Genomic DNA, 247,822 nt, shown 5'->3' on the forward strand with positions numbered 1-247,822 from the left:
TCCCCTAACGGAATAATACTGGTGTTAAACAGGGTTTTTGTTTTTGCGTGTGTTTGCACAGTACACAGTTAAGATGCTTAGTCCAAATAGTCATTTGGGCTGTTGCGAAAGGTTGCTGATGCTTTGATCTGTTAACATCATTTTGAAAACAGTTCTACAATGTAACTCTCCCTCTAGGTTTCAGTGAAAATTCTTCAAGTAGGGTATTCTCAAGTCTCGAGTCCCCCGCCGTAGCTCCTCTTCCATGTTAGTTTTTGCTTCAGCATCGCTTTCTACGTTGCACATGCAACCATCCAAGTTTTTCATATTTTAGTAAATTTACCCAGGGGCGGGTGAAAAGCCCAGGCTCTCTGGTACAAAGCAAGGAAAATACTTTTTCATCAGGTTTTTCCAAATATATACAATTTCCTCCAGAATATCTTTGTATTCCCTAGAAAATCTCAAATTTTATTTTTCAGTGTAAACTCAAGAGTTCTTTGCCAAATATGCACATCTTGAGCACAGAAGGTTCAAGTCCGGAGCCCGACTTGGCATCTGCAGCCCCCGAGCTGGCCCAGAGCGGGAATTTCGAGGAGAGCCTGGGGACAGCTGGGTGTCACGTGGGGAGGCCGCGCGGGGACAGGAGCCTGGGGTTCGAGTCCCCCCGGGGAAGCTGCCGCCAAGGGGCCGCATCCCCGGAGCCCAGGCCTGGGCGCTCGTCTAGGCCCTGGGGGCAGGGGAGTCGGCGGTCCGCGGCCGCACAGGTGTCCGGGTGGCGGCGCCCGAGCCCCCACCGGCGGGGCGGGCGGGAGGGATGGGCGCCGCCCGTGCGCGGGGGCCGGGGCCCGAGGGGGAGGTTCCCGCGAGGTGGTTCTCGGGCTCCTCCTCGGCGCTCAGGTTTCCTCTCCCGCCCGCCGGCTGCTGGCTGCGGCGCCGCCTCCCTCCCCGCCACGGCCGGGCCCACTCTGCGGCCTCTGCCCGCCTCGCCCCCGCCCGGGCCTCCTCCAGCTTTCTCTCTCCGCTTCCCCTCGAACCTCCGGAGGAGTCCGCAGCCGCGGGGCGCGTGGGAAGATGGCGGCAGCGGGAGGCGGTAGCGGCGAGGGGGGCGCGGGCCTGGGCGGCGCGGCGGGGCCAGGGTCGCGGGCGCGCGGGCCGAGCCCCTCCGCCGGCGCGAGCGAGGACGCCCGGGGCCCCGCGCCCAGCGCGCTGCACCCCGAGGAGGTCGCCGCGCGGCTGCAGCGGATGCACCGGGAGCTGAGCAACCGCAGAAAAATCCTGGTGAAAAACCTGCCCCAGGACAGCAACTGCCAGGTACGAGGTTAGCGCTGGGAGGCGACCCGTCCGGGGGCATCGGGGCAAGGCTCTGGGGGGAGGCTGCCCCGCGGCGTCCAGGCGGGTGCCCGGCGCCCTGGAACGCTCGAGGGGAGGAGGGGGTCGGTGCGGAGTTAGAACCGTCTATCGCTTTTGCAAAGCCCCCAGGTTTCTCTGCCTGCGGTCCCCCGGGGAGAGTGGCAGATTGGGAAACCGAGGCTCTGAGAGGCAAAGCGGCTGGTCCAAGGTCACGGGAATCCGGGGAGGCTGTCCTTAGTCCGCCCGGCTCTTTTCTTCCCCTGTGGCCCTTACGTGTGTGGGAGGAGAAGAAGTCGCGGGAGTAGTAGGAGAAAGGTGGGTGAACGAGAGTGGAGGGGACCCGTGGAGCACAGTTTTGCGGGACCAAGTTTTCCGGAGTACCTTGAGAGGGTCCCTCCGGGGTCCTCCGGACTTGGGTGTGCCATGGGGGGCGGGGTCATGGGAGAGCTGGGAGTGAGTTTTGCTGCTGCAGAAGCACTTGCCCAAGTTTGTATGGAAGAACTCTTGTCTCCTCCGTTTACCAAGGCCTCGAAGTGGAGAGATTATCCCTGAGCTTTGGGGAACCTTGCGACCACCTCTGCCATGCCAAGTACTGGAGGATTTGTTACTCAGTGACTCAAAGAGGCTTAAAGACAGGCTACTTTGTGTCTTTGATCCAGATTAACTGGTAACTGTTGCTTCAAGATTAGAAACTGCATCTATTTAACTTTAACACCCCCCCCCCACACGCCCTTGATTGCCAAAGTCTACATGCTCATTGTAGAAAAGCAAGAAAATACAGAGAAGCACAAAGGGGAAGAAGAGAAGTCACCTGTCTTTCTTTTCTCTTTTTTTACTTGTAGTTGACGCGCAATGTTTGATTAGTTTCAGGTGTACTGCATAGTGGACAATTCCATACGTTAGGCTTTGCTCACCACGATGTTACCATCTGTCACCATACAAAGTTATTACAATGTTACTGACTAGTTTCCCGATGGTGTACTTCTCATGCGCATTATTTATTTATTTTATAACTGGAAGTTTGTGCCTCTTAATCTCCTTCACGTGTTTCACCCATCCCTTCCCTCCCCCAGTCCTTCTCCCTTCTGGCAACTACCAGTTCTCTGTGTCTGTGAGTCTGTTTGTATGTTCTTTTGTTTTTTAGATACCACGTGTAAGTGAAATCATATGGTATTTGTCTTTCTCAGTCTGGCTTATTTCACTTAGCCTAATACCCCGCAGGTCCATCCATTTTGTCACCAATGGCAAGGAAATATTTCTGTGTTTCTGATACTTAAAGACAGCCATTGTTAATGTGAGGTAGTATCCTTCCCCCTTTTCTGGTGCCTATGGATACATATGCATTTTTGTTTCACACCCCCCCCCCCCACACACACACAAGGAAAAGAGAGAGACCATTTCTATGTACTTCCATGTTTCTTAATTGTCTAGATGTTTGTGTATATTTCATATACAGCTTGAAATTACGTATTTTGTGTGGATGGGGGAGGGTGGTCTGTCCTGGCAGTGGGAGATTTGGGCCGATTTATGTAGTTCCTCGTTTAACAGGATACAGGAAATTGCAAGTGGGCTGGCTATTGATAACTGCACAGCAGTTCTTCCATAAGACCCGTAAAATAATAAGGGCAATGCCTCATTATTATGTAATTACACCTTAATAAATGAAAGCATATAACCTTATAATCTATATAAACGAGGGGCCATTTTGTTTCAAAAAGCAATGTATCTCATTCCTCTTTCAGCTCTTTCTATTATTGCCCACTTCCCATCAGTCAGGTAGTATTTTGTGATGCTACCTATAAGAACACCTGCAATGGACTGATTTCACAGAGGCCAATTTCTCCTACCCATGCAAATAGAAGACAGGAAAGGGGCTCAGGAGGAGGGATGCCTGGTAGAGGCAGGTGGTGTTAAAAGGAAAAAACAAAAACCTGAATGGATAGCAGCTCTGTTTATAGATAATTTAGGAAAAGAGAGAGAAATGTCTTATTATTTTTGTGGAGTGTCATCTATTTTTGTTGTATTTCCTTGCATTCTAAAAATGTTTAGACAACATTCTAGACAGTTGGCTCTATCCTTCTTTTGCTGTTGGTGTCTTTCTCATTTCCCTCATTAAGAGACATGAAAAAATATACCAAAGGGTCTAAAAAAGGGAACAGTTTTAATTACTTGGCATGAGTGATGGATAGAGGTTTTATGTGATTTAGACTGATTTCTATTTTTGAGATATCCTTTCTCTGTTATGAATTTATGTTTGGCCTAAATCTTAGGATTTTCTGTAAGGTAGCAAGCATAAGCTATTGAATAAAATTGGTATAAGATCTACATATCTAGATGAGTCTTCCACTGCCAAGGGAAGTATCTTAAATTTTTATGTTAAGTTAAATTCTTATGCCATGTTTATTTTGAGAATTGAAGAATTTCATCTAAAAGCAGAAAAAAAAAGTTATTAGGATCTAGAGATTCGTTTCCAGACTTGTTCTAGCATTTTTTCCAATGACAATTTATATTATAAAACATTGTTTTTAATATTTCTGATGTGTAGTTTTAAAATCTAAGCATATCAGCACACAAATAACATTTGTTTGAGTAATTTTTTTTTTCCGTCATCTTCTGTATTTGTATCTTTGCTAGTTTTCTGCTCACAATTGTAACTATGTGGTCCAGTTAAATAAGTAGAATAGTATACTAATTTTTAAAAGCAATTAAAAGACAGTCTTCAGATTAATTAGACTGAGCATTGCTATTGTTGGTTGAATAAAATTAACATATACTTAATCTACTCTAAAGTTCTAATACTTTCATAAGTAGGTTTTGCAAGAATTTGTTATATTTTCTCTTTTATTTCCCTTCACAATTCTAATTGCCTTAGTGGGTGCATTTTACTGTCAATTAGAAATGAGGATTTGAGATTTATCTTGTGCCTTTTAGCATTTATTGCTTGGCTAAACTACCTATTTATTCCTTGTGAAATAACTAAACATGGTTTAAGAAAAAGTTATTTATGTTCAGTTGTTGAGTAATCAGATAATTTAAATATCAAATTCCTGTTCTTTTCTAGAAGACTATAGGTTCATTCATTCATTTATTTTGGAATATTAATTACATTAAGGACGAAGGCTATTACTAACTTCAGTTCTCAAGCTGTATAGTGATGTCTCTAGAAAAATTCCATTGGTAATTGATTAGTTAGGAGCCCAATAATATCCTTTAACATTTTTAAATCATGAGTTTTTCCTTTATTAAGCAGGATTTTTATAAATCTTACTCAAATTATAATTTTGGGTAAAAGCAGTTCTTAAAAGCTGCCTCATATAAAAGTCACTGTGTAGTCAGGTGCTGTCTGTTGACCTCCTACGCTTTCTTGAATCCTCCTAGCCCTCTATGTCTTCAGAGTCTCCTCTCTGGTTCATGTCCGTTTTCATCTCTTGCCCAGACTATTACAACTTTTCTTCTGTTTGTCAATTACCCTCATTATTGTCCTGTGTCTTGTGTTTTAGCCCATCCTGCTTTGCTTCCCCTGAGAGAACTCCCCCAGAGCACAAATCCAATCATGTCACTCTCCTGAAAAAAAAAAAAAAGAAAAAAGAAAGAAAGAAAGGAAGGAAGGAAGGAAGGAAGGTAGGTAGGTTGGTTGGTTTGGCTCCATATTCCCAGCACTGCTTCTCAAACACTTCCTCAAATGTCCCTCAACATATCTCTTTTCCTCAAATTGTAAGGAATAGTGGAGCACCACGAGCCTACCCCAAGAATGAAATTGCTTTGAAGCTTCATGTTCTGACTGAAAAATTCTTATTAATTTTATGTCCTACGAATAAATTTGGATTTAATGTGAAAAACAGTGACTTACACTTATTTCACTGTCCTCCAAATGTTTTTCATAAACTTAACACTTACGGAAGACTCACTGTGAATTTCTGCCCTCCTTTATTACCACGGAGTACTCCGACCTTAGTTTGAAAAGTGTGACATAACAGGATAGAAATCTAAGACTCTAGGCTTTTTGTGACTTGGCTCCGCCTATATTTGCAGTCTCATTTCTTCTTAGTCCTACATTGGATTCTACTCTAGTTTTTTCAAGCTACTTAGAGCCCCAGGTACTCTGGGCCACTGTGATTTGGATATTTATAGTAACGTCTTTGATTGTTTATGTTTTTGGAATGTAATTGTATTAACATATCATGAAAAACATTTGTAATAATTATAATTACATGAATAATTAAGCAATAAACAATGTTGATAACACTGCTTCTTAATCAGAATAGCCATTGTGAGTGTGTGTGTGTGTGTGTGTGTGTGTGTGTGAATAGTCTTTTACAGCTCTGAACTTAGAATTTTGATTTAAGGTAATGTCCTAATATGTGTTTTTTTTTTTTTTAAGGTTTTATCCATTTATTTGACAGAGAGAAATCACAAGTAGATGGAGAGGCAGGTAGAGAGAGAGAGAGAGAGAGAGAGGGGGAAGCAGGCTCCCTGCCGAGCAGAGAGCCCGATGTGGGACTCGATCCCAGGACCCTGAGATCACGACCTGAGCCGAAGGTCAGCGGCCCAACCCACTGAGCCACCCAGGCACCCCTCTAATATGTGTTTTTAATTGCCTTCCTACACATTGTATATATTTGTTGGTTAACCTGGTCCTGTTTCAATAGAATTATTAATTCTGGGGTTTCAAAACAGAGAAGACAGTGGCATTGACTCCCTATGTTGTTTGAATTTACTTTTTTTTCCTAACATGTTAGGTATGTGTAAATGTGTTATGTTCTTGTTGTGTTTATTTTAGAATCTGAAAAAGATTTTCTTGCTTAATTAAGAGAAAATGAGAAGTGCTTAGGGCTAACAGCCAGGATCCGTAATAGAAGAAACATTCTATTGTCTCACTCTGGGCATTATTAGCTTTCATTTCAAAGTACTTTATTATAATAGTTAATTGAGAAGCTTGATGGTTAATTCACAGAGGCCCATTTGAAAGCATGGTATTATCAACCAAGTACTTTTTAGAATAACAAACCACCTAATGTAGAAAACTCCAGTTGATTTTTTTTTTTTTTTAAGAGCTACTTATTCCTGTTTTTCTTTCTTACTGGTTGAAAACCAATCAAATTTTCTCACATACATTTTGTTTTTTAACTGTAAGATTTTAAAATATACATTATTTGTTTCATCTAATACTTTATTCAGTAATTCCAGCCTCTTTTTGTATTGGGCTATTGTTCACTTTTTCCTGATAATACTGGGATATCTTTGTATTTTGAAATTACTATTTTTCTTATCCAGAATGCCATTTTGCTTACTTCCAAAAGCTACTTTTCATGGTGTAGTTGACATGCCTGAAAAGTTATCATTTTCTAATATAGTTAATCAGAATTTCATGATGAGTTGTACCTCTTTTCTGCATGTTTTATTATACTATTCCCAATGTAACAAGGACCCTGAAAGCTGCTAGAGGAACATCTTCTAGATTTCTAGGTCGCCACTGGCTCAATAAGTTTATTGTCTTGGCAGGAATTCTTGAAAAGTCTTTGAGCAATGCTTATTCTCTGATCTGGAAACATAGTCACGGAGAGCAGTACTTGGTGGCCAGCATCACAATGCTGCGTGTTAACAAGCAGCCCAAAGACTGTCAGGTGATTTACAGACCCTGTTCTAATTCATGAATAGTTTATGCTCATGAATTATTTTTTTGGAGTTGTACCACGTTTTCTCATAGAATATGGTAGAGGATATTTAGTGCTGTTGGTTAGCATTTTAACAACGACTTAAGCTATGGTGCTTTGGAAGTTTACGAGGACTCTAACTATTACAATAACCTGTAAAGAGATTTGTGCAGGAAGAGAAACACTCCCAGCTTCAAATCATGGACGGGAGCACTTGTGCCTTATGTCAGTGCTCAAGAAAGAGCGGTGTTTAAGGCAATTGCTCTTTGAGTAAACAAGATTCTGAAGAGTTGGCTGTCCTTAGGAGCTACCAGAGCCCGTTTCTTATTATGCTTACTTCTGCTTAGACCAGCTGAAACAGGCAAGTAAAGGGATGTTTTTTATTTTAAGATTTTTATGTATTTATCTGACAGAGCGACCCGGTGAGAGAGGGAACAGAAGCTCGGGAGTGGGAGAAGTGGGCTTCCTGTGGAGCAGGGAGCCTGATGCAGCCCTCGATTCCAGGACCCTGGGATCATGATCTGAGCCTAAGACAGATGTGTAACGACTGAGCCACCCAGGTGCTCCAGGAATTTTTTTTTTTTTTTAAGATTTTATTTATTTGAGAGCGAGAGAGAAAGGAAGCAAGAACGAGCTCGAGCAGAGGGAGCGGCAGAGGGAGAAGCAGATCCAGGGTTTGATCCTGGGACTCCGGGGTCCTGACCGGAGCTGAGGGCAGATGCTTAACCAAGCCATCCAGGCGCCCCCGGAATGTTAAAATGTAGATAAAACAAAATTATCTATAGGTTAAATATTTTAAAATTGCTTATCTGAAACCTTGGCTCTATTTGTTTATTGTTGGCTTAGGGAGGTAATTGCCTTACTCTAAGGGGATGATGTGCACTGTAAGGGGTAAGAAGTGAGAAGTGGGAAATTCAGAACACTAGTCTGTATATTTGGGCTTATCCTTATCTGCAGAGGCTTGTCCTTGGTTGCTGTGCTGAATATCTTTCATTTGTTCCTCCAGATCTGTCTCCATCCTTCTTACCTGCGCTGTGTCCTGGGAGGCTTATCTTACTGTGGATTGCAATGACAAGGCTCTGTCCTCTGGTTTCTAGGTTGCATTTGGCCAGACCCACCAGTGGGAGATCAAAGAGTGGAGGAGAGATAGATTGGAGCATTTATTCACCCAGCTCCCTTTCTGCTGGGATACCCTGGGCTGGCTGTTTCCTCTTTCAAAGGTCATGGTTCTTTCCAATGGTGTCCTTCATGCAATTAAGCTTTCGTGGTTGTTGTAATCATCGCCTTTGCCTCTTTGGGACTCTTGCTATCCATAGGCTTTTTTTTTTTTTTTAAGCCTTTGTAAGTAGTCTCTCTTAAAAATTCTCTCCAATTACTGAGTGTTTAAGTATGCCATATGTTTTGTGCTGAGAACCTGATGCTGTTGCCTACCCAGTCTCCTTACTTTCTCTTTGTTTTTCCTAATAACACCCAGATTTTTCTTTGAGGCTCTACTCTTCCCTCATTATTTACCAGCTTATATGGCTTGGGTCAGTTTGATAGAGATTACCCTCACCTGTTTGGGTGACATAAACCAACACACAGTGTTCTTCCCTTTTGGCATTAGAGTTGGTTACAGTATGGGCAATAACCTGGCCCTAAGCCAGCCAGTATGTCACAGTGCCTTGGCCACAGTGATTGTTTCAACCCAATATAATAAGAAGCTTAGAACCTTTGTTGGCTTGTTAAGGTAGGGGATTCTCTTTCTTCTCACTGGATACAAGTGCAGAGACATACTGCCCTGACTGCAGCTGGCAATCTGGGGACAGAAACAGAAATCCAAAGAAGGACTGATCCAAAGGGAAACAGAGTAGAGAAACTGGACGGGAGCCCTGATCAAACTATGTCTGAAACCTACCTCTGGATTTCATAGTTATACAAGTCACTAAGTTCTTTCATGAATTTCAAGTTGGGTCTTATGTTACAACCAACCATTAGTATCCTACTACAGAATTTTGATTTTTGAACAAAAGCAGAAAATCTCCGTATTGGAAGGGATGGTAGAAGACATTTTACCTGACACTTCTGCTTACTATGTACAGCTAATTTAGAGCTCTTGACACATGAATTCTTGTACACTTTGTTAAAAGGTATTAACCTTTACTTTCAAAGACATCACTCTTGGTAAGTTATCCTAGTCCATCTTCAGTTAGCTTTGTTATAAATATCTTATTTATACTGAATATGTAAGTTAATTTCCCTGAAATTTTGATTTCTTGATACAAGTTCTCTCCTCCCATAATACAGAGAGAATTTATGGCATTGATTTTTAACTTATAACTTCAATTCCTCCAAACCACTAGTTTTTAGGAGTCCAGATTTCCTTGCAGTCTTATTTATTTTCCCCTGGACACACACCACTACCACTTTGTCATTGTATCTCTTAAAACAGGAGCATGGTTGTCTAATTGAGGTCTTCCTGTAATCCCTCTGCCAGAACAAATTTCTCTTTCCTCTGGATATCTAGAGCAACCATAACCCATTTGTTTTATTGGGTACCTATTATTGCCAGATACTATATGTTGCATTTTGCTTACTTTTGTTTATACTGTACTTAATCCTCATTTCAAGACTATAAGATTAGAATTACTCATTCCCATTTTATTGGTAGGGAAACAGATGCAAGATTAATGCCAAGAAGTTTGCCCAAGGTCATTCAACTAATTCGCAGTAGAGTAGAAAAGACTAATGTCTGTTTGATTCCAAAGCTCATATTCTCTTTTTTTCTTTTTTTTTTTTTCAAAGCTCATATTCTTATCCTGCACTGTATTATCATTGTAATTCCCCTTTGCACACATTATAATGTGTTTCAAAGGACTGGGACTGCGTAATATTTACCTTTGTATCACAAATTTTTCACCTAGAACCTGACACATTGTTCCAAGGGAAATTTGAAACAGAAGAGTACCACCCACCTACTTTGCTCTCAAATGTTAGATTTCTAGACATATGTCTGACACGCCGAAGCCCTCAGGATTGATCTGTGAAATGAGCAAATTTTGCATTGTACGGTTGTGCTGGCTTTTTTGGCAATGATGTTACCCCAGTTACTTACAATAATTCAGTCAACTGTTTATGGCTTAGGAGTAGGTTGAAAGCCATAAACCCTCTCTCCTGGAAGTGCTAATATTCATAGACACACAATGATTTACACGCAAGTTCAAGGGATTGTGAATCTCTTATAACTTATGCCTGATCTCGCTGGGGAATTCAGACCCAGGTTGAGAAGTGCCTTTCCAGGCAGATATCGTTTGATCATGTTTGTGGGACTTCACCTGAGTAGAGATCACTTGAGCAGATCCAGAGCTGCTGCTTGAAGAGTTGTCAACAGACACTGTTGTGGGCCACCTTTAGGCCAAGGTGGGGGGGGGGGGTCCTCCATCTAGGCAAGAATAGAAATCAGGCTCCTTAATTTTCTTTCCTAAAGTCAACTGTGTCGCTTCATGTTTGATGTAAAAACTCTTTGCTCTCTGGCCACCCAGCAGTACCAACGGATATTTTTAGGCACTATGCCTGGCACAGAAGTTTACAAGGAATGGCAGTGTGTTATTTCCCCCTCGAACACTTATTCAATGTCAAAGACTGTTTCTCTTTAAAGAATGTTTCTCTTTGAAACATGGGAAGACTCATGTGTTGTTCAGTGTTCTTCACAATAAGTATTTATTGATAAGAAACAAGTTTCTCTCTTTTGTTAAACTTCTGAGTCCCTAACTCATTGTGAGCCCCTAAACCTGTTTTTTATGCATTTTGTGCTTATTTGCTGTCATTATCTTTAGGTGTGTGAGCTTAGTTCTCACTTCCCTGTGCTTGCTTGTACGTTTTCTTTGTGTTTGAAGCTTTCTGTTTAATGTTTGTTACCATTTGAACGCCAAAATAACATTAGAATGCATTGAATTTGCCTGTATTTGCAGGCATCAATTCTGCCTCTCCTCCTTCTCCCTTACCCTACCCCATCGGACCCTTTTTGCCCCCAGTCAACTGGGCTTTTTATCTTTCCGCCTCCACTCACTACTGTGATTATCTGCTCCTAGCTCCCAGCTTACTTTTATTTCTTGGACTTTGTATTTTCTATTACCCACACATTTAACTGCTTGCTTTTGATTCCAGATTAGTCTCCATGACTCTGACTTTCAACCCTGTGGGCTTTTTATAGCCTGATCTAGTGTAAAGGTAACAGCAATAAACAAGAACATGTGAATCTGTGAGGTTTTAAATTTTGAGATACTCTCAAACTTACAGAAAAGAATAATATGAAGAACTCCCCTCCCCCCACCGGGACCATTCAAGAGTGAACACTGACACCATGCTTTACCACCCCATGTACTTTACAAAACTGGACATTGTCTAGGCAGCCACATCACTACCATTGAAGTCAGAATAATTGCACCTAATCCTTGGATCACATTTAAGTTTTGCTAGTTGTCCCATGAAGGTCTTTCATAGTGAAAGAATCCAGTTTGGAATTATGTATTGCATTTAGTTGTCTTTTTAATCTTCTTTGGTCTGGAATAAGTCCTCCATCTTTGCTTGACTTTTATGACCTTGACCCCTTTGAAGTTTGGTAGGCCAGTTATTTTGTAGAATGTCCTTCAAGGGGCGCCTGGGTGGCTCAGTGGGTTAAAGCCACTGCCTTCGGCTCAGGTCATGATCCCAGGGTCCTGGGATCGAGCCCCACATCGGGCTTTCTGCTCAGCAGGGAGCCTGCTTCTTCCTCTCTCTCTGCCTGCCTCTCTGCCTACTTGTGATCTCTGCCTGTCAAATAAATAAATAAAATATTAAAAAAAAAAGAATGTCCTTCAATTTGGGGTTGTCTGATGTTTCTCCATGATTAGATTCAAGTTAGTTATCCTTGGCAGGAATATCACAGGGTGGTGCATGTTTTAGATTTTGGCCCATTGTTGCTGAAGTTAACTTTGATTGTTTTGGTTGATTTTTATTGAAGTGGGATCTGCCAGACTTCTCCATGCAAAGTTTTTTCCCTTTGCAACTAATAAGGATTTTAAAGGGGGGCACATTAATTAAGACTGTGTGAATATTCTATTCCCTTTCAAGTGTTTAATTTATTTACTAATTTATTTAAAAATGGGCTTATGGGTTCCTCTGTTACTTAATGAGTTATATTTCATTAATACGATTACCTACTTTCATGCTTAAATTATTTTAGATTTGGGCAGTGGGAGCTTCTTCAAGCTGGCTCCTTTTGCATTGTACGGTTGTGCTGGCTTTTTAAATCTTTCATTTTAAAGATTTAAATCTTTCATTTTCCTCTTCAAATGAAGATTTCTTTGAAATCTTTCAAATCCTCTTCTTAAATCTTTCATTTTTCAATAATTTTAAAATTTAAAGAAAAAACTACAAATGTAGCACATAGAGTTCCCATATATTCTTTACCCGGTTTCCATTCATAATATGTCTTAAATACCCAAGGTACATTAGTCAGGACTAAGGCATTAACACATGGTACATTATCATTAATTGAACTTAAGACTTTGGATTTCATTAGGTTTCCTATGTCCTTTTTCTGTTCCAAGTTCCAATTTAGGGTGCCACGTGGCACTCAGTTGTTATCTCACATTAGTCTCTCATCTGCACCAGTTCCTCAGTCTTTCCTTCTTGTTTTGTTTTTTTTTTTTTTTGTAAGATTTTATTTATTTATTTATCTGTTTGAGAGAGAGAGTGAGTGCGTGGGGGAAGGAGCAGAGGGAGAGGGACAAGCAGGCTCTGTGCTGAGCATGGGGCCCAACAGGAGGCTCGATCATGTGACCTTGAGATTATGACCTGAGCTGAAATCAAGAGGCAGTCACTTACCTGACTGAGCCACACAGGTGCCTCCATCTTTCCTTGTTTTATATGATCTTGACAGTTTGGGTGAAGTATCTTTTAGAATGCCCCTCAATTTGTGTTTGTATGATTTTCTCATGAGAGATAAGTGTTATGGAATTTTGGTAAGAATTCCACAGAGGTGAAGTACACTTCTGATCACATCATTTTAGGGGAAACGTGACTTACTACCAATGATGTTAACTTTGATCATCTGCTTAAAGCGACATCTGCTCCATCACTCATTTAAAGATACCACTTTTCCCATTCACAATTCCTTGGAGACTAGTCATTAATTCTAGCACAAACTTATGGAAGGGTCTGATGTCCTTGTGACATGTTACTGTCATTTGCTGAGTCCTGCCTTTGTTTTTAACATAAAGATGTTGTGACTTATTTTGCACTTCCTGTGCTCCAGCCCTAGAATCAGCCTTTTCATGAAGGCATCTGTTATGGACTAAATGTTTGTGTTCCTCCAAATTCACATGTTGAAGACCTAACACCCAGTGTGGCCATATTTGGAGATGGGCACCTGTGGAAGTAATTAAAGTTTAAAAAGTCCTAAGGGTGGGGACTTGATCCAGTAGAAATAGCCCCTAAAGATTAGTTGGCCATAGAGTTGAGGATCCATTTCTGAGTTCTCTATTCTGTTCCACTGATTTATGTGTCTGTTTTTGTGCCAGTCATACTGTCTTGATGATGACAGCTTTGTAATAGAGCTTAAAGTCTTGCATTGTGATGCCACCAACTTTGCTTTTCTTTTTCAACATTCCTCTGGCTATTTAGGATCTTATCTGGTTCCATACAAATTTTAGGATCATTTATTCCAGCTCTGTGAAAAATCCTGATGGTATTTTAATAGGAATTGCACTGAATGTGTAGATTGCTCTTGGTAGCATAGACATTTTAACAATATTTATTCTTCCAATTCATGATCATAGAATGTTTTTCCATTTCTTTGTGTCATCTTCAAGTATATAATACTTCCTAAGTATTCTGTGGGTTTGGGAGCACAGATCCTTTACGTCTCTGGTTAGATTTATTCCTAGGTATCTTACGGTTTGGGTGCAATTGTGCATAGGATCAATTCCTTAATTTCTCTTTCTTCTGTCTCATTGTTAGTGCATAGCAATGCAACTGATGTTCATTGATTTTATATCCTGCCATAATTCCTACATGAGTTCTAGAAATTTTAGGGTGGAATCTTTTGGGTTTTCCACATAAAGTATCACGTCATCTGTGAAAAGTAGGAGTTTGACTTTATCTTTGCCAATTGGAATGCCATTTCTTTCTTTTTGTTGTCTGATTGCTGAGGCTAGGACTTCTAGTACTGTGTTGAACAGCAGTGGTGAGAGTGGGCGTCCCTGCCATGTTCCTGAACTAAGGGAAAAGCTCTCAGTTTTTCCCCATTGAGAATGATATTCATAGATGGCTTTTATGATATTGAGGTATGATTCCTCTATCCCTACGCTGTGAAGAGGGTTGTTTGTTTGTTTGTTTTTTACTGTGAAGAGTTTTCATCAAGAAAGGATCCTGTATTTGACCAGTGCTTTTTCTCCATCAGTTGAGAGGATCATTAGTCCTTGTCCTTTTTTAGTTAATGTGATGTATCATGTTGATTGACTTGCTAATGTTGAATCATCCTTGCAGCCTTGGAATAAATCCCACTTGGTCATGGTGAATAATTATTTTAATGTACCGAAAGGTACAAGCGTAGTGATCTGAAGGGGTACCTGCACCCCAGTGTTCCCAGCAGCCATGTCCACGATAGCCAAACCATGGAAAGAGCCAAAATGTCCATGGACAGATGAATGGATAAAGAAGAGGTAGTGTATATATACAGTGGAATACTACTCAGCCATCAGAAAGGATGAATACTTAAAATTTACATCAACATGGATGGAACTGGAGGGTATTATGTCGAGCAAAAAAAAGTCAGAGAAAGACAATTATCATATGGTTTTACTCATATTTAGAACATAAACAGGGCTGAGGACTGTAAGGGAAGGGAAGGAAAACAGAATGGGAAGTCATCAGAGGGAGGAAAACCATGAGAAACTCTTAACTATAGGGAACAAACTGAGGGTTGCTGGAGTGGAGGTGGGTGGGGAGATGGGGTGATTGGGTGATGGGCATCATGTGAGGAGCACTGGGTGTTATACTCAACTGATTAATTATTGAACACTACATCTGAAACTAAGGATGTACTGTAAATTGGTTAATTGAATTTAAATTTTTAAAAAAGTACCCTCATCTCTTACCATATCACAAGAAGACACCAGAGAGCTTGCTGTCTGTTATGTGCTTCTCTTTCCCTGCGCTGAATATGTGCAAGCACTAAAGCAAGGCCGTGTGAGGATGATGAAATATCTTTAAGCCATGTTAGGGAGTTTGGATTTTATTTTAAGGAAAATGAGGATCCACTGAAATATTTAAACAAGGGAGCTATGCAATTTGATTTCTAGCTGTCAGAAAGTAAAACTGTGTTGGTTTGGTTTCTATCTTTCAAACCTTGTTCTTGGCCTGATCTTCATGGCAAGATTAGGAGGTCAATGATGCAGTGAGCTTTAGGAATGTGATGGGAATTGATTATTTCATAGACTTTATTTTGCAGTTCTGACACTTAAGATGCAATACACATAGTGGGTCACTGTGTTTGCTCTGGAGTCTGTTAACTTGGGTTTGAATAACAGATCCATCACATACTGTGTGTACAGCAAGGCACTATACTTTCCTAGGCCTCAGTATCCTCATCTTTAAAATATGCATTATAGGGGCACCTGGGTGGCTCAGTTTGTTAAGCATCTGATTCTTGATTTCCGCTCAGATCATGATCTCAGGGTTGTGAGATTGAGCCATGAGTTGGGCACCGTGCTGGGCATGGAGCCTACTTAAGATTCTCTCTCTCTCTCCTTCACACTCGTCCCAATTTTTCACACACAGACACACGCACACATGAGTGTGTGTGTGTGTGTGTGTAAATAAAAACATATATATTCCAGCTCATTTGGACTGAATAGGTTTGGAGATAATGTCCATAGAATACCTGGGATAAAATGAGCACTCAGTAAATAATGCTTACTATTATTCTGCTAATAAAAAGAAGCTGGTAGTTTATTTATTTTTTTAAGGCAAAATCAGAATGTTCCCCTGGCAAGAAGTTTGTATTCAAATGAACTTACCAACAAAGCAGTTTCATTGAAAATTGTTAAAAATTTACCCAAGTTAAAATTGATGTCACATTTACTCAGCTAATATCACAAAAAGATATTATATGATAAATCCTGCATTGGGCACAAAGGAAAAATAGAAAAGAAAGAAAAAGCATATTACCTGGTGTGGAACATGGAAATGCAGTTCCAAGCAAGCAATAGCATATATAGGTTTGGAGCCTAGAAGAGAGGTTTGAAGGTAGAAGTAAGAATTTGGAGATCTCTGCATGAAGATAGGACTGAAGGCATCTCAACTCATGCAGGAAAAGCATTTGATCAAGTTTAACACCCATTCCTAATAAAAACTCATACCGAGCATGAATAGAAAAGAACTTCCTCAAATTTGAAAATTATCTAGAAAACCCAAAGTAATGGTATTCTGCGGTGAAATAGTGAAAACTTTACCCCTGAGATTAGGAACAATGCTGGCATCACTTCCATTCAAGATTGTACTGGAAACTGTAGCTAGCATAACATGGCTAACTGACTCAAACTTGATGAGTAGAAGGAAAATTTAAAAACTGTTGGAGCACAAAATGCCTTCATGGCTGGGGTAGGAAAAGTTTTTTTTTGTTTTTTTTTTAAGGTTTTATTTATTTATTTGACAGAGAGTGAGAGAGATCACAAGTAAGCAGAGAGGCACATGGGGGTAGGGGGGAAGCAGACTCCCCACTCAGCAGAGAGCCCAATGCGGGGCTCGATCCCAGAACCCTGAGATCATGACCCAAGCTGAAGGCAGAGGCTTAACCCACTGAGCCACCCAGGCGCCCCGGAAAAGATTTCTTAAGGCACACAAAATGCAAATGGTAAAGGGAAGAATTACAAATTTGGCTTCTATGACAAATTTCTCTTCATCAGAAAAAACTCACAAATAAAATGTAGGGGGATACATTTATAATAGTTTCTAAGAAAGAATTAGTATGCAGAATATATTTTGAAAAACTCCTATAAATCAATAAAAGAAAAGATAAATACAATAGGAAAATGGCCATCAAGATGAGTGTTTTCCAGAAAGGGAAATAAATGGCAAATAAACATGAAAAGATGCCTGTATCAGAGTTCTTCAAAGAAAGAGCTTATATGTAACATTTATATTAACATCTGTTTATATTATATACAGATATACATAGAGCTGTTGACTAATTGTGGGAACTGGTAAGGCCAGAATCTGTCAGGTATACCAGTAGGCTAGAGAGTCCGGCATATGTTGGTGCTACCATCTTGAGGCAGGATTTCTTCTTTGGGAAACCTCAGTTTAAAACTAACCATCACAATCCTCTACCTTTACTAATCAAGGGAATGCAAATTAAGATCACAGTGCGGTACAGTTTTATATCAATTAAATTGACAAAACTTAAATAACTGGTAACACCAAGCATTTTATGGTTATGTGTCAGCGGGACTCTCGTATACTCTTGATGGGGACATAAGATGCTACAACCATTCCAACACATAAGTTGGCACTTTCTTATAAGGATGATCATTTGTATGTGTGCAGCCCCAAAATTTCATTCCTTCAGAAACTTGCACATGAATGCCAGGAAATACATAAACTTTTAAAAACTGTGTTAGTAGTTTTAAAATACGGAAGTAGCAAAGCAACCTAGAAACAAACCAAATATTCACTGGTAGAAAAGAAAAATGGATCCATAAATCATACTGTAGGCATAGAACAGAATATCAAACCATAGTGAATAAATGGCCAGGTAGAACACAAGTGAATTTTTGGAGCATAGTATTAAAAAAGCAAGGCACCTAAATAAATAAATAAATAAAAGATTAAAAATAGCATAATAGCATTTCTCTAAAGCTCAGAAACAAGTGAAATGAATCAACAAATTGTTTAGGAATACATGCCTATGTTAGGAACTCCAGCCATGGGGGAAGGCGGTCGGATGGGCTAGCAAAGGAATGCAGAAGTCGACGCAATAGTGTTGCTAATGTTCCAGTCTTCAGGTTGGGTGATGGGTTCCCAGGTGCTGATTTCATTATTATGCCTCATAACTTAATATGTTACAGGTAATATCTTTGTATTATAAAATCATTAAACATTTTCAAGGACAAGTAGCAAAAGTGTATTTTTTTCCCGCAAAAGAGTGGACTTTGAAATTAGAGTGCTTTAATCTGTGAAAGATTTTCTTAGGAAAAAGAAATAAATCAAAGTAGGTTGGAAAAGGACTTAGAAGACAGTGTGATTAAAGCTTAAAACTAAGGCTGGGTTTCATTGTGGTTGTCAGTTCTTTCCCAAGGAGATATTTTGTATGTGTAAAACTTTTTGTTTAATTCCAGGAAGTAATAAGGAATGTGGTCTGGAAATAGGTTGCCAAAGCTCTCTAATACTATTAGTTTTGATGAATTCATCTTACTGTGAGAAATTTGTAACTGATATTCCTGGCCAGAAGGTGCTACTTTATTCTTTAAAATTAACTTGTAATTTAATAGAAATGTCATAAAGTTAGAGTAGAATAGAGATAATTTTATTTGTTTGGGTTCTGTGTGGTGGAGCGTAGTAGAATTCTGGCAAATTGTTGTTAGGACTCTCTTTCAGGTTTTAAGTTTTTAATTTGGCCAACTTACTGAGGCTCAAATTGAGGGGTGACCCACTTTTGCCTGGGTCAAATCAACCAGGACATGGGGGGAAAATAATTGTTGTTGTTTTTTCTTTGCAAAAAGCTTTGTAAGGTTTGCCAGTTGGCAGTCTCTGTATCCCACATCTGGTGCATAGAAAAGCTATAATTTGAAAGAGAGGTATTTTAAAAATAAAATTTTTAAGTTGCAAAATGCATCTTTGAATACGTAAGATCTCTCTCAGGTAATTCTGTCAGCTGAACGAGTAACATAACGTCATTTGTTTAAAGATACTTGATAATGTGAGCAGCAGTGTCATGTTTTCTTTATCTGGCATTCGACAGCTGTTAAACAGTGAAATGAGAGATTAGAGTCTGTGCAACTAAAAGCATACACTGGATCCCTTCAAACAAAACTGAGCCACCTTCTATATTAAGGATTAAATTAGTCGATTGGCAAGACGTATACGCTATGCTATTGAGAGAATTCGATCATCTTAATGAATACACTGTATGCGTTGAGTCCAAGGAAACACTGAAGCTTACAAAAACTACCATAGCAAGATGTAAACTAATCTGTATATTGATCATACTACTGTATAATTCATCAAACCGTATTATATGAACTGTAGTATATATATATTTTAAAACATACCTAATATTGATTTACTAATAGAGAATACTAAACTACCAACTTCACCTTTCTCTAATTTCTTATCATAGGCGATTATCTTTTTTCCACCCAGCGTTATGTTTTTATACTTTGTCTATTATATCATTCTTTTCCCCCTTGCATTGTGTTAAAAGGGAAAATATTGTCTCAACTTGGAACTGTCCACATTTTTTTTCCATTTCCATGTGATCACTTATTAGGGCAGTAATAATACTGTTTTTGTTACTATTGGTGGTAGTATACTCTTTTTAGTTAGCTCTGGAAGGAATCCAGTAGGATGATATAGGGGTTAAAGGTGCCAGACTGGTGAATCTCCCCTCAGCGAGTTATTTGATTTTGCTCTGCTGAGGTTTCCTGATTTTTATTTATTTATTTTTCTGTAAAGGTTTTGTTTTGTTTTGTTTTGTTATTAAGATTTTATTTTTAAGCCACACGTGGGTGGCTCAGTTGGTTAAACATCTGCCTTCGGCTAAGGTCATGATCCCAGAGTCCTGGAATCAAGTCCTGCATTGGGCTCCTTGCTGAGCAGGGAGGCTGCTTCTCCCTCTACCTGCAGCTCCCTCTGCTTGTGCTATCTCTCTCTCTTTCTGACACATAATAAAATCTTTAAAAAAAAAAAAAAAAGAAAGATTTTATTTTTATGGGCCCAGCACGCTTCCGCTGCACCACTCTGCTACCCAGATTTTATTTTTAATTAATTTCTACATCCAACATGAAGCTTGAACTTACAATGCTGAGAGCAAGAATCACATGCTCTTAACTGAGCCACCCAGGTGCTCCCACCCTTTTTAAAATTACTTATTTAAGTAATCTCTCTACCCAACAAGGGGCTTGAACTCATGACCCCAAGATCAAGAGTCAAGAGCATGCACCTTTCTGTAGGATAGCCCTGTCATTGTCAGGCCTGGTTTCCTGATTTTTAATGAAAAAGGGTGACTTAGTAAAAGTGAAATGAAAGTTAACTATATTAATGGCAAGATTAAGAATTATTATTGAGTTAGTTTCTGTTGTGAACTTAGCGTATTGGCACTTGTATATGTTTAATTTATTCATATGCAAGATAAAACAGATCAGCTATAACTTTCCAATCTAGGATCAGAATGTCCACCTATGTGATAGTCCAGTTCCTTTAGAAAATAGTAATTCCATCTGTGTGTATTATGAGTAAATTTTCTAAGGCCACATATCAATTCAGTGACAAAATAATTGTATTCACTTTAGTGTATATTTGAGTGCCTAGTATTTGCTAAGCAATACAAGGTATACACACATATATGAAATATAGTTCCTGTACTTAAGTGTTGTCAGTTTAACAGGAAGGATTAGGAATAGAAATCTGCTTTTTTGAGACCCCAGGTGGGTGAAATTGATACCAGCATAAACAAGTTCAGACTGGATTAATAATGGAAACAGAATGAATAGGAAAGCCAGTTTCAACACCTTAGGGAGCCAAGCGGGACTAAATTGAATTACATATATACCTTGGTGGCGGTTGTTGTTTTCATACCCAGGGATCTCTAGGTTTGCGTCTACCTGTATCTATTCTCTTTGCTGATATTACAGCATCTACAAGTGTATTACTTCTTAAAAACTCAGTTATGTGTCATATACAAAGAAATTTTTAATATTTCTGTCAGACAGGCATAAATAAAATATGACCATTGTTAGCATGGAGGTGATAGAGGTCATATCCCACAGAAAAGAATTGGAATAAACCTGGGGCACCTGGGTGGCTCAGTTGGTTAAGCGTCCAACTCTTGATTTCAGCTCCAGTAGTGATCTCAGTGTCATGAGATTGAGACCCACATTGGGCTCCATGCTGAGCGTGGAGACTGCTTGGGAGTCCCTCTTTCCCTTTCTCTCTGCCAAACCTCCCCCCCCCACCACCACAACAGCTTGCACACTCTCTCTCTTAATCATAATAAATAAGCAAGTAAGTAAATAAATAAAATTGGAGGAAAACTTCATGAAAGAATATTTGAGTGGGATTTCAAAGGATGTATGCGATTTCAGGTGATGTTCAGGAGCTTTAGTGGTATCTTTGCACCATGCAAGGTCAAGGTATCGGCATGAGTAGCAATTCAGAGTGAGGACTGGGCATGACATCCTGGTGGAATAGTGAATGCCCATTGAGCAGAAACATGATCTATGTGCAGGTTATGTACTGGGAGATATGCTTGGGGAGGTAGGTTGATGTCATACTTGGCATGGAATGCGTTTAAGTTAAACAAATAATGGAGATCCATGAAAGGTTCTTCACATAGCAGATGGTAGTGGTTAGTGGTTGGCTTGTACAGTTGGATTATCCACTAACTGCATTTGTTTTTGTTTTGTTTTGTTTTAAAGATTTTATTAATTTATTTGACAGAGTGAGAAAGGGAACACAAGCAGGAGTGGTAGAGGGAAAACAGGCTTCCCGCTGAGCAGGGAGCCCAATGCTGGGCTGGATCCCAGGACCCCCGGATCATGACCTGAGCCGAAGGCAGACACTTAATGACTGAGCCACCCAGTTCCCCCAACTAACTGCACTTGTGTATTTATTTGAATTCATGTTTTGTCTCTTTCAGGAAGTTCATGATTTATTACAAGACTATGAGTTAAAGTATTGTTATGTGGACAGAAATAAGCGAACAGGTAAGATTTCAATTTTAATCACCTAGTTTCATTTTGATTCTAAGTGTGTGCATTATTAAACAAGATTACTGTCTTTTCATTCTTAAGATAATCTCTGAAATTCTTTTTTTTTTTAAGATTTTATTTATTTATTTGACAGACAGAGATCACAAGTAGGCCGAGAGGCAGGCAGAGAGAGAGGAAGGGAAGCAGGCTCCCCACCGAGCAGAAAGCCCGATGCGGGGCTCAATTCCAGGACCCTGAGATCATGACCTGAATCGAAGGCAGAGGCTCAACCCACTGAGCCACGAGGCACCCCAATCTCTGAAATTCTGAAGCGCTAAGTCATACAAATGCTACTCACACGATGTATTTTCTGAGGATAACATTAGTATCCTAAATTATAATCACATAATTTATATGTATGTCACTAAAGACATTATTTTATAAAGATTTTCTAATATGTTATGCTATAATAAATATTTATAGGCTTGGTAGCCTTCCATTTTTTTAATTGAAGTGTAATTAACATACAGTGTTACACTTCAGGTGTATAACTTTTTTGTAGGTATACAAAATATTGATTCCATAATTCTATGTATTACCCAGTGCTCACCACATTAAGTGTAGTTACCGTATGTCACCATACAACATTACGGATTGTATTTCCCTATGCTGTACTTTTCATCTCCATCACTTACTTCATAAGTACAAACTGGAAGTTTGTACCTCTTAATTCCCTTTATATATTTTGCGCATCCTCCCCTCTTCCCCTCAGGCAACCAGTTTGTTCTCTGTATTTTTTTTAATTTTTAAATTTTATTTATTTAATTTTTATTTATTTTCAGTGATACAGATTTCATTGTTATGCACCACACCCAGTGCTCCATGCAATATATGCCCTCGGAACACCCACCATCAGGCTTCCTAACCCCCCACAGTGTTTTTGTTCTTTTAAGTAAGGCCTATGCCCAGCATGGGGCTCAAATTCATGACTCCGAGATCAAGAGTCACACACTCTATAGACTGAGCCAGTCAGGTACCTGTTTGTTTTTGTTTATTCATTTGTTTTATAGATTCCGCATATTAGTGAAATCACATGGTATTTGTCTTCTTCTGTCTGATTTATTTTACTTAGTGTTACACCCTCTAGGTCTGTCCATGTGGTTGCGAATGGCAAGATCTCATTCTTTATTATGGCCAAGTAATTTGGCCATCGTATCTTTATCCATTAATCCATTAATGGACAGTTGGGTTGCTTCCATATCTTTAGTTGTTGTTAATAATGCTGCAGTAAACAGGGGTGCATATGTCTTTTCAAATTAACGTTTTTATTTTCTTTGAGTCGATACCCAGTAGTGGAATTACTGGATCATATAGCAATTCTATTTTTAAATTTTTGAGGCACTTCCATATTGTCTTCTACAATGGCTGCACTAATTTGCATTCCTATCAACAATGCACAAGGGTTCCTTTTTCTCTTCATCCTCATCAACACTTGTTATTTCTTGTCATTTTGATACTATTCTTCTAGCTATTCTGAATGGTGCAAGGTAATATCTCATTGTAATTTTGATGTGCATTTCTCTGATGATGAGAGATGTTGAGCATCTTTTCATGTATGTGTTGGCCATCTGTGTGTCTTTGGAGAAATGTTTATTCAGGTCCTCTGTCTATTTTTTAAGTCAGATTGTTTTTTAGTGGTTTTGTGTGTGTGTATGTGTGCATGTGTGCATGTATGTTGAGTTGTATGAGTTTATAGGTTTTGGATATCAATCCTTTATCATATATATCATTTGTAAATTTCTACTCCCATTCATTATGTTATCTTTTTGTTTTGTTGATGATCTCCTTTGCTGGGCAAATTATTTTTTTTTTTTTAATTTTTTTTTTAAGATTATTTATTTATTTATTTGTCAGTGATGGAGAGAGAGCGAGCAAGCACAGGCAGACAGAGAGGCAGGCAGAGGCAGAGGGAGAAGCAGGCTCCCCGCCAAGCAAGGAGCCCGATGTGGGACTCGATCCCAGGACGCTGGGATCATGACCTGAGCTGAAGGCTCAACCAACTGAGCCACCCAGGCGTCCCTGGGCAAATTATTTTTGTGTAGGCACAGTGGTTTATTTTTGCTTTTGTTTCCCTTGCCTAAGGAGACATATCCATAAATATTTTACTAAGGGTGATGTCCAAGAGATCATTGCCTCTATTTTTTCAACCATTAGGGGTTTTATGGGTTCAGGTCTCACATATAGGTCTTTAGTTCATTTTGAGTGTGTTTTGTGTATGGTGTAAAAAAGTGATCCAGTTTCATTCTTTTGCATGTCGCTATCTAGTTTTCCCAGCACCATGTATTGAATAGACTGTCTTCCCTATTGTATATTCTTGCCTCCTTTGTTATAGATTAATTGACCATATAGGTATGGGCTTATTTGGGGACTCTCTGTTTCATTGATCTATGTGTCTGTTTTTGTGCCAGTACCAAACTGTTTTGATTACCGTGGTTTGTAGTAAACCTTGAAATCTGGGATTGTGATACCTCAAGCTTTGTTCTTTCTTGAGATTCCTTTGGCGTTTTGAGGTCCTTTGAGGTTCCATATAAATTTTAGGATTATTTGTTCTAGTTCTGTGAAAAATGTTGGTATTTCGTTAGAGATTGCATTAAATCTGTAGATGGCTTTGAGTAGTATGGACATTTTGAGAGTATTTGTTCTTCCAGTCCAGGAGCATGAGCTATCTTTCCATTTGTTTGTGCCATCTTCAGTTTCATCATTGTCCTAGTTTTCAGAGTACAGGTCTTTTACATGCTTGGTTAAATTTATTCCTAGGAATTTAATTCTTTTTGGTGCTATTAAAAATGAATTGTTTTCTTTCTCTTTCCTGCTATTTCATTATTAGTGTACAGAAAAGCAACTGTTTTTTGTGCATTAATTTTGAATCTTGCAGCTTTACGAATTCATTAATTCTAATAGTTTTTGGTGGAATCTTTACGGTTTTCTATGAATAATGTCATGTCATTTGCAAATAGTGACAATTTAACTTCTTCCTTACCAATTTGGATGAATTTTCTGACCTAATTGCTATGGTTAGGACTTGCAGACTATACTGAGTAAAAAGAATGGACATCATTGTCTTGTTTCTAATCTTAGAGGAAAAAAAACTTCCAGTTTTTTACTATTGAATATGATTTTAGCTGTGGATTTTTCATGAATGACCTTTATTTAGCTTAAGGTATCCCCTGAACACACTTTGTTAAGAGTTTTCTTTTCTTTTTTTTTTTTAAAGATTTTATTTATTTATTTGACAGACAGAGATGACAAGTAGGCAGAGAGGCAGGCAGAGAGAGAGGAGGAAGCAGATTCCCTGCTGAGCAGAGAGCCCGATGTGGGGCTCAATCCCAAGACCCTGAGATCATGACCTGAGCTGAAGGCAGAGGCTTTAACCCACTGAGCCACCCAGGTGCCCCTGTTAAGAGTTTTTTAACATGAACAGATGTTGAATTTTGTCAAATGCCTTCTCTGCATGTATTGAGATGATTTTACGGTTTTTATTCTTATTTTGTTAATGTGGTTTATCACATTGATTGATTTGTGAATATTGAACCTTCCTGCATCCCTGGAATAAATCTCACTTGTTCTAGTTGAATGATCCTTTCAATGTATTGTTGAATACACTTGCTAATATTTTGTTCAGGAATTTCGCATCTATGTTCATCAGGAATATTAGTCTGTACTTTTCTTTTTTTCACAGTGTCTCTGTCTGGTTTTTGTATCAGGGTAATACTGGCCTCGTAGAATGTATTTGAAAGCTTTCCTTCCTCTTCTGTTTTTTGAAATAGTTTGAGGACAATCAGTATTAATTCTTGGTTAAATGAAATGTAGAATAAACCTATAAAGCAATCTAGTCCTGGACTTCTGTTTATTGGAAGTTTTGATTACCAAATCAGCTTTGTTATTAGTAATTGGTCTGTTCAGTTTTTCTGTGTCTTCCTGATTGAATTTTAAGAAGATGATATGTTTCTAGGAATCTATCCATTTCTTCTAGGTTGTCCAATTCATTGACATACAATTTTTTTGTAGTATTCCCTTATAATCTTCCATATTTCTGTTGTGTTGGTTAATTCCCCTTTCATTTCTGATTTTACTTATTTGTATCCTCTCTTTTTTTCTTGATAAGCCTGGTTAAAAATTTAACGATTTTATTTATCTTTTCAAAGAACCAGCTCTTGGTTTCATTGATCTTTTCTATTGTTCTTTAAGCTCCTAATGTATTTCTGCTCTGATCTTCCTTCCTTCCTTCTGCTAGCTCTGGGCTTGGTTTGTTCTTCCTTTTCTAGTTCCTGTATGTGTTAGGTTAGATGGTTTGAGATTTTTCTTGTTTCTTGAGGTAGGCCTGTGAATTTTTCCTGTAAATTTCCCTATACGTTTTCCTCTTCAAACTGCTTTTGCTGTGTCCCAAAGATTTTGGATCACTGTGTTTTTATTTTCATTTGTCTTTATATATTTTCTTAATTTCCTCTTTGATTTCTTTATTCACCCATTGGCTGTTTAGTAGCATGTTATTTAGCTTCCATGTTTTGGGGGGATTTTTTTTTTTGCATTTTTTTTCCTTTGATTTCTTATTTTATACCATTATAATCAAAGTATATGTGAAAGGATTTTAGTTTTCTTAAATTTATTGAAACTTGACTTATTCTGGAGAATGTTCCCTGTGAACTTGAAAAGAATGTATACTCTGTTGGTTTTGGATGGAATGTTCTGTATGTATCTGTTAAGTCCGTCTGTTCTAATGTGTCATTCAAAGACACTGTTTCCTTATTGATTTTCTGCCTGAATAATCTACCCATTGATGTAAGTGAGGTGTTAAAGTCCCTTACTATTATTGTATTACTGTCAGTTTCCTGCTTTGTGTCTGTTAATATTTGCTTTATATATTTCGGTGCTTCAATATAAAAGAAAATTTTTAAGACTTCCCAATACTTTGCATTACATGTTTGGGAAAAATAAAATCTTTATGTAGCTTGAAAACATTATAAAAATAAAAAACAAAACAACATTATAGTATCTTATAGTAGAACTCCTAATATAATTCCTATACTTTTATTTGAGTCTTTGGTTGTGAAATTAATTGAGTAGTGTCAGCATTAAAAAATACCATGAAATAGAATAGATATTTCAGAGTACATTGCATGTAATAGGAATTTTTGTTCTTATACTTTTGTTTCAGAAATGTGTATTTGTGTACTGAGTCATAGACCAAATAAACTCACAGTGTGTATGTTGTGGCCAGTCTCGACAAGGAGCAATTCCCCTAGAACATGGCTCTTCACGACTCCATTCTTTTCCCTATACGTTTCCCTATGGACTGGTAATATCAGCTTGCAAATTAAGTGCTAGTTAACACTTACCAGCACTTTTTATTGTGAACTGTATTTACATCAGGATAGATCTTACTATATGAGTGCAAGGTAGAGGAGGTTGCATGGCTTAGGATCCAGGCTGACACATCTCAGAAAACTGTAATTACATGAACTGGATAATGCAGCCTCCTCGGACCTGTGCCGAGAGAGAGGACTGATGGTTTGGATACTATTCTTCCCTGATTTCCTTACTGTGGGTCATAGTCATAAAAAGTTTGAAAACACTGGCTTAGAAAATTCTTTAATTCATTTTGTTATCTTCTAGCTTTTGTTACCTTACTGAATGGGGAGCAAGCCCAGAATGCAATTCGGATGTTTCATCGATATTCTTTTCGAGGAAAGGACTTAATTGTTCAGCTCCAGCCAACAGATGCTTTGCTGTGTATTACCAACTTGCCCACTTCTTTTACATTAGAAGAATTTGAAGAACTTGTTCGTGCTTATGGAAATATCGAGAGATGTTTTCTAGTATACAGTGAAGTTACTGGCCATTCCAAAGGCTATGGATTTGTGGAATACATGAAAAAGGACTTCGCTGCAAAGGCTAGATTGGAGTTATTGGGTAAACAGTTGGGAACTTCAGCTCTGTTTGCACAATGGATGGATGTTAATCTATTGGCCCCAGAACTCATTCATTCTAAGTGCCTTTGTATAGATAAACTCCCTAGTGACTACAGGGATTCAGAAGAGCTGTTGCAATTTTTTTCCAATATACATAAACCCATGTTTTGCCAGGTATGTATTCTTAAAGTATCATTTGAAATGTTTGAAAATTTCTGCTTATGTATTCTACATGCACTCTAAATTTATTATACCTATGTGAATATCACAATGGATAATCTAATTCTTCTTTAGTCCGCAGTGAAGTCTTTATGGTCACTCTAAATTTTAAGTCAAGTCCTTTTGTGAATGAGTCAATTTATATTATTATATAGTAGATATGTCTTAGTAGACCCATCACTTATTCACCTCATTCTATCAATTTTTTGAGCCCTTCATTCTTTGATCCATTCATCTGTCCACGTTTTACTTATCTTCTCTGCACCAGACACTATATGGCTTAAAGTTAGAAATACAGAGAAGAGAAACATACTCTCTCAATACTTCACAATTTTGTAGAAGGTACTGATAAGCAAATAATTATAAATACTGTATAAAGAGTAATGTAATGGAAGATAGGAAAGTACTATGAAGTTTAAAAAGAATGTGTAATTCTGTCTTAATGGGATCATGGTGAGACATTTAGAGACGATCCTGACAACTAACAACACTGGTAAGACTTTTCATGCACTTGATCAGTAAAATTATATATATATTCTACTAAATAGATAAAAATATGTACTATATAAAGCTCCTTCTCTTGTAAGTGTTCAATAGCAACTGATGAACTCTTTCCTCTCTTGCTTCCCTTAATTTCTTCCTTCCCTCTCTTCTCTCCTCCTGTGTTCCTTTTCTTCTTATCCCGTATTCCCTGCCCCCACCACCCACCATTTTTCTTTAATCATACATTTGTTGAGTCTCTACTATTATACTAGAAAGTTTGGAGTTGTTATAGTTTTATATATATATATATATATATATAGTGTAAATATATAAACTACAAATATTATAGTTTTATATATATAAATGTAAAATTTATGTGTGTATATATATATATACACACACACAACCACATATATATACACCTATATATTATTATAATGTATTATATATCATGTTTATATAAATATATACATTTATTGTATAATGTATAACTAATACAGATTATATATAACTAAATAACTATATAAACTGTATAACTCTAATTATATAAACAATAGATTAATGCTACCATCTTTTTCTTACATTTCTACCCCTCCAATCCCAATATATACATCAAAGAAACCATCTAAGAGCATCATAAAGTTAGAAAATTTTGTGGCGGATCTAATATCCAATCTTTTCCCAGTTATTGAAAGGTGATAGATGTTGATATCTAAGCCATATCCTTTTCTTGGATACTAAAATTATTCAGTGGTATTCTGTGGTCAAAGAAAATTCTTTGTAGTGGAGGCCTTTGAAACAAACGTGAGGAGAAAACCCATTTATCACAACTTGTATTTCAATTATGTATCCCAGAGTTGGAAGGTACATGACAGGTTCTCTAATTTAGGTTGCCAGTGGTAGAAAAATGTTTGTTATATTATTTATGAGTGACCATTTAGCTTCTATTGAATGTTCCAAAATAATGGGAAATTAACTAGATCAGAAGTCAGACCATTCCGTATTTGAATGGCTTTCCTACTGAACTGAAATATTCCTCTCTAAAACTACTAATGCTGTGAACTTAGATGAGTTTGTCTTTTGAAAGAATTAAAATGGTATTATAATTTATATGGCATGAATGCTATCATAATGAACCAGGAATAATAGTGTTTCAAAAGTTCTTAAAAGATTAATTAAACAAATTTATGATGCCTTTATCAGTGGATCTATGAAATTCAGGCTCTTTTGCCTGGTAGGTTGACATGGATTGTACTGAAGACAGTCTTTTATCTTGTGATCATGAGACACCAAGACTGATGGCTTTTACAAATCTGATTGTAATATCTGGTTTGGATTACAAGAGGAATGGGGTTGTAGGAAATATGTTTGGAAGAGGCAGATGTTTTGCCTTTCTATCATGTAGTTGGAAAAGTTTTGTGGAAGAAAAGACATTTGAGGACAGTTTTAAAAGGAAGAAGAATGTGAAGGGAAAAATAGAAATTTGTTCTAACAATACAAGAAAGGGAAGTTTCTGAAATAAGATAGAAACTAAAAAAGACTGAAATTATTTAATTGTAATATTAACTTAGGAGACATGAAATCCAAACACATGTTGAGACCTACCATGCTGAATTTTATCACATTTACCACTTTATCACATGAATGTGTTTAAGATAAATCAGACATATTCAGAACTTCAAAACTTTTTAGTGTCTTATTTGTTCTTATTTTTGCTCTTTGTACCAGTCTTTACAGATCCAGGACTTTAGTATCTTTACACTCTTACAGGTGGGTGACTGGAAACAAATCAAGCTCAGCATTGCAGGAGTTCATTTAGGGCACATTCAGAAATAAAACTTGTGTGTTGCATATGGCATTTTAACAAACCCTGGGGCAGTTTTCCCAAATAAATTTTGATTTGGAATACTTGACCAAATTCCTGAGATCTGCTTAAAAATTATTGAATTAAAAGTTGAATATGGTCACTCCTACTTTTCTTCTCTTGATAATACAAACTTTAATTTACATAGCTATGTGGTCAAATAATTGTTTAGTATCTTCCATTGTCCACATACCTGGTAAATTCAAAGAAGGTTTCAGTTACTGAGTCTCCATATTTCTATGTCTAAATTATCAGTTCTACATCTTTCTTAAAATAGAGGGAATACTATCATTTGAGCATTGACTTTTTTTTTTTTTTAAGAATTTATTTATTTATTTGGCACAGAGAGATCACAAGTAGGCAGAGAAGCAAGTAGAGAGAGAGGAGGAAGCAGGCTCCCTGCCGAGCAGAGAGCCCGATGCAGGACTCGATCCCAGGACCCTGAGATCATGACCTGAGCCAAAGGCAGAGGCTTAACCCACTGAGCCACCCAGGCACCCGTTGAGCATTGACTTTTAAAATAAATTAGAAAATCAAAGATTAAAAAGAAACTTGACAGAATCTTGTTTATCATCCTATCTTCAGTAAGGACCATATCTAAGCAACTAATGAACTTTTATTTTTATTTATTTGTTTATTTACTCATTTAAAAAGTAATCTCTATGCCCAACTTGGGGCTCAAACTCATGACCATGATCAAGAGTCTCATGCTCTCCCAACTGAGCCAGTCAGGCCTCCCACAACTAAGAAACTTCATTTTGAGAGAAAGAATATATTACTTTCACCAGCATCATGCTCTGATACACTTGTTTTTGAATTTGAAAATTATATACTGAAAATAAATATTTCTAAATGAATATTAGAGTTCTCCTCTTAACAAAATGTATTAAATCAGCTTGCACAGGATGAAGGTAGTTATGTTGGTGGCTTTGCAGTGGTTGAATATAACACTGCGGAGCACGCCGAAGAGGTTCAACAAGTAGCGGATGGCATGACCATCAAGGGAAGCAAAGTCCAAGTTTCCTTCTGTGCTCCAGGAGCGCCAGGGAGAAGTACGTTAGCAGCATTGATAGCAGCTCAACGTGTGGTAAGTCTAGCGTTCTTTATTAGGATCTAGAAACATTCGCGTACTGTTTTAGTCTCTCCAAACCAGTTGGCCATTCATTGGACCCTCATCATATTTCCATTACACAAAGATATTCTTCCTTTGAAAAAAACTGTCTAAACAGTATCTGTCACGTAAAGGTGGAAGTCATTGCAAAAGAAGAAATTGCTTTTGGTAACGTTTATCCAAATAAATATTTTTGGAAGGAACATTCTGTTCTACATTTTGAGTGTCAAGTCTGTTTTTTCAAAGCATTCATAAGTATCTGTCGTGCAAATACAGGAAGGTGTGTGCTTTGCTTTTGCTCACAGGGCCCATTGTTACTACCTCTCTATTGTTAACTGTGGGCTTCTTCTCTGGGCCTCTCTCTCTGTGAAAGTTCGTGCGGATAGTGGATAGTGACTAATCCTCCTTCAGTGTTGACTCTGCACTTAGCACTTAGCACGGCACTTAGCACTTAGCATAGTAAATACTTGTTGACTGAACTAAGAAAGGAATACACTTTTGAGGGATGAGGGAAGAAGGAAGGCTTCATGGTGGAGGGGACATTTGAGTGTGACATTAAAGTCTGGTTTTGTAGCCAGATAAATAGAGATTTTGCATGAGACATTATATGGAAAAAATTCATGCTTTATCTGAAACCCCAGTTTAAGTGGCCATTCCGTATTTTCACTTGCTAAATCTCACAACTGTAAGGCGGTAGAGTGAGTTGAACAAAAGCTTTGAAGCTGGAGAATGAGGCGAATTTGCATGCTTCCATAGTGGTGAGGTGGAGGTGGAGCAGTGTAGGAAGGGGTGCCTGGTGAGACGGTAGACTGATGCCGAATCAGGGAGGACCACAGAGCACTAGAGGAATAGAGATTGAATTTGGTAAGCCGGGGGTGGGGGGGAGCTCTTGAAGTATATAAACAAGACAGTGATGGATCAGAGATAAGCCATCAAGACATTAGTCTGAAAGTGGTTCATAGGTGAACTAAGGAGGGAGGAAAACAGAGGAGATTGCTCTTGGTCTCACCTCTGGTCCTGGATCCCGCCGCTTTTCTTTTGTAGTTTGTCCTTCCCTCTTTGGTTCTGTCATTCTCCTGCCCTAGCTTGTGTACGTCACAACTTCAGCTCTTCTTTGACTGTCAGCGTTTTGTCTCTGCTTAAATGGCCTCTGCTGGACCAGACTGACTGCGTTTAGAATTCTGAATCCATCCAGTGACGTATTTCTGCACCAGGGTACTGTGTCCTCTTGAAGAGAAACACCTATGTGGCTTGGTGCTCCTTCCCGTGTGTAATAAATGTTAATGGCTGCTCCCCAGCAAAACTCGAGCTCCTCGCCTCTCATCCGCTGCTCGTTTCCACTTTCTACAGCCACTATCTCAAACCTTCACTGTGTTTCTCCCTTTGTCCTTTCTTTCAGCTGATCATGGCTCCTCATGTTTAGAAATACAAAGGCCATATGCTGGATCATTCATTCACCTCTTCTCGTGCTGCCCCAGCAAATGCGTCCCATTTAAAGAAAAAAAAAAGATTATTAGAGGGAGAGTGTGAGTGTGCATGGAGGTGGGTGGGGGGAGGAGCAGAGGAGGAGAGAGAGAGAGGAGCTCAAGCAGACTCTGAGCCGAGCACGGAGCCCATGTGGGGCTCCATCTCAGAACCCTGAGATTGTGACCCGAGCTGAAACCAAGAGTCGGATCCTTAATCTACTGTGCCACCCAGATGCCCATGTCCCTGTTCTTTACTTCCTTTTCTCTTTAGTAGCATTCATTCCACAAATATGTACTGGGCACCTACTACATGCTCGGCACTGCGAGAGACATTTATGATTCATCAGTGAACAAAATGGACAAAGATCCCTGCTTTCTTGGAGGAAGAGCTGTGCCTCATCCTGCCAGTGCTGGGGCTCATGACCACGTCTGCCATCTCCAAGGACTTTGATCCTCACCTTCCTACTTCCTGTCATTGGGTGCTCCACTAGCTCCATCCCTCCTGCTTGTAGACACGCTCAGATCCTTCCCTTTAAAAATGATCTCTACACAGTGGTCTTTCTATTACTCTTCCTTCACCTCTGGAGCTTCTGGAATTTTTAGACTCCATGTGCTGTCCTCATTTCTTCATTTCTGTCTCCACCAGATCCACCATAGTTTCTGCCTCTGCTATTCACTTGAAACTGTTCTCGTTAAGATTCATAGACATTTCTCAGTATTGAGGTTGAATAGGCGCTATTCAATCTTTTATCGCTTGGTCTCTTGAAAAGTCTCCACTCTAGATTTCTACCCCACCATTCTTTTTCTGCCTAACTACTCCTTCCCCTTCCTTTTCCTTAATGGCTGGTATCAGTACATGTGTGCATTTGGTTTTTCTCACTTTCTTCTCCTTGTGTGCTCTAGCAGCCCCGGTTACCACCGATCAAGAATGACTTGCAAGCGCCTCTTTTTTAACCCATTCACCCTCAGCACAAAATCTGTGCTTCCACGTGATTATTAAGCATTCCATCTCCGTGTTATATAAGTAGTTAGGTTATGAAAGTAGTTCAGTTTCAACATTTCCAAAAGAAAACTGTCTTTTCTCTGGATCTTGCTTTTCTGTGTTCTGACCTGGACTTGCTGGGTGTACAGGTCTGAATCCATCCAATTGCCTACTTTGCACCAGGGCGCTATGTTCCCTTGGAGAAGAACACACACCTGGGTGGCTTGATGCCACTACACCTGTGTGACACACATGTATAATTCTGTGTTGTGCATATGGCACCCATTCACCCAAACTAAAATTATCTGAACCAACAACTCCGTTAATCATGATGGGTCTTCCCACCCGCTCCCCAAATCTAGATGTTGAAAATATTAGCAAATCCATTCAATTGCACATCCTAATATCTCTTCAATCCTTGAGGCTTGTCAACATCTTTGTTTACTCAGGATCTCCTCTTTTCTCATCTAGATGATAAAAATAATCACCTGTGTAGTCACCACTATAACTCATCTTCTGTAGGGCCTTCAGAGTGATCTTTTCCATCCTCAAGTTAGATCGTGTCATTCACTTGCTTAATATTCTTTAATGCCTGCATAAGTTCAGGTTTCTTTGCACGGCGTGCTGGGCCCTTCGTGATTGAATGTCAGTGACAATGAGAAATCTTAAATGCTTCTTGATAAAAAGTAAGGCATTTGCATTACTTGGATTCTCGTATGTAGTTTTTAATCAAGTTTTCTGGGATATAAAAACAATCATAAATAGGTACTGAAACTTATCAAAATATTTCTTTAACTATTGAGATAATCATGTGATTTCTTCCTAAATTCATTCATGTGCTGAATCACTCTGATTTCCTAACATTAAACCATCCTTCTGTTATAAGCTCTAATTGATAACATTTTTCCAATGCATTGTTTGATTTGACTGGACAATATTTCGTTATATGCTCATGTGGTCATAAGTGAAAAATGCTGAAATCATCATTTATTTTGGAATCAAGGGTGACTTATTTTGGAATCAGTGACTTCATTAAATGATTTAACTATTTTTTCTCCTTCTCCCCCTTTTCTTTCTATTTCATGAATCAACTCACATAAAATAGGGCTTTCCTGTTCTTTGAAAGTTTGAAAAGTCTCATCCATGAAATCATGTAGACCTAGTCCTGGAGCCCAATATAGAGGGAAATCATTGGTTACTGATTACATTTCTTCTACAGATTTTTAGATATTTTAGTTTCATTTTTTTTTTAAAGATTTTATTTATTTATTTGACAGAGAGAGATCACAAGTAGGTAGAGAGGCAGGCAGAGAGAGAGGGAAGCAGGCTCCCTGCTGAGCAGAGAGCCCAACTCGGGACTTGATCCCAGGACCCTGAGATCATGACCTGAACCGAAGGCAGCAGCTTAACCCACTGAGCCACCCAGGCGCCCCTAGTTTCATTTTTTAAATTTATTTTTCTTTCTATAGCATACTGGCATTTCATTATATTCTATAGATTCATCTACTTTGTCTACATTTTCAAATTTATTGGCACGTAGTCATTTATAATATTATTTTAAAAATTTGTTCTGATCCATGCTCCTGAAGTCCTGGGATTGAACCCTGCCTTAGGCTCCCTGCTCAGGTGGGAGCCTGCCTCTTTCTCTCCCTCTACTCTTCCCTCTACTCTCACGCTCTCTCAAATAAATAAATAAAATCTTTAAAAAAATCAAATTGTTCTGTTTACTGTTCTCATTTGTATTATATATTTATGTGCATTTTCTTTTTTCTCTTTCATAAGTTTTTTTTTGTTTTAGAGAGAGAATGAGAACGCACACAAATGGGGGTGTTGCAGAAGGAGAGGAAGAGAGAGAATCTCCAACAGTTTCCACACTGAGCACAGATCCTGAAGCAGGGCTTCATTGATCTCATGACCCCGAGATCATGACCTAAGCCAAAATCAGGAGTTGACACTTAACTGTCTGAGCTACCTAGGTACCCCTTCTTTGATCAGTCTTAGAAAAGATTTCCCTGTTTTGTCTTTTCAAAGAAACAGGTTTTGTTCTGTTATTTCTATCTTTTCCTTATTTCTGCCTTTCTTTTTAAATTTTAATTCCAGTATGGATTACATATGGTGTACGTTTCAGGTGTACAATATAGTGATTCAGCAGTTCTATACCTTACTCAGGGCTCCTTAAGTGTACTCTTAATCCCCTTCATCTATTTCACCCATCCCCCACCAACCTCCCCTCTGGAAACCATCTGTTTGTTCTCTATGGTGAAGAGTCTGTTTCTTAGTTTGTCCCTTTTTGTTGTTGTTGTTGTTAGTTTCATAAATTCCACATGAGAATGAAATCATAGGGTATTTGTCTTTCTCTGATCTATTTCACTTACCAATTACAGCCTTTAGATCCATTCATGTTGTTGCAAATGGCAGGATGTAAGTCTTTTTTTTTTTTGGCTGAGTAGTATTCCTATGTCTGTGTATGTATGTATCTCACCTTTTCTTTATCCATTTATCTATCGGTGGACATTGAAGCTGCAGCCCTATCCTGGCTATTGTAAATAATGCTTTACTAAACATAGGGGCGTATGTATTTTTTCAAATTACTGCTTTTGTATTCTTTGAGTAAATAACCCAGTAGAGGAATTACTGGATCGTATGGCAATACTATTTTTAATTTCTTGAGGAGCCTCCCTACTGTTTCCCACAGTGTCTGTCCTTATCTTTATAATATCCTTGTTTTCTTCTTTGGGGTTACTCTTTCTCCTTTGTCTTTATTGATATTAATTCTTAGCACCTTTGTTTTCAATCTATATTATTTGTATTTTCTGATTAATTTATTTAAATTAAGTTTCTTTTTAACTGTTATACTTACGTATCCTGAATTTTATTTTATTTTGGCTTTTTAAGTTTTTCTTTTAATCCTAGTTAACATATAGTGTTATATTAATTTCGGGTGTACAATAGAGTGATTCAACAACTATACAACATGTCATAAATTTTAAATTATAAATGTTTCAAATTGTTTTATGATTTCCTTTTAAACTTAAAGCTTAATTACTTTTGTTTCCATTTTTCAGTTTATTCCACTGAGGAATTTCAAGAAACTGTTCTTCTGACATAGATTTGTAATTTATTGCATTGTGGTCAGAGAATCTAATCCCTAATGTTGATTTGGCTGCATTTTGTTGTCGAATGGTTACTTTCTGTGAAAGTACTATGTAGGCTCAAAAACAATCCAAACTCTGTGTTTGTGGGTTACAAGGTTAAATGTGCATATATGTATGTATAAATATTAGTTTGAGACTATTAATTGTGACTCAGATCTTCCATATCTTTGCTTATTTTTTAATTTGATCTTTCAGCGTCTGAGAGGAATGTATTAGAAGTTATCATGTATAATTGTTGGATTTTCTTTTTCTCATTCTATTAGTTGTTTCTCCATAGACAGATAGATAGGTATAGGTATTATTATTAGGTATTTGTTTGTAGTCCTATTGATTACCCCTCTGTGTTTTTCTGATGTTACAGTTGCTACTTGAACTTTATTTTCATTTATATTTGCCATCCCTTCATTGCCAATCTTTCTGTCATTGTAGGTGTCTTATAGCTAACATGTCGCTCTAAAACATTTTTAAAAATCTGTCTTTAATTGGTACTTAAACTGTTTAAATATGTAGTTATTATTTTCTTATATCATGTTTTCTTTTAACTATACTTTTAAAAAATATTTTCATTTCCCATCAAACATTGGATAAATAAGAATTTTCTTTGAGTGTGGGTTGTCCTGGGGAGCAGGTAGAAGTAGGTAAGCATCTCTGGGACAGGAAAAAGGAAACCCCTCAGACAGCAAACCCAATTGTGCCTTCCTTAATGTCACCCCCATAAAAGTGAAAATTAAATGGAATTCTGCATTTTCCGTGTGAGGACAACAGTTTGAGAACTAAACTGGTTGAGTGCCTACCCCCATTGCAGCAGCAATGTGCTTGATAGCTAAAGGCCAACAAAGGAGAGGTTGTAACGACTGATGGTTGGGTTCTCCCCTGGTCCATTTCATTCGAATTCTTCTCTAGAAAGGCAGGGAGCTGTGTCTTGCACATCTTGGTATTCCTCCCCGGCATCAGTCATACTCATTTACACTAGATACCAAATAAATGTTTGTTAAATGAGGTTTTTAAATTATCTGAGGCCCCTACGATCAGGAAGTGAAGGGTTGAGATTTTGTGGATGAGGGGGAAACAAAATCCATAGAAAGATAATTACTTAAAAAAAAATTCTTCTACACATTTGACAATAATATGTTTTGACTTTATCCTATTGGTGGTGATCGACCCTACTTTATTTATACACCTAGATTTATCAGTATCCCTTTCTTCCCACTTACTCAATCTTATCTCCATCCTACTTCCTCCTTCCTTACCCCACCTACCACCACACTGGTGTCCACATTTTAACTTTAGGATTGCCTGAAGTATTTGTTTCCCCATGGCACTGGATTTTGTGTGCAAGAATGAAATGAGCTACGCTATTGCATATCTTTATTTGCACATATCATGTAATATTGCATTTACTGTATCTCACTGTCTCATTTTCAGAGAAGGTATTAATGTAAACATTTTTGAGAATTTGTGTAGTTGGAAGTATTTTTATTTTTCACATATTTAAATAATAGATGGATATAAAAATATTAAAAATAGAGATTCAAAGTTCTTCCTTTGGCATTTTGAAAATACTAATTTGTTGCCTTCTCAAATCTAATGTTGATGCTTTGAGGGAGAAGATTGTATTAGTTCATTTCTGTTTCCTTGGAAATACATTCTTTTTCACTGGAAGCTTCTAGCGTTTTCTCTTTGGCTTTGATGTTCTTAAGTTTCAAACCCAAAAATGTGACTATGTGTGTTTTTCCTTATACATCATCTTTGGAACACCGTAACCACTTTCATTCCATGTTCTTTAATTTTTCTTCAACAATGAGAAATTCTCAGCCATTATTTCTTCAAAGCCCCCCTTCTTTTTTCTTCTCTTTCAGGGGCTCCTATTTTATACAGGTTGACAGGTCCAGCCTCTTCATTGCCTTGCTTTTTCTCTTTCGTGTTTCTTATTTCCATGTTTTGTTTGGTTTATTTGCATTTTCCACTTCTTTATCCTTTGCCTTGTCTTCAGAGAGCTTTCTTTGATTTTTCAAGTCTCTGTTTTTCAGCCACACATAATCTACTATTGATCTGTTCAAGCACAGGATAGAGGTTAAGACTGATGCTCTGCATGAGTTTCTTCAGTTCCCTTGTCTATAGAATGGTGATAATAGTACCAGTCCTATAGAGTTGTTTTGGAGGACTACGTGATACAATCCACATAAAGTGTGTAGAACGATGCCAAGTACGTGGTGAGGGCACCTTTTTTTCTTTTTTTAACGTTTATGTTTTTCATACCCAGTATTTCTAATTAGTTATTCTTTGTAGCTGCTTGTCCTTGATTCCCATTACTAATAAAAAATTTTTAAGGGTGATCTATTATGCCTATTGCTATGCGGTGTTCTTATTATTTCCTAACTATTAATTCTGGCTCATCTCTTTGAGGTGATTTGGTTTGTTACATTTAATGGCTACATTCTCCAGATGTCTAGCTGTGTTCTGTGAAGAGGTATTTCCCTGGGAAGGTTTCGGCTTCCTCGAATGTTAGTGTTTAGAGGTTGGGCAGGGGAGAGCAGAAGCATGTTCATTTTAGCTAGGGTTTAGCAAATTCAGATCAGAGGAGAACCCAGGGCCAGGAACCTTCCTTTACTATCTGTCCCTGACCACAGCCCTTTTCCCACCCAACCAGGCAATGGCTGCACCTTGGAGAAACTTAATTCAGTGGTCCTGTGACATTCCCTGGATTGATGCTGGGGGTTTCTTTCCTTGTGCTGGCCAGAAAAGCCCTCATTACAGTTGCACAAGACAAAAGCCCTTCCCCAAACTGGCATAGACCCAGACTCCCTCATATGCTCCCTGTGGAAGTCTCTACCTCCATGTCTAGACCCCCCCTCCTTCTCTCTTCAGAGAGTTCTCACAGATTTTGTGTCCGAGTCTTAGATATGTCACCCTCTCCCTCTCAGGGTCACAGTATCTCGGTTTAGAGACGGATCCCACTCGTATTGTCGGTTTTCCAATTTTTCATGACTAGAAGTTTATGGTATATTATAACTGTATATTAATGTTCTCATCTATCAGGTTGGTTTTTGAAACTGAAAGCAATTTCATATTTTTAGGTTGCTACCTATACCTCGCATGTGTTTGTGAGTCCAGTTCAGCTTTGTCTCAGAAGATTAAGTTAACGAAGACTTTTTTTTTTAAAGACTTTTTTATTTGAGACAGATATAGTGAGAGAGCATGAGCAGGGGCAGAGGGAGAGGAAGAAGCAGACTCCCCGCTGAGCAAGGAGCCTGATGTGGGGCTTGATCCCAGGACCCTGGGATTATGACCTGGGCCAAAGGCAGACGCTTAACCATCTGAGCCACCCAGGCGCCCCTAATGAAGACTTTCAGTACAAGAAAAATTTTGTTTGTAAGGCAACCCACATTATTATGCTTTAGATAAACATTATAGTAAGGCTATTCTGTAGTATAAAGTATTCATACTGTGTCAACAAATTCTCTCCCCATTAATAAATTCAGATTCCCTTGGCATTTTTCTACTTGTATTGTGTGATGAGATTTATCTTACTAAATTATCAGTCCTGTTAAAGCCAAATTATATTTCACAGAGACATTTTGTGAAGATTTCAGTATATGCTGTATAATAGAATATCTTAACATTATAATTAGGAATTGTAGAATATATACAGAAATGTATCATGTAAAGCAATTTGCATTTATCATAAAGATGAGTGAGAACTTCTGGAAGAAAGCCTTTGCAATCTCATCTTTTGTCCTTATCCTTGTTCTGATGTTTTCTATTTCTGTATTTATTGAAGATGCACAGTAATCAAAAAGGCTTACTTCCAGAGCCAAATCCTGTACAAATTATGAAAAGTTTAAACAATCCTGCCATGTTACAAGTTCTTCTACAGCCCCAGCTCTGTGGGCGAGCTGTTAAACCAGGTAAGCACACGGGTACAGATTAAATATAGAATGTTGGCATGAAGTCAGCTTGTGCTGTTTTGCGTGAAAAACACATTTAAATGAGTCCAAAAATATTTTTCTAGGACTTGTCAGTGAATTTTAATTAATGATCTGAGCTGATATGTTTTCCCTATTTTTGGTAGATACAATCTGCTTATGCGTTTCCTAATTTCCTTTTAGTAAATGTTAAATATTAAAACCAGCTTAGCTCCTAGTTGACAGGAATTTAGAGACCCGATAATTCACACATTTTTGTTGTTATGGATTCTACCAACAAAGGATATGATACTTTTGCATGTAATATTTTTAGCAGAATCACTTTGTTCAAATGTCTTAAAGGTATGTTTCCTCTTCCCTTGTAACTCTTCTGTTGGAAAATTGTTGTACTCTGTAGAAAATGACAAATATTATGGAAGTCTTATCATATTGGTATATGCTAAATACCTACCTATTTAGTATTCTGGTAAGAGTGCAGCTTTTGAAATGCACAACTCTATATACAGAAAATGTATATTTTAGCATTAGGAAGAAGTGGATTTTTATATTCAGTACTAAAGTTTAGAATAAAAAATGTTTCAGTATACTTATTGTTTCAACCCCAGCTGGTCTAACACGGACTGGTGGACTGCAATTTGGTTCTAGCACTAACTACCCAGGGTTAGCAGAGACCCCACAAGTTAAGGACTTAGCCCCCCACAGGTCTGCTCCTGATTCACACACCAGCTACAAGCTCAAGGGGTCCCCAGACCACCTGTATTTCTGACCAGCTTGCCACAGATTTGGGCGCTCAGCTTTGATGATTTGCTAGAACAACTCGTAGAACCTAGGAGAACACCAGACTGATGATTACAGTTTTATTGTAAAGAACACAACTCAGAAATGGCCAAGTGAAGATACTCTTACAGCTAGGTCTAGGAGGGCCCTGAATGCAGAGATTTTACACTCTTTTCCCATGGAATCAGAGCACATTACCCTCCCCGCCCGTCTGTGTATTCACCAACCAGGGATCTCCATGGAATTAAATTTGGCATTGTTGGAGTTGCATTATGTAGCCTTGGTTGGCTGTTACGGAACTGAACCTCCAGTTTCCTTCCTCTTCCTGGAGGTCAGGAGGGCCAGCTGATACCACGTGACCCAATGCCCCAGCCCCCTAATCACAGGGTTGGTATTTCTGGCATTGACCAGCCCCTGTAAGGGTCCACCTCCAGTGACCTCATTAGCATAACAAAGACATACCCATCACTCAGAAAATTCAAAAGATTTAGAATTTTCCTTCCAGACACCAAAGACAAAGACCAGTTAAATTTTTTTATTATACAACAATATTCATAGTATGTATATCCTATAATCATCAATTATTTGTGTCTAAGAAGAGCATTAAAGGTTTTCTGGCTCAGCCTATTACATACTCAGATATCTTTTCTACAGTTTTAATGGTAGAGAGAGATGTTTTTATGTCTTGACCTCTCAAAGCACAAGAAGCTCATTATTTCCCAAGGCAGCCTATTCCCTAGTTGGACGAATTTAATAACTAGGTTTATTTTTTATATTAGATGGTAAACCCTATAATTTTAGTGACTTATTCTGTGCTTCTTCCTCTGAAGATGCACAGCATAAGTCCATTGCTTCTTCTATAAGAAAAGACTTCTAATAATATCTGAAGACCATTATCATGAAAACTTAGTCATTTTTTTGGTTTCCCAGTCTTCTATTCTCCAGGTCAGTGGTCTTTTTGAAATCTATTTTTTGACTATGCAGCACTATCAGTAAATTTTTTTTTATAGATTCTATTTATTTATTTGACAGACAGAAATCACAAGTAGGCAGAGAGGCAGGCAGAAAAAGAGGGGGAAGCAGGCTCCCTCCTGAGCAGAGTCCGATGTGGGGCTCAATCCCAGGACCCTGGGATCATGACCTGAGCCAAAGGAAGAGGCATTAACCCACTGAGCCACCCAAGTGCCCCACTATCAGTAAATTTTGAGCAAAGCTCCAGTGTATACACTATATTTATCAGTTATATGTCATTTACATAAATGTACCTTGTTAACCCTTACATTAAGAAATGATAAAGCTAAAGTCTTTATTTAAAGATGAAAGTAAATATGAACAAGAGTATTAGCATTTTTTTCCTACATCTCATAGACTTCTTTGGAGATTACAGTTCTATATCTGACTTTCCATAACATATGCTAAGAAATGCTCTCTAGTTTCCCCAACTAGTTGTCATCTTGGAGATATTAGCCTCAGTTTTCTGGGTTGTCCAGCAATATGGTGTACACAGACACAAACATATCCTGGGAATGGGTTTTGATCAGCACAGAATGGGGTGAGATTTCCTTCTTATGATCATTATATTTATGTTAATGCAGTCCAAGATTGTATTAGTGTTTGAAGGAAATACAGCATGCTCTTGGGTCTTTTGGCAAGTATTGGCCACACCTTTGGACTCTCGGCTCTCTTCAGTAATTCCTCTCCCGTATTGTATTTTTGTCTTTTCTTATTGGGTAAGAATATATATTCTCTACTCTGCCTTTCTACTCAGATTGATATGCGGCCATAGAGATCATGCCTATTTTAGTGCAAGTTTCACAGTTGTTTTTTGTAAAGATTTTACTATTAGAGGGAAAAAGAGAGGATGAGTGGGGTGAGGGGCAAAGGGAGAAGCAGACACCCCACTGAGCAGGGAGCCTGTTGTAGGGCTTGATCCTGGACTCTGGGATCATGACTGGAACCAAAGGCAGATGCTTAACCGACTGAGTCCCCCCACACGCCCCTAGTTTCACAATTTTAAATAAGGCTTTCCACTCATACACTAATGGAGAAGTTATTTCACCACGTATGGCTTTTTGTTTGTGTGGTGTGGCAAGGGAGGAGGGCGAAATCTACCTCTGGAACACACGTAGAGCTTCTGGAGGATGTTTGGAGAGTTTCTTGGCGTTCCGGAAAGACGGAGTTTCTTGTTCATCAGTAAGCTCCATCTTTATTTCCTTCGATATGTCCTTTCTCTCTTTTAAAGATTTCTCTCTCTTTTTTAAAATTTATTTGACAGAGATCACAAGTAGGCAGAGCAGCAGGCAGAGAAAGAGAGGGAAGCAGGCTCCCTGCTGAGCAGAGAGCCCGATGTGGGACTCGATCCCAGGACCCTGAGATCATGAACTGAGCCCAAGGCACAGGCTTAACCCACTGAGCCCCTATGTCCTTTCTATGTTAGCGCTATCCGCTAACACTTACACTACTTTGACTTCCTCACAGAGGGCTCTGAGCAACCTAAGAATTGTAATTCCTTCTGCTTATATTAAATGTAGTACATATAATATGTTTATATTTATACCCTTGTTTTATTTTTCACATAATACACGTAACACATATATTTACTTATTTATAATTTGTCTCTCCTACTAGAATGTGAGTTCCATAATTGCAAGGATTTATGTCTTGTTCATCTCATGCACCTAAAGCAGCACTGTTTTTTATAATGAAAGAGATATAGTATTTGTTTACAGATTAATCCCCTTCCTCTACATCTCTGTCCCACAAATCACACATACCTGGTTACTCACATGTGGTCTGGTTTGTTAATTCCTAAGGACACTTGTCTGCCTTTTCAGTCTAATCTGTACCCTTCCATCAGGTTGACTTTTCCCCCCAGGCCCGGTTTGGTTAGGTTATTCTGACCATACTTATCTTTTCTCTTCAGTCCAGACCTTTTAACCATCTTCAAAAATACAATACAGTGTAAATATTCTAGACTTCTTTCTTTGTATGTATGTGTGTGTATCCATTTTAAGTTTTAAGTAGTGTGCAATTTGTTGTAGTCTAAATTATATTTTTAACAGCTTTATTGAGGCATAATTACATATTAATTGGCACATATTTAGAATATTAAAAAATGGTATGCTTTTGACATGTATAAAATTATAAGTATACATAAATTTTGACATATGTGTATACCCATATGTATATCCACCGAAATCAAAATAATGAACATATCTGTTACTCTTAAAAATTTCTATCTGGCCTTTTGTAATCTACCTCTCCCCCATTCCCAGGAAACTACTGATTTGATTCTTGTCACTATAGCTCGTATTTTCTAGAAATTTCTATAAATCACACAGTATGTACCGTTTGGCTTCTTTTCACTCAGCTCACTGAGATTCATTTACATTGCTGCATGTATCAATAATTTTTATTCTTTTTGAATGAGGAGTAGTAGTCCATTCCACAGTTCGCATATTCATTGACTTGCTGATGAACATTTAGGTTATTTCTAGTTTGGGATTATTACAAATAAAATTTCTGTGAACATTGTGTACTAGACTTTATGTAAGCTTATGTTTTTGTTTCTTGCCAGTAAATTAGTTGTGGAATGGTTGGGGCATATGGTTGGTGAATGTTTAAGTTATAGGAAACTTTGCCAACTGTTTTCCAGCGTAGTTAAACCGCTTGGCGTTCTCACCCATCACTGTCTAGGGCTCCAGTGTGCTCAGTCTTCTCACCAACACTTGACATGCTAATGCTTTAATGTTAGCCTTTCTGTTGGGTATATACTGCTATCTTACTGTGATTTTGAGTATTCCTTTTGGCGGATGATTTTGAACATCTTTTAATATGCTAATTAGCCATCTTTCTATCTTTCTGTTATATCTTTTTAAATACATTACACATTTTAAAATTGAGTTAACTTTTTCTTATTCAGTTGTAAATGCCCTTTATTCTGGATGCAAATCTGCTGTTGTATATATGGGTTTGCAAATATTTTTTCACTCCCTAAGATGTCCTTTATTAACAATGTCTTTGGAAGAACAAAACTTATTGTTTTGGCGAAGCCCAGTTTATTATATCTGTTACAATTGGTACATCTTTTGTCAGATTTAAGGAATCTTTGACAAATTTAAGGTCATTAAGATACTCTCTCATATTTGAGAATTTCATAATTTTACCTTTTAAAAATTATTTTTAATTTTACCTTTTGTATTTAGAACTTCGGTTCAATTTGAGTTAATTTTTGTTAATGATGTGAAGTAAAGTTCTAGATTAGTTTTTTTACAGATGTTCCAGCATCATTTGTTAAAAAAGATTACTCTTTTCCTACTGAACTTCCACTTAGGTTCATTATATATTCATGGCTCTATCTATGGACTCTCTATTCTAATCCACTGATCTAAATGTCTGTCTTTATCCCAATACTGCATTGTCTTGATAAATGTAGCTTTATAAGAAGCCCTAGAATCTGTTAGTGTAAGTCCTCCAACTTTCTTCTTTTTTCAGTTTGTTTCAAATTGTTTTTCAGTTTGTTTTGTTATTCTATGTCCTTTGTTTTTGTACATAAATTTTAGAACCAGCCTGTCAAATTCTATGAAAAATGTCAGTAATTTGGTTGGGATTGTGTTGAATCTATATACTAATTTGGGGAGAATTGACAGTTTTGAGGTTGAGCCATGCATATGGTGTATTTCTCTATTTGTTTAGGCTTCCTGTAATTTGTTCCACCAATAGCTTGTAGTTTTCAGGGTACAAATATTACACATATTTTGTCAGATTTATCCATCGTATTCTACATTTCATGATGTGATTTTAAATAGTTTTGCTCTTTATTTTTATTTTTTCAAAGATTATTTATTTATTTGACAGAGATCACAAGTAGGCAGAGAGGCAAGCAGAGAGAGAGGAGAAAGCAGGCTCCCTGTTGAGCAGTGAACCTGATGCGGGGCTCAGTCCCAGGACCCTGGGATCATGGCCTGAGCCAAAGGCAGAGGCTTTAACCCACTGAGCCACCCAGGTGCCCCAGTAGTTTTGCTTTTTAAATCTCAATTTTGAATTTCATGTTGCTAGCATATACAAGTACAATTGATTTTGTGTATATCCTATCTTGCAAACCTAGCTTATTATTTCTTGTAGGCTTTTGTTCTTAGGATTTTCTGTATAGACAGTCATATAATCCACAAATAAACACAATTTTATTTCTTCCTTTCCAATATCTATGCCTTTTACTTCTTTTTATTATTGTTATTTTTAAAGATTTTATTTATTTATTAGAGAGAGAGAGAGAAGGAGCATGAGAGGGGGGAGAGTCAGAGAGAGAAGCAGACTCCCTGCTGAGCAGGAAAGCCCTAGGTGGAACTCATTCCCAGGACTCCAGGATCATGACCTGAGCCAAAGGCAGTCACTTAACCAACTGAGCCACCCAGGTGCCCTGCCTTTAATTTCTTTTTTTTGTCTTACTGCAATAGACAGAAATTCAGCATAATTTGTGCATTGAACTGGTAAGAGTGGACATCTCTGCTTTGTTTCTGACCTTAGAGAGCATTCATTCTTTTATTAGGTCAGCTATAGTTTTTTTCACAGATTTTCTTTTTCTAGCTGGGAACTTTGCCTTCTGTTTCTATATTGCAGAGAAATTTTGTTGTGATAATTGCTGGAATGTATACAGTGATTTTCTCCATTAACTGAGATGATCATATGTATTTTTTGTTTTTGTTTGGTCTGTTAGCATGATGAATTACATTGATTTTTCAATGTTAAACCAACCTTTTATTCGTAGGATATATTATTATATATTATAGTCCTTTGTATATATTGTTGATTGATAGTACTGTTCAAGCCTTCTTGAGAAGGGGAGGTTGGGGCGCCATGGGAGATTAGCGAAGAGCTAAGGATAAGGGCAGAGGATGTGAGACTGTAGACATTTTCAAGTGTTTTGATTTCAGTGGTGGTGGTTTTAAACTGGGAAATACTGTATTCATTAATAACTGTGAAAAAATATTAATGTTTTGTAACAAAATACAGTGACTAACTGAAAAAAGAGAGGAGGTGGTGTTGATATCTCTAACCATAACTGTGGATTTGTCTACTTTGTCAGTTCTAGAAATTTTTGCCTTACATATTTTAAAGCTTTGTTATTTGAAGCACATTTAAGACTGTTGTATCCTCTTGATGAATTGACCCCTTTATCATTATGAAATGCCATCTTTAATCCTCTTTGTTAATAAATGGTCTGTCTTTATAAACAACTAGTGCTAATGACCTAATCTTCCTACCACCAATCATGAAATGGACTCATTCTAAAGAAAGCAATTTCTAATGGTCATTTTTCCAAAGATGAAATAGGCTGGTTTAGCAAGTAGTAAAACTTGAAAAAAGTACTTTTGAAAACATGGGATAAACTTGTAGAGATGATATATATTACATATATAATATCTAAATATTTTTTATCATTGGATTAAATACTTTTTTTTAAAGGCACTAATATTTTAACCCTCCCTCCTTTTTTCCTCAAAATCGGACAACGCAATTCTTTTTTTTTTTTTTTTTTTTTTTTTTTTTTTAAGTAAGCTCTATGGGTGCCTGGGTAGCTTAGTGGATTGGGTGGCTGCCTGCAGCTCAGGTCATGATCCCAGGGTCCTGGCATCAAGACGTGCCTCAGACTCAGACTCCCTGCTCAGCAGGGATCCTGCTTTTCCCTGTCTCTCTGCTGCTCCCCCTGCTTGCCCTCTCTCTCAAATAAATAAATAAAATCTTTAGCAACAACAACAACAAAAAGTAAGCTCTACACCCACCATGGGGCATGAATTCACAACGCAGAGATAAAGAGTTGCATGAGTCACATGTTCCACCAACTGGGCCAGCCAGGGGACCTGAAATTAAATGCTTTTTGAAGTGCTTTCTATGCCTGACCATTTCCAGTTGATTTATAGTAATTAGATGAAATTACTTCATAAATTTTCTATCTCATGGCCCTTTTTGTCTATATACTATTTATTCTGAAAACATCCCCTTGCCTTTAAAAAAAAAAAAGATTTATTTATTTATTTGAGAGAGGGAGAGAGTGTGCATACGTGGGGAGGACCAGAGCAGGGCTGGATGTGGTTTCAGCTCACAATCTGAGCTGAAGCCAAGAGTTAGATGCTTAAATGACGGAGCCATGCTCTGGAGACATCTCTTTTGATACATACTCTGGTATTTGTGCTCAGGCAAACCTGATGAAAAAAAAGAAAATTGTGGTCACCATTTATTCTTTCTATCCACTATGATGCTCATATTTCTTTTTATTATGTAAATATTTTTTCTGTGCATATATTCTCTTCTTGAATGGATTGTAGGCTTTTTATTTTATTTTTTTTTAATATTTTATTTATTTATTTGACAGAGAGAAATCACAAGTAGATGGAGAAGCAGGCAGAGAGAGAGAGAGGGAAGCAGGCTCCCCGCTGAGCAGAGAGCCCGATGCGGGACTCGATCCCAAGCAGGCTCCCCGCTGAGCAGAGAGCCCGATGCGGGACTCGATCCCAGGACCCTGAGATCATGACCTGAGCCGAAGGCAGCGGCTTAACCCACTGAGCCACCCAGGCGCCCCGATTGTAGGCTTTTTAAAGGAAAAGTCTGTATCTTGCCCTTCCTTCCCCCACCCTGCCAGAGTAATACCCAAACACCTAATAAAAATACTGAGCAAATAACACAAGTTCAGTAAGAATTATACTCACTAAAAGATGGAATTCGTTTTATTGGTCTAAGAGCTAGAGAAAAGAAAGGCTAGGTTTGGTGTTTTATTATGATGATAGAAGGTGTTGGAATTTTAAATAAAACTCTAGGTTTGAGTCACAAGGAAGGGACCTCACCAGTTTTTGTGCAATGACAAGGTCAGTTTATCACTGAACTTTGGATGAATTTGTTAAGTTTAAAAAAAAATACTATTGGCCCCTTTTGGAGTTTGTTTCTGTCTTATCATAAAGTTAAATTTTTACTTTTCTTTTCTTAAAGCAGTTCTCGGAACACCTCACAGCTTGCCCCATCTGATGAACCCATCCATCTCCTCCGCGCTTTTGCATTTGAATAAAGCACATCAGGTATATAAATAACATTGAGTACTGCAACTCGGAGTGACTCATTTGTTTGTTCCCAAAGTTTAAAATTCTCCTGAAGTTAAACAGGTATTTTGTTTTTTAAACAAATCCTTAGTAATAACTATAGCTACCTGAAAACATACTGAGTACCTGAGATCAAATTAAGCTGGTCAAAGCAGTGTAGTTCTACCTATTGATTTCTAGGCATTGATTTCTGGGCATTGATTAAAGGGGATTAAGGGAAGGAGGTGTGTTTTGTGGTATATTTTTGTAGAAATAAGTGGTTAAAAACAAGACTTCTGCTTAACTCCAAGTATTACAGAAAGAAAGAAAAAAATAAGTGAACGTAAACTCTTAATTCTTAAAATTTAATCTATATACAAATAATTCATGTAAGAATAAAAAATAACTCTCTAACCTTTTTCAGATTCGTATTTTAGGACGCATTTGTATATACAAATGTACTCATGACAGTCAGGTACTGCTGAAGGCTGTGTCTGTGTAGGAGCCTGCTTACAAGTCCAGCCGAATCCCTAATGGAGGTTTGGTGGCGGTGGAGTAAATGAGCATCTAAGTCCTAAACGCAACTTTTTAAAGCACAGGTTTATCTTTTATTTAGTTTTCATTAGAATCTAACATAGATTTGAGGATGGGGAAAAAATAGATAAAATATGAACTTTATATACGTGAAAGTTTATATACGAATTTGCTTATTTTCTTAAATAATAGTAACTTGGAAAAGAATACATTAAAATGCATTGTATCCGTATACCTCAAAAAAAAAAAAAAGAATCTAACATAGGACCTTGTACATTGTAGGGTCTTTTTTCATCCCATTACTCCCCGTATTTTATTGGGACTCTGACCTCTACTGGACACTCTGCCGGTCACTGATGCCATAGCACAGAACAAAACCATTCAGAGTCCTTGTTCTTAGGGAAATTCAACACATAGAGAAAAGAAATGTGAATTACAGTAAGATGTGAAGTGTGACATGGGAGGGGAATTCAGAGTATTAATATTGTCAGAGAATAAATAATTCTCTTTATTTTAGAATTAAGACTAGAATGTTTAATTTTGCCCAGAAGGCCTAAGCCAGCTGGGTCGCAGCCTCTCCTGCTCATCGGGTGTCACTGTCCCAGTGCGGGGGTGGGGGGGCGGGTAGCTTTAGGTCTTCAGAGGACCTTGCTCTCCTCCTCCTCAGGTCTTTGCTCCACTGCTGTTCCTTCAGCCAGGAATGCTCCCCACTCCAACACCATCTGAGTCCCCCAGACTTCCCTGGTTACTTCCCCACAGCCTTCAGATCTCCATGGGAGAGTTAGTTCCTCAGGGACACCTTCCTTGAACTTACCACATCTAACTAAGTCTCCAAGTCTTCTCCTAGCTCCCCTGTGTTTCCTTGCTCTGCTTGTCACCATGTATAATTCCATGTGTTTATAATTAATGAATGTCTCCCTTCCCCAGGAGCCTCTAAGATCCGTGAGGGCAGGTCGCATTGTGCATGTCTCACTTTGTGGCACAGTGCCGGGCACGGAGAAGGTGCTCAACAAATATTTGTTGGGTGATTAAGTGAAGAAAGAAGTGATGAAGTGACCTTGACCTGAAAGCCCAAAAAGGGGTGAGGGGAGGAGGAAGGATGAAGGCAAAAAATGGAGAGGATGTGGAGTTCGTTTCGTGACTCCACGGTCACATCTTGTGTATTATTAAAAGAGTTAAGTAGCATTGCCTCAAGTGGGAAAATGGAATATTAAGATGCTCTTGCTTTTGCTCAGATCAGCTGGAGAGCGGCACTTTAAAGTGGACTGGGTTCTAGGACAAGCAGCTCTCCCAAGTCGAACTAACAGAATGCTTTCTCGTTTTCACAGAGCACAGTTCTGGGTAATACTTCCAGTTTACTCCTTCAGAATCTTTCTCATGTACCCCTGGCACAGCAACAGTTACTGAAGTTTGAGAATATTCCTACTAATAACGTAAGTCTGGAGTTAATTTTTTTAATTTTCTAATTCATTCCCTTTCTAGATTCAGGCCCTATTGTTGATGACTTTTCACGTATGTAGCCTTTTCATGAGAGACTACCCTGCGGCCACGGGCAGAAGTCTCACTCTCTTTTCTTGTCTTGCAGAAACCCGGCTTACTTGGAGATCCCCCAGCCGTGGTGCTTCAAACCGCAGTAGGGATAGGGTCAGCACTTCCTTTGAAAACAGAGTTGGGTCATCATGGAGAAGCACATAAAAGTAAATGATATGCATTTACTGAGAAGTCCGGAAACAGATTTGAGACTTAAGGGTGGTTTACGTATATCCTGTTTTTATTTGCAGAAAGGTCAAAGTTGAGTTTTAGTCAGTCATTTAAAATTTTAAGAGCCCTCGTGCCTTTTCTATTTTTAATATTAGAGAACTATTGATAAGTTATTGATGGACTCGCTTCCATGCCAAGATCACATTTTCCCTGTTGGATATGCTTTAATATTTGATGAAGGTTCACAGCAGCATGAGGCAAAGATCTAGATCCCTGTGAGACTGACATGCTGCCCGCTGGGCCGACAACATATTACAGAGATACCCATTTAATTTTTGCCTGAATAAGAAACCCTAAGCTTTCAAGGAAATATGTGGTATTCTGATGTAAGCGTTGATGGTTTACTTGATTATAATAATTTTTTGAATGTGATCTCCAAACTTAGAAAAAGGAAATGATGACATGTGTACTTTGGGCTTCTGAAAAGATGATGAATTTAAACAAAACAAGTATTTTTTAGAAAAACAAGAGCATGTGGTATATTTTAGCAAGATTTCTTATTTGAATGTGACTTTGAAAGGCACTTTCATTTGAAGTGTAATTGAAATTTGGTGATTATGCTGTGAAAAGCATATTATTATTTAATATTAATATTTATAATATTAACAATATTTAATATTAATATTATTATTATTACCACCAGTAATAATAATAATAAGTCAGTTGAATATGGATAGCATATTTAACCTTGACATAAAAACAATGACTCAAACGATTAAATGAGTCCATCAGTTCTGACTGTTGGAATTGACTATGTGAAAGCTGAACTAGGATACAGACAGGCGTAGAAATTTTTTGGTATGATGAGGCCTGTTCTAAAAGTTAAATTTTGTATCATCAAAAGCTTATGCCCATGTTTATTATTTGTGTTGGATTAAAGAATAGGCCAGTTGCCTTAGCGTGCACTGCTTTAAGAACATTGAAAAAAATCAGTGTCCAAATAAATACATTGCTAAAAGAACTTAAGTAACTGCTTCTAAATATTAAGTACTAGAAATAATTAGATTTGCATAGTAAAATTATAAAATATAAATTTGACTTAAAGTAGTTATCAAAATTAGCTCTTTTCTCTTGATATTGAACTAGAGATTTTTTACAAGTAGAATGGGTCAGACTTTTCCTATTAAAACTTTAATTTCCTCCAGAATTTTTTGTTATTTCCTGTAAATAAAAATGTAAAACTTTCATGTGTTAAATTTGGTGCGTATCTATTCACAAACATTGATGTTTTTTAAACAGCGGTGTGCTGATGTTTAAAAACCAGCTCTCTAGGTTTAAAAAGAAGAGTCTTGATTTTTACAGCATCTTTGGAGTTCTTTGTGTGAACACTACAACTCATAGCCAGTTGCCCACTGAATTCAGGAGCTGGGAAAAGATACGCACAGTCAGCTATTATGAATTGGTGCGAGTAAGCTGATTAAATGTATTATTAGATTTTTAAGTGTCAGAATTTTTTTAACTGAAAATTTATTTAATTATTCCCTTCAAATATGGAAGCAGGCAATTTTCAGTGATCGAGCATAAAAAAGAAGGCACCTGATACAACTTCAAGTGCCAAAAAATACATACATTTTCTCTCAAGGTCTAAAATATACAATTAAAATTTGGAATTAAAAAATATCCTTGACATTATCCCAGAAGTTGTTGAAAAATAAGAAAAGCACGATTGCTGATAGAGGTTTTTGTTTTTCTGTATAGGAACCTGCTGCTTTACAACCACTAACTTAGCTTTCTGAATGTAACTGTTCTCTAACAGATACAGAATAGACTTCTCCACATTTCCCCCATAAGTTAACAAAATCAGACTGTTGGGAATGACTCTTGTCTAACCAAAAGCTTCTTGTATTTGTGATTCCCTACAGCATCTAATCTGATTCCAACTCCAACAACAATAACAGCTGGCATGGGCATATTACCATTCTTTCCAAATCAGCACATTGCTGGACAAGCTGGGCCAGGCCATGGGAATACTCAGGAGAAACAGCCAGCCTCAGCGGGGAAGGCAGAAGGAAATTTCTCAGGGTCACAGGCTTATCTTCAGAGCTTTCCAAACCTTACTGCTGGAGGCTTGCTGACGGGACACCATAAGCCACAGCAAAGTCAGCCAAGAGGCACGGAGATAAGTTCAGGGGTAAGAAAACTATGTGCACGCCCGTGCATGGACACGTGCACACACACACACACACACACACTGCCTGTGTGTAGATACTATTTAGGAATATATGTATGTATGTATATTCTTTAAAATTATATCTTAAATTCTAATTTTAGAAGATTTTAAATTGGGGGTTATTTTACATGTGGTATAATTTACGAAGTATCCTGAAGCCTCTTAATTTTTAAATTTCAAAGAAAGTTAATAATAGACCTTGAGTATATAAATATGGATTATAAACTAGGTAATTGATATGTCAAGGACATGACTTTTTCATAGTGTGCATTTACTTCTCAAAACAGAAAATACTGCACTCTAAAAAAAAAAAAAAAAAAAACCAAAGTGCTGTTATTATAAGCAAACAAAAATCCATCTTTTGATAAGTGATGCTAGCTCATGTTTGGCCTTTGCTTCAGTACTTACCAGTTCACCTGTAAATAAGATAATTTGAGTTTAAATCTGTTATTTAAAATAATTTAAATACGGAATCTTTATCATAGATATTTGCTTTTCCAAAAAGTTCAAGATACTCAAAAATGCTTGATATTTTAGAAATGAAATATAAACTGAGTTCAAAATTTTATAGTTTGGATAAAGCTTAAGAGTATCATTAATACTTATCCAATTTTATATTATTTATGAGGCTTTCTAAGTTAATACTCTTCAAAATATGTTTTCTACTTTAAATGTATACTCTATAGCTAATTAAGGTAATATTGGAATATTTGAAGGCAAGATCAATTTTCTTTTATCTGAAAAATGTCAAAGTTATTTATTAAACTCTGGTCTGCACAAAAGAATCTAACCTCTCTTTTAATTCTGTAAGTTTCTACCCAGTTATTTTATTGATTCTTAGGCCAGTGACATCAGTAAATGTTATAACTGATAGGTAGAATAAAGTACATTTAATTTTTACTCACACCCTGAAATACCCTTTAGCATGTAAGTAGTATAAAACTCAGGTTATAAGCAGCATGTGAGGACAAAATTTCATTTAGTTGGCCATTTTCAAATGTGAATAATACTGAATTTGGAGGAGTTTTTGCGTCAATGAGTCGTCGCAGCAAGTATGGATAGAAGGTTCTGCAACTGTTCATTGAGAAAGCTAAGGGAATCCTTCTAGAATAAATTTTAAAAATTGACCTGCAGTATTAATTTCCTGGGTTATTGAAAACTAAACAAATAGAACTCATATATGAATATGCTGTATCTTTTTGGACAGAGAGCACCAGATCTTCAGAAAAGCTTGATTTGAGGTGATTCACATAATGGGCAGAGTCTATCAGGAAGAAAACAGCCAAAGTGGCGCAAGGCCTGGAAAACAGGGGGAGAGGATTGAGGGAAATGGTTACATGTAACTCAGAAAGGGAGGACCAGCTCTATATACATTAAAGAAACATACCCTCAGACTAGTCACATGGCATTTTGTGTTTCGTCAGTAGGCAGACCTAGTCCAATAAGTATGACATACAATAAAGCGAATTTAGGCTTAATATAACAAAGAGCGGCTAAAGCTTTCAAACAAAGAAAGAATTAAACTCTGGTTTGAACATAGTTAAGCAGACCCCAGGTGAGCACTGGTACAGACTGTTGTAGAAGTGTCTTTCTGACAGTAGGGGTTTGAACCGGTTCAAGTAGGTTTTCCAAGAATTGTAACAAGATTTTTGACTTTGCTAGACATAATTGGTTTAATGTGGCTTTAGGTTTTTAGACCTGCATTTTTAAGAATTTTTTTTTATTAAGGTATAATTGACATACAGCATATTAGTTTCAGGTATAAAACAATGATTTGACATTTGCATGTATTACAAAATGGTCCTCACCAAAAGTCTAGTTAACATCCATTACCATACATTGTTATAATTTTTTTTCTTGTGAGAACTTTTAAGATCTACTCTCTTAGCAACTTTCAAATATAAAACATGGTAATATTAACCATCATTGCCATGCTGTACATTACATCCCCATGATCTATTTATTTCATAACTGGCAGTTTGTACCTTTTGACTTTTTTCACCCATTTCGCCCACACTGCCTCTGACACCAACAATCTGCTTTTTGTATCTGAGCTGCTGCTGCTTTCTTTTTTATATTCTACATATAAGGGAGATCATATGGTGTTTGTTTTTCTCTATTTGACTTTTTTTAAAAGATTTTTTATTTTATTTATTTGACAGAGATCACAAGTAGGCAGAGAGGTAGGCAGAGAGAGGGTGAGGGAAGCAGGCTCCCTGCTGAGCAGAAAGCCAGATGCGGGGCTCCATCCCAGGACCCTGGGATCATGACCTGAGTGGAAGGCAGAGGCTTTAACCCACTGAGCCACCCAGGTGCCCCTCTATTTGACTTTTTTCACTTAACATAATGCCCTCAAGGTCCGTCCATGTTATCACAAATAACAAGATTTCCTTCTTATTAAAGGCTGGATATATACACACATTTTCTTTATTCATCCATCAAAGAGCACTGATGTTTTCGTGTCTTAGCTATTGGGAATAGTGCTGCAGTGAACATGGGAGTGCACTATCCCTTTGAGAAAGTGATTTCATTTCCTGTGAATATATACCCAGAAATGGGATAACTGAATCATATTTGGTAGTTCTATTTTTTATCATTTGAGGAACTTCTGTACCGTTTCCCTCAATGGCTGTATCAGTTTTCTCCCATTCAATAGATTGTCTTTTTATTTTGTTGATGGTTTCCTTTGCTGTGCAGAAGCTTTTTAGTTTGATGTAGTCCCACTTGCTTATTTTTGCTTTTGTTGCCCGTACTTTTGGTGTCATGTCCAAAAAAATCATTGCCAAGACTAATGTCAAGGAAATTTTCCTTTTATTTTCTTCTAGGGGTTTTATGGCTTCAGGTCTTCTCTTTAAGTCTAATCCAGTTTAAGTGAATTCTTATGTATGGTTTAAGATCCTGGTCCAATTTCATTCTTTAGTGTGTGGACATCCAGTTTTCCCAACACCGCTTATAAGAGAAACTGTCCTTTTCCATAGTGAATTCTTGACAAAGATTCGTCAAAGATTCGTTGGCTATATATGTGTGTGTTTATTTCTGAGCGATCTCATTTGATCATGATGTATAGTCTGTGTATCATTGTATACAGTTGTATACAGTAAATGTATTGTTGTAATCTGGATTGGTAATATTTTGTTGAGGACTTTTGCCTGATATCCCAGTATCAGGGATATTGGTCTGTAGTTTTATTTTCTTGCAGAGTTCTTATCTGGCTTTGTTGGGCATTAATTTTTCTTTAAATAAATGTCTGGTAGAATTCCCCAGTGTAACCATCTGGTCCTGATATTTTCACTCTTGGGAGGTTTTTGATTACTTCTTTTATCACTCTTGGTCTGATAAGATTTTCTATTTCTTTATGATTGTTCTTGATAGGTTGTAAGTTTCTGGGAATTTATCCATTTTTTTTCTGGGTTATCCAATTTGTTGGCATGTGTTTCTTGGTACTAGTCTCTTATGATCCTTCATATTTCTGTGGTGTCGGTTTTAATGTCTCCTCTTTCATTTGTAACTATTTGTATCCTCTCTTTTTCTCTTGGTTAGTCTAGTTAAAGGTTCTTCTGTTTTATTTATCTCTTCAAAACCCTAACACTTAGTTTCATGGATTTTTCTAGTCTCTTTTATTTCTGTTCTAATCTTTATTATTATCCCCTTTCTGCTAATTGTGGGCTTAGTTTGTTTTTCTAGTTCTTTGATGTGTAATGTTAAATTGTCTGAGATCTTTTTTTTCTTTTTGTAGGCATTGCTATAAGCTTCCCTCTTAGGACTGCTTTTTGCTATATTCCATAAGTTTTGATGTGCTATATTTCCATTTTCATTAGTCTCAAGATAATTTTGACTTCTCTTTTGATTTATTCAACCTGTCGGTTGTTCAGAAGTATGTCTATGCAACTCTGAAGTCTCCAGTTTCCCTCCTGTGATTCACTTCTAGTTTCATACCATTGTGGTCACAGGAATACTTGATAGGATTTCAATATTCTTATATTTGTTCAGACTTGTTTTGTGATCTATATTTAGATCTACATATGATCTACATTTTTTTTTCTTTCTTTCTCTCTGTCTCTCTTTTTCTCTTTCTGCTTCTGCTTTTGGTGTCAGACCTAAAAACCTATTGACAAATTCAGTATCATGAAGCATTCTACCTACGCTTTTAAGAGTTTTATAATTTTAGCTCTTACATTTTAGGTCTTTGACCTTTGAGTTAATTTTTGTATGTGGTGTAAGGTGAGAATCCAGTTTATCCTTTCACATGCAATATCCAGATTTGTCAGCATTTTTGTTGAAAATACTGTCCTTTCCCCATTGAATAAGCTTGACACTTTTGACAAAAGTCATTTAAGCACATATGCAGGGACTGACTTCTGGGTTTTCTATTCTATTCCATTTGTCTGTATGTCTGTCTTTATGCCAGTATTACACTGTTGAGATTACTGTGGCTTTATAGTAAGTTTGAAATCACAAAGTATGAGCCTTCCATTCTTGTTCCTATTTTTCACCTTTTTCAACATTGTTTTGACTATTTGGGGTCCCTTGAAATTCCACATTATTTTAGGGTGGATTTTTCTTTTTCTGCAGAAGAAGTTGGAAGTTTGATAGGGACTAAACTGAATCTACGTCACTCTGGTTAATACTGACATTTTAACAATATGTCTTCTAATCCATGAACATGGGATAACTTTCCTTTTATTTATGTCTTTTTAATCCAGCAATGTTTTAAAAAATGTTTTTAAAGATTTATTTTAGAGAGCTGGGAAAGGGGCAGAGGGAGAGAGAGAATCTCAAGCAGAGTCTACACGGAGTACAGAGCTCCACACAGGGCTTGATCTCAGGACCCCAAGATCATGACCTGAGCTGAAACCAAGAATTGGACACTCAAGCAACTGAGACACCCAGGTTCCCTCGTTTTTAAAAAAACATTTTTAATATTAAATATTTATATTTAATATTTATATGGTATATTTAATATAACATATTCAAAATATTAGTTCAAAATGGATATATACACTGAACTATTAAGATATTTTACATTCTTTGGTACTAACTCTTTGAAATTTAGTGTATATTTTACATTCCACATACATCTCAGTTTAAATTGTCTACTATTTCTTAGGCTCAGTAGTTAGTGTAGTTAGTAGCTACCATGGTGGATTTTCATGGCTAATCCCTCACTTTATTGAGATTCTGCTTAAATATCACTTTCAGCCATGTTGTGTAGTTTTTAGTGAGTATTTTTCTTCTTTGGTTCAGTCACTCCTTTTTTTTGTTCAGTTAATTCTTAAATATTTTATCCTTTTTGATTCTGTTGTAAATGGAATTATTTTCTTAATTTTCTTTTTGGATTATTCATTGTTAGTGTATAGAAATGCAACTAATTTTTGTATGTTGATTTTATATCCTGCAACTTTGCTGAATTCATTTAGTCTAACAGTTTGTGTATGTGTAGCACTTACCGTTTTCATGCATTCACAAGCGGAAATTAATTCTTCCACTCTGGTTTGGATGTCTTTTATTTCTTTTTCCTACTTATTTGCTCTGACTAAAACATCCAATATTATGTTGAACAGAAGTGGTGAAAGCAGGCAGCTTTGTCTTGCTCTTTATGTTAGAGGGGAAGATTTCAGTCTTTGACTATTGAGTATGATGTTGACTTCGTATATAACTTCTGTTTTATTAAGGTAGCTTCCTTCTGTGCTAACTTTGCTGAGTGTGTTTCATTTTATTTTGTTTTTTAAAGACTTTATTTGTTTATTTGAATGAGAGAGAGCACACAAGCAGGGGGAGCAGCAGAGAGTGAGGGAGAAGCATGCTCCTTGCTGAGCATGGAGTGCAATGTGGGGCTCAATCCCAGGAGCCTGAGATCATGAGCTGAGCTGAAGGCAGATGTTTAACTGACTGAGCCACCCAGGTCTCCTGAGTGCATTGAATTTTAATCATGAAAGCATGTTAAATTTTGTCAAATGCTTTTTCTGCATCAGTTGAGGTGACTGTGGTTTTTTTTCTCCATTCTGTTAATATAGTGTATTATGCTGAATGACTTTTGTACCTTGAATCGTCCTTGCATTTTAGGAGTGAATCCCAGTTGGTTATGATGTATAATCCCTTTAATAATCTACTCAGTTTGGTTTGCTAGTGTTTTGTCAATGGTTTTGGCACCAATATTTATAAGGGAAATTTATCTGTGGTTCTCTTTCTTTTTTGTGGTGTCTCTCTGGCTTTGGTACTAGGACAATGCTGAAAGTATTCTCCTTCAGTTTTGTGGAAGATTTTGAAAAGAATTGGCATTAATTCCTCTTTAAATGTTTTATTGAATAGTGATTCGAAGGAGCACATGCACCCCAATGTTTATAGCAGCAATGTCCATAATAGCCAAAATATGGAAAGAGCCCAGATGTCCATCAACAGATGAATGGATAAAGAAGCAGTGGTGTGTGTGTGTGTGTGTGTGTGTGTGTGTGTGTGTTTGTACACATGTGCATAGGCAGTAGAATGCTACTGAGCCACCAAAAAAATGAAACCTCAACATTTGCAATGACATGGATGGAACTAGAGAGTGTTATGCTAAGTGAAATAATCAGAGAAAGACAAAGATATGATTTCACTCATATGTGGAATTTAAGAGACAAAGCAGATGAATATAGAGGAAGCGAAGAAAAAATAAAATAAGACAAAATCAGAGAGGAAGACAAACCATAAAAGACTCTTCACTCCAAGAAACAGTGTTGCTGAAGGGAAAGTGGTGGTGGGGTGGGGGTAGTGATGGGCTAAATGTGTGATGGTCATTAAGGAGGCCACTTGATGGAATGAGCACTGGGCGTTGTATGCAACTGATGAATCATTAAACTCTACCTTTAAAACTAATACACTATATTAATTAATTGATTTTAAATTAGAAATAAATATTTCATTGAATTACCCAGTGAAGCCATTTGGCCCAGGGCTTTTTTTGTTGTTATTGATACACTTTTTTTTTTTTTAAATAAGTGATTTACTTTCATAGCTAGAGTTGAGAACCCTGATAAGATAGAATCTGATTATCTTGGCAATTTAAGTATGTTAAAGACAAAATCTTAGAGTACCTTCCTGGCTACATTTTCTCAGTCTTTGAATTCTCTCTAGGGCACCATCTTTCATCATGCTATATATTTTCCTTTGGCAAATATGTAATGGTGTTAGCTCCTACCTAGAATTTTATGTTTCCATCTTAGACTTCTTTTGAGCTATCATATCTACTTAACTGGGGATTTTTTCTTTTTTTTTAAGATTGTATTTATTTATTTGACAGACAGAGATCACAAGTAGACAGAGAGGCAGGCAGCAAGAGGGGGAAGCAGACTCCCTGCTGAGCAGAGAGCCCGAGGAAGAACTTGATCCCAGGATCCTGGGATCATGACCTCAGCTGAAGGCAGAGGCTTTAACCCACGGAGCCACCCAGGCGCCCCTTAATTGTGAATTTCTTAATGGAAGTCTTCTTGTCCTACTCATTTTAGTATTATCAATGCTTACCACAGCACTGAATGGTAAACATTCAGTAAGCATCTTTGTATAAATACATCTGTATCTGTGATTTATCTATCACAAGCAAATCTGGACTTCTTTGAGTCTTATGAAGATGTACAGGACAGATTTCTCAATCCAAATACAATAATATTGACCAGATAAGGAAGAAATAAAAGGAGTTGTTTATTGAGTTTTTTCTCAAATATAGAAATAAACACTTGATATTATATTTCATTCTGTTCAGGGAACAAATCAAAAATTAACTAGAAATGAAAACTTAGCTTCTAGCTTTAATTATAGTAACCTAAATTGTTTTATTTAAAAAAATTTTTTTTACTAACAGAGAGTTGAAAAGTAAAAAATTCCATCAGTACAAAACAAAATGATCTGAAGAATCAGCCCTTTTCTTCTGTTAAATGCTAGAACGCTTACACTTAATTATATAAAATTTACTGATATATTTTCAAGAAATGTGAATTTCTAGGGTTATCTTCTAAATGTGGATTTGGATTTTATTAAATCCACTTATTTTGTTTGGTATTACTTTTAGAACCAGAAATGCGTAAGCTTTCCTTTATCATTTGGCTGTAACCATACACTATAAAAATCCAAGTAGGAAAATGTAGATAACAGTATTTCTCGAAATAAGGTATGGGATTTGCTTTTTCTTGTGAACTAATTCTCTCCTAGTTCCAATGAAAAGAATTTACAAGAATGCCTTTAATTCTCTTTCAGTTCTAAAGTTCTAGGGTAGTTTTAAAAAAACTAATTGAAAAAATAAGTGGAGTGTGATCATTTTAATCACTATCCAGAAATACTCCATAACTTCATATGTTCAAACATTGGGTTCTACAAATTTTTACTACACTAAACTAGATTTACTGAAGAGTAAGTATTTCTCTACTTTTTCTGCATTTATATTTTCCTGTACCTCTGATTAAACACCTACTGTTTCATTTTTGATAAATAGGTGGCCTCTAAGAATCAGACTTCACTATTGGGAGAACCACCAAAAGAAATACGGCTCAGTAAAAATCCATACCTGAACTTGGCAAGTGTGTTGCCCAGTGTGTGCTTATCATGTAAGTAAGAGCTCAGTATTAATATTTTGGAGTTTTATTAAATACTTTCCATAATCAGTCTTACTCTAATTAAATGGAAGCAAATAATGCTTATTGGCCATGAAAACCTAAATTATGACCTCATCTTTAAATTAAACAATAACCAAAATTAAGACACTTAAAATGTATTTTAACTATTTAAGGAAACATCTTTTGTAATATTTTATTAAGAATATAATAAATTTATTGAATTAGTGAATCATAGAAAATCTGGCAAGAGAATTCTTGGCAATACTATAATGCTGTATAATACATATAGAATCATTTGTATTCTAAATCTATTTCTAAAATAGAGATTTAAACCTCTACATATCTCATATATCCAGAATATTTGCAAACTATCCCCCCAAAACTGTGAGCTAATGATAATAAGCAGAAGTTGAACTCTTATTTACCTTTTTGGAAGACTTTCTCAGGCCTTCAATTAAGGTAAATTATTAAATATAGTTTCAAGAGAAAATCACAAATGTGTGTTTGAAGCACTAGGATATTCACTACAATTTTGGTTGTCAATAGTGTAACTGAAAAGTGCCTTAATATTCCTCAACAGGGGAATGGTTAAATAAAAAAATAGTTCATCAGAAAATGGAATACAACACAACTCTTTGTTATAGTTGAGGGAGAGCTACATGTACTAATATGAAATTATCTCTAAAGCAAATTAAGTAGAAAAAGCCAACGTGTGCCTCAAATGATTCCATTTATGTTTGTTTAAAACTATGTATTCTTTTTTTTAACTATATATTCTTATGTGTACATATTTAATGTGTAAATGCATACAGTAAATCTGGGAAAATAAATTCTAAACTGTTACCTCTGGGGAAAAAGAATAGAGTTAAGAGAAATGAAATAATATATATGCTCTGTATTTTATAAAGTATCCTCTTGTACCTCAACATTAATTTGTAATTTTTTAAAAGAGCCAGAAAAAAAATTTAATGTGCTTCCTCTATACCCACTGCATTTTTTACCTGGTCTAAAATTGATGGTTACAACTATTGCATTAATAAGAAGGATTAGTTTACATTTTGTTTGCCTTCTTTTAGAGATTAGACATGTATCTTAAAAATGTTTCCATCAAAATTATCTATCCATTGGACAAATTTCCATGTTCAGTTGCTTTAAATGAACAAGACAGCATCATATACTGTATATCCTCCCCCGGGGGATAAGAACTATAGCTATATGGAGGCAAATGAAAATCTGTTGAATTAATGTTGAATTAATGAGTTTTGTACTTTGTTTATAATTTATAACAAAACAACTTTTGGCTAAAAATATTGAAATTTAACTTTAGCCCCTGCAAGTAAAACCACTCTGCAGAAGACTGGAATTGCAAGCAATATTCTGGATGCAATCTCTCAGGGAAATGAATCACAACACACATTGGAGAAGTGCATTTCTTATTCCCAGCCCTTTGGTGATTATGCACAGGTAAGTGATTCTCAAGTTTTGATGATATCTAGAAAAATTGGTTCAACTGTATATTGAGTTCATTGAATATGAAAATGTGATTCCTGTGATATCATAGGAAAGTAAAATTGCATTAATCTACACAATATTCCTTGCTCATTTGGGATTTTAGGACATATTCAAGCAACACTGATATTTACCTAGATATTTATGCTAGATATTTACTTCTTGGTGTTTACACTAGTGGTCAACAAACTATAGACCAAATCCAGCCCACCGCCTGTTTTGTAAGTAAAGTTCTACTGGATACAGCCGTGTCCATTCATTTACATATTGTCTATGTTGCAGTTATGCCACAACGGTAGAGTTGAATAGCTGCAAGAGAGACCATATGACCCATAAGATTAAACATTTATTAAATATTTACTGGCTCTTTACAGAAAGACTGCTGACTTGTGGTTTATACCAATGTACACCTGACTAAAGAACTCAAGGAGATGTCCCTGTTCTTCTCCACTGCTTACGGATTACAGGCATACAACCATAATGACGGGCACTATTAGGCTAACATTTAAGCCAATCAATCACTAACGTAAAAAAAAATTATATTCCAAAGGTATATTGTACCATTACTTAAATATGTCAATTTTACTTTGGCCTTTTCTCCTTCAGGTCAGTTTCCATGGCTTAAGCTGAGAGTATATATCATGTTAGCAGTATATGATGATATAATCCTGGGGGTCTTGTAATGAACTATCCTTGTTCTGATTCTTTCTTATTTCTCAGCACATCAGCTGCTTCTCAGCTCTGCCCTATCTGCAGCAGCAGTGCTTCCACTTTGATTTCCTTGGAGCACCTGTGTTTGCCTCATCTCTCTCTAATAACCTTTAGAATAGAAAACCTGTGTGAATTCACTTGGAACAATCGATGCCTCCTTATGCTTTTATGATAGGGTACTAGAAACACAGGTGAAATAGATTCTGTAAGAATGGTGCAGCTGGATATTAGAATAATATGTAATAAAGTCTCTTATATACCTGTGGAAAGGTGGAGAAATATAGGTTGGAAGATGATGTGATTAGGTACCAACAGACCTATATCCAAGGAAGAGTAATCATGAATTAATACAACCTGGCAAGCATTCCCTCATATGTTTCATAAGACTCCATTTTTCTTCCTTTATTAATTCACATTTTAAGAAATCAAGGTGAGGACATTAATTGACATTAATTGTATGCTAATTATATTTACAGATGACAAAACCCAAGGAAATTATCAGAGATCTGTAAAATTTGTAAATTGATAGTTCTGTAAATTAGAAACAGCCTAAATTTCCAATAATTTTTAATACTAAGTACATAAATTGTCATATTAATTCCAGAAATACAATGCAAATAGTGAAGATCAAGTAAAACACTATGTAAATACATGGTAAATATTTCATAATCTATTGTTCATTTTAAGAATTTACAAATTATAGTCCTGTACAATTCTAGTTTTTTGTTCCTTTACAAAGAGCAAAATTTACTTTCATAAATGGAAGCACAGTAAACTTTAAAAAAAAATTTTAAACATGTATAATTTAACTTTTTATATAGCTTTTTAATTTTTTATCACTTTATTTTATGATAAGAATACTCCTTACTCTCCATCCCCCATGCCCCCCACCACCCGTAACCATCAGTTTGTTATTTATAGTTAGGAGTCTGTTTCTTGATTTGTCTTTTTCCCTTTGCTCATTTGTTTTGTTTCTTAAATTCCACATATGGAATGAGTGAGATCATATGGCATTTGTTTTTCTTTGACTTCTGTTGCTTAGCTTAATACAGTCTAGCTCTATCCATGTTGTGGCAAATGGCAAGATTTTGTTCTTTTTTATGGCTGAATAATATTCCATTGCATGTATATACCACATGTTCTTTATTTATCTATTGGTGGACACTTCCATAGTTTGGGCTGCTTTTGTAGTTTGGCTATTATAAATAATGCTGCAATAGACATAAGGGTGCATGTATCCCTTTTCTTAGTGCTTTTGTATTTGGGGGGTAAATACCCAGTGGTATAACTCCTGGATTATACAGTAGTTCTATTTTTAACATTTTGAGGCATCTCCATACTGTTTTCCAGATTGGCTGTACCAGTTTGCATTCCCAACAAGAGTGCACAAGGCTTCCTTTTTCTTCATATCCTTGCTCATACTTGGTGTTTCTTGTGTTTTTCTGTTTTAGCCATTGTGACAGGTGGGAGGTGATAATCTCATGTAGTTATAATTTGCATTTCCCTGATGATAAGTGATGTTGAACATCTTTTCACATGTATGTTATCCATTTGTATGTCTTCTTTGGAGAAATATCTTTTCATGTCTTTTGCCCATTTCTAAATGGGTTATTTGGTTTTGTTATGTGTTGAGTTGTGTCAGTTCTTTATGTATTTTGGATACTAACCCTTTATCAGATATGTCATTTGTAAATATCTTCTCCCATTCAGTAGGTTGCCTTTTAGTTTTGTTGATTGCTTCCTTTGCTGTGCAGAAGCTTTTTATTTTGGTGTAGTCCCAGTTATTTATTTTTGCTTTTATTTCTCTTGCCTCAGGAGACATTTAGAACTGTGTTGATGTGGCCAGTGTCAGAGAGATTACTGCCTGTGCTCTCTTAAAGGATTTTTATGGTTTCAGGCCTCACATTTAGATCTTTAATGCATTTTGAGTTTATTTTTGTGTATGATGAAATAAAGTGGTCCAGTTTCATCCTTTTGCCTGTTGCTGTGGTTCTCCCCATCACCATTTGTTGAAGAGACTGTCTTTTCCCATTGTATATATATTCCCCCTCTGTTGAAGATTGGTTGTGGGTTTATTTCCAGGCTTTCTGTTCTATTCTACTGATCTGTGTGTCTGTTTTCATGCCAGTGCCATACTGTTTTAATCACTAACACTTCGTAATATAACTTGAAATCTAGATCGTGATACCTCCAGCTTTGTTTTTCTTTTTCAAGACTGCTTTTGACTATTTGGGGTCCTTTGTGGTTCCTAAAAAATTTAGGATTATTTGCTCTGGTTTTGTGAAAAGTGCTCTTGGTATTTAAGAGGGATTGATTAAACCTGTAGATGGGTTTGTGTAGTATGGACATTTTAATAGTCTTGGCTCTTCCTATCTATGAGCATGGAATGTCTTTCCATTTCTTTGTATTGTCTTGAGTTTCTTTCATCAATATTTTATAGTTTTCAGAATTCAGGTCTTTCTTTGGTTAAGTTTCTTCCTAGATGTTTAATGTACTTGGTGTAATTGTAAATAGGATTGTTTTCTTTTTTTTTTTTTTTTATTTTTAAAAGATTTTATTTATTTATTTGACAGACAGAGATCACAAGTAGGCAGAGAGGCAGGCAGAGAGAGAGGAAGGGAAGCAGGCTCCCTGCCGAGCAGTGAGCCCGATGCAGGGCTCTATGCCAGCACCCTGGGATCATGACCTGAGCCAAAGGCAGAGGCTTTAACCCACTGAGCCACTCAGGCGCCCCAGTAGGATTGCTTTCTTATTTTCAGTTTCTGCTGCTTCATTATTAATGTATAGGAATCCAACAGGTTTCTGTACACCAATTTTATATCCTGCAACTTTACTAAATTTATCATTTCCGGTAGCTTTTTGGTGGAATCTTTAATGTTTTCTATATATAGTGTCATGCCATCTGCAAATAGTGAAGGTTTTACTTCTTCCTTACCAATTTAGATGACTTTTACTTCTTTATGTTGTCTTAATGCTGTGGCGAGGACTTGCAATTCTATGTTGAATAAAACTGATGAGGGTGGACATACTTGTCTTGTTCTTGATCTTAAGGGAAAAGCTCTCAGTTTTCCCCCATTAGGTGTGGTATTTGCTGTGGGTTTTTCAAATAAGGCCTTTATTATCTTGACATATGTTCCCTCTAGACCTACTTTGCAGAGAAGTTTTTATTATGAATGGATGTTGTACTTTGTCAAATGCTTTTTCTGCATCTATTGAAATGATCATATGGTTTTTATCCTTTCTTTTACTGATGTGACATATCACTGTGATTATGAATATTGAACCACCCTTTCATCTGGGAATAAATTCCACTTGATTGTGGTACATGATTTTTAAAATATATTTTATTGGATTCAGTTTTCTAACATTTTGTTGAGGATTTTTGCATCTATATTCATGAGAGATACTGGCCTATAATTCTCTCTCTCTCTTTCTTTTAATTTTTTTTTTTTTTTTTGTGGTATCTTTATGTCATTTTGTTATCAGGGTGATATTGGCCTCATAAAAAGGACCTAGAAGTTTTCCTTCCTCTTCTATTTTTTGGACTAGTTTGGGAAGAATCAATATTAACTCTTTTTCAAATGTTTAGTAGAAAAAAATAAAAATAAAAATAAATGTTTAGTAGAGTTTGCCTGTAAAGCCGTCTGGTCCTGGACTTTTACTTTTGGGGAGTTTTTTGGTTACTGATTCAATCTCCTTACCAGTACCTGGTCTGTTCAGATTTTCTATTTTTCCCTAACCTAGTTTTGGTAGAATATATGTCTCTAGGAATTTATCCGTTTGTCCTAAGTTGCCCAATTTGTTGACATATAGGCTTTCATAATATTCTTTTAGAATTGTTTGTATTTCTATGGTGTTGGTTGTTATTTCTCCTCTGTCATTAGTAATTCTGTTTATTTGGTTCTCTTGCTCTCTCATGGGCCTTGCTAAGGGTTTATCAATTTTTATGGGTTTTTTAAATTTAATTTTAAAAATTTTTTATAAACATATAAAGGATTTATCAATTTTATTGATCTTCTGAAAGCTCCTGACTTCATTGATCTGTGCTATTTTTTTTTGTTGTTGTTGTTTTCGTTTCTGCATCATTTATTTCTGCTCTAGTCTTTACTCCTACCTTTTACTGGGATTTGGGTTTGTTCTTCTTTTTCTAGCTTCTTTAGGTATAATGTAAGGTTGTGATTTTTCTTGCTTCTTAAGGTACGGCTGTGTTGCCATAAACTTTCTTCTTAGAACCACTTTTGCTGTATCTCAAAGATTTTGAGCCATTCTATTTTCATTTTCATTTGTTTTCATGTAGTTATTGATTTTTCTTTAATTTCTTGGTTGACCTATTCATTGTTTAATAGCATGTTGTTTTAGCCTCCCAAGTATTTGTGCTCTTTCCAGATTATTTTTTGCGGTTAATTTCTAATTTCATAGTGTTGTGGTCAGAAAAGATGCATGGTATACCTTCAGTTTTTTTAATTTATTGAGACTTGTTTTGTGGCCCAATATGGATCTGTTCTGGAGAATGCTCCATATGTGCTTGCAAGAATGTATATCCTGGTGTTTTAGGATGGAATGTTCTGAAAATGTCTGTTAAATCCATCTGGTCCAGTGAGACATTCAGAACAAATTGTTTCCTTACTGATTTTCTGTTTGAATGGTCTGTCCATCAATGCAAATGGGGTGTTAAGGTCCCCTACCATTATTGTATGACTATCAATTGTTCCCTTTATGTTTGTTATTAACAGTTTTATGTATTTGGATGTTCCCATATTGGGTGCATAAATAAATACCATTGTTATATCCTCTTATTGGATCGTCCCTTTATTCTTATACAATGTCCTTTGTCTCTTGTTACAGTCTTTGTTTTAAAGTCTATTTTTCTGATATAAGTGCTGCTACCCTGACTTTGTTTTGCATGATAAATATTTCTCCATCACTTTAAATCTGCAGATGTCTTTTGGTCTGAAATGAGTCTCTTGTAGGCAGCATATAGATGGGTCTTGTTTTTTAATCCATTCTGGCACCCTGTGTCTTTTGTTTGGAGCATTTAGTCCATTTACTTTCAAAGTACTATGGATAGATATGTGATTATTGCTATTTTGTTTCTAGTTTTGTGATTTTTTTTAAAAAAATGGGTTTTCTCTAATTCTTCTCTTGCTCTCTCTCATGGTTTATTGGCTTTATTTAGAGATATATTTGGATTTCTTTCTCTTTATTTTTGCATATCTATTACTGGTTTTTGATTTGTGGTTACCATTAGGTTTGCATGTAGTACCTTTTGCATATAGCAATTTCTATTAAGTTGATGGTCACTTAAGTTTAAACCCATTCTTTACTCCTCTCCCCCCACCTGACCCCCCACATTTTAGGTATATGGTGTTGTATTTTACATCCTTTTATTTTAGGAATCCCTTGACCAATTTTTACAGATATATTTATTTTTACTGCTTTTGTGTTTTTTACTCCTCCTACTCTCTCTATGGTTTTCCTTTCCATTCAAAGAGTTTGTTTTTCAACTTTAATATTTCTTATAGGACTGGTTTAATGGTCATGAACTCCTTTAGTTTTGTTTGTATGAGAAACTCTTTACTCTCCTTCTATTCAGAATGATAGCCTTGCTGGAGAGAGTATTCTTGGTTGCACTTTTATTTTCTTTTAGCACTTTAAATATATCCTATCACTCTCTTCTGTCCTGCAAAGTTTCTATTGAAAAATCCTGATAATGTTATGGAGTTTCCCTTGTATGTAACTGTTTTCTTTTCTCTTGTTGCTTTTAAAACTTTTTCTTTATTGCTACGTTTTGCCATTTTAATTACTTTATTTTTTGGTGTGGACCTCCTTGGGTTGAATTTTGGAGGGAAGCTCTTTGTGCCTCCTGAATCCAGGTATCTCTTTTCTCCCCCAGATTAGGGAAGTTTTCAGCCATTATTTCTTCAAATAAGTTTTCTGTCCCGTTCTCTCTCTTTCCTTCTGAGATCCCTATAATACAAATGTTATTACACTTGACAAAATCACTGAGTTCCCTATGACAGTTCTCAATTTGCATAATTTTCTTTCCTCTCCTTTGCTCAGTTTGATTACTTTCCATTACTTGTGTTCCATTTCATTAATTCATTCCTCTGCTTCATCGAGCCTATTTATTCCATCAAATGTATTTTTAATTTATTGTGTTCTTGGTCCCTGATTGGCTCTTTTTTTTTTTTAATCTCTGTGCTAAGGGTCTCCCTGATGTCCTCTTTTCTCCAGTCCAAGGAGTATCCTTGTGATTATTACTTTATATTCTCTATCAGGCACATTATATATGTTTTGCTTTGGTCTCTTGCTTGGTTTGGTCCTGTTCTTTCATTTGGGACATTTTTCTCTATCTTCTAATTTTGTTTGATTTTGCCTATTTCTCTCTGTTAGGAAAGTCAGCTACTTCTTTTGCTCTTAACAATAAAAGCCTTATGAAGAATAGATCCTTTAGTGCCCACAATGCAGTGTTCCCTGTTGCCCATGACCTGGTGCTTTAGGGAGTATCTCCTATGTGTGTTGCATGTGCTATGCTGTTGAGTTGTGGCCTCTTTTTCCTTCAGTCCAGTTGTTCCCTGGACTTCTGGGGGAGAGGCCCACAGTGCCAGGAGTGAGGGATGTATGACTGAGAAGGATGGATCCACTGAAGGTTGGGATGGGGGTGGGGGGTGGCATGGATTGATGTAAACAAGTTAGGTAAGAAGTGTCTATACTGCTCTGGTTCCCGCAGGTAGCTGTTATTTATGCTGGGTGCAGGGGAGGGAATGATGCCTGCCAGCTCCTTTGTTCCTAGAGGGGTCTCCCCATGATCCCTACTCCAGGCCATGCTCTGAGATGAGAAATCACTGTCCTTCCTGTCTGCCCCAGTGTTTTCAAACTGCTGGTTCTACACCATATCTGCTTGGGCTCTTTATCGTCCTGTCTTTTTCAGGGTGGGGGCTCTGCTCCTTAACACCATCGAGGCTCTCCAAGAGCCAAGCTGGCTGATTTTTACAATTCCAGATCTTAAGTCCTGATGATTTTAAGAACCACAAAATTTGGCCTTCTGAATTTCAAAAACAAATATTATGGAGACTCATCCTCTTCATTTGTGAGTGCCCCAGTGTGAAAGTCTGTTTTCAGCCTTTCTCTGTACCATTGGCTTCCTCCCTACCAGGATACAGTCCTTTTCACTCCAGACCATGTCTTTGCCCTTCCTCCTTCTTCACTGTGACCTCTTCCTGCCTTTAGTTGTGGAGTTCTGCCAGTCTTCAGGTCATGTCCTAGTATCAGTGTAAATATACACTGATACAGATGTTATCTATTTGTATCCAGGTGACAAGGCAAATTTAGGGTCCTCTCACTCTGCCATCTTCCCATCCAACCTGTATGATTTAATTTTTTTAAGTTAATATTTTCCTTACCTTTTCATTTATTTCACTCTTGAAATGTGTTGTGTTTTTTTTTTCAGCAGTTTTGCTAACTAGATTACTGTGGTTTATTGTATACTTATATCCACAGAAAAGCCCTTTCCTATGTACACAAGGAGAAATTCTGTGATAAAGATCCCTTTTACATTGCCAGTCTTCCTCCTGCCGCTACCCTTGCTGTCCCAGAGACACTGTGGAGGTGCACGTCTTCCCTGGATTTATCATCCCCCTGGACAGTCCCTGCTTCTACCTCATTGTGTTCATCAAGTGAGATTTGTTCTCAGTCTGGTGTTCTTTCCTCCTCAGGAAGTGAACTTAACTAGATGTTACTAATGGGATAAAGTAACTAGAAAAAGAGCAGTCATGTTTGAGAAATTCCTACTATTCCTGCTGGAATGGAGGAAGAGGTCTAAGGAAAAGAACCTGACATTTTTTTGTTTTGGTTTTACCATGTGCTGAACACTTTGCAACGTAAGCATTTAACCTTTCTAACAAGCCCATGAGACTGTCTCCATAACACAAGTAGAAGAGCATAAAGAATTTAATCATCTTTGTAAGTTCATGAAGTTGGTAAACAATTTCTGTGAAAACCAAGGTTTCATTATTTTCATTATACCATGGAGAAGTTTCTTCAGGCATGGAAATAGTGTCTTGTCTAGTAGAAACTGTTTCTTTGTTTCTTTTGAGTCAGCCCTGTGCATAAGGATTAAGAGATGAATGTATCAAGGTGTAGAGGGATATAATAATCTTTATTTCCAATAAAACTGTTACATTTAAAAATCCTACCTGGTATTCCAATATTGGCAAAGTTGCTTATATCAGATTATTCCCCCTGTAGGTAACCATTATTAAAACTGGACTAAATACAAAAAAGAAACAATTGTTTGAAGGTCCTGGGGTATGATCAAAAGCAGGCAGAACCTGAAGTGGGGAGTTAGTCCTTAAAAGAGGACAAGATTTATCATTTTGCCTAACACCACCTGTAGTCCAGGTTCTTGTTGGCTCCCGGAGTCAGAGCAGAGTTGAGAACCCTTAGGAAGGCTGAAAAGTAAGCATGAACTCTCTGAAAAAGGGAGTTGCTTAGGAAGGAGCCCCAACTCAGCCAAGACATACTTGTCTGACCTCTGAACCATGTTTATGAGGGAGATTTCAAGTCCCTAATGAACTGAGAAGGGACTCAGTTCCTCCCCTGCACAGAAGTTTGAGTTTGAATTCAGCAAAGTTATCTCCTCCTTCCAACAAAAGTCAGCAATATTGGGGTGCCTGGGTGGCTCAGTAGGTTAAAGCCTCTGCCTTTGGCTCAGGTCATGATCCCAGGGTCCTGGGATCGAGCCCCGCATCGGGCTCTCTGCTCAGCAGGGAGCCTGCTTCCTCCTCTCTCGCTCTCTGCCTGCCTCTCTGCCTACTTGTGATCTCTCTCTGTCGAGTAAATAAATAAAATCTTTTTTAAAAAGTCAGCAATATTTAGAGGAAGGCTATACATCTGTGGTCTTTATGATATGTCATCTCTAATCAGTATATGAAAATCCTAGATAATTGAAGAAACAAGAAATGGGACGCACAATTAAGAAGAAAAACAATAAATAGAAACTGACCCTAAGATGACCCAGATGTTGGTCTTAGTGGACAAAGATTTATTTAAAGCAGCTATTATTTGTTCAAGGACCTAAGGAGTATAAAGTCATAAAAACAGGTCGGGATTTTCAGCAAGCAATATAGACTAAAAAAGAAGTATGGAGAGGCACCTGGGTGGCTCAGTGGGTTGGGCCGCTGCCTTCGGCTCGGGTCATGATCTCAGGGTCCTGGGATCGAGTCCCGCATCGGGCTCTCTGCTCAGCGGGGAGCCTGCTTCCCTCTCTCTCTCTCTCTCTGCCTGCCTCTCCATCTACTTGTGATTTCTCTCTCTGTCAAATAAATAAATAAAATCTTTAAAAAAAAAAAAAAAAAAGAAGTATGGAAACTCTCCATCTGAAAAGTGTAGTATCAGGGAAAGAAACAAAATGGTGGAGGGGCTTAGCAGAGATTGGAGAAAACAGGAAAAAAAGTTTCAATTAACATGAAGACAAAAATAACTCAATATGGAGAACAGAAATGACAATGAAAATCCATGAACAGATTCTGAAGACCTGAGGGATGATACCAAGCAGTTTAAAATATGGATAATTGCAGTCTCAGGAGGAGAGGGAAAAAATAATGTGTCACGAAATACTTGAAAAAAATAATGGTAAAAAATTTCCTAAATTTGGTTTAAAAAACCTCCAGATCTAACAGGCACAGACACAACCCCTGCAAAGCAGGATAAATAATAATATTTTACCTAGACACGTCAGTTAATATGATGAAAACTTAAGTTCTAAGGAGGGTTTCTTGAAAGTAACCAGATAAAAATAATGTGCAGTATTCTTAAGGTAGAGTTCCTCAGCCTTGACTCTGTTGGCTGTCTGGGCTGGGTAATTCTCCGTCTGTGCTTGTAAGATATTTAACAGTATCTTTGTCCTCTACCCAGTAGAGTGCTTCTCATTGAGAGTTATAGTGTTAAAACAACTGGTAAATTTGTGGGGTAAATAAAATACTGTATTTTTTTTCTTAAATTATTTAAAAGTTAAATTATGACATTTTAGTGTGGGGTTTATAATGTTCATAGATACAATGTATTTGATAATAGTACAAAGGACTGTATGGAGTGAATGAAAGTACAGTTGTGGGGCTATTCAAACGTACATTTTAAGTAAAATTTTACATTACATTTTACATGAAGTAGAACAGTAACTCTGAGTCATCTGTGATTAAGCCAAAAAATGTCAGGAAAGGGAAAAAAAAAAGAGGTGAAAAGAAAACATATATAGCTAGGTAAGAAATCTAAATTGAATGACGGTGATAGTTAAATAAAAATGGAATACATGCTCTAATTGAAACAAAGAGATTGTCAGAGTAAGGCTTGACTATGCCTCTTCAAAAATTTTATGGGAGGTTTAGTGCAGGTAGGGTTTTTTTTAACAAGGGTATAAGAGGGCACGTGAGTGGCTCGGTCAGTTAAACATCTGACTCTTGATTTTGGCTGGGGTCATGATCTCAGGGCTGTGAGATCGAGTCCCTGCACAGGGCTTATGTTGGGCTCTGCTCTGGATGTGGGCCTGCTTAAGATTCTCCGTCTCCCTCTGCCTCTCTTCTCCAAACCTCGTTAGGTCTCTCTGTCTCTCTCTCTTTCTCTCTCTCTCAAAAATTAAATTTAAAAAGGGCATAAAATGGGAAGGAAAAGTAAAAATGTCTCTCTTTGTCTGAGTGTTTATATGAAAAATCCCCCTAAAAAGCAATCATTAAACTAATAAACTTTGCATAGTCACAAGATAGAGGGTAATAAGCAAAAATCAATTGTTTTTGTGGACAAGCAGCAAACAATTGGAAAAGAATATTTTTAAAAATTTTTTAAATTTATATTTACAACAGCATCAAGCATGAAATACGTAGCAATAAGTTAACAGAAAATTTGTAAGAACAATGAAAGCTAAAGATATTGCTGTGAGAAATGAAAGATGCCTATGAATGGAGAGCTGTCCCATGTCAGTGAATTGGAAGACTTAATATTGGTAATATCACGGTTCCCTCTAAACTGATCTATAGATTGTTATCCCAACCAGTTACTCAGTAGCCTTTTTCTCAAATAGAAATTTTTAAAGTTTGTACTAAAATGGAAAGGGAGCTAAAATTTTACGAAAGAGCACAGCTTGAGGACTTCCTCCGTATAACTTCAAGATACACTATAAAGTCATGACAATCAGACAGTGTGGTGTGGACAAAATGACAGGCAATAGATCACTAAAACAAAATAGAGACCCAGCATAGGCCCATACTTAAATGGTAAACTGATTTTTTATAAAGATTTTATTTATTTATTTGACAGACAGAGATCACAAATAGGCAGAGAGGCAGGCAGAGAGACAGGGGGAAGCAGGCTCCCCGCTGAGCAGAGAGCCCGATGCGGGGCTCGATCCCAGGACTCTGCGATCATGACCTGAGCCCCGGTAAACTTATTTTTGACCAAAATGCCAAAAGAATTAAATAAGCAAGGAACAGAAATGTTGTTAGAGCCACTGATTATCCATATTGGAAAACATGAAGCCTGGTTCTTGCCTTGGACCATACTCTAAAATTGATTTGCAGTGTATCATAGGCCTAAATGGAAAAATGCAAGCCATAGATGACATCGGCAACAACGGACACAATAAGAAGTTCCATCTATTCTCTCCTCAAGAAGAGCATCAGTAAAACTGGCAATAATTATTAGAGAAGGACCAAGAGGAAGTTCTGGATTTGAATAAGTACAGTAGCTGAAATGATTTACTAGAGCATAGCAGATTTGGACAGGCAGGAGAAAGAATCAACATGTTTGGAAGATAGGTCAGTTGAGATCATCCAGTCTGAAGAATAGAAAGAATCGAGAATGAAGAAAAACGCGCCATAACAAACATTGGCAACAGTGTAGAGAAATGGGTACCCTCATCCACTGCTGGGAGGGAATTAAAGTGGTGCAGCTGCTTTGGAAAAATTTTGGCAGTTCCTCAAAATTTTAAACACACGGTTACCATAAGACCTGAGAATTTCACTCCTACCTATATATCCAAGAGAATTGAAAATCTAGGTCTATACACAAAGTTGGACGTTAATTATCATAGCAGCATTTTTCATCACAGTCAGAAGGGAAAGGACCCAAAGGTCAATCAGCTGATGAGTGAATAAACAAACTGTGGCGCAGCCATACAGTGCAAAGTTCTGTTGCTGTAGAAGGAATGGAGGACTAATCATTGTCACTACATGGTGAACCTTGAAATGATGCTAAGTGAAATAAGTCAGGCATGAAAGGCACATATTATATGATCCCGTTCGTATGAAATGTCCAGAATAGACCAGTTCATAGAGAACGTGAACAGTTACTAGGGGTCAGGGAGGTAGGAGTTGGGGAGTAACTGTTAACAGGTACAAGGCATCTTTTTGGATTGATGAAAATACTCTGGAATTAGATTGTGCAATCCGTGTGAGTATCCGCAAATGTTGGACTCGAATAATAATTAAAAAAAAAGTCTGACTGTAGTAAATAGAGGGTAGCATTTTCACTCAGTGTTTTAGAGATCTTCAAAGTATGTAATGGTAAGAAAACAAGTTAAATTAATTATAGATCTTGTTCTAATTAGAAAACAATTGAATGTGGGTTACCTATCCTATTTCTCTTATTGATTATAACAACGGAGTATGGCCATTGAGCTATAGTTACGAATTTTCTCAACAAGTGCATCTCTTAAATGTTTTCTTATTGAGAAAACTTAAAAAATAGATGAACTTAAAAATTTATAGTAACACTTTAGCAATGATGGTAGCATTATAGTAGGCTCTATAATCCTCTAAGCTTGCATGTATGGGTTTTTATTTTATTTTATTTCAAGTAATCTCTACACCCAGTGTGGGGTTCAAACTCACAACCCTGAGATCCCTGAGATCGGGTTGTACACTCCACCCACTGAGCCAGCCAAACACCCCATAATCCCGTTAGTTCAAATGTATAAATGGAATTTGAAATGTCAAGTTCTCAAGTAACAGTAAGTAGGTACATCTATGTCAGATGGTTGGGAGAAGTCCACCCAAGGGAAAAGACTTTGAGCCAATTAAGTTTTTATTAAATGCCTCCACCTAATATTTTATTATAATCTATCAAAAATAAGACATTTCCTGGGGCACCTGCATGGCTCAGTAGTTAAGTGTCTGCCTTCAGCTCAGGTCATGATCCCAGAGTCCTGGGATTGAGCCCCGAATTGGGCTCCCACTCCCACTCCCCCTGCTAGTGTTCTCTCTCTCGCTGTGTCTGTCAAATAAATAAAATCTTAAAAAAAAAAAAAAAATGACATTTCCCTCCTCCCCTCCTTGCCTAAAATATGGTAAAATTGGTCACAATTCTCTTAGGTGGCTTTTCAGTTTGACATAGTCATGAGTGTAATAATGTAAAGAATGATATAGGGATTATTTCAGTTGTTTAAGTTGTGGTTTAGGGTTTTCATTTGACACTTGCCAAACTGGTTAGCTGTCTGGTACGTGATGCGTTAGGGGAATACTGTCTACCTGCCTGTTGTACTCTTGTGTTGCCCTTGGTTCCAGGGGTCTTTTCCTGCAAGGAAGCCGGTTGCCTGTTTCAGAATCAACCACAGAACGTGTACAAGACTCTGTGATGAGGAAATAGGAAACAAAATTGAAAAATGAACAAAAAGGCTTCGGGTTCCTTCCTTTCATCTAGAGCCTAATGCTGCCACCTAGTGGGCAAAAAGTGCAGAGACTGGCCAAAAAGATTTGTGCGCGGGCTGGTAGATCAGGATCTGGTGACAAACAAACGTCAACTATATAAAATAGTTTTTAAAGACCTAAGTCTATAAATAAATAAAATCTTAAAAAAATAAAAACCCAAGACTACTTTAACAATAACTATGGAACCACAGGTTATATTAACCCTAGCCGGTAATTTTGAAAATACTATAAAAATGATTTTTGCTAAAAACTGGAATTAAAACAACCGCATTTGGAATTTAGTTACCCTCATTACTTTAAAATATTTGTCTGTAAACCAACTCAGTTTTTTTAAGTGTTACAAAAAATTAATAGTGTATGGTATACTTAAATTGAAAGAGAGCTTTGAATTACTGCTCTCACATGTTATCCCAATTTTTCAAAGGATCTTATTGTTGTATTTTGATATTTTAAGAGTACTTTAAAAAAAAGATTTATGAGTGGTAGGGGAGGGGCAGAGGGAGAGAGTCTTAAGCAGGCTCTACGCTGAGCACAGAGCCCTACATGGGGCTCAATCTCACGACCCTGAGATCATGACTCAAGCTGAAACCAAGAGTTGGTCATTTAACCAACTTTGCCACCCAAGTGTCTAAGAGTACTTATTAAACATACTTAAACCTAAGATAGAGAACTTGTATAACCTGGCACACTGAAACTAGCAAGGCAGTCAAATTTTACTTTTATTTTTTGGAATGTGCTGCAATACTTTCAGAGGATCAGTCCTTAAATTCAAAGTTAAGATTTAGCATTATTCATGAGGAAAAGTAGCTGAGAAGAAAAAGTCAATGTGAAAATTGAAAACATCTATGCATATATATGAAGAAGAGCTATTTTATTGTTAGCTGTATCTTTAATATCACAAAACAGCAAAGTTGGTTTTAAAAACAATTATAACTGGGGAGAAGAGAAAAATTATATTTAAATAAAATTTTAGAAGTCAACTATGGTTAATGCAGAAAAGATGAATTAATTCATGTTTCTCTAGGTATAAAGTCTAAAAGCCGGACATGAAGCCATGAGAAAGGAGTATTAAAGGGTTGCTACAGATTCTAGAAGAACTAGTGCAGTTGCTCACTTTAGGCTCTCCATCTAATCTACCTCCACGAATGAGGTAAGACGGAGAAGCTGAAATGGGGCTAACGGTAAAAGTGAGGCTGAGGAGCCCTAAGGAGAGGCAGAATTTTTGAAAAATCAATTTGATTTTGTATTTCAAGGACTATACACCATGTGTTCCAGTCCTTTCAGAAGAGCAGGAACGGTAACTAGCATGACCTTGGGCCGGCAGTACTGGAGATGAACCCAGTCTGCTATCAGCATGAATCTCCCAAAGGAATCTCCCTGGGGACTAGCCACAATCCCAGTTCTGTGAATTCTGCCCAGACTTTTTTTTTTTTGTCCTCAAGATTTTATTTATTTATTTGACAGAGAGAGATCACAAGTAGGCAGAGAGGCAGGCAGAGAGAGAGGAAAGGAAGCAGGCTCCCTGCTGAGCAGAGTCCGATGTGGGGCTCGATCCCAGGACCCTGAGACCATTACCTGAGCTGAAGTAATGATTCTCTCTATCCATTTATCTGAAGGCTTTAACCCACTGAGCCACCCACGCGCCCCATGACCAGACTTTTAAAACCAGCTTTCAGTTCTGTTATGGAAGTGAGCTTAAATATTGAGTTTAAGACACATTGAAATTATTAAACTTTGCCAGTCCAAAAATGAAACTGCAATCCACAGGGGACTAAAAGGAAATTAGTCTACATTTACATGACGATAAAAATATTTGCTTTAATTAAAGGAAGAAAATAAGAGTCTTTAAATTAAAAAATAAAAGAGCAACTGCATAGTTACAGAATGAGCTTCATACCAACTAAATATGTACAAAAATGTGTTTTTAGAAATAAGGCAGATAGGATTAATGAAAAGGACAGCAGAGTGAGGAAAAAATGGGTTGGATTTGTGGCTCTAACATTTAATAACCTTGTGATTTCAGCCAGGTCACCTAAAGTATCTGAGCGTTTGTTTTCACGTCTGTTCAGTGGAGATCATTCCTTTTCTGTTTACTACACAGGGCTGATGTCAGTGTTATGGTGTAGAATATCATCATTATTAAATTTTGTCTGTTTCTCTCCCAAATATATTACAGTTGGGATATTTTGCTGATTTGATTTACATCTGAATAGTAGACATTCTCTTCTACTCAGTGTCTTTCTCTAATCTCTCCAAAGCATAAATGCCTGTTGAAATTTTTTTATTTTCAGATTTTCAAAGTACACCACTTTCTCACTTGTTTATTCCATGTAAAATTTTAACCCAAAGTTTTAAATCACATCTAATCTCTGTGTTTGCCCACATGTATGTATCTATTGTCTGTCTCTTCCATTACCCCATTTTTTATGGAGCTGCTGATTACATCTCCCAGATTCCAAAATCAAATTTATTATCCCACTTATAATCCTTAGCCTGGCATTCCAGCCCCTCCACGACGCGGCCAGATCACCTTTCCACCCTATCTGCTCCACTCTCTTCCGTGACTCCGCCACTGCGTGCCCTCCCAGGCCTGCGCCTTCCTGCCACCTGCCTTTGCTCAGGCAGCCCCTCTCGGCCAGAATGACCATTCCCGCTCCCCTCACGTCCACACCTGACATCCTCTCCAGATCCATCCAAGTGCCTTCTCATCCTTGCAGATTTTGTCCATGTTTCTCAAACTCTCCTCTCTCATTTTCCCTTCTATGAGAAGCTCGAGCTCTTCACCTCTGTGTCTCATTTGGCATGGTGGCGTTCTCCTTTTAGAAATAAGTGTTGGCTTTTCATACTCCCCCTCCTAGGATATGAGCTTTTGGAGGGCACACCTCAAGCTTCGGTTATCTAGGTAGCCCCTTAGCACACAGCCCCGTGCCCTCAATAGTTAGTCTAGGAAGGAATGGATGTCTGTATCCTGCAAATATGAATTAGAAAGAAGAGTGTTTGCCTGCTTTATACTCTTCCCGTCTTTTGTGGTTTTCCCTTTTTCTGATGTTTGATCCAGATTTATTTCTCTGAGAACACTGAGCTTTGTTTCAAAATCCTAATCAACTATCATCACTTCCCAATGCACCCAGCAGTCCTTGCACTAACAATTTATATATTTGATAAATGCATATTTATCAGTGCATATCAGAAATATGTTAGTGCATATCAGAAAAATGTTCTTTTCCCCATGTCCTATGGGTGATAATGATGTCCATTTTCCTTTCCTCTTCTTACTGATCTCCCCTGTGCCACTTGGTAAAGTGTTTTGCTGATCTCCTGCCTCTCACTTGATTCTTCCTGTGAATGGTGTAGCACTACTGGGAAGTCTCTCTGTGAAGACACCTAATACATTTCTTCCCTGGCTTCTGAGAATAGAGATAGTATAGAAAGAGAGGAAAATTCAAGTTATTGATTTGCTTTATACTAAGACAGGAAATACGGACTATTATATAGCAGGAAGAATCACCGGAAGGGAACTGAAAGTGTGCGATTTCCAGATCCCAGAGTTAGGTGTTATTTCTTTCCCTGTTATCTTTGAAAAATGGATCAGGTTATCAAACGAGTAGCTTTTCTAAAATTTAGTTTAATGGACTGATCATTTGTTAGAGGAAGAACACTAATAAGAAAAAGAGTTCTTTATACCTGAAGCCAAGGGTCTGAAGGTGTTAGTGGTCACAGTCTAACACATGGTAAGATCACCAGACCAACCAAGGGGCTCAAATGAAAAATACAGCCAAGGAAAATTATTAGAGGCTTCATAGTGGAGGAATTAGGCTCTTTGTATGCAATTTTGTTGCAGGCAATCAAAATCTAGGGTGGAATTTCTTTTTTTTTTTTAATTGAACTATAGTTGATATATAACATTTTTTAGTTTCAGCTCTACAACATAATATTTGCATATATTGTGAAATGATCATTATAGGAAGTCTAGTTTAACATCCATCAACACACAGGGTTACAAATTCTTGTGCTGAGAACTTTTAAGATCTACTCTTGTAGCACCTTTTTTTTTTTTTTTTAAGATTTTATTTATTAGAGAGTGCATGAGAGAGAGCATGAGCAGGGGAGGGGGCAGAGGAAGGAGGGAGAAGCAGACTCCCCACTGAGCAGGGAGAATGATGTGGGGCTCGATGGCAGGACCCTGGGATCATGACCTGAGCCAAAGGCAGACACTTAACCAACTGAGCCACCCAGGCGCCCTTCTTGGAGCGACTTCTAAACATACAACACAGTATTATTATAGTTACCATGCTGTGCATTGTATCCCCAGGACTTGACTATTAATGGAAGTTTGTACCTTCTAACCACCTTCACCCATTTCACCCACCCCACTTCCCACCATTTCTGGCAACAACCAGTCTCTGTTCCGTGTCTGTAGTTTCCTTTGCTTTCTTTTCTTGGTTTTTGAGATTTCACCTATGAGATCATATGGTATTTGTTTTTCTCTATCTGACTTATTGACCACAACGACTTCAAGCTCCATCTGTGTTGTCACAAATTGCAAGATTTTTCTTTTTATGGCTGGATAAGCGCTCTCTCTCGCTCTCTCTCTCTCTCTCTCACTGGGTATGCCTGAGTGAGAGAGATTCTCTCTATCCATTTATCTGTTGATGGACGATTAGGTTGTTTTCATGTTTTGGCTATTGTAAATAATACTACAGTTATCATGGGGACCAGTTACCACTTACGAGTTAGTGTTTCTGTTTCCTTCAGGTAAATACCCAAAACTGGAATTGCTACATTGAATGGTAGTCCTATTTCTAATTTTTTGAGGAACCCTCTACGTTTGTTCATAGTGGCTGTACCAATTTACATTCCCACCAGGAATGCCTAAAAGTTCCCCTTTCTGTACATCCTCACCAATATTTGTTAATTTGGTCTTTTTTTTAATTAAGTTTTTAATGTTAATTCCAGTATAGTTTTTGATAGTAGCCATTCTACTAGGTATGAGGTGATATTTCATTCTCACTCCCTTCATGACTGAGCCCAGAATGTCTTTCCAACTTCATTGGCCATTACTCTCTTCCATGTACGATCACAGGCTTATGCATTCCTACTTTCTGTGGTTTTGATCTGCATTTCCCTGATGATATTGCTATTGGACATCTTTTTGTGTACCTATCGGCTATCTCTACATCTTTAGACAGTGGTCTATTCAGATCCTTCATCTATTTTATAATCATAGTTGGGTTATTAGTTATTGAGTTGCATGAGCATTTTATATATTTTGGACATTAACCCCTTATCAGATATATGATTTGCCAATATTTCCTCCATTAGTAGGTTGTTTTTTCATTTTGTTGATGGTAACCTGTGCTGTGCAGATGCTCTTCAGTTTCTTGCACTCCCCCCTTGCTTTGATTTTTGCTTTTGTTTCCTTTAACTTTTGGTATTAAACCCAAAAAATCATCACCAAGACCGGTGCCAAGGAGTTTACCACCTATTTTTTCTTCTAAGAGTTTTATGGTGTTAGGTTTGCTAAAAAAAAAAATCTGCTTATAGTCTTAAGGGGGTTCCCTTACATAATAACTTGCTTTTCTCTTGCTCCTTTTAAGAATCTCTCTCTGTCTTTACTATCTAACAGTTTAATTATAATGTGTCTCAGTATAGGTCTCTTTGAATTCATCTTGTTTGGTACTTGAGTTTTATGGACCTGGATGTGTTTCTTTCCTCAGGCTAGGGAAATTTTCATCCATTATTTCTTTGAAAAGCTTTCTGCCTCTTTTGCTTCCTCCTTTCCTTCTGGGACCTCTGTAATATATATATTAATTTGTATGATGGTGATCCATAAGTCCCTCAAACTATCTTTGTTCTTTTTTTTTTTTTTTTTTTCAACCCTGATTGGATGAATTTCACTGACCTGTCTTCAAGTTCACGAATCCTTTCTTCTAGTTGCTCGGTCTCCTGCTGAAACTTTCTGTCAAATTTTTTCAGTTGTATTCTTCTGCTCTGAGTTTTCTGTTTTGTACTTTTAAGATATTTCCTATGTTGAAATTCTCACTTTGTTCATGCATTGTTTTCCTGAACTTTTTGACTGTTATTCCAAACTCCTCTCAGGCAAATCACTTATCTCTGTTTAATTGCAACCTGTTTCTGAATATTTATCTTGTTCTTTTGTTTGCAATACATTTCCCTGTTTCTTCATTTTCTTGGACTCTCTCCACTGGTTTCTGGACATTAGATAAAATAGCCACCTATCCCAGTCTGGACAGAATGGTGGTGTGTAGGGATGAACCTGACCTAACTCTTAGTTGTCCCTCAAACTTTTGTGGTTGTCCAAGCCTCCTCTTCTGTTGTTAGTGACTCCCAGTAGTTGAGAGTGTGCTAAAACGTGTCCATGTCCTAAAAGGATGGGTCACAGTTAACACCTAGATGCAGGCTGGTTGGAACCTGGACACTCAGGCAGGCAGTAGTTAAACCTCTTCCAGGGAGAGCTAGAAATGGAAGTTCTGCCTGTTCCCCCTGTGCAGGGCCCAGGTATATAGTCATAGGTGGAGCTAGAGAGGGATGTTCCTGCATCCATTAAGAATAGGTGGGTTTTTTTTTTTTTTTTAAGAATTTGTGGTTTTTGTTTGTTTGTTTCCTACAGTACTGCGGGACTCATGAATATAAGTTCTGTTGGCTCTCAGAGTCAGGCTATCTAGAGATCATCCCTTGGATGGCAGCCAAAAAATCTGGGCACAGACATGTTTTTAAAACTCCTTCTAGGGAGACACTGGTGGTTTGCAGTGGGCTGGAAGGAGCAGATGGGTTTGGTTTTTGTTTTATTGATGCTTTCCTTCACTGTGCAAAAACTTTTTAGTTTGATGTAAGCCCAATTTTATTTTTTACTCATTGGTTTTGGGGGGGTTTTTTGCTTTTGTTTTCCTTGGAGGAGACAGATCCCAAAAAATATTGCTAAGTTTGATGTCCAAGAGGTTACTGTTTTCTTATATTAGTTTTATGGTTTTAGGTCTCATACTTAGGTCTTTAATCTATTTTTAATTTATTTTGTGTATTGTGTAAAGTGGTTCAGTTTCAATATTTTGCATATAGTTGTCCAGTTTCCTCAGTACCATTAGTTGAAGAGACAGTCCTTAATTGTGTATTTTTGCCTCCTTTGATATAGATTAATTGACCATATAAACATGGGCTTATTTCTGGGCTCTCAATTCTGTTCCATTGATCTACGTATCAGTTTTTGTGCTAATACCATTGTTTTAATTACTACAGTTTTGTAATACAATTTGAAATCTGGGATTGTGATACCCTCAACTTTGTTCTTTTTCGAGATTGTTTTGGCTATTTAGGGGCTTTTTTGTTTCAGACAAATTTGGGGGATTTTTTTTGTTATAGTTCTGAAAAAATATTGTTGATATTTTGATAGTGCATTAAATTAGTAGGGTGCTTTGGGTATTAGAGACATTTTAAGAATATATTCTTCTGGGGCACCTGGGTGTCTCAGTCATTAAGCATCTGCCTTTGGCTCAGGTCAGACAATCCCAGAGTCCTGGGATAGACCCCCACATCATGCTTTCTGCTCCGCTGGAAGCCTGCTTCTCCTTTTCCACTTTCCCTGCTTGTTTTCCTTCTCTGTCTCCCACTGTCAAATAAATACACAAATATCTTTTTTTAAAAAAAGAAGAATATATTCTTCCAATCCATGAACATGGTATATTTTTCCCATGTATTTGTGTCATCTTTGAGTTCTGTCATCAGTGTCTTATGGTTTTCAGAAGATAGGTCCTTCACCTTCTTGTTTAAATTTATTCCTAAATATTTGATTATTTTGATGCAATTGTAAATGGGAATTGTTTCTTCATTTTCCTTTCTGTTATTTCATTATTATTGTATAGGAATGCAACATATTTCTGTATCTTGATTTTGTATAACACAACTTCCCTGGACTTATTATTTTTTAAAGATTCCTTTTAGAGAAAAAGAGAGTGTGCTGAGGGAAGGGGCAGAAGGAGAGGGCAAGAAAGAATCTTCAGCAGGCTTCACACCCATCACAGGCCTCGTGGGGCTCGATCTCATGACCCTGAAGTCATGACCTGAGCCAAAATTGAGAGTCAGATGCTTAACTGACTGAGCCACCTAGGTGCCCCTGAGTTAATTTATTAATTCTAACAGGTTTTGGTGGAGTCTTTAGTATATATATTATCCTGTTCTCTGCAAATATTGATAGTTTAACTTTTATCAATTTGGATGTCTTTTCTTTTGTCTGATTGCAATTGTTAGAACTTCCAATAGCACCTTGAATAAAAGTGGCAAGAGTGGACATCCTTGTCTTATTCCTGATCCTAAAGGAAATGCTCTGTTTTTCATCATTATGTTAGCTGTGGATTGATATAGATGGCCCTACCACAGCTGGGGTATGTAGTGTGTTAACTAACATCCCTTACTATTATTGTATTACAGTCAGTTTCTCCCTTCTGTTTCTTAATACTTGCTTTATATAGTTAGGTGTTCCTAAATTGGGTGCATAAATATTTACAATTGTTACATCTTCTTGGATTGATCCCTGTATCAATATGTAATGACCTTTTCTCTTGTGACAGTCTTTGTTTTAAAGTCTATTTTATCTGAATATTGATACCCCAGCTGTAGGGTGTGTTTTGTTGTTCTTTGGGTTTTTTTGTTTTTGTTTTTTTTTTTTTTGCTTCCATTTACATGAGGTAACTTTTTTCTATATCTTCATTTTAATCTTTGTCTTTAGGTCTAAAGTGAGTGTTTTGTAGGTAGCATATAGATGGGTCTTTGGGTCTTGCTCTTTTTATCCATTCTGTCTTTTGATTGGACCATTTAGTCCATTTACATTTAATTATTGGTGTGTTCACTGTTATTTTAACTTTTTTCCTGTTCCTTTCTTCTTTTGCTCTCCTCTCTTATGTTTGATGGCTTTCTTGAGTGTTATGCTTAGATTCCTTGCCCTTTACCTACTATAGGCTTTAGGTTACCACTGGGTGCGTATGTAGCAACCTTTATGTGTACAGCAGTCTATATTGGGTTGATGGTCACTTTAGCTCAAACACGTTTTAGAAGCATGGAGTTTTTATTCCCTCCATATTTTATGTATATGATTCTATATCTTATGTATCCGTTGACTAATTTTTGCATATATTTACTACTTTAGAGTTTTAATATCCTTACTGGCTTTGTGATTAAAGTACTACCTTTACTATGTTTACTTTTCCCAGCAAAAGGTTTTCCTTTTATAGTTTTCTTCTAGTTATGGTCTTTTCTTTCTACTTAAAGAATTCCCTTTAACATTTCTTGTAAGGCCAAATATAGTGTTCTTGGTAGTCAATTTTATCCTGTCAGCACCTTGCATGTATCAACTACTCCTCTAGACTGTAGAGTTTCTGCAGAAAAATCAGATGATAGCCTTATGGGGCTCCTCTTGTATGTTTGAAAAATGGTGCTGGCCAGCACTTTTATTTCCAGAAAAATATGCTGCAGATCCCTGCCCCACTGACACATGCCCTAAAATTAGTCAATAAATTTCCATGTATAGCCCAGGTATTTTTCTTTTCTTTTTTTTAAATTTATTTTTATTTGACAGAGATCACAAATAGAGAGAGAGGCAGGCAGAGAGAGAGGGGAGAGGAAGCAGGCTCCCTGCTGAGCAGAGCGCCCGATGCGGGGCTTGATCCCAGGACCCTAAGATCATGACCTGAGCCGAAGGCAGAGGCTTTAACCCACTGAGCCACCCGGGCGCCCCCCCAGTTATTTTTCGAACCCGGTCTTACACACTGTGTGTTGGGCCGTTGTTTGGCTTGTCGGCTCTTTAAGGGTGGAGACTCAGTTTCTTACAGCTCTCCAGGTCTCCTGGAGGTAAGCCTTGCTGATTTTGAAAGCCAGACATATGGATACTCACCTTCCCAATGCAGTGTTGGTGGTATTTGGTATGGGCTGTGATCCCCTTGCTCCTCTGTGCTTATGATGTCCCTCCTGTGTGTGAGTAGTTGTGCTGGGGTTGGGTTCCATATTGCATTTCTGTTCTTTCCTTTTTCAGTGTAGCCTTCTCTCTGCTATTAGCTGTGGAAGATCTGTCAGTCTTCAGGTCATCCTTCAGAATTAGTTGCATAGATGTTGTTGCTGCCTCTATGGGATGAAGTAAGCTCAAGATCTTCCTATTGCTACCATGTTTGAGCTCTGGAAAGTGTCTTGAATTCCCTGTGCACACCCGAGTTTCACCTGGGTCTGGAACTATTTGTTTTTATACCTACTCGTGTATGCCACTTCTGTTACTAATCTGATATGCAGTTCAACTTCTTCCCCACTCACCTTTCTCAGAGGAATATGGTCATGTCACACAGGTATTCTGAGTCAGTGGGTTTTAACTAGGTGGGGACAGCAGAAGCAATACAATTGCTTTTTTTTTTTTTTTAAAGCCCAAATATTGTGGGTAGAGGGGAGAGGGCACTCAGAGGCTGGTGTGTGTGTGTGTGTATATATATATATATATATATATATATTTATTTATTTATTTATTTTTTTTTTTTTTTAAGTTCCGCAAGTGGTTTTGAAATAGCAAATCTATCAAAAAGTTAAAACAGATTAAGATTTTTATTTATCCTATTTGGGTTTTTAGGCCAAATCAGAAGAATTGCTTTTCCTATAAACATCGTTAGTGAATAAACCAACTTTTAATTTAGATATGTGCTTTTTCTCATAGGTATCCTCTTTGAGAAATGAAAAGCGAGGCTCATCATATCTCATCTCTGCCCCAGAAGGTGGTTCTGTGGAATTTGTTGACCAGCATTCTCAGGGCACAGGAGCATATTACATGGAAACCTACTTAAAAAAGAAGCGTGTATACTGAGTTAAGTTCTCTTCTTATAACCTCATAAGGTTTTTGCAGTATCTCTGCTGTTCATCGCTGCCTTAACTACATTCAGACTAGCCATATCCTTTAAATACGGGTTTCTAATTTCCCAGAAGGAACTGTATCGTGCAGCAAGCAGAATTGCCAAATAAAAAATAAGTAGCAATAAGATAAGACAATGGAGGACATTTTCCATTACAATTAGATGTATCTTAATTGGTATTAACTTACAGTCCATTGGAGAAAGTAACAATGTTCCAATATTCCTTGTTTAGGACTGGGAATAATTTTGACACCATATATAAAAGTATGAAGCAATAAATGGGAAACAGTCTTGTTTCCTGAGCCTTAGAAGAATGAATTTCTTATATGCCAATGTGCATTTCAATATACTTTCCCTAGAAGTAATCTCATTTATAGATTTTTAGACCTTTTCCTAGAACTACAAGAGTGTAAGTACAAAATGCAGTGCTGGTAATGTCATAAAGATGCTCTACATGCAAACTAATTACCCCTACATCAGTCCTGCAGTATAAAAGCCAGAGTGATGTCCAAGTTCTACACAACTGCAGATGCTTTACTTTTAATGTTCTCTACCTACCATTTATACCTTTTGTGAAAAACGAGCTATTTTTGAAAAAAGAAAAAAGTAGCTTTGGTGAAATAATTTCAGGGGTTGGCAGACTACACCCTGGGGTTAAGTTCCGTCCTCCATCTGTTTTTTATACTGTCTGCAAGCTAAGACTGAGGTTTACATTTTTAAATGAAGTAGAATAGACTTGAATTAAGTTCTATGAAATTCACATTTCAGTGTCCATATATAAAATTTTATTGGAACACAAACATGCTCATTCATTTACATACTATCTAGAGCTACTTGTGTGCTGACCCCTGGTCTAATGGCACTAATTCCCTAATCCTTTAACTTCTGCAACAGACTTGTAAGTGGCAAGCAATGTAGGTTTCTATGTCTGATTTCATGGCATAAACCAATGATGATCTAATTGCTAGAAAAAGGCCTATTTTGATCCTCAAATGCCCTATTTCCACAGTATAGTTCAACAGTCAATACTGCTCTTTCTGGAGGAGCACTATAGAGTAACAAATGTAACAGTTTTGAGCTAGTGAGTTATACTTCATTTTCTGCTTTGTCTCTTATTCTTTTGTAGTGTTAGGCTGAAAAATTATCAGCTATTTAAGTCAATTTACTTTGGCAAGAATTGTGTTTATTGCATATAACTTTTGACATCACCATTTCCCGAAGACTTTGGTATTAAACACGAGAAACCCTTTGCCACCTAGAAGTTTCCAGGTTTGTTCCTTGTGATCCTAGTCTTTTTGAAATCAGATCATTACATATCTTCTAATCAGGTACCCTATTCTAATTATCAAGTTTAAAATTGATACATATGACTTTTAAAGAAATTGGTCTAATTTGTTTCATACATTAACTTCTACTTGAAAGTGACAGCTAGAAAGTTAATCACTAAGGATTGGCATCACTCAGTTGTGATTCAGCAGATGCATAATGGTTTCTCCATGTTCTGCGCTTCTCCTTCCCATTTCCTATTGCATTAAGCATCTTCAGTGCTTAGTCACACCTCTGAAAATACAACCAGCAGATGGTGAATTTTAAGTCAGAGCTGCAAAATGAAAGCAGGAAGAGGGTGAAAGAACTAAGTACTTTGGATGATAGCCCATGGGGATCTGCCCTGTCACTGGATAGAACAGATAAGTATAAATCAAGTGGTGTTTGTATTAAGGGCCACTACCAAACTCCCCACCCCCTTGCAATGTCTATACTGTTATTTTTCTATGTAAACAGTTTGAATGCTTTGAAAGTGAAATCTTAATATTAAAAGGCATATGCATGTGAAGTGTCTAGTATATTTATTTGTATAAAGAGTAAACAAAGTGCATATAGAGTGGCCACAGGTTTGACACAGAGACCTTGGTGATGTCGGGTTATTGAATAAATTTAAATGGCAAGTTTATTGCTGCCATTGAATCAATCCAGAACGCTCTTTCAGGCTCAACAGGAGAAAAGTAATGATATCAAACAAATGCTAGACAGCATTAACAAAAAGTTTTTCAGACTCTTGGTCAAGTTCTTAGGGTTCACACTGAATCAGAGATTAGACACTTTTGATTACCCAGCTACCTCCAAGCAAACTGAAAACTGTCTAGTAGCTGCTGAACTCTTGCAGATGGATGGTTAGGTACAGAAACACGGACTGGTTGCACACAACATCCAAAGCCAACGCTGCAACAGCTCGCCGCACAGTGGTCGAGTTAGCAAAGGACTGACAGGAGCATTTCTGAAAAGCACGTATGCTAGCATCCGGGGTCTTGGGAGTCCGTTCTGCCTAAAGGGCTCCTGGGTAGGAAAGCGCTGGCACAGGCCTGGTTCTCAAGAATCAACAGGCAGCAGAGTCTCTATTCCACCACTGTCCCCGCCTCTGACCAGTGTTCTCAGACATCAGTACGGCTGGTCACCCATGGGGATAGGAGCAAAGCCACTGAAGAAACAAAGTTTAAGCCCTACTGGTGACAGGAATACACTCAGCTTTGTATAGAAACAATAGTCTACTAACGGGTATCTAATATTTCAAGAACGCCTGGGCTAGCACTGTAGAGACCCTGAAATCTGAGGGCATGTCAGAGTACTGGCAACATCCGTCAACCTCTATCTGCCGGGAAAGCATTTCCAACCAGCTGGGAACAAGGGCTTTTGTTGGCTCCTCTCATTTTCTGGTAAGCAACTGGGGCAGTACACTAGCCAAACAGAAGGGTGCTTTCTGTTCTTTCCAAAAGGAGGAGTGCTTAAGTGCTTTCTGTTGTTTCTATTACAGGGACCAAATTTCAAGAGGGAAGTACTTACACATAATAAGCACCACAGTGTGCCTTACATACCCAAATACAAATTTTTTTCCATTAAAAATTTTAAATGGTTTGGATATTGGTTGGGGAAGGAGGACTTGATACACAGGAGTTTAAATGTTATTCATGCTAATTATTTTAAAAGTGCTTCAAATCCTTCGATAAGGTTCTGAAAAGTTGTCCGATTGGATGGTTGGAACTCCCAGCATTTTCTCATAAGTTGATAAACCTGTAAGAGGAGGGGAAAAAAAACTTTTTGGAAATGGACTTTTCTTATTACTCAAAGTATTACTGATAAACAATCTATCTTGAGAAGCTCATGAATCAACCTTCCAAAAAGTCCAGGTCATCACATCTCAGTGTAGACCCTAAATGTCCTCACTGGCTGTTCTCTGATGCATACAAACTCTTCAGTGCATCTCCAATAGTCTAAGAATTGGCCTTAAAGGCTCAAATCACTTTAGAATACAAAAAACTGAATAAATGTCATAAAAGCTACTGACGAACATGCAATTATAGCTGACCCGCGAACAACACAGATTCAACTGTGCACGTCCAGTTATACACCGTTTTTTCAATAAATATGATCTAGTGCTATAAATGTATTTTCTCTTACCAGTAAGGCTCCTGGTCAACAGCAGTCTTAAGTTTTGGGTAATCAAAAGTCACATGCAGATTTTCAACTGTGTAGGAAGTCAGCTCCCTTAATCCCATGTGAGTCAACTCTATATGAACGTGTCACATTTGGGCTACACCAGACTGTGTTCCTGTGATCCTTTAGGGTGCTCACTGAGGTAAGCCTACTTTTGGAGGGAATCCTTACTTTAAACAGAACTTGCGGCTGTCATCAAAGATGGTTTTTCAGATGTCTGATCTGAAATTCAGCTTCAGAAAATTACTTTAAAAACAACTTTTTTAACTTCTTCCCACCCCTCCACCCAAACCCTTGCTGGATAACTCAAGCCCTGAAAACATAACATAAATTGAATGTTACTGTAAAATGGCCCCCAAATACCTCATCTGGGCAGTGAAGTGGACAAGGCAAACGTTTTCCTTCTTTTAATGTATTCACAAGTCTTGTGACTGTCATCTGGCCATGAGTTGGGCCTATCATTTTCAGGAACAACTGTGTAAAATCAAACCAAACCAAATATTTTAGTACATGTTTATATCAACAGATTAAAGTAAGATTTCTAGAATTACCTGGAAATTAAGATAATAAAAAGGCTTTTCTCCTTAGTAATTATTTTTCCTAAAGATTTTATTAGAGGTGGGAAACAGCAGAGGGAGAGGAAGACTCCCTGTTGAGCAAGGAGCCTGATGCAGGGTTAGATCCCTGGACCCTGAGATCATGACCTGAGCCGAAGACAGATGCTTAACCCACTGAGCCACCCAGGCCTCCCTCCCTCTCCTTAGTAATTTGAAATGCAAGCCCAGGGGCACCTGGGTGGCTCAGTGGGTTAAAGCCTCTGCCTTCAGCTCAGGTCATGATCCCAGGGTCCTGGGATCAAGCCCCACATCGGGCTCTCTGCTCAGCGGGGAGTCTGCTTCCCCCTTCTCTCTCTGCCTGCCTCTCTGCCTACTTGTGATCTCTGTCAAATAAATAGAAAAAAATATTTAAAAAAAAAATCATTGAAATGGAAGCCCAAAATCTTGATTAGCTCTCAGTGATTAGTCTGTAATCACGCTCTCAGACTTTACCAAACCACCCCTTCCCCTGGCTGAAGAGCCTGTCTCAGTGAAAATAATCTCATTAATGAATACCTGAGGCTCAAATAAGGCCCTCCTCACTGCCCCCTTATTCTCCCAGAAACTGTCCCTGGATTCCTCACACAGGTGAGATCCTTGAAAGTTAAGCAGCATTTTCTAGAACTTGAGCTTCTTGTGAAATGAGGACTTGAGAGGGCCACAAGTATCAAGTGACAAACCATGTTAAATGGAAAAGTGATACTTTCCGCTGCAACACCCTAACTGGATTCCGTTTAAGAACAAAATTTACACATTTTCAATGGGTGCCAGGTGTGGACGAAGGGACAAAGAAGCCTTACCGCCATGGGGCTGTAATCTGAGTCACAGTAAGTAAGCAACTCATGCAGAGTCACTCCAAATGACCAGACATCAGAGGCGATGTAAAATTTACACTGAATTAAACATTCGGGAGCATACCTGAAAGAAAGCAGATCATGAAACTACAGAGCAACTCCAAAAAATCACTCCTTCGGCTTCTCTCAGTGCTGAACATACTAATCACACATCTGCTGAAGCACACATCTGACCCGAACACCACCACCATCACAGGCTCGCTGTGGCACACGTCCACTCTGAAGTAGTAGACAGTTCGTGCTTTCCGCTCCACAGAGCAGGTGCTGCCCATGTGGAGGAGGCAGAGGATGACATGCCCCAAGTGTTCTTGGCAAGTTCAAAATTAGTTAGCAGTGACCTCACCGTGTAGCCTTCTTCCAAGGTCTGCCTCAGTGGATGGCACCCAACTTCCCCAGCCAGAAACGAAGGCACCTCTGTATCCAATTTCCCAGATGCTTCTCAAACATACTCCATTCTCTTAAGCCCCACCGTCATGTCCTAACCACTGCCCTAGATCACACCCTCACTGGCTCTGGCTGAATCAGACTCCCTGGCTCCAGTCTTGCTCCCCACCCATCCCCAGTGGTCTTTTTAAAGCAAAAGCTGCCATTCTTACACCTCCAGTGATATATCCCAACGCTCAAAGCTGGAGTGCCAGCTCTGCGGCTCCACTTCCAGTGCTCCGCTGTAGCAGGTCCTCGAGAGTGCCCACTTCGGGATCCAGCCCTACCGAGCTGATTCAGATGCAGGCCCCAGGATATTCACTGCTCTCTTCTCACTCTTGCTAGTCACACATGCTTTCTTCTGCCACCCTTACAAACCCACTAGATCTTTTAAAGCCTTAACAGGACTTCCAGAAAACCAAGCCTGAACCCTTCTATGCTTTTACCACCAAGAAACTGGCTGCCTGATCCATTCAATTCTAAACTCAGTCTGCTTGTTCTTCTGCAAGCAGATCTTCTGCACGTATCTTTTGCACCCGGCACAAAGTCTGGCCCTGATCCACATTCATGAGGGAACAAAGGCTTAGGCTCCTTGGGTGGAGAGATCCAGGCTTGTGTCCATGCGGGATACACCTCGGAGGTGCTCTTTTGTTCTGCAGGAGCCTTGGAGTAGAGGCCTAAAGAACTTCTCCCTTGGATGGCATTCCAGGCTGCAAGGGGTCACAGGGTGCACGCTCCTGACCAAGACACCCTGGTGATCCCTGAGCAGACAGCCAAGTTCCCTGTGGACTGTGCTCTGCTCTGCGCTGTCTGGGATCTCCCTGAATCTGTCAGCACCTACTTCCTCAACTCGGTCCCGCCACTTCCTCCTTCCTACCCTCCTGGGAAGCTGGCAATGCTGAGTCACCGGACGGCTGGTATCCCCCACTCCTTGGAAGATGGTGTCAGATGAACTCAGGCATTTCTGTGTGGGATGCCTTCAGTGAAACAGCGTAACAGGTGTTTCTCAAAGGCACAGATCAATCAATTCCAAATGTAGGAAGTTGTTTCTAACCTTGACTGGGGCAGGAGGACTGAGAGACATTAACATAACATTAGATTCAGTTACCAAAACACAGGGCTGTCCCGATCATCCTTGACGGTGTAGTACTCTTTGTCAGTTTCGATTGCTTTGGTCAAACCAAAGTCTCCAATTTTCACTTGGTGCTCACTCTCAACAAGGACGTTTCTTGCTGCCAAGTCCCGGTGAACATACTGCCGAGAACCCAAATAGTCCATCCCCTGAGGGAGAGAGGTGAAGGGAGAGTGCATTTGCTAAAGGTCGGTTCAGGTTCTGTTTTGTATCCATCACTGCTTCTTCCCGAAAAAGGACCAACGTCATTTCATTTACCTGTCACTTCTTTGTTGTTTTTAATGTAAGAATAGTAAGACCAACCCAATTCAAAGAAATACACATTAAGTCAGCCATATTAACAAATCAGTTTTCTAAGTACCAGCTAATTTTCATCCAAATCATGCAGCACAAAACGAACCCAGGTACAATTACTGGAAAGCTTCCCACTTGCAGACTAATTGCAACCCAAGTACCCAGGACAGAGTGCCCGATTTTTTAATCTTTATTTTTAATTTTGTTTTTTTACCTTACAAATCTGAACAGCGTATTTTAATTGCTGTTTGAGGTTAATTTTGTTCTTGTTCTTTGGAAGATATTCCTTAAGGCTTCCTGAAGGCAGAAATTCCATGATGAGTTTAATACCATTTCCTCCTGTTTAGAAAAAAAACACCCATCAGCACAAGGTCTCCAGATGAAGGAACTGTGGGAGCAGAGGGTTGCAGGAGCTGGAGAGGCAGGCCCTACACTATTTCGGTGTCACTCCTGAATCACTACTGAAACCCTTAAGCTCCAGAACCTCGGGATCCTCAGCAACGAAGGGAGACACACAGCTCCTATACACACACAGCCCAGTTGTCAGCATCCACTGAGCTCACAGTGCTCTGCAAACCACTGTAGATGACTGATTTTTAAAAAAATTATGAGCCCCATCATTTCATTACCCATTTTAGGCACAATATGTATTATATTGGCTTGTAAAAAAAGAAATGCTATTTAGTCAATACTGCTTTCCACCTAGACAATGAAAGATCCCACTAGGGCTGTATCAGAATAGGAAAAGTAGACAGCGGTGTCCGCTTCATAGGGCCTGAGTGTGAATACCAGGACGAGTGAAGTCCAACCTCCAGTACCCAAGGGAGAATGCTGGGGGCATCCCTGGCAGCGGGGGCAGCTGGGGGGCTTCCCTGGCAGCTCCACATGGAGGGACAGGACCGTGCATATGACAGCACAGCCCCAGATCTCCTGTGAACCACCAGCGAGCATGTTCAGGTGGCCCAGATAAGGCTGAAGGCACTGCCTGCTCATGCTGGCTTTTCAACCCCAAATAGTCCCTTCCTCTTCAAACCAGCCCCACTGTGCCCAACATACCATCTTCTGTACAGATGCCTTTGTACTTCACAATGTTCTCGTGATAGAGGTTCCTTAGGATTTCAATTTCCTTCTTCAGATCAGCTATGTGGTTGCCTCCACTCTCGGGCTTCAGGGACTTCACCGCCACTTGCTCCCCGGTATTGTCCCCCTCAGGGTCATACCTGCAGAGCTCAACCTTCCCAAAGTGGCCCTAGAAGGAAAGATCCACGTGCCTGATGAGCCCCATGAGGAGCCAGCAGGAACACGTACATGATGCCTGCTCCTTGTGCTGCTCCCAGAAAGGTCAAGGGTGAGCAGCACAGCCCAACTTTACGGGTGGCAAGCTCCTACCTGGCCCCTTCCTCCTGTGGCCTCACAGGCCATCCTCTCCATGACTGGACTAAGACAAGTCATGGAGGGGACTATTAGGGGGCTGGGGAACAGACACATCAATCCCAGTTTCCATGGAAATGTAACCCAAAAGGAAATGAAAGTGGTTTCTGGCCCCGCAGGAAGCATGTTTATAAGACATGGGCTCAGATGCTGACAAGCGCTAGACAGTGATGTGGGCCCAGTCACTCCAGCCTCTGAGCTGGCTCCGGAGGGGCTCCCCACACACAGCAGCAGCAGCCTCGTGGGGACGGTGTGAGGAACGAGGACACTGTGCCTGTAAAGCGTCAGCACACAGCCTCAGCACACAGGAGGCACCCAGCGTGGGCCGCAGCCCATGTTCACTTAACCGAACTACAGAAAATAGGGACAAAGACGCAAACTGCAGTAGCTTTTCTGGCCCCACTAGCTGTTCAGAAACTCCCATTCAAGGTCCAGGGAAAAGATGACACTCTATCTGGCCTGTGTAGTAATGAATCTGCCATTTAAGCAGCCTGGCCAAATACAGCCACCCAGGGAAGTCCCAGACAGGGATTTTTCTGTTTCTACCCCATCTCGACCTGTTCCCCTAGCTCTCTCCCTTCCCATTCTCTTCATCCCTCAGGGAAGAAGCAAGTCTGGAAGGAACAGACCAACATCCTGTGTGCACATCCAGCCCCCCGGACAGGCAGGCATATGTGTGCCTGTTAAATGGAGAATTGCTTGGATTCAACCAGCCTCAAGGAAATGCAAAAACCTCTCATAAACCTTGGCCCCAAATGAGAGACAAGGGAGAGCGGCTTTGGACACACAGAAAGGTGACAGGGTCAGTGGGGCACTCCAGTCTAACTTGCCTCTCCCAAGTCACGGATCCTCTTCAAGAACCGCTTTTCAAAATGTGTGGGATCTACTTCGGTTGCCGGCTTTCTTTCAGAAACAATGTCTGGATCTAACAGAGGAGAAAAGAAACCACATTACAAAGGATGACTGGCATTCACAGGCCCCTCGTTATTCACCCGCTCCCATGGGCACTGGCTGTTCTCAGGTACAGAGCACGACTGTCTTACTCTGCTCTTCTAGTTTGTTGATGTCTCTCATGATGGCTCGGAAGAAGGGTCTCTGGTTGGGGTCATAGTTCATGCAGCGTGTCATGAGGTCAGCCAGCTCCTTACAAGATGGTGTCACTGGCCGGCACCGGCTTTCGTAGAATCTCTCTTTCTGTAACGAAGAAAACCACATGGAAGAAACCAAAGGAACCAGTCACTAACCTTTTAGCCCAGTTACCACCCCTAATTTAGTTCCCAACTGCTATACTTCAATGTAGATTTCATAAACATGTGTGTTACTGCTGCCTCACTGCTGCCTGGGGAAATCTTAGTCCCCCCATAGAAACTCACAAGGAAGATGGGCAGGATACCCCAGCCCAGAACAAGCTGTATTCCCGGGGAGTCATGCAACCTTCCTGGAATACAACTTGGCCATATGTGTAACAATCTTTGGATTCTTCAAATCCTTTGACTCATTAATTCCAACTATCGAATGACTCAGAAATAAGTCAGATACAAACAAAGATTTATGTTCAAAGATAACCCCTGCAGAATGAGACAGAACATTACAAATTTAAAAACAACCCAAATGCCAAATATAAAATTAGTTAAGTAAATTTGAACTTACTGAGACAACTCTTACATTAAATTTATAAAATTTTAAGACATGTTTAACTGCCTAGAAAAGAACTCATGATATTAAGAAATACAGCCTATATATCTGTATCTACAGTAAAGAAACTCAGCAAGTATCTGTGTTATTTTTGATGACTAGCGGGCATTTAAAATGGAGCCAAGTAATATTATAATGTTCTACCAGCACATATTGTGTGCCTGGCACTCTACATGCATCATTAATGTCACAACAGCCCCGCCCAAGAAGTAGGTGTTATTTACCCCATTTTACAGATGATGAAACTGAGACTCAGGGCAGTTTAGTGACACTTTTGAGGTCACATACCCAGTAAGCCTGTGGAGGGGCTTCAAACAGACATCCACCTCCTCCCACAACATGAGGCTTCCTGACGGCTCAGGAGACTTCGGTTGGCTCGTACCCTGGACAGCAACTGCTCACCTCAATCAGGGTCTTATCTTTCAGAGGGATCTCGCCATTGTAGCAGATTTCCCAGAGTGTGGTTCCAAAGCTCCATTTGTCAGCAGCCACACTCAGGTTCTTGGAGTCTTCAACACACTCAGGAGCAATCCACGGGATTCGTTCTATGCACTCTGGAAAAAGATGGGAGATGTTTCCAGATCAGTTTCCGGAATCGCCTGGGAAGTAAATCATGGTCATTGCAGCAGGAACCGTGAACTAAGGAAGCAACTATTCTAAGCAGTGTTTCCAAACACGGTCCTCGGCTACACTCTTCCCTGGGGAGCTGGAAAAGGTGCCGTCTTCTGGCCCCTCGCCCTTAGCACCTCAGATCCATCAGTCTTTGTCAGGGCTGGCAGGTGTGTCTGTTTATCACACGCCCCTGGGAGGGTCATGCAGGGCCAGTCTTCTGAAGCTCTGGCCTCAGACAGAGCAAAGCACCCAGGGTAGATGGCAACACCCTGGGGAAGGAGAACCAACGCTTGAGAAAGGAAAGACAGGAAGAGAGGCACACACACCCAGGCCAGGCCTCGGCTAACCTCACGCACTCTGCACAATCCACCTGCTGTGCTGTGCTTGCTTTCTGTGGGAAAGGCAAAGGAAAAAGACGGACGTAAGGTTCTCCTACATCGCTTGCCCCTGGCTACTTTGCAGCCCTGTTCAGGCTTCTGGCCAAGACTAGCAATGGGAACAGACAACCCTGCTGCATCCAGAGAAATGTCCCTTAATAAATGCTACAGCCCCCGGCTCCTGCTGCAAAGAGTCAGGCGGGCCATTCCTGAGTGGGACATTCCTGGTCAAGCCCACCTCACGGACTTACAGGGCCCGCAGGAAACCCCAGTGCCTCCCTGAGTCACGCTCCAGCCCCAGCTAGATGACATCCCTTTCTCTCTGAATGCACACAGCATTCAAATGGCATCTCTTGTGGGGTACCCAGGCTTCTCCATTTGCTCTGGAGTCTCCTGTGTCTGTGTCTCAGATGCTTGCTGAGGACAGGAGCCTTGAAAGATTTAGGACTGAATCTGCACAGACTGTGGGAAGTTGGGTGGGTGATAAGCATGACACAGGCATGAAAGGAGGCTTTCCATTTCTCTGCTAAGGAATGGATATTTTAGGTCTTATTTGTAACGCTTGTTTTCATCCTGGTTCCGTTCCAAATGCGGCCCGTTCTTTGAATTACTGAGCAAAACTCTAAGCTCCAGGCAGTGTGCTCGGTGCTAGAAACTGTTGGCCAGCAGAGGTCAGGGCCCCAGGCCCCATATCCGCGGACATCCCGGATATGACCTCCTAGCACAACTGTGCAGCGCTGTTTTCAGGGTCTCAGCTCCCAGGCCTGCACCTTCCTGTGGAGCACCATAGCTCACGATAACCTCAAAGCACATACCCCCAGGTGCCTCCCCAAACGGCTTGCCAACTCCAGTTGAGCACCAAGGAGACCCAGCTCCTCCTGACATCCTCTGACCACCCCCAGGCCCAGCAGCCTCCTTCTGTGCTACCCCAGCACCTGGAGCAAAGATGTGCCTTGGCTGAGCTGTGTTTCTCTCTCCGCTAGGTTAGCTCCCAGAGGGCAGAGACCGGCCCTCCCTCGGCTCCACATCTTCCCCGGCCCCCAGGGCACAGCAGCAGTACCAAGCCTGTCCAACCGAAGTGTCCTTCTCAAAAGGAAACACACCTGAGCACTAGCCGCCTTCTCTCTGCTGGTCTGACCCTAATTAGAGCAGGGGTATGACGAATGGCAAGGCGGAAGGCAGGGATGGGAAATAGGGTGGGCGGGAAGGGAGACACACCTTGCCTGGACAGCACGGTGATGGGGATGCCAGGGTCACTGAGCTTGATGAATGGGCCACACTCGCTGTCAATGCCCTCACGGGCCAGGAGAAGGTTTTTCGTGCACACGTTTCCATGGACCAGGTCTTTATCCTCCTACAGAGGGAAAAGGGTGAAATCAGTCTGGCTGCCCATGGGGCAGCCTCTCCTCCTTCCCTCACTCCCTGCTTCCAAGCCTGGCCTCTCGCTTCATCTCTCCATATTCCCCAGGGACAGCCAGGCCCAGGCAGCATCACTCGCCCCCAATTATCTGTGTCATTTGGGCACATTATATCATGGCCTTCTGCCCCAGTTCTCTCACCAGCAAACCGGGGATAATGGTGGAGCAGGCCTCCTAGGGCTTGTGAGAATGAACCTGTATAACACCTGAATGGCTGAGCCGTGGGAAGCACTACTGATCCAAGTAGTTTCACTCACTCATTCGACAAGTATTGTGCTATTTCCACTTACTTACGTTGCATTCCCGAGGTCAGTTCCCTGATGTGATAAAACTTCCCTCGAAACAGGATTCATACACAAGCAGACAAACAGCCCCAAATGACCATTTTCAGCAAGCCCCAGGCACACCTGTGTTCAACCACAGAGCCCAGGCCCTTGGGGCCCGCCTTCCTAGACTGCCTTCCTGCCGTCCCCTACAGGGTATTCTGGTTCCTGGTGGAGCCCACCATGCACCTCAGAACGTACTTACCAAGTAACTCAGGGCGCTGGCTAGCTGTTTGGCAACTTTGAACTTCCATGGTGTGGTGAGGACATCGCTTTTCCGGTGCATGAAGAGATCCAGGGGCCCCCCTTCCACAAACTCCTCCACCATGATATCTACAAGCACAAGAGTAGCCACATCTGGAACCTTCTGTACATCTGGGACAGTATTTCCCTCATCCTCTGAGGAGAGCTCACTTTAGTGGCCGGTAATCAGCGTGGGAGGATGGCAACGCCTTGTGAGGTGCAAAGCCCAGAGTGTTTCCCCTAGCCGAGTGCCTTCCGCTCTCTCTGCTCACCCCCCTCTCCTGGGTCCAGAACAGCGTGTAGCCAGAGCTGGGGACAAGTAACGTCCAAGCAATAAGTGAAAAACAAACAGGACTTCATTCTATGCCCACTATTGAGCATGAGACCTGCTCAGTACCTCAAGTTCCTCGACTGCAAGAAGAAGCAAGAAGCCCAAGCTACGTGAAGGCAGCATCATCCCTGAATCGTCATCACCACAGCCACTCGCCCCAGCCAGGCCAGGCTCCCCTCCCAAAGTGAATACACTTACTCTCTACATCTCGAACACAGACACCATAGAGGTACACGATGTGTTTGTGGGAGACCTGCCTCATCATGCTGGCTGCTTCGAAGAAGGCCTGTGGGAGAAGACCAAAAGAGAATGTTAGAGGTCAGACTCCACAGCTCTGGTGCCAAAGGAGCGCTGCTGAAAAGAAAGTCAGGGGGACCCAGGAGCACTCACCACTGTCGTCATCCCAGGTCCTGAAACTGTTCCCCTGGCCTTGACTGCCCACGGGCATTGCCAAGACTTTACCAAGGGCCCAGTCTGGCTGGGATATGGAATCTATTTAGAAAACCTAACAGGATACAGAGCCAGGCTGGGGGCAGAAGCTGGGTGACAATTTTCCCACTGGATACTCATATCGACCACCTTCTCTTCCTTTAAACTTTGGGAAATAACAACATTTGGAACTGCAGCAGAGTAAGTGAAAAACCAGATCTCTGTTGAGACTTGGCTTCATCACTCTCTAATAGTGTGCAGGATCTTGGGTAAGTCCTTTTACACTCTTTGGCTTTAGTTTTCTAGACCGCATAGTGATAGCCCTGGACTACATTAGGGACTTCGAGAAGATTCAGCTAGAGTCCTGGGGCTCCAGAGAATGACCACAAGGACCTCTACGGAGCGAGAGTGAGAGGGGCATAGGCTGCTCATGCACTTCACCTTTAATCCTCCCTCACTTACTCTACATGCCTGCTTCATCTAAGACTGTATTTGATGAAAGGAATTCAGACTAAATATCAAGTTTGACAACCACGAGACCAAAACAAAGGCAAAGGTTCTTCCTTGCTCACTGTGCTCCACTGGCTCCAGAACTGGGGGTAGAGAGGGGACAGGGTTCTGAGGAAGACACTTGCCAGAGAAATGTCCCTGTGGCTGGGGTCTAAGACTTTGAGGATCACTTTTATTCTCTTCTCTTCCGAAGTTCCTTCGTCATCCTTGTAATCCACCAGGGTGCCGGAGTAGATGTGTGTCCGTGTGCCTCTCCCGAGATGCTCACCCTGGAGGAGGAAGCAGCAGGTTGGGGTGACTTCGCTCTAGGGCTCAGTGACAACCGAGTCTGGCACTGAGGCCTTCATGGGAACCCGCCACACGAGAAGGAGCAGAAACGGTGGGGCAAGGACGACAGAGCCTGCATAGCCACAGCCTCTCGGGGCCTTGTCTGGTCAGGCCCCCAAAAGGCACACAAAGCTACCTAGCTGAATGGAAATGGGACCCTTCCTGGGCCCCAGGAGACAGTTAATTCCCAAACAGTTCCTTGCCTTTCAACTTCTGAAACAAGCTATGGCTAAACCATAATCCTGACCAATTGCAGAACTTCCAGCAGCCCAGGGACTCTGAAGCGATGCAGAGAGGACCCCACGGGGCTCTACTACAGGCTGGGGCACAAAGAGAGGGGCCTGTTAGTGGTGGTTCGACTGCTCGCTGGCCATCTAACTCAGAGATGTGCTTTCTGTAAAGAGGGGTAACCATGGCACTCACTTCCCAGGACTGTTCTAGAACCAAGTGAAGAGGTAGGAGTAAAGGCTCCTCAGTGCAGAGCCCGGCACATCGTGGGTAGAAACCATCTGCTGGGCTGATGTGTTCTGTCTGTTTGCCCTCCAGACCAGGGACTCGTTCATCTTCCATCCATCCATCTAGCACGTGTGTATACACGTGCCTGCATGCTGAGCTTTCAAATCTGTGGCGTGTTTGTATGTGGGTCTGCCAGAGCGACCCCACGGTGGGGAAGCGGTGTGAAGACTGAGGCAGACACCAGAAGGGCAGGCTCTCAGTGTCCTCACATACGAAAGCGGATAACACCACCAAATAAGTGGTATGAGTCCTAAATGAAATCATCTCACATAATCATCTGTCTCTAAGAACCCTTCCAGTTCAAGCTTTAATAATTCTGATTTAAACATTCTTAATATTGGGAAATCCAAATACAATTCATTAAACTCAGGCATTCTCAAGCCACTAAGGTTAATCTCATGAAATCTGTAAGTTGAGGTGCTATCATCCTATTAGCCTAGGACCTTCTCCGTAAATGCAAAAAATGGATTCTCTTGGAATCAGCCCTGCCACATACAGGAACATATATAATTGCTAATCAGGTATATTAATTTGCACAAATGCCACCATTTGTCATCTGTCATAGCCGAGTGGCGATGCATCTGCCCTGTCTCCCACATCCTGGCAAAGTCCTGTGACTATTCATTAAAGCCGCAGCTGTCACGAAGCGATTCATCAAGGTTATGGGAAGTTGTGTTCCCAGAACATCCCGTAAAAGCCGTACACTTTCAGAATAATTACCCTTCCCCAGAAGGGCTGCTTATTCCAGTGGCCAAGTCATGGCAGCAGGCTTCCACAGCAACCCACAGAGGCCCGGGCACATTCTCCATCAGCCTCCTTCTGAGCCACTCCCTCGGCCTTCACCAGGCACCTGCCGTGCTTCCCCCAGAACTCTGCTTTGATGCCTTTTCCCCAAGAAGCCATCTGTGTCCTCCCAAGGCAAGGCAGCGTGGTCCTCTCTGATAGTCCCACATCCTGTTCTATTTCCCTACTTAGGACTTAGGTCTCAGTAATGGGATTATCTACTCAAGAGGCAAGAGCCGGCTCCCCCTCCAGGCCATGGGCCCTCCAAGGGTGGCAACCACAGCTGGCATGTGCAAGGGCTAAGTCACTGTGGGCTTGGCAAGCGCTGGGGGCACAGCAGATGGTTGGGACCTGCCCAGGGGCTTTAGGGCAAGGAAAGAAGGAAGGGCCCAAGGCCAGTGCCAAGTTTAGACAGAAAAAAGCCCAAGGTACTGCTGCCCTGGTGATTTTAATTTCTGGCCACAGCTCTGACCCTATGAGGGGGACAGAAAACAATAAAAACTGGCCTTCAGTGAAGAATGTATCCAAAGAGAAGTGGGAGGGGCGGTTGGAGCAGTGGGTTTCTACTTCCTGAAAACCCTACTCAACAATTTTAGGGATTAACTTAAAAAAGTAAAAAACTTACTTTTTTAAGTTACTCCCTAACAGATGTGAGCCCACAATTGGCTCTCCAACACCTGCCAAGTTGTGATCTCTCCCAGGCAGTCAACGGTTCCTTCCTTCCACAGCTGCTGGCATTTTGTCTCCTTAGCCTCCCTGGTGTGTGGCTCCGTGTACAGGGACTGGGGTGGGGACATGGAATAGAAAGTGGGCTTTGCCCTGGGCCTCACACCCCTAGCCAAAGCCCAAGAGCAGCTACCAGGGAAGCTGGGCCTGCCTACGGCTACAGACTCTGGGCAAAAGGCCTCCCAAGCTGGAGCACAGGTCCAAAGGATCTATTTCTCAAGACAGCTCTCCTGCAGGCTGCCACTGCACCTCACCAGCTCCCTTACTGCGCTCTGTATGCCCCAGCTTTGCTCCCTCTGGAAGCATCATCAGAACACCCAGACATTGAACTTGAGTAGTGCTCTGTCACACAGCATATGGTAGGTTAGCGCAGGTCATCGGCACAGACTCCCTCCCGGACACCCGATTCGTGCCGTCCTGTCAGCATCCCCACCCCGTTCTCCAACTCCTATGCACAACAGAAGGTCCCATAACCCTAGAAAACCCCACGAAGCCTGACGCATCCACTTCCCTTCAAAGAGAAAGTATCCCTAGGGAACACCGGGCAAGGCTGGAGGAGTGGCAGGGCGGTGGCTGAACAGCTCTAACTATGAAAGGAAAGCCCTTATTTATTCTCTGATAGGATTTCCCGAAACCCCGACTTCACTCCCCTAAATCCTCAGACTAGTCGCTGTGAAGAGGCAGGCCCGAGGTGGACCCAGGAACCTTAGCAAAGACTCACTTGCACGATGTCTTTCTTGAGGATCCGGTCAAAACTCAGCTGGCTCATGGGGTAGACAGGCTGCCACTCCTGGGCTTTCTTGGTAGCCACCAGCAGATTGGAGATCTCTGTGGAAGAGAATGAAGAAGTCTGAGCAGGGTAGCAAGGGTTCAAGATCCGTTAGGCAATGCCTGCCAAACCATGGCGCTCATCAAACACATATCTGTGCATGTGTTAATTCAGTCATTCAGTAAATGTTTATTAAGTACTTGATTTAGGCCCCCAAGAGCTTGCAGGCTAATAACAGAGCCTATACTAATCAAATAATACACCCATCAAAAGGAAAGCTCCAATCAGTGCAGCTCCTCTCCAAGCCAGACCCAAGAGCTCGAGGGCTGACACAGCAGGATCTGCTCGGATAGAAGACCTTAGGGAAGGTCTGCCTACAGAAGTGACATTTTATTTTTTTAACAAATTATTCTCTTTTTTTTTTAACATTTTATTTATTTGACAGAGATCACAAGTAGGCAGAGTGTCAGGCAGAGAGAGAGAGGAGGAAGCAAGCTCCCTGCTGAGCAGGGAGCCCCATGTAGGGCTTGACCCCAGGACCCTGAGACCATGACCTGAGCTGAAGGCAGAGGCGTTAATCTACTGAGCCAACCAGGCATCCCGGGAAGTGACACTTAAAAATCGGAGACGAGATACTCCCCACCGATAGGGACTGTGTCTATCTTATTTCCTGCTCTACCTCCACAGCTTGGTACGTGGTAGGTACTCAGGAAGTTTCTGTTCACTGTGTAAAGAATAATCAGGATATGACCTGAAGGACAAGAGCTGGGCAGGGAGGAAGCAGCAGTCTGCTGGGTCTAGGGGGTAATGGCAACCAAGGCAGGAGGATAAACAACATTGATCTTATGCAAAAGAACAGGACAGATAATCTAGAGAGAAGGTAGTACCTGAACCTCTCTCTGGGCTCCCAGCAGTGCCTGACTCCAGGGAGGCGCTAACTCAATGTATAGGTTATGAGCAGACCAGCGCCCCAACTCTACAGATTCAAATGGCAAACCGAAAACTTTACAAAATCTGCCAGGCCACTAGGAGCACAGGGAGCTCGTGGAATTTACAATCCACAGAAGGTGCCTTCCCACCACGGAGCTACTTCAAGCTACATCACTGTGGGGGTTGAGAGAGCCCCCTTCCAGACTCAGACTGCAGTGAGAGGATTCTGGAACCCCAGAAGAACCTGAGCTGCTGAGGTCCAGGTGCCTGCAGTCAGCCAAGTAACTCAGCTCACATTTTCTGATTGCTTCCTGTTGGCCAGCCACTGCCCTAAGAGCTTTCCTCACAGTAATTCCTTTGTCCTTATGACAATTCTATGAGGTACACGGTACTTTTACCCTTCTTTTTTTTAATTTTTAAAAAATTTTTTAAAAAATATTTTATTTATTTATTTGACAGACAGAGATCACAAGTAGGCAGAGAGGCAGGCAGAGAGAGAGGGGTAGGCAGGCTCCCTGCTGAGCAGAGAGCCAGATGCAGGGCTTGACCCTGAGATCACGACCTGAGCTGAAGGCAGAGGCTTAACCCACTGAGCCACCCAGGTGCCCCTTTACCCTTCTTTTTATTCTGTAGGTGAGAAAACAGAGATTCAGTGAGATTAAACAGCCTGCTGGAGATCAGGCAGTTAATAAGCCCGGAACGCTCACACTTCAGTCACAGATGGCTCCAGGCTTGTACTTCCTCTGGCCCTACTGCGGGGTACAAATCTGGGAGCCACACACTGGGTTCAGGCACCAGCTCCCCTTATTACTATATCCTGGGTACCCTTTCTCTAGTGTGATCTCCTCCATTCTGTTATCCTGACTCCACTCTGGAACCTGGATAAAATCAGATTCAAACAGGCAACTCAGGACTGCCCTGATGGAGAAAAGACCAAGAAAGGGCCACCTAAATGGTGTCCCCAACAAAGGGTTGGAGCAGTGGAGGTGTTTTGAAAATCAGAGAGGAGGATGAAAACAGGCGTCATTTACGGGCCGATGATTTGTACGGTAGCTTCAGGAAGCATAGCACTAAAGTCAACTGTGTGAGTTGGGGGAGATGTTAAATCTATTTTCTCACTAGAAAAATGGGAGACATAGCCATGCCCCTCAGCAGGCTGCTGTGAGGGATAAATAAGACAATGCACACAGAGGGCTTACTTCAGTGCCTGGTGTACAGGGAGTGCTCCAAAACTGGCAGCCATTGTGGTTAAGAACAGTATTACATCTCGGCCAGCACCACCATCCTGTACCAGCTTTGGCAAGTTAGAAGTTTACAGTGTCAGAGCCAAAGGTGCAGAAATCACGCCCCTGGCCCCACTCCAGGATGAGGGAGTGTGAAGGTCAGTGATGACTGGGCCAGTGAATTCTGCTGGCTGGCTATCCCCTTCTTCACTTGATCTTAGCCAAAAGGCTGAGAAGCGACTGGCTAGCCCCTTCTTGTCACGGTCACCTTCAGACGTGGAGAGGGGCAGTGGGACTGGACAATACACAGAGATGGATGTGGGCTTGCTTTACTGTCACATCCACTTGAGTGGCCACCTGCTTTTCCTTTATTTCATGAGAAGTTTCTCAGTTGCACTTTCAAGTGAGAAACGCGGGTTGGAGTTGGACCATCAGAACCTTGCAGTTAAGAAGGCAGAAGCACTGAGGAACCAAAAATGACCTTCTCCTTAATTTTCATGTTTTTACCACTTCTCTAATTTGCGGGTGGCAGAGGCAAGACAGAGGGTTTCTGAAAGCCCACAGAAGCAGGCCTCATACACAGGCCTCATTCCTCCTCTCCCCACTGCCAGGCCCTTCCCTTCGCCAAGTCAAGAGAACTGGCTCTCACCCCAGAGCCTTGGCTGATAGCCGCCCCTGCACCTTTGCGGAGCATGATGGGATGTATGGGAAAGATCACCAGAGCTGGAGTCGGAAGACTTGAGTTCACTTCCCCAGTCATCCTCTAACTACCTAGACAAATATAATGGGAATTATAACACACTCTGGCTTGTTCTGAAGATTAAATGACTCTGAACATGAAAGACCCTCAAACAGGGCCTGGAGCATAGGAGCCCTCGTTATCATCACCGCTACTTGTTGCTACTATTATCACTGAACATCTCTGAGACTCCACTTCCGCATTTCTATAATAGCTACAAAGAGCCACTGTCAGATGGAATAAATGCAGATATGCATGAAAAGCTCCTGAGATTAGCAGGTACCCACAATATGGTGGTTACTACTGTAATCCTTCACATGACAGGCATCAGTGAACATGGACTCCATCTTAAGAGTCCATACTGATCCTGTCTTAAGAGTTCATACTCAAGTGGGAGAGACAGACACTAAGCACATTCGGTATGGAGTTCCAGGAGCCTCATGAGAAGCCATGAGAGGTGTTCAGTCTGTTCCTGTGCTTCTCCAGTACTGTTACCAGATCCCAGATCCCGACTAGTAGGGTGGCATCATCGACACCAGTGACCTCCCCAGCTAATTCCAGCGAAGTAATCATGCCCCTGTCTCCCACCTGCCACCAGCCCTCGCTACCTGTGGCTGCAGCTCTCCATCTCCTCAACCTTACCCAAAGATCATGCATCCCAAGGAATATCTGTTAGGAGAGATCATGTGAGTAAATAGGGTCCTTGGGCTTTAAGGTTCTACCTCACCCTGAGGTCTCAGGACCAAGGGGCAGACGTGTTTTTACCCTTACAGAACATCTTCAAGCATGGAAACAAAGGCTGCAGTTACCCCCAGAGCTGGCAGGAAACCCTATCTGATCAACAAGAACATAAGTCCTTCCTCTTTCACCAAATGCAGTGGCAGCCCCTTGCTGGGAGACCAAAAAGTGATTCAAACATCAAGAACCCAGGCCCCTTTGGGTCCTGGTGTTGCTTCCTCTGCCCACCACTGACATCAAGGTTCACAAATTCCCTTAAGAGAACCAGAGGCATCTCTGCCAAAGAGACTCCTGAGAGCATCTCCCACCACACTTCCTAGGACATCAGAATGACAGTGCTGCCCACCCTTTCTCTGAGGCCTGGCCTTCTCTCAGGGAAGGATCTGACCCATGCAGGCAGCACCCTGCAGTAAGGGACGTCAAAAAAACACTTGCGGTAGATTGGTACTCAAACCCCTTTGACCCTGACCCTCAGTGAGACTCACTCCATTTCTCCAGGACTCAGTTTTCTCATCTGTAAGATGCAGCATTTGACCAGGTATTCTCTAACTGTCCTTCCAATTCTCACATTCTAGGAGATGATGACTCTGCTTCCAGGACAACGGTGACACTATCCACAGGGCTTCAAAAACAAGAACCAGGATCCTCACCCCTCCTCTCCATTTCACAACCTGACCCTCCCATGGCTTGGCACTGTAACTCCCCGGCATGACACCCAAAACCTCCTTCTGACCCAAATCTTCCTCCCCCAACCTCACCTGCCCCTTCTGTCTAACTTCACCAGACACATTAGCCCTTCATCCCCTGCTTCTCTGCAGCCCCTGCTGTGGCCTGCCACGTTGCCCCTGCACACGCTCAGCAGGAAATGTTAACTAACAGGCAAGCCCCACGCTCACTGTCCAAGAACCACCTCCTCCAGGCAGTGTTCCATGCCACAGCTTGGATGTTTGACCATTCCTGTCCAAGGTGACTCAGTGGCCTCGGTTCCCTGGGGCATTTTCTGCATGTGACTGGAAACCCTCAGAGAGCAGGGACTGGGTGCCAGGCATTTCTGATGCTTTGCATTCACCATAGTTCTTGGCCCACAGAAGATGTGCCAGGAATGTTTCCCACATAATAAACCACTCACAAGGGAACTCTCAAGACATTTTATCTTAAAGAGGAAAGTGGTAAGCTTCTGCTTACTAATCCAAATGTGACTCTTCCTGAAGCCTGAGCTGCTTAAAAGAGGTGTGTAAATTTTATTCTACACATACACAGACACTTGAGGGCCGGGATTGGAAGTGGGGATGGACTTGCAACAAGATGAAGTGAAAAATACCTAGAAACTGTGGGGGAGGGGCCACTTTCTTCCAACCAACCAGCCTCTCTGGGTTACCAGTGTCTTGGAGCATTGCCACAGGGCAGGGGGAACCCTGGGGGGACAGGACCCGTCTCTGGCCCAGGGAGACTGACCTCGGGGCTTGGGCTGGCAGCAGCGCTTCAGCACGAAGCTGATGTTGTCCGTGCGCAGGATCTGCTTCTTGAGGTGGCTCATCAGGTCCCCCAGGCTGGGGAAGCTGCGGTCCGAGCCGTGCAGGCTATAGCGGCCCTTCTGCACTTCGATCTGAAAGTTCTTGAACTGCTTCTGGCCACCCAGCACCTGCCCATCAGGAAAATGACCAGAAACCGAGTGTTTTAAACGGGTCAAGCAAATGTATCATGGGCATGTCATCTGTTAACAATAGGAGAAGCTGGATAAAAGACAGCTAGAACTCTGTATGATCTCTGAACCCTTTCTATAAAACTGTAATTATTCAAAAGTAAAATGTATTCTAAACAAGTAATCAAATAAAGAAACAAATCGACCCAGAAGAAGACACTGACCGAAGGGAGTTAACATTAGGGAGAAAGCATAACCGAGTAGGGACTTCTAACAGCATCACCTCATCTTAAATCTGTAAGAGGAAGTCCACTGAAAAACCAACGTCATGGGACTGCTATGATTACACAACAGAGTAAGAAACTTAGTAAGCACTTTGTAAAGACTGGCAAATATTATTATGTATGAAATAATAATTACTATAACAATATTTATCTAGGCAGTCTCTCAAACTGAGCCCTGCCAGTCATCTATTTGAGGAGAACCACCCTGGGAGGTGGCAGTCGGTGGTCTGGTCTATTTTCAGGACTCTGTGGCACCACAGACTGAAGTATAAGCAGAGGTTTTCCTTCACAGGTGCTTTTTGTACAGAGAAAAATATTTCAGTAATGAAGGATGAGGGTCAGAAAAATCGACTTATGGTATAGAACAGGACAAGATATTTAAGATCCTAATGCCTTGGTTTATGCATGTTTATTCATCTGTACAATTCATCTATACAATGCGCATAATATCACCTATTTCACAGGGTCAGCATAAGGTTTAAATAAGGGAAGGCAGATAAAAGTGCTCAGCACAGCATCTGGTGAGCTACCTTGAACAGCAAAAGTAACCACAGCTATGATCCTGTTTCCCCAGATAATCTGACCCCAGGCAGACCATGCCTCTGAGTCACCGACATTCCTGGTACAGCGTAAGCTACTCCCCGTCCGAAGGCGGCTGGGCTGTCTCGTGCGCCCATCCATGTCCAAAACATGGCATGCTGCCCAGGAGCAAACCTGACAAGTTCTGACCTGCTGCGTCCACACCCACCAGGAGACCTTGCTGTGCAGGAACACTCCCAGGCAGGCAGTGGCACCTAGACACTTTGCCCAGGACACTTGGCAGCACTGGTTCCTTCAGCCATTTCCTCTTCCCACTCCTGACAGAGTCTAGCCCCCAGGGGCTCCTGTACTTTTCCTTCCACCCTCTGAAGTCTATGGCACGCTCGTGTGCTGACTTCCACCTTGCAGCTCCCCGCTCCCTGTTCCCCTGCTGCCCCAGTTCTCCCAGCTCACACTGACCAGTCAACACTAGTGTATTTATCTGGACTAATTCTGTAAAACTCATGGTCTTTTAAAATATTCCATTTCCTGTATTTTAAAAAACTGCATGAATGACAAAGGCTATACTACAGTCTAGTGAGGTAAGGTCAATAATTTTGGCTTTTATCTTTGTTTTGGGGATATCATTCACACCATTCCTGGATTCTAGCTACACTAGAGTCACTAAAAGAGTCATTTCCACTTGTCAAACACAGGACAGCAAGTCGTCTGTTAAAATGTCTGACTCAGTAGACACTGGCTCTAGGTCTCTGATTTTGTCATTAAGTATAAAATCATCCACTTGCAATAAGTGCATTAAACTTAACAAGAGTTTGGTGTGAACTGGTTTTCTGGCCACGCTCTACCTTCCAGAGCCACCATGGATCCCTGCCATGAGTCCCTTGAGAGAAGAAAGGGCCATGAGGTCTGGCTGCTTGGAAGTCTCCTTTTGAAGACTGGGGTTGTTCTGGTCAGAACTGCCAAGGATTTTCTCAGAAACCCAGGCTTTTCTAACCCCCCACCCCAGTGTGGTCCTCTCCAGAGGAGCTCCTGGGCCTGCTGCACCAAATACCCCGTGGCGATATGACTTGGCAAGACTGACCAAGACTTTTCCTGACTGACCTCAGATTTCTCAAAGCAGGTGACCGTCATGAGGATATTATCAAAGTCGGTACAGCTCCACCTCAGCACATACATCCCCTCCTCGCTTCCTTCTTGCCGCAACTTATTGATGGCATATTCCGTGCTAGAGGGAGAGAAAGGGAAAGGGAGAAAGAGCTCATAGCAGATAACCCCACAGGATTTCCACATCTCTCACCTGACTTGAGGACTACAGACCCATCATGTTACCTGCCCTGGGTCCCGAAGTCCTGTTGAGCAGACACATGTGGCAGGCCAAGATGCCAAGAAGCCTCAAGGCCCATCAAGTCTCCGAGGTCTAGAAGAGCACTGGCCTGCCACCCAAGGCACTGGGCCTGACTTTGTCCCTGACATCCCCGCACATGTGGTCTCCAGCTTGCGCAGGAGATGTCCCCACAGGGGTGATGCAGGGCTGCCCATCATACAGCGCCCGCCACAAAATGGGGTCCCTCCCCACCATCCCTAGGCTGCCCAACTAGAACACAAGCCTCAGGAGAGCATGAATTTGGAGTTATTCTGTTCACTGCTGTATCCACAGTAACCAGAGCACACATGGCTCACAGTAGCTACTCAGTGAATAAGTAATTGAATAATTAACACTGAATAAAAGAACAAAGAGAAAGATATGAATAGGGAATATGCCTGTCTATACTCTTTTGTAACCCCAGGATCAACCAGTGCTGGCACACAGAAAGCAGTGAACAATCACTAAATAAATCTACAAGTGAAGGCACCACATAGCCCGTGAGTGGTGGTCACTGTCAGTGAAAGAGGACTGACATGGTCAACACATGTACGAAAGGCAGAGACCAACCGCTCCGTGACCTGGAACATCATGCCTTTGCACATGGTGACCCCTCACCTGGGAGGCCTTTTCCCGCTTCAAGGCCTGCCAAGTTCCATTGATTGTTCTAGTTTAATCTGATCTGAATGCTGCCTACTCAGAGGAGGTAGCTGATTTTCAGCCTCCCACAGAACACAAAGTGTTCACCGCTTCAGCAAATGCTTGTGGAGGGCCTGTAGTATGTTTCAGGGCCTGCTATGGACACTGAGGAAAAGCAGCGAGCAAAAGCACATAGTGCCTCTGTCTCCATGCAGCTCGTACTCTGGGCAGCGAGGCTAGGCAGGCGAGAAACAAACGAGCCGGAAATAAAGCAAGTCAGGAGGTAAGAAACGCCTCTGAAGAAAACTACAGCCCAGTGAAGGCGCCAGGAAGTGTGGTGTGGTGGAGGAAGAGGTGTTGTTACTTCACCGAAGGTAGCTGGGGAAAACTCCACTGATAAGGCGCTATCTGGGTGACATCTGAAGGAAGTGGTGTCTGTACACATTTCAGAGGAAGAGCATTCTAGGCCAAGGGAAGAGCGAGGGCCAGGGCCCTGAAGCCTAACTGTGGCTGGGATAGTCGAGGGAGGTGTTTTATTACAATGCTTGGCAGCCTGCTCTGCCTTTCTCTGTGTGTCTATCTGCCCACAAGTCTGTGAGCCTCTCGAAACTGGGATCCCCCACCAATGAACTCGCTGTCCGCAAGTAACCAGCAGAGGGAAGAGGTGGGAACCTATCATGAGGAAAGCAGCTGAAGAGATGCTTCCCCAGACATATTTCGGTTTGGGAAGAGAGACTCAGAAGAAATAGAGAAGCTGCTCTCCTCTAAAGAACAGTCCTTTGTGAAGGAAGTACACTGAATCCCCGCTGCTTCAAATGGCAGAAGTCAAGTGGCAAGGAAAAAATGATGGAGGCAAATTTCCAACTCCCTAGCAGAGACACGTACGTGTGTAACCATCAGAGCTATAGTCTCTGGCTGCCTCGTGCAGTACTCAATGCCCCATCACCGGAGGGATCTGCATAAGGGCTACTAGGTCTGAGATGCAAGTGAGACAAGAAGTCTACCAAAGCCCCTTGCAGCTCTACGGCTTGGTCACCCCACTGTTCCCACCATTTATCTGGCACTTTAAGACAACCTCACGCAGGATGCCATTGCTCACTACAGAGCAACTGGGATCCGTGTCCTATCTGTGTGTCTGGCACAGCATGGGGTTAGGAAGTGTAGCATCTTTTAGTCAGCTGTAGAGAAGTGAGGGGGTTAAACTGTGAGGAGACCCCAAGGGGGAAGAAGAAAGGGTCTATGGCGCGAACCAAGGTAAGAGATGACAGGAACCCCTGAGCAATGGACAGCAGGGATGGAAAAGATGGCACCAAGTCAATCCTCAACATGTTCAACCAGCCCCCACCTAAACAACTGATGATCCCTGTGTCTGAGGAGGCCACATGCCCCATTACTAAAATGTGGTACTTTTCCACCAATGGCAACTGAAAAGGTGCGAGAACCAACCAGATTGGACCGTGACAACCATTCTGTATGTTGTGGACGATCAATGGGGGAGCCACATCGGTGCAGAGGTAATGATGGGCATCTGCTGTGAGCCGGAAGTAGCCATCTATCAGGGACACAAAGGACAAGGCCTCTTCATGGGACGAGAGCTTCAGTTCCTGGTGAGAGAGAAGACACAGCCATGGTTACATCACGTGCCTACCACTTGAGGCAGCTGATTTTATGAGGAGGTCCACACTGACAAGATATTTAAAACACACTGCAGAACACATAACCTCAAAGTAACTGTACCCCTTGCATTAATACAGGATTTTGACTGATTAGCATACGTTCTTGTCTATTATCTCCAAACTATCAGAAGAGGTATGGCGTGTCTGTGTGGGAGGAAGGGCAGAATGGGCAGCTGTGGCAGGCAGGAGACCTATGGAGAGGCTGCCACCCAGGTCCAGAGGGAGGAGCAAGCCTGCATCAGGGGTACAGTGGTATAAAAGTGGAGTTAAAAAAAAGTGGAGGAAGTAGGAGCAGAGGGTGTGCAAGTGGTCTTAGCAAGGAGCAATGACTGACTCAGGAGCATCAGTCCCATTTTACAGAAAAGAAAACAGAGGCACTGAGGCTTCCTCTCATACAGAGTTGGTCTAGAAAGTGAAACGCCCAGATTTTAATCCAGGAATGGTCCCAGACAATGATGAGGTTGCTAGATTAAGCCCAGAGACCTCTGAGGGTTTGGAGGAGGCAGAGAGTCTTACTCAAAGTGGGAGAGCAAAGGCAAAAATGGAGAAGATGAGAGAGGGAACTTCCAAGGAAGGAAGGTTTAAAAAACAACAACAACAACAACAACAACAACAAACAAAAAAACACCTGGAGGTGAAAACAGGTGATTTTTTAAAATTTTTTTTGGCCTTGGTCATAGAGCCCTGAACAAAAATTACCCATGTGAGAGGAGCCATGGGCTCAACCAGGAACATCTTCTAGGGAAGGAAGAAGGAAAACCATTTAGAGGTTTGTCTCACAAGAACATTAAAAAGCACCGGAGCCTTCTGAGGGCAAAATGACATATGAGAATAAGACTCTGTCCACAGCAGTGGAGAAAGGACAGGCTGCTGTCAGAGAAAAACAGAGATGAGAAAATCAAAGTTTCCCTGTGGATAGAAGCAACTATAAAGGATGTAAGTAAGTGGGGCTAATGACAGCTATCTTGCCAAAAGAAGGGTCTGCTGTGGACTTGTGAGCCAAGGAGGTCAAGGCCACCACAGGGACAGATATTCAGTCAGGAGGCTCTGGGCTAAGTGTGCCTTCTTTCATCCACCTGCAGCTCCCCACAGAGCAAATGCAGGGTAGTCTGGCTCCAGCAGCCCTTCAACCAATCACATAAAAAATCAATACCACACAAACACTTAAGTTCCCTAGAACAGAAGTCTAAATGGAAATGGAAGATGTCAAGAAGAGGCAGAGAGGAGAGATATTGAACCTAATAACATGCTACCATCATGCTTTCCTGAAAGACCAGCAGCCAAAGTATTGCCTGATCAAAGGGCTTGGAAATTCCATGCCTAGGAAGGGACAGGGGAAAGAGATAAAGAAGAGAAAGCATCACGGTGTTAGCTGCAGGTTCTGGAACTAGTTTATGTGGGCTCAAGTCACAGTATCTCTACTGGCTATTATGGTGAAGCAGAGGTAATCATCATTTTTACAGGTCACAAACTGTCAAATATTTGGCCATTTCAAATGGTTTAACCTACGAGCTGCGTGACCCTGGGGAAGTTACTTAAGCTTTTTGTGCCTCAGTTTCCTCCTCTGTAAAATGAAGATAATAACACACCCATCACCTCCAAGGTCAATGAAAATGGAAAGAGTTTACATTTGTAAAGCACTCAGAATCAAAGTGCCGCATATAGTAAGAGCTAGTGTTTGTAAAGAAAAATGAAGTCCTGGAGAGATTGCACACAGTTCTTTCTCCCCACCTTCTTCCTACTCCCCACAGAGCACGCAGCTGGCAGACTCGCCAGCCCATGCAGTCCGAGGAGGCTCCAACCAAGGGGACAGGTGTGCTACCCAGGCGCCAGGCCAGACTCCACCAGCCGGGACAGGGTAGGGGCAGGCTCACCCACACTGTCCCAGCTGGCTGCTTCTCCGGCTCTGGTGCACGTCTTCAGGGTTTGACCCAGCTGAAAAGCCAGAGCACGGATGCGCCAAGTTCTTCCTCAGGGCAGTCTCCGGGGTAGAGGGTGCCTTGGGGCTGAAGTTGCCACTTTCTCTGTCTACACCTGTCCATGGTCTCCCATGTCCCCACTGGAAACACATGCCTACAGCTAGGATTTCTGTCAAGACTAAAGAAGATCCTGAGGACACAGCATAAGACCCAGCCTCATGTCTGTAATGTGCTGAGTTAAGAGCACTTATTTTGACCTTCTCCCTCCCTCCGTGTCCATCTTCACACTAACATCTATCTGGACTCTTCTACTTCTCCCTTCACTCTAGTTTTCACTAACAGTTTCCTGATGAAATTAACTGTTTATTGCTAAAGGGGGAGTTAGGAGAATAGAAAGACTTAAACTACAAATAACAGCTGCTAATATTTGACTTTCCTAACAGTGTGTCTATATATATGCATACCTTTAAAAAACGTTTTGAACAAAATTGGTACTGTTCTATAGAGTTTTATATTCTGCTTTTTTCCACTTACAAAGCATCTTCCCAGATTATAAAATTTTAGCAAATTGTTTATGTAATATTCTACTACTTGGGTAGAATAGTCTACCATTCTCCTATTATTGTATACTTGGGTAATTTTCAGTACTTTTACACTATAAATTCCACTGAGACAAACATACTCATTCACAGACCACTGGCTTCATCTCTCATTGTTTCTGGAAAACAGCCCTAAGTTCCCAAATGGAGGGATGCATAAATACTTTCAAGGTTTTCAGTATGTGTTGCCAAACTGCTTTCCAAAAGGCAAGTTACTCTGGATGAACAGGGTGTTCATCTGTTCTAAACCAGAGCACCAGATTCGTTCTCACCACTGAGTGTTATCCTTTTGACACAGTTTTTGCCAAATCTGGGGAAAAACATGGTTTTTCCTTGGTGCTGACTACCTTCCTTTTGCGAGTGCCCCGCCTCTGCTGCCCATCCTCTCCACGTGCAGTCAGCCGTGACTTCCCCAACACAGACATGTTTATTTTGGCAGCGTTCCTACTTCCCCTGCCAAAACTGGCCTGTCTAAATTATGTCCTTAAATGATACCAAAAAAGAGGAAGTGAGATTGAACACCCCCCTTCCTCCATCCGAGAGTGACTAGGGTGTGCCTGACACCACAACGAGAACAGCCACTGTGGCCACAGCCTCCAGCCTGACCAGTCTGCTGGCATGCAAAGCGGGGCTTCCCACCAACCTCATCCCAGAGGAAGCACTGGACTCGGACTCCACAGAGAAGCCAAAGGAGCCCTTGGGGGAAAAAGCTAATGTTCACTCATCCCCTTTTCCTTCAAATCCACTCCCCTTCATGAATTAAATATTTATGCTGTAACATCTTTGGGAGGGCAGCAAACCCAAGGTAGAGACACATTGGCAAAACCAAAGAGAGGCACTCAAAAATCCCAGTGTCACTCAAAAACCAGTATTGATAATGTCAGTGAAAACAAGAGGAATTTCTGGCATTAAGGAGGAGAAAGAGACGGTCGTCAGATATTCTCTTTGGGACAGGAACTCCATAAAGCAAGTGGCGCATCACTGTCCTCCACAAAGTCTCCCTCTCGTCACCGGATCAAGACAGAATTACTTCCCTAGCAAACTTACCATTTTTTTGTTGTCCTGCTTATTGATGCTGACCACAGACTCCTTTATTACAATGTGAGTGATTTCAGGGAAATAAGAAAAATTGTTCCACTCTTCCCGGATTTTGTTTTTCTCCTCATCCTTCTTGTGTTTATTTTCCAGTTTTTTCCGTTTCAGTTTGTTTTTTTCCTTTTCAACAGGAACAACCTGATAAGACGCATACAGGTGCCAGAGTTAAGTTGGCTTTCTCATTTTCTACTGGTGAAAAAGGTTCATGCTTCTGGAAAACTAAAGCAGGGCTTGCTTACGTTCAAAGAGAAGAAAGCCAGCCTGCCTGGACTTACAAAGGAACTGGGGGAGAGGGCACAGGTGGGTTTAGGATTGCAGTTTTGGGGCCAATCAGGGAATCTTGGGATTTTATACCTGGGAGGGACCTTAACGAGCACAGTGACTAAATGCTTCACATAATCTATAATGTACAAGTGAACTCAAAGAGGGAAATAACCGCCCACTAGACAGGCATCTACCATCAGGTCCTCTCACTTCCAGACTGATAAATGTTTCAACACAAGCACAGAACATGTCTTCCCAAATGTGGCTGGACAGAACCTGAGCTTTCTCCTTTTAGAGCCTACCACTGATTAGCTTGACTTCCTAACAACATTTAAGTTGAAACTTTCAAAAGGAGATATGAATCCCATGCTTGAATAATCTGCTACTTATTAACTAGTTGGGCCACCAATTTGAGCCCCGATTTGCCTGTCCGTAAAACAGAGCTTACACTTCACAAGGTTCTTTGAGGATTAGGTAAGTTCTCATTAAGAGTATACCTATTCTACAGAAAAAAAGCACCCATTAAGTGTTAAGCATTGTTTTCTTAGTATGAATAAGAAGGAGAAAATAAATCTCACCATTACTTTAGTATTATCGATAACCATAATGATGATGATGGCAGCTCTAATAATTTTTGAACATTTATTACATGCTGGGCTCTGTGCTGCCATTTAGTTCTCTCAACAGCTCCGTAAGGCAGATCCAGTAAGTATCTCCATTGTACAGATGAATAATATGCAAATGATACAGGGGAAGTAATCCCCCAAGCTGGAGAACTATAAATAGTGGCACCTGGATCTGAACCAGGTCCATTTAGGTCTAAAACCCAGGCTTTTAAACCACTCTTCTCCATTGCCTCATCCAGCAAATACTTCAAAAACATCAGCTTTAAATCGCAAAATCAATTACCCTATTTCATGGAGCCAGAAGCCTAAGTTCAATTCTTGGCACAGTCGCTCATTGGTTAGTTATGACCTTGAGCAAGTTTCTTAACTTCTCTGTGCCACTTTACATTCATCTATAAAATAGGGATAATTGGTAGTGCATTCCTCAGGGCGCTTTTTTTTTTTTTTTTTTTTTTTTTTTTGCATAAATGAGTAATACATGTAAAATGCTTAGAAAAGTACCTGGTACATGGAAGGTGCTCAGTAAATGCCTGCTATTATTATTATATGACTACATATTATATAGGCCATTGTTCTGTTTCTCTGTGTCCCTACAGAACTCAATAAATGCTTACTCTGATCTACTGCTGCACTAACACAATAAAAGACACATGGTCTCTAACCCGAACACCCTCAGCTGCTGGGGGTGATGGACATGCAAACAGGTAGTCCCAATCAGATAAACAGAACAGGTCTGTTCTGATGCACATCGGTCCATGCTGATCAGCTACCCACCACCACTTACATTTGGTTTCTGTCTCCACTGGATTCCAAGATTTCCAGTTACCATCACTTCATAGTAGAGAACGTTTCCACTGTCGTTTGGATGAAACCAATTCAACTCATTTTCTGAAGAAATCAGTAACATGGAAGTCTCAAATATTTCTGCGCCGTAATGTTTTGTCAGTGTTTCCAAGGTGGCCAGGTACTTCACCTTTAGGTCATGAGTAGATACACTGCTGTCGCAAATAGTCTTGTTGTTAAATTCCTTTAGGAAATCCTTGAAAACATTATTTATCCGCATCCTGGTGAGAAGGTTCCTCTGTCTGATGGACTTATTTAATGTTTCTGGAATATATCGCTTGTAGCTAGAACAAAGTAGAAAAATAGGGCTCTCTTTCATGTCCTGGTCAGCAGAGAACAGTCCAGAAACAAACCCAAGTCCACAAATCTTCCTTCCATGTGTTGCCCCATGAGAAAGGAAAACCTATCCCCAAGGGGGTTCTTAGATGGGGTAAGCACGAGGAGAGGATAATCACAAGGAGAAAAAGGTGAATAGGGACTGGAAGAGAGGGAAAAACACATGTTCCACAAGTTTTACTGAAACGGGAATTCCTGCAAGTATCACCCAGTTTTCTGGGTCACAACGGCAGGCAGCAAAACTGACTTCGTGTGTTCACTGGCTGCTGTCATTGTTCCTGCGCTCGCTGGTGCCCATATACACTAAGACTCAGCCTCAGTTAGACAGTGGTTTGAAAGGTGTCAAGAGTGATTATAGATATTCTGTATCTCTATAAGATCACATGCTGCTTTTATAAGAAAGGGGAAAACACACAAAATCTAAATACAAACGACTTCATGTCTGCCATATCAAAGTGTCCTAGATGTGGTAAGCGGATTGACAAGGAAGCTGAAGGATCAGTTACTTACGCTCCTGCTGATGGAAGAGTATCTATGACTAACAGTCTCAACAAGAAGAGTATGAACACCCATGAAGGGGCGCAGACAAGTGGGGAGACTGGTCTGCCTATCACTGCCAGGCCTGAGATGGCATCTGGCACTGGGCAGTCCCTGATACACAAATGCTAACAGTGGGAAACTGCAAAGTTTGGAATTTAACCCCACAAACACTGTAACATTTTATTTTATTTATTTTTGAAGATTTTATTTATTTGAGAGAAAGACAGTGAGAGAGAGCACAAGAAAGGACAAGATCAGAGGGAGAAGCAAACTCTCTGTGAGCAGGGAGCCCAATGCGGAACTCGATCCCAGTACTCGGGGATCATGACCTGAGGATCACGGCAGCTGCTTAACCAACTGAGCCACCCAGGCGCCCAACACTGGAACATTTTAGATTAAGGCAACAGAGAGGAAGATTAAAGGGGAGGTGTCATTTTTCACCTTAGTCTCATGACAAAGGACAGAGGAGGTGCCCAGAGCAAAAGCCACAGAAAAAAATGAGAAGGCAGTAGCAGAGTACGAATCCAGCCCCAGCTCTGAGGAGCAGCCCCCACTCTGTGCTCACTTCCTGCCAGACTCTGCCCCAGGACGAGAGATACACGGAGGAAACTTCTGAGAGATAACACGGATGAGATACACGGGACGAGATACACGCTTCTGAGAAAGCGCATGCTGCCTGTCACAAACAATATAGCTCTAAATAACTCACTCTTCACAATGAGACATTTGTAAGAACTCCTTAGTAAATACACACACATTTTATAGATGGGTTGAAATTACCCAGATTGAACATGTCTTCATAAAGATTTGATCATGAATGATATTTTTAAGTAAATACAGTTTTCTTGTGGTAACATTGTTCACATCAGCCTCATGGCTCTCTGGTGAACTCTAGTTCAGGGTGCCTGTAGAATATACTGAGAAGGATGTTAACATGGGTCCTGCACAAAAGGAAGAGGGTAGGGATAAAGGCAATGCCTACCATGGGCAGAAGCACATGAGGTAGGCACATAGCCCACCGATCTGATTGGCTTCCCTAGCCCAGAGCTTTCACCCAAGTCAGCCAACATTCAGTATCAGGTCACTATTATCATTATAACCGTGCTGCCTTTTATAAATGTTCTAAACCAGATTTGGGCTCTGCAGAGAGAAGCGGTCAGCCAAAAACTGGCAGCAATTACACAGCGCCGGGTGAGGACATATAAAAATAGCACCATCCCCACAATCAATTCTTCAGCCAGCAGGAAGATTTACCTGATGTCCTTGGGCAGTTCTGGCAACTGCATCTTCTTCATCATGGCATAGTGGGAGATGGCCAGGACAGCCATTCCCAGACACTCGTTCTCGATATCATGCCCATCTTGCTCGGTCTTGGGGTCTCGAATAGGAGCCAGACATTTGACCAAATCATACTGTCCCTTTGGAGCAGAAATGAGAAGAAATAAACCACCACTGAAGTTTCAATAGTCCACCCCATCTCTGTTCTTGAGAGGAAGGTTCCCCACACAGGGAGGTGCCACCCAGAAAAGCAGGACAGCAATGAGACTAACAAGATCTACAGCTTCTCTGGCACCAAAGCTCCTTCTCAACAGATGGGTATGGAGGGGCTCAGGAAATGTTCTCCCCAGGTTAATTCATTTGTTTAACAAATATTTACTAAGCAGTGTATTAGCTGCTGCTGAACAGCATAAACACGTGAAGCCCCTTCTCAGGACTTATCTAGAAATGATGGCGGCCAGCAGCACGGACTGGGCTCAGATAGCACCTGGGTAAGGGAGAGTGACAGCTGGCTGGGGTTGGCTCTCTGGTCCTGCAAACATATGCTGAGATATCCTAGCCTGGGAACTGAGTGTATGACAGGCATGGTACCACACCCCGTTCTGAGGTAGACTTAGAGAAAGGGGAAGGAATCCACATTTTACAGTGCATCATTACCACAGAGAAGTTTATCAGCATGTGTTGTTTAAGTTCTAGTAGTGAAATGTCTCACCAAAATATGCCCCCCTCCCTGGTGGAGGGGCCCAGCATTCCAAGAGCCAGTGAGGGCTTCAAAAACAAAAAAGAAAACTAAAAATCAGTACCTGCCACTTGTTGTACAGAGTAATGACAATGATGTCAGTGCTAACTCCCCTTTCTTGAACCCTAACCTCAGTGCTTGACACTGTGCTAGGTTTCTTCTTATTTACTGTTTCACTTAATCTTCACAACAGCCCTATGAGGTGGATGCTGCCATCATCAGCTCTACCTAACGGCAGAGGAATCTAAGGTACCCAAGGGTTAAGTCCCTTCGCTCACTCGTTTGGTAATTACTGATTACTGAGCACCAATTATGGGCCAGATGTCATTCTGGTGCCGGGGAGATACAGAGCAGTAAGCCAGACTGCATTCCTGACCTCAGGGAGAATCTGTGCTGAGAAGAAAGAATAAACAGAAATAGAGAGCACGAAGCAGCTACAAGAGACAAAGTCAAGTGGAAAGACAGAGTGCCGGGGGAGCCAGGGATCCAGAAAGCGGTAGGGGACAGTCAAACCCAATGTGACCCCAGTGCTCTGGATCTTCAACACTGCGCTACAGCCACACTAACCTTACTAACCCCAAGTGCACAGAATTCTTTGGCCTTTCTCTAGCTGGAACAGAGGCAGACGTGAAGTCTAGGGGTGGTGTTTGTACAGAAGTAAGACACTCACTTTCCCTGAAGGAACTTCAGTTTAGTGGTTTCTGGACAGAGGCTTCTCACTGCTGCAGTTCCTCTTCTTTCCAAGATAGGACTGCTTGTTTCTCTCACGTACGAAAAGGACACTGTTCACTTCCATAAACTCCTAAGGGCCAACAACAATTGTCTCTACCAGCAATGTGTGAAGAGCAGAACAAAATCTGAAACTGTTTTGTTTGGCTGTGATCTTCTGTAAACATCACCATATAACTACCTTAACTAACTCATTCCTGAACCTCTTGAAGGTCAGATTCTAATGCAATATTTATTCTTGGAAGTATGGCACGCCTTTCCCTTGAATATATAAAACTGGGAGATTGAACAAAAAATGATCCATCTGAAAATGGCCAGTTTGTTTTATTTTTTCCACACACTACCTGCCCGGGACTGTGCATTTCTGTGTCTCTAAGGCCAATCCTAAGGTATGTATGGAATGGGAATCAAATGCAACCAGAAACTAAAGCTGTACAACAGAATATAACTCGGACACAAAAATCACATGTGAAAGTGTATCTTAAAGAAATAATACGACACATGTACAAATACACGTGGAGGCTGTCCACAACAAACTGTTACTATAATGATGATAGCATAATAGGGAAAACTTCAGAAAACGTCCACAAAGAGGAGATGAGTTAAATAAATGAGGTCTCTCCCTCTGGATTACAGCCTCATACTCACTTCCTACCTGCAATCTCCAGAGCCATCTCCAAAAGAGAATGCCTAATTCCCACCCCTTCTCCAACCTGCTGCTCTCCGTCTTCCCAATGTAGGGAAGGACTCCATTCTTGATCAAACACTGCCCCAAATCATCTTTGTTACTTCACATGCTCTCCCTTTCCACAGCCAACCCATCAGCAAGTCCATCAAGTTTATCTCCGGAACTGCAGCTCCACCCATTTTTCTCCAACCCTCCTTCCATCACACGACGCCAAACCAGCATCTTGCTCTCACATGATCAGCTCGTTGTCAGTCTTCCTAGTCTCACTCCTTATTTATCTCTCCTCTCCTGCAGCCACGCTGCCTCTCCTCTCAACTCCTGCCTGCCTCAGAGCCTTCGCACATTCTGTTCCTTCCCTATCAGACTCTTCTAACCAGGGAGATTTTGCCCTGCAGGGGATATCTGCTAGTGTCTGGAGACATTGTTGTCATTGGTTGTCACACCTGGTGGGGGATGACATCTAATAACTGGAGGCCAGGGGTGTGGGTAATTATGCTACAGTGCATAGGGCAGTCCCTCACAGCAAAAAAATTATCCAGCCCAAAATGTCAGTAGTGCTGCTGCTGAAAAACTACAGGCAAGAAATACTTTCCCCTCTCCTTCCTGTGAACTGCAGACTCCTTGTTCTTCCAGATTCAGCACAAGTGCCACCTTCTTAGAGACCTCCTCTGATCTTTAAATTAGATCTTCCCACTCCAACCCCCTCCCCATATTCCCTATCACAAAAGCTTTTTCCTTTGTGGCACTTCTCACAATTCTTATGTATTACCTATGTATCATTTCATTTGCTTATTTGTTTTCTGTTTGTCCAACTTGGTTTCGCGTCTCCTGCTTGCAGAGACCATGTCTGCCTTGTTCCACAGAGTACGCACAGTACTGCAGTGAGGAGTACACAGACACCCAGCAGTAAGTATCTGCTGAATGACTGAGTGATTAGGAAGTCATTAAGACAAAGATCTATATTTCTAATTGACATCTGAAATATCATCAAGAGGATGGATAAAAAAAAAAGCAGTTAATAAAATGGTATTTTCAAAAACTACACAGTACGTAATAAAGACGTGTATGGCAAAATCAGGAAGCATATCACCAAAAATATTCATTATCTCAGATAGGGTGACTCTAACTTCTCTTTTTTTGTCTAGCTTTGAATCTTCCTACCCTACTATTGCTGTGACTCAGGGCAGCCACCTCCTTCCTCCCCGAACATTACTGCCTGCTGAGATGTCCCCACCTTCGCCCACTGAACTATACCCTCCCTCGCTTGCAGCATCCCTCTGCAGCTCCATGGGAGGCACCACAGGTGAGAAGGAAAATGATAGGAAATGAGGGGAAAAGAGAGGAATAGGGAAGAGTGAAGCCTCAAAAACCCACAAGTGGTGGGCGCCTGGGTGGCTCAGTGGTTTAAGCCTCTGCCCTTCAGCTCAGGTCATGATCTCAGGGTCCTGGGATCGAGCCCCGCATCGCATCGGGCTCTCTGCTCAGCGGGGAGCCTGCTTCCCCTGCTCTCTCTGCCTACTTGTGATCTCTGTCTATCAAATAAATAAATAAAAATCTTAAAAAAAAAAAAAACCCACAAGTGGGACAACTAGCCCCCAGGCACTGAATTTGCTGCCTTTCTCCACCTCATCTCAGGTTGAGTCCAAGGACAGCAAGGCCTGCCCACAGAGCAAGCCCCACATCCTAGCTCCCAACCAGGTCAGCTGCCCAAGGGAATGTGAACCCTGTGATGCCCAACCCACCGTGGGAACTCCAGGTTCTCCTGGGCCCAAACTTCTTACCTGAGCAAACAGATATTCCAAAGAACTGGCATCAAGAAGAGGGGTTGCATCTGGGACTTTTTTTTTCTCATAGCCATTTTTCTGCTTCTTTGGAGAATGTCGCCATACAGACTGCTCATTATCATTGGTCCCATGCCAGTTGGTGAAATAGAACCTGGAAGGCAGGAAAATAAATGTCAATTTTGGGAAAGGGGACCTCGGAACGCATGGGAGAGGTGTCCTGATTGTACCCACAGTGCTTGGTGCTGGAGGCTAAACTTGCCTGAAAAGCAAGCAGACAGATCGACCTTTCCAGCTGTGGAACACTTCACTGGTTATAAAGTCCTTTTTCTTTTCCCTCTTACAAACACTCTGTGAAGAGCATCCTGCCAGAACCTGTCTATGACTCAGGAAGATAAAGTGACTTTCCACTACATCTTCCTAAATAGGAAAATACAGCTGACTAGAACCAGAAGTTGGCCCAGCCACTCCCTTCACCTTTAATAATGCCATCCTGCCTTGAATCCAAGACCAATTTTATGCCCATTTCAACACTTCAGCTCAAACATTTTTTTAAATTTCCTTGTATAATCAAGATATACAGTGAATATGCAGTGGCTCCTATTTCCCAGACCGCTGTTATTAAATTGATAGTTTATCTTACAATAAAGTTAAAGTAGAAGAAATACATGAGCACTACTACAACCATCAGTTTCCAGTGGTGTGAAGTTAATAAGCACTTTATGCCATTTCATCCTTACAGCAACTGCACAAGGTAGATTCTGCTGTTTCTATTTTACAGACGAGGAAAACTGAGGTTCCAAGAAGCTAGGTGACCTGAAAACAAGCCTGTTCTCTTAACTACCGCTTGCCTCTGCCACCGATGAGAGAAACACAGCAAGCTCTGGGATGTGTGAAATTGACTAAGCCAAGCTGCTGCGGCCCATCTCTAGAGACTCAGCTGGTACCCAGGTCTTTCTCCCTTGACATGCCCAGGGGCTGACCAAAAACAACTATGGTAGAAGAAGCAACAAATAAAATTTCTTCCCAAAAAAGTGCTACCACTAAACTCAGACATCCGTCACTGAGCTATATTTGCAAAGCTTACACACACCAGGCCCTATGCCAGGCTAGGATTCAAAGGGCATAGTCCCTAGTGCTCTGGAGTTCCTTGTCTATGTGTATATATATGGCAATCGGTCAAATCCAACAATAGCAATGAAGTAATATAAAAGGGGTATGTCTCATAAGTAGGATAACAACACTGTGACATTCATGCAGCCCAGAGTTTTTCCTTCATAAAAAAATATTCAAGTTATATTTCATATTTGTGTTGACATAAAGATTAATATAATCCAGGCTACATTACATTCATTTTTTTTCTCTGATTTTAAAAGAAATTAAAGCACTTTTGTGAGTCCTTAACAATATTATGAGCCCTAGGCACTGTGCCTAATAGATAAGTTGTCCCTGGACAGAAGAGAGGCTTTGATGAGGTGCCAAAGGAGGGAAAAACTGCCCTCCATTGCCAGGGGAAGTGGCAGGGAAGGGAGGCGAGGACTGGGAAGAGAAGCTGGGACCACTATAAATGAATGCCAGGATTTAGAGCCAGCACAGTACACAGCTGGCAGAGAAGACTGCGAGGCTAGTTCATGTGAGGCAGGATATCCACAGACAAGCAGATGCCTATGGCAATAGTCTGGACAATGCCGTGAGCTCTGTGGGGGCAGAGGCCTCAGCTGTCTTGTTCAGCATTGAACCCCCCATCATACAACAGACACTTAATACATGATTGTTGGAAGAAAAACGACAAATGAACGGACTAGTTCAAGAAGCCGCAATTAATATGGAAAGGGAAGGATGGATAAGGAAGTTACTATAAAAGTAAAATTAACATTTTAAAACTTTCCTGGATTCTATATAGCCCATCATCCCTGTAATTTACGAAAGTGACTGAGAATCTGACAGTGGGTTTTGGTGTCTCTCACTCACAAAAAGAACCATATATCCATGGGGCCCATGTGTAGCATGAACCACGGCAGTGGGACTGTCCTCTCACGCTCTTATGCGAGGCGATCAGGCCCTGGTAACGGCAGAGGCGTGAGGCTATCAGCTGAGGAAGAGGCTGGCATTTATGCTCTCACTAGACTGAGGAGTCTACTCTTCAAGGGCAGGACAGAGCCCAGGACGAGAGGACTCAATGAGGATCAGCAATCTCAGGAAAGCAGAAAGTAAGAGGTCAATGGGTGGTACCAACTGAGTAAATAAAGAAAGAGCTGAGACTGGGGGAGAAAAAAAAAAATCCATGAGAACATAGCCAGCTCCCCTGGCTACCAAGTCAAGTCCGAAACAGAAAGTTTTTGTCATTCACATAATAAGCAGACATCTGCTAGGAGTTCTAGGAATCTGCACGGAAGGAGACAGGTGAACGGGTCTAAACAGGACGATGGAGAATAGTAGTGAAGAAATTCTGAACATTTACCCCGTGCTAGGCACTCTTTATGCAAACACTCAAAGCATGGCTCGCAAAGAAGCCGTGCAGACAGGTAAATTCTGTGTGGCAGTAGAAGACGGTGGTGATGAGAAAACGAGAGTTCTGTGCAATATGGAAAGGCACCTGGGAGAAGGGGTAAAAGGATCTCCGGGATGGAGGAGGTTGTTCGAAAGAGAAGCACGGAGGACAGCTTCTCTTTGAACCAGTCCAAGGCACGGTCCTCTTGTGCCATATCCCACTCAGTCTCTATGAGAAAGAGTCCTCAGACCTGGTAAAGCCAACAGACCAACCTACCCTCTTTGAACAGAACATCATCTTCAATCAATTCTTTGAGGCTGTTGTCTGAGCCCTGTGGGACCAGCTTTGATTTGGAAATCTTTTGGCAAGATGTTCAGACAAGATGAGACTGAGGGAATCAAACTAATGGGCAGCTTTGCTACCTCAGTAATGGCTAAGCAGAGCCTAAAGCAAGGCTGGGTCTCTAGAAATTGCCCATTGCCAAAGCCTTTTATTTAATAAAATGACGAAACAAAAACCAAAAACCTTTAAATCAGTAACTACCAAAATCAACACCTTCCTAATTCTGTCCTAGTAGGACAAAACCAAAAGGTACCTTGAAAAGAGAAACTCTATACTTTGTTTTAAATTCAAATGTAATTAACATACAGTGTTATATTAGTTTCAGGTATACAATATAATGATTCAACAATTCTGTAACATTCCTAGAAGAAAACACAAGCAGTCATCTCTCTGACATCAGCCTCTGAACGTTTTTTTTCTAGGTAGGTCTCCTGAGGCAAGGGAAACAAAAACAAACTGAATTACTGAGACGACACCAAAACAAAAAGCTTTTGCACAGGCAAGAAAAACCCTCAACAAAACAAAAACACAACCTAACAAATGGGAGAAGATAATTGCAAATGACATAGCTTAAGGGACTAATATCCAAAATAAAGAACTTCTACAACTCAAACCACATAATAAATAATCCAATTAAAAACTGGACAGAAGGGCGCCTGGGTGGCTCAGTGGGTTGAGCCACTGCCTTCGGCTTGGGTCGTGATCTCGGGGTCCTGGGATCGAGTCCCGAATCGGGCTCTCTGCTCAGCGGGGAGCCTGCTTCCTCCTCTCTCTCTCTCTGTCAAATAAATAAATAAAATATTTAAAAAAAAAAAAAAACTGGACAGAAGACGCCAACATTTTTCAAAGACAACATACAGACAGCCAACCGATACATGAAAAGATGCTCTACACTCCTTTTCAAAATTAATTATCAGGGTGCCTGGGTGGCTCAGTGGGTTAAGGCTCTTCCTTCAGCTCAGGTCATGATCTCAAGGTCCTGGGATGTGGTCCTGATGAGGGAGCAGGAGGCTGGCTGAGGACAAAGCAAGAGCTGGCGCCTTGCACCCCCCCCCTTCCATCCGCTCCCCTCCATAGGTGTAGCATTCCTCAGGCACCCCTGACTGCCATAAAATGATAAATAGTTAACTTGCTAAGATCACAATCCTACAAAAGACAGGAGTCTCCCTTGGTTTGCAAATGTCCTTGAGATTTACAAACAAAGAAGTTACCTTATCAATAGCCCAAATTCCAAAGACACAGAACTCAGTTTCTCAAGCCTAATGTCACCCTCCCCTCCATAAAAACTGAAGGAGGTGGAGGTAGAAGGAAAAGTAAATAAAGTTAAATTTCTTCTAAACCTAAATCTCATTAACAAGGATGCTTGATGGCAGGAATGTAACATTCCACCAGGAGACTCTCAATTGTCTTTACTTGATAGTAACTAAGCCTTCAATATCCTGATAGTATTCTTTGCCCCAATAGCCCTTCTGAATACCCCTTTGTCCTCACCTACCCAACTCCTGCGTATATAACCAACCACCCCTCACAACCCGGGACAGCAGCAGCTCTTCCTGCCCACGGGTCCTGTCCCCGTGCTTTAATAAACCACCATTTTGCACCAAAGATGTCTCAAGAATTCTTTCTTGGTCATCGGCTCCGGACCTCAGCCCACCAAACCTCACCTAGGTTCTAGAACTTCATCAGTCCCACATCGGGCTCTCTGCTCAGCAAGGAGCCTGCATCCCCTGCCTCTGCCACCCTCTCTGCCTACTTGTGATCTCTGTCAAATACATAAATAAAATCTTAAAAAGAAATTAATTATCAAGATGTTCATCAACCTTGGGCCACACACAAATGTCCCAAATTAGAACATGCTAATGGAAAAAAAATAAAGAATGGCATAAATAAATATAGTATAACAGCTGCGTAGATTCCTTTTCAAAATGGCGTGGAGGAACGACACAGGAAGGAAGAGGGAGGGAGAGAGAGATAAAAAGATAGACCTATCAAGGAGATACGCCTTCCTTGCAAGTTTTTGAGAAAACTACATTACAAATGACTGCATATTCTAAGTTTACATACAGATATTATACACAACAAATTCTCCCTAGGTTTCTATTTCTTTTTACTAATGGATAGTAAAAGATCAAGAAAATATTTTTTTCTTGAAAAGGAATAAAACATAGGCTTATATTACGATATATTATTAAAAGAACTATTAAAAGCATTATCTAAAAACAAAATTAAAATTGAAGCACAGAGTATTTCCCAAAATAGAGCTGGGATTTCACTAAAATAGTCACTAACATTTGTTTTGTATTACACCTTCTTTAGTGGTGAGATTATGAGGTTTCAAAGTTTTGTAGTTTGTTGTAATGCAAATGTTTTAGCTTTGGGTGGGATCTTTTTTCCAAGTTCAAAGAGCCTGTGGTAACAAAGCAATATCCTGTTGAAAGCGCAATGTCAGGTACAAAGTTGAGGTGCCAAAAAATGAAGTAGCCCAGCACTTCCTGGCAGCTAACCAAACAAGGAGGAGGCGAAGATAACTAGCTTTTAATGGTGAGTGAGGGACACACACACTCAACAAAGACCAGTGTCTCAAGGAGGGCACTGGGGCTGACAAGAGGATTCACTAGGTGTGTGACTCTGGGTAACTCACTTCTTCATCTGGGGCACAGTTCTCCCTAAACAACTGCAGTAGTTGAATTAGGTAAACTCAGGTCTCATCCAAGTCCCCAATTCTACCATTCCAGATTCTGAGCCAAGTGGAGAGATCTACAAGGAAAAAGACTAGAACTCAGTGACATGCCCACTTCCTGGACTGCCAGCTACAAAGATACATTTTAATGCTGGATCACAGAGCCAACCCCTGAGGCCACAGAAAGCAAGATTACACTTTGAAAAACAAATCCAAATATAGTCAGGAGGCTCAGCTGGGTGGAGTGAATGTTTCCCTAAATCTGGGGCGTGAAATCTACATGCTACACACCTTTCCCCTTTAAGTAAAACCTTGGGTGAGTATAGAAAGAAGAAGATGAAAAAAATGTCAGCCCTAGAATGATTACCAAAGAAAGATCTGGTTCAACTGCCGCTGAGAAAAGCACCCAGGCCAGTCTGGAATGTTAACAACTCTAACAAATTCCCAAAGGAAACAGCAGCTAAGATATTGGGGAGAGCCTCCCAGATCCCCGAGGGCTTTTCAAGCTAGTCCCTACATTCCATTAGCCCCTGAGGGAATCCACAGATTTTATCACCTCTATGTAAATTAAGATGCTTTTCAAAAAGAATTCACCCTTTTTATAAATTAAGTACACATTCACTTGTGCTTAACTAGTATCTAACAGACCTATTTTCAATTCTGGGTACAGCGCAAATGGGCTTATAAACTCAAGACTCTACAGTGAAGTACTGAATATGCCACCCTGGGAGACTACATGACATCTAAGAAAGTCCAAGATACAGGAAACAAGGCAAGTACTTTACTTATCAGAAGAAAAACTTGGGTCCCACCCACTAGATAAAAATCCTCAGGGAGTGGATCACATCTACCCCTTGAGAGCAAGACCAACCTAGGATTTCTAGGGAACCCCTTCAAGTGGTTTCTCAAACATTTTACCTGGAACTTTTAAGAAGAAATCATTTATTGTATCATGACCTGGTACATACATCTTCATATCTCAAACAGAAGTTGTGAAAAAATAATACTCTTAGGATATGTGTGTACGCCAGTATTACCTATTCTCGCCTGTTCGTTTTTTTGTGGGGTTTTTTTTGTTTTTTTTTTTTTAAGACAAATTCTGGTCACAACTCACTAAATTAAATTAATAACCATGATTCACTGCTTGAAAAACTATGCTGTAGGATACTAATTCTATTCAAAATACCCTCTGCATCCTAACGATGTCTTTTCTAAAATGTGGCAGACGGTGGTGATCGAATTCATCTTGAATTGTATCTCAAATACTGAAAAAGTCCTTTCTCAGACCAAGCAAATTCAAAACTCACCAATTACAAAATTGATGAGGGAGCAGGAGGCTGGCTGAGGACAAAGCAAAAGCTGGCGCCTTGCACCCCCTCTTCACCCTTTCCCCTCCATAAGTGTAGCATCCCTCAGGCAGCCCTGACTGCCATGAACAATAAGCAAATAGTTAACTTGCAGAGCTCACAATCCTGCTAGACAGGAGTCTCCCTTGGCTTACAAATGTCCTAAATCTCACTAACAAAGACGATTGCTAGCAGGATTGTGAGACCCCACCAAAAAATCTTAATGTTAATGGCTGGTCTAAAGACAACATTGATCCAGCAGCAAGGGCAAGGCCTCCGGCAGGCCTGGAACATCCTGGCACCTTGTAGGCCCTCTTTAGCATATGAAAACTCCGCTGAAACCTCCCTTCCCCTCACCTTCCCCCAACAGCAGGGTACATAACCTGCCATCCCTCACAACCCGGGGCAGCAGCTCTTCCTGCCCACGGGTCCTGTCCCGTGCTTTAATAAACCACCATTTTGCACCAAAGAGGTCTCAAGAATTCTTTCTTGGTCATCGGCTCCGGACCTCAGCCCACCAAACCTCACCTAGGTTCTAGAACTTCATCAAAATGACTATAAATCTTCCCAGTAAGTGACTCAGGGCTCCGGGCTGACTGTCACACCCCCACAAGAGGCAGCCAAGCCGGCCCCCATACCTCATCCGGTAGTGGAGCCGGAGGGATGTCTTGTCGTCAACAGTGATGGCGCGATTCGGGGCATACCAGAGCTTGCTGTTCTCGTCATACAGGGCAAAGAGGTTGTGACACAGAGGAGAGATACCTGGGAATAGGTAAGGAAAATATCAGAAAATTAAAGACAGATACATTAGGCCATTTGTTCCTGAAGCAGGATGTAAAAAAAGACAAGGAACTCTATCTGAAGAATCTAGGTCACATTTTTATCCTTTCATGGCAAATATGACTTCCAACCATGTTTAATCAGGCAGTTTTAATCATGATAATTTAGAACCATGGCTCCCCAGGAATATGTACTATAGCTCCTGGCAAACCAGATAAAACCCATTTGAAAATAAAAGTCTAATGGTATTTCTCATCACAGTGTCTATGACAGTCTTAACAAATCCTGCCTAAAAGAAAAAATATGCCAGCCCACATTCCCAGATCCCACCTGATGGGCAGGCACCTTGCTAATCCCAGAAACATTATTGGAGTTTGGGAAATCCCCAATCTGTCTCGTACAGAAATGTTTTACCAATTCTAACATACTCCGATTATGCATTAAACATGCAAAGAAGTTCCTGGCAGTAGTACATGAAATCGTGAGTTAGAATAAATAACTAAATTGATTTTTGTCAGTGATAAAAATCTATTACCATTAATAATAAATACACTTCTTAAGTACTCTGTATAGTTACCATAAATATTTTTTATTAGTAGCCAACTAATAAGAAGATACATGCTTAACAAACGTGGTCCTATAGTGCTCCCTTGCCTCCCCCCCCCACCAACTGCCTCCTTTGATACAGGAAGGGTTAAAAAGACAAAGGAGATCCCCAGGCCAGGAAAGCACCTTTCCACTTACTTCTGAGCCCATAATTAAAATTACACATACTTGTGATCTAAAAGCATGGGGGAAGGGAAGAAGGTGGTGATTGCACATACTCAGTTATGACTGATATTTTCATACATGACCAAGCCTCAAGCTAAGATACAGTCAACTTAACCGAAAAATATATGGAAATATAAGGTAATCGGCACTTCCCAAATCAGACCTCTAAAGCGAGACACACACCGGGGACCCTCACCGCCCCTGCTCATCCATTTAGCCACCAACTCTCTCCAGCACACACACACTGCATGAAGATGCAACAAATGCCTTGGCATCCTGATGCCCCCTCACTGGAAGCCCTCAATTCCTTCTGCTCAAGGTATCTGGACTCATCCCTCAGAAGTCCCTTACAACAGAGAAGATGGGGGTAAACTTCAAAGAGCATTTTTCTTTGGGAACAAAAGCAAACGAGTTCTAGATCCAATATTATTAAGACTATGTTTTAGGTATACTATAGTTGTTCATTCATGAATTGGCCCTTCTGAGCCAGCCTGGAAACCCAGCCTCTACTCACAAGTACGTAGATTTGAATGTGCACTGACACGTACATACTGAAGCGTAATTTGTAATCAACAATATGTATTCTACCATAGGTCTGACTTTAATACTATTCATACTTATAATAGGAAGATCAAAGATAGCTTTTTATACAAAAGTACTGAATAATGGTAACAACAACACTAACATTTACTGAGAGTTAAGTGTCAGGCATCAGGCTAACACACTGTACACTGATTATCTTTTAATCCTCTTGACACTTAATGAGGTAATTAATATCTTTGCGATTTTACAGGTGAAGGAACTGTGGCCTCCCGAGATTTAGCCTAATTCAAGGCTATTCGGCTAATAAAATGCAGACTTAACGATTCAAACCAAGACAGAGGGAATGAGGAAGTAAAATAATGAGAGCTGAAAGAACAAAAAGAGACCATATCTTTAATGGACAACAGAGAAGAAAACAATACTGCCTCTAAATACTACTTACTATAATAATAAGCAGAGCTATAAGAACATGTGGCATTCTGTACTCACACACTTTTTAAAATTAATAAATGTTTGCAACACTCCCCTGAGTCAGTTATTAAAGAGCCCACTCATTCTCTCCAGACTGGGCTTGGAAGCCGGTGCCCTACACCGACTGGCCCTGAGCCCGGACCTACAGCAGACTCAGTGGCTACATCTGCCTGCGGACTCAGGCTCTCTCCCCTCTTCTATAGCAGCAGCCCCTTGCTCTCTCATTAACTGCAGCCCAGCAATTCTGTACAAACACCATGGCTGGACTAACAGAATAAACACTATAAACCAAACCCCAAGGGAAAGGAGAAAAAAACACCACCTTAAAAAAATACATTAGAAGCAATAATTTACATCTAGTTGTTTTGCTAATTACAAATCCTTTTAAAAGTGTTGTCAAGAGCTGGTTCTTTATATACTTCGCTATCTAGTCAAAACAACTTTAGAAGATTAATACATTTCCCCCCTAATAATTTACATAGCTCAGCTGATTTTATCCAATGTCATGTTTAGTTAGTAAGGGCCTACTACACTCTTCCCTGTAGCACCAATCTCTCCCCTTTTATTGGAACTCTGGTATTTAAAGCATTTGAGGCAGATATATATAGAGAGATATATAGATATATAGAGATATATCTATATATATGGATTCCTAGATAAGCTGTATTACAAACTAGGTAAGTATTTCTTGAAATGTCTCCACTATCCCAATATATTGTCCTGAGGGCTAAAGATGATATATAAATGAAACACGGATCAGACGACTGGCCATCATCACTAGTCATATCATCATCATAAAATAGTTTTTTTTTTTAGAAAGAGCTTTATTAAGATATAATTTATATATTATAAAGCCTACCCATTTTACTGTAAATTTCAGTGAATTTTAGTATATTTACAGTTATACAACCATGACCACAATCCCAAGAGATCAGATCGTATATTTATGTTTCTATGATTTAACTTTACTAGTCATATACAAGGGTGTAGAAAAAAGCTATGACTGATTCCAAGTTCAAAGGATAACAAAGAGGGCTTCATTTTGTTATTCAGTTTGGTTTCTCACCTTCCGAGGGCAACAGGCTAACTTAAGTAAGACAAGGTTCACATGGAGGGGGGAAAAAAAAAAAGACCATGTTGTTCACAGCCTCACTGCCCTTTTTACAAGCTGGCATTCTGACCAAGCCACAAAGTGACACTCAACTTCTCACTTCAAGTCAGAATCATGGGGGAGGGAGCAGATTAAAGTGGCGAAAGAAAGGATCACACTTTTCAGAAGAAGTTTTGAACAATCATTCAGATATTGAGAGATGCCATTACTGAGCATGTAACTTTGTACTCCCTGTTTTTATTCATTTAGTGCTGATAGGATTCCAGTTTCCTAGCGGTAGGGGAAATAAAAACTGAGCCTCCACAGCAAGCAAGCATCATTTCCTGGTATCCCAAAGTCATGAGTGACAGAGCAAGAACAAGACATTTTACGATCAAGAAAGTGAAAAGTCAAACTTCCAAAATTAAAATCACTGGCCTACAGTCAAATGCAAGTAAGTGGCAGAGGCAGGGCAGAACCCACACAGCAGAGTTCCAGGGTGCGGGGGGGGGGGGGGGGGGGTGGGCAGAGACACTGGGATGCACCTGCTGGACAGCGGATATGTGCCCCGGGCAACCTGTACTCACAGCATTCCTGCGCAGCCCTGATGCAGATCTCCTCCGCAGTGTACTCTCCGCTGCCCAGCCGGAGGGGCTCCCTATCAGAAAGATAGAAGAGCACTTCCACTCCTGGCTCGGGGGCCTCCAGATTCACCTCCGTCTTCTTAGAGCTCCTCATTTTAGCACAGAAAGCCATGGCATTGCAGTCCTCTTTTATATTTAGATACTGTAGTGGAAGGAAAACAAGACTGTGTGGTCATTCTATGTGCTAAAAGTTCGAGTGGTGCAAGAGACTGTCAGGAAGGTAATGGAAGCAGTCAGAACTACCTCTCAAGCAAGTTAAGTACCTCTCCCTGCACCTTGCCTCTCTGAAAATCAAACGCATCAGAAGGTATAAGAGGTGAAACCATCCACTCTAATTACACACATAATCCATTATGCATTCTAATTATGATTAGATCATGTTCTCAAAAATCAGAATAATTTTAGACACAGCCTAAATTTGTTTTCTCTATTGGCACACAAGTAGTAGTTGAAAAATGCGGCTCATTCTGGAACCACTGGTGTTAATGCTGCAGCTAGCTCTACCAGAATCATTTTACTTCTGAATTGACCCATGGCACAGATCAAATGGTCTTTTAACTTTGTCTATCTCCCACTAACCAGGAAGCTCAGTGAGGGCATGAACTATGTCTTTTCTATCCTCATTCCCCGAGTCTAGCCCAGGGCTGGCTCTGAGATGGCACACACAAAAGGACTACCAATTCGGGTTCATGAGCCATATGGAAGTGTCTTGAAAACTAATGAACAGAGCCAGGTCCCTGCCACTCCGTGGGCAGGTAGGAGGATGGGCAGCACTTTGTGACAGGAGAATGAGGGCTGGAAGCCTTGCTTTGAAGAGGTCAGAACTTGTTACTGAGAAACTCGTAAATAAGTCATTCACCTCTGCTCCCCACTAAAGGGAGGGTAACAAGGATCGAAGAGTCAGCCAGCTACTTAGCCTTAGACGGGGCAGAAAGTAAGGGGAACAAAGGAAAACCCTATACATTTTTTCTTCCCCTCACTCTGACACCAATCACTTAGACACAAACTAACTTCCCTGACCCCAGGTTTCTACTTTCCTTCTGTCTGCCAACCCAACCTTCATTTGGCCCTCAAAGTAATGTCTCTGTAACACATATCAGATCCTCCAAAGGCTTCCCATTAATCTACAAGTGCCATCTCAAACTCCTCACAGAGCCCCTCCATTGCCTGCCAGCTAGCTCCCCACCCCACTCCCCCAACCTCATCTTCCATTACTCCTAGCCTCTGACTTCATGCCTGAAAACCAACAAAGCTGCCATTCATCGTTCTTGTCACTCCAGCTCCCTCCCCGTCCTGTTTTTCTCACCTTCCTGCCTTTGGTCATCCTGGTTTCTCTACCAGGAATACCTCCCCACTTCATCCTCTTCATGGCAAGATGCAATTTTCCTTAGAGCTCAGCTTGGACATTACCTCCTCCAAGAAGGACTTAGGAACCTCCATCCCATCCCCTAAGTTAGATGCCCTCTCCCAAGATCACCTCGCTGTACTAACCACACTGGGTTATGACCATCTTATGCACATGTCTGTCTCTCTCAATCATGTATGCTGGGAGTTTCTTAAGGGCAAGGACCATGTCACTCATCTAGTGATATCATAGATATTCCCAGTACCTAGCACAGAACCTTACATTTAATAGGCGCTTGCAGAAAGGCCCAAGGAAGCTCCTCCAAACAAGACAAATCAAGAGTATGGACAACAGCCACAGGTCTTTTCACCAAACTCATGTGCTTGTTTATTAGCTGCCCTGGTGAGGCAAGATACTTACAGTAGAAACACGAATCGGATATGCCTCAATGCTACAACTGAGAGGCACTCAATTTTACTTGTTTCACCTTGAAAACCAGAATCTTCCAGAACACAGGCTGTAAGAGTAGCTCATAACTTACCCTGAGGGTTCAGATCAACTGTCAAGGAAGAAAGTTTTTTAACCCAACACTGAAGCTCCCAACTCCACCCCACAATGAAAAATAGACACAGAAAACAAAACAGCTGCAGTCGGCTTTACAATGTAAATGTCATTGAGATCCTATAGAGGTGTGGCAAGGGAAGAACTCAGAGATGGGGTTATACCCTTTCACCCCAAGGAAATGATCAGGTAAGTATACAAATTATATATGTACAAGGTGTGGCACCACTTAAAATAAGAAAAACCACAACTGGCAATGTCCAACAGGAGATGAAACAAAACGAGAACAATCAACATAAAAGATTACTATACAGCTGTTAAAAAAAGGTGAGATAAAGCTACATGAACCCACACTGGCAGACATACAGGACATACAGCAAAGTGAAAAAAGCATAATGTGTATAATATGACCCTTTCGGTCATGCATATGCATAATATGGAAAAACATACAATAAACTGTTAAAGTGCTGAATATCTAGGAAGGATTATAAGGGAAGTTTACCTTTTACTTTGGAATTCCTATATTTCCATACTCGGGATTTTTAAACCAGCACACTCAAATTTGGAAACAAACAAAAATTAAAATACCAATACTTTTAAAGTAAAAGATATAAGGGCGCATAGCCCTGTAAATCCAACATCAGTTTCATTATTCTTTCTAAAAGCTATTTTCCTTTTGGCCCTTCTTTAAAAATATGCAAATGTATATACCTGCATTTATTCGGCTGTCCAAAGTCCTCCAAAAAGCAGACTGGATTTTCTTCTCTACTTTCCAAAGTCCGTTTAGAGCTGAGCTAAAAAACAAGGATAAATAAATAAATCAGCTGCAGAGGTAATTGCATCAGAAAGTAAGAGGACACTTTTATTAAGGAAGCAGCCCAAACCAAAAGTGGGCAGGAAAAAGCATTTGGGAGGAAGAAGGAAAAGAAAATTGGTGAGGACACTGAGAGGACAGAGAAGCATCTCAGAAGATGATATTTTCAATGCTTCAAGAAAGGAAGCCAGGGACTTTGCTTCCTGGCATAGAGCGCCCTGTATAGTTTAAGTGAGGACCCTGTGCTTTTCCATCAATAACCTCCCTCCTGAGGCTGTGAACAATAGGACACCAAAAGATACATTTCCTTTAGAATTACCCTCCCCCAACTTGGCCTCATTTTAATGGTGAAATATCTTACAATACAGTGAAAGGGGGAAGGCCTAGGAATAAATCTAATGAAAAATGCTTTTTGTTCTCCCAGTATTTTTTGAGGCATTCTTCCTTGAAAACTTAGGTAGCAACATAAAGATACCAGCTTGATTCTGTAGAATTAAAGTACTTGATCCCACCATCTTCATCACCAACCATCACCCTCCACCCCCTGCCCAAAACACGCACACAGAACTCTATTTTTTTTTTTTTTTTAAATTTGACAGGGAGAGATCACAAGTAGGCAGAGAGGCAGGCAGAGAGAGAGAAAGAGGAGGAAGCAGGCTCCCTGCTGAGCAGAGAGCCCAATGCTGGACTCAATCCCAAGAACCTGAGATCATGACCCCAGCTGAAGGCAGAAGCTTAACCCACTTAAGCCACCCAGGCGCCCCCACAGAACTCTCTATTAACAACTCTCCAGATGCCTCTCACAAATTTTTTAACAGTAGAATCAAATAATTTTTGCAGCTAAGGAGTAACCACCGTTAGTCATTTCCGAGTTAAGACAGATTACGGTCTGTTTTCTGTCATTCATTCAATACACTTCATCAGAACTCTACATTGGGAAGTGCACAATCCCAAGCAGTACATGGCAGAAGTACAAAGGGGGTGGGGAAAAGGAGATGAGTATGGGTAACCTCCAAGGCTGCAGGCCAGTATTCCCACAGGACCTTATGATCAAAGTGGGAGATGGCACAAATGAAAACATAAAAGCAATTTAAAATCAATCCTGTCACAATGTCATCTTCTGGAGGCCAGGAAGAGGATACAAGTATGAATTTTGATATGACAATTTCGACTTGGCTATTTTGGCAGGGACAATGTTAACAAGAGTCAAAGAATAAATCCTTATACTCTCAGGTTTTAAAAACTTAATATAATCAATTATTTTAATTATGTGAACAGATACCCTGCCCTGCATCAAAAGAGCAATGTGAAATTAGCTACATGCTAATTAACACTTTGCTTCAGCTCAGAATCAGAGTTTCAAATGTCACATTTAGGAAATTCATTATTTTGAGCAGTTCTTCATTGCCAGAAACTGACCTATATTAGGAGGCCACAATAAAGAAAAGGAACAATATGGTCTCTGCTTACATGGAGCGGACAGTCTACAGTGGAATCAAACAATGATGCACATAAAGGGGTAATGATAAAGAGTTTAAAAGGCCATGATGGAAAAAGAGAGAGATATAATAAGAAGAGTGTCATCTGGTGCCGGACTCAAGAGCTGAGATGTAATGGATATCCAGGGAGGTGGGGAGAAAACAGTAAAGGATTAGCATGTGCAAAGGTCCTGTAGAAGGAAGGGGCTAGTCTCATCCCTCCTGCTTCATAAATGGGGAAAAACTCTCCAATACTCTTTTTGACCTGGGCAAAGCACAGCACTATTGGTTCATCAGCAGTATTTGCTAACAACACGTCTGGGGCCTCTCTGAGTATTCCTGGAAGCATGCTATTATATGCTACTGCCACGGAGGAATGAAAATGTACCAGATGGACTCCATGCTCTAAAGCATTAAGAAGTCTGCTCCAGGGGCACCAGGGTGGCTCAGTGGATTAAGCCTCTGCCTTTGAGCAGCATTGCTCTCTGCTCAGCAGGGAGCCTACTTTCCCCTCTCTCTCTCTCTCTCTGCCTGCCTCTCTGCCTACTTGAGATCTCTCTATCAAATACATAAATAAAATCTTAAAAAAAAAAAAAAAGCCTGCCCCAAATCAGGAAAGGGACACTTACTCAAAGCTTTTCAGATCAGGAAGAGAGCTATAGGTTCCACCAGCCCCCAGCTCTTTAACAAAGACTACAGCATAAATCCTTTTATAACTCACAAAGGATTTTAAAATGCACCATCAGATTGCATATTATAATTTGAACTCAAAAGTCACAGGGCTGTTCTGAGCCTCATCTAAGATTTGAGAGTCAGCCAAAAATCACCAAGGTTTTTCTAGAACTAGGATTATATGAAAACCTATAGTAAAGGAGAGTTTGCTTTTTCCATTAGCCTTCTCTACTGCAAGCCACACTATATTGAAATCAGAGAGTACTTAATTTTCAAACTGACCTCCAGTATTACTGGACAGGACAATAAAATGGTATTGATTTGTGGCACTACCCTAGAGATTAAACTCTTAAGAAAAACAGGATCAGTAAAAGAATTTCTAGATAATACACATTTACTATGATTTTTTTTTTAAAGATTTTATTTATTTATTTGACAGACAGAGACCACAAGTAAGCAGAGAGGCAGGCAGAGAGAGAGGAGGAAGCAGGCTCCCTGCTGAGCAGAGAGCCCGATGTGGGGCTCGATCCCAGGACGTTGGGATCATGACCGGAGCCGAAGGCAGAGGCTTTAACCCACTGAGCCACCCAGGCACCCCTACTATGATGTTTTTATATGCTGATTCAATAACAAAATCTCTGCTCCCAAAAAACTGACACTCTAATGATAAAAATGTAAAAACACCCATAAAGCACTTAAAAGACATGCTAGATGCTCTTATCAGTACTTAAATCTAAAATTGCTGATTCACTTTATATGAAATGACACCTGTCCTCATTCAGGATGAGTTTTTTGCTGCTACAGACTGTGCAAAAGCTTCATTCAAATAATATCTCTTTCCACATAAAGCAAGCAAGATGCTCTCTATTTATTTTAAGAACAGGTAGGAAAGAGCAAGATCAGTGTCTAAATACGTTGGATAATTCCAAGAAATCAATTTAAGTTTCTTGTTACAGATACAAAAAGAAAATCTTTAATGCTAAAAAAAACTGACCAGCAGGAATCGCATGATACCCTTTAAAAATAATAAGATTCACTGGGTCCCATTCCCAAAGCAAAGAAGCTCAGAAAATGGGAAGAATAAGAGTGAGTAATCAAAAGCTCTTTGATAATAGCAGTGAATTCTTCCACACTAATTTACTTACAAAATTTCAAGTTTTTGAAAAAATTGCTTTTATTTCTATGATCAGAGGACTGCTTTCCTGGTCTTATAGATGTTACTTTTCATTAAAAAGGGGGGGCAGGGAAATTTTGTGGGGTCCCACAATTCTTTGATTTACAAAGTCTCATACAGGAGACAAAGTCTGATACTTCCTGAATGAGGAAGAACTAACAGAAACAAAACACAACTCTGTGGGTCTGAACAGGGCTTGGCTACAACAGGAATTTTACAACTATTTTCCAAGATGTTAAACTCCTAGAAATCTATTAGTCTGAAGATAAACTCTCTTAAATTGTCAAGGACATCTTTTGAAATACAGGTATCTGTGTAAGGGAAGAATATACAATTAAACTTTGAATAGTGAAGAGACATAGAAATAGACCATGTTAATATTCATAAGTATGATCAGAATAGGATGGCTTTTGGCCAAAGGCCACTGTCAGATTTACACAATAAAAACAGACTGGATGATGGTTAAAAATCAATGACAAGAGTCAGACTACAACACTTTGGGTATCTGGTTGTTTTTACTAAAACACACACAGTGAGTCACTATATGTACACCTTAAAGGAATCAAAGCTTTTGGTCTTTGTTGGGCTGGCAGAAAGGGCTACTTAAGATGGCGAAAGTTCCCGCCACAAAACCTGAGCTTGGACAGGAGAACAAAGACCCAAGCAGGAACCCGATGGGACCCTGACAAGCGGGAATCTGAGACCCCGCCCCAGGCTCCAGTGGACCAATGGGACCCCTAAGAGCAGGTGAAATATCCAAATAAGGGAACCTTGCCAAAAGACCCCTGAACTTCCCTCGAGGACCCTTAAAAGTCCCCTCCTCCATGCCTTGGGTGCGACTTCCCCCACTCTGCTTTCCAGAGTCGCGGAACCTCGCCCGAGGGTGCCCACCTCCTCCCGGTGCAACTTTCCTGGCTCCCCTTCTCCTGAGCCCTGAAACTTCGCGGGAGAGCGTTTTTAATAAATCTTGCCTTGCACCCACTTTGCCTGGTGTTGTGTTTATCTCGCCGTAAAAACCTTACAATTTGGTTTCTGAAGTAGAAAATACAAAAGTTGAAAGTTAAAGTATGAACCTAGAAAAATTGAAAAGAAAAATATGTAATTTAGAAATATTTCCTGAAATCAGCTGCCTAAAAAATTTTAAGACTAAATTTCTTAGACCTTAAAAAACTATTTCAGCAGGCACAGCCCTAAGGCCAGGGAGGAAACCTAACATAACAATACAAGCTCCAAGAGGGTAGGGACTTTTGTCCTGGTCAGTGCTGGTCACCAGCACATATTAGATAATCAATAAATAATCAAATACAGTTGAATCTTGAACAACACAAAGGTTAGGCACACTTGCTCCCACATCAAAAATCAGCATATAACTTTTTATTCCCCCCTCCAATTTAACTACCAATAGCCTACTGCTAACTGGAAGCCTTACCAATAACACAAATAGTCAATTAACACATATTTGTATGTTTTATATATTATATACTGTATTCCTATAATAAAGTCAATTAGCAAAGAAAACGTTATCAAGAAAATCGTAAGGGGGGGGTGCTCGGGTGGCTCAGTTGTTAAGCATCTGTCTTTGGCTCAGGTCATGATCCTAGGGTGCTGGGATGGAGCCCCACAGCCAGCTCCCTGCTCAGCAGGAAGCCTGCTTCTCTCTCTCCCACTCCCCCTGCTTGTGTTCCCTCTCTCGCTGTGTCTATCAAATAATAAAATTTTTTTAAGAAATTAATTTAAATGGAAAATCATAAGGGAAAGAAAATACATTTATTTACAGCACTGTATTTTATATATATATATATATATATATATATATATATATAAATGTATATAAGTGGGCCCATGCAATTCAAACTTCTGTTATTTAAAGATCAACTGCAGTTGTTAAAGAAAAGATGAAGGTAACAAAGTAAGCAACATTACTGAGCTGATACACAACTAGCAAGTGTGCCCCTGGACAAAACATTTTAATCTCTCAGCCTCAGTTTCCTGATTCCTCAACCTGAGAGGAAACATCCTAAAGGAAGCATGCCTAAAGGATCAGAAAGATCTTTCAAAAAGTCTTCATTGAGCTCCTACAATGCCTTTTTCAAACAGGGCTGTTGATGTGGAAGTACCTAGAAAGGTGTTAAGTGCTAAAGCAATATACTGTAGGCTTCATGGCAAAGGCCTTGGGCTGTGAGCCTCTCTGAAGAACAAAAGAATACACAGGGATTCAGAGCAAAAGCCTGGCCATAAATGAAGTTCCACTTCATAAATCTAGCAGGGCCGTGAAGAGAATGAGCCATCCTGAGCAGGGTGTGAATCCTGCCTTCCCCACCTACCAGCTCCTGTCATCTTCAGCAAGCTACTTAGCATCCGAAACCTCCATGTTCTCAGTTATAAAGGGTTAAGTGAGTTAATGCAAATAAAGAGCCTAATGCAGAGCTTACCAGGCAGCATGCATTCACATTCTGGCCTTAACTTCTGTTAAACAGATTACATCTTGATGGAACACAGTTCCAATCAAGGAGAGGAAACTCCAGTCTATACAGAGCACCAGCAACATCTCATGAGAGGAGCTGGGCACTTTCCACTTAATTCTCATAAGAAGCGGGGGAGGTTTGAGGCCAGTCAGTGGGAGTACGGGAAGTCAAACACAGGACTCCTGATTCCAAGGATCGCTCTTTCCTCTGAAGGGCAAAAGCTACTTTAAAATGCCTCCGATCACCTACATCACTGTCTTCTCTGACTTTTTAGTATTTCTCACAGCCTAACATCCACCTAGGAGACTGAACTCATTCCAAGGCTTTTTCCCTCCAGAGACTGAAAGAACTGTCATTTTTTTTAACAGATTTTTTTAAAAACAGATTTTATTTATTTATTTGACAGAGATAAAGAGCACAAGTAGGCAAAGCGGCAGGCAGAGGGAAAGGAAGGATCAGACTCCCTGCTGAGGAGGGAGCCTGATGCGGAATTCGGTTCCAGGACCCTGGGATCATGACCTGAACTGAAGGCAGACACTTAACTGAGCCACCCAGGCGCCCCAACAGCTGTCATTTAAAAAAAAAAAAAAAAAAAAAAAATGAAGCACCCAGGCACAGCCCGCATGCACACAGACTCTCCTTGAGGCCTAAGACAGGCACCAGGCTAGGGAAAGAAAGCATCTCTGCTTCCCTTCCAGTCTCCTCACTAGAGACTCTGCTCCCACGGAACTCTGGAAGCGACTTCTGTCAGTTGCTCCCAATACCCCCCGCCTTGCTGAGACCTAGAGTAAGTGCTCTGATGAAAGCATCACAAGATACTGTGCAGAGTGGATGGATTCCAGCCAAAAGGACGACATAATCTAAATACAAAATCTGCTATTTTTTCCTGTCAGCAAGTCAGAATTATGGCTTTTCTATATGCCATTCCTGCCACACAGAATAACTCACTTCTAACTATAGCAGCAATTCCAGGAATAACCGAGAACCGTAAGTGCTGCTTCATTTACAATAAACTGCTAGGGATGATCAAACAATCAATGCCAACTCGATGGGTCAGGGCTCTCTGCACAGCTCCCAATGAGCCTGCTTACCCTGACAGACAATTTCTGATCAAAGCAAATATAGTACTCTGCCTAATTAAAGTCAATAAGTATTTTCCTAAAAGCCACATTGTATCAAGATGCTTTGCTACTTTTCTTTTCTTCTTTTACCACTAATACATCTATAATGTCACTAGAGAACACAGAATATAGGGGTCAGGAATATGGTGGCAGGAGACACTCCAAACACAGTGGGAAGAATGACCTGTCTTCACCTTATGTGCTTTTCAATCATTCATCCCTAAAATACATATTAAGCACTTGTGCCATCACAATAAAACCTTACATTTGCAGGGTTCTTTATGGTTTAAAAGGGCTTTCACATCTATAACCACATTTGAGTCTCACAGCCCCTTTCACAGATGAGAAGATTCAGGTTCAGACAGTCCCACAGTCAAGTGAGTGGCAAGATGGGGCTCAAACACATTTCTCGGCCTCTGACTTCATTGCCTTTTCTCACTTTGCCCCATTTCCTTGGTCAAGGCACGGGGCTTTGGCAGAATCTAAAGAAGCATCACGATTAAAACCGAGCCCACCAAAACCTTGCCATCCATTAACAGCTAGAAAGATAAACAGATCCATGGGGGACCACCAGACAGCAGTTGTGGGGGGATGCAGACAGGCAGCAGGAAGAGCAAGAGTCAGTAAGAGAGGGCTGTGCAGTGATCAGGAAGAGTGGAATCGGTTTCCAGCTTTGAGGAAGACAGAAGATTTTAAAAGACAGAAAGGAAGGGTGTGGCTGTTCTGGAAAAGAGCCAGGCAAAAAGAAAATCACAGGGATGGGTTATAAGAAGGAGGGACCATGTAGGAAAGAGGCAGGAATCAGGGAAAGGTGAGGGAGGGTCCAAATGAGGACAAGAGGACGCCAGCTTCCTCCTGCGGGCAACAAGAGAAACCACCCATAGGAGCCCTGGTTCCAGCCTGGTTCTGTCAGGACCTGCCTGGTCTTAAGCAAGCCTCCAAAGCCTCCTGAGCTGAAATACTGTGTAATTAAAAAAAAAAAAAAAGAAAAAAGAAAAAGAAATACAAGATGACCTCCAAGGTTCCTTAAAGAATAGGAGGTCTGAAACCATAATATGCCACACCTTAATACAGCTAATTTTTCATTCATTTGTATTTCCAAGACGACATGCTTCAACAACTTCTTGCTGATGATGCATCTGACAAAGTTTGAGGGTAACTGTAATTTAATAGAATACACAGGAAACACGGAATCCCCTCACCCCTTGCTAACTTTTACTAACTTACTCGTGTGTCTATTGCATATTAACCTACCCCTTCTCTATTATGTACTAAGCTGTTTTAGGGCAAAAACCAATCTAACATTTTTCCTGTAATTCTTTAACCACTTAGGGTTCTTGGGTGCAAACAACAGAAACCAGTTCCACTCACCTTAGGATAAAAATGAATTAAGAGAAAGCTATAAGAACACAGGAACAGTCTCATCAGGACACCATTCTAGCTTGGCTACCACAGGTCCCTGGCCATTACCACAACTGGACTCCTGGCTCTGCTGCTTCCCTGAACGATCTCAAGCCCCCACTACATGCTCACACCATTCCCTCCAGATTCAAAGCCCTGTGGCATGGGGATCCAAGAGGCTGCACCAAGTTCACCCAGTCATGTGTCTGCAATTTCCTTCAGCTTCCACAGCAACAACACATGATCACTCTAGAAATGAAGGGAGTTCAGAGCTAGACAAATGGCAAATGTCCAGTCCAGTCTATAGTCTTAACAAACTCAGCTATTACCTCAAAAGACAGTTGAAGTTAGAGGAGAAAAACAAGAAATCTCAGGAAAAATGGTCCCCTATACCTCTCCTCAACCAAAAAACTATGATCAGTTCTTATGGTTAGCATTGAAACAGTCTGCCGACCAAGTCTCCAATCTTAAACTGCAGGCAAAGCTCTTCAGTGGACCATATTTGTACAACGAGCAATGCACTCTGTCCTCATCAATGCAGCAGACTTGACCACTAGGTCAACACTCAGAGCACTGAGCCACCGCTCATTCACCTGTCTGGTCTGTCCCAGCTCAGCTGAGAATCTAGTAAGGGTTAGTTATACATCATTATCTGAGATCCTGTGCGAACAGCCACGCTTTACAACATCTTTCCAAACCTTTTTGACTATAAGCCACAGTAAAAAATATATTTTCCAGTATATTTGTGTATATGTGTGTGACAAAAAATCAGTTTCACAGAAAGATAGAAAGATAGACTTACTATACACAATTCATTCCATTTTCTATTCTATACTATTATTTCTATTCTATACTATTTAATACATTTTTAAAATGCTAAACAAGTCTCTCAAAACAGTTTTCACAGTCCACTAATGAATAACAAACTAGTTTAAAAAACACTAGTTTAAAGGATTCTACAAGACTACCAACAATATTTACTTTACAGTCACTGTTTATATTCTTTTTTTAAAAAGATTTATTTGAGAGTGAGTGAGCGAGCAAGAGAGAGAACGAATGTGCACAAGGGGAGGGCCCCGAGGGGGAAAGAAAGAGAGAACCCTCAGCAGACTCCCCATTGAGTGTGGAGCTGATGTGAGGGTCAATCCCAGGACCCCGAGATCATGACTGAATTGAAATCAAGAGTTTATATTCAATGTGCCTGCCTTCCCCAGCTGAACATAAAATACTGAAATGTATTTCATCTGAAATTCCTGACTCCCAGAAGATCGTTTCTCTTTTCCCACAGTATACAGAATATCCCAAACAGCCACACTGAGATCCACTGTACAAAGCTACACTCATAATGTTTGTTTCCAGATATAGTTTCTTCTCCCAGAAAGCTCTTTAGTTGGTTACCTTCAAAATCTATATAATGGGGGCGCCTGGGTAGCTCAGTGGGTTAAAGCCTCTGCCTTCAGCTCAGGTCATTATCCCGGGGTCCTGGGATCAAGCCCCACATCGGGCTCTCTGCTCGATGGGGAGCCTGCTTCCTCCTCTATCTCTGTCTGCTTCTCTGCCTACTTGTGATCTCTGTCAAATAAATAAAATCTTAAAAAAAAAAAATCTATATAATGATGCCACAGATTTAGAAAACACAGAAACTATAACCACAGAGCACAGAAGATCTATGCTTTAAATTTTGCCAATAACCACTATTCTTAAGACCCACAATTTATTCATAAGCCCACGATTTATTCCCATAGTCCCCAGTTTCAAATTTTATAATTCTTTGTAGGAACCTAAAGAATTCAAAATCCACTGTTTACTTCTCATCTATGCAAAATTTTCCATATATTTCATGTAGATAACCATTATGAATGGACAGAAGGACTCAGTGTATGGCCACCAATGGGAATTTTTGGGGAGTGGGAGTTATGCAGGTCTTGAAAGTTTAGATGATAGGTGGCGTATACCATGGATTCGATTATGAGTCCTTTGTATCAACTTTAATTATATTTCTCTACCAGTGAACTGAAAAAGGTAAATAAATACAGCTACCTTTTCTCAAGATAAATCCTCACTTTACAATCTGTAAACCTCGATGAAACGCTTTTTTGTACCCCTCGTCCCAAACACATCCATAGCCTGACTGTATCCATAATTCTTTTATCAAATAGCCTTTGTCTAGCAGACAACACTTGAATTTAAGCAAACTGTCATCCATCTCAATGCAAACTCTTCAGTGGCAATGCCTGGTAATCATTACTTTTTTTTTTTTTTTTAAAGACTTATTTTTTGGGACGCCTGGGTGGCTCAGTTGGTTGGGCATCTGCCTTTGGCTAGAGTCATTATCCCAGGGAATCCTGGGATCCAGTCATATGTCAGGCTTCCTGCTAAGCGGGGAGTCTGCTTCTCCCCCTACCACTCCCCCTGCCTGTGCTTGTGCTGATGCTTGCTCTCTCTCAAAAATAAATAAATAAAATCTTTAAAAAATAGTAATTTAAAAGGTTTATTTATTTGAGAGACAGAGAGCATGAGCACGGGCAGGAGCAAAGGGAAAGAATGCCCAGCAGACTCCCCATTGAGCCCAGAGCCTGACAGGGGTCTTGGCCCCACGACCCTGAGATCATAACCCCAGCTGAAATGAAGAGTCAGAAGCCTAACCAAGGCACCCAGCACCCCCATTCATTACAATTATTTTCCTGTTGAAAAGCGGAAAGGAAATAAAAGGGTAAGGGAATAAATATGTAGAAAGACAGGAGAGGAGGATACTTTGCTAAAACTATTATAGAGATAAATATTACGGTAGGATTTGACAACTGATTGGACTTAACAGAAAAATATAAACATAATAACAACTACGAGGAATAACACTCCCTGACCTCATTCATGAAGTCATTATAAACAAACAAAACTCATCATGAAAAGCCTATGATAAAAAGCTATACTGGAAGAAAAGAAGGCAAGAAAAGATTTATCATCAAAGAAGAATTAGTAACCCAAGAATGTGACCAGGTAATAACACATGATTAACTGCCAAACACAAGACATACCCAACCAAGCCAAAAGAGCATGTTCAGAGAAGGTATGAGGTGGGGGCTGGTATAGTTAGTCCAATCCAGAAGGCTTCATGGAAAACTAGCATGTGGAGTTGAACATTTAAGTCAAGAAGACTCGAACCCAAACAGTGGCTCTGCCATTTAGTACCTAGGTTCAAGTTACTTTTTAATTTTCTGTGATTGTTTTCTCATCTGAAAATAAAAATAAAAGTAATTATTTTTCAGGATTGTTTTAAACTCTGTGATCAGGGTACCTCAGTGGCTCAAGCGATTAAGTGTCTGCCTTCAGCTCAGGTCATGGTTTCAGGATCCTGGACCAAACCCTGCATCGGGGGTCTCTGCTCAGCAGCGAGTCTGCTTCTCCCTCTCCCTCTATGATCTCTCTCTCTCAAATAAATAAAATCTTAAAAGAAAAAAAAAAAACAACTCTGTGAGAAATAATGTACATAGGTCTCGTGGAACAATTGCCTCACAGTAGCCACATAACAGTATGATAGATATGGAGGAGGTGGGATTTGAACTGGGCCTTTCAGGATGGGGAAGATACAAACAGGATGAGAATGGGAGCTGACTAAGGAAACATGAAGAAACATCAAAAGAGGGAAAGGGGGAGTCCCGCTTGTGAGAGTAAACAGACTGTCTGTGTAGAACAGAAAGAAATGAGGAAAGGAAGAAAGCGGAGGTCAATTTACAGTGGACCACAAATGCCACCTAAAGAGTGTGGACTTTCCTCTGAGGAGACAATGCCCAAGAAGAACTCAAATCCCCAGACTCAGATGAATTCCTCTGAAGCAAGAAAGTCCCCTGGTTTGTGAATGTGTGTTCTGTGGGGGTGGGGTGGGGTCTCAGACACAAAGAGTGATAAGAAAGGGCACAGGGACACCTGAAATTCATTGTGGAAAAGTAATACCCTTGTTTTAAACTACTTGAAATGAATCATGGATATATAGGACTGGACACTGAGACTCCCGATCCCTCAGTTCAGTGTGAACATCCAGAACAATAAAAATTGACTGACAAAATACCCCCAAATACTGCTACTGGTAAGAGCTAGTTTGAATATTCATTTGGGAGATCCATGCTTTAACATCATATTTTACTACAGGCACACGCATGCAACTTTAAAAAGAGAGAGAGAGAGAGAGAGAAGCTAGACGTTTTCTTCTGCGAATTACACTGTGAATGAGTCAGAAAAAACTTTCCCATTGCTTGTGTCCTCACCGCTGAAGTGCCTGGCTGGGACAATTACTAACAGCACCGGGGGAATCAACATTCTGCTGTGGTGATTCACCCTCCTCCACCATACAGTCCAAGGAGTTCATAGGGCTACCCTTGGGAGTCACTCTGAATTATTTTTGTAACATCTTGTCCTTGGATAAAAGGGAACACAGTGTCAGAAATAAAAGGCCCAGAGGTCATCTATTACTCAGTGGAGTTGTTTACTCAGCCCTGTTTCCCTATTATCCAGAATTCAGCGTTTTGGATAATGACAAACAAGGTACCCAGGTTACCAGAGAGCTAAATATAGAATTCACAAAAACCATGTTGGATGGAAATTAATCTGCCTTTGATAATTCAGAAGAACATATCAGACTGACCTTCCAAGGCCTTAGAATCATGATTTTGACCAATTTTCATTTCACAAAACTATGAGGAGTGGAATAGGGTGGGGGGAATCCAGTTAGTGGAATCTGCATAGACAAGGTTCCTTGTACTATCAATCCATTTAAACAGATGGTCTTCATGAGCTTGCATGAATGCTTTCTCAGTGCACAGAACTCTGATGTGCGTCCGGCCAGATGTTCCCTGAACGTTACTGGTCTTGACCAAAGAAATGTTTGTGTTCAATGCATTATTACACCTGTACACATAGCTATTAAATAGTAGAAATGCAGCACAAACCTAGTCCTAAGAAGCCAAATCTCATGAATCCTACATGGCACGAAAATAAATACTAATGAAGGAATCTCTGACTTTTTAGCCTTTCTCCCAATGAATGCAAACAAGCAAAGCTGGCCTAACTGTTCATAACCATTAACTAATCTAAATCAATATAAAATCAATAAACACACAAGCAATAAATACAATTATATACTTTTTACAGCTTACAAAGCATCTTCCATACATGATCTCCATTAATCCTCACAATAATTTCAAATATCATTCCTCTTATATTACTCATAAGTAAACTAAGGCCTACTGATACTAAGTGACTCATCAAAGGTCTAAAGAAAAAATGACAAATGATCCTGGTGAAAAGGTCAAATTTTACCAATCATCAAATTAAAATAATAGGATGCCATTTTTTAATTCATCTGATGAGTAAAGGTCATGTAGTTGTTTTTAAATGCAAATTCAAGCCTGGATTAAGTAGAGGTATAAATTACTGTCATGTTCAAACTATAAAAGTTATTTAGACTTATATTAATAAAAATATATATTCAACAATACAGACAGTTATCACTGAAAAGCAGAAGTTTCTCTCCCTATTTCCCAGAGACAACTACTATTCAGTTTTTGGTGCAAACTTCTTTGAAGACAATTGGGCCCCACATGTCAATCTGTACTTAAAAATCCTCATGTTTGGGGCACCTGGGTGGCTGTGGGTTAAAGCCTCTGCCTTTGGCTCAGGTCATGATCCCAGGGCCCCCCCGCATCAGGCTCTGCATTAGGCTCAGCAGGGAGCCTCCTTCCTCCTCTCGCTCTCTTTGCCTGCCTCTCTGCCTACTTGTGATCTCTGTCAAATAAATAAATAAAAATCTTTTTTTAAAAATGTTTTTTTAAAAAAATCCTCATGTTTTGATTCAGCAACCCCACAATATATTAATGAAAAAAGCAGGTTACTTAACAGCATATAGAGGATAGTCCCAGCTATGTTGCAGAGATACATGCATATAACCCTAGAGTGAGAAAAAAAGATGGAGGATGGGAAGGACACAATAAGAACATAATAATAAAAATAAATAATAAATAAATAAAAGCAGATAAGAGCATGGGAAAAAATTATCTGTTAACAGTGATTATTTCAGGTGCTGTGGATTGAGGGTTAATTCATTTTGCATGCTTTTTAAGATTTTTCCAAGTATTCTATGACAACTACATGTTACTACTCAAATTGGGGCTGGGGGGGTGGGTAATTCTGCCAGGTTACACAGGGAGTTGGGCGTTGGTACTGGGATTCAGGAGAGCTGATTCATAGTCTACTATTTAGGCCATCATATCACTATGTCAGTCTACCTGCTGTAATTTTAAAACAGTTCAGAAATTACTAACGAACAAAAGCAATTAAGAGATGTGACAAGGCAAAATGTAACTATTGGCTAATGAGTAACAGAGATACTAAGTACTATGATTTCAGAGGAGAAAGAGCATGGAATGATTCCACAGGCCTCATAAGTCAGAGAACGGGACAGGTAAAGAGAAATGAGCTCCGTTCCAGGTGAAAATAAAGGTGTGATCCCAGGCAGGACGCAGAAAATGAGCAAGCCTCCACTGGGAGCAGTTGGCAGAAGACTCGTCCACATTCATGCAGAGAGGCAGAGATAAGACTGGGGAGGTATGCTGGGATCAGACGGAGATGGATGGGACAACAGTGCAGTGGACAGAGGTCCTGGGACTCGCAGGCTGCTTACATGTCCCACTGGTAAGCCCCAATCATTGTTAACTGTTTTGTCTTCCTCCACTTCTCTGCATCATTCTGTGATTTCTTTCTCAAATTAGGGCAACAGTCTCCTGAAAAGTTCCTGCCATCCTTCTCATTTCCTCTATTCCCATCTCCACAATGTAGCCAGTCATATTTCTAAACAGCAAATCTAAAAACCTTATGCTTCCTCTTTCCTCCTCTCTTAGGAAAGACAGCCTTCGAGGCTACTTGTGATCTAACCTTCTGTGGTTACCACCATTTGTACTTGGACTCCAGCTGTGCTGAGTTAGGAAGGCAGGCTTCCCTGACTTAACACATCTGTCAGGTAAAGCATCCCATGCTTCCTTTTACAGCAGCATTTATAACCCTGCTCTGTAACTGTCTATAGAATTGTGTCTTCTCCATTGTCTGTGAGCTTTTAACAGGTTACGCGTAGCACCAAACAACAGTGCCTAGTGTATAGCAAACAGTCAATAATTACTCATGGAAGGAATGCTTAAACATTTCCTTTTCTAGGATGCCTTCCCTGACCATCCCACTTCCCTCCAGAAGTACTCACCTAGTCTATGTGAACACAATATACCATTCTGCATTTCAAAAACCTTTATAACACTGGAGTTATATGCCTAACTGAACTGTGAAAACCAATTCAACTTTGTATTTTTCATCTTCCCCTCACCACGGTACCCATCAAGGAGCCCACAGCTAATTATTCTTTCTCATAAGGAAAAACATATTCAGATTACTCAGTGTGCTGGGAGTTGCCTAGGATGGAAATGATAGTCAAATATGGTATATCAAGTCAATCCAACTGGGCCAGTAAATGGAAAAACTCAGGTTCACAGTAGGTATGGACCAAATATGTTGATTTCTATTACAGATGATGATAAATTGTGCACCAAACCATAGACAAAGCTTTAAAATATACTGTTAACTTACAATTGCTCTGGGAATACCTTTAAATATTTTTTAATGTTTTAAAGTGTATACTTCAGTGGTTTTTAGTGTATTCATAAAGTTGTACAACCATCACTACTACCTAATTCTAGAACATTTTCATCACCCTCAAAAGTAACCCCATGCCATTAGTGGCCACTCTCCACTCTCCCTACCACATCCGCTGGGGATCATTAGTCTATGTGTCTATTCTGAACATTTCATATAAATGGAATCATGTATACATTCATATTTTGGAGGGGTTGACATTGAATTGTATGAGTTTTGTTTATATTTTAGATATTAATCTCTTATCAGATACATAATTTGCAAATATTTCCTTCCATTTAGTAGGTTCCCTTTTCACTTTGCTGACGGTTTCCACCACTGTGCAGAAGCCTTTTAGTTTGATGCAGTCCCAGTTCCTTGGTTTTGCTTTTGCTGCCTTCACTTTTGGTGTCAAATCCAAAAAACTCCTCTCCAATAGTAATGTCATGGAGCTTACCGCCTGTTTTCTTCCAGGAGTTTTACAGTTTCAGGTGTTATGTTCAAGTGTTTAGCCCATTTTGAGTTGTTTTTTATGTGTGGTATAAGTTTGGTCCTGTATCATTCTTTTACATGTGGCTGTCTAGTTCTCCCAATGGCATTTCTTGAAGCCCATTTTACAAACAAAGGAACTGGGGCTCAGAGACTTAGGAACATGTCTAAGTTGATGTATGTCCTGAGTGAAAAGCCGGAAGTAGGACCAGGTATGTGATTTTAAAGTTCATGTACTTAATCACTTGGCTTCCTGTTTTCCCATTCAATCTTGGTACCTTTCATTATCCCACTCATATGAGAAGCTCTGAACCTTATGTAGGTTCAGAGGATGTGCATGTTTCGAGAAGGGATTAAAAAAAAGGAGCAAAAATCTCATACTCTCCTTTCGGGAAGAAGATGCTACATAGTACATGTGCTTATATCCCACTGGCCAGAACTTACTCACATGGTTTCATACTGCTCTAAAGGAGGTTGTCAGTTTTAGTCTTTATTGTGAGTGTCCACATGCACAGCTAAAAATTACTGAGGAAAAAGAGGAAGAACAGTGGCTTAGAAGCAGCAGTCTCTGTCACCCCTCTTAACTGGGAGATCCCTTGCCTATCTACTCCATCTTTTGACCATTGGTCAACAGATCATCCTTTCCCCCTTTCATACCTTCACCTTCATCCTTTTAATTCTTCTCATCATCATTTAAATATTCTCAAGTCTCTCTTAATATGATGTAACACAAAAGAACAACAAATCTGTGAATAAAGGCACTTTTATGCCCAGTGTTTATGTTCTATCCCTAGATCCTTGTACAGGGCATAGTGCACAGGAGATTTTCCAATAATTGTTGACAACGTAACTGAAGAGTGAGGGGCTGAAATGCTGTCCTTTAGCTTTTATCAACTGGTTAACAGGGAAATGCTGCTTAATTTTACCTATGGCAAAAATAGAACTGTGGAGGTGCCTATCCCCAACTCTGTCCCAAATGAACCTCTGCCTTCATTTGCCTCCGCCTTGCTTCTTTCTCCTCTGACCCATTTGATTTTCCTGTTTTTATCCCCTATCTTTTTGCAAGTCTTCTCTTTCACCATGTGACTGGATAAGTTATATGACACACTGGCAACTTGCCACTGAGTCTTCCCAGAAGAGAGCCCACTTTTCAGGAAACCCTGCCTCATTCCCACTGAAGGGAAGATGACAGAAAAACAGACAACTCTAGCTGTATCCAATTCCTACTGAGTACACACACATGATATTTATGCATGGGTATACCTTTATATATGTCGATATCAGTGTTAAATATTTTTTACTACTATAACCCTGTTAAGGGTATTATCATGATCCCTTGGCTGCAAATTTATTTTCTTGAATGGATAAAAACAGAAATAACTATATTTAAAGCATACGTCATTGTTACAGGCCTCTTGTAAACTTTTCCAAAGGTCCTCCCCATGCCCACCCCCTCTTCCCTCACAGTTACGTAATCTACACACTGGGATCCTCTGCTATCTCTCAAATTCATGCACACCTCGCCCAATCCCATAACAAATAGATTTTCAGAAGAAAAGTCAAGTAGGAAAATGATTTTCCTACATAACTTCCCCTACTCTTATATTTATTCATGCAATTAGATGGTAAGAATTTTCAGTGTGTGCTCATGTAAAGTATTTTACACAATCTCTGTAACAATTTTGAGAGAGAAAGAGGGGTCAGGTTCTAGCACCCTCATTTTCAGAAGTTGGAACCTCCTCCATTTCCCTGTCTCCAAACTGTGGGTGGGCCCCAGGTCTCCAACCTTGATCTTCACACCTTTTCTCTAATCACACTCACAAACATAGCAATCACTCCCCAGCTGCATGATTTACATGCTGACCATCTTCAAACTTAAACTTTCAGACTCCCTTCTCAAATACTCAACTACGTCTTCAACCTCTCTACTTAGGATCTAATAAGCATTTAAAGTCCCTATACGAAGCGACCCTTAATTCCTACAACACCACAAACCACTCCCTTCCTCCTCCGTGTTCAACATCTCAGTAAATGCCACTACTACTCAACACCCCATTTGAGCAGAAAACCCAGAGGTCAGCCTTGACCTATCTTTCTCTCACCCCCCCACATCCAAACTATTACCAATTCTAACTGCGTTAGCTTTGAAGTATCTCACACATCCAACAACTTCTCACCACTTTCAGTACTCAGTGACCACCTTCTTAACATAAACAATCAAGAAGGCAGAGGCTGTGTCAGTGTTTTTCTAGATTACACCTGCCATGTTTTGACATACAATACATGCTTCAGAATTAATGAGTAAATGAATATTGGCTCAGAGAGGTGATAGGACTCACAGAGTAAGTTCATGACAAAAGTCAGGGCTCCATATATGAAGGGATATCTTTCATCCTTGCATGTGCTTTTCTTTTCCCTTGCACCTTTATTTCTCAAATGCACACACTCAAAACTTCTTTTCCAAAAAACCTCTACTCTACTCAGTGGGAAATGCACACAAAAGAGAGACACATGTGGGGACCCAAAGTACAGTAAACTCTCAAGTAACAACTTTAAAGCCGAGTCTGCATGGTAAAGCAGTGTAAACAGTTTTAGAGAGTGACAGTGATGATGGGGGAATGGAACCAGTACAGAGGCTGCTGTAGCCTAACCCCAGTTCTGAACTGAAAATATCAGGACAGAGTTTGGGTGTGGGGGTACTTCTGTAAAGTTAAGCAATATAATACATACATCTTCTCTAAAGGCACTTACAGATTCCGCCCGATGTCCGTAAAGAATAGCTATTAGAAAATGAAAAGGTTGGGCTCTGAAGGAAAGAATAACACTTTTCTAGCATAATAAACCTCCCTGGGCCTTCATCAGACCTAAAGCAAAGTAGAATTTATAGAGTGGTCAGACCCATCACAGGTTTTGCTACAATAAATCGTTGTACCTCTCTGAGACTCGGGTTCCTCAAGTGCAACACAACCATACAAATAAGATGTGTTAGGAGTGTGCTCACAGCCTGAACATGCCAGGATTCCCCTAATCTTATTAAACTGAGCCCCCAAGAAGACACAGGAGCTACCTCCAAGTGCAAAAAACATCTTAGTGAAATGCACACATTCCTTTTCTACCAGACAGTAAAGACTACAAAAAAGCTCGGAGACCTCAGCTCACACCAAAGTGTGTCCGCTGACTGAAATGTAATTATGATCTTTGCTCTGCTATTCCCATCAGCCCAATCCTTCTAAATCAGATTTTCCCAGTTTGGGTTTTGAGACATATTCCAAAGTATTTAGCCTGCACCATCTGTCCAAAATGAAGCTAAAGAAAAAGAGTAATGATGAAGTAAAGGAGACTACTGACCTCTTTAATAGAATATTTCTCTAAAAATGTTCAATTATCTTTAAATAGTATTGGTAATGTAAAATGAGGTCAAGTCAGCATGGCTCAGGTTAAAACATCCTTCACTGTAATCTCAAATAATTTTTTTATCAAATCCTTAACATAAAATTTCTATTAAGCCTAGTTCAGCCTTATTAAGGCTAGTTTTTTTTGGTCCTTACGGTCGGGGTGGTGAGCCTCTCAAAAAGACATACATATTGGGTTGTATCCTTATTCAGTTTAACATGCTAGGGGTCATTCTACTGAGCTACCATTTGCAGGTCATCTGTATTCCTGTGTATATATATTCCCCTGTTCAAGCTTTTAACATAGCCAGGCAAGTAATCCTCCCACTTGTTCCAATTAGCAGAAGTTTTACTACGCAGATGGAGAAAGAAAATATTATGTTTTGCTTAAATTAGTGCATTAAGGAAAAGGTCCCTAAGACCTCAGAGTAGAAGCAGGTAGCTAAGGCTCCTATCTTTCCCAGTATTAATAATTTTACTCCTTTTACTAGAAAAATTCCTTTTAAATAATCTCAATCAGACATTCAAATTGCTGCACTTCATTCCAAGCTTGCTAAAATGGAAGCATATGCCAACAGACTTCAATATAATAGACTGTATGTTCATGGCAAACATACACACCTTGTTTAAATAAAGTAAAGATTCAGCGTAAATATCACTTTGTTCAGTATGAATGTCTGTGTCCCCCCCCACCAAAGTCACCTTGGAATTCTAACACCTAATGTGATGGTTTCAGGAGGTGGGGCCTTTGGGGGTGATCAGGCCATGGGGGTGGAGCCCTTATGATGAGTATTACCGCTCTCATGAAAGAGATATCCCAGGCTCCCTTGCCCTTTCTGAACTATGAGGATACAATGAGAAATGCATGACCCGGCAGAAGCCCCTCACCGGACCCTGCTGGCACTCTGATCTTGGACTTCCAATCTACACAACTATGAGAAACACATTTCTGTTGTTGAAAAATCTCGTAAGTCTCTGGTATTTTGTTAGAGCAGTCCAGTGGACCAAGGCAAACCTCTATGTACAGGTAAAGTTGCATAATTAGAGGTGGCCTTTCTCCAGATTGAAAATCAAGCAAGTACTAAATTTCCTGATTGAGGTCCCATCCCAAGCTCTCTGCATCAAAAGCCCAAATCACTGAAACGTGACTGCCAACATAACAGACACAGAGTAAGTGGCTGCTGAGTGAACAAATGAATGGACCAATAAATAAATGAACAAAAAACACAAGAACTGAGGTTTACTGCTGTCTAGCATTATGCTAGCTACTGCCAAGTTTTTCTTTCTCCTTCCTATTAAACTACTGAAGGGCAGTGTAAGGTATTCCAATCAAATTTAATGTTTCAATCTGTTTTCCTCATCTTGGTATTTGACGGAGTATTTCTTTTCCTGGTTTGAGGGTAGCTGGTTAGCAGGGGGCTACTTCCGATGGCAGCTGCCTGACAAGCAAGCTGGCACCCGCATACCACTCTGTTTGACGTGATTAAGAAGACAAGGTCCCAGAGGCAAAAGGGTTGAAGGCAGATGGGTGCAGTGTGTTTCACAGAGGGGAGGAGACTATGCGGAAAGGGAACGGACTGGTGACCAAATACCAAAAAACCTCAAGATTTTTGGACCAAAAGGGAAGGAGAAGGCAAGACCAGGAAGGAACGGTGGATAGGAACAGTGAAGGTGAGAAAACTGAAAGAGAAACTCAAAGATACAGAGGGAGAGATGTGGAGAGACATGGTCATGAGAAGCATATCCTTTTTTTTGTTGTTGTTGTTTTGTGTGTGTGTGAAGCATATCCTAATCCAGGTTTTTGAAGACTTTTGAAGGTTTTGAATCCAGTATTTTGAAGACTCAGTCTTTATCTCTTCTTAGTTAATGCTGCCCTGTACTAGTTTTGCTTCTTCGACCAAGAGCTGACATAAGACGGTGATGTATTTTGTTTAGCCCTTATTCTAACGGGAGAGAGATGGCTTCTTTGGTAGGATGGGGCATCCACGTAGACTCGTTATTATTCAGAGTTAATACAGGTCTCTGTGCCACAAAAACTTTAGCCTTCTCAACTCCAAACAGTTACATGAAAATAACGCTGAAACGACATGCTGACTTTACATTTGTTATTTACTTAACTTCTGACTTAACTCATAAGATTCCATGGCAATTGGTAAGAATATATTTAGTAAGACAGAAATATATCAAAAATAAAAACAGGAGCACTTGGGTGGCTCAGTTAGTTAAGTGTCTGACTATCGGGTTGGCTCAGAGTCATGATATTGCGGTTGTGGGATCAAGCCCCACGTTAGGCTCTGCACTCAGCAAAGAGTCCTCCTGAAATTCTCTCCCTCTCCCTCCTCCTCCCCCTTTGCCTCTCTCCCTGCTTGCGCCCTCTCATTCTAATAAATAAAATCTTTAAAAATAAATAAATAGGGGCGCCTGGGTGGCTCAGTGGGTTGGGCCGCTGCCTTCCGCTCAGGTCATGATCTCAGGGTCCTGGGATCGAGTCCTGTGTCGGGCTCTCTGCTCGGCGGGGAGCCTGCTTCCCTCTCTCTCTCTGCCTGCCTCTCTGCCTACTTGTGATTTCTCTCTGTCAAATAAATAAATAAAATCTTTAAAATAAATAAATAAATAAAAATAAAACCCAGGTCCCAGGAAATACTATGTTATTTGAAATAATGTTATAATATTATTAATAAAACAGGATAAAAAGTCAAGATGAAAACAAAGTTATTTGCAAGCTGCAGCTTTCTAAACAGATGAGCCATGGATTTGGCTCCTAGATTCAGAGGGGTCAAAAAAAAAAAGGAAACAATGAAATACATTATTTTCAATGTCAAAGGGATAAAGAAAATGCACCAGTTACTTGAGAAACAAATTTTTTCTGGTCTTAGTTCTAAAACAAAATTTTCCTGAGGAGGGAGGGAGCATTTGAAATTTGATCTCTAGAAGCTTCTGTAGTTCTTCTAATTATTTAGAGATTTATGCGCCCCTTGGGAATATCAACTAAGGCATTTATATTCCAAAAAAATCAAGTAAGGACACCAACCTAAAAACTGTATCTCTGTTTTTTAGTATTTTTCCACAAAGTCACTTCCCCCTCTATGATTCCTATCTTCTACTTGCACTTAGATACTACTTCCTTAGGACACATCAGAAATGAGGAATTAAAGTGTCTAAAATGCTAAAACTATGACAAATCTAGAAAATAATTCAAGAGTGGAGAAAACATTTTTATCCACTGATCAATCTAGTCAGAGAGATGAGATGGACCTAAAAGTAAAGAAAATTACCAGGAGAAATGCTACATTATTTGCCTGAGTGATTTGGGGCTATAAGAATAAGGCCAAAAAAACCCTCCCACTGTGCAGATTAAGTAATGGTCAACAATGGCTGGGTGTTACGAATACTGGGTGACCAAATAATTTACCATCCAAACTAGGACACCTGAGAGTTAAAGAGGGTGCTATTAATAATCACACCTGACAACAGGCATAAACCAGGGCCATCCTAGCTAAACCCGAACATATGGCCACTCTGTGAGCTCATCAGGGTTTTACATTACTACTGAACAAATTTCCTCATTATACCCCTCAATGACATCACATAGGATAGAGAAGGCCAATAAAACCCCCTTTTACAGATAAAGAAAGCACATGCCCATGAGATTAGATAAGTAACTAATTCAAGTTTATAAAGGGAAATATCAGAGCAGAGACTCCACCAGGGTTTACTGACGCCTAACTCAACACCTTTCCACTAAACAATCTAACAACCTGGAACAGCCAGATATCAATGATGTGGACCTAAGGTCTTTCTCTTTTCCAGTATCAAGGATAAAAAAACGGAAGACGTTTTCAAATACAGAGGAAAAAAACCTTCCTTTATGCTTGAAATGCAAACATAACTGGGTTTATTTTTTGAGTATTTTATATTTACTTTTTTTAAGATTTTATTTATTTAGCAGAGAGAGAGGGTGAGAGAGCAAGCACAGGCAGACAGAATGGCAGGCAGAGGCAGTGGGAGAAGCAGGCTCCCTGCTGAGCAAGGAGCCCCATGCGGGACTCGATCCCAGGACCCTGAGATCATGACCTGAGCGGAAGGCAGCGGCTTAACCCACTGAGCCACCCAGGCGTCCCGTATTTTATATTTCTAAGATCATTTTTTTATGGTTTCTGATATCAAAATTTCCTTGTTACTTCATTTGAAATAATCTAGATATAGGCAAAAATCCTGGATGAAAACAACACAGATGCATGACAAGCTTAAATCTGAGTTTAACTCAGTTAACTCAGGCTCTCCATTTTACTACATTAACAATAATCTGTTTTCTGACCCTAAAATTATTATTACTGTACCAACACCTGCCCTACATTAAGCAGCAAATGATTAGAAAATGTTTTATGAAATTACTGGGTAATAAATAGTCAGCTAATCTAGTTATTCTCAAATCCGGCTGTACATCAGAATCACCTGGCAGCTTTTTAAAAATATATTCTTCCATATCGTACCCTGTACATACTCGATCAGGTATCCAGAGAAGAAAAAATTCTAAGCTCTTCAGGTGATTCTGAGATCTAGCCCTTCTAATCCCAATCCAACCAACACTTCAAGGTAGATGCAGGTGATACTCCATCCACTACAACCACACATCTATCGTTCTCTCTTCTGCAACCCACATGAATTCTTTCTATTTAATTTTCTTTTTTCCACTCTGCAATGCAGCACTGACCAGCAGCTGAGGACATGCACACTGCAGGCGGGAAGCTGTGGGGCTGACCCTTTTCACTCTTCCCCCAACACCCTCATAAACATCTTCTGAATTAGCCTGTGGAAAGATAATTGTCATAATAAAAACTGATATCTGCTAAGCACCTATGTGCCACTACTTGTGCTAACTGCTCTGCATGCATAATCTCAATCTCCACATAAACCCTTTAAAGTGGGATTATTCCCATCCCCATATCACATTATTGAAGAGGTTAAAATAGCTTTCCCAAGGTGATACCGCTAGGAAGTGGCAGAGCAAGGACTTGAATCTAAATCCCAAGCTCTTCTCAATACACCACCAACTAAGCTGAAGCTATTGAGTCCTCTTAGCCTTCAAGCTAGCTTCCATTCAGGCTGTGCATCACAAATCCGGACTTCACGGGGGTCTCAATGGGAAAAGAATCTGAAAAGCTCTTGGCTTTTCTAACAGACCAATTAAAATCTAAACATTAGCATCAGGAAAGGGAAGCAAAGGTCCATTTCTGAAATATAAACTGCTCTTTATAAAAGTACTTCTGGAAGGAATCAGCAGTCCTTCTGGAAAATGAAACATTTAGACTTCGAAGGTACATCAAAGGTGCCTCTTCCATTGTGTAATTTGGGGCTTTCCTCTCTAGCGGGGTGGAGAGAAACAAAATTCAATATTCCAAGTGTAATCTCAAATCCCAACTATTTCTTTCTCTTTAGTTGCTCCACTAAAGAAAAATAAAGAAAAAATGAGTTTCCACCAGGATGTGTTTGGGTGGTCATACAGTTTAGTGTCCAAACTGAAAGACTATTTTAAGAGTGAAAGTGGGGGGCTATTCATAATTATCCTGGGAAAACAGACATACATGGAATTTATGGTCACCATGATGGCAGAATTCAAAGACAACAAAGAAGAAATCAATTGCCATAAACTCATTGAACACTAGGGCTCAATTTGGTTCAATAAATAATAATCCTTGTGCCTACAATGTGCCAACCTCTATGCTAAAAATTGGTATATGAAAACCAAATCCCTCCAAACCAGAAGGGAGAACTGACCAGTCATTTAACAGTTACAACATGAAAAAGCCAGCTGTAGATCCTGTATGTATGACAGGATCCCATCTGGATGGATGGATAGGTGGGTGGGTGGGTGGGTGGATGGATGGATTGATAGGTGGATGGATGGATGGGTGGATGAAGTATACTGAAATGTGGTACTGTGGGAGCAAAAAGCAGAATCCTCTAACTCTATATAAGGGTGGATCGGGCATGGTTTCACAGGGGCGAGTACCCTGGAGTAGAGATTTGCAGGAAAACAGATATTAAACAGGAGAAGAAACAGGTGGAAAGAGCAACAGCACATCTCATGCAGAATAAAGCATGTGTAAAGGGCACAGATTGAAGAGCATATAAAAACCCTTCCATGAAAGGCAGGGTGGTATAGTACTTCTATGAAAGGCAGTGGGGCCAAGGTGGGCCTAAAGTGGTGGGAATGGTTGACCCTCAATGCCATATTGAGGAGACAGGAGTTTACAGTGAAGGTTAGAGGAAGCCAATGACTACTGCATTTGAGAAAGACCAATCTGTATAGATTATCTCAGGCAAACGGGAGGTAGAGGGCAGAGAGACCTGCAGATGGGGAGGCAATGCAATGGCCCAAATAAGAAATGATGTCAAGCCCAAGAGTGACAAACATTTATGAATCCTCTACTTCATATAAGGGATTCAGAGATAAACAGGACCACTCACTGCCTTATGGAAAGTGGGGTCCAACCAAAGATAAATACAGGGACAACGGTATATGAGAATGACAACAGATAGTTTGAATAAAAGGCTTAAGTTAAACAAGAGAGTCTTTTTTGACTATAAACACTTCAAGAACTGCTGAAGAGAATGCCAACACAAAGTTTCGAAGTCATGAAGTCCTGGAACAAAGTTGAAATGAACAGCTGGGAAAAGAAAACCTTTCTGAGATGGAATTACTCAAGATTGACCTCTTTTCTTAAATAAACTCTTAGGTTTAAGGATAATGGAGAAATATCTGGAATAATATAATTAAAACACAACTATAAAGTATTGTAACTTGGGGTACGTTGGAAAGGGAGAGGAGTCTTTCTTGAGTACAAGATGAGGCATACTACTACTCCATGAAAGAGATACCAGAATTCTAAACCTGACTTGAGTTCAAAACCCACTAACTGGCTATTAGACCTTGAGCCAATTATTTTACCCACCTCTCTTCAGTGTAAAGTGAGAATAACTATGCCTATATCTTACAGGTTTATGAAGAGTGAATGAACTAGAAAACGGCTGACTGAACCCAAGTGTACAATTTCATCCCCTCTTGAAACCAGCTAACCTGTGTGTGTGTGTGTGTGTGTGTGTGTGTGTGAGAGAGAGAGAGAGAGTGTGTGTGTGTGTACACAACAGCATATACAGGCAGCCTTTTTGTTCTAAGACCAAAACCATAAATATGGAAGGGGAAGAGGAGAGGAGAAATCTGCAAATGACTTCTGGAAGCTGGTAACTACACAGATGTGCAGCAAAATGACTTAGATAACCCATGAAGACTAAATTCCACACTGACAGTGGCAAAAGCCAAGAACCAAGTAAATATATACCAGAGAAGCCTCAAAAGTCACAGGAATTGGAAGCACCAGCACCTGAGGTAAAAGGAAGCCTGGGAGCAATGTCTGAGAAACAATTCTCTTGCCTACTCCTTCACCCAGCAGAAGTCTAGACTAGCACTGTCCAATAAAATTCTCTGCAAAAAGGGAAATGCTCACTCTTTGCTCTGCCCAGTATGGTATTCACATGAGGCTACCAAGAGCTTAAAATGTGACCATGGCAAATGAGGAACTGACTTTTTAATTTTATATAATGTTTACTAATGTAAATTTAAACGGCAACATGTGGCAAGTGGCTTTTGCATTTTAGGGCTGCATGGGTCAAGAAGCTTATTTTCTGGAGAGGATAAGACAGAGGATCCTGGGGCTAGAGAGGCCAGGCCAAGCCCAGGGGCCTTTAGCACACGGGGGGATTGTGTCTACAGACACACTGAATGCTGACAGCCTGAATGCTGCAACTTCACCCTCTTCCCCACATGGCTCCAGAAATACTGGCAGCCACTCTCTGACCCTCCAGGCAAGAGTGAAATATGGTTTTTTGAGGAATGTTACTATCCCACAAGAACACACCTAAAATACTAACACTGAGGTTCCCCAATTAAATGGCCCATTCAAGTCACTCCTTAGTGAAGTTCAAAGTTCACAGGTCCCACATACACACTCAGCTTTCTTCTCATGTTTAATCATGAACAGCCAGCCAAGATAAACCCATGTCTGAGGAAAGCCTCTAGCGTAGACAGGAACAAAAACAACTCAAAATAAATAAAGATTATTTACAGAGAGAAAAAAATTTTTTTAAGTAATTAATGTCCTCAGACTGATAAACATATTTTACTTATGAAGCATGAATAAGTAACATTTCAAAGAAAAAAGGAGTTCTTGATTATTAAAAAGATGACTACAGATGACTGCAGAATCTGACTCTTCATCTCAGCCCAGGTCCTGATCTCAGTGTCACGAGTTCAAGCCCCATGCTGAACTTCAAAAAAAAAAGTTGATCGCAGAAATGAAAAACAGGACTGGAAAAGGACGATCTAGAACTTTCTATATTGATGAAAACATTCTATACTTTGTTTTGGGTGCTGGTTGCATATGGGTGGTTACTTAGTTTTGACAATTGTCAAATAAGCGTTCAGAATGGTGCACTTTATATGAATCATACCTTTATTTTTTAAAACTCAATAGAAGGGTTTGAGGATAAAATCTGGGAAACTGCTTAGCAAATAACAGTTTGAAAATAAGAGAGAAAACATAAGAAAATTAGAATGACCAGGGAACCTGGGTGGCTCAGTCGGTTGAACGGCTGCCTTCTGCTAAGGTCATGATCCCTGGTTCCTGGGACTGAACCCCTCATCAGGCTCCCTACTCAGCAGAGAGCCTCTTCTCCCTCTCCCTCTGCTGGTCCCCATGCTGTGCTCTCTGTCAAATAAATACAATGGAAGGAAGGAAGGAAGGAAGGAAGGAAATAAATTAATTAATTAAGATGACCAATCTAGAAAATCACACATCTGAGTAAAAGGAGTTCCTAAGAGAAAGAAAGAATGGAGGGAGAAAACCATCCACAAGATCATTTGAGGAAGATTTTCCAGGACTGAAGGCTATCATTTGTCATACTGAAAAGGCCTCAACGGATAAGAAGACCTGCTGAGCATTACTGGGAACACTGGGAAAACAGAAGGGTCTATAGGCAGCCAAGCCAAATTCAAAAGATCAAAAATTGATTTGTTTTAATAATTGGGTAGCTTTTTAACAGCTGCATGAAGCAAGGAGACAACTGACAAATGCCTTCAAAATCTTGAAGGGAAACAACACCAACCTAAAAATCTATAACCTGCCAAATTACCAATAAAGTCTAAAGGAGAAATGAAGACATATTTAGGTATTCAAGATCTTAAAAAACTTACCTGCTATGCACCCTCAAAAAGCAAATAGAGGAGAAGCTCCAAGACAAGAAATAGAGATTAAACACAGAGGAGGCAAAGAGAATTCCTAGGAGGACAGGAGAGAGATCTCAAGATGAGAGCTGTAGCCAGTCTCTGAGGATGATCTGTCCACACTTGGTCAGCAAGACACAAGAGATAGATGGGTGTAGTTCTGTCATCATCAAGATTCTCAAAGACCGCATCAAGGGACATCAAGCTAGGAATCAGATTCCTAGCGAAATTTGGCTCTTCTTAATTAGACACTGATAAAGTTCTTATTCTTTTCTCAGCATCTTGATGTCTGAATCGGTAGACCACATTACCACAGAGAAGTCTCCTGCTGTGGCCTGCCCCTGAGAACTAGACATAAACCAGGCTGAACTTAGAAGTGAAAATGAAATATGGAGCAGCTCATTCCCTGTGACTATAGTACTACTTTCAGGCTCCCAAGAGCTGAACCCACAGCAGTCCTCCCAACATCCCATGTCCCACAACTCCCTAACAACCTGACCCATTGACTTTTCCAAAAGTCCCTCAACCTCTCAATTCCAAATCCAGACTTGACTTGACCCAGAGCTTTTGTTCTAAACCAGAGGATTAAGAATTCAAACTAAGGCCATTAAGCTCTCCTCTTGAGAATGATGGCAACACTATCCTTCCCTTACACATGTGAGCTTGGCTTGCTTTAGGGACACCTACACTGGGAAAAAGGGATTGATTAAAACAGAGGTTGGGCTGGTTGATACCTCTGAGAGGAGGGCAATGAAGAGGGGTACTTGGCGAATTCAAAAACAATTATAATGTTCTACTTTTTTAAAAGATTTTATTTATTTATTTGACAGATAGAGATCACAAGTAGGAAGACAGGCAGGCAGACAGAGAGAGAGAGAGAGAGAGGAGGAAGCAGGCTCCCCACTGAGCAGAGAGCCCGACACAGGGCTCGATCCCAGGACCGTGGGATCATGACCCAAGCCAAAGGCAGAGGCTTTAACCCACTGAGCCACCCAGGAGCCCCAATGTTCTACTTCTTAACTGAATGGTGAATACATAGGTATTCTTCTCTGACTATACATATGTTTTGTATACTCTTCCATATATTTAATACATTTTTCAATTTAAAAATTGAGAATTTTTTTAAAATTTCCCCTTCCTGGGACACCTGGGTGGCTCAGTTAGTTAAGCATCCACCTTCAGCTCGGGTCATGATCCCAGCTGGGTTCCCTGCTCAGCAGAGAGCCTGCTTCTCCCTCTCCTTCTGCGCTCTCTGACAAATAAATAAATAAAAATCTTCTTTAAAAAAATTCCCTGCACAAAGAATTAAATGGGCTTATATATATATTTAAAGCTCCTACTACAATGAGAGATCTTTATTAGGCACTCATTAATTACCAATTACCTACCTTATCCTCTGCGGTCATCCAAATCCTGAGCTACTTTAAAGACCATCTTGAAAGGCAGCAACCTTCTGAAGCCCTGACTATGCAATAAACCCCTTGATTTTTACTGCCAGTTTGTATCATTATTCACTGGCAATGTATATCTCCCTAGCTAGGCAGAATTTTTTTTTTTTTAATCATTACTTGTGCTAATGAGTGCTTCTTTCAGCCTTCCATTCTCTACTATAAAACACATGGTGGCCTTGAGTCAAATGAGGGTGGGACTGACTGGCACACTCGATCCTCCAGAGAAAGTCAAGTTCTTAGATGAGGGCCTTCCTTCTATGACTCAATGCCTCCCCACTCACTTCAACTACCTAGCAGAGGGCCTGGCATGGAGTAAGAACTCAAACTTCTACTGAAGAAAAAAGTTCTAAGAAAAGTGACAAATACGAGTAAACAGATTAATGGAAAAGTAGTCCCTTGTGGAAAGGGAAAAGTCACTGTAATCATTCCTGGATAAATGAATCAAGCAAAAATCTCAAGCATAAAGAAATCGTATAATATAAAGGATAATCCTTGAAAATTATTTCTAGTTCTGAAAAGAACTACCAGAGGCAAGTAGGTTAAACTAATCAAACAATGAGTTTTAAATGGAATAAACTGGCAGTGGTTGTGAAGGGGGCCTTCTTACCCAACACACTGACCAAATCTTCCGGGAGTCTATCTCCCTGCGTTAGCAGTGTCAGGTGCACTGAGTGAGCAATAGCCCCTCTGGGTCTCAGCTTTCCCCACTACAAAACAAGTAGGCAGAACACATGTCCATAAAGCTCTCTGAAAGCCATGTACAATGCAAATCTGTCTCTAATACCCTACTAGTAGGAAGATCAAAAAAATTTCAAATTCAGGTGCTTTCACACAGAGTTTGAGTTCTAAAAGTTGTTTGTTGTTTGTTTTTTTGGCTTTTTTAATAAATGCTATGCTTTAAGACAGTTAAATGCAGTGACTTTTAACCTGAAAACTGCTAAAGCCAGGGAAAATAATATAAGTTGAACCCATGCCCATCTCTATTATGATTCCACTTTTTAAAGTAACTCCTAAATGTGTATGACTCACACAGCTGAATATATTGTGATGTTCCTTTATCATTTTATCTTCCGGTGCCAGTAATCCCACATTAGAGTGCCAAAACCCTTTAATAAGTATAGCATGTGATTCTGGCCATACTCCAAAAACCACCACAGGACTGTTGCATTAGGAAAAAACTCCAGTGAGGATTTCTGGGCTTCAGAATACAGGACCCCCAGTCAGATGCCCAAAATATGACTTCTCTCACCTTTCTAGCATGGCCACTTTTGATACTAGAAACGGTAAAGACAATTATCCTTCAGGCTTATAAGGCCCTTAGAAGTTTACAAAGCACTTCCTCAACTATTAGCTGATTCCCAGTGACCCACTAAAGTGCCTACAGCAGACGTTACTACACCCTTTGTAACAGATGAAGAAAGAAGTGTCTCAGAGAATTTAAGTCACTTGCCCAACAGTATCCAGCTAGCAAGTGATGAAGCTGGGACTTGCACGCTGGTTATCCAAAACCAAAACCTGGGCTCTTCTAACCAAACTGCTTTGTGATTGAGGACAAGAAAACAATGGATTGAAATAAAGCCTGTTGGGAACTCGTGTGATTTTACTTAATGAAAATAGTTCAATCTTTTGTAAACTTTACTTATGAGAGTAGTGCAATCTTTGAAAGGGCAGCTAGGAAAAGCCCATATATAACAAAGCTACTACCCCTAACTTGTCCCAACCCTCAACATCACCAGTGAGTGAATTCCGTCTACTTCCCGAAAAGGGCAAAAAAGTGATAGAGCCCAAATGAGAAGCAGGCCTAGTGACAGAGCTATGGCTAAGTCCACCCCAGTTCATGCCCATTAAGTTCAGAAGAAAAGAGGAAGGGGAGGCTAGGGTAGAAATCCCAGAGGTGGAGAAAGGGGCCAGTTAGGATAGGAACTGAGTCAGCCTACCCGTTTGGACTGAACCCCAATGTGTCCCCCTCTTCCATTCCCAACTGAGAAGACAATCCCGGAGGTCAACTCTCAGAATAGAAACTACTAGTTATAGCATGACTTGAGTCAATGGAAGCAAGGAGGAATTAAGTAACTGGCCTCAAATCACAGAGCAGCACAGGGCCTGCAACCTTCTCTCCGCACAAAGGTATTTAGACATGTGGTAATCCTTCCCAAGAAACATGGCTTCCTGGAGTACTTTCAGTGACAAAATTTCCTTAAGCAGCCAAAGGTGGTGTTAGGTTCCTCATTAGAGCATTCTTAAGAAACAAAACAAAACCACTATTACATGTCATCACCAGTGGAGAACAGCTAACTAGACCATCCCTATTTAAAAACAAGATTTGTTTCATTGACCTGACAGTTTCATTGGCAGCTACAACTAACTTCATGAGAGTGGAAGACACAGAAATTCATTCTGTATTCTCACCTTTAATTATACAACAAGGACTGGAATCCCCTGCCAGTTTATCTAGCCAAATTTTAAAAAAGTCACCTTGAGGGAATTTCCAAAGTCCATCTAACATCACTATATAAATACTGATCACCTAGGCTTCTCTGTTCACAAACACATTTTTTTAAAAAGCAGAGTAGTAACAATATGAAAAATCTCCCTTACTCTTCGCCACTTCAAACATTTAGTATGATTTAAGTTTTTGGTTAACCATGCTAGTCAAATGCTTTAAGTTGCTAAATTACTAACTGGGCTGGAGGTTTCTAACCATATCTAATTTAAATACAATCACAGATTACATGTCGAAAACTTAAAACAAATCTCCGTACTTGGGCCAAATGAGATCTGCCTTATAATCTGGGTTGAAAATGGTGAGTAAACAGGCTAATCATGATCACCATCTCCACAGCAAAGATATGGAACAGCCTTAAGGAGTGGTTCCTGGCATCACTCAAACCTGAGTTTCAATCCTGGCCTTGCCACTTATGAGTTATGTGGCCGTGGGCACTTCAGTTTCTGAGCTCAGGTTTCTGCATCTATAATACCGATTCCCATCTCATCTAATTGTTACCAAAAACCAAGCACAAAGGAAATCATACATTAGGTACGAAATAAAAGATACCCATTAATTCCTATGGATGTAAATTCAGAATATAAGCCAGTGTAACTACTGGGGTAATAACAGTATGGAAATTCAGGGTAGAAAACAATTACATCTTTTTCATACTCAACTCTCCTCCTTTGGGGTCTAACCCAATCCAACATCCTCCTTCTCCACCACCTCTCTCCATCAACTCCGGCCTAAAATAACTGGCACATAACATGATCAGTCCTTAATTAAACACTGTATTATTTTTCCAAGATTACTACTAGGCCAGTCCCAATACCCACTTAAGACCTTCAGGGAAAGAGTTCTCTGTTTCTATAACTTCCAGTCTTGTTACCTTTTCATTATTCCCGCAGATTACAAACTACACGGAGACCACAGCAATGACGCTATGCCATTTACTGAGAATCAGAAAAGCTTCAAAATGTCAAAATCACTCTTGAACACTAAAAGATAATGTTAACATTTGAAATGAGCGTTCTGACCCCTCTCTGAAACCACTTTGGTTCGGCTCACACAGGGACACGCCCATTTGCTGGTTGTGGTGACTAGAACACAAGTTAGAATCCCTCCAGCTAAGCTTCTCAGGCACAGGGTGCTGGGGACGAAACCACTGTAACCACTTCACATCCACTCAGATATACCCATTTTCTAAAGCTGCGAAACCATCAGCTAAAAACAATTCTTTATGCAAATGAGCTACCCATACTATGATTTAAAACAGACTGGAGGTTGAACTCTCCCCAGAGACGTCTCTGCATATTATCAGGTATAAGTGATAAGAATTAACAAGAAACCAGGGCACCAGACAGTCTCCTTCGCCTTTTTCTAAGCACATATTTTGTATCGCTCCCCTTACTACCCTGAAGTGAAAATCAAATATAAACTACTCACATGCAAAATTTCAAAAGAATCAGTATGATGTCCAAATGATAAATAAAGGAGAACTTAAAGAAATTTATAAGAATGTGTATTTCAACATGTAATTCCTGTCACAGATCCACTAGAAGACATAATAAAGTAGTCTAATACTTGCAGCAACACCAGAATAGCCATGAATGCAGTAACTACAAATACAGACACCGGTAGGTCCTTCTTGGTGACACAAATAACATGATTTGGTTCAGTTGGTTCAATGTCTGCCTTCACCTCAGATCATAATCTCAGGTCCTGGGATCAAGCTCCGCACTGGGCTCTGTGCTCAGCATGAAGTTTACTTCTCCCTCTCCCTCACCCCTCCTCCCCGCTCATGCTCTCTCTCGCTCTCTTGCGCACACGCGCGCTCTCTCTCTCAAAAATAAATAAATAAAATCTTTAAAAAAAAATGGTGAACAGAGTTTGGTAAAGTTCCAAACAATATAAAACAGTATCTTTCTATGGTACAATATATTAATTTATATAACACTTGCATTCCTAGAAAATTTAGGTTATATCAAAATAATGCAAAAATCACTTTATGTAAAATAAAATTAGGTTCTAGGCCCATAAAATTATGACCATATTTTCCACTTACAAGAATGTCTGGAGAGACATTCAAAAGTCACATAGGCTACTGAAAAATTCTTCTTTGCACAGGACTGTCCCTATGCACATTAAAAGACAGTTATTATTTCTGGCTATTCCCTCTAAATGCCAAAGGTACCCACCCCACCACCAACCAACAAAATCTCACAGACATCACTGACCAGCTGTGATGAAGGGTGCTGCTCTGAGCCAAGTGCAGTCTTACTGTCTTTGTCTTTCCTGTACAGACCTTAGAACTATGCTTGGCTCCTAAGCAGGCTCTCAGTCTGAGGAATTGGGTGGTATTTCTCCTAAAATTCATTCTTTGGTAGCAGAAAAGCAGAGTCAATATTTTCAGTCAATACAAAGACAGCATCTACTGAACCGGAAATGTAAAACTGCCAACATTGCACTCACAGTCAGAAACACTTTAAAGGATGCTATTGTTTCTGCCCCAAAATGACAGCCTAAGACTAGGACAGCAAATACACATCAGGGCATGATGTCCCAGCAAGCCTGGGAATGGCTTTATTATCCATCTCAACATGGCTCCAATGAGTCCTCCCAACTATTTCGGTTCCTCAGCCTCAGCAGTATGGGAGAAGGCAATACGTAGCCGAAAGAACCTCCCGTGGGTATTTAGAGCCTTCCACACCGCAACCTAGTAACTTCCACTACTATCGTCTGAGTACTTACTATGTGCTTCAGGTACCTAGTACTAACTGCCTATTTGACCCTCATTTGACAGTAGGAGGTGGTATAAATCTCTACTTCACAGGAAACTAAATAAGGCCCAAACACAAAATCCAAGATCAAAAGCTAGAATCAAAGCCCAAATTCCAGCCCAGCTATCCACCTCCAAAGCCTGAGCTAGTTATCTGCCTGCAACTACCTACAAGACCTGTCTAAGGAGGTGGGGTAATAAAGCTTCCTACAAGAGTGGTACTTCCCTGCATGGACCCAGGAGGTGGGCAGCACCTCTAGCTGGACAGCCAGACAACATGTCAAAAGCCAAAACAAAAGATCGTTCTCTCTCACTGACTCAGCCAGAGGCCAATCTGAGACATGGGGGAAGTCTCACATTAGATCTTTCAACCAAGCTTTGGATACCAGGACACCACGTTCCCTGATACATAAAGACCCAAAGCTTCAGGATGGCATCAAGCCCTGCTGAGTGTTGGCTCCAGCCCGTCATCACTCGGCCTGTAGCTGGATTCTGCTTCTCTCCTCAGGAGGGCCAGGGCTGTTGCCCCTCTGCCCGACTTCGCAAGCCTCTGAGCAAATGCTAGATCTTTGCTTATCCAATAGCTTGGAGGAGATACCCCTCTTACCTGCTCTGCGTATGTGAGTCTTGCCCGTCTTTCAAGGTCTGCAGTAAGGTGGCGCTCCCTTGCCTCAAAAGTCTTTCCACGTTCCCAAGCTGGAGATATATGACCCCACTTACAGCCTTCACGGCACTCTCCTGCCTCACAGCAGGCAATATATGCATCCCATCCCCAGAGCTGTAGTTCCTTGTTTCCTACCCCACCCCGCGCCCAATACTAACACTACCACCACCAGATAGAAAGTCCACTTAATGAGTGCCTACCGCTGTGCCAGTAACTCTTCAGACCTCAGCTCCTTTAATCTACATATTAGTTCCAATTTCACTGATGAGGAAACAGACCCGGCAGGATTCAGCTTCCACTGGCGTTACACCACAGTGGATACCAGCACAGTGTGCAATCAGACTGCCTATGTTTGACTCCCTGCTCTACCATTTACCAGCTGTAGAGTCTTGGGCAGGTTATTTAGCTTCTGTGCCTCAGTTCCTCCTCTGTAAAACAAGGATAATAATACGTACTTCATAGGACTGTTCTCGGCATTTAAAGAACATATGGGAAGCACTCAGCACGTGCCTGGCACAGAGAATATGGACAAAGTATTTTCTACTGTTATCAGTGCTGCCTCCAACCTCATCTCTACTATGCTCCAAGTCCATACTTTGAGGGCCTCAAATATACCTTTGTATACTTTTGTCCAAGCTGCCTTCACCAGCTGCTACCATTCTTTGGGTCTGATGATATGCTTATCTCAGAGGGATGTTCCTGACAACCCAGTTCAACAAATTCATTTTTTTTTAAGATTTTATTTATTTATCTAGGCCCTGTCTCGAGTGCCCTCCTCGCCCTTCCCCTACTCCCGTCCACCCCTTACCACACCCTTGTTTCTTTTCCTTAGAGCACTTATCACAACCTAGAATTCTGCCACTTATGCTAAGTTGGTCTCTGTATTTGTTTGGGGTCCACTTCCCTGACTTCAGATGAGGGAAGGAACCATGTCTGTCTTTCTCAGTATTATATCTTCTTCACCCAGCCAGAGCCTGGTGTATAATGCATGCTAAATAAATATTTGTTGGTACTTTGCCTGCTTCTACATAGTTTAAGTGCTCAAGTAGCATCTGCTGAGCTAATAAATGATGAACTATGGAACCCTTCAATGCTGGATGCTTACTGCTGCTACGATGTCAGTCTGCAAGGTGCCATTTTCTGTGTTTGATCAACTTTGAACTATCAGTCACTCAAAACATCTATTAAGCACCCACAATGAGCAAATCTGTGTGTTCTCTATATAAGGCAAAACAATAAAGTCACTGTATTTGGTTGGAAGACAGCAGGGAAGATCAGGACTGCAGTCCTGCCAAGAATACCCAACGGAGGGGAAAGAGTGATGGCTGAAATCCCACTGCCTGCTTTCTAGTGGCCAGGCCACACTGCCAGTTCAGGGCTCTTTTCTGCTTCTCACAAAAGCAACAGATCAGCAGCAGCCCTGGGGAGGGCCAGTCTTTTGTTCTTAAGGCTGGGTTTCTGTGCCATGGGATTTTTAAGGGCACACAAGACGCCAGTAGGAACACCCTCTCACCCTGCCAGTGGCCCTGAAACAGCCAGTCAGGGTGAAAGTTATTGTGTTCCATGAGATGCTTATGAGAATTCAAAACACGGGGGTGGAGGGGGGAGCCAGTCAGGTGACTCCCACCTTTCGAGTCAGACAAGTTGATCAGATTAGCTCTTATTACTTGTCCGCGCAGAGAAGCCTGAAAGTGAAGTCCTGAGAAGATGAAGCTTTCATACAGCAAAAAAGATGGCGAGACAGATTCACAAGGAATTCTGCCAGGAAAGGCAAGCCCAGTCTGGAGACCCCACACTTCACACACTTTACCCTCTGACCGGAAGCTAGCTCGCACGGTGTCTAGTAAGTGAGAGGGCTGGGGAGCGCGTGTGCGGACCTACACACAGGCACAACACAAGAGGAAGGAGGCCATTTCGGTTTTCCCCTCAGGACGTCCTAACTGTTTGACAGAGGAAAAACCGTATAGAGAAGAGTCTAGAGACCCAAGGATCCCTCCTCTCAGCTTTTCCAGTAACTTGTAGAGTGACCTTTGGAAAGTCACTTCCCCTCTTTAGGCCTCAGTTTCATCATCTGACAAACGAGTGAGGCTATACTATATTACAGACAAGAACTTTCAAGCTATGTTCTAAGCAACCCAAATGTTTCTGAGTCCTATAAAATTCGGGGGGGAATATATTCAAATTTCGCTTTTCAACTGTATTTTAACAATTTTTGAAATTATAATAAATGCCCACAAATTCAATTTTTTTTTAAGATTTTATTTATTCATTTGACAGAGATCACAAGTAGGCAGAGAGGCAGGCAGAGAGAGAGAGGAGGATGCAGGCTCCCTGCTGAGCAGAGAGCCCGATGCGGGGCTCGATCCCAGGACACTGGGATCATGACCTGAGCCAAAGGCAGAGGCTTTAACCCACTGCGCCACCCAGGTGCCCCACAAATTCAATTTGATAGCAAATTTTAACCCACTAAAGATCACCAATGTGATATTCTACAGACCTCAGAATAAAGCCGGTCTTATTCAATCCTGAACATCTTTTGTCTCTGGTTCTCAAGGAAACTGGAACTCTATTCTTTTTTTAAGAATTTATTTATTTATTTTAGAGAGAGAGAGACTTTGAGGGTGGGGGGGGGGGGACAGAGGTGAAAGGGGGAGAGAGAACCCCAAGCAGACTCCACACTGGGCACAGAGCCCAACCTGGGACCTGGTCTCATGACTCCAAGATCATGACTGGAGCCGAAACCAACAGTCAGTTACTTAACCGAATGAACCACCCAGGAACTCTATTCTTTAAATTCAGACCTATACTTGTCGGCTCCCTTGAACTTGCTCAAGCAAGTACACTACTACAGCATACTTGCAGCATGCTCAATCAAATGCCAGGCAAATCTCAGGCACAACTGCTGGGCTCACACTCACAGAGAAATAATTATGTAGTAACAAATGAATTCATAACAGGTTGCATTGGAATAAAAAGAGGAAGCACACATTATTATCAGTCTTGCACTATTTTATAGAGAATGAAAACATTTGTTTAACAGTCATGATTCTACTTTGTGATAAAAGTTCTCCCTATTCTTCTTTCAGCCTTCTGGGTCAATTTAATTGAAGGCTATCCTGAAACTGCAAGGTTAGTTATTAGTAAACACTCGCAATTACTTATTCATGTGAATCGGATTTTTCTATACTGCAGCCAAAACTAAATTCTTAAGTAAATTAGGTAACAAAACTGAAAGATGACTGGGATTGCCACTCTAAACCCAACTCAAAATTCAGTGCCCACAATCAGATTCGCTGTTCTCTTAACTTCAGCATCATTGCTATGATATGGGAAGTTATGATACCGTATGTCTGAATGTATGAAATTAGTGTCTTCAGTACACTGAAGTTCCATATGGGATTCAATTTGAAATAGAGTTCCCTGGCTTCCAAAGAGTCAAAAACCACCATCAAAGTCCTCTTCACACTCCAATATTCAAAGGGGAAGGCAAGTTCTAATTGGGTCTATATTACCTGTCCACCCTGCTTACCCACACTACAGCCCCCATGGGGAGTGCAGGCCTAAGCAAAATCCTCCCTTTCTGCTCCCTGATCTGTCAACAGTAAGGTTCTGTACACCCAGGGCAGCTGTCCACCCTGCATGCCAACCATCCACGTCCCCACCTCCCGCAGCCCCAGGATGAGGGCCATTCAGTTCACCTGAACCATGTGGTGGACACTAGGTATTTGGCACAAGACTAGCTTCCTGCGCCCTAAGAGCTCAGGCCAACATTCAGAGGAACCCTCAACTTTTAACACTACGGTGAAGAGAGCACCTCTTTTGTACAGGGCCCACCTCCCCTCCCCCATCTCTATCAAAAATCTGTTCTCTGTACCTGCTTTGGAGACTGGCAAATAGTTATAAACTATCTGGAAGCAGTCTGATAATGAAATAAGAAGGCCTGCAAAATAGGAACCATGTGATTCGCTGAACTATAGTCTAAGAAAACAAAATGTATGCACACAGATATTTTGCTAGAAAGCTATTAATCACAGTATTAGTTACAATAGCAAAAACTTGAAAGCAACCTCAGTGTAACAAAAAAAAAAAAAAAAAAAAAGCGTAGATTTAAAAATGGGATCCAAACAAGAATATATCAGTTCTATCATCAGTAATATCCACAATATCCACGATACTCTGGATCCTCTGACAAGGTTCTTTAATCCTATTTAATGCTCACACCAACTCTGATGTAGATATTATTTCACTTTATAAATAAACAGATTCATAAAAGAAAAATAACAGAGCTGAAGGCTACCTACCTAGCAAGTGTCAGGGTCAAGTTCAAACCTAGCTCACTCATACTCTTGTATCCAACAATTAAGCATCTACTAATGTGCCAAAATGGCACTGCTTGCCAGCTTTGTCACTGGAGCTTTTATTTTGAACTTTAAAAAAAAAAACTTTTTTCTTTTTCTTACTGTGGTAAAAATACCTAACACAAATTTACCCTTTTAACAATTTTTAAGGGTATGTTATGGTTTTGTTCACTATAAGCACGCTGCTGTTTTCATCTTCCGTGACAGAAACTCTATAACCATGAGCAACTCATTTCCCTCGATGTTTAAAAACTTTTATTTTGGATTAATTTTAGATTAACCCAATTAAGATTAATCCAATTAAGACCTGGAAAGACAGTCTAGAGAGTCCTCTATGCCTCCGTTCATCTTCTCCTAACGTTAATCCTATGGCTTTTTTTTGTTGTTGGCAAATGGGAAAATCACTGATTCCATCACCAAATAATCTCAACAGCCTAACCATGAGGCAGGAAGTAGCTCTGGTCAGGGCCTCAGCTGGGCAACCACACACCTCTGCTCCCCACTGACTTCTGACTCTGCACCACCCTGTACCCTGTACCACCCCCAGGGCAAGGGGAAGGAAGAAGTTTTAAGTGGGGATGGATCCTAAAGCCATAGAAGAAGTTATGGTTTGTTTGGTTTTTTTTTTAATGAGTACAGAATCTCAGGGAAATCTCAAATAAGAAAGAATAAGGGGGTGCCTCAGTCTTAAGTGGCTGACTTTTTTTTTTTTAAGATTTTATTTATTTATTTGACAGAGATCACAAGCAGACGGAGAGGCAGGCAGAGAGGGAGATAGAGGGAAGCAGGCTCCCTGCTGAGCAGAGAGCCCGATGTGGGACTCGATCCCAGGACCCCGAGATCATGACCTGAGCCGAAGGCAGCGGCTTAACCCACTGAGCCACCCAGGCGCCCAAGTGGCTGACTCTTGATTTCAGCTCAGGTCATGATCTCAGGGTCATGGGATTGAGCCCCACAATGGCTTCATGCTGAGCTGGGAGTCTGCTTGACTGCTCACCTTCTGCCCCTCACCGCACTCACACTCTCTAAAATAAATAAATCTTTAAAAAACAAAAGAAAGAAAGAATAAGGAAAATAAATAGAAGTAAACACATTAGCTCTATGTACCAGGCATCACGTCAAGCCGTTTACCTATACTTACTCATTTAATCCTGAACATACCAGAAGGTGGGTAGCACTATCACTTCCACTTTGAGGAAACCCAAGTGCAAAAAAAGCTAAGTTTTACTGAAAGTTTCGCAGCTAGTAAAACACCTTCCTTGCCTGGGAAGAGGGAGAACATAGGGCTCCCACCACTCTGCTTTGAACTTGTAAATTCCTAGATTCCCAGACTCGGGAAGCTATTTTTAATAACCATGGCCATCATCCAAAATCAGAACTGACCAATCTCCAGCTCAGCAAAACTGTTTGCAAGTGCAGCATTTTTCGGCCCCTGAGTAATCTTCACAGAGTGACGTATCACTCTCTGTACACGTTCCCGGGGAAGTGAGGAAACTTCTGAGGGATTTGCACATCTCGGCCTAAAAGCAGATTCCACTGTGTGTCTTCACAGTGTCCCAGCAGGTTACCCACCTCCCACCTGCCTCCTCCCCTCACTATCTGAGCAGGCAACGCGCTGAGTGACTCTCACTCTTCAACAGGAATTCCAGGCGCACCGGACAACCTCCGTTCTCATGCTGCACTGTTGCAGTGATGGTCACCACAAAACTGTGTGGCCAGAATTCACTCCAAAGGATCCTCCTATCTCTGGCCACACAGCAAGACGGAGAGTATGAAAAGAGAATAGTGTATTACTGGCACCACAAAAATCAATCTGTTTACTTCAATGAACACATAGTTATAAACAAAGTTTTTGCTTTCAAAGAATTCTTGGTTTGCTTTAGACTCCCTCTGCTTCATTCATTGAATGAAGTGACTAACTTTGAGTCATTCAAGCCAGCCTTGGCCTTTAGGATTTTCAAGCATGACAGAATGTAAAATTACTATATAACTATGAAAGACTCTCAAGCAATGCAAGTACACTAAACAGGACAGATGGCCAAGGGCCTAACTCAGGTCCACCTCTGGAACTGGAGTCCTGGCACAAAGTGACGCAGAGACTACCAGGAGTTCTACACAGGAGGAAAGATAAATGCTGGCCCAAACCCAGGAAAGACAGACGTACCTCAAGAAGCCAGAAAACACATGGAGAAATGGGAAAGGACCAAAAGCAGCCTGAGTTCTGGTTCCCAACTGAGATCAGTAAGGAAGGGTTTCAGTGAGATCCCAAAAGGCATCACTCAAATGTTGTCCCGTCTGCTCCTGAGAAACACGCCCAATAAGTGACACAAAGACACAACACACGAGGCTTTTTCTGAGAAAGGGAGGGTGAAGGGTGAGGGCGGACACAACCAAGGTTCAGTCAGTGAAGAGCTTGGCCCTCTTCTCACCAGCAGTACCTGGCATCGCTGCAAACAAAAGCTACAGTGACTCATCATGATGAATCCATAGAAAAATTAAGAATAACATATTAAAGGGAGAGTCTGGCATTCCAGTAACAAAACAAGATGGGCAGGGACCTCAGGTCATAGACCTATATGGGTGCTTCCTCAACTGACTGTTCTCAAGGCTTCATCCTCCTACGATTTTTCTGAAAGTTCTCCCATCTATTGGTCCTGAAGAATTCTATCTCATTTTCCAGAAGTCCAGCTCAGTGCCTCGCCCTCCCTGTGAAGGCTTCCTGACGTCCCCAGACAAATGCAGTCAGTCTCTTCTCTGTGCCTCCACAGCACTTCATTAAACATAGGAATTATAAGCTGAGCCTGCTTTGCCTTGTAAATATCACCCACCAGACCATACCAAAGTCTGAGGCTACACTTTATTTTTTCTTATTTCTCATAGTCAGGGCTTATAATAACATAGGTACTAAATGGGTGAATGAATATCCACCAGCAGGACCATCCAGAGTCCCCAAGGCCATAGCATTCTGCAGGAAGATTCATGTTCAACTTATAAAACTAACTTACTTGCAGACCAATCCTATCCTAGCCATGGTGATATGCACCACTCCCCTCCTTACTTTCTCTAACACAGGAATGAGGGAGCTTTTCCCTTGACTGCCCTCTAGAAATGGTAATGCAGGTGCAGCTGACATGTTTGGGGATGACCCCACTGAACAAATCAAACTGGTCTTTAGTTTCATATCCACTGTGACCGACTAAAGCACCAGACTTGGAAGGTATTGAAAAATACTTATAAAATAGTTTTCTGACCTCTTCTCTCCTCTGCCCATGAAAGGATACAACCAAGAAGACTGATCATATTTCAGTCTAGACCAAGTCTCCAACAACCTATCCTTTTCTCCTACTCAGCCTGAATGGGAAGTCATCTGGGTCTCTGGCAGTCACTCACTGTCCAGCCTTTCCTGATGTGACAGAATATCTGAGATGCTGATGACAGAATCGCCCACAACCGTGATGGCTCATCTCTGATGCTAAAGGAGAGGAAGAGGGAAAGTCCCTGGAAGGGCACTACATTCTATCCAATGGATGTCAGAGCCATAAGTGATGTACAAATAAATCAAGAAAGGTTGGAGTGTGACATGACAGGATCCAGTAGGAGTGTCGTAGGAGAGATCTGTATGTGTCTCAATACCTAAAACACTGCCCCAGAAACAGATGACCCAAGTACACACCCCTCCTTTCCCTGATCCACAAAGCTCCCAGGGAGCCTAGTCTCCTAGCACCCTGCCTCACTCCACCAATATCAATATGGGACTTGGCAAGCAAGAGCCCAATGAGCAATTTCCAAATAAAATGTCCTCATCAACGGCACTTCCTTTCCTTCCAAAGCTCAAGACTGCAGAGATTGAGCAACACAAAAGGCAGAGGTTCATTAGAGAACCACAGGATTTCAAGGTTGTAATGGACAAATAAACACTCACCCTCCTCTTCTACAGCAATAACCATCTCATTCTCATTACTATGGCAAGTCTCTCTTCTTATCCTCAATTCAAGACTCCAAAGACTGAAAGAGCATCCTTGTTAAGTCCCCAAAACTCTTATATTATAGAAGAATTAATTCATTTTTAGGAGACAATGAAGTTCTTTTTCCCATGATGTCAAAAATAAACACCTACATCATCACTGCCCATCAGCTGCCGAGACACCCAGGATTTTTGTTAAGCATGACTGGAGAGGTGGGGCCAGCGACATGTGCTGGGAAGAAGTGCAGCTCCATAACAAGACTGCCTGGGTGTGAACCCAGCTCCACCACTCACTACCTGTGATCCTAAGAGAGGGAAAAATACTAGGACCTAACTCAGGATTATTAAGATTAAGCTATAAGATTATTAAGATTAAGCTATATTTCCTCCACAAAGACAGAGGCAGAGCCAATGTCTCCTTGAAAATATGCTATTTCACATTCATAAGAATTTTCAACATGATAGGAGAAAACATTAGACTGAACCATATCAAACTTCCAACATTTAGCTTTTTCTTTTTAACCTACAAAAATGGCGATTTCATATGGTTCAATCAAATAGGTATGAAAGAGAACACAAAGCAAGGGATTTCAAATAATTGTTTAAAAAAAAAAAAAAGGATCAAATATCTGTGTGAGGCTGATCCTCCTACCCCCAGTTTGGTCTATAGGACCTTGAGAAGGTTGAGCAACCCCAGCTATTTGCAGAACTGAATGGCTGCCAAGCTGGCTTCCAGCTACCACCCGTTACTTTGACAACTGTAGCTTCTGGGTTACTAGGACCATTTGCAAAACCCCAGGGACCTACAGGAAGTTCAAAAGGCTCAAGAGGCCCAACCTGTAGTGACAAGAGAACTCCACAGCATTCTTCCCCTTCTAAATGGGGCTTCTGGTCGCTAGGGAAACCCTGTCACATTTAGGACAGTCACAGTCTTGACCAGCGCCATCTGGATTTCAGCCATTATTCCAGTTATACCTGAAGTCATTTAGAAAACTAATTCAAAAGAAGTTTCAAGTATCTTTTATCTTAGGTCTTTCCATAAGTTTAAAATCTTCAAAAACTAGAGAGAAAAGCCTATCACTTGTGCTAAAGTTTAATGAACAACACAGGCCCTCTCTGTACTATTGTTTACAACTTCCTGCCAACCTATAATTATTACAAAACAAAAATTTTTTAAATGTTTTAAGTTCAATCATACAAAGACACAAGAAATGAACCTTAATAAAGAACTTCAATCAAAAATTTTAGATGCACTGTATGATTTTGCCATTTTTTCCATTAATGACAGGAAGACTCTTCAACTATCTAGCTCAGTAATAATGGACTCTTTCTCTGACCTATAAACTAGGCCCAGTTAGGGGGGAAAAAAAAAATCCAGAAGCACTTGTACTTGTCTGAGTCCTTAATTCAGCCTTACATGAAGACACACAAATGATCTGATTAGTTTGGGCTTAATGGCCTGTCTCAGCTTGATTTTATTGCTCTCCTTCCCTCAACACCAGAACTATTTCTCTTTTTCCCTCCCCTCAACACCAGAACCATTTACAAGGCCCAAAACAGTTATTAGCTCTAAATGAAACTAGCAAGCAAACTCTTTTATCAATACCAGATCGTATAATTCCATGTTTCTCAGATACAACTAACAGATTGCTGCAAAAGAAACTGGAAAACTAATGTTTCCTTGTGGAGTCCCTCATCTTAATATTTTATGTCTACACAAGAATATGATGGGGGCAGAGGCAGATGACAGCATCACACAGTCTCAGAAGATGCTTCCTAGGGCCCCAGAACAGAACTGGTCATTTGCCCTCCTCCAGCATTCTCATTTAATGCTATAATTCACTGAATGTTTAATAATTAAAGAAATTAACTGAACAAAACCAAAGATCCATCTAGCAGTCTTTTCACAGAGACTCTGTTGGCTCATATGTGTTTAGAGCACTGCTATGTGAAAGCTGATAACAAATTTTCCCCTAAAGATCTCTTTGCCATGGCACATTGTTCTGGCTGCCATCAGCCCTCTAGGCCACCAGCCCTCTTTTTTAGAGGCAGGAAGATGCCAGATGGTTCTGTAAGCAATGGATCTTTGCATGAATGTATACATATGAGAACACACACCTCTAAAAGCAACCGTGCACTTGAGAATAGCAGATGGCAGCCTACTGCTCATTATATAGGACAAAGTACAGATATCTGCCCCACCCCAACTCCAATACATCCACCTAAGTTCACATAAGCTTCAGTGTGGAACCAACACACAGGATGGTTTTATGGTTAAAAGCATGAACCTTCTTCAGACATGAGTTACTCATTTATAAGATGAATAAGGTACTTAATTTCTCCAAATCTTTGTTTCCTCATCTTTAAATGGGGATATCATCCAGTGCACAAAGGTTGGGCATTTAGTAAGGTATGTAATTTATAAGGTCAAGGTCACAGACATAACACCCATACAAAACTTAAAAAAAAAGAAAATCACATGGTTTCAATCTGTGCTTTGGAACTCAGATGTATTATACCACTAGCGTATGTGTGCCACATAGCCAATGAAAAGGGGAGAGGAAATAATAGAACCACTTAGACTCTGGGTCTCCCCACTGGCTGGCTCAATACTACCGTGCAAATACACTCTTACATTTGAATGATGCTAACCTTGTTTTGGAGCACACATAAAATATGAGTTCACCACAGGAAATGCTGCAGAATTTTCAGAAAAATATTCATGAACATTACATATTCCCAGCCCTTTCACTTAGAGTTGTACATAAAATAAGAGTGCCTGGATGCTAACAAGCCTGTAAATCCTCTGGGATAAGGCTTTATACACAGGCACACTGATCACTTTAAGAAGTAAAAATAGAGAAGTGGTTAGAAAAACTACAGGAAGCCCAAGAATTCTAGTCCAAAACTCGTTAGTATGAAACAAATACACTAGATTGGCTGGGTGGCTGTCGGTTAAGCATCTGTCTTCGGCTCAGGTAATGATCTCAGGGTCCTGTGATCGAGCCCCACATCAGGGTTCCCTGTTGGTCAGGGAATCTGCTTCTCCCTCTCCCTCTGCTGTTTCTCCTGTTTGTGCTCACTCTCTTCCTCCCAACCTCTCCCTCTCTAAATAAATTTAAAAAATCTTTTTTAAAAAATTAAAAAAGAAATACATCATGTGTGTATGTGTGTGAATGAAAGAGAGAGAGTATGTGTGTATTGTGTATATACACAACTCGGTGGACATGGAGGGCATCTCTATCATAATAATAAGAGCTGTAATTTATGGAAGATCTACTATATACAAAGTTTTTCAATCTCAATTTCTTAAAAGCTGAAGAAAGTCCAGTTAAAAGCGGTTTGCCATTCCAAGACAACAGAGCCAACAAGTGGTAAAACATAAATTTAAACCCAGGCATTTTTACTCCAACCCATGCTAGGCCCCTATAAGCGCAGTGCTCAGCCTAAAAATGTGTGTTCGTAGTGAACCAGATTAACAGAGAAAAATAAATTGGACTCCATTACCTCAGTGCAAAGACACAGCAAAACTGTTTAACTTTTTCATCAAAGTAGTTGAAGTTTTTAAAATATGGTGATTATAAGAATAAACTCCCATCCATCTAGAAAACTTGTCTATCCCAAAATGATTCATCCCTACGGGTTTGAAAAGAGTCAAGAATTTAACTTGCATCCACATTGCAAGTAACTTGTACTGTAACCTGCATCCACATATTTAAAAAAAAAAAAAAAAATCATTCCTTAACTCTATGGAAACATTTTTAAGTACAGATTGCAACAATATTATTGAATGTGGGGCTTTGAGGCTTACCTGCTCATTACACTGATAATAATCAGGAATGAAAGGTAAAACACAGATCATTTGTATTTTAGGGACAAAAAAAAATAAGTGAAGTCAGCAATTATTGCAAATTTCCCATGGTTAGAATATAAGAAACTGACCTGCTCTTAGAGTCCCCTGCTCCTCCTATCAGAGAAACTGGGGCGGCAAAGGGGACCTCAGAGCTGGGACATTGTGCTCAAACACCTACAAAGGAGCTTCATTTTACAGGTGAAGAAACCAAAGCTCAGTAGTATGAAATGACTTAACTGTAGTCTGAAAGTCAGTTACTGGCAGACCCCAACACAAGTGCAGGTGCCTGACTAGGTAAGGATGTCTGAATCTAAAGACCAACTGAAGAGCGTGAAGTCAGCTGTGTCCCATCAGTGTCCCCCAGAATTTCATTTTCAGGTGAGGCAGGGGAGACGGTGGAACTGTGGTACATGGGCCAGAGGAACCCCTACTGACTAAAGTCCAGTCAGCCTGCCCCAAATGCATCAGCTTGGCATCTGTTACGAGTAATGGGCTGTGATAAACATGAGAACAATCCAGAATTAAATAAAACCCCAAAAGAGAAAACCACACCCGGATAAACATAATAACCACAGGCGAAGACAAACTACCACATGAGAAGAAAGAATTAAGATGTTTTCTGAGGAACACTGGATGATGAAATCTGATATCTCTTCGATGGGAGTGGAGATTTTGATATGAGAGGTAAAGAGGACAGTGGATCCAGATTTTCATGGGAAAAGAAGTCACACTAACACTTCTTGTAGGACTTCATTACTGCTTCACACTGAATGAAAAGAATTATGATCTTATCTTCTGGCTGTTTGCTGGAGAACCAGTATGGACCATTTTGACCCTCAAGGAGAGAATACGAAATTTTTGGCCCGGGCAGCATAGTTGTGCTCTCTAGAGATTAATACATTATTTGAAAAGGTCCTAAACATAACTGAACAGAAAATTAAACATTACTCTTTGCTTTTTTATTGTACAAAGCTAGGTTATCTTTCCTTTGCAAGACTATTTCATCAGAATATTTTTAAATAAAAAAACAGTAAAATTGATTTTTATATGAAAGAAACTGCAAAAATATGGACAAGTCACATTTGTTTTCTTTCGTTAAATTAAGAATAGTGGTTCAGTAGCTCTATGTTAGTACATGCATTCAAATTTAATCTAAATTAAAGTTTAATCTTCCAAAATGTTAACTACTTAGCATGTTCTAATTGGGCATGATTCTTAGACTTTAAGCCAGATATCAAAAAATGCCATGCCATGCCTGATAATAAATAATATAATTAACAAAATATGATATTTTTCCTCCCAAAATCATATCTTGGGGTATGCTATACAATGGGGGAAGAACCTCTCTATATTGTGGGGCATTATTTTTGGTTGTTTACACAATTTCTTTTTCAAAATAAAGGAACTGTCTTAATTTTTTCAAAAGAAAGAAAAAGACCAAATAAAGAATATCATCATGTGAAAAGTTAAATGTGGCATTATATTTGCTTTCTATTTTCAATCATTAAGGAAATTAAATACTATATTTAATTCCTGTAAAATTTTTAAAAATAGTTATAACATGTTTATTTTTAGTTTAGTGATTGTCTTCTATTTGGCTAATAGGAAATTACTCTAAAGCCAGAGAAGCTATTTTGTTGGGGTTTTTTTCCTAATTCCTCCAAAACTAAAAAATGTAACCTTTTCTTTTGTTGTCTTATTAGTTCTAACTACGGTTATAGTTTCTTAGGAATGCCTGGCCCTGCCTACTTGGTAGCATTATAAACACTCTCTATACAGAATTTTATTATTGATATCCATTATCTTGTCAGATCTTCATAAACAACTCTGGTGGATGGTAAGATGTGATTTCACGAAAAAAATCTAGTCAAAGAGAGGTTAAGCTACATGCTCAATATCACCCTGACACCAACTGCCTGAAAACAGCCTAGAGTTCTAATGTCCCTTTCCATAGAGCTTTAACACAACTTTTCAAGTGTGTTTTTAAAAAACAGAACAATTTTTAAACACATGGATTTCAAATCAGAGGGAAGAATGATAATTTTGCATGTGTGCAGTGGGAAAACTAGATAGCCCAATCAGAAGAAAATATTAAGTCAGCATTCATCCTATACTATACACTAAAATAAATGCCCCATCATTTAGGTATACCAACTACTTAGTCTAAATGAGATAAATATTTATGCAATCAGGGAAGTCAAAAGGTCTCTCCAACATGACATCAAAAGTAGAAATGTTTGGTAGAGGGGCACCTGGGTACCCTGGGTCAGTTGAGTATCCGACCCTTGATTTTGGCTCAAGTCATAATCTCAGGGTCGTGGGCCTGAGCCCCATGTCAGGGTCCACACTCAGCGCAGAGTCTGCTTGTCCCTCTCCCTCTGTTCCTCCCCAATTCACGATCACTGTCTCTCTCAAATAATTAAAATCTTTTTTTAAAAAAAAAGTCTGATAGATGTGAGTAATGAAATGAAAATACAAAATGAAAATATAAAAGATAAGTATAAAATATGATATATTTTAAATATAAATATAATATATATTTAATATTTAGTAAATTAATAATTAATTTGTTTTAATTATTTAAATAACTAATTAATTTTTAAATTAAACATTTAATATTTAATAAATAAATAATACATATATAAAATGTAAAATATATTTTACATGAAAATATATAACTTCTCTATCCAAAGACCATAAATATATAGGCAAACAAGCTGAAGAAAAATATTTGTACCATATCTGAGAAAAAGTTACTATCCTGTACATTTACAGTGTTCTAAAAAATCAAAAAGAAACACACCAATAATAAAATGGGCAAAGGGCATGACAAGGCAATCCACAAAGAAAATATTAATTCTCAAGTATGAAAAAAAAGAAAAAAAATCTAGAGAGTAAAATATAGGTTAACCATTTTTTACTAAAAGATTAGCAAGTTTTAAAAGACTACAATGTCCACAAATTGATTAGATATGATGAAACAAGTATCCTCATTTAGAAATATAAATAGTATGCCATCTTTGAAGAAAAACTGCATGTGTACTTTGACCCAACAGTTCTACTTCTAGGAATTTCTTCTGAGCAAATAACAATGATATACAAGATTTAGCTACAAGATTTTCATTATAAGGCTGTTTAAGATGACTAACAACGGGGCCCGATCTGAGATCAAGCCCCATGTCAGGCTCCTGGCTCAGCAGAGAGTTTGCCGCCTCCTCTTTCCCTCCCCCTGCTAATGCTAATAAATAAATGAAATATGAAAAATAAAATAAAAATGACTGACAAAACAATCTCAAATGTTCATCTAAGGAACACAGAATCTTGGTGAAGCCATCCAACAGAATTCCATACAAACATGCACACATACATATAAAACATGTACATATGTGTGTTTATGATTATTGGAAGATAGAATGATATTCATAATACACTAATAAATGAAAGGAAGGTTATAAAATATCATGCAATATATCATGACCACTTACAATGACCATATAAAATTGAGAAGATATTCATTAAAATATTGACAATGATTGTGAGGGTTTTTTTTTTTTAAGATTTTATTTATTTATTTGACAGACAGAGATCACAAGTAGGCAGAAAGACAGGCAGAGAGAGAGGAGGAAACAGGCTCCTGCTGAGCAGAGAGCCCGATGCGGGGCTTGTTCCCAGGACCCTGAAATTATGACCTGAGCCGAAGGCAGAGGTTTTAACCCATTGAGCCACCCAGGCACCCTGATTGTGAGATTTTAAGTGTTTTTTATTTTTTCCCTTAATTCTATCTTCGATAAACAGAAACAACTTTTGCATAAAGCTATGAACATAACTCCTTAAAAAAATAAGTAACTTTCAAGGAGGGGAGACAGTAGCCAATAACATTTTATGATCAGAGCAAATGACTGTCTCCCCAGACCCACCTGGTGCCTCAGGCACACAATACACCCAACCATTCCATCCTCACATCCCAAGACAGGGACAAGAACAGATAAGGATAGGCAGAATGCCTCATTTCACACCCCACTACAGCCCTGTGCCAGAGTATCTGGTTTGGAAAACACGGGATCTGAACAGCCCAGGGACACTTAGGAACAACAGGAAGAGATCTCTTCACTTGTACAATACTCTCCACATTAACAAGATGGCAGCTCAAAAAAGGTATAGAGGGAGGGGTAAGAACTATCTGCCAATACACACATAAAAATAAAAACAAATGCATGCCAATGTATGCAAAATTGTACAAACTCCAGGCAGAGCAAGTGACCATATTAATATAAATTATAAATACATTTATCTCTTAATCCAACAATACCAACTGGGAATTTGTCCAACCTAGTACATATGAAGAAGCACTGTTTGCAACAGCAAAAATGTAGGGAAAAAAACAAACAACAAATGTCCATGTATGGGGACTGGTTAAGTAAAAACAGTACATTCATAATGGAAAACTCTGGAGCTCTAATACACACACACACTTGCATGCATGCATATGAATAAGGAAACAGTCTATGTCCTAATAAGGAATGTGAGAAGGATATACCGCAAAATGAAAAAAGCAAAGTCAGAACAGTATATAGAGTATGCTACCCTTTAGAGAAGAAAATACACTTGTATTAATTGTAATTAGTAAAAGGATACTTAAGCAGGCAGAGAAGGAGGCTGACAGGAACAAGGACAAGAGTAATAAGCCTTCTCAATTTGTACCATGTTATATCGGTTGGCTTTGAGAACCATGTAAACACAGCGCCCATGCCAAACAAAATATTAACACTACCACCAATAACAACAATAACAATAATAATGTTTAAAAGGCTTGCCAAGTGAGCCCGGGTAAGAGGGAGGTTTGCCACCCACACTGTGAGGATCAATGGAGCTGAGCAATCCATCACTCAGTGATTCTCTTCTACTTCCCTGGAAGGAGAAAGGAAACGATTTACACACTACCTACTGAGGCTATATTTTCTGTATATGTCATCTCATTTAATACTCAAATTAACCCTCGCAAGTATAACCAACTCCATTTCTATAAACAAGCAAATGGTGGTACATAATCAGTGGCAAGGCATTAGGTGACTTGCCCACAGTCACAGGACTATGATGGGAATTCATGCTCTTACTTGCTGAAACTCTCAAAGGAAAATATTTCACTCTCAGTAAAAATAAAAATCCTCCAAGTCAGCCGTTCACCCATAACCATACTTCCTTCCACAGTGTTTCCTCCAATATTCTGCTTTCTAGGTTTTGAGAATAGGTGTTTGTTAAACAAAGCAAACATTCTACACTAACAAAAGGATGGTCCATATTTTCCAGTTACTGAGCACCAACAAATTACGGATGTCATCAGATGCATTATTCCTTCATTGGGGGATGAACTAAGGAAATGCGTGCAAATCTCCAAATAAGGAGTCTCAGAGGAACTGTGGATCGTCTTTTGCAATATGATCGAAACAATGCTCCCCACAGGGGGAGAGAGGAGAGAAATAACAACTAACAGCTATTGGGCACTCACATATCGCAGTCGGCATTCTAAGTGCTTTAAATATAGGACTCAGTTATTTCAGAGCTACTCTATGAGGTAGGTACTATTATTATCTTAGTTTTCCAGATGAGTAAACTGAGAGAAGTTAAATAACTTGCCCTCAGAGAATATCCTAACTCGACTGCCCACGCTATTCTCCACCACATAACACTCTGTCCACACAGCATTCCCAGTCTGCAGCAACTGCAGATGAACCAGAGGACAGCCTTCTCTAGCAGATCAGCAAATGATTTATAACCCTATCTATTTAATTGTGTATGTTCTCTCATTCCAAGAAAAGGAGGCTTCAATTGACTGCCAAATGGATCGATGAGATGGGGGGGGGGGGGGGGTTATAAGCCCTGATTTCCGAGGTTTGGGCTCCAGTCCAAGCAAAAGAGAAAAGGGAGAGAAGAGCAAGGAGAGGATAGCTGCGCTTCTCACTCCAGTCCCTATCAGTGTGTTACGTCAAACAGTGGTTCCATGATCAAGTATGGCCGGAAAATAGCTGACTGAACAACGTCTAATAGTTTCTTTACTGTGAGACTTCCCAAGACTTCAGTCTGTTAACAGACATTCTGATTCTCCAAGAAGAAATAAACTAAGCAACACAATTCCCAAACTCAACCTGACCACGAAATCCTTTATTCACAGGACACCTTCAGAACAAACATACTCAGCGAAGCACTGGACTAAAAGGATGTTTAAAAGTTAAAAACTGGTAAAGCTTAGTGACTAACAGTCCATGAGCAAGGAGTCGAAAAAGCCCTAGGATCAGGCTTAGGTGACCAGTGAAGGTGATAAGAGAGAGAGGTTAAAATGAAGGGCAATTTTTAAAGGGAAAGATTAACTTAGTTTTGGTCCTGTTTGAGTCAGAGTTGTCTAAAAACTGTCAAGTCACAAAGCAGCTGAAACCAGGGTCTCAAAGAGGTATCTGTCCATATTCATAGGGTTATTTATAACAGCCAAAAGGCATAAGGCTTTATAACAGCCAAAAGGCATAAGGCAAAACAAGTGTCGGTCGACAGATGAATGGATACACAAAATGTGGTAGGTATATTCAATGGCATACGAATTCAGTTTTAAGGAAGGAAAGTCTGGCACATGCTACAACATGGATGATTCCTGAGAACACTATGCTATGTGAAGTAAGTCAACCACAAAAGGATAAATACTACATTGAAAGAATTTCAGGCAGGCCACCCTACAATGCCACTCTGGCATATGGATTATTTCGAAATTAAAGTTACTTAAGAAATGGCCAGTACAAGTACTGGCCAGTACCCCCTGACAACAGGAAATAAATTCCCCATGTAAAGGGTATCCACCTTGCACCTACAGGATAGAAAGCATCCTTACTGCTAGAAATAGGAAATTCGGGGTAGAGAAGGCTATAGAAACGTAACTTGTTACTTCTACATTAATTTACTACCCCAAGCCCAGACTTTTTGTCTTGCCACTTCTTCACAAATTTACTGTTTAAGGTATAAAAAGCTGCCTGCTTTGGTCACTTCCTTTAGTCTCATATTTTTATGAGCTTCCACATGTATAAAATTAAATTTGTTTTTCCCCTGTTGATCTGATGTCAATTTAATTTTTAGACCAGCTGAAGAACCTGCAAGAAAGGAGCAAATAAAAAGAAAAGAAATTAATGTGGCGAGCGCAGCACTAGCTCTGGAGACTTTGACTTATACAGAGAGGCTATCTAAATAGCAGTCATGCTATGAGTTAAAATCAAACCGGTTTCACATGGAGAATCTGAAAGGCCCACAGCAGTAGGCTACATGGAGGAGGTGCCTGAAGCAAAGATCTTGAAAGCATACTATGCTCCCCAGGGAATGCAGCTACAAGCTTGTTGTCACAAGTCTCTGCAGAGATAACTAGACTGGCTGACTTCATAGAAACAGATCTGACCAATAAAATAACTTCAGAACACTGAGAATACTATCCATTGTGAAATCTTTATAACCACCAATCAGTAAAAGATCCATCCTCTGAAATTGCTTTTGGGTATCTTTGTCATGACAGACTAGCAGCCAGTAGTTTAATCATTAAGGAGGGAAAAAAAAAAAAAGACCCTATTTTACTTGGAAGAGTTTTCAAAAGTTCACTGCAACACACCTGATAAACACAAAATAATAAAGCCTCTCTCTTCCACAGGATTATCCTCCAGCTACTGAAGGATATGCCTCCTGGTTCATATAAGCACCGTTATACCTAAGCAGTCCTGTCATTTTTTAAATTAGATTTGTATTTGATAAAATTAAACTGTGTCAGTAATTAGTGAAAACCAAACCACGAGAACCTGTAGTTAATGAAGCACTGGGTTGAAGACAGTGGTAACGGGTCAAGTTCTTGAAGCACAGATAAGAGATCTTATCTGAATATTCTCTTCCTATTCTTTGACTTCCACCTCACACCTTCAAAGTAAATCTTGGAATCTGGCAGCCCAGGATGCTTATGGTACTGTGAGGAAAATCTAACTGTTAGAAACACTGCTTAGGCATCCAGAGTCCCCAGAACTGTATATTCAACCAAAGAACCTACAGAACTTACTGCTGTAAAACCCCCAACTGGGCAGATGTAAGATGCTGCCATTAGACTAGGCACACGTTTTTCAAATTACGGCATAAATAAGTATCCAAAATCTTAAAATATGAGAAAAATTCAGAAAACAGTATCATTTACAGTCTTCTAAGGAAATAATCAGAAAATGATACAAAAATGGAGGCACAAAGATGTTTTCAACAGGATTATTTACAGTAGGAAAAACAATGTATGTTCTTCTTTAGAGGGTCAGATAAATGAACTTTCATTCATTCACACTAAGAAAAACTCTGTATCATAAAAAGTTATGTCATCTAGCCAAAATTTATTACCATCATTTGGTGGGAAAGAAGAAAAAAACAGATTACAAAACAGCATTATGATCTCCTTGTATTTTTTTTTAATTTATAGGTCATTATTCATGAAACAAAGTCTGAAATCATAAACACTAAAATATTTTAAAAAATGTTTATCTGAGTGATAGGTCTTGGAATTTTTATTTAGTTTTTCTAAAATTCAAGTACAGTATTTAACTTCTTTAAAATTCTAAATAAAATTTTAAAAGAAGACTCCAGGAGGTAGAGCAAGTTTCAAATGACTGCCCAGGAAGCGCCAATATCAGGCTTAATCCTGACTTCTTTGAAAGTAAACAAAAGAATGGTTAAATGTATTCTGTATGAAACTATACTTGTTGAACACAGACTGGAAAATTTATCTGAAATTCCAATATAACTCTTTAGAAAAACAACTAAAAATGCAAGTGCCTACTACCTACAGAAACTAAACATGATACAGATCAGAAAAGACTCCACAGAATATGTATCCTTCTTGTATAAAATCAAATGGCTACAATTATTTTTGAATTTGTAGGCTGTAGCTTTTTAATGATTTAAGGAAAAGGTCAGAAGAGGTTTAAAATTTTTCTCTCCTCAGAGGCCCAAGTCAAGGTGAGCAGACTATCTTACTTTGACACACCAGGTTTCAGCCAAAAATACCTTGACTCAATTACTTCCTGAGGCTTCACTCCCACAGCAAAAATATGGTGAGAGCGGTCACTCTGACCCAGTTATGTGATCAAGGCCTTGACTGTGACCAGAAGGCAGCAGACATAAAGACCAAGCCTCCAGGGGGCTCTGTGGAGCCAGGTGGTAACAGAGGAGCAGCTGGACTTGAGCAGAATGCAACGTGGGGGTGGGGCGCTGGGGGTCGGGTGGCAGCAGGCATTACAGGCTATGCTGTTCCCTCAAACCAGTCAACAACCGTCAAGTGCAGCCCTGGGGCCCAGTGGGAGAGTGCAGGGCTTGGGTCTAGCTCACAATCACTTCCCCTCTCAGAATCTTGGCTGCCTTGAGTCTCAAATGAAAGTTATACTGGAGAGCTCCTTTTTATCTGTAATGAGCTCTCAACACTTTGCTTTTTGCTGTTCTAGTATTAATTGCTACCCCCCCCCCATTAAGGTCTAACATGCTGGGGTTACTTTGTAAAGGGTCTTCTCTCCTGATAAAAGGAACAACATAAAAAAAGAAATGCCAGTCAAAAAATCAGATAGGCCTTTCACAACACAAACCCATAGTCAGCATCTTATGATTAGCATTTATGTGTTCAATAATACTTACTGACCATCTGCTCAATAGAAGGCACAGGGCTGAACTAGAACTAAAGGATAATCAAGAAATACCTGGTCCCTAACCTCTGGAACTTCCAGTGAGGCAAGAGCCAAAGACAGCACCTTCCTCTCTTCTCCTGCAAGACACTGCCCTTTACAATGTCCAGTGTCCAATGGCTGGATCCTACATAATCCAAATTTTTCTTAATCACTTAATCTTCTACCTACCAATACATCCTAAACTTCTCCCAACTATTTCAACAAATGGGCATTTAGTTTCCTAAGTTCTACATGTAAATACCTTCTGTATAATTTTATAACTCAATCACAAATCCAGCACAAGGTTGTTTTGTTGTTGTTGTTTTAAGTAGGTTCTATGCTCTGTACAGAGTCCAACACGGAGCTTGACCTCATGTCCCTCAGATCAAAACCTGAGATGAGACCAATAGTCCGACGCTCAACGGACTGTGCCACCCAGGTGGCCTGAGGCTGTATTTTTTAAAAATACACAAAATGGTGGCCCACAGAGGTCTTGGGCAAGTCATATGAATGCTCTGATTCTTAGTTTTCTCTGTTATAAAGCTGGGGAAGTATCCCTGGGTGACTCCTATTTCTTCCAATAAGATTTTCTGGTCATTGTGTGCTATTAACCTTTAAACAAGACCAACTAGAAAATGTTTATAACCTTAGAACCCAGTATGCTGGGATTCATGACAGACCTGTCTCCATAATTACTTAAAACCGTTGGAGCTATCACTTCTAACCTGAGAAAAGTAAACAAGACTCCAAGTCGAGAAAGAACTTGTTTGACTGCTTTCCTTGCCTCCCAATTATCAAAGCAACATTCTCTTGAGTGTCTGGCTCCCAAAGACCTTTAAATGTCTCAATTCAGCCTAGCATAAGCAGTATTTTCATCTGATTGGTAACTGTGTGGCAATATTCCTCTTTCAATGTTGCCTGAACCTTACTGCATTGATTTTTTTTTTAATTGAACTATATCAAGCATACAGAAAAGTATAAAAAACCATTGATTTTTTAAAGAGGACTAAATAGGTCTCTTCATAGGGTTCCTAGTATGTGCCAAACACCATGGTTGTGGCGGATACAAAGGTCAGCCACAGATGAGAACAGACAGCTAAGCGAATAAATGCAATAATGTGTATAAATTCCAGAATGTGCATAATTCAGGCATGACATATAAGCCTTTCAAGTGTATCACTATAGGTAATATATTCAAACAAACACACTGGTACTCTCTAGTTTATGAAAGGTTTTGCCTTTTTAAAAATTCATTCCCAGCTGGTTATCTGAAATTTAAAGCCCGTTCTCCCCCAACACACACTGGCATAAATGTGGTTAGGTTTCCAAGCCAACACACAAAAGACCCATTTAACACCTAACGTATATGAAACAATATACATGGGCCCTGCAAAGAGAGCAGAAAACAAAGAGAACTGTGAGTGATCTGGTCATTTTGAAAGCTGGAACTTAAGGGTAAGCAGAGTGTAGGTTAATGAGGGATGCAGATGGAGTGGTGAGGAAGTGCCTGAGGGCTTTAAGACAACTAATCTCAGGAATTTTGAGACCAAGAGCCAGGTAGGCCTCACTTTCATCAAATCCAGGTGCCTCCACTTAAAAAATGGATGCCTTTAAACATGTTACTCAATCATTCTTAGCCTCCCTGTACCGTTTTGAATGTTGGGCACAGAGTAAGCATTCAATACACAATAAAGTAGTTTATACATTTTTTTTACTTGCTTGAAACTACATAGCTTTCATCTGCTTTGGCATAAAAGTACCCTTAACGCATAGCTGGGTTTAATCATTCATTGTCAGAAAATGTTTAGCTTCCACATAAAACAAAACCAGATTTTTTAAGTGTCTAGATAAGAAACGTACAAGAAGACTGCTGAGTGTATATGAGAAAAGGACAGCCTGAATTAAAATGAAGTCACTGAGAAGGGATGGAAGTTAGAGGGAAAAGAAAGATTTGTAACGTATAAGATGTATTGGGATCCTCCTGGTAAGAAATTTGACAGGGAATTCCAAGGAATTTCCAGGAACTTAGGGGCTATCTACACAATGAGGCGAAGACAGGAGGGATCATAAATAACAGTAGTGACAAGTCCTGCCGGGGAGCCGGCGCACGTACACATATATGCACGCGCATGCGTGCTTGTGCAATCCTCACAACCTAAAAAGTAGTGCCACTATTATCCTCATCTTACAGAGGAGGAAACCACGACACAAAGAGATCGAATAACTTGCCCAGGATCACTCAGCTAGTATAATAAAGCAGAATGCAAACCCACAGACTCTGGTTCCAGATTTGGAAGTCTTAGCCACTATGTTATACTGGTGCTTTTGTAGCAATAGGAAGCCAGCCATTTGCATACGGGGGTTTCCTGCATCAGAAGTGCATAACTTGAGTAATATCAATAAAGTTCCCACTTATAAACATCTAAACATTACGTAATCATTTACAGATTCCCTCTCAATTTTCAGTATCTGAGGTAAGAGTGGGTAACATTTATTGAATGCTGCTGAATCCTGCTGAAGCCCAGGCACTGTCTGAAGCTATTCCCTATGTTCTACCTCATTTAACCCTCACAAAACACCTTTGTGATAGGCACCATTAAATCCACCTTACAGCTGAGAAAAACTGACCAATTATGAGCCCAAAGTCGCAAAGCCAGCAAGTGGCAGAGGACAGCCTTAGACCCAGTTCTTCCTGGTTCCAAGTCCAGGCTGCTTTTCACAACACATCTGGTATACTCAGATCCAAACACTGTAAACATAGGACATGTTATCTAATAACCAGGTAATAAAAAGCAACAGTAAACCAAGTTTGATTTACACTGTCAAAAATATTTCATAAGAAAGTACTGAACTCTAAATGTTTAAGGAGAAGCAACTGAAAAGTTGAGGTCTTACCATGAGGAGCCCTGAATGCCACGCTAAGGTGGAGCTTAGACAATTTTCTGTATGCAATTGGGACTGACGAAGGCTTATGGTCAGGACAATTCTATGACCTGAATCCAGTTGCAAGACTATTCAATGTCTGTGTGGAGGACAGACTGGAGGGAAAGGGCTGGAGGCAGGGAGACTATGTTAGAGATGGCTGGGATCATGCTGGTAAAAGAAAGCTGGGTCAGAGGCAGGGACTGGTGGGTGAGCAGGCAAAGGTGTAAATACTGGGAGGGAGCACTGAGAGCACTGGGCAAACTGCAGTCTGTGGGTGGGGAGAAGGGAAGGGGAGGAGTCAAGATGAGTCTAGGGCAGGGTCAGCAAACTCTGTCTCCTATTTTCACTTGTCCTCCTGTCTCCTATATCACTTGTACAGCTTCTTAGCTGTACAAATTTTTATATTTTTAAGTAGTTGAGGCAAAAATGATATTTTGCGACATGCGAAAATTCAAATTTCAGGGTCCATACATAAAATCAGAACACAGCCACACTCATTGGTTTATATATTGTCTACATTTGCTTTAGTTCTCCAAAAGAATTATATAGTTGTGACAGAGGCGGCCTGGCCCTCAATGCTGAAATATTTACTGTCTTTCCCTTCGCGGAAAAAGTTCTCTGACTGCTGATCTAAGAGGTTTTGAGGGTGATGAAGAGAGATGGTATTAAGAGGAACAGAGAAATCTGCCATTGGTACGGGGGGGGGGGGGGGGGGTTCAGAAAGAGAGATACCAATTTTGAAGCAGTTAAATCGGAGGTGTCAATAAGAAAGTCAGTTAAGGGGGCCCAGCACGAAATGCAAAGACCACCCTCCATGGGGCTTGGCGTCTGCCACTCTCCCGGCCTTGTACACTCTCCTTCTAGATCACCACATGGCCTGGCTCCTACTCATTATTCAGGCCTGAATTCCCATGTCACTGTTCGGGAGAAAGCCCCTCTCCCATCCACTTCTACATTCTCTACCCATTACCTTATTTTCTTTATTGCACTTATCACCACCAGAAATTATCTTATTTATGGACAGTTGTGACATCTTAGAAGGCTGGCTCTTTAAGGAAAGGCCTTGCCTTTTGTTTTCTAAAGCATCCCCAGTGCTTTGAATCATGCCTGAAGCTGCTCCACAACTGGAGTTCAAAGAAAGCAAGTCATCTGCACAGTTTTAGGAACAAAATGACTCTTGCCATTCATAGCAGCTTGGGGAAAAGTCTTCACTAGGGGAAATGGAGAGATGAGAGGCAGAGAAGAGAGCAAAGACACAGAAAGGAAGGAGACAGGAGGTACTCTGTTTCAGAAGCCAGACAGCAGTGCGGCTGTGGGGTATCTTTCAGGAAGAGGGTGTTTAACAGCATCATACATCTTAGATAACAAGAGCAGAAAAAAAAAAAAAAAAGGGTCAAAGTGTGACAGCAAGAAGGTCACCAGTGACCTCAAAGAAGGCTCAAGAGTGTGGAGGTGGCAGGTTGCAAAGAATTAAAGAACGAGAGAGTGGGAGAAAGTGAAGGCTTTCAAAGTATTAGGCAGAGAGTGGGCAGAGAGAGGAGAGAGGGGCTCCAAGAGGAGCAGCAAGTGAGGAGGGGATCGTTTTTTTATACAATAACTTAAGTCCCATCATGTCACTGCCCTGTTTTAAATCCTTCAATTTCCCCTTTTATAAGGCCCCAAATAATATGGCTCACAAGGCCCTGCCTAATCAGGTTCCTGTCTGCCTCAGCAGCCTGAATCTTTGTCCTCTGTTCCAGCTGCAGTGTTGGTTCCACCCCAGGTCCTTTGCACATGCTGTTTCCTTTGGAAAAAAAACCCTCTCCTTCCTCTTAGCCTGGCTAACTCTTTTACCCTTCAGATTTCATTCTTCCAAAAAATATATACCACAGAGACACCCCCCCCACTTTGTACTGCCTCCAACCTCTATAGAAAACTAAGACATCTCTCCTGGTACTTAGCATAATTATAACAAATAGCTGTATAATTGTTGAATTATTGTGTTTTCCACTAGCAAGGAAGCTTCCTGAGGGCAGGAATCAGGTCTTCCCCTCACATAATACAGGATTTACAGGTAATTATTAAATAAAAGAATAAATATGAAAACCTAAAAGCATTTTTAATCTCAGCTAGTTTGTGCATCTCAAGTGGCCAACTTCCTAAATCCACATACATCAAGTGGGCTTGTAACTTATATTCCAGCCAACTGGCTTTCTCTGACCTCCCCCTCCCACTTCTAACCAACTTGACTGAATGGTCATTCTAACCAAGTAAATTGATGGGATTCTTTGAGGATACCACCATATATCAAATGATTTTTCCAGTTAGAAAACTAATATGTGGTTATTAGGAGACCTACCTAGTTTTACAGAATGGCTTTAACTGAAAATAAATAAATAAATAAACAATAAACAAAGAAACAGCCAGAATATTAAATTTAGGCATGATGCATCTAACTTCTTTTAAGTCTGTTTTGTGAATCAGCCCTAAAATGAGTTTGCAGGTATACAGTAAAAGATCCATTGCATCTCTTTATTATATAAATCACATCTGTCTGCCTCCCTGTGTGAGATCATGTTTAATAACAGAATTTTTTACTGGGAAAACATACATTTGACAGATTGTTTTCTCCTTATTTTTTTACTTTGCTTTTTCTCTCACCATAAATAAAAGATTTTAAATTCTAGTAATTGAAAAAAAAAATGTTATGAATTACAGCCTTGCTACAGCTTGAGCAAATTAACAGTGCAAATAAGTCTGCAGACATAATTGTGCTTAATTGAATGAACTATTGTCAGTTCTAATAGCTGGAGGCCCTTTAAATCACTATTAAAAACAAGAGTTGCATTAATTACAAATTGTTCTTAACTATTTCTATCTCATATATACATTCAAACTTGTCGGAATTACCCAATACACCTGAAAATGATAAACCTAAATTTATTTTTTAAATACCTACAGGTCTACCTATTCATCATTTGAGCTAGACTTCTCTTTCACAAATACAAAGTAGGGAGTTTTACTGTCTTTATCCTCAAATGGGAAGATATAGCTAATTTCTTTGCCATCCAAGAACATGGAATAAAAAGATCAAGCTCTACTCCAACTATGTGGCAACTGTTCTTGAGAATACAAATGCAACACTGAGAAGGAACTAAATGCCTATTTAAAATATGATTAGGAGGAAGGGCCAACTTCTTGTACCATTTATATTTTGGGTAAATTTGCTTTTGGAAAGCACATATATGGAAATAGAAACTGATAAAACAGCATTCAGGAGAAACTGAATATATATTTCAGAGTTCCTTCAAACTCTTCTAATTGCTTAAACAGCAAAACTCCCCAACACATCATCTGACTTACAAGATTTTTAGTGTCACACAACTCTGAAGACACCATTTTAAAATGGGTATGCCTGTGTTTCTGCCACTTCCTAAGTAAACTCAATCAGTGAGAGCAACACAGAACCTTTATATTGACTTTCCCAGAAAGTCTAATACATTCCTACTGAATTATATACCTTGCGTGACCTTTTAAGTTAAACTAAAGGCACCTTTGTTTCTCATTTTTCCTTAAAAATACAGCAGAACCTAATGTATCACCTTTGGTGCTGTCTACATAATAAACTCTAGATTTGAGAAACTGCCTACTTTAAGTGCCTAAACTTTTTTGATTTAACCATTTCTAATTGAAGTCTTTCTTAATACAGAATGTTTCAGCTACTGTTTTGTATTTAATAGGCCCTCTTTCCCTACCATCTTAAAGCATCCTGAATACAATCTGAGCTCTTTGCTTTCAGTCCAAAGTATATTCACCAGTAAAAAACAAATAAAAATTAAAAAATAAAGCTAACACATCTTTAGCTTACGCCATGTACCTGGCACCATTCCAAAATCTTCAGGCGTAGTCATTCAATCCTCAAAACAATCTTACAGGTAGAAACCCTCTTTACTTTCATTTTATTGATAAGGAAACAAGCTTAAGTTGCCCACATTATCACTGCTAGGATCAAAACAAGCAGACTGGCTCCTGAGCCACCAAAAACACAGATTACGAAAAACAAGGCGAAAACACAGTAACTCCGTTTTCCATCTCAAGATGTAGTAAGCTGAGACTGATTTAGCCTTTCCCAGCTGGGTTCAAGTTATTCCTAAGTAACTCTTTCCCTGAAGAGTTAAAGCACCTCTTGTGAGCAAAGATTCCTCACTGGCTTCTCATTCTGAAGAAAACCTCTTTTTTGAGCTTGTCCTATTGCAATCGTGACAGCAGCTTCTTACTCCATCCCAGCCCACCACTTGCGCACCTCCCAAAAGCCCAACCACTAGAGTTGCCCTTTTCTGCTAGAGACCAATCTAACCTGCCCTTTGCAGTGTATGCTCCACAACCCAGCCTCCTCTTAATGGCTTGGTCATCATTAGCAACACCAATTACCATCCTGTGTTGTGACGGCGACTAGGGTATTTACAATGGCATTTGCCCCTCCACTAAATGGCATCGTCCAGACTGTTTCACTTTTTGAGTTATGGTTCTGCTTTTCATTCTGCTTCTCACTCACTTCCAAGATAAAAATTAACACTGCCTGTCTCAGAGAATGTACCTTCTTGGAGTCATCCTCTTAGTAACTCCTGTCTCTTACGTTAGTAGTTAATCTCCCACTGACTTGAACACCAGTTAAATGGGCTGTCAAGAAACTCTTTATAAATTACAAGCAAATCAAAGTAGGTTTTTCTCTACTATCGGGAAAGCACATATGGATTCCATGACGTCTCTTGTGGCTCGAAACATTTCCTGCCTCCTAGCAGTCTTCTGGATAGTTGATAAGGGGTGGATAAGTAAGAAATGTTTTCTGTGACAGGGAGGAAAAGATATCGGTGGATTGAAGCTGATCCTTTCAGTGTTTCACAGTTGTTTCATTTGCTAATGATGTTATATGCTTAAGCTCAAGAATTAGGAATGGCTCCCCATTCACTCAATACAGACCACTGCCCCTGACGTCACACTGCTCAAAGACTTGAGGACAGCCTCAGTCTTCATTCACAATCTGGCCCCATCCTACATGTCCAGCCTCACCTCCTTCTGCTGCCTCCCCGTATTCTGCTCTAATCACAGTGGCTACCTCCAGATTTGTCACCCACACCACATACCTGGCCGCCTTTGCATGTTCCATCTCTGCCTAGATTCCCTTCCCATCCCTAGACGAGAGAACTCCTACTCACTCCTCAAGGCCCAACTCTAGTGAAACCTCTTCAAAAAAGCAGTGGCCAGGGCTTCAAGCTAGGTTTAGCTTTCCCCAGGGGTCCAAGCACTCTCTTAATTCCAACCTCTATTACAGCATTGCCCCCATTGTGTGACAGTTATATACAACAGGCTTATTTCCATACAAACTGTCTTATTCATCTACCAGAAATTAGTAGGTACTGCAGAGATGCTTGCTTATACAGAGAGCTAATTAATCTGCAACATAAAAAAAACGGAGCAAAGGTAGGAAGCCAGTTCTTAGTCCTCAGACTTTAAAGGAGTGCCATGAAGGTTCCTAGGAAACATTCTGCATTCCCAAAGTAGGACTTACTTTTTTGTATGTGTAAAATCTACAGCTGAGAAACCCTGAATGAACAGCTTCAAGGCTCTTCCACTAGACTGTAAACTCTACAAAGACAAGGATTTTTACGTGTTTTGTTCAGTTTATTCACACCCTGAGATTCATAGCAGGGGCTCAACAAGTATTTACGGAATGAATAGAAGAATGAACAAAGTGTTGAGTGAATATTACTGTAAAGTAAACTGGGTTACCACAGATTAAAAATATCCTAACAAAGACCAGCTCTGTCTTTTGGCTAGAGTAGACTTAAAGAAATTTTCATTTTTCTTCTAAAGCAGGTCTTGCCTAGGGACTGGGCAATTTATTCACAGAGCACCAAGGAAAAATTTGAGCCCACTGCCAGCTGCTTAGAATCACAGATCATAAAACCTCAGAAGTAAATATATCATGGAAACGAACTTAATGTTTTATGCTTTCTTGTTGCCAAAAAAACTGGTGCACTTCAGAAGGAAGAATACTCACAGGAGGTAGTTTCCTGCCCCTGAAACCCGGTCACTTCAACAAGGCAGCTGTTTAAAACTCCATGTTACCATCGGGTTTTCAAGACAGGAAGCAACAGTGGCACACCTAGCCGAGTATAGGGGAGAGCAAGAAGCAGAGAGGAAACAACATGCCGAATGAGAACACGGCTTGGAGGTTAGCCACAGAGTACAAAAACAATGAACAAATTTTTCTAATGTCTCCCATAATGTAATTTACCTGTCCATGGTAATTATGAAAAAAAAAAAAAAAGAGAAAACGAAGGGCATAGAAACTGATAGTACTTCTCTGGTCACCAGCTGTTCCCCCTTTTTCCATCATTAGTTCTTCTTCCAATTTTAAGGACTCTTACAGAAAAGAAAATTGGTAAGATTTGATGGTCTTTAAATGGGAAAGGGAGTAAACCATCGATGACTTTTCTCCTTTCCTCAATTTCCTGATTTTCTAGGAGTGTTCCCTCCTGTTATGCTAAGAAAACAATTCTTACGTTCAAAAAACCTGCAGAGCTGAAAAGTTCATGTTCTAATAAGAAAACTATATTAAATCCTTTACCCCAAAAAAAATTTATAACAAAGAAATCAATAATACCAAACCATCCAATTTTTTCACTCAATAACCTTAACCTCTTTACTCCTCAACTACTGGTATATCTAACAATTTATTTAAAATAGGTTTCCATAACAATTATAATTTGTGTGGCACATCATTTATTATGTGTTATTTACCTGATTTTCCCCAACAACTTTCTGAAATGGTGAATACTCTGATTTCCATTCTACAGATGAGGAAAACTGGGAACTGAAGGGAAGCTATTTGCTATGACAGATCCCCATATCTTCTTGTTCCCCACCTGGCATTCCAAAACAGAATTTTTCAACCCCAGTGCTACTGACTTTTGAGCCAGGTTATTCTTTGTTGTATGGGGCTGCCCCATGCATCCTAGGATGTTTAGCAATATCCTTGGCCTCTACCTACTGGATGCCAGTAACACTGCCTCCTCCCACCTCACCCCACCCGCTAAGTTAAAATAACCAAAAATGTCTCCAGAAACTGCAAATATCTCTTTGAGCACAAAATCATACCCAGTTGAGAAATGGTCTAAAAGAATCCAAGAGGTTCTTTTTGGCATCTCTATTCTATGACAAGGCTCCATATACCACTGAGCCACAAGAAATCACAAAGCATCAGATGTTGCTTGTTCAGGGACATTGAGTCAATTAACCAATTCCCCATTCACTTGAAACAATTTTTAAAATGTGGAAATGAACAAGAAAAATTTCCTTGTACAAATATTCACATCTCAAAGGATATATCTTCTAAAGGCATATTATCTCATTAGAATACATTAAGGAAATACATAAGGAAAATATATAAAATATGTGTGTATGTAGGGGAAAAAAACACTTATCAGAGGAGTTAGAAAACACAGATCTTGGTCTTTTCTAATAAACCTTATTAACTCAGTTATAGATCAGGGTTCCTCCTATAAAAGTGAATATAAACCTACACGTTCTCAATACTTGCTTCAGCTGGGTTTCTGTCCTAATATACGCATGACCTAAAGCTATTCAGAAGAAACTGAATGAGAACTTTGAAACATCACTACAATTTGTGGCCTGCAGTTGAAACCACTAGTGTTTGTGAACCCAGAATCTAAACTGGCAGACCTAACAATCTTGACTTAAAAGCACTCAGTTTAAGTTTCTTGATGCCATTTAATCCGAGTCTCTGTTCCTGCAAAAGCAACTCCACCCTCAAGATTCTTTATTTTTCCAGCTTTTAAACAAATGCCTGAGTTGCAAAAATTCTGCAGCCTAATTCACCTTAATACCTTAATCTGTAAAGGGTGGATACAAAAAGACTAGAAAGATAATCAAAGTATAGCATTAACCAAACTGATACAAGACTGCTTAAATTAGAGCAAATTGAAATGTAGTTATAGAAATTATATTTTGGAAAATGTTTGAATTATTTTTATCTATACATGTATAATTTATTTACCCTCTATCATTTCCCAATGGTTGTAATTAGTATATCGTGGAACTGGGAATCAGTGTGGAGTGTGTCATCTCACATGGCAATCCTCAGATTTAAAAATAATTTTTGCAGCTATTTAGAGAAATTAAGATACAGTGAAAGAGCTGAGTTAATATGATATATAGAATTAAGAAGGGGTTGTGATTATTCCTATTCGTAAGTGTCCACAATCGCTCAGTATGATTACTTATGTCTTTAAACATGATCTGGACCTATATACATAGACATTTTTCTCCATAATACACAGTATGCTGTACCCCAAATGTCTAGTACCCTTATGGTCTCCATTAACCTTCGCCACAAAGTACAAAAGAACACACTGATCCTTCAGTAAGGACTCCCTGGTCTTAAAAAAATACCAGAGTCACCAAAAACAAAAGCAAGAAACAGCACAAAATGGGGTTTTGGAAAGGGAGGAAAAAAACATTTAATCAATGTAAAATGCTAATCTTAAAAAAAAAAAAAAAAAAATTGCACTGTGTATATGCCCATGATTTGAATCCTTTTCTTAAAAATTTGCCAACAAAGACTCCATGATCACATCTAATTGTCTGCATTCTACTCATCACTTAATTATACAAGGTTTTTAATGCGTTTCTCCTGAAAGCAATGACAATTATACACCGCTGTGAACTACTGCCATGAGAGAAAAACCTATGGCTCGTAAAAAGAAAAAAGGAAAAAAAAAAAGTTAATAGCATATATTCAACAGGGGCAGAAGACAGACCGCTCACAGCTACATATTAGAAAAAGTGGCAGGGTCCTCTTCGCAACGGACACACAAGAATTCACAGAAAATACACAGTTTTTTGAAAAATGCGAACACCTGCAATAATCACACCTTTTATCTAGTCTCCTTAAAAAAGTTCCTTGGTAAAGAGACATCCAAGGCGCCCACATCCCTGGAACCTTGGGGGTGACTTGAGAGGGGTGTTTACTAGCCCGGCTAAAGCGACGTCTCCCTTTAAAGCTTGGCGACCACGCGTGGAATGGGTGAGGAGTAAGACAGAAGGCCAGAGACCAGCCCGAGTTTCAATTAATCAGTCCCACTACAGTAGAATTCGCACTTCCCCGGGGCTCGCTCTCACTGTTCCTCTTCCCTGGCCCTCTTCGCCCAGAACGCGTCGTCTTTCGCCGGTCTCGCTGGCTGCCTAGGGCCAGGGTCCCAAAAGAACGTGAAAGGAGAGGGGGCATTTCCTGATTCCACAGAGGACCCTCTTCTAGCCCCAAACATGGCCCCAAAGCCCAGAAACTTTCCCTCGCTGGGATGGCAAAGGAGGAAGACGACGACGACCCTCGGCCTCCGTAGGGAGGCCGGAAAACCTCCTCTCGCCCCCCCCCCCCCACGACAGTTCTGCCGGAGAGCTGGCGGTCAAGTTCTCGGTGCAAGGGCGAGGGACGTCAGACCTCAAGCCCGCGCCTGTATCTCAGGGTGGTATAAACAGGATGTCAGCGCGTTCCAGGCTTGTTTATGAAAACTTGGTGTGAGCTCTGGGGGAGGGGGCGGCGAGCCTTAACCCCCCCCCTCCCGCTTCCCGGCCTGGTGCCCCCGCCCCCCCAACCTCCCAGCCACCGGCCGGCTCAGCTCGGCTGGAAATCCCCCGCTCCCCGCCCGCACCCACACGCCCCCAGCCCGCCCAGGCCCCCGGTCCAGCGCCGCGCTTGCTAAGTGGCCGGGGGTGCGCGGCTCGCCGAGGGCAAAGAGCGGCGGCCGCGTCGCCCGCCAGCGCCGGCGCTGCGCCCCTCGCCCGGCCGTCCGCAGCCGCCACAGGGTTCTCCACCTCCCCTCCGCGATACTCACCACTTCCGTGTGCGCCCAGGCTGGGGTAGGGGAGTGCTCCGGGTCACGGCGCAGGTCCCACTGCCGACTCGCTCAGCAGCCAGCCCCGCAGGGCCCCGGCGTGCGCGCGCCAGGGGGCTGAGGAGGGGGCGCGGGAGCCGCCACCAGGGCTGCGGCGCAGGCCCGCGCTCTCTGCGGCTGCTAGCTACTCCGCGGCCGCCGCGGCCTGCGCTCCGCGACGTTCCCGCCCCGCCCCGCCGCTGCCTCCGCTCCGCCCCGCCCCGCTCCGCCCCGCCGCTGCCTCCTCCTCCCAGGCCGAAGCCGGCTCCGCCTCCTCGTGATGCCACGAGCTACAGCCTAGGAAAGAGTGGGCGGAGGCCGCAAGGTAGGCGTAGGCTCTGCAGAGGAGCTGGTCCCTGCGCCTCCTGTCTTCCCGTCCGGTCCCCATCTGGTTTCGTTCATGCCCCCATCCTTCATTCGCTGCTTAACCGCGCCTTCTGGAGACACCAGTCTAGGAACGAGAGTTGTGCCAAGGCAGACAGTAAAACTGTCAAGTTTGGGCTACAGGTATATCCCTCCTAAGTTTGGGGTGTCCTCCACCACATGTTCCTGCACCGCGATGCCCTTACCACAGTCGTCTGCCCGTTGTCAGGCTAGAGTAAGAGGTGAGCCTTGACTACCAGCAACTTCAAAGCAAATAAATCTTATCTGAGAAAGACAAGTTACTGCAGATCCAACGCAGTGCTCGCTTCGGCAGCACATATACTAAAACTGCAGATCCAACGCATTCCGTAAAGAGCTCCTTTAAATTTAAAAAAAAAAAAAAAAAAAAAAAACTTAGCTAACATTTGTTGATACCTAATGTATTAGGCGCTTTTCATTTTTTTTTTTTTTACTAATAATCTCTCATAGTAGATATTATCCTCATTTTATCCATGAGAAAACAAATTGAGTCTTACTTATCTTAAAGTCACACTGCAGCCAGTCTATAGCCAAATCCTGACAATTTTGCTTCCAAGGTATCTCCAGTCCTTTTGTTTCTCTATTTCAACAACGTGATTCAAGCTCCCCTCATCTCTCACCTGAAGGACCACAAGCACCTCTCAAATCCAGGCTCTGCATCACTCCAGTCTCTAATTAATTTTCCACAGTGAGCTTTTAAAAGTTCAAATCTGTTCCGCTCTTGAGCTTGAAACACTCCAGTGCCTTCCCCTTGAAAATCCTTCTGGGCATGGTCAGGCTTCTACAGCTCAGGTCACTGTGGACTGAGGCTGCACCACCTGCCCTGATTTCACTAATCCTCCTGGAGGACTTCTGGTAACTTGGGGTAGGTTACTACTACTTAACCTAATACTAAGCAAGAAGTGCTGGTGTGGTACCTGGTGAGAAGAGAGCATTTGATTCTAGAGTTCTGGAATTTAGGTCTGGCTACCACCATTAGCCATCTGAGATACCCTAAACAATTTACAGCTTACTCATAAAAGTTGAAGGACCGTCTAAGAGACCTCCAAAGAGAAAGCCTTCTGGAAGGATGTAGAAGAATTCAGAGAAGACAGGAGAATCAAGCAGGGAGGGTCGTGGCCCAGTTGCCTCCACTTGTGGGTGTTTACGTGCATGTGCTGCCTCACCTGCCACTCAGGGCTCTTCCATCATATTCTTCATCTGTTAAATTGGGATATCTTCCTTATGGGGACTATACTGAAGACAAACAAAGATAATGCAGGCCTGGCACACGTTGTGGGCTTGGTAAATCATCTTTATTGATCTGGGCCTTGAAGAATAAGTTGGGAGTGGATGAATGGAGACGGAAACATGAAAGGGCCACATTTCAGGGAAGGCAAAGAAAAAAGATCAAGGAAAGCCAGGACGGCAGCAATGACCCCTATTGTACCCAAGAATGAATCTGACTGCTATATAAATGGAATAAGGACAGAGGGCCTTGGTTGAGTGTATTTCCCTATACCGGGCATTGCACTAAGAGCTGAAGATTCTGGGAAAAGAGACCCAGTTCCTGACCTCTGATGCTCACATTGGGGTGAAATAACAGGTGAGTGTTCAGTGTGATTCATGCTCTGCGAAAACTGGTCATAGAGGAGAATTACCCAACCTCCCCTTGGCAAATCAGGAAGAAAAGAAGAAACTACAAGCAGCAGATAAATCACAGGAGCCCAGGCGGGGATCATGGCATATTTATTTACGTAGTAACACACACAGGTGGTATGGCTGAGGAAAAGATGAGAGTTATGCACAAACCTTATCTGAAAGACACCATGTGTTCTTGAGGTATTTAAGCATGTTTTTATTATACAAGAGTGGTCTTAGGGCAGAGTTTCTCAGCCTCAGTACTATTGACATTTAAGCCCAGAAAATCCTTTCTGTGGGATGCTTACTGTGTATTGCAGGAATTCTAGCAGCATCTCTCTCCTCTAACCACTAGATGCCAGTAGCAATCCCCCTCGCTTCTCCTTCACACCCCTCAGCCCCCCACCCACCTCCTGGCCCAGTTATGACAATCAAAAATGTCCTCAGGCATTGCCAAATGTTCCCTGGGGGAGAAAACCACCCCTGTTGAGAACCACTAATGTAAAAATAAGGTGGATGACGGATTGAAAGACAAAATTAATGTCCATAGCATTGTAGAGCTGCAGGCTACAAGTGATGACATCAATATTTAAAGCAGTGGACTAGGGAGGGATAAACATGAAAGTGTCCAAAGCCTGAAGAGGTAGAATAAACTGCATGGTAACTCATTTAGATGTGGGAGCTGAGGCAGAAGGAAGAGCCTCACGTGACCAAAATTGTTCCAATTAGTTGACAAGTCGACTAAGAACAACACCAACTAAATTGGATAAGGAATTCAATTTTATGTTTGAGAATAGAAAAAAATTGGAAAGTCACCCTAAAAGGAACATACGAGAGAGAGAGAGAGAGAGATTATAAAAAGAGAACTACCCATATTTCCTTCTGATATGTAACATATAGCATAAAACCTGCAAGCCTTGGGGCGCCTGGGTGGCTCAGTGGGTTAAAGCCTCTGCCTTCAGCTCAGATCATGATCCCAGCATCCTGGAATGGAGCCAAATCCAGATCTCCGCTCTGCAGGGAACCTGCTTCCCCTTCTCTCTCTGCCTGCCTCTCTGCCTACTTGTGATCTCTGCCTGTCAAATAAATAAATAAAATCTTTAAAAAAAAAAAAAAAACCTGCAAGCCTACTACAACTATTCATATAAATTGAACTAAACCAAATGCAATGAAGCAGAAAGCTCTTACCAGGGAAATTCTCAAAAAAACAACACCATCCAACCAGCAATCATACACATGGGTTCCCCATGTAAATCTTCATCAAAAAAGTGTTTGCTCACCAGTCTGCTTCTCTGGAAAAGGTTAGATTACAACGGGGAAATAAATTCAAACAGTTAGGTTTGCCTCAAAAAGTTGAACTGAACAAAACTAAAATACCCTTGTACAGATCATGAAGTTCAATTACAAGGACTTGGAAACTAGAGAAGAGAGATTAAAAAATCATAGTAATTTTACAATCCTAATATATAGTTTATCATATTATATATTTTCTTCCAGTTTTTTTTACTAGGTATATTTTTTTTAATTTTATTTATTTATTTGACAGACAGATCACAAGTAGGCTGAGAGGCAGGCAGAGAGAGAGGGGGAAGCAGGCTTCCTGCTGAGCAGAGAGCCAGATGTGGGGCTCCATCCCCAACCCCCGCAGATCATGACCTGAGCTGAAGGCAGAGGCTTTAACTAAGACACCCAGGTGCCCTGATTAAGTATAATCATGGTGTGCATGTAATTTTATAAGTTGTTCCTTAAATTTATTTTAATTTATGAGCATTTTCCATGGTACTACAAAAGTCTTTATAACTAATAAATTTCTTCATGCAAATAGATAATAATTAAATATATACTATTTAGACAATTTCTTAGGAGAGACTTACAGAAATGGAATTATTGAGTAAAATGCACTGCATACTTTTGGAGTCCTGATTCATAGATACATATTGGCACACATTGTAGGGTTCTGCAACAATGAACGTTATTTTTTTTTTTTTTTAGAGTGAGTGAGAGAAAGAGCACGCGCGAGAGCAGGGCAGAGGGAGAGGGAGCCTGTTTCAGGATTCACTCCCAGAACCCCAGGATCATGACCTGAGCCAAAGGCAGACACTTAACCAACTGAGCCACCCAAGTGCCCCAAATGATATCATTTTAAAATGATTCACATATTTGGGGCACCTGACTGGCTCAGTTGGTAAAGCATGCAACTCTTGATCTTGGGGTTATGAGTTAGAACCCCACACTGGGTGTAGAGGCTACTTAAAATAAAATTTAAAGGGGTGCCTGGAATTAAAGCATCTGCCTTCAGCTCAGGTCATGATCTCAGGTACTGGGCAGCAAGGAACCTGCTTCTCCCTCTCCTCTTCGCTCGTGCTCTCTCTCTCTCAAATAAATAAATAAAATAAAATCTTTAATTAAAAAAAATTTTTCCAGGGCACCTGGGTGCCTCAGTGGGTTAAGCCTCTGCCTTCAGCTCAGGTCATGATCTCAGGGTCCTGGGATCAAGCCCTGCATCTGGTTCTCTGCTCCGTGAGGAGCCTGCTTCCTCCTCTCTCTCTCTCTGCCTGCCTCTCTGCCTGCCTCTCTGCCTACTTGTGATTTCTGTCTATCAAATACATAAATAAAATATTTTTTTAAAAATTGTTTTCCATTTTCTTATAGTCAAGTATTTTGGCTGTTGTGGGTTTTTGTTTGTTTATTTGCATTGTGGTTTCCTCTGCAACTCTTTAGGAAGTCATCCTCTCTCCTTAGGTTAGACAAATGAAAACAACGAATATTTGTTGAGTACCAAATTATGTGTTAGGCACTATTCTGCACTGTAAATACAGCAGTGAAACAAGACAGGGAAAGTTCCTAGTTGGAGAGGATAGCTGAAAACTAGAAAATGAGACAATAATTAGAATAATGTCCTAGAGTGATATATGTTAAGAGGTTGGGGGGGGGGAGATTTAAGAGAATAGGAAGGATGACACAATTGTTTGTTTTGCATTACTCTGGGTTTTATACAGATCAGTGCTTTAAATGTCCGATATTTAAACCATCTGAATTTTCAGTTGTTGCTCCAAGGTGTCTGAAATGCTATTTGTTTTAAATTAAGATTGTCATTTATAGGGGCGCCTGGGTGGCTCAGTGGATTAAGCCGCTGCCTTCGGCTCAGGTCATGATCCCAGGGTTCTGGGATCGAGTCCCGCATCGGGCTCTCTGCTCAGCAGGGAGCCTGCTTCCCTCTCTCTCTCTCTCTGGCTGCCTCTCTGTCTACTTGTGATTTCTCTCTGTCAAATAAATAAATTAAAAAAAAAAAAAAGATTGTCATTTATATTGAAAATGTAGTATTCAATAAATGTTCTTTATTTAACAATACCTTTCCCTTATCCCGCCCTCCAAAGAAAAAGGAAAAGTAATATAAAATGTTAGGTCTTTCACCTCTAAACTGAATTTAGACAGTAACTGAACAGATACAGATGTGGTCTCTAATCCATTGAACTAGCCTCCTTCACTTCTAGGTTATATGATAATTGTGCGCTTATCTTAATAAGAAACAGGTCAATGGCTTTCCAAAGTGCAGTCTCTTACTGTATGCCCACCAGTGATGTATAAAATTTTCGTGGCTCCATAGCTTCACCATACTTGTATTACCAGTCTTTTTGTAATTCTAGCAATTCCAGTGGGTTTGAAATGATCGCTTGTGTTGTCCCAAAGAATAAAGAATGATGAGAATTTTTCATGTGCTTCTTTGCCATGTGAATGAGTATCTTCTATTTTTGAAGTGTCTAGTCAAGTCATTCTCTTTTTTATTAAATCAGTATTTTATCTTCTTATATCACTTTAAGAATGAATTCTATTCCGGATATATGTCTTTTATTGTTGACATGTTTTATAGATAGCAATGCGAATTGCTACAGATAGCAGTGCCGTTTTAATTGCATTTTTGCATTTTGTTTTAATTGCATTAAATTGAGTGCATTTCAAACAACAAAGGTCTTCATTTTGATTATCCTCCTTGTCAATTTCTAAAAGGTTTTGATGTATGTTTTTTGTGTCACATTTAGGAAATCTTTGTTTAATCCAGGATAATAAATATGTTCATCCATTTTCTTCTAGAAAATTCATAACTTCAGTTCTTGCTTTAAGTTCTCGGATTCACTTCATATCTAAAAACTTTTGTATAATCTCTGATTTTTTAGTACATGGATAACCAAGTGTTCCAATAAAATTTATTTTTAAAAAAAGTATTAGTCTCCTTCTAAGGTGGAGAAATTATCACACTTACAGGAAAGAAATCCTTTCCCATTGCCTACTACCATGAAAACAGTAGGCCTTCAACAATGTTGATAATGATAGACTGAAAGTAAGAAAATGAAGTCTGATTAAGTGTAATGGGGAAGCAAAAGGGATGTATATAAATTTTTGCCTAGAAGGAATAATATATGACGTAGAGTAAAAGTTCAGTAGATATTTGCTAAAGTATAATTCAGAAAAAGAAAAAAGATGAAAACAATGGAATCACATAGGATGTCCAGTAAATGTCCAGTTGAAAACCTTCTGGACTAATATTATTGAAGGAACACTGTCCAGAAGGTTGATGTTTCTATCATTCATTTTATGAGAGGATCAGTACTGCCCTAAAATTATTGCTTGAGACACACCTTGATGTTGATTTGGAGAACTTCCTTGGCTCATTCCTGTTAAGACACGAGGTTCATCTTCCTTAAAGACTTCAACTCTCTTAAGATGTCTGCCCTTAGCCCAACTGTCCCATAGCTGAGCAGTAAAGGTGGTTTAGGAGTACTCCAGATCTAAGTTTGAGTTTCAGCTCAGCTTTGCCACTTAGCAGCTATAGACCCCAGGCAAGCTCCTAAATTAATCCTCAGTTTCCTCATATATAAAATGGTAATAAGTAGTATCATTCAATGATTATGAAGATCAAGTAAAAAGGGATATGCACACTCACTGTTTCAACTACATATGATGCATGGATTGCCCTCTCTTTTCTAGTCACTAACTGGGGAGCATATATTATTAGTTTAGGTGCTTCAAGAAGCAAGTATGACAGGATTAGATAAGCAAGAGATTTATTGGGAAAATATCTGTAAAAGGAGAGAAAGCAAGAGAAGGAGAGGGAAGCAACCCAACCATGTTGCAGCTCCAATATCTGTGGAAGGAAAGTAGAGGAATGGGAAGAAGGGATAGATAGAGGCTATTTCCAAGAAAAATGTCAGGGAAGCCCCTTGGGAGTCCTCAGGCCAAGTGGTTGCCGCTCACATAGTATGCTTGCCATGCTCAGTCGTGGGCATAGGAAGCCCAGTTCCCACACAAACATGGTAATGGATCACACAGAAGAGCTGGAACTCTCCGTCAGCCATGCTCCCTGCAGGAGGACATCTGAGCCGTACAGTTTCATGGTGGCTACATTCTACCCATCACACTGCTCAGGTCTGCATCTGTAGTAGTTTCAGGGAGTAGGACCTCCACAGGTCTGTGGACCCGTCTTTCTGCAGGCAAATATAGAAAAGGTGGTTAATGATGCAAACAATGGCCAGGTCACTAGTGTTGGTCTCAGAGCCACAGCTGGTTCACGTCCTCTCCTTTTTCTGTCCCTTCTTTTTGTTTGTTCGTTTGTTTTCTCTTCTGTCCGTTCTAAATTCCTCTCATGCCTAGCTATTAGTCTGGCAGGTCCTGCTGGCTTACCTGGTGAAGTGACCCAAGTCTTCCTTCTGGAGGGATCTGAGCCTTTTGCAGTCACACCCTTCCCAGGCCAGGAGCGCTGAACACTTCCAGTCATAGTTCCGATGGGGCAAGTGAGTGCCTGAAGAGGCCCCAATGGTTCTCCTGGGTTCCACCCATGTTTCTCCCTAGCTGCATGTATAAAAGGAACTCTACCTCCTGCTGTTGAAGAGGGATTTTCCCTGCCATAAATGGTTGACTCTTTTTCCCTTGCTGGTCCCTGGAGACAAGGAATCCAAAGGGCCTTGGTGACAGCTATAATTCATAAACCCAAAAGACTCTTGTTACATCCCCTGGCAAGGGCCCAGGACCTCTAACACTCGAAGAGACCAGAATGTGGACAAAGTTTCCCAGTAAGCCATTAGGAGTGAGGGTAAATGGTGCCACGCCTGCTCTGATTCCTTGGTTCCTGGATCCAGTTACCCTCCTAAGTGTGGACACACAATCATACAGAGGTCTCAGCTTTAAAGCGTATCCTACAGGAAGACAACCCGTTCTCTCAGAGAGTTTCCTCTGATCTGTCATTTCAAGTGTGCCTTTCCAAGGCCTCCAGCATTCTACAAGGTCTGCTGCTCTAGATGGTGTCATATGGGATATATATGGCCAGAGGATCACGTGATCCCAGACCCCCTCTTTCTTAGATTTTATGTAGTACCTTTGTTGTCTGCACACTTGACCCTTGGGACACCATGAGCTGTTAATCCTGTTTATCCTGTTATTCCATAATTCCTACAGGCCGAGACCCTGTGGCCACCCCTCTATCTCTACTGGTGATTATGGTACCATGGCCTCATGGCTTCTGATAGGTAAGCACTTCCAGCTGGTCTCTGTTCTTTAGAAAGAGCCCCCTCGTGCCCGTGGCTATTAAGGAGCCCAGCTCTGAGACCACTCTCCTCCTTTAATCCCAGACCTTCAGAAGTGACTTCTTAGTGACTCTGCTACTTCTCTTGGCAGTACATTCTTAACAGTCTTGGTGAATGGTATGTCCTTTGGGTCTCCCATGAAACGTAATTGTCTCATGGGGCTTCTGGTCTGACATGATATTTTAACTCTACGTGCCCCTTTCCTCAACTTCTTAATCCTTCCTCTGCCTTCTGCTGGGGCAACTCAGGCATCTCCACTTCACCAAGGTTTGGCCATCCCTTTTTCCGGGCGTCTAAGCAGCCATCCTGTGTATTCCGAGGTGAGTTTGCCTCATCCTCTCAGGTCCTTGTTAGGATGTTAAATGCTGTGTCCTGAAAAAGAGCTCTTAGGTCTGAGCTCCAGATAATTATAATTCTCTCCGGCAAGGTTACTTATCATTTGTGTAACTGATTATATTTCCCCTGTTGATTGTTAGGAAGCTCAGAATCCAATTTTAGTCGTACTTTTTTTTTTTTTTTAATGATTTAGTTATTTATTTGAGAGAGAGCACATGGAGCAGGGGGAGGGGCAGAGGGGGAGACAAAGAATCTCAAGCAGACTCTGAGCTCAGCGTGGAGCTAGATGGAAGCTCATCTCACGACCCTGAGATCATGACCTGAGCCGAAACCAAGAGTCAGACGACTGAGCCACCCAGGTGCCCCCAGTCATACATGTTTTATATACAGGAATTATATATCTTACGTACTATCTTTGGAACAGCTTCAACTTTCTGCTCACTTCATACTGACTCTTTCTATGGCATTTATTCAACACACTATCTGCCCAGTACTGTGCTAAGTGCATATATATTATCTTGTTCAGTCTTGGCCTTCCTTACTGTGGGATCTTGGGCAAGATACCAAATTTCTATACAATTGTATTTTTTCACCTGTGAGGAAAATCCTAACATCCACTTGATAGGGTGATCATGAGGATGAATAATCATGAGGATGAATAATCTAATAACTAATATCATTAGTTATTAGAAGACACTCAAGTTTTTTTATTAAAAAAGTCCAAATATCTGATATAATTATAAGACATCAATGTAGTAATTTCTGAAAAGATGAACATCCATTTATCATAAAAGCACTCAATATACAGAGTATTACTAATCTTATTTATTATGGCTTAATCTAACAAAAGGCTTTTGTGGTCATGTAATTAATAGCACTGTATAACGGAATCAATAAAACTATTATAATGAATGTTCATACAGAAGTGTTCATTTATGGGATATATATATATATATATATAATATTATATATACATAGGATAAATGAGATGATGGCCCCACTGGAAGGCAGTGAACCCAAGGATTTTTTACTTCAAAATCTGTCCCATTTTTTAGGAATATCAGATTGCTTTGGACTGACTTACTAGCTCTAATAATGGGCTTATTCTACCCCAGGGACTTAATATACTGCATTAATAATGAAAACACATTTTGACAGCCAACCTTAGAGTCTGGAAAGGCCACTGGATCATAAAGCATGGGACCTAACTGCCCAGTGAGCTCTGTGACCAACCAAGGAAGCACAAGGCTGTCTGTTTAACCTCTCTGAGCTCATACTTCTCTTCAGTTAGAGCACATGATTTTATGACATCTGTCAGCATCAAAATTCTGTGCATCTTCATTTTTTAAGCTCACAGTATCCTTTTAAAAGTGACTGGCCAATAAATCATATTTGCATTTGGAGTGGAAAACCTAAATTACATGCTTAAGAGCAATAGAAAAATCAATTATAGTTTAACGAGAATTAAATTTCATTTCTCCCCAAGTTCTAATTTTCTGTTTTTTTGGCAACAGAGTAATATCTAGGACTCATAGATTCTCAGAGGTCAATTCAACTCAGTTCAACAACATTTATTCAGTACCAGTGTATGCCAAGTACATACGAAACTCTTAAGTTTCTGGGACTATGATGCAAGATACCCATGATCAGTAACAATCAACTCAGTAACTATGTGTGTAGGATACACACTCAGCCTGTAGCAAGGGTTGTCCTGAGACTGTGGTATAGAGTAGAAAAGGCAAAACATCCCTCTGAAAAATAAACAATCAAGTTTCAAATGGTTGACACAGAAGGGAAATGGCATAAGATTTCAGAGACAGGAAATGTCCCTGAAAATCCAGGTAGACTTCTTGGAGGGTGAGATGTGACTTGAACCTTGAAGGATACCAAAAAACAAAGAGGTGGAAAGTGGTAAGCCTACTTAGATGGTATTTATATCCTTCCCAGAATTTTTAGGATTAGGCTTATTTTTAGAGGTGAAATACATGTGTGTGTTGACTTTACTCAATTTTAGGTATCACGACAGCAGAAACCACACATAATATTTATAGACTTCAGCACGACAGATGTTTACGTTGTGCCTACTGTATGTCAAGTACAGTACTGGGTAAGCTTTGGAGGGGAGGGAAAGGTAAAGAAGGAAAGAGAAAGAAATCAGAGATATAACTAGGAAATCAGCTGAGGCCCCTTTGCCTCTCAAAGATCTGGGTAAACTTGGTTTGAACCCCCAACCCTTAATCTGGCCTGTGGAAGTCTACAGCCCTTTCCAGAGCTGGATGACATCCAAAAGGACACTTTCACTTCCTCACACCTAATCTGTTCTGCACAATGTGGAAATGAAACTCCGTCCCTTCCCGGTTTTCCCATCAAGACACTCACACAAATGTGCCTTGCTTCGATTGTCATTGCTGGAGACGCGGGGAATGGCAGGGAGAAATCACAGCTGCTCTCTCCCTTTTCCCTCTGCCCTCCCTCCTCTCTTTGCCTCACACTCTCCATCCCAGACCACCCCCAAGAATTGTACATTCTCCCTGTAGTACCCACAGCAAGTGCCCCACCCCCACCCCTAGCATCCAGTTCCTCAGGTTCCAACATTCTGCCTCAAGCTCTCCAACAGATTCTATTATACCCAATTTTCCACAGATAGATGCGTCTAGCCCCAGGAGGAATTTTGGCACCAACTATTAAGAGATGGTGATATTCTCCCCACCTTGTTACAAAGAGAAAGATACGGGTGACTCTTAGAGAGTTTGACTCCCAAAGTTGCAATGGGATTACAAAAGCAAGAGAGAGGGCAGGAGGGGGTTATGGCGGGTTCCTTGACCTCTTCCAACTGGTCTCTCTCCCCCACACATTCATACAGCAGGTCCTATGTGCATCACTTTTGGGGAACCTGTTTCTGCTGCCTTCTATTGCTATCTCTCCTTCCATCTGTCCCTGTGTCATGTTTCTGACCAGAAATTTTGTGGCTCCAAGATAGCAGCATTTCTGTTTTCACCCCAAAACTCTCATGAGTCATGGGCCTCCCTGATGGGTCTGGGAGGTCCTGCTTGCGGGAGCTGTATAATTTGCCTAGTTTCACAATACCTTCCCCAGATTTTCTCCCAAAATATCGTATAGCAGGAATTTGTTTCAATTAAAATAAATTAACAGGGGCACCTGGGTAGCTCAGTGGGTTGAGCCTCTGCCTTAGACTCAGGTCGTGATCTCGGGGTCCTAGGATCGAGCTCCGAGTTGGGCTCTCTGTTCTCAGCGGGGAGCCTGCTTCCCCCTCTCTCTCTGCCTGCCCCTCAGCCAACTTGTGATCTCTCTCTGTCAAATAAATAAATAAAATCTTCAAAAATAAATAAATTAATTAACATTATCTCTAAGGATGCATTGAATATGTAACCAATTAGCTTGAGATGGCTGGAGATGTCCATTTGTGTTACACCGAGGAGGAACCGAAAAGGACCAAGGTGTACTAAGGTACCCTAGGCGCCAGCGACCTGCTGCCCTTCTCACAATCATCTCTTCAGGTGAGATGAGGTTATTTGCCAAAGGTCACACACTTCAGAGCAGACACTAGAAGCTTAACGCAAGAATATCTGGGTTCCAAGTTCCTGCTCTTTGCACTACATCACATTGCTAAAATAATAATGCTCCTTTAGGATCATTTGAATTTTCATTTTTAAAAAGAAGAGCAGTTATTTGATGGGATACAAACGAAAGACCTCCCTAATGTTAGAGTCCTGGAGTTGTAGAAAGAAAAGTGACTCCTTGGGGGGAGGAGTCAAGATGGCGGAGAAGTAGCAAGCTGAGACTGCTTCAGCTAGCCGTAGATCAGCTAGATAGCTTATCTAAAGATTGCAAACACCTGAAAATCCATCGGCAGATCGAAGAGAAGAAGAACAGCAATTCTGGAAACAGAAAAACAACCACTTTCTGAAAGGTAGGACCGGCGGAGAAGTGAATCCAAAGCGACGGGAAGATAGACCCCAGGAGGAGGGGCCGGCTCCCGGCAAGCAGCGGAGCAACCGTGCACAAAATCAGGACTTTTAAAAGTCTGTTCCGCTGAGGGACATCGCTCCAGAGGCTAAACCGGGGCGAAGCCCACGCGGGGTCAGCGTGGCCTCAGGTCCCGCAGGGTCATAGAAGGATCGGGGGTGTCTGAGTGTCGCAGAGCTTGCGGGTATTGGAACGGGAAAGCCGGCTACAGAGACAGAGCCGACAGTAAGCTCGCAGCTCGGTGTTACCTTGAACCGGTCGCAGGCTCGGTGAGCTCGGAGCGCGGCCGGAGGTCAGGCAGACGGGAGTAACTGGGCGCTGTTCTCTGAGGGCGCACTGAGGAGTGGGGCCCTGGGCTCTCGGCTCCTCCGGGCTGGAGACCAGGAGGCTGCCATTTGTATTCCCGTCCTCCGGAACTCTACGGAAAGCGCTCAGGGAACAAAAGCTCCTGAAAGCAAACCCGAGCGGATTACTCACCCCGGCCCCGGGTAAGGGCGGTGTAATTCCGCCTGGGGCAAAGACACTTGAGAATCACTACACCAGGCCCCTCCCCCAGAAGATCAACAAGAAATCCAGCCGAGACCAAGTTCACCTACCAAGGAGTGCGGTTTCAATACCAAGGAGAGCAGCAGAATTCCAGAGGAGGAGAAAGCCAAACACGGAACTCTTGGCTTTTTTCCTGTGATTTTTTTTAGTCTTGCAGTTAATTTAATTTTTTCTTTTTCATTTTTTTTTTTTTCTCGCCTTCGGGTAAAATTTTTTTTTTTTTAACTGTTACCTTTTTCTTTTTTAACGATTTTTTACTAGTTTATCTAATATATATATTTTTTCTTTTTTACATTTTTCTTAGGTGTTTTCTTTTTTTAAAAATTCTTTTCTTTTCTTTTCTTTTTTTCTTTTCTTTTTGTTTTTTTTTTCTTTCTTCCTTTTTGAACCTCTTTTTATCCCCTTTCTCCCCACTCACGATTTTGGATCTCTTCTAATTTGGTTAAAGCATATTTTCCTGGGGTTGTTGCCACCCTTTTAGTATTTTACTTGCCCCTTCATTTACACTTATCTGGACAAAATGACAAGACATAAAAATTCAACACAAAAAAAAGAACAAGAGGCAGTACCGAAGGCTAGGGACCTAATCAATACAGACATCGGTAATATGTCAGATCTAGAGTTCAGAATGACAATTCTCAAGGTTCTAGCCGGGCTCGAAAAAGGCATGGAAGATATTAGAGAAACCCTCTCGAGAGATATAAAAGCCCTTTCTGGAGAAATAAAAGAACTAAAATCTAACCAAGGTGAAATCAAAAAAGCTATTAATGAGGTGCAATCAAAAATGGAGGCTCTAACTGCTAGGATAAATGAGGCAGAAGAAAGAATTAGTGATATAGAGGACCAAATGACAGAGAATAAAGAAGCTGAGCAAAAGAGGGACAAACAGCTACTGGAACACGAGGGGAGAATTCGAGAGATAAGTGACACCATAAGACGAAACAACATTAGAATAATTGGGATTCCAGAAGAAGAAGAAAATGAGAGGGGAGCAGAAGGTATACTGGAGAGAATTATTGGGGAGAATTTCCCCAATATGGCAAAGGGAACGAGCATCAAAATTCAGGAGGTTCAGAGAACGCCCCTCAAAATCAATAAGAATAGGCCCACACCCCGTCACCTAATAGTAAAATTTACAAGTCTCAATGACAAAGAGAAAATCCTGAAAGCAGCCCGGGAAAAGAAGTCTGTAACATACAATGGTAAAAATATTAGATTGGCAGCTGACTTATCCACAGAGACCTGGCAGGCCAGAAAGAGCTGGCATGATATTTTCAGAGCACTAAACGAGAAAAACATGCAGCCAAGAATACTATATCCAGCTAGGCTATCATTGAAAATAGAAGGAGAGATTAAAAGCTTCCAGGACAAACAACAACTGAAAGAATTTGCAAATACCAAACCAGCTCTACAGGAAATATTGAAAGGGGTCCTCTAAGCAAAGAGAGAGCCTACAAGTGGTATATCAGAAAGGAACAGAGACCATAAACAGTAACAGTCACCTTACAGGCAATACAATGGCACTAAATTCATATCTCTCAATACTTACCCTGAATGTGAATGGGCTAAATGCCCCTGTCAAAAGACACAGGGTATCAGAATGGATAAAAAAACAAAACCCATCTATATGTTGCCTCCAAGAAACACATTTTAAGCCCGAAGACACCTCCAGATTTAAAGTGAGGGGGTGGAAAAGAATTTACCATGCTAATGGACATCAGAAGAAAGCAGGAGTGGCAACCCTTATATCAGATCAATTAGATTTTAAGCCAAAGACTATAATAAGAGATGAGGAAGGACACTATATCATACTCAAAGGGTCTGTCCAACAAGAAGATTTAACAATTTTAAATATCTATGCCCCTAATGTGGGAGCAGCCAACTATATAAACCAATTAATAACAAAATCAAAGAAACACATCAACAATAATACAATAATAGTAGGGGACTTTAACACTCCCCTCACTGAAATAGACAGGTCATCCAAGCAAAAGATCAGCAAGGAAATAAAGGCCTTAAACGACACACTGGACCAGATGGACATCACAGATATATTCAGAGCATTTCATCCCAAAGCAACAGAATACACATTCTTCTCTAGTGCACATGGAACATTCTCCAGAATAGATCACATCCTCGGTCCTAAATCAGGACTCAACCGGTATCAAAAGATTGGGATCATTCCCTGCATATTTTCAGACCACAATGCTCTAAAGCTAGAACTCAACCACAAAAGGAAGTTTGGAAAGAACCCAAATACATGGAGACTAAACAGTATCCTTCTAAAGAATGAATGGGTCAACCGGGAAATTAAAGAAGAATTGAAAAAAATCATGGAAACAAATGATAATGAAAATACAACGGTTCAAAATCTGTGGGACACAACAAAGGCAGTCCTGAGAGGAAAATATATAGCGGTACAAGCCTTTCTCAAGAAACAAGAAAGGTCTCAGGTACACAACCTAACCCTACACCTAAAGGAGCTGGAGAAAGAACAAGAAAGAAACCCTAAGCCCAGCAGGAGAAGAGAAATCATAAAGATCAGAGCAGAAATCAATGAAATAGAAACCAAAAAAATAATAGAACAAATCAACGAAACTAGGAGCTGGTTCTTTGAAAGAATTAATAAAATTGATAAACCCCTGGCCCGACTTATCAAAAAGAAAAGAGAAAGGACCCAAATAAATAAAATCATGAATGAAAGAGGAGAGATCACAACTAACACCAAAGAAATACAAACTATTATAAGAACATACTATGAGCAACTCTATGGCAATAAATTTGACAATCTGGAAGAAATGGATGCATTCCTAGAAACATATAAACTACCACAACTGAACCAGGAAGAAATAGAAAGCCTGAACAGACCCATAACCAGTAAGGAGATTGAAACAGTCATTAAAAATCTCCAAACAAACAAAAGCCCAGGGCCAGACGGCTTCCCGGGGGAATTCTACCAAACATTTAAAGAAGAACTAATTCCTATTCTCCTGAAACTGTTCCAAAAAATAGAAATGGAAGGAAAACTTCCAAACTCATTTTATGAAGCCAGCATCACCTTGATCCCAAAACCAGACAAGGATCCCACCAAAAAAGAGAGCTATAGACCGATATCCTTGATGAACACAGATGCGAAAATACTCAACAAAATACTAGCCAATAGGATTCAACAGTACATTAAAAAGATTATTCACCACGACCAAGTGGGATTTATTCCAGGGCTGCAAGGTTGGTTCAACATCCGCAAATCAGTCAATGTGATACAACACATCAATAAAAGAAAGAACAAGAACCATATGATACTCTCAATAGATGCTGAAAAAGCATTTGACAAAGTACAACATCCCTTCCTGATCAAAACTCTTCAAAGTGTAGGGATAGAGGGCACATACCTCAATATCATCAAAGCCATCTATGAAAAACCCACCGCAAATATCATTCTCAATGGAGAAAAACTGAAAGCTTTTCCGCTAAGGTCAGGAACACGGCAGGGATGTCCATTATCACCACTGCTATTCAACATCGTACTAGAGGTCCTAGCCTCAGCAATCAGACAACAAAAGGAAATTAAAGGCATCCAAATCGGCAAAGAAGAAGTCAAATTATCACTCTTCGCAGATGATATGATACTATATGTGGAAAACCCAAAAGACTCCACTCCAAAACTGCTAGAACTTATACAGGAATTCAGTAAAGTGTCAGGATATAAAATCAATGCACAGAAATCAGTTGCATTTCTCTACACCAACAGCAAGACAGAAGAAAGAGATATTAAGGAGTCAATCCCATTTACAATTGCATCCAAAACCATAAGATACCTAGGAATAAACCTAACCAAAGAGACACAGAATCTATACTCAGAAAACTATAAAGTACTCATGAAAGAAATTGAGGAAGATACAAAGAAATGGAAAAATATTCCATGCTCCTGGATTGGAAGAATAAATATTGTGAAAATGTCTATGCTACCTAAAGCAATCTACACATTTAATGCAATTCCTATCAAAGTACCATCCATCTTTTTCAAAGAAATGGAACAAATAATGCTAAAATTTATATGGAACCAGAAAAGACCTCGAATAGCCAAAGGGATATTGAAAAAGAAAGCCAACGTTGGTGGCATCACAATTCCGGACTTCAAGCTCTATTACAAAGCTGTCATCATCAAGACAGCATGGTACTGGCACAAAAACAGACACATAGATCAATGGAACAGAATAGAGAGCCCAGAAATAGACCCTCAAATCTATGGTCAACTAATCTTCGACAAAGCAGGAAAGAATGTCCAATGGAAAAAAGACAGCCTTTTCAATAAATGGTGCTGGGAAAATTGGACAGCCACATGCAGAAAAATGAAATTGGACCATTTCCTTACACCACACACAAAAATAGACTCAAAATGGATGAAGGACCTCAATGTACGAAAGGAATCCATCAAAATCCTTGAGGAGAACACGGGCAGCAACCTCTTCGACCTCTGCCGCAGCAACATCTTCCTAGGAACAACGCAAAAGGCAAGGGAAGCAAGGGAAAAAATGAACTACTGGGATTTCATCAAGATCAAAAGCTTTTGCACAGCAAAGGAAACAGTTAACAAAATCAAAAGACAACTGACAGAATGGGAGAAGATATTTGCAAACGACATATCAGATAAAGGACTAGTGTCCAGAATCTATAAAGAACTTAGCAAACTCAACACCCAAAGAACAAATAATCCAATCAAGAAATGGGCAGAGGACATGAACAGACATTTCTGCAAAGAAGACATCCAGATGGCGAACAGACACATGAAAAAGTGCTCCATATCACTCGGCATCAGGGAAATACAAATCAAAACCACAATGAGATATCACCTCACACCAGTCAGAATGGCTAAAATCAACAAGTCAGGAAATGACAGATGCTGGCGAGGATGCGGAGAAAGGGGAACCCTCCTACACTGTTGGTGGGAATGCAAGCTGGTGCAGCCACTCTGGAAAACAGCATGGAGGTTCCTCAAAATGTTGAAAATAGAACTGCCCTATGACCCAGCAATTGCACTATTGGGTATTTACCCTAAAGATACAAATGTAGTGATCCAAAGGGGCACGTGCACCCGAATGTTTATAGCAGCAATGTCCACAATAGCGAAACTATGGAAAGAACCTAGATGTCCATCAACAGATGAATGGATCAAGAAGATGTGGTATATATACACAATGGAATACTATGCAGCCATCAAAAGAAATGAAATCTTGCCATTTGCAACAACATGGATGGAACTAGAGCGTATCATGCTTAGCGAAATAAGTCAAGCAGAGAAAGACAACTATTATATGATCTCCCTGATATGAGGAAGTGGTGATACAACATGGAGGCTTAAGTGGGTAGAAGAAGAATAAATGAAACAAGATGGGATTGGGAGGGAGACAAACCATAAGTGACTCTTAATCTCACAAAACAAACTGAGGGTTGCCGGGGGGAGGGGGTTTGGGAGAAGGGGTTGGGATTATGGACATTGGGGAGGGCATGTGATTTGGTGAGTGCTGTGAAGTGTGTAAACCTGGTGATTCACAGACCTGTACCCCTGGGGATAAAAATATATGTTTATAAAAAAAAAAAAAAAAAAAAAAAAAAAGAAAAGTGACTCCTTGACCTTGAACCAGTGGTTTCACCTTTCTGAGCTTCAGGTTACGCATTTGTACACACAGTTTTACAGAGATGACATCAACACTAACTTAAATTACATATATATCTATTTATTATATAGTTAATTTAATTAGCAATAATCGCGCCTCGGATAAACCTCATTGGCTACGATACTGCCACTGCGCAAAGCTATTATATAGTTAATTTAACATCTTAATCTAACACTGTCTGGCAAGTAGAACTCCTGCTTCCTTTTGCAGAACATAAAATGGGAGTTGACAGCTCTGACAGTTCATTTAGTTGGGCAGCTGTTTTTAATTGGGCTAACATATTACATTATTTGGAGGGGCATTAGCTGAGTTCTACATGAGCAGATTAATCATTAATTCAACATCACCCAGAAGCAGCCACAGAACTTGGAGGTAAGCTGGCATCAGCATCATAGAAAGCCCTCCTCTACAACCACTATGACTGACCCCTACAGGAGGTGCTTTCAGATTGTTGCTATCAGCCCAAGTAGGAGGTAAGAGGGTTTGAGGTATTTGCATTATAAAACGTGGGGAAGGGGCACCTGGGTGGCTCAGTGGGTTAAAGCCTCTGCCTTCAGCTCAGTCATGATCCCAGGGTCCTGGGATTGAGCCCCGCATCGGGGCTCTCTGCTCGGCAGGGAGCCTGCTGACCACCCCCCCCCCGCCCGCCTCTCTGCCTACTTGTGATCTCTGTCAAATAAATAAATAAAATCTTAAAAAAAAAAAAAAAAGTGGGGAAGTTTTGGAGGCTTGTTTGGGGAGATGGATCCAGTCTTCCTAGTCCCTCATACACCAAGAGCCTACTGGCTCATGTTTCTAGGAGCACAGTCTTGACTGTGAATTGGAACTGGGTCTTAGAATCAGAACTCTGCCTATTCCTAGATGTGAGACTTTGGGTTTAAAATCTGTTTTCTCATCATAAAATGGGGATGATTACATTTTCTGTCTTCTAAGGTTGTTGTGAAAATAAAGTTACAGAATGAATTTAAAGCATTTAAATTATAGTCTGTGGCACATTGGAAGCCCTAAAAAGAGTTGGTTATTATTTTATTAGCAGGGACCAGGGCCTTGGAGCCCTAAGATGCAAGGCAATAGAAGGGGAAAGGAAAGGCTCCCTGTTGCTGGAGGATCAAGTTCAGTGTCACAGTAAAGTATACAAAGTCTGTCATAGTCTGGCCCCAAACTCATTACCCTTTGGTCACCTGCACATACTCCGCATGTTTTTTGCTCTGCAAAAAACCTCCTCAGTGACCCGAGAGAAGCAGGATCCATTCTTTGGTTTCACAGAGTACTTCGCATATACTTTTGTACTTTTCCTTCTCATACCTTATTCCCACTATTCATTTGCCTACCTGTCTCCATTCTATCAACCACATCCCAGGCTGTGAATTTATGGAGTCCAGGACAATATATCATCTTTGTATTTGCAGCCATTCCATAAATCTTGGGTGGATGAATGATGGGTGGGTGGATGGATAGATGAATGGATGGATAAGCAACATGGGAAAACACAGTGACTTGGTCAAGGGATTAAGACCAGGTACCCGGGATAGAAGGTAAGTCTTTGTTTGCTTGACAGATTTTCTTAAGCCCAAGTGTAGAGGACATGCCATTTGCAGAATCATTTGCCTAATAGGGGTGGTTGGGTAATTTGTATGTGTCTTTCAGGGAAGCATTTCTGGCTGGTAGCTCCTGGCAGGGCCAGTATCAAGCAGAACATGTTAGCAACCAGGGAGCCAAGGCCTCTAAGTCCTCCTGCTGTCTTCAAGGTCAATATGTTAAGCAGGTAGGAGCAACAGGCCCTTCCAGGTGTGGTCAGTTGCCAGTGGGGCAAACAGACTCATTGGCAAGGCCCATTGTCCCTGTGATTATGTTCACTGTAAACAATGATGCAAGATCTAAAGATAGAAAGTGGGTATGAGATGCGATTCCCACAGAGGATAGACCATCTGAGGATAACATTTCAAAGTACCTGGAATATAAAATATTTCAGAACATAAGGCAATACAAAGGGAGGTTATATATCTTGACTTTTCAGGAATCATCCTATTTTCATTTTATTTTTTTCTCGTTAAAGGCAAATGAAAATGATATTTATTGATTAATCACTAATTATGTACTTTACACTTTTTTTTTTTAAAGAAGTGATGCGCTCAAGTCAACTCCCACTGGCAAATGAGAACAGACCGTGTGCATGTCTCCTCAACTCCAGATTAGATGATTTCACACTGGAGCCTTAAATGAAAGACCTGGATGAGCACCACATGTGCCAGCTGCTCTTTGCTGACTGGACCAAAGCTGCAGCCAAAGCTAGAGGAACTAAGGAATGAATATTGCACTTGCTTCAAGCTCTGGTACATGGAGGAAAGAACCTCTGCAGCTTCAGACTACAGCTAGTGCTTCATGAATAAGAGATGATCTGGGACCAGCTACCACTCCGGAAGTGCCGCTCTTGCCCATGAGCCAGTATGTCTGCCTGTCCAACCTGGAACCCATGGCCACTCCAGTGAGTACTGCTTCACCTTCTGTTGGCCAGGCTCTGGCAACATGCAGAGCCCAGACATCATTGCACCCTGTCTGTATTCAGTACCCCCTGCAATTATTGTTTAACACTTTGGCCAAGTTGAACCTGGTTTCCTCGTGCCCTGGTTGCCCAGCAGGGTGGAACTGACGGGTCCCTCTTGGGAGCAGAGTTCTGTTTCAGGTGGGCCACAGCTGGCCAGGGCAAGTTCCTACCTGGCTCTCATTCATCCCTGTCCCTGCTTCATGACTCCTTATCCCTCCTTCTGTCCTTTTCCGTCTCCTCTGCCATATACACACACTACAGGGCTAAGGCTGCCAGCACCTTGCTCAACCCACCTCTCCCTGCAGTGGACCACAGTCTGGAAATAAGCATAAATGTATAGGCATCCCAGGGGCCAAGAGCTACCCCAGCCACAGCCCTGGGCCTTTGCCTGCCACTGTCACTGTCTCTCAGAGCTAGGCTTCTGCAGCACCCAAAAACTACATGAGGCCCATAACAACAAAAATTCCAGGGTGTGGGGTTGTGATTAGAGGGAGGGATGCTGGGGTGAAAGGCTGCCTCCTATTCTAGGGCCCCGGCAGTCCCCAGTGAGCCAGGAGTTTGGCTCTCTGAAGTGGGAAGAGGGTGCTGGCTCAGGGCTCTGAGGGCTGGCATGTAGGCCATCTTGAAACCACAGCATTTTCCTCTAACACACCCAAACATTCAGGCAGCTTGGGAGTTCCAAGCTGTCAGCTTGGCAGAGTCTTATTTACCACAAAAAGGGAATTTAGACAGGGGAGGGGGAAACTGGGCTCCCATTTGGGGCCACCAACCCTAATGGCAGAGTTCTACCCCCTCCTCTTGCCTTGGCCCCCAGTGTGGGGGAGATTTTGGACACTACCTCTTGTCTGAGAGACATTCTTTGTGGTTTCCACATTGCCTTTAGATAATAACTGTTAGCTATCAGCTTTTTAGAAGATTTTTTTATAAGCAGAAAAAAAAGTTGAAGTAAAATTTTGCTAATGTTTTTAAAAAGTGAAAAGACAACCCACAAAACGGGACAGAATATTTGCAAGTCATGTATCTGATAAGGATTTAATATCCAAAATATGTAAGAATTCCTACAGCTTAACCTAAAAAACTCAATTAAAAAATGAACAAAGTACTTGAATAGACATTTATCCAAAGAAGATATACAAATGGCCAGTAAGTGCATTAAAAATGCTCTGTATCATTAGTCATTTGGAAATACAACTTAAAACCGCAGTGAGATACCACGTCGTATCTACAAGGATGGCTATAAAAATGAAAATGGAAATAATAAGTGTTGGCAAAGGATATGGAGAGATTGGAACCCTCATCTCCTGATGGTGGGAATGTAAATTGGTGCTGTCCCTGTGGAAAAAAGTTTGGCAGTTCCTCAAGAAGTTAAACATAGAATTGCCCTATGACTGAGCAATTCCCCTCCTGGTATACACCCAAAAGAATTGAAAAAAGGACTCAAATAGGCACTTGTAAGCCAGTGTTCATTGCAGCTTTATTCACAATAGCCAGAAGGTAGAAACAATCCAAGTGTCCATCAACAAACAAGTGGATAAACAAAATGTGGTAGATACATATAATTAAGGTACTCAGCCATAAAAAGGAATGAAGTTCTGTCTGATACATGCTATCACATGGATGAATCTGGAAAGTCAGACACAAAGGGGCAGATATTGTATGAAATATAAGAATATAGGAAATATCGAGAATAGACAAATTCATAGAGACAAAAGTGCATTTAGTGTTTATCAGGGGCTGAAGGAAGAGGGAATAGGAAATTTTGGCTTGATGGGTACAGAGTTTCTGTTTGGGGTGATGGAAAATATTTAGAACTAGATCATGGTGGTGGTTACACCACATTTTCAATAATTAATGCCACTGAGTTGTACACTTTAAAAATGGCTAAAATGGCACTTTTTATGTTATATATATTTCACTACAATTAAAAAAAAACTAATTAGACTGTTCTTGTCAACCGTCCACTGAATTTTCCAACATCTTTTCTGCCTCTTTTGAGCCCAGTGACCTAATGTTGCCTACTTCTCTCCCAATTGTTTTTTCCTCCATGTTGTACATTTGGCAACACCTGTGGAGAAGTGTGCACCAACCAGCCCTTCGTGCCAGCCAACCCCCACCGCCCTGACAGAAAGTGCTGATCTAGAACACTGGGTATCAGGGAAAGAACTTTAAAAGGAGTACAAAAATATGTTGGTAGTGTAAATATGTATGGATAAAAAGTACACTGAATAAAAGTTCTAGAAAGCACAGTAAACCACACTGGATAGCTCTAGAAACTTATGCAGAGAGATGAGCTTTTTTCCTGGATCACCTCCCTGGGTAATTTGGAGAACAAAGCTAAGGCATCTCAACCTCCTGGGGTAGATTGTCCCTCCAAATATTAGGCCACAATGACTGGATCTCTTTAAAAGATTTAGACCAGCCCTTATTGTGCTAATCCTTTAATGTCCTCTGTATTTACACTCTGTTATTTTGTTTTTGCTAGGTTTGGCAAAATGTCTGCTTGACTACCTGGTCTTTTCACGGTTATCTTGAAGCTCCAGGGTGTTTTTCCATGGGCCAGAACTTTGCTTTATAAAGTAAGAGCTTTCAACGTAATAGATCCCCGGTCTCTGTTCTATCTCCCAGGTCTGCCAACAAGTCAAGGAAGAGGGAACTCCAATTGCTTTTTTTTGCTTTAGAGGCCTAAATGTATTTTTTACGTACATTTGTAAAAAGTCTGGTTTTTAAATCTTAGGGTAAAATTGTATACAATGGTGGTTAAGAGTTGAGGCACTGGTGTCCTCAGATGTTCAACTCTGGCTCTGCCCCTACTGTGTGCGCCTTGAAAAAGTCTGCCCTGTACAGTGGAGGGTAATAACACCTAGCTCAGACAATTATGGTGAGGTCTAAATGAGGGAAAGTACGCTCGAGAGGTACCTCATACAGTTGTCAACACAGACTTGGTACTCAAAGTGAACTCCTTAGTTACATAATTTGTTGTAGAACATCCATGAAAGTCCACAGGCGTCCTTCATGCAATTTTCCCCAATGAACAGCCCACAATCTCTCCTTTCTCTACATTCTGAAAACACTTAATGAAAATAAAATTGATGCTGTAGCCTTTTCCTCAACCTTTGGCCTAAATCAGGCACCTGGGTGGCTTGGTTGGTTAAGCGCCTGCCCCCGACTCAGGTCATGAGCCCAGGGTCTTGGGATTGAGCCCCAGATTGGGCTTTCTGCTCAACCAGGAGTCTGCTTCTCCCTCTACCCCTCCTTCTGATCTCTCTCTCATCCTCTCTCCTCTCACTCACTCTCTCAAATAAATCTTTTGAAATAATAAACTTTTAGTCCTCTGAGAGGAGGTAGCAATGCTGTGCACTCTTACCACCCTTAGAACCTGATGAGATGGGCTCTGAAGAAATACTTGTGAAATTGAAGGACTGAGAAGCAGTTGGGGTCTCTACAGAAAGCACTGGACTTGCTGCCGTAAGATTTAGGTGCTTGTCCTGGTTTTCCTATGTGCAAGCTTTCTGACACTGGGTGAGAAACTTGAAGGCAACTCTGATAATTGGCCTCTGCTGGGTGTAACAGGAGGCCCAACTGCCTTCAATGGACAGTCTGCACCCCCCTCCCACCAAATTCATATGTTGAAAACTAAACCCCCAACAGGAAGGTATCAGAAGAGGAGACTTTGGGGAGGTGATCAGGTCACAAGGGTGGACCACTGTTTCTACCACGTGAACACACAACAAGAGGCTGGCCTTTTGCTACCCAGAAGAGGGTTCCCATTAGAACCTGAGCAGGTTGGCACCTCAATCTCAGCCTCTCAGCCTCTAGAACTGTGAGAGATAAATTTCTACTGTTGACAAGCCACCCAAGCAATACCTACAAAGTCTGAGACCAACCTACTCCCAGGACAGAATTGCTATGAGATTCAAACATGACCCCATATATGTGAATGTGCTCGCTGATTCCCACGGTGCTGCAAACGTTACCCTATCCGGATTCCTGCACTGTTCTTTTAAATCTACATAAATAACCCAGGTCTCCTACTGCTGTCTATTCTAGACTGCTGATAAATCCGCTTTGGTTCTGGAGTTAGAAAGGGGTAGAAGAGGAGATAAAAGAACTTGTGGGGTGTCAATCACTTATAATGAAGCTATTCTCAACCAATTAACAAGTTACACCTAAAATTAAAGCCCATTTGCGTTCTACTGCAAGGATTGGGAGATTGATAGATTTTTAATGGTAAGCTCTTTAAATACATAAAGGCTTATGCTCTAAACTCCCATTAGCAATAATGCAAGCTATGCCTGTTAGGCCCTGGGAGAGATGAGAGTTGAATGTGATCCATAATCTATCTTACTTAATGTCATCAGTTTTCCTACAGCCCCTTCAAACAATCAGACGCCAGTGAAATGCCCTAAGTGGAACTAATAGCATTGATTTAGGAGAATACAGATGGTCTACTTCAATGACGCTTTTCAACGTGAGATACATGTTTAAGATCCTTTAAAATCTTGATGTACCTGTGCACATTTATTTTTTGTTCATTAAAGGAGAAAGGCAGGGACTCCTGGGTGGCTTAGTCGGTTAAGCGTCTGCCTTCGGCTCAAGTTGTGATCCCAGGGTCCTGGGATCAAGTCCTCTGTTGGACTGACTCCTTGCTCAGCAGGGAGCCTGCTTCTTTCTCTACCTCTGCCTGCCACTCTGACTGCTTGTGCTCTCCCTCTCTCTCTCACAAATAAATAAATAAAATCTTAAAAAAAAAAAAAAGTTTAAAGGAGAAAGACAATCCTTTAATGATGAGAAAGTAATAAAAAAGGCTAATATATATAAATATATCAGTTTAAATATTTCCCCTAACACTTGGATTCCCCCCCTTTTTTTTATTATGTAAAAACTGATTATATTTCTTGAGCCTTTTATAAATGAGAAAACCTTCTGCCTTGCTTTTGGTTTATAAGAAATGAACAAACCAAAAGGAAAGGGACATTGAGCTCTTTTGTTTCCTTCAAAATAATCACTGAAGCCACCCTTTGGATAGTCTTGCAACTATGCCTGGTTGGAATTTTCCCAAGTACAGAAGCACAAATACTATTTCTCCCTTAGTCTTATACTACGTTCATTCAGTTATCAACTCCTGTCACAACTTCCTCTAAATATCAGATATATGCCCGTTTCCATCCAGTGCCATCAAACCCACCCTGCCTGCAGCTCATTTATTTGTTTTGAGAGAGAGAGAGAAAGAGAGAGAGAGAAAAGAGTGAGACTGAGCCAGGGGAGAGGCAGAAGGAGAAGGAGAGAGAAAATCTCAGCCAGTGTCCCTGCTGAGCGCAGAGCCTAACACAAGCTCAATCTCACAACCCTCAGATCATGACCTTGGGATCACGATCTAAGCCAAAATCAAGAGTTGGACCCTTAATCAATGGAGCTACCCAGGCACCTCAATCTACAGCTCCTTTAAAGCAGACCCAGACTGAGCTAGTAAATTCGTGTGTGCTCCTCTTTCTTTAAATCTCTCGATACTTCAGTCCATCTCACATTCTATTATAGCACAGAATGTAAAAACTCTGTGAGGGCAAGGACTATGCCCTACATTTCCTTATATTGTAGGTACCAGTGGCCATATTTCCTGAACAAAAAAGTCTAGACACATGTACATTTATAAAGAAAAATAAAAAGAAATCAGAAATTGGGCATTTTTTCTCCAAATCTGAGGATATTGTGATCTAACTGATGCATTCTAGCAAAATGTATTCTACATTGTATACATAAACACACATTGGCTGATTGATGGGCTGACTGCTTAGCCTGTTTAGAACAACAGAGATTATAAACTGATAGCCTGAAGTCCATATATCGCCCTTGGTGATTGTGTGTGTGTGTGTATGTGTGTGTGTGTGTGTGTGTATGTGACACTTGAAAAACAAATAAGTTTCAGTTGTTTGCCAAAATTTAAAGATTGCTGATTCCACATAAAAATCAAGCTACTCTTGAGAAATCTGAAGATCTAAGAAGACTGGGTCATTAGAAATCAGCTTAGGCTATAAAGTCCACCCAAATGGGGAAATCTAATGAAACTGGAAACCTGAAGGGGGCCATACTTCCAGTGTAATGAGGAACAGGAGAAAAAGCTGCTGCACAGAGACAACAAGGAAAAACTTGCCTGTCTGGACCTTGGCACTTGGAGGAGGAGACACCTACATCTATCAAATTATAAATTACCAAAACCCAAATATTTATGTGTAGTTTTATTTTTACACAATGAAAGGATGTCACTTGGTAGAACTGTATCATTCTTGGTAGGACACAGTTCAAGATGTGTTTGTCTAAAATAGTTTGAAAAACAGAATATTCCAACTGATTAAACACTGATTAATTCTGAGTTATCATGCAACACTCTATACACATTATAATACTGAATTAGAATTAGAATATGAGATGATGAAAACAAAATTTACATTAACCATAACTTTTTCAAAATCATACCATCTTTTAAACCGTCACTTTTCCTTCATGGGTCAGGAATATCATTCCTACTGCTTTCCTGCACATCATAAGCATCGGTTTGTCAGCAAACAGATATTACATCCTCCCACCAGCTGGCCTGCCCCTCCCTCAGGACCGATGCTGTGGCTTTTTCTACAGCTCCATAAGCAACCTTATATCGTATATAGTCATTTTGTAAGTCTACTCCATCATTGGACGAAAAGCCTCTATGTAGCACAAAGATTGTGATTGTAACCTACACACTGAGCATTCAATACACATTTATATATCTCAAACTAATTTCCCCGACATGGGTGAGGGGTAAAACAAATAACTGTAGCAACTCTAATTGTTGTTTCATTTCAAGTAAAGTAAGCAAGAAAAGAAAAACTTAATAGATAACGATCTTTGATGAGAAATTTATGAAATGCTCACTTTGTGGCACACACCATGCTAAGTGCTTTTAAATTAGTTCTCAAAATTCTTAAAACAATCAATGAGCTATATGGTACTTAATGTACAGAGAGAAAACTGACAATTAGGGATTAAATCGTTAATTCAAGTATTTGCTGAGCACCTAACATAGGGCACACTAAACTGTATCAGTGGGGATATAGCAGAAAATCGACTCTCTCTCTGCCTTTTGTGGAACTTACGTTCTAATGGAATTTGCTAAGATCACATCCATAATATATCAGCCTTTCAGATTTATATATCACTTTAGGCATATAATAAGCTTCGACAATGTGAGTTCATCTCTGAAATGGGCCCATACCCACTACTGATAAAAATCTGAGACAGTGTTGGGGGGGTGCCTCGGTGGCATAGTCGGTTAAGCAGTTAAGCACCTGCTTTCAGCTCAGGTCATGATCCCGGGTGCTGGGAGTGAGCCCCAGGAAGCCCCACATTGGGCTCCCTGCTCAGTGGGGGAATCCAGTTCTCCCTCACCCTCCGCATCTCCCCCTACGTACGCTCGCACACGTGCTCTCTCTCTCTTTCTTCCTCTCTGTCAAATAAATCAATAAAATCTTTAAAAAATTTGTTCTGAAGAGCTGAGGCTCAGACCCTCACAACCTCTTTGAGATAAAAGTAACCCTCAAAGTCACTCTGCCTTTGCTGGCAGCTTTCAACCTTTACTGATCTGATCTCTAAACCACCAAGAAACAGAATATATTCTCAAGAGAAGATTTATAAATAATAAAAGGAATCGGATAGAAATAAGAAACTATGGGATTAAAGAAATGAAACAGAGTAAAGATCGCTCCAGATATTTTTCTGTCTTGCTTATAAGCCTCAATGAAGAGCAGGGTGAAGCCACAGTAGAACAGAGGTCAAAGCACAGAAGAGACTTTGGCCTCTTGGCCTCTAAGTGGGATGGGGAAGTTTGGGGAACGGTGAAACCTTCAGGCACCATCACAATTCACAAGGCAAAGCTGGGGCCCCTGGCTGCTGAGCCATTTTGAATTTTATTTACCCCTCTGGAGCCAGGAACATGACGAGCCACCCAGTTCAAAAACACAGAAAGAAAAAAAGGAGTAGTTTCAAGTCTGAAATTTTCGAATTTGCATCAGACACTTCCTGTCAAACACTGAAGCTGCTGGGATTAGACTCTGAGAGCTCCTCTCACTAGGCCTGTGCAATTTAATCATTAATCTTCATGGTTTTCATAACTAATCCCCAGTGATATGAGGGCATCTTCAGGGAAAGTTTCATTCAAATAAAACTGAAGTTGAACTCAAAGTGAACAGAAAAGTGGTTGTAGAAGCTACCTTCTAATTCTGGGTGGGCAGAAAATTGTCTTTTACTCTAATTTAAAGTAACATAGTGGGGCGCCTCGGTGGCTCAGTTGGTTAAGCATCTGCCTCCAGCTCAATCTTGGGGTCCTGAGAGCAAGCCCTGAGTGGGCTCCCTGCTCAGCTGGGAGTCTGCTACTCCCTCTCCTTTGCTCCTCCCCCACTCGTGCGTGCACCTGCATGCGTCCTCTCTCTAATGAATAAAACCTTTAAAATAAAGACATAAATAAATAAAATAAAATAACACAGAACAACTTTCTCCTCTACGACAGTATTACCTAGGAAATCTGAGGCAAAGTCACCAAACTATTTCTAAGTGCAAAGACTTGCAAACAGAGACCAACTGCAGTTTTGTATCCCTTGAAATCTACTCAAACACACCTCGGGAAGGGAGACCAACACAGCATGCACAACATGTACATGCACAATAGTACCAGTCGGACATTAGAAGCCTTTGACTGAGACAAGCAAACATGAACTACAAGTATGAAGAAAGACTGAGGAAACCAATCTGACTTCCTTTTCTTCTATGGCAGTCCAAATGACTAAATGAAGACACTCCAAGCTTACTATATTTGTGCTTACGGCAATTTAAAAACCAAGGTCTTCACCAAATAGCCTATACCTGGCCTTCAAAAAATATTTAATTTTTTTGGATGGGCTACAAGAACTAAATTGTCTACACAAAATCTGTACCATGGGGACCTGTTTTCAGCAGGTAAGCCTATTTACAACTAAGAACCTTTTACTTTCATAACATTGTCCTGTTTTGTTTGAAGAAAATATTTGTCTTTTGATCATGTATATCCACACACATGGGTTCACAACCCAATTCACCCTACCTTTGTAGTTAAAAAAAAAAAAAAAAAAAAAGCAGACACAAAAACAACAAGCAGGGATATTCATTTGGTCCTGAGTAAACAGTTACCCCAGACAACTAATCAAAGTAAATACAAATGATCACTCAGTAAATGAACTTCAATCCATGCCTCAAAGAATTTCTAAAGATAAAACCCAAGGAATATGAGCTTAGAGTAAAAATCCACAAAACACACAAGTAAACAAGGCAAAGGAAATAAGAGCTAGCAGCAACAGCTGACGAAAATCAGACTTGCAAAATCCTTAGATATGGAATGGCAAGATACTGAATATAAAATAAAGAAGGTTTAATATTAATTCACCCAACAATTTTTTTTTTATTACCTTCTATTTGCCAGGTAATATTCTAAGCTCTGGGGACAAAGCAGCTAACAAAACAAATATCCCAGCTCTTCCAGCGGTTACATTTTAGAAGAGGGAGACTAGTAAAATATGTAGTATGGCAGGTGGGGGGTGGGAAGCTAGGAGAAAGATACAAAATACTATGGTAGAGGGTATCTCATTGTCCTTAGAGCCACATGAGGATTAGGTTTAGGTATGAAAGATGATCTGGGAATTCTGGACCTCTTGACATAAACAGAGACATAGGCAAAATGGGACTGCAATGCCAGATAGTGGCAGTAAGACCCTTAGAGGGGGTAGAGTCCCTTCTCAATAGCATACAGAGTCCCAGGCTTCCCTCTTCACTCCTGCCAAAGCTTATATAAGAGGTAGGGAAGGAATGATCTTAGCTGAAGCTCCGGTTACAAGAGAGATCCCTCTCTTTTCCTGCTGATGAAGGCCTATAGGCCAGGGGACAGATTGGCTTACCTTTGAACCTTTGTTTCAAGAAATGAAAGCCGGCAAATATGAGCAAGAAACAAGAGACTATACAGAATTTTCCCACAGAACTTGTAAGAAGGAAAAAACGATAGAAATTAAAAACTAAAGTGTAAAAGGAGATTGGACACAACTGAAAAAAGAACTAGTGAACTAGAAGTCAAATCCTAAAAAATTATCTAAATGCAGATACAAAATATTAGAGATTACAAGACTTGGATGATAAAATTAGATGATCTAATATACCTGTAATCAAAATTCTCTGAGGAGTTAGCAAAAATGAGGGAAAGGAAACATTCAAAGAGATAATGGCTGAGAATTTTCCACAATCATTGAAAGTTATGATCTACCTGGCCATAGCAGGCATTTAAGTTTTGGACTCCTTATCTATAAGTAAAAGGTTTTTATTAAACCAGAAATATGTCTTTCATTGAATATTATACAATTTCTAAGGGGCCTTCATGTACTAAAATCTATGCTACATGTCTTCAGATTTATCAGTCTAGGATTTGTTTTCCTGATAGGAAACTGAAATAATCCCTTGGCATGCACTAGTATCAAGGCCACTACTACAGCACACTCTTCAGTGTGATGGACATGGTAGTTACTACTGCTGAATTTGGTTGATTCTCTGCAGTTTCCACTTCAACATTCTTGTGGGATATTTCCTTTGCAAATTTTCCTATTGTTTGTTTTTCTTCCCCCAAGGAATGATTCTGAGGGTCTACTGAAGACAGTGCTCTTCAGTAGGTTAAGTGGTAAGATCCAATTTCATCAGGAGGCTCCGTAAATAATGATCTCTATTTGCTACATGGATAAGGTCAGAACCTTGTTAGCATGACAAAATAGGCAACTTTTTTTTTTTTTTTTTTTTGCATTGTCACTATTCTCCTTCCCAAGTCTACTCTCAGTACAAGCACACAAGACAACTCATAATTTTCCCAAATATATGAACATGTACCAGGCTCTTAGGTCACCACGTCTCTATTCAGAGAACACCTTTGATCCTTTCATTGTTCCTCCCTTCCATTTTCAATACTCCTCAGTAACTTCCTCCCACCTAAAAATCCACTGGTTTTAAAAAACTCAATTGGTTTTTCAAGAAATGGGCAGAAGACATGAACAGACATTTCTCCAAAGAAGACATGCAAATGGCCAACAGACATGCAAAAATGCTCAACATCAGGGAAATACAAATCAAAACCACAGTGAGATACCACCTCACATCAGTCAGAAAGGCAAAAATTAACAACTCAGGAAATGACAAATGTTGGCGAGGATACAAGGAAAAGAGAACGCTCTCCTACTGTTGGTAGGAATACAAACTATTTGCAGCCACTCTAGAAAACAGTATGGAGGTTCCTTAAGAAGTTAAAAATGAGCTACCCCATGACCCAGCAATTGCACTACTAGGTATTTATCCAAAGGATAAAAACAGTGATTCAGAGGAACCCATGCACCCCAATGTTTATAGCAGCAATGTTCACAATAGCCAAAGTATGGAAAGAACCTAGATGTCCATTGACAGATGAACAGATAAAGAGGTAGTTTATATATACAATGGGATATTAGTCAGCCATCAAAAAGAAGGAAATCTTGCCATTTGCAACAATGTGAATGGAACTAGAGAGTATTATGCTAAGCAAAATAAGTCAGAGAAAGACAAAGATATGACTTCACATACACGTGGAATTCAAGAAACAAAACATGAATGCACGGAAAAGGAAGAAAAAATAAAATAAGACAAAAACAGAGAGGGAGACAAACCATAAGAGACTCTTAACTACAGAAGCAAACTAAGGGTTGCAGGAGGGGAGGGGCTAAGGGGATGGGGTACGTGGGTGAAGGGCATTGAGGAGGATACTTGATGGAATGAGCACTGGGTGTTACATGCAAATGATGTATCACTAAATTGTACCTCTGAAACTAATTATATGTATATTAAATTGAATTTTTTAAAAATTCAACTGGTTTTTTATGACCCTCCTCAAACTGAGCATATGACTACCCAAAGCTTTCTCTGACATTTATGGCACCTTGTGCTATGAAGTATTCATCTCTGTATCAAGGCGTGTCTGGTATGTGATGGGTGTTCAGTAAATTCTTGGTGAATAAATGGTACAGGAAGTCTGGGAAAGCACTGGAGTGGGGAGGGGATGGTGCGGAGGGAATCAAACTTAAGAGGTTACTGTAGAACAATCTTTATCCCTAGACCCAGAAACACCACATCCAGGAAATTTACCTGTATAAATAATTGGAGAATGTGCTCAGATTTAGCTACAAGGTTCACACTTCATTGCTGTTTCAATAGCAAAAACCTGGGCACAATTTTAATTCTTCAGTTGGACTTTAGCTAAATAAATGCACAATGGAATACTACATACCCATTCAAAACATATATGGAAAAAACATATATGGAAAATATTTAGTGGCATGTCATGATATTTCATTCAAGGAAAAAAGGCTGTTCAAGGGGAAAAGCAGTGTATTCGGCCTGCATTTATTCAATGCTCTACATTGAATTGCTAACAATGGTTTCCTGGGTGTGGGATTTCAATTGTTTTACCTTCTTTCTGGTTCTGGCCGGGAGGAAAATATAACTTGTGTACAATGAGTAGTAATTACTTTTGTGATTTAAAAAAGGAGGACCTTGTTTACAAAGGAGAGAGTCCTGTCCTTCTGTGGTCCAACTTCCCTTTGGAGGGAACTCTTCTCAGATGCCATTCATAGTCCCAGAA

General features: G+C 40.6%; 2 protein-coding genes, 1 long non-coding RNA gene and 1 other non-coding gene across 6 annotated transcripts; 2 read left to right on the plus strand and 2 right to left on the minus strand.

The window, feature by feature from the left end:
• Positions 1 to 604: 604 nt before the first annotated feature.
• On the plus strand, positions 605 to 91,630 carry RAVER2 (ribonucleoprotein, PTB binding 2). The gene is made up of 12 exons (XM_059137108.1): positions 605 to 1,290; positions 21,862 to 21,928; positions 27,587 to 28,056; positions 31,344 to 31,535; positions 40,944 to 41,070; positions 49,849 to 49,934; positions 51,797 to 51,901; positions 52,054 to 52,165; positions 54,092 to 54,360; positions 62,864 to 62,975; positions 64,312 to 64,448; positions 89,604 to 91,630. Exons 1-12 carry the CDS (start codon positions 1,051 to 1,053, stop codon positions 89,748 to 89,750), a joined length of 2,064 nt encoding a protein of 687 aa, XP_058993091.1. The 5' UTR covers positions 605 to 1,050; the 3' UTR covers positions 89,751 to 91,630.
• On the minus strand, positions 91,627 to 213,573 carry JAK1 (Janus kinase 1). Of its 3 annotated transcripts, XM_059137106.1 has the most exons (26): positions 213,392 to 213,573; positions 209,536 to 209,640; positions 142,061 to 142,143; positions 139,387 to 139,585; positions 135,783 to 135,906; positions 128,286 to 128,439; positions 124,325 to 124,488; positions 122,136 to 122,478; positions 120,414 to 120,599; positions 116,619 to 116,776; positions 114,272 to 114,395; positions 112,160 to 112,346; positions 107,027 to 107,133; positions 104,079 to 104,222; positions 103,213 to 103,300; positions 102,646 to 102,773; positions 101,918 to 102,053; positions 100,113 to 100,264; positions 99,059 to 99,209; positions 98,846 to 98,940; positions 97,641 to 97,833; positions 96,799 to 96,923; positions 96,267 to 96,439; positions 94,682 to 94,799; positions 93,649 to 93,759; positions 91,627 to 92,862 (listed from the first exon to the last, which is right to left on the minus strand). In XM_059137106.1, exons 3-26 carry the CDS (start codon positions 142,064 to 142,066, stop codon positions 92,767 to 92,769), a joined length of 3,462 nt encoding a protein of 1,153 aa, XP_058993089.1. In that variant the 5' UTR covers positions 142,067 to 142,143; positions 209,536 to 209,640; positions 213,392 to 213,573; the 3' UTR covers positions 91,627 to 92,766. The 3 variants fall into 3 exon arrangements, with proteins under 3 accessions (XP_058993089.1, XP_058993088.1, XP_058993090.1); XM_059137105.1 differs by lacking the exon at positions 209,536 to 209,640 and having other exon boundaries at positions 213,392 to 213,555; XM_059137107.1 differs by lacking the exons at positions 91,627 to 92,862; positions 209,536 to 209,640 and adding an exon at positions 93,248 to 93,507 and having other exon boundaries at positions 213,392 to 213,557.
• A 90-nt stretch (positions 213,574 to 213,663) lies between these two features.
• On the plus strand, positions 213,664 to 237,952 carry LOC131809754 (uncharacterized). The gene is made up of 3 exons (XR_009345278.1): positions 213,664 to 213,755; positions 234,699 to 235,062; positions 237,605 to 237,952. It is a non-coding gene; the product is annotated as an uncharacterized LOC131809754 (long non-coding RNA).
• LOC131810598 (U4 spliceosomal RNA) lies at positions 232,581 to 232,718 on the minus strand. The gene has a single exon (XR_009345607.1). It is a non-coding gene; the product is annotated as a U4 spliceosomal RNA (small nuclear RNA).
• Positions 237,953 to 247,822: the final 9,870 nt, after the last annotated feature.

The sequence above is a fragment of the Mustela lutreola genome, chromosome 10 (assembly GCF_030435805.1).
Source record: "Mustela lutreola isolate mMusLut2 chromosome 10, mMusLut2.pri, whole genome shotgun sequence".
Lineage (NCBI taxonomy): Eukaryota > Metazoa > Chordata > Mammalia > Carnivora > Mustelidae > Mustela > Mustela lutreola.

Coding starts and splice junctions, on each gene's coding strand:
- RAVER2 (XM_059137108.1), top strand. CDS start 1,051: ATGGCGGCAGCGGGAGGCGGTAGCGGCGAGGGGGGCGCGGGCCTGGGC. Junction 21,929..27,586: donor GGACAGAAATAAGCGAACAG/GTAAGATTTCAA, acceptor GTTATCTTCTAG/CTTTTGTTACCTTACTGAAT. Junction 49,935..51,796: donor ATTTGAATAAAGCACATCAG/GTATATAAATAA, acceptor TCGTTTTCACAG/AGCACAGTTCTGGGTAATAC.
- JAK1 (XM_059137106.1), bottom strand. Junction 114,396..116,618: donor GGTTGTCACGGTCCAATCTG/GTTGGTTCTCGC, acceptor CTCTCCCTCTAG/CACGGAATATGCCATCAATA. Junction 112,347..114,271: donor CCTGCTTTGAGAAATCTGAG/GTCAGTCAGGAA, acceptor CCTGATGGGCAG/GTGCTGGGTGGCCAGAAGCA.